Source organism: Python bivittatus, unplaced genomic scaffold, assembly GCF_059951505.1.
Source record: "Python bivittatus isolate LINGU-HERP-01145 unplaced genomic scaffold, Pbiv_v1 ctg000840_np1212, whole genome shotgun sequence".
Taxonomy (NCBI): domain Eukaryota; kingdom Metazoa; phylum Chordata; class Lepidosauria; order Squamata; family Pythonidae; genus Python; species Python bivittatus.
Genome location: NW_028277113.1, coordinates 39,883,724 through 40,104,066, shown reverse-complemented (window position 1 = coordinate 40,104,066; position 220,343 = coordinate 39,883,724). Strand labels below are relative to the sequence as shown.

At 38.4% G+C, this 220,343-nt stretch overlaps 3 protein-coding genes across 4 annotated transcripts; 2 read left to right on the top strand and 1 right to left on the bottom strand.

Moving 5' to 3' along the window:
* The first annotated feature begins 23,381 nt into the window (after window positions 1–23,381).
* Window positions 23,382–76,751, top strand: LOC112542586 (ras-related protein Rab-10-like). Its single transcript, XM_088130810.1, has 6 exons — window positions 23,382–23,703; window positions 39,175–39,235; window positions 40,524–40,662; window positions 55,111–55,200; window positions 65,235–65,336; window positions 72,140–76,751. Exons 1-6 carry the CDS (start codon window positions 23,547–23,549, stop codon window positions 72,215–72,217), a joined length of 627 nt encoding a protein of 208 aa, XP_087986936.1. The 5' UTR covers window positions 23,382–23,546; the 3' UTR covers window positions 72,218–76,751.
* An 8,919-nt stretch (window positions 76,752–85,670) lies between these two features.
* On the top strand, window positions 85,671–176,622 carry GAREM1 (GRB2 associated regulator of MAPK1 subtype 1). 2 transcript variants are annotated; one of them, XM_007435451.4, is made up of 6 exons: window positions 85,671–86,141; window positions 114,622–114,762; window positions 159,291–159,421; window positions 169,313–170,485; window positions 173,152–173,318; window positions 175,560–176,622. In XM_007435451.4, the coding sequence occupies exons 1-6, from the start codon at window positions 86,021–86,023 to the stop codon at window positions 176,467–176,469; spliced, it is 2,643 nt and encodes an 880-aa protein (XP_007435513.1). In that variant the 5' UTR covers window positions 85,671–86,020; the 3' UTR covers window positions 176,470–176,622. The 2 variants fall into 2 exon arrangements, with proteins under 2 accessions (XP_007435513.1, XP_015744807.1); XM_015889321.3 differs by having other exon boundaries at window positions 175,557–176,622.
* Window positions 176,623–188,995: 12,373 nt separating this feature from the next.
* MEP1B (meprin A subunit beta) lies at window positions 188,996–216,068 on the bottom strand. The gene is given in 14 exon segments (XM_088130914.1): window positions 188,996–189,174; window positions 191,765–191,797; window positions 191,800–191,871; window positions 193,459–193,675; window positions 193,677–193,915; window positions 195,611–195,826; window positions 196,316–196,321; window positions 197,838–198,062; window positions 198,172–198,176; window positions 200,713–200,844; window positions 204,574–204,691; window positions 206,550–206,628; window positions 214,120–214,228; window positions 216,022–216,068. Coding segments are annotated over 14 exon segments (1,677 nt in total).
* Window positions 216,069–220,343: the final 4,275 nt, after the last annotated feature.

Genomic DNA, 220,343 nt, shown 5'->3' with positions numbered 1-220,343 from the left:
AAACAGAATATAGAGAAAAATGTGTGTGTGTGTGTGTGCGTGTGTTTTAATTTTGTATTAGGACTATTGGATTAAATGAGAATCTACAGGTGATGGAGAAGGATTCATTGTCTTATTCATTAGGTAATGATCACAAATGCTAAACCACTGAATTGTATTGGCAGAAATATCAGTGTGAATTGTAAAGTAGTTGCAGCAGGTATTCCCATTATTTGGAGTGCTACAGCTAGTGCTGCTGAAGGCTCAAAGTAAGAAAAATGAACATAAGTTGTGAAATATATCATGGAATTTGACAACGTTTATTGCTGATAATAATAGCTTGGTTTTTGTATCCTATTGAATTGTGTCATGTGTCAGTGGATGGAAGGGATTTCTAAGCAGCTTCATCAAAAAAACTATATTTCCAAAACAAACTAGACCCAAACTAGGTTCTTTTCATGTGGTCAACCCTGGAATTCTTGGTTTAAAGGGGGAAATGTGGGTGGTGGAATACAAAAATGGAAGCTGAATCGGGGTCTCTTCTGATATATGGAAACGTTTACTTCTTTGTTCTTCCTGGAATTGCTTTTCTCCTTTCATCAATTTGCAGTGCAATTTTTGACACTGACAACCTTTTGTTTGGTAAAGATTTTCTTGTATGAGAAACAGCACCCTCCCAGCAGATTCCTATAAATATGATCACTGGATTGAAGTCACGGAATATCTTCCAATTGAAAACAAGATTCAGTGCCAATATTTAGTGAAAGACTAATCATATATTTATTCTACAACTACAACCACAAACAAAATGAATATTCAAGACTTCCACTAGCATTAGTTCTGTTTAGTAGAATTTACTTTCCTACATACCCAAGTTGTACGAAATATTAAAATTATGGATTATGAAAATGGCTAAGTTCAAATCTTCCAATATTTTTCCAAACTCTACAATAATGTGTAATACTTCTGAACTACTGTGCAATATATACAACACTATTTAGCCTTAGAATTCATACTTTAATATCACTTAATACTAAAATGAAATTATATATTCCATCGGACAGTATGTAAATTGTAATTTATGTAAGGCAGTGTGTAAATTGATTATCTATTAAAATATGTTTATCACATTTTTCTACTTAAAAAGCACTCAGAAAAACTGGATGCTTGTTTTACCTGATTATTTATGTTTGCTTTATAAAGGTACCATTTTTTTGAATATTACATTACTGGAACTTGTATAATATAGTAGGAGAAAAAAGCGTTTTTATAAAACACTTTACAGCTGTTTACATGTTTATATAAGCTATCAATATTTAGATTGATTACATTAAAAATGGATAATACTTCTATACCTGTTGGATGGGCTCCTCCTGTGCTGTTTTTGTTGCAATGCAGGACAAACCTCCCGCTGAATCCCAATTTATAAAGCAGGGATGGGTAATCCTTTTGAACCAATGAGGTTTTTTTTAAATGTTGAGAGCTCAACATTGTTGGGGCTCTCAACAAATTGTTGCCATGTTGAAAGCTGGCTTTTCATAAAAGAGCTATGGTGATAGACACAAGCCACAGAGTTGCCAGAAAGCAAACTGGTGAGGATATTCCCTAATATTCCATGTACCTACCCACCATACCTTCCCTTGGATACTGTCAATCATTCCATCTTAGCTTTGCCTTTTTTTTTTCTGGAAAGCCATGGTGCGGGGGCACGGAGGGGCATTTCCAAAAAAGCACAGTCTGCAACCACCACAAGGCCCAAGAGGGTTCCAGTAGCATTCTTATAGATAAATACGGTAGTTAACGCTAATGCTTTGCTTTGTAGCATGCTGGCTTTCCTTTTTTAAAAAAAGTCAGATGAATAGAGGGCCTGGCAAACCTCAGGAGAAGAACTACAGGCACCATGAAGTCAAAAAGAAAAATAATTGCATAATATCAAAAAAGAAAGAGGTGGTCAGGCATAAATACATAGAAACAGAATGCTTGCCTGACATCTTTACCTTTCCTTATTGACTGAAAAAGATGGCAGTACTGGGGCTATTTATACCATATGGTTGCATTAGTGTAATTCCAGGAAAAGTAGGCTCTACAGAGGAGAGTAATATTTCTCTTAGTTTTAATTTATAGACATAATGTGAGAGCTACCTGAAGTTTTTTCTCACCCAAGAATTCTATACACCATCTCAGACACTGGCAAACTGGAAAGGTAAGAGATAAGGTTAAACAGAACTTAACCATCTCCTTCCTGAAGGTGGTGTCTGGGTTATGTGCAAGGAAGTGAAGAGATTTTGCATGTCCAGCTTCAGAGGGACATCACTTTGGAAGCCCTGGAAAGGTACAGTAACAGGAATGTTTTCCTGGAAAATTCTAACTCAGCCCCAAATCCTTGTATCCCATCAATAACTCTGGCCTGGGGAGAGGGGAGAAGGGAAGAACAAGGGAATTAAAAAACTGTTCTGTGCAGGGAGAGAGTGTTATTTTAGTTGTATTCTCTCCTTTGTCTCTCCTAATATCTATAAAGTTCTCTTTTCCTCACTAAGTTCTCTTTTCTCTTCTGTTGAATATCCTTACGTAGATGAAACATGGAATTATATTGTAACATATTACTTAATAAATCCATCCAATCCTGTTTAGTTTATTGGACAGTGGTTCTCTCATGCCACTTTTGTTCTCCTTACTGATGACTGTCTGAATTGCTTCATCGTTGTTTGATAGAGTCATCCTTACTGCCAAGAAACTTTCTGCCAACATACAAAGCAAACAGGGAAAAATGAGAAAGGAAAGAATGTGAGGACTTCAAGGAGACAGTGAGTGACTTAGTGCAAAAAGAGTAAATTTTGTCTGCATATTCCAACAGTAAGGGCATTCCACACATCTCCAGAATGCACTAAGTGGTGCAGTAAACCAATAAATTAGAAGAATGTAAATGTTTTGTGGGAATTGCACACAAGGGAAAATGCTTCCTCATCCTCATATTTGTTTTCATACAAATCATTACAGAACTGGTACTACTGGTACAAAGCTGAGTAAGACATCAAAACCAGTTATAGAGATTACCATAAATTGCAAAATTACACTAGTATCCTTCTGCCTATAAAAATAATTCTGATAAAAATGTCAAAATGATAACTTGACAAAACCTAGCCTTAGGTAATTTCTTCTTTCAGTTCTAATACTCTAATTTTTCTAATTTAATATAAATTCAGTCTAATAAGAGTTAAATAAGATGATTTAACTTTTATCAGACTGAATTTATATTAAATGACTAGTAAACTTTGATAATACTTTTTGTAATTCTCACAAACCTTCTGCAGGATAAACATTTGTATTCACTCATTATCTAACAGTATAGTCCTATTCTGCTTCTGTCTGATGGGCAGAACAACTCATGCCTTTATCAATTGAACACAAGTTTTATGCCATGGGGGGGGGGGGGGAAGTAATTAGCCCAGGAGTTGTTTTGTTTTGGGTTTATTCTGGAGTTGTTCATTGCCAGAATGAGCCATCTTTTTGCTCCTGTGTTGTTTTGTCTAACTATAAGGAAGTCTGCTTAGTATCTGACAGTTTGGGGACACACTTTCTGCCTTTGTACAGTTGGTAAACTTTGGACTACTTCATAGTACATCCTGAAGGCCACTATCAAGAGGAAAAGGCCAAATTTATAACCAGCAAGCGGGGGTGAGAGGATTGTTTCTTTCTAGTTCAAAGTGTAATTAAACTACACCCATTGAAGGATGCCATTATTGTCCTAAGTAGGCTGGGCAAATCTATTAATTTTAGAAGACATATTATTTAAGCTGAGGAGTTAATCTACACTGGCTTAGCAAAGCCACTGTCCTGTAATAAATGGGTCTAAGTTAGCAGCTCCATCACATAAGTGGAACAGTGTCAATGTAGGACGAGTGTTTTTAGTATCCTCAGAGGCCACTTGCACCTCCCCTACTACTACAAAGTTATATTTGCAGATGTTTTAATGCGACACAGCCCTCCAGCTACCTTGGCAGATGTGATTCAGACCAACCAAATAGCCAAGCATTAGGCAGCAATAAGAGTATAGACACCAGAGTAGTCACATTTCAGCCCAAACAATGACCCAGTGAAATCAAGATCAATTGAGGATAGAACTGCAGTTCCTTATATTGAATGAATGAATACTATCCTCACATTTAATTAGATGATTCCAACTAATTAAACTCTGAACTGAAAATGGTAGGAAAAAGTACACTTGATTCAAGAGAATAGAGGACCAGTGGAAAAGTAGTGTCATTTGTCCTACAATCCTAGAAAATAACCTTTCCCAACATAAACACTTTCCAGATATGTAGACTTCAGTATTCACAATTCCCAGCCAAAATGGTGATTACTGAGAATTTTAGAAGGTAAGGTATGGCATCCAGATTGGGGAAGGTTATCCTAGGGCTTTTGTGCATTTCCAGAACATATTCCAGAATTTGGCAAACAACTATAATAGGGCAATGGATAAATTTAGATACACCTCAATCAGCTTTCAGTAGAGAGATTTTGTTCATGATTGCTTTGAAATTCACCCAACAACTATACTATTCACTAAACAAAACTATTTCTAGTGTTGCTGTTTTGTTCACATACCTATGATCCCCACTCTTTGTACCCCTAATGAATTATTCTTCATACTGGGAATCAAAACAAGGGCCATGGATTTTTTATTAGAATTTTATAATCACCATTTTGCCATTTCACCTTCCACAAGGACAGTGGAATAAACCCTAATGGCTGAGCCACCTCCCCTATGTCCAGTCATTGAGAGAGTAATAAACCAAGTGATCAAACTGAAGTACAAGGAGTTTTATAGTAGTTTGCTAAGAAAATAACCAGAACAATTGGCAAGCATCCAAATTAGCAATGTAGGAGGCATTGCTGAATGGGATGGGGGAGTTGGAAGAACACTTAGACTAAGGACATTGGCTATGCTAGACACTCTAACTAGCAATCACATCACTTGCACTAGGAATGTAAGGCTTTTATGTGACTACTTCAGTAGTCTTTGGTTAGCATTTGAAGCTCAAACCTCCTGTAGGCTGAGCTTGCACTCTTGCATTCAATTAAGTATTGAGGACAATGTTAACTTGCTTGAAATACTTAGAAAATTTTAATTAAAATGATAAAAAGCAGCTCCAAAAGGACTCCCTTTTATCATAAGTATATATGGCTTGGATCCTTTGATCCAATCGATGAAGCATCGTATGGAATATTATGTACTGAGGTTTTGGAGTGAGGGGATACAATGGCCTCCTTGTAAGCTCTGCTTAGATCTTCTTCAGACATAAGCAATATACATAGTCCTTACACATGAGCAGACAAAACAGGAATGAATAAGCACACTTGTTGTTGTTTAGTCGTTAAGTCGTGTCCGACTCTTCGTGACCCCATGAACCATATTGCGCCAGGCCTTCCTGTCCTTCACTGCCTCCCTGAGTTTGCTCAGTTTCATGCTCATTGCTTCAGTGATGCTATCTAACCATCTCATCCTCTGCCGTCCTCTTCTCCTTTTGCCTTCAATCTTTCCCAGCATCAGGGTCTTCTCCAAAGAGATCTCTCTTCGCATTAGGTGACCAAAATATCTGAGCTTGAGCTTCATTATCGATCCTTCCAATGAGCAATCAGGGTTGATTTCCTTTAAGATTGACTGGTTTGACCTCCTAGCAGTCCAGGGGACTCTCAAGAGTCTTCTCCAGCACCACAGTTCAAAGGCATCAATTCTTCGGCGCTCGGCCTTTTTTATGGTCCAGCTCTCACAGCCATACATTACTACTGGAAAAACCATAGCTTTGACTATGCGGATCTTTGTCGGCAAGGTGACGTCTCTGCTTTTTAATATGCTATCTAGGCTTGCCATAGCTTTCCTCCCAAGGAGCAAGCGTCTTTTAATTTCATGGCTGCAGTCTCCGTCTGCGGTGATCTTGGAGCCCAAATAAATGAAGTCTGTTACTGCTTCCATTTCTACCCCTTCTATTTGCCAGGAATTGATGGGTCCAGATGCCATGATCTTAGTTTTTTTAATGTTGAGTTTCAAGCCAGCTTTTGCACTCTCCTCTTTCACCCTCATCAAGAGGCTCTTTAGTTCTTCTTCACTTTCTGCCATTAGGGTGGTATCGTCCGCATATCTGAGGTTGTTGATGATTCTCCCTGCAATCTTAATTCCGGCTTGTGATTCTTCCAGCCTGGCATTTCTCATGATGTACTCTGCATATAGGTTAAATAAGCAGGGTGACAGTATACAGCCTTGTTGTACACCTTTCCCTATTTTGAACCAATCGGTTGTTCCATGACCGGTTCTAACTGTTGCTTCTTGGCCCGCATACAGATTTCTCAGGAGACAGGTAAGGTGGTCTGGTATTCCCATCTCTTTAAGAATTTGCCACAGTTTGTTGTGATCCACACAATCAAAGGCTTTTGCATAGTCAATGAAGCAGAAGTAGATATTTTTCTGGAACTCTCGTGCTTTCTCCATGATCCAGCGAATGTTGGCGATTTGATCTCTAGTTCCTCTGCCTCTTCGAAACCCAGCTTGTACATCCGGTAGTTCTCGGTTCATGTATTGCTGAAGCCTAGCTTGTAGGATTTTGAGCATAACCTTGCTAGCATGTGAAATGAGTGCAATTGTGCGATAGTTTGAGCATTCTTTGGCGTTGCCCTTCTTTGGAATTGGAACGTAAACTGACCTTTTCCAATCCCGTGGCCACTGTTGCGTTTTCCAAACTTGCTGGCATATTGAGTGCAGCACTTTAACAGCATCATCTTTTAGTATTTTAAATAACTCAGCTGGAATACTGTCATCTCCACTAGCTTTGTTGTTAGCAATGCTTCCTAAGGCCCACTTGACTTCACTCTCTAGGATGTCTGGCTCAAGGTCAGTGATCACACCAGCGTGGACATCAGGGACATTAAGATCTTTCTTGTATAGTTCTTCTGTGTATTCTTGCCACCTCTTCTTAATCTCTTCTGCTTCTGTTAGGTCCCTGCCTTTTTTGTCCTTTATCATGCCCATCTTTGCACTAAAGGTTCCTTTCATATCTCCAATTTTCTTGTAGAGATCTCTAGTCTTCCCCATTCTATTGTTTTCCTCAATTTCTTTGCATTGTTCATTTAAGAAGGCCTTCTTATCTCTCCTGGCTATTCTCTGGAAATCTGCATTCAGTTGCTTATATCTTTCCCTTTCACCCTTGCTTTTCGCATTCCTTCTTTCCACAGCTATTTGTAAAGCCTCATCAGACAGCCATTTTGCTTTCTTGCATTTCTTTTTCTTTGGGATGGTTTTAGTTGCTGCCTCCTGTACAATGTTACGGACCTCCGTCCATAGTTCTTCAGGCACTCTGTCTACCAAATCTAATCCTCTAAATCTATTCATCACCTTCACTGTGTACTCACAAGGAATATGATCTAAGTCATACCTGAGTGGTCTAGTGGTTTTCCCTACATTCTTCAATTTAAGCCTAAATTTTGCAGTAAGAAGCTCATGATCTGAGCCACAGTCAGCTCCTGGTCTTGTTTTTGCTGTCTGTATAGAGCTTCTCCATCTTTGGCTGCAAAGTATATAATCAATCTGGTTTCGGTATTGACCATCTGGTGATGTCCATGTGTAGAGTCGTCTCTTGTGTTGTTGGAAAAGAGTGTTTGCTATGACTAGCTTGTTCTCTTGACAGAACTCTATTAGCCTTTGCCCTGCTTCATTTTGTACTCCAAGGCCAAATTTGCCTGTTATTCCGATTACTCCTTGACTTCCTACTTTAGCATTCCAATCCCCTATGATGAAAAGGACATCTTTTTGGTGCTAGTTCTAGAAGGTGTTGTAGGTCTTCATAGAAGCGGTCAACGTCAGCTTCTTCAGCATCAGTGGTTGGGGCATAGACTTGGATGACTGTGATATTGAATGGTTTGCCTTGGATACGCACTGAGATCATTCTGTCGTTTTTGAGGTTGTACCCCATTACTGCCTTTCCCACTCTCTTATTCACTATGAGTGCAACTCCATTTCTTCTAAGGGTTTCTTGCCCACAGTAGTAGATATAATGGTCACCCAAATTAAATTCACCCATTCCCGTCCATTTCAGTTCGCTGATTCCCAAGATGTCGACGTTCAATCTTGTCATCTCATGTTTGACCACATCCAGCTTGCCTTGGTTCATAGATCTTACATTCCAGGTACCTATACAATATTGTTCTTTACAGCATCGGACCTTCTTTTCGCTTCCAGATACATCCACAGCTGAACGTCCTTTCGGCTTTGGCCCAGCCGCTTCACTCTTTCTGGAGCTACTTGGAAATGCCCTCCGCTCTTCCCCAGTAGCATATTGGACACCTTCCGACCTGAGAGGCTCATCTTCCGGCATCATATCTTTTAGCCTTTTAACATTGTCCATGGGGTTTTCTTGGCAAGGATACTGGAGTGGGTTGCCATTTCCTTCTCCAGTGGACCACATTTTGTCAGAACTCTCTGTCATGACCTGTCCGTCTTGGGTGGCCCTGCACGGTATAGCTCATGGCTTCACTGAGTTACGCAAGCCCCTTCGCCACGACAAGGCAGTGATCCATGAAGGGGATAAGCACACTACCACCACTCCATTGTTTTCATCACCCACAAATGTAGCTGTAGAAAGGACAGAGCCTCCTCTATCTATCAAGGTCCTCCATGAGATTCAGAACCCAGATTTTCTAGAGTTCAGAACTGCATGGAGAGCCTCCACAGATGTTTGTTTGTTTGTTTATTTGAGTTCTGTATGGCTGCTCATCTTAAGAATACAATTCTGAGTGGCTCACAACAGCAATAAAAAACAAACAAGAAACAAAAAACGGGTGCCTTAGTCATCCTCCTTCGATGCATCCAAAAGAACCATCCACAGGCTCCTACCTCACCTTATCACAGCACTTGGGGGAACAGCCAGCTCTTTTCAGCCTTCTGGAAGGCTAAGAAGGAGGAGGTCTGCCAAATCTCAGGGGGAAGGGTGTTCCACAGCATGGGGGCTACTATGGAAAAGGCACACTTCCTAGGTCCCAGTAGATGGCAACATTTAGGAGAAAGGACCTGGAGCATGCCCATTCTATCCAACCTGGTGGGGTGGGCAGGTACCATATAGGCCATGTACCATAGAAGGTCTTAAAGGTCTTAAAGGTGATAATGAGCACTTCGAATCATCACCTGTACAGGAAGTGGTGCTTGTCCTGCACCTCCTTTTCCTATGTAAAGGCTAAACATGTTGCTAAGGCTTAACAAAGGCTCTTCTGGCGGCATTTTCTACTGTGTGATTAAGGTGCTGCCTTCTACAGTGAGAAGCTTCATTCTGAGTTCTGCTGCTTGAGCTATCTTACTGTTTTTCAATGAAAACTATTGTTGTCAGCTTCAAAAAAAAAGGTTTTTTTAAGCCTTGCCCTTTAGGCTTATAACACACAAAATAAAAAGGGGATTGGGAGAAAGGAGGGAAAAAAGCAAACTTGGGCCATAAATTCTTAGTTACAATATATAGGAGGTAGTAATGCTGTACGGTATAGAGCTGTACAATACAGATTGCTGATTTTTCTCTCTCTGGAGGAGTCAAAATGTTGAGTTGGAAAGCAGGAAAGCCTTAGAAGGCAAGTTATCTAAGCATGATTAGTGGGTGTGAGCCTCTTGTGAACTCAGTAATGGCGGATAGTGATTGGAAGGGGATAGGACCCTCCCTTGAAGTTACAATGGACCTGGTAGAGCTAACACCAACATATCTTGTTAAGAGGGGGACTCAAACTTGTATGTTTGGTGTTCAACTACACCTTCCTTTCCAACTGAAGGCATGTTACCAGATATGTTACACTGTTGGTCTTACGAATTTGTTTCCTCTCCTTATTCCTGTCCCATGAAAAACTATTTCAATCAAAGAACAGTCTGTTAGTAGTTTTAGCTGTTTTATTTTTATCACAGATTTTGATACTGTTGTACGGTGGCCACCACTAAACTATGCCCATATAAAAGCTAGGTTGAGCCATTTTAGCTGAACCAAAGAATTTGCACATTCTGAATCCTTATCCTCCTGTCAAGTGATTAACATTAGGAATATCACTCTGTTGTGCTAAGTCGTTACATCCATTTTGATTTGACAGAAATATAACTGTATATCTTTGAATTTTGAACCTTACTCTTATAAAATATGAAAAATGAACCCCTCTCACCCCAAAGAATTAATTTCACTGACTACATTAACAAGCAGGTCTGCACACTTTCTATCTTTCAAGGCTCCTATGCCTGACTGCATTTATGCTCTCATTTAGCATCTCAAAATGGGCACTTTCTTTCAAGAAGGATTACTGCATGAATCACCTGCTTAGTTAATCAGACTTATTAGCATACTGTCACCCATTAACTGCAATATAGGAACTATAGTTTTCACTGTTTCCCTTTGCTGCCATCCAAATAGAGTTCTTCAGGTTAGCAAAAACATTTGTTGCTTTCTATTTTTTGCAAATCACAATATTTATCAGTTCAGCATGATATCTGTGATAGTGTTGATTAGAAAGATTTAATTGTTAATTTGCTACAGTCCATCTTTAGCCCATCATCTTTCATAATAATTTATTAGAAAGCATTGTAAATGAAGTCCTTAACACTGCAAGAAGCCTGTCTGGAATCCAAGCCATTTCTCAGGCATTTCTTCATACTCCAACATAAAGATACGGAGGATGGAAATAATACATTTCCTTTTCTCATGTAAGATAATTCATAACAGGTAGATTGAAGCCAACATCCAAAGTAGGAAAATTAACTATTCAAAATATGACTTTATTGCTCACAAATATTTTAGGTTGATTTTACTATTCACAAGAGCATATGCTTTAGAATCTATTTAAGATGTGTGGGTTCTTGGAAATATGCTTTCATCTGGTAACAATGCATTACAGACTAGGAATATTCTTCTTCACTGAGGGGATTCTGGAAGTGGTGGGTGAATAAAAGATTAAAAGAAAATGATCAAGCCAATTCCTTCAGACTTGACTTAAAGTGATTGTGGAGAATATCAACTTCTCAGATGTTCCCATCTAACTGCATAAAATCAGCAACTAGTATATTGGTTTTAGCTCTTTAGTGAAGTAATCTGATTCTTCTGAGAGTTCAAGAGCCACTTTTAATGCCAGGTCTTGATACTTAGGTTTTTCAAAAGAATGTAGGAAAACCTGCTAGAAAGTAGTGGTTAAAGCAGTGCTGTATAACTATTGCAAAGTCTGATTGTGCACATACCTGAACCATCCTGGAAAACTTTTGACAGAATAAAGAGGGTTTTCTTCCAGGCATTTCCCACTTGATCATGTATAATAAAAAATGTCTAGACTCCTTCTATATCTCCCCTCAAGTAGGTCCAGGTCAATGACTGTATCATGCTCGGCCTGATTATGCAGTGAAGGTAAAGAATAGATTTAATGGATTACATCTGAGGAATTAAAGAATGCTAGACTGAAATTCATGAAATCATTAAAGAAGTAAACATTCTTGACATCATTATAGATATAGCTGAAGTAGTTAGAACGCTAACAAATCCTTTAATAATTCATTAGTTATCCATAGATTATTTAAGAATTATTTTACAATAATTTACAAAATAGATGAAGTGGGTTAGGTTTGATAAAAATATAGCTTGAAGAACTCTGGACTGAAATTCATGATATCTTATTAAAGACAAAGTAAACAAAAAACATCCCAAAGTGTATGCTGAAAAGAGGAAAGGTTTGACTCTACCTGCAAAGGAGGATTGGTTGAGGAAGATGACGGAACTTGCAGAGATGGCTAAATTAACCTCTTTGATCAGAGAAAAAAATACTATCTACATTTATGGTTGACTGGAAACCTCTTACAGACTTTTTGGATGAAACAGGGGGAAAAATCCACTTACGATTTGTGGTTTTGATTATTAGGGAAAAAAAATGGATAATAGAAAAAGTGAGCTTTTTTTGTAATCATAGAGTAAGAGATAATTTTGCAATTGTACTTATATTTGCTGCAAAGGAAATCGGAAGCTTCTTCTTTCAATTTTTTTTTCTTTCTGCACTTTTGCTTTTTTTCTCTCTTCTTTCCTTTCTTCTTTACTGTTTCTACTCTTTATCAGTTTGTGTTAGTTTTTACGTGCTTTGTAAACTTTTAATAAAAAAATATTTTTAAAAAAATCCCAAAGTGTAAAAAGCAAAAGAAGGCCAAGTGGGTGTCTGCTGCTACATTAAAAGTCGACGAAGAAAAGTTGAAAGCAAAAGGAAACAGAGACAGAAGAACATTTCTTGAGCTAGATGCTGAGTTCCAGAGAAGAGCAAAAAGAGGCAAGGAGTTATCTCTAAATAAGAAATTCAAGGAAACTAAGGATAGCAAGCAAATGGGAAGGACAAGAGGTTTATTTAAGAAAATTACTAAAATCAAAGGAATTTTTAATGAAAAGATAGGCACAATAAAAGACAAAGAAGGCAAAGATCAGTTGGAGAAAGAAGATATAGCTATAGCTATAGGAGCTATGTAAGATATCTATATAGAGATATAGATATAGGAGCAATATTATGCCTATATGGAAGAACTGTACAAAAAAGATCCCAAAATCTGTGATACACACCAAGACTTGATCATTGAACTAGAACCAGACTTTCTGGAAAGTGAAGTTAAATGGCCCTAGAAAATATTGCTAACAATAAAGCTGCAGGAGCTGATGAAATACCAGCAGAATGGTTTAAAAACTTAGGCAGTTAGCATGCTAGTTGTCTGGAAGGAAGTAGGGAAAACACAGCAGTGGCCAAGAGACTGGAAATTATTCATTTATATTCCAATACAAAAAAGGGCAGTGCTAAAGGAAGTTCACACTACCAAACAATTGTATTTATCTCACATGTTAGTAAGAAAATGGTCAAGAATGCAAAATGCCAGATGTACAAGCTGGATTCAGAAGAGGCAATTGTGCCCAAAATCACATTTAATGGAGAATGGAATATCTGATGGATAATGGAAAAGGCAACAGAGTTCCAAAAAGATGTGTATTTTTGCTTTTCCACTTATATAAAATCTCTATACAACAGAGGCCACATACGGATTTCTGATTCCAACCTGCAGCAATCAGGATGATCTTTTAGATGGCAGGATCAATAAAAATGTTTTATATGACTACCGCATATTGCAATTTTGTTATATCTTTGTATTTCATTGCCGTATTTCCCACTGTGCAAGGAGTATCGATCTAATGTAGGTCAATAGGTTGATATTCCTGTGGCAAACAATCAAAAAATCAACTTTGAGTGGACAGAATGCTATGAGTGTGTGGCTGGTGAGGTGGGTGAGACTGGAATTTCAGCTGGGAGAAGCCATCAATTGCTGTCCTTACAGTGTTGCACAGTGAAGCTGTATGGACAAAAGAATAGCATGGCCCTATTCCAGATGGATGTTAAGGGCATCCTGCGGAGATAGCACAGTGTATGCCAACATGATTTCCTCCCTGCTGCAGGATGGGAGGAGGGCATGGCAAAATGACTGTGTAGATGAATCCTAATGCTATTGTTGTTCAGTCGTTTCTGATTCTTCATAACCTGCTAGACATCATTTTGTCAGGTTGTCTATTAATACAGTGGTATCTCGGGTTACGAACGCCTCTGTTAACGAACTTTTCAGGTTATGACCAGCTCCGGCCGCAAAATTTACCTCGGTTTGCGAACTCCGCCTCGGGGTACAAACAGGATACGTGGCCATTTTCCCTCCCGTGACACGGTCCGCGGCCATTTTTCCACCCCTGACACGTGGTCCGCAGCCATTTTTCCGCCCCTGACACGTGGTCCGCAGCCATTTTTCCGCCCCTGACACGTGGTCCGCAGCCATTTTCCGCCCCTGACACGTGGTCCGCAGCCATTTTCTGCTCCTGACACATGGTCGTAGGGAGGGGGACTCTCCCTCCAAGCAATAACCGCCTCCCTGTCCTCCACGCCAGAACGGATTAATGGTAATTACATTGAACCTTATGGGGGAATTTCCTTCGGGTTGCGACCAATTCGGGGTGCGACCAGAGTCACGGAACAAATTAAATTCGTAACCCTAGGTTCCACTGTAATTGCTTGAGTTCTTATATGATTATGCTGGAGTGATCAGAAGACTAATTTGAAATACTTTTTAGCTTTATTTTAGTTTACCTGCAGCCCTTTAATCCTGAGCCAGGGAATGGAAATCATGCAATCATTTCTAAAAAGTCTGAATGGTAGGGGTATTAATCTCTCAATCTCCAGGAAAAGATTTATATTCCAATCACAAGTCCAAGGTGCTGCCCTCTCTCTGAGAAATGGCACAGTGAAACTAAACACTTGCACATCATTGGGAAAGAAGGCCACCACGTGACTCTTCCAGAGCCTTTCAAGAAGCAAACACTTTTGGATTCTTCTTACTTGCCAGTGGGAATAATGATCTCCTGGAAGACTCACATTTCATATTCCAGATCAATATTCCCGTGTCCAACACTCAGAAAAGAAGAAATACTATAGATTGCACAAGCAAGTTACTCTGTTTCTCTCACAGCCACAGCCAAAATGGCAATAGAAGGACAATGCTCAATTACTAGATGGGAGGGGATGGTGGTCTAACTGGTACTATGCCGATCACTAACCCTAACTGCACCATTTCAAGCCTCCTCTGCCATGTACCCTGAATTATCTGCTTAGGAACTTTCATGACAGGATAAGAGGGAAAATATCATATTCATACAGGAGCAGTTACAGCCACATTCAGACTATCTCAGAGGTAAGCTAGTGATAAGATAGAGGTGATATCTCAAGGACATGCCTTCTATAAGTTAGTGGGGCATCTCTATGCCATGCCATGCAGGATGTGTGAATGATCCCCAAGTCTCCAAGGTTGCATTTATTTCCAGGTTAAATGTCCAGAGCAGTTAAAGAAGTATAAGTAGCATTATGGGCATAAAAACAGGGCTGCTGTGAGGACTCTTCTAGGCATTGGTCAGATAAAGTCACTGGAATTCAGTTGAAATTAGAATCCAGCTATACAGATTCTATGGAGTTTCCTATTTATCTGGAAAGAGTTTGAACCTGTTGGCCCTGATGGGCAGGTCCTTGGAACTATAAGTTTGGCTCCCTGTGTTTTAGATCCATTACCCTCCTGGTTAAGGCCTTTTGGGAAGTGACATGTGGTTGGGCCCATGCAGTGGTGAATGTTTCTTTGCAGAAGGGGGTGATTCCCCCCCTTCTTGCTTTGATAGAGGCAGCTGTCTGTCCTCTCCTCAAGAAGCCATCACTGGACCCAATGGACCTAGACAATTTTCATTCAGTCCCCAACCTCCCTTTTTTAGGGAAGGCAATTGAGAAGGTGATTGGATTATAGCTCCAGAGGGCGCTATATCATGGCATTGAGATGGCACTGACTGTGCTTGCTGATTACCTTTGATGGGTTCAGGATGGGGGTAGTGCATCCATCCTAATCCTCACTGATTTCTAGAGGCTTCTGATACCGACAATCACGGTACTGATAGGGGGAAGAGATCAAGCCTGAGGCTTTGTGGAAGACCCAGAGCTCTACTCCCTCCCCAATTCTATTTAACATTTACATGAAACCATTGGGGGAGGTCATCCACTGACATAAGGTAAGGTGTCACTGGTATGCTGATGACACCCAGATGTGCATCTCTGCCCTGGGCTGATTAAGTAATGGTGTCAAGATTCTTTCCCGGAGAATCTTCTTTCTGGAGTCTTTGGATGAGAGGGAGAATAGGCTTCAACTCAATCCTGGCAAGACCAAGTGACTGTAGATTTGGACTTTTTCCATCTTTAACTCTGAATGGGGTTACCTCCCCAAGACACAATTGGTGCACAACTTGAGGGTTCTCCTGGGCTCACAACTCCTGCTCAAAGAGCAGGTGGCAATTGTGGCCAGGAGCCTTTTGCAGAGGTTTAGCTTGTGTGCCAATTGTGCCCATTTCTGAATTGGGAGGCCTTATGGTAACTAATGCCTTAGTCACCTCCCATCTGGATTACTGTAATGGGGCTGCCCTTGAAGAGCATCTGAAAACTGCAGCTGGAATGCAGAATGCAGCAGCATGGGAAGTGTCATGGTACACTCCTGTAACACGGCAGTTCTGTGAGCTGCATTGCCTCCAAGGGGGCTTCTGGGTGCAATTCAAATTGCTAATTATTACCTATAAAATCATAAACAGCACAAGGCCAGACTATTTGTGGGATTGCCTATCTCTTGTTTTTGTTCACCCCACCAGAACCAACAGGGTGCGTGTGTTTCCAGTCCGAGCTATCGAGCAACATCATTTTGGCAGATCCAGGAGTCATGCTTTTTGTCACAGTGCCTGCTCCGTGGAACCACATCATCTGGGAGATCCAGATGGCCCCAACCATGTTAGCCTTTTGCAAGGCACTAACGACCTGGCTGGTCCCTCAGGCATTTGGGCCAGGAGGTTAAGTGAGCTCTGCTGGGTGATTGGTTTTATTACTGCTTTTGCTGCTTGTAAATTGGGAAAGATGGTTTTCTCAACTCCATATGTTATGTGGATTGTTGGTTCTTTTAATTCCATTGTTTTTTGTTTTTGTTTTTCTTTATTCTTTGTACGCCACCCAGAATCACTGGTGTGAGATGGGGAGTCATATAAAGTGTTTAAACAAACAAATAAAAAAATAAAATAAAATGGCAATTTCATTAAAGTTAATTAAAGGCCTGGTGAAAGAGATGTATGTTGGCTCCTGTTCTACAGGCAGCTCATTCTATAGCCTTGGAACAAAGCATATGTCCCTTTCCCATGTACTGGGTTAATAAGCCTCTGATAGTGGAGGCATCTTCAGAAGGCTCTTTCTTACAAATCTTAACACTCAGACATGTTTGTGATATATGAGATGGCCCTTCAAACAGCCAGGTCTTAAGACATCTAAGCTTTAAAGATTAACATCAATAACTTAAATTAGGCCTACTAAATAAACTGGCAATTAATGCAGATATTTCAGGAGACATACTATATTATTTCTGTATCTTGAACTGACTAGCACCTTGCTATTGCATTTCATGCTACTTTTAGGTAGCCTTTTTTTATCTATTTGTCTGCATGCTTCTCTTAATATATCTATCATCTATCTGTCTGTCTGTCTGTCTGTCTGTCTGTCAGTACTTTTTCCTAATATGTTGCATTTTTGTATATATTGTCACATATATAAGCACTTCTATGCGTCAATATGTAGATGATTGTAAACACATTTTTATTAGAAACCCTTGTTGCAAATCAGGAGAAATTGCATTTTAATTCAGGTATTGGTCTGAAAGTCTGAAATTTGCTAAGTTCACATTAAAATGTGAGTCAAACTAATGACACCCATGTACTGAATCAGAACTATAGCTATCAGCACAATTAAAAACATTGGACTTAGGAGGAAGGGTATAGAAAGGCTAATAATATTCTGAAATCTTTTGTTTTAATATTTGTTGGAAGAAAAATGGAAAGAGTGTCCTCTTGTGGGTAGGAATATGAATAAAATGAAACAGAAAGGGTAATAATTTTAAGTGAGGGACTATTGTAAACATACATGACAGTTGCATTTCTAAAATTAAGCCAGTTTGCGTCTGACATCTGAATAGATGATATTGCAAACAGAACTCAAAGCTGGAACTGTACAACATTATTATATTAAACGTAGTAGAGAATCCATTTAGTTCCTGCCTAAAATTTGGTTCCTGTTCTCTGCTTCTTTATATGTTTTTCCCATTCTTCGACTACCAATATGCTACCAGAGATATCTCAGCTAGTGGCAATTCACAGAATTTGATGAAAGCCCTGATGAAGTTCCCACTTATTCCCTTCCTGTGTTTCCTGAATAATTTCTTTCCTCTTTTTCTTTACTCCCCTGCCCCCCCCCCAAATAATAGGCACATTTACTGAGGAGGAAAAGAATAGCTGTTGCCATTTGATTGGTTGTACTAGGAATTAATTCCCTGTACACAAACCTAAATTTACTAACTCTGGATCTTATAATTCAAAAGATTCTTTCCGATGGATTCTAACAAGAATTAACATGGAAAAAAAGTGAATATACTTTCAACAACTATTAACTTACTGATAGATTTCTACATCTTAACCAATTCAGTTTAAGTTATAGCTCTCTTCTTAGGGTTGTTTGCCTTGAGAGCCCTTCAGATAGGAGTCTCTCTGCCCAGTGAGATAGCAGCACATAGCTGACCTTGGGTGACCTCAAAAAGCTAAGCAGAATCACACCTAGTTAGTACTTGGGTGGGGGACCAGCAGGAAATAGCAGGGCTGTAGGCTACAGAGGAAAGTCAGAAAAACATCCCAGAAGAAAGCAACCGCAAACCAGTTCTATACTCTTTGCCAAGAAAATGGATGACACGGACATGTTACCAGGAGTCAAACTTGACTCCAAGGACACTCAGACAAACTTCGGTTGCTGAACAGATGATGATAATGGTTATTAATAAGAGGAATAAGAAAGGGCTAAAGCTTGCCCCTTCTCCAGAACTATTTTCCTAATCAGATATGTCTGTATCCCTCAACCTTTGTAATTAACCTTCTAGCAAATTATTTTTGGAAGAATTTGACTTGGGAGTTACCGTGTTCACCACATACAAAATACAGTGGTACCTCTAGTTATGAACTTAATCAGTTCCGCGACTCTGATCGCAAGTCAAGTTGGTCACAAGTCGAGGTAAATTTTCCCATAAGGTTCAGTGTAAATACGGTTAATCCGTTCTGCCCTCCGAATTTGGTCGCACCACGAGGCAAATATCCCCATAAGGTTCAATGTAAATATGGCTAATCCGCCCTCCGAATTTGGTCGCAAGTCGAGGTAAATTTCCCCCATAAGGTTCAATGTAAATACATACGGTTAAACAGTTCTGAAACATGCATTTTATTTTTAAACCACAAAAACATGAAAAAAAGTACAGTACAGCACAGTATGAAGAGGGAGAATGGGGTGGGGAGGCAGTTATTGTTTGGAGGGAGAGTCTCCCTCCAAAAGGACATCGGGGAGATCTCCTTCAGGGGTTTCCTCTCTTCTTTGCCTCTTAGCTGCAGGCTCAGTTCTGGGGAAAAACCTGTCTAAAGTCAGTTGTTTTTTCCTGCGCTGCATAACCCTCTGGAAATGAGAGAACACGTTATCGTTCATAAGATTCAGCACTCTGCTTGTCACAGTTCTGTTGGGGTGGGGCTTCTCAATGAAATCCTGGCACTCATTCCATTTCTCCATGATGGACTTTATCGCATCACAGCTCACCTCCTCCCCCTCCTCCTCTTCCTCAGTGGAATGCTCCTCGCCCAGTGCCTTCTGTTGCTCACTCTGGAGCTCAGCAAGTTCTTCCGTGGTCAGCTCCTCCTTATGGTCCTCAACAAGCTCCTCTATGTCCGCATCATCCACAACCAGACCCATGCTCTTGCCCATGGGCACAATCTCCTCCACTACCTCTGCATCAGACCCTTCAAACTCACATTCAGCGACACATTCTGGCCACAGTTTCCTCCAGGCTGAGTTTAAGGTCCGGCAGGTGACATCTTGCCAGGCTTTGTCAATGAGGCTGATGCAGTGGAGGACATTGAAATGTTTTTTCCAAAACTCTTTGAGAGTCAGGGATGTTTCTTCAGTGACATTGAAACACCTGGTGAAGAGTGCCTTTGTGTACTTCTTAAAGTTGCAGATCACTTGCTGGTCCATGGGCTGCAGAAGAGGTGTCATGTTGGGGGGGAGGAACTTGACCTTTATGAAGTCATACTCGGCGTCCATGTCATCCACCAAGGCTGGAGGGTGTGCCGGGGCATTGTCCATCAGGAGAAGGCACCTTTCAGGCAGCTGGTTGTCAGACAGGTATTTTTTAACGCTGGGTGCGAACACCTCGTGCAGCCATTCCATGAACAACTGCCTTGTGACCCACGCTCTCGCATTGGCCCTCCACATGACAGGCAGTCTGGCCTTGTTCACATTGTGTTCCCTGAATGCACGAGGGGTCTGGGAATGGTACACGAGCAGCGGCTTAATCTTCAGGTCGCCGCTTGCGTTCGCACACAGCAAAAGGGTCAATCTGTTCTTCATGGGCTTGTGCCCTGGCAGTGCCTTTTCCTCCTGCGTGATGTAGGTTCTGTTTGGCATCTTCTTCCAGAAGAGCCCTGTCTCGTCACAGTTGAACACTTGCTGAGCGACGTATCCTTCCGCCTTCATGAAGTCCTCAAAGTCTTTCTGGTAGGCTTCTGCAGCAGCCTTGTCAGAACTGGAAGCCTCACCATGTCTTGCCACACTGTGGATGCCACTTCTCTTTCGGAATTTCTCAAACCAGCCTCTGCTGGCTTTAAATTCCTCACTTGGTGTGCTGGTAGAGGGGTTTTCCCGCAGTAAATCACTTCCTGCAGCTTCCTGGCTTTTTCACAGATGATAGCTTCACTCACGCTATCACCTGCTAGCTGTTTCTCATTCAGCCACACCAACAACAGCTTTTCCACCTCTTCCACCACTTGTGTCCTCTTCCTCATTAAGATCGTTACTCCTTTTGCCACATCAGCTCCTCTGATGGCATCTTTATTCTTCAAAATAGTCGAGATGGTCGACTTCACCATCTTGTACTCCGAGGCCAGATCAGTCACACGAATACCACAATCGCGCTTTTCTATAATGTCCTTCTTCAGTTCGATCGTCACTTTTTTCTTCAAAGCCTTATTGTTGCCAAGCCTGCTTTGCATTTTCTTTGGAGCCATGCTGACAAGCACACCAAACACCTTCCAAAACCTTCCAAAACGCCACAAAACACACCACAAGCCTCACTGAACATCTCCTTGCTACCGCGATCTCACCCACAGGAAGCTGCGACCGTGTGGCAGCAGGGCAAATGGCCACAGATCCGGTTCGTATCTCGAGGCAGAGTTCGCATGTTGAGGTAAATTTTGGGGGCTGGAGCTGGTCGTATCTCAAAAAATTCGTAAGGAGGGGCGTTCGTAACTAGAGGTACCACTGTAATTTTCCCTTTTCAACAGACAAACAAACTACTGCCTGATTTTGTAGCCAAGCCATGATATGTATCCAGGAGGTACATCCCCTATTCTTCCCATGTTTGCACAGACATAAAGAAAAATTCAGCTGTATTGTATAGCTACTTTTTCTTTGAGCAACAGATTGTCATTTCCAGCTGATGACACAACAATAGCTACTAGATTAAATGGAGCTTTCATGCACAGAGGCTGTACTTCTAAAACTCATGTTTAAGTGACAAATGAGGAAGGCCAAGCCTTGATGTCCTGCTTCAGAGCTTCTCCAGGCATATAGCTGGCCTCTTCTCTCCAATTCATTTCTGCCCCTCCAATTCATTTATTCCATATAATTAATTGCCTCCTCTATTTTCCATCCCCCATAATTGTGAGCAGACAATTTCAAGTTTCCCACCAGCAGCTCTACTTCCCTATCTCCCTCAGTCATCTTTTTCAGATTTTTCTCACTTAGTGCAGAGTCAGTTCCTTGGTAGGAAAAAAAAGATTTACACAACTTTAAATTGGCAACTAACCCAGCCATGCCCTTGCATGCCAGTCCCAAGCCTGAGGAAAGTTGAGGAAAGACCTGGCGACCTGCCTTGTAAAAACCTTGCCAATAAAATTTTATGGAAAGGCTTTCAAATGATTCAGATATGGTGCCCAATGGTAGGACCCCCAGGCCAGAAGGTACCCAAGAAGCTACTGGGAAAGACCAAGGACCTGCAGTGAGTAGTCAAGGCATTAATGATGCCAGCAAATCCAGCAGGCATCCCAGCTGCTGCTGCAGCCATCAGTGAAAGCAAGGGTCTGCACTGCATGAAGACACATCAGACAGCGATGTGGAATGTCCAAGGAATGAGCCAGAGTAAATTAGATATAACCAAAGGCGAGATGGCCAGGTTGAAAATTGGCCTCCTTGGTGTCAGTGAGCTACACTGGGTAGACAACAGCTATTTCCGGTCTGAGGAATTCACTATCTATTACTCAGGATGATGGTGGCAACTGCTGATTGATTAGTAGCACCTTTTTCCTGCCCTGCTTGGTCTTGTAGTCCTTCTAGCCGTCCTGTCTCCAGTTCTTCTATCATGGTATATCAGAGGCCCTACACCAGTGTTGTCCAAACTTGGCCACTTTAAGATGAGTGGACTTCAACTCCCAGAATTCCCCAGCCAGCCATGGGGAACACTGCCCTACACAATGTTCAGTGCTAATCAATAGAAGAAATAGGATCTGAACTCTGTAATTTGAATGGGGGAATTTGTCTCACCAATTCCCCCTATTCTGCTCTCAAGCCCACTATCCAGGTGTGTGTCAAGGTTGATTCGCACACACAAGGAGCACATATTTTTTGTTTCACAAGATGTGTGTTCCAAAATTCTTTATTGTAACTGCCTTTTACTACTGGTTCTGGTATGGAATTTTAAATTTTAAAATTGGGCTTGTTCTGTATTTTATTGTGATGGAATGGAATTATGAAGGCCAAGCTCAGGGAGATAAACATTTTCTTAGCTCGCCAGAACCGCGAGGGAGGAACAAGAGGATGAGACTGGCACCTCCCTGAGGAATTCACACTGTTGAGGCTGGAGGACTTTGGGAACTGGGGTTTTAGTCTGGGAAGATTCTTGCTAGAGGTTGTAGCTAATAAACATAGCTGGACTGAATTGGCATTGTCTCTTGGAGTTCCTTGGGCTAGGCCTGACATTTATTAATGTCACAGTTTAAATGTATATTTGTATTAGATTAATTATATTGTGTCAGTCACTCTGTAGTGGTTATTCCTTGGCAAAACACAATATAAATATTTGATTTTTTAAAAAAAGAATCGTGCTGGTTATTCTCATATAAATTCATTTTTAAGAACTTCCCCAACAAGATCGCTATTGGCACATTGAGTAAAAATGAAAAAGGCCTATAGCTTTTTCATACTGTGACAGACAAAGGAAGTGAAAATGATCAGACTCCAGGTCAGATTAATTAAAGGCGATATACCTTAATGTTCATGTTTCACTAACTGTAGAAATATTTCAAGGAACTTAGTAGAGTTTAGTCTCCCAGTCAAGCTAGGAGTGATTGGAGTTGGAGCCCCAGTGCATCTGAGGACAATCAGATTGGGAAAGCCAGCACAGATTTGGTGATGCCGAGCAACCAGTAACAATCAAGAAGGATAATCATGTTCTGCTCCTTTTTCTGGCAGGTGCCATGTGCTTATAGCAAGAGCTCTATAGCAAGCAGCCAGTTCCTGCGGCTTCCCAGTGGAAGGGGTGAAGGAACTTCTCCGGTGGAATAAGCGAGACGCAGCTGCTCTAAGTGTTCTGCTGGGGAAAAACAAGTGACCGCACACCCGTCGCGCAGAAAAGGGAAGGAACTTCGTCAGCTCGCCCTCCCCGCAAATAGAGAAAAAAGGCGCCTCGGGAACCGGAACAGCCCTTAACCCAAACTCTGCGAAGAGAGCGCGAGCACAGCGGCGGAAGAGCAGCAGCAGCAGCAGCTGTCAACTCGGGGTCGACGCTCCGGTCGCCAATCGCACCACCGTCGCGATAGGAAACCCCAACGAGCCAGCTTCGATCCACGCCTACCTATCGCTGGCGGGCCATGGCCGAGGGGACAGGCTGCGAGGCGTCGAAAGCGTGCTTGGCCAAGATAGTGATGGTGGGTGACTCCTTCGTGGGGAAAACCTCTATCCTCGGGCGATACACCGACCTTTGCCCCACCGCCCTGGCGCCGCTGCCTTCCTATATCACCACCGTCGGTGAGTAGCCAACGCGCCTGGACAACGCCCGTTGTCTGTGCCTGGGGCGCCCAGTACGCTCGGCGAAAACGCACTGGGTTCGTGGTGCTGGACCAGCCCAGCCCCTGTATTTCCTTATGCGAACCCAGAAAACTGGGTCAATGTAGCCAACGATAGATGAGAGCGAAGCTGCCCTGTCCCGCCCACTTTCTTGATTTCCTTGTATCATAAACTAAACAGACACACACCCAAAAAAACCCGGTAGTTGCTGAGATTTCATTCAATGCATAACGGTTGCACATCTGCAAAGGTAATAGCTGAAAGCCTGGGGTCAGCTGCATTCTTTGTGTACAATATAACACATGGACCATGTTTTCAGGATATGTGAAGCTATGAATTTCTGTTAACAGGCATACACTACCATATTACCCGTGCACCTAGCTTTTTAAGTGAAGTCTCCAGTTTATCATGTCATCCTTAGTGAAATGGATGTCACCTTCAAGTTCCAAACACAAGACTTTGTACCCAAGGTTTATCCTAGGTTATAATCTCCATTTCAGGTCTGCGGAAAAGTAAGGTGCAAGCCTTAGTTGAAGAGCCACATACAAGTGGGGATAGGTCATATGGGAGTAGAGAGGGCTGAAATGCCTTAGTGGTATGATTTTCCATTAACTGAATTTTACAGCTTAACATTTAATGTGAATAAAGTCATAGTTAGGACTGAAGTAAGTGTAAGACTGTTGTGAAGCACTCACACTTTCTTCCTTCTGTTTCCTATATTGAAATTGAAACTCAACAAGTTTCAAACAAGTTGTTTGGCAGGGTAAGGGTATGATCAGTCTGCTTTCCATGTGTGTTACGTAACCTCTTGCTGATGAGGAGTTATTCTAAACTGGGGAATTACATGATATTTTTAAAGAGTTTCATCTGCAAAAAAACCCCCCATGGTCCTGTCTTCAAAGACCATGCAGTCAACATTTTGATAGTGATAGCTGAAGAAGGGAAGGATAGTGGATAAACACTGGTAAATGCAATTACAGTATACATGCTCACAGCTAGGATTATAATTGACATGGTAAATTTATTGTCTATCTTAATATTACGAGAGTGGTAATTGTATCAATTGACCACAATCCAACCCTGAATTGGATATGCTTGTTAAATTGATTAAGGAAGTCTAATTCTGTGCTTCATTGTGACTATGGTTTTTAAAAATTCTTTATATGTGTTTATGTGTACGTATATGGAATCCTTTTGATTTCTTTAGTGGCATGGACATATAATGTAAATAAAACAATTCCTGGATATTTGGATTAGAATTACACTAAACAATTCACTTGCATACAAATTATGCTATTCTTCTAAGCATTCTTCAGTCTCATTGATTTCCATTTGGTTTGTCAAACTGAATAAAAGCTTCAGAATCTTTATGAGAGGTAGATGAATTAAGGCTAGGTTCTGTCAATCTAATGTAAATATGCTAATGAAGATCTGTTCTTTATAGTCAACCCCATCTGGAAGCTTACTGTTTAAAGCTGCTATCACCAGATCATTGATTCTAGAAAGGAAAGTGTCCTCTCCCTGGGGGGGGGGGGGCAGGGAAGAGGGAATAGACCCACCCTCTGCGAAAAGGCAACAGGACTGGCATTTGTTTTGTGAAAGAGGAGGAGATTTATTGAAAACAAGCCTGTACATTTGTAGAATTATCAGTGTAGTTACCCTGGCAGAAAACAGATTAATTGTGGAAAATAAACTGACTTGGCTTAACTGGCTTCTCAGCTATATATCTTGAACTTCAGAAAATGTATATTATACACCACTAGGTAAAAGATAATACAGGGGGTGGTTAGGCATTGGCCACAGTTTTAGATGCCACTCAACCCACATTGGAAAGTTTGCAGCACAACTGTTATATTAGCAGAAAAGAAACGTTTGGAGTACTCTCCTTTCCCAAATAGCACAATAGAATACTTTAAAAAAACCAATAAGCGTCTAATGTAGAAAATGGATGTACATTCATATTTATTTGTCCCTGTTTTTGAATTTTTCCCCAGCCCAAATTGAATCTCAAGAAAATGTGCCTGTGTGTGTATGTATGTGTTAGACACAAAAACACACACACACAGCAATTTAGCAATTCATATTTTTGAAAATCATTTTATTGGATATTTTTAGGAGACTAACAAATATGTCAATATTGTACTTGGAAGCAAAGAATTTTTTGTATTCTCAGACTGCAAGATTCCTCTGCCACAGGAGAGTGCGGTGTTGATTTTGTTTTCAGACAGAAGACTGTAGTTAGCAGTTAGGTAATGTGCTGGAGCCATGCTCCAAGCCAGGACAAAAAGTCTTTTTAGTTTATTTTAGATGTAATTAAAATAACATTAAATACTGCAAATATGATTACTTTGTAGATAAATAATTTCTCACTTAAAATCTCCTGTACCTATCCTCTACCAAATCAGTGTTGTTATTGTTGCCCAGATACAATCATTTTTCATAAGAGGTGGGGTAAAACACGACATTTTGGGGTCAGAACGTTTTGAATGCAAAATGCTTTGCATGCCTCTGGTTTGAATAAGATAAGGGATGCATCATAATAGGGGGAAACACATCAAAGAGGAAGAAAGCTTTTGTGCACGGATGAAAATTCAACAGAAGATTCACAGTGGAAGAAATGTTCAAGAAAATTTTGCCAAATCAAATTCATTTTTTCTAATTTCCTTTTCCTATGTTATCTAGTCTTCAATTATCAGATCTGAAAGTTCTTCAACCCAATTTTCAATTAGAATTTAGAAATTAATCTTTGGAGTTGTAAGACAAAATTCTCAAAACAAAATAGTACTTTGGATGTCCCAAAATAAAGTTACAAATTGATGTTCTACCTTTAGGGAAAAACTGAACTGTGCCTATGACATCCTTCCAAGAGAACCTGATCATATGACACTTCACAAACATTTGCACTGGCATGATAATTTGCAATCTGTATGCATGATAACATCTTCTAACTATAATACTTCAGCAAGTTCACATTCAGTCTGGGTTGAACAAATTCCTGTGATTAATTAAAAAGCCAGTTTGCTTGATTGCAGAAAAAACTCATGCATAGTATGTAGACTGTAGGGCTGCATATACAGGGCAGGGAAAATCTTTGATGATTACTAGATAGAAATTTTAGGGCTGTGGAATTTAGTAGAGTTAAGGACAGAAACAAAGGGACTGAATTAATATAACAGAATAGGATGTGCTGGAACAATCATGAAGTTGAAACAAAACACTCCTCTCTATTCTTTTTTTAAATAGTAATTTTTGTTGTACTACAATTACAACAATAACAACTAATACAAATTTTTAAAAATACAAAGAAAAAAATAGAAGGTGCAGAAAAGGAAAAAAAAGAGAAAAGAATAGAAAAATAGAAAATAAATAAAAAATAAGAATATTGTAAAGAAAAAGAAAAGAAATATATAAAGAAATGACTTCCCCCTGCATCCCCACAAGTATAAACAATTTTAGTAACTTATCACTTTCTCTTAAAATACAACAAATAATCTCTTCTTCCCACATCCCATCACTTATCTACAAACAAATCCATAAAGCCTCGTTATTTCAGTCCTAATGTCAGCAAAAGTCCATTAAGGGTTACCAGAGATAACAGCATATCTATATTAACCTTGATCAAATAGACCAACTTTATATTCCTCCCTTTTACTTCTAAGAATCTTGATCTTTAATCCCTTCAAATAATGTCCTAGAACTTGACTTCTTTTCATTTTTTTCTTTCTCCCTTCTCACAATTTTTCTTCAAAGCTTTAACAAGACTCTTTTGTAAATCCAATATGGGAAAATTACCAGGTCACTCTCTTGGCTTGCTATTTGTATATCCCTTTTAGTTATTAAGACATCAGCCGGTTTCTTTTGTATGTCCAGTATAACATCTTTTTCCATATCATTCTTGTAACCTGTTCTTTTTAAATCCACTTTCAAATCAGTCTCAATCTTGTTAGGTAAAACTTGTTCCTCTTCCATAACATCTTTTAAATGCAGTCTATCTATAGAGGCAGACACTCCTAAAATTAACTTATGGGTCCATTGTTCAAAAATATCCCTCAGTATGTCCAATGCTGAAATATTTTGCTTCATTCTGTATTTGTAAGTTGAGTTTGAGTGTTCTTCTCCTTTAATTGTAATCTTTAGTTCCTTCTAGTTCCCCCTAGTGTCCAATTTTTAAAGTTTTATTTTATTTTATTTTATTTTATTTTATTTTATTTTATTTTATTTTATTTTATTTTAAAGAATTCAAAACAAAAGCATTTTCCCACAGGAAGGATTCTTTTTAATTAATTCCAAAATCTTATTTCAAACTTATCTGGATCCTTAGTCCATGTGTAACTTTCTGAAATCAAAGTTTTAATCACCTTTTTGCTGTTTATTCAAAAAAATTTTTTTTAAGTCCTTAAATATGTATTTAAAACTTCTTTTGCTAAGGATTGAAGGAAACTCACCCAGTGCTGTAAAACTTGTCAGTCCAAAGGTTTCTAATACAGGTAGTCCTCGCTTAATGATGATTCGCTCAGGGACCATTCGAAATTACAATAGTGCTGAAAAAATGGACTTACGACCCATGCCCAAAGATACAGCGGTTGCATCGCCCCCACTGTCATGTGATCAAAATTTGGGTGCTTGGCAGCCCACCCATACTTATGACTGCAAGGGTGCTGCAACTCCCCCCACTTGCCTTTTCCCCCCCCATCTATGCCCTTTTGGCTGCCCTGCACAGTGGCACTCATTGGCAGCAGGGCTGGGCTGAAGCAGAGGCCTGAGGCCTTCAACAGTCTCAGCCAGCTGCCACCACCCACAGACCTTGACTTCAGCCCCAGTGCCACTGCTGCCACTGAGAAATGCCTACTCAAGCCCCACACTGTTGGCCTTCGCCACCTTGTACTGTTCCCCAAGCTGTGCCTCTTGTTCTGTCCCTAAAGCCAGTGTCCCGTTGTCCCATTCCTTCCCGGAGCTGTGAATCCCATACCTGCTGCAAGCCAGGTCCCATTCCTTCCCCAAGCCGTGCCTCTTGTTCCTCCCCTAAAGCCGTCATCCCATTCCTTCCCAAAGCCATGTGTCCCATACCTGCTGCAAGCCGGTGTCCCATTCTTTTGATCCTTCAGAAACCTCCTGGTCTCCCCCGGGTCTCGTGAGAATGGGACACTGGCTTTAAGGAAGGAACAAGAGACACGGCTTACAGAAGGAATGGGATGCCAGCTTGCAGCAGGTATGGGATGTGTGGCTTCGGGGAGGAATGGGATGATGACTTTGGGGAAGGAACAAGAGGCGTGGCTTGGGGAATGGTGTGAGGTGGCAAAGGCCAGTGGTGTGGGGCTTGAGATGGCATTTCTAGTGGCAGTGGTGGTGCTGGGGCTGAAGTCGAGGCATGGGGGTGGTGGCAGCTGGCTGAGACTACTGAAGGCCTTGGCCCTCTACTTCAAACCCAGCCTCGACACTGCCACCAATGAGTGCCACTGTGCAGGCAGCCAAAAGGCATGAATGGGGGGGAGATAGGTGGGTGAGAGGAGTTGCAGTGTACCTGCTATTGTAAGTGTTGCTGGAGCAGGCTGGGGCAGCTGAGGGTTCCAGGGGTGGCTGTGGCTTTGCACTGCACTGCAGCACTCCCCCCAACTCGTGCGTGGCCTGCACCAGGCCTCCCAGGGCCTCCCCCATCCCCCTGAGGCATCCCCATGCTACTTACCTGGGACTCCATTCACTTAATGACCCTCAATTCTCGCTTAACAACACCAGCTGGGATAATTCGCTTAATGACCGCATTGCTTAGCAACCTAAATTCCGGTTCCAATTATAGCCATTAAGCAAGGACTATCTGGAACTGAAAAGCAGTTAACAAGCAATTTCCAAAAGTGATTAGAAAAGGAAGTATGTGAATCCAGTGTCCTTTCAAAGGCACTGATCATAGTTTGAGCAAAATGGCTATTCCATCATCCCCCAGAGCTCTAAACCTGCCAGAGACTGCTATCTTGTGGTCTCCTTGTGAGGAGTAATTGTCTGGGGCACTTGTGGGCGATCTCAAGTCCTCTCCTTGCCCAGGGGAACAATCAAAGAGGCAGTCTACTCGCTGGCTCTTCATTCTGCCACGGTCATTGGCTCTGCAAAAAATCTGCCATTTCTTCCCCAGAGTCCAACACTCCTCTCTATTCAGTGAGTTAGATCCATGCTTGGAATATTGTACCCAGTTCTTGACACTATAATTTAGGAAAGAAGTTGACAAACTGGAGCATGTCCAGAGGAGATCAACCAAGATTTAAGAGACCTAGAAGAAAAAACGTATGAGGAACAGGCAGCGGGCTTACCAACAGTGGATTTAAATGACAATGAAGTAGATTTTTGTTGGCTGTCCAGAAAAAAATCCTAACGATAAGAGGTTTTCAACAATGGAACAATTTCCTGAGGAAATTGTGAACTCTTCCTCACTGGAAGTTTTTAAGTAGAGGGTGGATGGCCATCTGTCAGGGATGTTATAATCCTTACATTCCATTATTCCATGAAAATACTATAATGCTATAGTAGAATACAGTGGGGCCAAAAAGTATTTAGTCAGCCACCAATTGTGCCAGTTCTCCCACTTAAAAAGATGAGAGAGGCCTGTAATTTTCATCATAGGTATACCTCAACTATGAGAGACAAAATGGGGAAAAAATCCAGAAAATCACATTCTCTGATTTTTAAAGAATTTATTTGCAAATCATGGTGGAAAATAAGTATTTGGTCAGTATCAAAAGTTCATCTCAATACTTTGTTATATATCCTTTGTTGGCAATGACAGAGGTCAAACGTTTCCTGTAAGTCTTCACAAGGTTTTCACACACTCTTGCTGGTATTTTGGCCCATTCCTCCATGCAGATCTCCTCTAGAGCAGTGATGTTTTGGGGCTGTCGCTGGGCAACACGGACTTTCAACTCCCTCCAAAGGTTTTCCATGGGATTGAGATCTGGAGACTGGCTAGGCCACTCCAGGACCTTGAAATGCTTCTTACGAAGCCACTCCTTCATTGCCCGGGTGGTGTGTTTGGGATCATTGTCATGCTGAAAGACCCAGCCACGTTTCATCTTCAATGCCCTTGCTGATGGAAGGAGGTGTTCACTCAAAATCTCACGATACATGGCCCCATTCATTCTTTCCTTTACACGGATCAGTCATCCTGGTCCCTTTGCAGAAAAACAGCCCCAAAGCATGATGTTTCCACCCCCATGCTTCACAGTAGGTGTGGGGTTCTGTGGATGCAACTCAGCATTCTCTCTCCTCCAAACACGACGAGTTGAGTTTAGACCAAAACATTCTACTTTGGTTTCATCTGACCATATGACATTCTCCCAATCCTCTTCTGGATCATCCAAATGCTCTCTAGCAAACTTCAAATGGGGTCAGACATGTACTGGCTTAAGCAGGGGGACACATCTGGCACTGCAGGATTTGAGTCCCTGGCGGCATAGTGTGATACTGATGATAGCCTTTGTTACTTTGGTCCCAGCTCTCTGCACATCATTCACTAGGTCCCCCTGTGTGGTTCTGGGATTTTTGCTCACCGTTCTTGTGATCATTTTGACCCCACGGGGTGAGATCATGGAGCCCCAGATTGAGGGAGCCCCAGATTGAGGGAGATTAGCAGTGGTCTTGTATGTCTTCCATTTTCTAATTATTGCTCCCACAGTTGATTTCTTCACACCAAGCTGCTTGCCTATTGCAGATTCAGTCTTCCCAGCCTGGTGCAGGTCTACAATTTTGTTTCTAGGGTCCTTCAACAGCTCTTTGGTCTTGGCCATAGTGGAGTTTGGAGTGTGACTGTTTGAGGTTGTGGACAGGTGTCTTTTATACTGATAACAAGGTCAAACAGGTGCCATTACTACAGGTAACGAGTGGAGGACAGAGGAGCCTCTTAAAGAAGTAGTTACAGGTCTGTGAGAGCCAGACATCTTGCTTGTTTGTAGGTGACCAAATACTTATTTTCCACCATGATTTGCAAATAAATTCTTTAAAAATCAGACAATGTGATTTTCTGGATTTTTTTTCTCATTTTGTCTCTCATAGTTGAGGTATACCTATGATGAAAATTACAGGCCTCTCTCATCTTTTTAAGTGGGAGAACTTGCACAATTGGTGGCTGACTAAATACTTTTTTGCCCCACTGTATATAAATTACATATGGCTTCCTATATATTTATATAGGCAGTGTACTAAATTAATAGGAATAATATCTGCTACAGCTTCAAGATTTCACAAGGAAAACTTACTGCATCAAAGACTATGGAAGTTTTATTTATTTATTCATACAAATAACCCATGTGAGGAAAAGGTATTAAATAGAAGAATATTAATCCACTCTTCGTTTGCATGCCGTTTTAAGAATAAAAAAGAATGGTTTGTTTTGATTATCTCTAACTGAGGCTCGTAATTCTGAAATATTGCCTTTGGGCTTCTAACAAGCAAAAAGCATTTATTGTGGTTTAAAAATAATTGTGTTATGTTGTCACTAAGGATTCTAACAGTAATGTAGGTTGCTTCCACACAGCCACTGGTGTCACCCCTCTTACTCTCTTCAGTGGTTCTGCACTGCCACATAACTGTCCCTAACACTGGGGAAGATAAGGAAGGAACGTGATGAAAAGGCCACCAAGTAAGATGAAGAAGAAAAAAATTGCTCCAGCCATCACTTGCTCTTCCCCAGCCCTTATTTTTTCTTTGCCTTGTTTCCGTTTGAGGAAAACTTGACCGAGGGTGGGGGCAGAGAAAAATACTGCAGTGCCTTCAAGGCAAGAGTGCCCACCTATATGAAATAGCCCACGTTATATGCAGAAGAAACACAGCCTTTTTGCAGCATCTCCTCTGGAGTAGCAACTGAGCTAAAAGTTAATCAGCTCATCTTCCAAAGATCTCTGGAAGTATCTTAGCATTGTGGAGACATGGGCACTTCATTAATCCCAGATTAGTGCAGGGCATGTGTGGAAGGGAACATAGTTTAATTAGATGTAATGGGCATCATTCTGATGGAAAAGTGAATCAAAGGACCTCAGCAAAATAGGGAAGCAGTGGTGTCCAGACTGAGCATTCTCATAGCACATGAGAATCTGCCTTCAAGTTTTAATTGCCCTTCAGTTGGCATATAGTAGCAGCAGACTGCTCCATGTAAATAGAAGGTCATTACTGCAATTGAAATGGAAAAGACAGCATCAACATCACTTCTTTCCAACCATGTTTTTGCCTTGGGCAAATATCTCTGTCAAAACTAAACTAGTTGAGATCTCTCTGATGGAGTTTGCCAAGGGCAATAAATGAACTCTTGTATTTGATCTGCTATAATGGATGTTGGTCTCTCAGCTCACCTTATGTGTGAAAGAAAACTATTGATCTTTTCAAAATCCAGCCAAGGTATAGAGGATCAATCACTCCTGGGCCATTCTGAATCGAAGAGGACATTCCCTTCTTACAGCACCTGCAGTACTGTTGGATAAACTGGTGTGGGGAGAAGTGGTCCTAGGACAGAGCAAGAAGAGTCTGTGATCTTGAAATGTTGAGTTATTCTGTTGAGCTTGGCCCTGATTCCCCCCCTCCCCAAATCTTGCCTTGACAACCCACTGATTCATCTTATCTGCTTGTCTTCATTGCTCCATTCCTCTTGTTTGCATAGCTTTTTCTAGGTTCTTTTGATGCATGACCAGAAGATTACCTGCAAGATAGATATAGATACATAAAATATAATAAATTGAGTTCCTTTTAGGTTTGAAATGAAAAGGCATAAACAAGCAGCGTTTTCATTTAATATGACTGAAATGTTTATAACTGAGCAATCATTTCAGTGTTAAAATAGATAAAAATCAGAACATTTTATACTATAAATCAATCATGTGGCAATATCATCCAAAGCTAATTCTTGAAGGTTTTAGATACAGCAGCTTTGTGCATGCTTTGGACTGATCTAGGCTTTTCAGCTAGACTTGATGTTTAAAAGGCCTATTATGTGACTAGCTTTAAAATCCTCTTTTACAAATTGTTTTCTAGCTAAGGCATAACTAAAACTGGGTGTGCGTGGGTGAAAATCTGCAGACTGGTTGCTTATATTGGCTACACAGCAATGCACAATCTGCATCACGTACATCTGCTGTATGTCGGCTACAGAGCAATGCACAACCAAGTTGTAGAATGTATTGTACGTAGTGGAACAGTTGCTGGTGTGGTTGCTGTGCTCACATCAGCATGGTGTCAGGATCCATGTCAGAGCTGGATTGTGATTTTAAAAGTATAATTCGCTTTTGTGACTTTCGTCTCATTTCTGTCCTTGGGAAGATGAAAGAATGTACTGAGACCGCTAGCAGCTCAAGCTGTGATTCTTTTCCTGGGAAAGATGGTTTATGCCTGTTATCTCTCCTTCTCTGTTTTATCCTCTTTGCAAAGAATAATATAGGTAATAAGGTATAGTCATACAGTATCTTGCTGTTATGCTCCCTGTCTGAAAAATGGACAGTGGTTGCCAGTCTCAGGACTCTCCTGCACAGCAGCCTTAAGATACTGCCCCCCATGGTGAAGCCGGCTGGAAATGAACCTGGCTTAAAAAATAGTTGCCAAGATTTCAACCCGTTCTTCAGCTTTGACAATGATTTGGACTAGTGGTGGTTACCATATCCACCCACTGGTGTATTTCCCTGCTTCTTTACCCACCTTTCTTTCCTATCCATGCTAGGAAAGCAAGTGCCAGTTTGAAGACATGTGGTTTCTATTGTCAGAACTTTTGTATGAGCCCTCTTCCATTAACTCTCCCTGGTACTTGACACCTTCTGGTTTGGTGCATCCATCAGTGGAACGTCGTTTTACTGTTCTTACTGTGAGTTCAGCTAGAAAGGGAAAGTGGTAAAACTCTTGTCAATTTCTCTTTAATTTCTTTTTAAAAAGGGAGTGAGGGTAGGAAGGCCCTCCATTTCAGTGGCCCACCAGTGAACCTGTTTTTTAGGGGGAAAAAATACTGATCTACCAGTGAACATGTTATTATTATTTTTTTTTAAAGATGTAACATTTCAGTAGTCCATCACTGGGGTAGAGAGCAGGAGGGAGTCCCAAGGGCCAATGGTTCTTTCTGGCCTGCTACTGCTGCCTCCAACTGTTGCAACAGTGGTTGAATGTGTGGTGTTTCAGAACACCACTTATTAGAGGTATAGAAGGAAGCCACATAATGCCCGAGGATGAAGCATAGTGGGGTTCAGGCTTTAAGTGGGAATGTTCTGTTTCTTAGATGGACATCCTGCAAATGGCTGTTAATGGCAGCAACCACTAACCAGAGAAAAGGGGGCATGCTGGCAGATCCATCCAGTGATCGGTCGGAGCTCAGACATTGCCAAGTCCAAATTAAAGTGCAGCTGGGAGGCTGCAGAAAGAGGTTCAGGCCCGGGCAAGACAGAGGATGTTTGAAGTGGGAAAGCATGATTGCAGGTTGCCTCCACACTGAGGGTGGCATCATCGTTGAAGCTCTCTCAATGTGACTGCTGAAGTATTGCCTGCCCGTGGTCAGTAGATCATGTGGAGGATCTCTTAGGAATGGGAAGGTACTGGCAGTAGGCGGGGCAGCTGTAAAATTGCAATACTTGAACTGGATATTACCCCAGAGGGTGGAGTGCTATTCGGATGCCATCTATCATACACAAACAACTAACTATCCAGTTGTGTAGCTGGGCTGATGCAGAGTTTTTGCTTTTCTATAGATTTGAACTGTTGAAAGATAAAAGGAGTTATTTGTGCCTAGTTAGTGTTCTGTTTTCCCCTGACTAATTACAATTTGAAAATATATTACAGTTGTGCAGTCTTATGAATACCACACAACTTTGTAGCAAGTGCTCAGTGTTGATTTTAAAAAAGTAACCCTATATCTATGAGAAAAGTCACAACAGATCTCAATAGGAGGCATCAATTCTTTTTATTCCAAAGTCCTCTCTCATCTCCCCCTAGAATTTCCTCTCTGAAAGGGAGTCCCCCACACTGCTTAGAGACAAAGGAATACAGAGTGAGTCGGATAATATGATAAAATGTCATTTCTTGGTGCTTAAATGCTTGTTTCTCATAGTTTGGGGCACTTCAGCTCCTGCTCACAATTCCAGAATTATAATTGCATGTTGCTAATTTGCTAGCAATATTGGAGGGTTGCAGCTGTGGATAGTAGCGTTTAGTTGTTCAAGATTTGCTTTCCTTAAAAAAACAAAAAAAGCATTCACAGTAAATTTTCACTGAAAGCACTTTATTCAGCACTTAAACTCTCAGGGATGGTTGCCCTTCTTCCTCTTCAATTATGCAGTTTTTGTGAATTATAAGCAGCTATAGTTTTCTAATTAAACTTATACGGATCATAAGGCAGACTCATCACATTGAGAATAGCAGACTATAAAGAATAACTGTTTTTTGTTTAAACAATGGCACCTCATTGAACACCAGGGAAAAAGTTTATGGGAAGAAAGATTTGCATGTCCAAGTGAACATGGAGCTGCTTCGCCAAATAAATTTTTGAACTATTCTATGACATATTTTCTTGCAATGAATATTGTAATAGCACAATGAGAAGTATATACAAGGAAGTACTAAGTTTTTAGAACTCTTTAGAAGCAAGACTTATCTTCTGCAGAGAAATTACAGGCCAGCAGGATCCTTTCTTTCATCTTTGCTCTCAAAGTAGAAGCAATTTTTTTGCTCATTGATAGAGTCTTTGCTAATATATAAAAAGGCAAGAGTTCCATTCTGCCTTCCTTCCTTCCTTCCACCCCCCATATACATATACACACATATATCACATAGATAGCCTCCCATCTAGATTTGTAAATCATGTATAGTTTGAATGTAGACAATTATAATTTATAAAACCATGACTGTAGTAGAGGTTTCTGCAGTAGGTGAGGTATACATGGAATCAAGATAATCTGCTGGCATTAAGGAAGATAATAATGCACTTCCCTCAATTTTTTGACCTAATTTGCTTTCAACAGTCCATACAGTGAATAATTGTACATGATCTGTTACTAGTTATTTATAGTGAACAATTGCAAAACTGAAAAATGTCCATAAATCTGAGATGAAGGATCTCAAGTCTACTGATCAAATTGTGGTGTATCTGTTTTCTTGGGTCCTTTCACAGGTACTATGTGATACCTCTTGATCTGGCCAGTTCCTGCTTTAAATCCAATTGTGATTTGATAGTATGGAGCAAATACAGACATGTCCTCACAGCTCTGAGAGGATCATATGCTGATAGGCTCCCAAATCAGTAAGATCTGTTGTGAGGATCAGTTTGTGCAATCTGCATAAATACTGTTCTGGATTTGAAAGTGACTAACTCGATGGGTAGCTTTTTGTGACTGTCAAAGTATAAAAGGAGAAGCATCTAGTTAGGTAGTCTCTGTGACTTACAGCATGGCCTTGTTGCCCCTCTTGGTCTGCCTGGAAAAGAACATAGCAAGGGGGAAAAACAATCTCTGCTGTCTTTCAGCATTGTGTGTTGAATATAATTATATTAGATACTGTTGTGCAAGTTCACACATCACCCATTCATTCTCTTCATTCATATATGCAACACTGGTATGCAAGGAAATATAAAATCATTTTGCACACATAGGTATAAGTAAAGAAATCCAGTTTTGTACATACAGTACTGATTTGTATTAGGAATATATTGGTCAGGCACACAATGCTAGAATAAAAAAAGCCTCTGTGAACTCAATTCCTTTCCATTGTTCCATCCTCACTTAGAGTTATCTTATCCCATTCTTAAACCTCGTAAGAGTTGCCTCTTTATTTGCAAATAGCCAAGTGGAGCAGGAAGCAGAAGAACTGATGTTGTCTGAACCTGCAGAAAATATACCCTAGCATAGAGTACAGTAATTTTTTCAGCTGTTATAGCAATGGTACGGTATTTCCTTCTCTCCAGAAGCTGGAACACTTCCACCCAAAAGTTGATAAGCAAGAAAAGGGAGAAGAACAGATAAAAAGACAGGAGGTTAAATATAACTTCTGTTTAACAGCAAACTCAGTGGGTTCAAACAGGATTTGGAGCCAAAGTAGGGCCATGGAGGAATAAGAGATGCATCAATATCCTTGGGAGAACCTGAAGTGTATAGAAAACTGTGTATATTTACCAACATATATAAGAAAATCCCATCTTTTTTTTAAAGGCCTGTTTTAGCATGAAAGTTATCTGTGGAATCTTGACTGACTTAGCTTAAAAAAGACAAGCAAAATATGTGGAGATGGACTGGAATAGCCCTCTTGAATTTTCTGAAGTGAACTTGAAGTTTCATCTCCAGTTTAGTAGCTACTCAGTATTCTGGAAAGGAACATTTTGCTTAGAAGCGGGGATACACTGTGCCAGTTATTTTTCTTTTTAAAGCTCTCAGTCGTACTTGATAATTCATCCAGACTGGAAGGGATAAGATAGTTGACATCTAAGTGTGCCTCTTAGAATTAGATTTGGATCATTGTGTACTGTTTTTATAATAATATTAAGAAGGCAGGATGAAAATTAAGGCAGAGACAGTATGATGAGTTTACCTTTTTTATAGATAAGCCATAGGATTGCTTAATACTATTGGTGGTACAATTGGTGATCTATTTCTTTCTCTCTTCCCCCACATCAACCTTGTCCATTTGTGAAATTTGTTTGAAATTTTATATAAAGCTATGAATAACTCATGCATGCAATGCTTATTGACTTCTATTTTTCACTAACATTCATTGACCTTTTAGGTCAATACATGTAAAGTTGATTTAAGAAGTCAATATGCCTTATTTTAATTTAGATTAAATTTTTGTCTGATTCAGCACTCTTTAGTTGTCTTTTTATAAATAAAAATGCTTCTGTCAATTTATTATTAAAATTTATGTCAAATATAAAATGTTTTCTGTAGGACTGGAAATCCCCCGTTGAGTTATTATTTTTAGGCATTTCCAGCTCAGTGTTTTGAAAGTGACCTTCCTGTTTTCACCACATATTGTGCCCCTTTCAGATGCTGCCTCAGCTATTGCACAGAAAGAATTCAAACATTAAATTGTACAGCTGGCGCCATACAATGAGGGAATACTTTATTCTTATTTTTTTATAGATAATATTGTGCAGAAATATCAATGTATTGGGCTTAAGTAATAATTTTTAGTTTTTTATTTGTCTTTCTGGAACTGAAGTGTTAATAAAATGATCACTTGTTGAACTTAAACTAAACCATACATCTAAATATGCATTAAATGCAAAAAGATCATTTAATTCAGTTATAGTGTGCTGCAGAATGTTTCTGAAGAGATGATTTCTCAATGGGAAAATACAGTTGTGGAGTTTCTGATTATATGAAAATTGTTCTTTTACTGTCTACTCTGCTTGATAAGATTAATTTTTTTCATTCAGCTACTGTCTTTTGATTTGTTTTCTTATTAATAGTTACATTAATAGGTCTGTGTTTTCCTTCTTAGGCATTGATTTCAAAGTGAAAACAATTTCATGTGATAATACAACTATGAAACTTCAAATATGGTAAGTTTTGTAAGGAATGTAGTTAGTATCTGGTTTTAGTCTTCTAAGACTTGATCGTCAATAATCTTTAGTAGAGACAAAAATTAGTGAACATGTTGTTGTTTCCAAATGCATGCTGTCCAATGGATTAATGTTGCTAATGTTATAGTAGGCACCAAATGTTCTTGTGAACACCTCTATTGGTGTCTGCCAGATCCTCCACCACATCTGAATTCCTTAATTTTTAAACATTAAAAAAACAATTTCATGTAGAACTCTGGCATCTCACACACACACACAACCAGTCTCTGGCATCATCTTATATCTAAGAATGTTTGGGGGCTTCACATGGCAGCCACATTCTGTACAGAATATAAAAGATGCCCTTGATGAACAGAGGGAAGATCTACAGATAAATGTGGCTTGAGGCCAGACCAAGAAAGAGGTTTATGGAAACATTTCAGACAGCCCCAACCCCCATTCACATAAACATAAAAGAGGGAGGAGGGGAGCACATTCAGACTTGCAAGATTCTGTTACTATAGCTAGTAACTAGAGTTCTAATAAAAGTAGATTCAGGGCTACATAATGTCTGTTTCTTAGTCTGGTCTACCTTATAGGGCCAACATCTTTTCCTTAACAACCATTTACATTTAAACCATGTCCTCTTTGAATATAGAGATATTCTTGATGTACTGTACTGTATACATCAAGATGTATATATTTACATGCCTAGCAGTATATGCAGATTGATTGATTGATTGTGCCTTTCAGTCAATGTTGACTCCTGGCAACTGCCTAGATAAGTCCCTGCAATTTTCTTGGTAAGATTTTGGGAGTGGTTTGCTATTGCCTCCTTCCTAGGGCTAAGAAAGAGTGACTGGCCCAAGGTTACCCAGCTGGCTTTATGCCTCAGGTGGGACTAGAATTCACTGTCTCCCAGTTTCTAGCCTGGTGCCTTAACCACTACACTAGACTGGCTCTAGAATATGCAAAGTAGGCCATAAACTGGGTGAAGAGAAAAATCTGCCCTGTTCCTTCATAGGGCAAGGCTTCAGATTAAGAGTAAGAATATTATCTATACCCACAGTTTCCGTTTTGCAAAGCATCTGCTCTGGAACAAATCTCTAGTGTAGAAGTGCTGAGATAAATGTCAAAGGAAAAGCAACTGGATCAATTAGAATTTCCACTAGTCAGCAGTGCTTCTACTTTTATGTTCATAGAGAATTACACTGAGTGTGTGGTGGCTCTTTGTCCACAGTTTTGCAGTGAAAAGTAGCACTAAATTATTTATTATAATGCATTTTAGGGACACTGCTGGCCAGGAAAGATTTCATACATTTACTACTGGTTTTTTCCGAGGAGCACATGGATTTGTTCTTGTTTATGATATCACAAATGCAAAAAGCTTTCAAGGAATTGCACACTGGATGAAAGATATATATGAGGTAAGCTTCTGCTCTTCTGGACACAAAATATATTATATAATAATAATCAGTAGATTCAGGGAAGCTAATGAGACCACAAGGTTCCTTTATCTATTACTCAAACAGTTTTGGAGCAGAGCAACACCTCCTTGAAATCATGTTTCTTTTCATAAGCATTTCCATCTGTGCACCAATTTATCTGGCTACTCAGTTATTGAACTCAATTATTTCTTTGTTCTCTCCACTCCCCACCCACCTTGATTAGTGCAGGCAGAGAGGCCACATGTATGCATACATATGCTCCTCACGGAAAATGTTGTGTGGTATCTCCCATAAAATGATATGGGTGCCTGGGTATATAGAGATAATTTCAGTATTCATGAAGTACCTGTATAGCTATATACTAACTTCAGTTCCAAGAGGAGAAAACCATAGACATAGAAATGTGCAAAAATTAATTATAGGAAAATGAAAGTTAAATATGTAAAAGACTGCTGGTATAAACCATGGCAGTTTCTCAGATAGATACTTGTCTAAGGTGTAGATTTATATCTCTTAATTTGTCTCAGAAAAAAATCTCTTCCTTTTTTTTTTGACACTCATTACTTGCTGCTATCATCTATCCTTCTCAGAACTAGACCAAAATCTATCTTTTCTAACCCAAGGTAGCATGTCAATGAACTTAAATGGCACACAGGGAGTATTTCAAAAAGTTTGGGGGGAAATCTTTTTTTGTAACAAAGTACAAATAGAACATCAAATAATTCTTGTTTGCCTTTACAAAGAAATATTTGTGGATTGAAGGAAAAATAAATAATTGCGCTCACTGAAATTATGTTAATTGCAACTTAAAAATTAGGGCAGTTGGGACTTTGAAGTGATAGGAATGAAAGCATGTCAAGCTCAGGGGCCATGAGTAGAGTAGTACAGTTGTTAGAATCTGAGACACTCAGCTGGGAGGATGCGGAAAGGCAGAGTAAGAACAAATGTAATGTGCATTATCCAACTGGAGTGCTCCTTGGCAAAGCATTACGAGCAACAAGCAACACAGATGCCTTAGTCACAAGGGTGGCTATAGGGAAATGGTTGCCATATAGTTACACAAATGTCCAAAATGTCACATATTTAAGGTACATGCCACCTGGCATTGATGTTTCAGCAGTGTAGTGGCACAACAGATTGGGAGTGCTCTTTAAGTCATAAATAGTTGGTCTCCATTTCTGATGAAATAGTGCTATGTTTTTTAATGCCTCTCATGGTTACAGTATTCAGTTTTTATACATTAGTTATATTTTCCTTCTTAGATATTGACCCATGTTACTTACTTCATAGCAGTGGTGATCTTGAAAAATGCTGAGCAATGTTGACCAATGGAAGAATCCCAGGGAATCCCAGGTGTATCGGCTAGCCCAGAATTCATCTTGGAAAAATAATAATGGCAGAACATTTCTGTATTATTGCCAAGAAAACATGAACGTGCCCATGTAGTTATCAGGAGCTGAACTCAACTCAAGAAGTCTTTACCTTTTACCAAGGGTGACAAAACTTCCACTGACCCAGTGGTGCTTTTTTTGCACTAGCACAACATTGAAACAAGCTTCAAAGAAGCAAAAGGAAAAACTCTTAGTTTGGGAGCCTCACTTCTTCCAGATTAAGGTTTAATAAAGGAGCATCACTTCTCTGCCCCTGAAGTCTTTAAGACATGCTATTTAAGGTTTGTGATATGTTATGCAATACTTACTCTGCTAATTCTTGCTCTTATCCCATGATTTACACAGGGTGAGATTTAATACCATGTTAGTTTAGAATAAGGAGATTTATTTTGCTTAAAGTCAATTCAACAAGAAAATCCATTGTTTCCTTCTCTTTCTTTTATATATGTGAAAATGTCAAGGAAGAGGGAGATGATGAACAGAATCTGCTATGTCCATTTTGTCCAGCATCTTGTTGCTAGCGGTGCCCAGCCATGTTTCCTATAGGAAATCTATTACCTAGGAATAAATGCAGCTATGTATTTTCTATATCCCTGCATCTGTAAATGGAGTTTAATATAATTCATGAGTTCTGAAACTTTGTGATACTGTGATGTCCCTTCCCCAAGAATAAACTTAATGATTTCATTGGATTAGCTGTCAGCCCTACTAGGTAGACCAGACCAGGAAATCAATTCCACAGGAAGGCTAAAACTACTTTTATTGAGATTGGTTATAATAACAGAATCTTGCAAGTCTGATTGTGCTGTACCTGCCCCCTCCCCACTTTTACGCCAGTGAATCAGGGCGGATGTGTCTGAGTTGCTTCTGAATGTTTTCTCCTTTCTCTGGGCTTAAAAAATGCTTCAGCCCCTTTTGCCTAAGTAATAGTTCCTGCATATTATCATCAAGATCATCTTCCTTACTCTCTACATAAGCCCAAGGGAAGAAAGGAATATGCAGGTAGTCCTTGCTTACTGACCACTCATTCGTAATTACGACCATTTGTAATTGCAATGGCACTGAACAAGAGATACTTACAACCGGTCCTCGAAATTCCAGCCATCGCAGTGGCCCCACTGTCATGTGATTGCAGTTCGGGCGGTGGGCAACCAATTCGCACATATGACAGTTGCAGCATCCCACAGTCACATGATCACCATTTGCGATCTTCCCTGCCGGCTTCCCACAAGCAAAGTCAATGGGAAAGCCAGCATGGAAGGTCGCAAGTCGCTCTGGTAAGTCCCCCCCTGCCTTCCTATGCACTGCACCACACCCTCCTTCCCTCGGCCTCCTTGCGCTTGCACCTACCTGCGCCCTCCTTCCCTCAGCCTCCCTGCACTTGCACTGACCCACGCCCTTCTTCCCTTGACCTCCCTATGCTCACACTGAACTGCAGCCCCCCTCCCCCAACTTGCATGTGGCCTACGCTGGGCCTCCCAGGGCCTCCCCCACCCCCTGCAGCACCCCCTTGCTCCTTACCTGGGATTCCCACAGCTTCACGCTTAATGATCCCTACGTCTCAAGGTTACAATGGCAACCGGGACTGTCTGGATTGCTGTCACGAAGCAATGCAGTCACGTGACATTGTGCTTTACAACCACATCACTTAGTGATGACAATCCTGGACCCAGTTGCCGTCATCACCTGAGGACTACCTGTACCACTTTTAATAATTAAACCTATCAAATATAACAATGATAGAACAGTACAACTTTATAAAATAAAACCATTTTATAGCTAATAAGCAGTAAAAGAAAATATCAAATCTTTATTTTAATAGGAAGGATGAGCTTGTTTATTTTTGGATAATTCCTGAAATTGGGGTTTCATTCTTATTTACCAGTCACCAAAAAATAAAAAAGTGTGTTTCTTTGCCTTAAATTAGCTTCTCCTAAACTGCTACAGCTTGCAAAATATTGGTAAGTATAAAGTTGTTTTTGACGTTGTGTCCCCCAGCATAGCTCTACCGAAATAACAGTCACTTTGTTCCTTCCCTCTTCCCCTCCTCCGTAATTCACTTTGCAGAGTTAGGTCAGATCAGAGCTATGCATATGCCTTGTGTCCTCTAGGCATGGTTATTCTGTCTTTGAAAGGCAAGCATGTTGGTGGCTTTTTTTAAAAAATGCTCAGTCTTCATACAGAGCTCTGAAATCATCACACTGTTTTGCATTTAGCACACATATTTTGTGTCAAACTGGTAAGACTACTTGGAAAGGAATCTTTCCCCACTCCCTTGCTGTACTGCTGTAGCTAATAGGATGTTTATAATGCAGCACTGTATACATATGTCTAATACTTTTTTAAAAAATGTATCTAAACCAGAAGCCCTATTATTTGCAGCAGTAAATTCCTATGTTAATGAAATACTGTGATGGCTTCTCTTACTCAACTTGAACTAACTTGAAATCATTGTAATCGGCAGATACCAAGTTCTAGATTTATGAGAGAGGAAGCCAAAGTTCATTTATAGTCATTCTATTCCTACATACTCTTCATAAATGCACAAATACTTCTGCTACAACATCTATGCAGTTGCAGGAAAAATACTTTAATTCCCTGATCATTTTGGTTCCACTTCTCTGCATCTTTCTTCCAGTTTGGTTATATCCTTTTTGAATTAGTGTCACTGGGATTATATACAAAAGTAAAATGCAGCTGCATCACAGATGAATTATATAACAACAGATTATTTTTAGTTCTTTTTCTGTTAAATCCAAGTATTGGGTACATCATTCTCAGTCCCACTGCAAACCTTATTAATGTTTCAGTAAGCCGTCTACTTTAACCACCAAGTTCCATTATCTGTAGTCATTGACAATCCAGGTGTCATCAGAGAATGCATGAAGTTATCTATTCTTTTTTAATAATATATTCATTTGCTCTATTATGCATCATTTTAGATCAAGAATAGGCAAGTATTAAGATTGAGAAAGGCTTCACTGAATTCCATGAAGCCCTTGGCCAGCCTCTTAGATGGGTCATGCCTCATGGTGTGCAGTATTTGGGTACAAAACAAAGGTGATTTGGATCTGATGTTGGTACCATCTCTTTACTTGTTGGCTGGTCCTTAAAGAATATGTGTCTTGCCTTCACATCTGTTTTCTCTCATTCACATGCACCTCATTATAGAAAAGATGCAAGGAGAACAAAATTATATGAGGAAGATAAGAAGAGAATGCCTGAGATGAAAGTCATAATTCAAGATTCTGAGAACAGACTAGGTAGTTCATTCGTACTTCAAGTGAACAGGGTAATGCTTAAGATTGCCATGATTAATTGCAACAAAGGGAACTGACACAGTAAAAGTGCAGTTCTGCTTTCACCATCACAACTCATGCAAGCGTTAATCCATTCCTTTGATTTAGAAGATATTATGTAGGTGTCAAGTAGATGTGGTTATAAGAAGATATTGATAACTTTTCAAGAGGCATTTATTTATCAAATGATATTTAGAATGGAAAAGCTTTTATTACAATTTCAGATTACTGTAGTCAGATATTTTAAGGATCTCAATATTCCCTCTCATTTGGTCTGAGAGAATCTTTTATTTCTCCACAAGAAGCAGTGATGAAAAAAAAAGATGTTCCAAGTTCAGAGAGCTATTTGCTAGCTTGCATGACCAATCAGATAAGCTTTAAGACTATTCCTTCTGTAATTTCAAGATCACCAGATACTGCTCAGAAAGCAGTGGAGCTGAGGACTGCCTATCCCTACATGTTAGAAGGAGGGCAGAGCTTTTTGAACTCTTACTAAAGATCTCGCGAACAGAAAGATATATATTTTAAGACTGGAGAAGTTGATTTTTCATATGGCATAAGCTTTCAAAAATGTATTTGTGACATGAATTATAATACCCAACTTTCCCAGAATGAGCCTGGCAGGCAGGCAGGCAGGCAGGCAGGCAGGCAGGCAGGCTGAAAGGAAGAAAGAAAGAAAGAAAGAAAGAAAGAAAGAAAGAAAGAAAGAAAGAAAGAAAGAAAGAAAGAAAGAAAGAAAGAACGAACTTTATTGGCCAAGTATGAGACATACAAGGAATTTGACTTCGGTGCAAAAAAAAAAAACTCTTGGTGTTTGCATAGCATCAGGAAATAAGGAATAATAAAAAGTAATAACATTATATACTAAAACTATGCTTGATGACTATAATTACCAAACAGTAATTATAACTCCTCTAAATTTCATAAGAACTATTTGTTCATCCAAATTTTTGCACCTAGCAGCCAGGCGTAGTAAGCAATGTATACCTCAGTGCTCCAAATCCATTGAGAAGTAACTGTTCTAACTCAAAATGGTGCAGGAATTTTATAGCCTCTTCTGGAGTAAAGTATCCTTCCACACTGCTTATTGACCTTGCAGACCAAGCACATATAAACAATCAACTAAGGAGTTTTGGTGGATTCCCCTAGCAAGCCAAATGAAACAATTGTGAATACTGAGGATTTGGGGGCATAGGAACAAGACCACATGCAAAAAGACAATTAAATAGTTCAAATTAGGAAGGAATCATTATGGAAATGACAGAAATTGCAGCTAAATTAAACTATTCTTGTTTACTCTGTATGTCTGAAATAACCTATCAGAAAATTTCTCAGGATTCATTCATCAACTGAAGGAGACTAGCAAATATAGTAAGCATAATGTCTCAAAGAATTTGATCCCTATGATTTCATCAGTGGTCATTAAAGATACTTATGACCCTGAATAGAACAGTGTCAGCTGGACTCAGAATTAGCTGTTGAATTAACTCTTAATGCTTCCCACCATACATAGGGGAGCTCCCAAAACTTTTCTTAGTAGATAAGACCCTAGATCAGGGAGTATGATTTGTTAGAGGTGAGGAGCTAGGGGCAGTTGCCATAAATCAAACTAAATGATTCTCTTTGAAAACCCAACATAATCTATCCTTCAGGTCCTGGAATATAGCCAGATAAGCATTGGGGTCACAAAAATACAGCATTTCTGAGATAATTGACTAAATATGATGATGATGTTTATTTACAGGAGACTTGGGCTCACAGCAGGTGGAATTGGATGGATACTATTTGCATTTAACTGGGGCCACACCAAGTGATAAAGACGAAGGCTCAAAGGAGGTCTAGAATTACTTATTTCAATGAGGTTGCAGGAGAAAACTTTCATTCTCCCGTACCATGCCAACTTGGTGATAGGTGCTTTACCCAGATTTAGACTGTTTGGTTTCTCTTGATTAATATATACCTGCCACCCCAGAATCTGCGTACCCACACTAAACTTTTGTGGGCAGAATTGGAGAAATACATCAGAGAACTTAATAATAAATCTCCACTCACCCATGTAACTTCTCAGAGATGATCTAAATGCCAGGATGAGCTCAAGTAATGTAAGTCTATATAATTTACATTCCCTAGATATGGAAGGTGTTTCTCTTTCTCCATGAGTACTTAAGGACTCCACCTGTAAGCCAACTGGTTGGAGTTTAGCCCAAGTACCAACTTGATTAGATCTGAAAATACTAAACAGGGCAGTGGTAGATGACTATCCCAGGGCATTTGCTTATTGAGTGGGATTGCAAATATCCACCTGGATTACTTCTTTATCTCTGATACTCTCATGGGTTGAGAAACTAGAGGTGAAACTAGATCTAGATAATGTTCATTTTCTATTAAAGTGAACATTAAATATTAACTCTACTTTTGGTCAGTTATAGATGTGGAAGAGAGGCACACATGTAACAAGTACAATTGGAGATGTCATAAAGCTTTTATGGTTCTGCTAAACACTTCTCAGTTCTGAACCAGTTGTTCTTGCCTAGTGCAACCAGACTTAGGCAAACATACATTAGAGGGCTATAATTCCTTCATTCAAAAAATGCGAACATTTCTAACATCCTTAGTTGCAATCAGTGCCTCTTACCCAGTGATTTAGATCCAAGGACTGGCTTGATCAGGAATGCCAAGAAACATCTTTTAGACTAAAATGGCAATATAAATCCTTGCTAAAATTCAAAAAAGAGGAAAGCATTACAATCAATCTTTAGTCTGTAGAACTACATTAATCATCAACTAATCAGTATGGTTAAAAAAAAGGACTCAGCTAGCTTTTGGTGATCGGTAGCTGACCCCCCAAATTATCTCCCCACCAGGTATTTAGTCATGTTCTGGAGGACACTGGTGAACCTCATTATAGAGTCCTTTACAGTAGCCAGCCAAGTGATAATTAAGTCAGTTTGCTATTCCTTACAGAAGTATTTCCTGATTGGCCACCTGTCACTATCTCTATGACACAAATATTAATTGAACAATTAGAAAAAGTGCCCATAACATCATACCATAGTTAATAATTACAAATGTGTACTGGTAGGCATCAATCTTGGCACCTCTTTTTACATACATCAGCAACAGCACTGTTCCCAAAGAACTGGCCATCATGATTCTTACCTTTAAAATGGAAGTTAGCCATGAGCCTGGTAAGTAGAGACCAATTAACTCATTGAACGTTATAAGTAAACTCTGTGCCAGTCACTTATGTGGAAATTACAAGATTGGACATATCCATCTATCCATTCTAGATTAAAAGAAAAACAAGTAGGGGATACAGCAGACTGCTTTAACCATAATAAATCATATCATTATTTTAATTCAATTTTGGTACAGAGGTGTTAGATAAGGTTGCATTTTGGCACCCTCCTTATTCAATTTTTACATCAATTCTTTAACCAGGACTTTCAATATGCTGCACCATTTTGCTTCTACACTGGCAGAACTAAGAATTCCAAATGTTGTATGCTGATGATGCAGTGCTACTCTCACAAGTCTAGTTGGCCTTAAGAGAGCACTTTGAATTCTTCATTTCAATAACGTAGTGAGGGATATCTTCAAGTTATCTACCAAAAGACCAAATAATGGTCTTTCCTAAAACATCCAAGTGGTACAATTGGATTGAGAGACCAAAGATTATGTGTCATCAAATCAGTGTCAGCTGTTAGTGACCATATAGATAGGTCCAGATTCTCCAGGACAATCTGACCCTTCAGGTCTTCAAAAAGTACACCATTTGCTCCTGTAATCAAGTCCATCCACCTTGCTGTCAGTTATCATCTTCTTCTCTATCCCTCAATCTTTCCCAGCATTACAGACTTCTCAAGAGTGCTTGGTCTTCACCTAATGTGTCCAAAATGACAAAAGATAAAATGGTTAAATGTTTCAAATATCTTGGGTGTTATTTCACTTTTCAGGAAGTGTGAATCCACAAATGGCACATGCAGAATTGGAAATCAAAAGGAGTGCAGCCAGCTATTTTGAAATGTTTCCCTATATGGGGGATGGTGGGGGGATTGGTACCTGCCAGCATTAAATTGTTGCAGACAAAATCAACGTCCCAACTTTTATATGGTGTTCATTTATCTCCTTATTTCAATTATGGAACCCTTGAATCATTACATATCAAATTCCTTAGTGGAATTTTACAACAATCCAGATGTATAATTGGAGGTTGGGATGCAGAGTGTTGAAACCAGAGCTTGGATAGCAATTGTCAATTATTGGCTAAAAATAAAATTCTTCCCAGTTGGCTTGACTGTCTATCTTAACAAATTCCAATCTAGATAGAAACAGTGTATAATTTTAAAACTCTGTTCTCTTGGATCTTGCCCTGAATTTTTACTCTTCCTGGGCTATAAACAAGCAGTAATGGCTCCAAGACAACATATCAAAGATGTAAACCTTCAACAAGAAATTGGATCCCAAACTGGTAGAATCGGAGAGTGGCTCGTCCATCCTGCCAGCTAGCTCTTTTTGCTTACTCCCTAAATATAACAGTGTTTGCTAAAGCAAAATTTCACTTGCTACTTTTGGTAGTTTTATAGGGTAAATTTAGTAACATTCTAGTCAAGGAACATACAATAGCAATAGCAAGTAATGTTTTTCCTGTGGAATATGCTAATTCTTATACAGACAGTGATTTTACTGATATTCCCAGGTATCACAGATTTGTTTTACATTTCCTTACTTTTATCAGTTAAAGGTGAGGGCATTATATACCATGTGACAAAATTATGCGAGACTGGGTTACAGTGTTAGATATCAGTTAACATCTAAACAAAGCACTCTCTTGTGAATAACAGTAAAGAGCAGTTTGATTCTTATCTGGAAAGTACTGATTTGTATGCAGAGAAGCCAGAAACCTATTGTCCTTATATTATCTTTATTTTATTATTTCTAAATGCTTTTTTGTGCTGGCCTTTGACTGTAATAAAGACTTACTTATCTACTGCACAACAACTTGATCATCTTTACTGGTTTGTTAGGCTTGTTTGCAAAAATGTAAGAATTCTATTGGATTAAAGCAAGAGTCATTTAATCCATTGTGTTTCTCATAAGAGTTAATTGGACGTCTCCAAAAAGCCCGCAATTGAGTATGATGGCAATAAACTTCATATGCTGTTGCCCCTTTGCTATTGCATTCAGTGAAACATTCCTTTAACAGTTAAAGTTCTCCTTAGCCATCTTTGCTAATAGGCATGATAGGTTAATTTTCCATGACATTAACTAGTACTTTATAAAGCTACTTAAACCAGCAGTTCATATTTTGTGGTGTTGAAATCCATGAATTAATTATTCATTATGAAACAGAAGCACTTCCTCCAATTTGTTTCAAATTTACAATTTCATTGGGTGCACGTGTATTCTAGATTTTTTAAAAATAAAATATTCTTGCCTTAATATTCTGCTCTAGCAGTTAACCTGAGCTAAATATTAGGCTTCTTATAGGAGTGACTATAACCTGTCTAATTACATGCTAACCTAACTGAAACAAATGATGTATTTACAAAACTGCAATCTACATGTTAGCAACTTATGGCTTACAAAGTACTTTATGCATCCTAGGGAGCCCTCTTAAGGACATTTCAAATGTTACTTTTTAATAGCAAGAATTAGTATCTATTTCAAGCAATTAAATGTATTTTGTTAGTACAAAGCATTTACATGCGTTCCTGTTCTATGCATGAGGCATACAGAATTGCATGGGAATGTGTTATTAGTTTTTGCACGTTCTACATATTTATCCTAAAAGTTGCTGTTGTGTCATTTTCTTGCATTAAGTGTATTGTATCGATGTTTTACTGAGATTTAATTTAAGAGACACATACTTGAACAATTACTTTTACCATGAAGGATATTTGTTGTAGTTATTTACTGGGCAAAATATGTTTTTCCAGTACTCTTTGTTCTTAAGCAAAATTAATTCCTCACTTTCTAATTAAGGGGCTGTGTGTGAACTTTAAACTCTTTAAACAGAAACCTCAGAGTGATTAACAATCAAGGAATAAAACATTTATTTAAAAAATAAGAAGATAAAATAAGGATAAAAAGCAGATAAGCAACTAAAAGCATGGTGCTATTGAAAGAATTTACCATTGGTGATACTAGAGGGATTTTATCTCAGTACAAAAAGAATACCTTCAGAGGAGGGAGTTCCTTCAGGCTCCACTAATAATAATATTTTAAACAGCTGCTAGTTTTTGTGTGAAATCACTTCTCTCTGCATGTTTATTGCAAAGATACATTAAATAGCAGATCTGCTTGGGCTCCAAAATTTTTCAGATAATCAAGGCTTCCCTTGCACTGAGCCTCTATATGTAATCAATTACTTTTGTATACTAATGTTCATGTTGTTGAACTACTCCTCCTAGTGGCTGATAAAAAACATGGTGATACTCATAAGCAACCCAGAATATCAGTTGATTGTTCTTAATTTTTAGAGCTGAAAAATCAGTCTCAATTTTTCCTGTAATGAAGAAACTACCTGCCCTTGGTTTAAGGAATAACTGGAAAAAACCAAATTAAGTAATTTGTCTTAGATTTCTCAAACTAATGTTGATTATCTGAACTGTGCAAATAGCACCACACAATGAAAGAATCTGTTTCAAGATTTTAATTGAAGTAATATGTATTTTTCTGGAAAAAATAATTTTTATGTATTTTCTGATATGAGCACTTTAAAATTTGTAACTGAAGTTAAATAAAGATACACAGATCCAAAAAGTAGGGAGAAATCTTATGTTCAACATTTGATTTTCAAATGTAAAAAAATTTAGCCGAATTTTTTTTAGGAAGCAAATAAAATTGAAATCTCTTTTCTAATTATCACAGATGATTATATGATATACTTATCTATTTACAATGCTGTGTTTTAGGAATGTACTCATATAATTTTATGTAGGGGAGCCATTGAATTTAATGAGTAAAGCTCCAGTGCCTGCTGAAACAACCAACATTTTGGTCTATTAATACAGGTTAGATTGATTCATTATTTTAAGTCTGTACTCTGATAATGAGCTTACTTCATTTTAGAAACTGCATTATCCTGAACATCAGCTGCAGTTATGAAATGAGATTAGTTGAGTAAATTAGAAAAGATGGAATGGCAGACCTTAATAAATCTTGTCTAGGGCTCTGCTGCTAAAACTGAACAATGCAGTTATGAGTAGATATGCAGGCTACTAATAACTGTTGACTGTCATGAATAACAGTGTTGTTCCTTTGCACCTTTTCTGCATGTTGGGACAAACTTTTCTGTTTTAGGCTAAAATATATGAGATTACTGTGCTAATGCAGAGGTACCCGTGTAATTTAAAAGATGCAATACAAGTAGTCATTTTATTTTGTTCTATTTACATTTCCTCCTTTTTGCTAAGAGTTATACATGTTGATGTTAATTATGTCAGCTTTCCCGGTTTTAGGCTTGAGCAAGATCATAATTCCATTTAAAACTTCTAGGCTGAGAGTGTGATTTCTACAGACTTTTTAATCTAGGGGCAATGTGACACTATTTTTTAGGGTCAGTTCAACCTTTGGAATCCTTGGGTGGGAAATGGGAACTATAAAAGTTGAAGAAGGTGGAAAAGCTGCATACTTTGGGCGGGTCATTACAGTACACATAAACTTTCAAATTCCAGATTTTGTTTTTGTAATACACAGTAAATCTTTAACAGACCTTGATTTAACAGATTTCAGATACAAACAGAAAAAAAGGACCTGTACACTGTATGCTCCTGCATATGCATAGCATTGAGTTGGCCATTTTATGCATGGATGAAATATGTAAAATTTGTAGGCATAAAATCCCATTTCCATTTTACATACAGGTAGTCCTCGACTTACAACCACAATGGGGACTGGAAAATTCATCATTAAGCAGTGCAGTCATTAAGGAGGCATCATATGACTGCACCCAATTTTACATTTTTTTGAGGCAGTTGTTAAGCAAATCACCGTGGTCATTAAGTGAATCATACGGTTCCCCATTGATTTTGTTTGTTGGAAGCCAGCTGGGGAGGTCGCAAATGGTGATCACCTCACCCCGGGACGCTGCAACTGTTGTTAATACATGCCAATTGCCAAGCACTCAAATTCCGATCACATGACCGTGGGGATGCTGTGATGGTCGTAAGTGCAAGGACTGGTCATAAGCCACTTTTTTCAGTGCCATGGTAACTTTGAATAGTCGCTAAACAAATGGTCGTAAGTCAAGGACTCCCTTTTTGCATAAAATGCATAAAATAAGCATGTGTGAAATCACATTCCTGTTTTATACATCCATAATATTCATACAGTACATTTACATTTGTCTTTCTGCTTTGAAGGCTTGTTGTATTTTTTTAAATGTCTGTGAGTGTGTGTGTGTATACTATCAACTTCTTCAAAGGAGAAAGTTTCCATTATATACCCCATTGTATATTAAAGTCCTAGAGAAGCCTCATGCCTTTTTGTTACCTTTACTTCAAAGGATTTCTCAGTTGTCAGGAAGCAACAGGAAGAATGAATCTAACTCAGTCAGTTGAAAGTAAACTCCCACAATAACCTTGTAAAGAAATGATTAGAATTAGGGCAGTTTCCCTTGCTGGAACAATAGATTCCTGTTTCACAAATACTTTTTAAAGCACCTGCTTACTACTTATTTGTCTATATACCTAGAGGGAAGCCCAGCCAGGTTTAATGGGGCTTCATTCCATAATATGTATGTCTGTATTTGTAGGTTGCCTTACTGTGGCTAGAACGATGGATTCTTTCCCATCCCTAGTGAAGTGTTTTGATTAAGACAGTCAGGCTCTGTCATGACATAACTTACAGTTTCAAGGTAAATCTGCTAAGTGAGGAAACTGAAGGCAAAGGCTTTCATAATGGGTTCAGTGGTTTGTGGGTGCTGTAGATTTCCATTATTGCTTTCTGAAGTATTAACCCAACATGTGCAAAATTTCTAGTGTGGGATGGTTAGATATTAGGCAATACAGCACTTTGGATTCAGGCCCCAAAATGTGCTTCAGAGCATGGGGGATTCAAAGCACTGATATATAATACTTTAAAGCAGCTGCACCCTTCCCTTCGATCACATGGCTGAATATAGTTGAGATTTATATTTAACTGTTGGTTGTCTTGATCTAAGAATTAAAAATTAAAGTATTGTAAAGTCACAGGACTGATCATCTTCATTGCCCCATGAAATTGTGTATTGTGAAAAGATACCTGTGGTATTTCTGTTCTTTTTGTTTGCTATAGGTGATGGCTAACTCATCTGGTCAATACTGTATTGAGTAGTAGGTGACTTGTTTTAAAAATATTTCATGCACCATTATTTCTAATTTGTGACTATTTTTTAATAGTTGAGTTTCTGGGTTGGCTTGAGTTTTCCTAAAAATTTGTAGCAATGTTGCAAAGTTCATAATATTAGTGCAGTGCCAGAATGGGTTAAAGACTGGTCATTTCCTTATGATAATTATACTGTAAGCAAAAAAGGAGTGAGGCCATAATATTCCCGAGATTCAACCTTTTGTTCTTTTGATCAGTTGAGGTTTTCCTCAGCTTTACATTTTCTGTATTTATTTGGGTTTCGTAGGATTTTATTTTTCAGATAGAGAAGATCTATATATTATAAGATGATGCAAAAGAATAAAAATAGAATACAGCTATGTGTTATATTTTAATGTCTTGATAATTCATATTCTGTTTATTTATAGAAAGCAGGTGAAAATACGGACATAATACTGCTGGGTAACAAGTGCGATAAGGAAGCAGAACGTGTAATTTCAAAAAACAGAGGCGAAAAGGTGGGTATGTATTAAAAGGGATTGCCATACTTTGGGTTATATTACAAAAATATAAACTGTAATATGATCATAAAGTGCAGTTGTTTACTACTGCAGAATAGCAGTGTGTTTCAATACTGAAGGGGAATATAGTAAAGTATTATTTCAAATATTGCTTCTGTACTTAATAAACTGCAAAAATAAACCAACAACAAAAACGCTTAGGCTTAGATTTAACTGAAACTTTTATTTTTCTTAATTACATCAGATTTTTAAAAATATTATAAAACTCTGCATTTAAAACATTATTCTGGATATAGGTGTAGAGTGGAATTCGAAGTTGTAATAGTGGGCTTCTACTCACATGATTATATTTTTTCTTCTTGTTGCTTCTACCTGTCCCTGATGTGGACTCAAAATTTGTTTCCGGGGTGTCTTCTAATTTTTCAGAGTAGATTTTTCAGGCTGTTCCTACTGACCTATAGCAGAAGCAGTGGGTTGGATTTCATTATAATTTTTAAAAATAATTTTTCTTAAAGAATTTTTAACAAGATAAAAACAATACAAATTTTAGAGAAGTAAGGAAAATAAAGAAAAATAGTGAATAGATAAGAAAGAAAATAAGAAAAAGAAAGAAGAGAAGAGAGAAGAGAAGAGAAGAGAAGAGAAGAGAAGAGAAGAGAAGAGAAGAGAAGAGAAGAGAAGAGAAGTTATAAAAAAGTGGCTTCCGGTCTTTTTAACGGTGATTATAAATGCATTTATATTTTGCCCTCTCTGTCTAAGATTACATTATGATTGGATTTCATCATAAAGTATGAGACAAGTCAATTCATTTAAAATTTGGGGGAGCTTTTGAAAAAAATGTGACTTACCTGCCAAGATTTGTTTTATGTCCCTCAATCTAACAAAGAAAATAGAGAAGGAGAACAGGACAGTGTCAGAAGCTATTTTATTTATGCCTTCTTCCATTCACTCTACATGTTTAACTTTCTTTACAATGTCTATCTTGAAAAATTCCCTTCAGTGCAAAAGGGAACCAACTTTATTTGTGGCTCCTAGAATTCCTTCCATCTCAGCTCTCAAAAATCTGTGTTCCTGCATTTTGTAACCCCTCAAATGAATATAAAAAGTGAAATAAACTGGCCCAAATAATCTTCCACCAGACATACCCAGAGAAAAAATACTTAATGGCTTAGATTGAATTTGGTACCATGACAGGTATTTCAAGTGGCATCTCAGGAAAAGACAGTAGTTCTCTTTTAAGAACTATTCATAACTGCGATACACAAAACAAGTGATTTTGACTAGATATGAAGGAAATATAAATCAATTTATATCCCTATATGGAAGATATAAAACAGGTGTATTTTCTTGAAAAGTAATTTCTGACCACACAACTAAAACTAAAATCATGATAAATAATCACAAGGTGGCAGTGTTGAGATATCTCATTGGCTCACTTTAAATGTTTCAGCTCATTTTCCAATTTTCTGTGACTACTCTGCAATTAAGTTAACTTACTAATGGAACAAAATCCATTGTATCCTTTCCTTGATCTGCCTCCTGCCTTGGTTTTCTTTCTGTTCTGAATTTACATTCCTTTGTCAGAACATGAAAGATTCTGGTTTACTTTATTAATGAAGCTTCCTAGGAAGCACTGGTTAAGATGTTGGACTGGGGGGTCCCAGGTTCAAGTCCACCCTTGGAAACTTACTGGGTGACTTTGGGTCAGTCACATTCTCTCAGCCCAACCTACCTCACAGGGTTGCTATTGCAATAAAATGAAAGGTGGTCCCCATGTTAGCTACCTTAAGACCTTGAAGGAAAAATTGGCTACAAATCTGAATGAATGAATGAATGAATGAATGAATGAATGAATGAATGAATGAATGAATGAATGTTGTATCTTGCAATGCTAATAAACCAATAAAATTGTATTAGTCATATTACATTAGTAAGTGCAGAAAACAGTGACTGAAAGCACTGTATCCTTAGAGGAGTCTGAAGAAAAAAAAACAGGCTTCCAAATAATTTTTGCTTTCTCACTTCACTGTCGTAAACACAGTTCATCGACTCCTTTCTGGACTAAGGTGGCCATTTTAAATCACTGCTGAGATCAGTTTTTAAACAATTAACTCAAACCAAATTTCCAGTACGGAAGTTCATATAAGGAAAAATACTTACCTCCTCCTCCACCACCATATCCAAATCCCTCATCCTTTTTTTTTTTGTCATTCTCCTAGAATTAACGTTCACATCACAATGTGCCTCTGTTGTTCAACTTCAGATTTATAACTTGAACATATAAACATGCAGTTTATTTTTGCAAATTATCATATAAGTACTTTGTTTTGTTTTTAACTATGTGATTGCATGATACATGCAATCATATACATATAGTTTTCGCACTAAACCAAAATTATCTGGATTCACACCATGCACTGAACCATAAACTAACCACATGGACTGGCTTCACATAACATACTAGGTTGAAACCTAGTTGCTAGTGTGCAAACCCCAAATAAGAGTCTTCTGTATTCTTTTAATTAAAAATATAAAATGTGTCAACATACAATGTTAGGTGACTAAAACAGAAGAGGAAGGCACCTTTTTTCCTCATCTGCACAACATTTTCTAAGATTTTTTTTAAATGCAATTATGCTTTCTAATTTTGTATTTGTGTAACAAATGAAATAATAAATTGGTAAACCGTGTTTTAGTTTACATTGTTGGGCAAACTGTGAGGTTTGTTAAGGTTCAATGTGCTGTGCAAATCCTCTCATTTTGCAGAGATTGTGTTCCTTTTTTATAAGGGGGGGAATCGATATGTTTTGCTGTGTAGGTTCCTATCCTCATGCATTGATGAAGAGGGTCAGGGACATTGCAGAATAGCTGTTTTTGAACCGTAACATTACTACAGCTGGTTCTGAAAGTAGGAATGGGTTTATTCTTTTTTTTCCCCCTACCGAGTGGAATGTCGGAAAGAAATGAAGGGGCTGTGGCTGTCAACAACAGATTGTCACAGGAACAAAAAGAAAGACTGAGATTGAAAATGGGTCAGATCCAGCCAGGAACTGTGGAGAAAACAAAAATCCCCTAATGCATTTCTATGGGAGAGGCAGATTGCTCGGGGGGGGGGGGCGCCAGAAAGACAGGGAAGGCAAAATTGTTTTAAAACATTTAAAACTTATGCCCCATGAGGTTGGACCTCACAGTATTGGCTTCCAAGAACTATTGAAACTGGAGTTGTTCCAGAATGCCTATGGCGATGGATGACTGTAGTTAGGATTTCATGATTATATAATTCTTTTTAAAAACTTTACCATGCATGTTTCATTTTTTTCTGTGCTTTTATTGCTGTAAGCTATCAAGTGTCTCACAATTGCAGCAGGTAGAAATGTAATTAATAAATAAATTTCTAGATTGTTCTTGCTTCCTCAGTCTGTCCCACTCCCCAAAAGCCATTTGAAGTTGTACCTACAGTTTCACAGCATGAAAAGGAAGTTCACAAAATGGAAGATACAATCCAGGCTTTCACTTGTGTGGGATTCTAGAAATCTTCTTGTTATCCATTAAAACATTTGCTTCCCTTAGGCTTGCCTTTGTTGGCATGAATGATTCAGTCTTTTTTATTATTATTATTCCAAGCAATCAATTATAAAAACTAGAGGAAGCCAGTAATTACAGGTGCTCAAAATAGCTATAAATTTTCTGCCTTTCCACCCATGTTAACTTGAAAGATCTTTGCCATGGAGCTATACTGAATTCAGGTGACACAATGACATTTGCTACTCAAAAAGGCAGTCAGGTCTTTTCCACCTCAAATTATTTGTCTTTTCTTTCCTATTTTTCCAAAGTCTCTCCTATAGAAGCTGCATGTGAAATGAGGTGGTTCCTGATCTTGGCCTGCAGAATATTAAACATCTGAAATCATGTTATTTAATTACTTCTGCAGACTCACTGAGGGCATCTGATTGGCTGGGGATTTTATGTGCACAGTGGCATCAACTGGGAGTGTGAGAACTATCCATAGGATTACTATAAACTAAAAACACACTTTTAAAGTTTTACATATGTTGTAAGGTAGTAAAATTTATCTTTTAAATATTTATTAAGTCCCTAATACACAGATAATAGATAATAACTAAACATTGGATAATGTTTAATAGATAAAAACATTAGTTTTAGATAAAAACTAAAACTCTTAACCTCAATTATAATTGCTTTGCATTTTTAATCCAAAAAGAGATATGGTATGCTTGGAGGAAGATATTACATTTTCTGAAAGTTATTGTAGATAATTTTAAAACATTTGTATTTTAAAATTGTGAATGATGTTTTAACAGAACTATTTCAGTATGGAATTGAGAATGAATATCAAGCCAAGTACAGTTTTCAATCTTTTTTTGAGGGAAGTGCAGAAGTGTGTCTGAGACTGAGTTCTTGCAAAACTTCCATTCTTTTCAACTGGGTTTGTGCAAAAGAATTTCAGAAAGTGTTCAGCAAAAGTCAGTTAAATGTATGGTTTAATCAAAGTATATTATAATGCCATTAGTAAGGTTGTAAGGGATAGGGTACTCATCGCTCTGGAACAATCATACCCGTTTTATCTTATTATGAGACATAAGGTCAGATTAAAATATTGGACAGGTACTTTTTTAGTTTGAAACTTGTTCAATCAAAGAATTTTTCAAATTGAGAGTACAGGTAGTCCTCGAGTTACGATCATTTGTTCAGCGACTGTTTGACGTTACAGTGGTGCTGAAAAAATGAACTTATGACTGGTCCCCGAAGTTATGGCAGTTGCAGCACCCCCGTAGTCATGTGATTGTGACCTGGGTGTTTGGTAACCCATTCGCACTTACGACCAGTTGCCAAGCATTCTATGATCGCCGTTTGCAAGCTTCCCTGCCGGCTTCCCACAAGCAAAGTCAATGGGGAAGCTGGCAGGGAAGGGTGTAAGTCACTCAGGTGAATCTCCCCCAACCACCCCGGCCTTTCTTCACTCACATGTACTGCACCCTATTTCCCCCCTTCACTTGCATGCACGCACTGGGCCCTCCTTCTCCCTTTGTTTGCTGGCATGCCTCCTTCCCTTGCTTGCATACACCGCGCCCCCTTCACTGCAGCTCTGGGGCTTTGCAGGAGGAAGGAGAAAGTCTCATGAATGGCCAGCAGCTTCCAATGTGAGCTGCAGAGCATGCACCGGAAACACCCCTAGAGAGTCCTTCAGTGCCCAGAAGGGCCCCTGGAGACCTCAAGAGAGGGAATGAGGGTGCAGTGTATGTGTGTGAGAGAGCAAAGGGGGAAGGAGGGTGTTGGTGCATGCGAGCAAGTGAAGGGGGAAGGAGGGTGCTGGTGTGTACGAGCAAGCAAAGGGGGAAGGAGGGCACTTGTCCATGCAAGTGAGTGAAGGAAGAGGGTGCGGTGCGTGTGAGTGAGTGAAGGGGGAAGGAATCCAAGAACCCTAACCCTAACCCAAGAAGCCCCTAAGCCACAGCATGGCAAGCAGCCCCACAAGACAGAGTGCAGGATGGCCAAAAGGGCAGAGATGGGGGAGAGACAAGTGGGTGGGGGGAGTTGGAGGCAGTCCCTTACCTTACAAAAGCTCAAGACTGGGAGGGATCAAGCCCAGAATGGCTAGGATTAGGGTGGGTAACGACTGATAGAATTTGCACAATGATGGCAATGGGGAATGCCAGGATTGCCATCGCTAAGTGATGCGGCCATGTGATGCCTCGCTTTATGACTGCATCACTTAGTGATGGAAATTCTGGTCCGAATTGTGGTTGTAAGACGAGGACTACCTGTATTGGTTTTATCTAATCAATCAATCCATCCATCCATCAATTTTTATTCAGTCATAGACCAGCAAATAAAACAAACAAATCACAATTAATTAGGATAAAAAAGAGAAGCACATAAAATTGGTTTTATCTAATAGAACAGCATCCCCTTCATGGATCACTGCCTTGTCGTGGCGAAGGGGCTTGCGTAACTCAGTGAAGCCATGAGCTATACCGTGCAGGGCCACCCAAGACGGACAGGTCATGACAGAGAGTTCTGACAAAACGTGGTCCACTGGAGAAGGAAATGGCAACCCACTCCAGTATCCTTGCCAAGAAAACCCCATGGACAATGTTAAAAGGCTAAAAGATATGACGCCGGAAGATGAGCCCCTCAGGTCGGAAGGTGTCCAATATGCTACTGGGGAAGAGCGGAGGGCAATTCCAAGTAGCTTCAGAAAGAGTGAAGCGGCTGGGCCAAAGCCGAAAGGACGTTCAGCTGTGGATGTATCTGGAAGCGAAAAGAAGGTCCGATGCTGTAAAGAACAATATTGTATAGGTACCTGGAATGTAAGATCTATGAACCAAGGCAAGCTGGATGTGGTCAAACATGAGATGACAAGACTGAACGTCGACATCTTGGGAATCAGCAAACTGAAATGGACGGGAATGGGTGAATTTAATTCGGGTGACCATTATATCTACTACTGTGGGCAAGAAACCCTTAGAAGAAATGGAGTTGCACTCATAGCCAATAAGAGAGTCAGAAAGGCAGTAATGGGGTACAACCTCAAAAACGACAGAATGATCTCAGTGCGTATCCAAGGCAAACCATTCAATATCACAGTCATCCAAGTCTATGCCCCAACCACTGATGCTGAAGAAGCTGACGTTGACCGCTTCTATGAAGACCTACAACACCTTCTAGAACTAGCACCAAAAAAAGATGTCCTTTTCATCATAGGGGATTGGAATGCTAAAGTAGGAAGTCAAGGAGTAATCGGAATAACAGGCAAATTTGGCCTTGGAGTACAAAATGAAGCAGGGCAAAGGCTAATAGAGTTCTGTCAAGAGAACAAGCTAGTCATAGCAAACACTCTTTTCCAACAACACAAGAGACGACTCTACACATGGACATCACCAGATGGTCAATACCGAAACCAGATTGATTATATACTTTGCAGCCAAAGATGGAGAAGCTCTATACAGACAGCAAAAACAAGACCAGGAGCTGACTGTGGCTCAGATCATGAGCTTCTTACTGCAAAATTTAGGCTTAAATTGAAGAATGTAGGGAAAACCACTAGACCACTCAGGTATGACTTAGATCATATTCCTTGTGAGTACACAGTGAAGGTGATGAATAGATTTAGAGGATTAGATTTGGTAGACAGAGTGCCTGAAGAACTATGGACGGAGGTCCGTAACATTGTACAGGAGGCAGCAACTAAAACCATCCCAAAGAAAAAGAAATGCAAGAAAGCAAAATGGCTGTCTGATGAGGCTTTACAAATAGCTGTGGAAAGAAGGAATGCGAAAAGCAAGGGTGAAAGGGAAAGATATAAGCAACTGAATGCAGATTTCCAGAGAATAGCCAGGAGAGATAAGAAGGCCTTCTTAAATGAACAATGCAAAGAAATTGAGGAAAACAATAGAATGGGGAAGACTAGAGATCTCTACAAGAAAATTGGAGATATGAAAGGAACCTTTAGTGCAAAGATGGGCATGATAAAGGACAAAAAGGCAGGGACCTAACAGAAGCAGAAGAGATTAAGAAGAGGTGGCAAGAATACACAGAAGAACTATACAAGAAAGATCTTAATGTCCCTGATGTCCACGCTGGTGTGATCACTGACCTTGAGCCAGACATCCTAGAGAGTGAAGTCAAGTGGGCCTTAGGAAGCATTGCTAACAACAAAGCTAGTGGAGATGACAGTATTCCAGCTGAGTTATTTAAAATACTAAAAGATGATGCTGTTAAAGTGCTGCACTCAATATGCCAGCAAGTTTGGAAAACGCAACAGTGGCCACGGGATTGGAAAAGGTCAGTTTACGTTCCAATTCCAAAGAAGGGCAACGCCAAAGAATGCTCAAACTATCGCACAATTGCACTCATTTCACATGCTAGCAAGGTTATGCTCAAAATCCTACAAGCTAGGCTTCAGCAATACATGAACCGAGAACTACCGGATGTACAAGCTGGGTTTCGAAGAGGCAGAGGAACTAGAGATCAAATCGCCAACATTCGCTGGATCATGGAGAAAGCACGAGAGTTCCAGAAAAATATCTACTTCTGCTTCATTGACTATGCAAAAGCCTTTGATTGTGTGGATCACAACAAACTGTGGCAAATTCTTAAAGAGATGGGAATACCAGACCACCTTACCTGTCTCCTGAGAAATCTGTATGCGGGCCAAGAAGCAACAGTTAGAACCGGTCATGGAACAACCGATTGGTTCAAAATAGGGAAAGGTGTACGACAAGGCTGTATACTGTCACCCTGCTTATTTAACCTATATGCAGAGTACATCATGAGAAATGCCAGGCTGGAAGAATCACAAGCCGGAATTAAGATTGCAGGGAGAATCATCAACAACCTCAGATATGCGGACGATACCACCCTAATGGCAGAAAGTGAAGAAGAACTAAAGAGCCTCTTGATGAGGGTGAAAGAGGAGAGTGCAAAAGCTGGCTTGAAACTCAACATTAAAAAAACTAAGATCATGGCATCTGGACCCATCAATTCCTGGCAAATAGAAGGGGTAGAAATGGAAGCAGTAACAGACTTCATTTATTTGGGCTCCAAGATCACCGCAGACGGAGACTGCAGCCATGAAATTAAAAGACGCTTGCTCCTTGGGAGGAAAGCTATGGCAAGCCTAGATAGCATTTTAAAAAGCAGAGACGTCACCTTGCCGACAAAGATCCGCATAGTCAAAGCTATGGTTTTTCCAGTAGTAATGTATGGCTGTGAGAGCTGGACCATAAAAAAGGCCGAGCGCCGAAGAATTGATGCCTTTGAACTGTGGTGCTGGAGAAGACTCTTGAGAGTCCCCTGGACTGCTAGGAGGTCAAACCAGTCAATCTTAAAGGAAATCAACCCTGATTGCTCATTGGAAGGATCGATAATGAAGCTCAAGCTCAGATATTTTGGTCACCTAATGCGAAGAGAGATCTCTTTGGAGAAGACCCTGATGCTGGGAAAGATTGAAGGCAAAAGGAGAAGAGGACGGCAGAGGATGAGATGGTTAGATAGCATCACTGAAGCAATGAGCATGAAACTGAGCAAACTCAGGGAGGCAGTGAAGGACAGGAAGGCCTGGCGCAATATGGTTCATGGGGTCACGAAGAGTCGGACACGACTTAATGACTAAACAACAACAACAATAGAACAGCATAGACTGTATGTCTGTCTAGCTCAGTTCAGTGTAATCCGTCTGGCAGATCCTTCACATTATTTACTATCTGATCCTTTTACTCGATATCTTAACAATTAAACAGGATTTTGCTTTCATACAAAACATATGCTCCACCACGGGATTATAGGCCCTCCAAATATATATTTTTGTTTACATCACTTTTAATGCAAAGTATCTGCTTGTTATAACCCATAAATGTACCATCTTTGAGAATATCAACCTTTGGGTAGTATAGATTTGAACCTAGTTAATAAAGGAAGTATCTGATATAGGTTCAAGAAAGCTAGATAAGCTGGAAGTGAAGAAGATCCTTTCAATCCTTACTTAAGTGTCCCATTATAAGTTTTAGTTAAAAGTGATTATTCAATAACTAGAGGAACAACTGTGTGTAGTCAGATTGTCCTTGATTTCACCATGGGAATTAGTTTATAATCACATTATTATTTTTATTATTATTCTTTATTTCTTGATGCTATGCACACACACGAGGGCTCTTTGCACCAAAGTCAAAATCCTTGTATGTCTAATCATACTTGGCCAATAAAGTCTTGTCTTGTCTTGTCTTGTCTTGTCTTGTCTTGTCTTGTCTTGTCTTGTCCTGTCCTCTCCTCTCCTCTCCTCTCCTCTCCTCTCCTCTCCTCTCCTCTCCTCTCCTCTCCTCTCCTCTCCTCTCCTCTTCTTCTCCCTTCCCTTCCCTTCCCTTCCCTTCCCTTCCCTTCCCTTCCCTTCCCTTCCCTTCCCTTCCCTTCCCTTCCCTTCCCTTCAATGCATGAGCCACCTTTTGAATTGATTTTGCTAAGAACTATATTTTAAACAAAAGTATTCCCTTATTTCCTTTTTTGCATTCCAGCTTGCCTGGGAATATGGAATACCTTTCTTTGAGACCAGTGCAAAGGACAATATAAATATTGAAAATGCATTTTCAGTTCTAGCCAAAGAAATATTGAACAAGGTAAGCTAATTGGAAGAAACTATTTTTTTCCTTAAACCAGTTCCTATGAATTAAGAGAGACAATCCAAAGTAAGATATCTGCTTGCTGCCTGTATATATTTCATTCTACATAATAATAACCAAAGAACTGAAGAAAGAGAATATGGACCAAAAAGGCCCTTATTCTCAAAACGTTTATGCTTATTGGCTGTATAACTCCACCCATCTACCAACTTGTAAGCAAAAGTGGGTACAATGCTGACCATGCTACTATCAATTATTATTATACTGAGGTATCTTCCAGTTCAGTAGACTGAACACTCAAGCTGTGAGATGTTAATATTTATCTATTTATTTACCCTATTTATATGTTCCAATCTGAGATTCTGGGTGACTCACAAATAATAAAAAGTTGTATTTCATAATGGCCATAAAAACAGTAATCATTAAAATAATAAACACATTAATTAAAATAGTAAAAAATTCCTATCAATTTCAAATCAAATAAAAATTAGCATTAACCCAATATCTATGTCCTATAAACTCAGGTAAAAGGGATAGTCTTAATCTCTTTCCTGAATTTCAATACAGGTAGTCCTCAGGTTATGACCACTCATTCAGTGACTGTTCAAAGTTATGATAGTACTGAATGAGGTCACATGATCGCGATTTCTGATGATCCCTGCCGGCTTCCCACAAGCTAAGTCAATGGGGAACTGGGCAGGAAGTCTGAAGTTGCTCCCGCTCCCACTCTTTCACCTGCCTATGCTCTGTAGCACCTGCCCAGGCAACCCCACACTCTGTAGTGCCTGCCCAGGCACCCTACCCCCCATAGCACCCCCCCCCCACAGCACCTATGCACTGCCAATGCTCCCTAGCACCTGCCCGCAGAACCCTGTCCCCCTGCAGCACTCACCCATGCTCCCTAGTGCCTGCCTCTGGCATCTTCCCATCCCACCACACATGCACCCACCCATGCTCTAGATTGCCTGCCTGCAACACCCCGCCTGCCCATAGCTCTCACCCTCAGCTCTCACATGCCAGCCTGCTTGCCTGGGACTCCCACCTCTTCCTGCTTAACCACCCATGTGGTCCTGGGGTTACAACTGCAAATGGGACTGCGGGATTATTATCACTAAGCGATGCAGTCATGTGATGTCACTTTACAACTGCATTGCTTAGCGATGGAAATTCTGTTCCCAATTCCCATCGTAACCTAGGTCTACCTGTAGAGAGAGGGCCATTCTAACTCTACAGGCAAGCTATTCCATAGGGGTGGGGCAGCCATTTAAAAGGCTTAATTTTGAATCCTTGACCTTCTCAGAAAGGAGGGAATGTATGGCATACCTTCTTAGAGCCTACCTACAGGACAGATAGACTCTACAAGGAGAGGACAGTCCCACAAATAACAAGGACCATTGAGGGTTTTATAGATGATTATTAGAACTTTGAATTGCTGATTATCAGTGCAGTGGCCACAATGTAGGTGTTACAGTGGTACCTCGGGATACGAACTTAATCCGTTCCGTGACTCTGGTTGCAACTTGAGTTGGTCTCAAGTCGAGGTAAAGTTTCCCATAGGGTTCAATGTAAATCTGGTTAATCCGTTCCGCCCTCCGAATTTGGTCGCAACCCGAGGCGAATTTCCCCATAGGGTTCAATGTAAATCCGGTTAATCCGTTCCACCCTCCGCCCGAATTTGGTCGCAACCCGAGGCAATTTCCTCTTCAGAGCCTGACTCCCGCCAAGCCTGCTCTGCATTTTCTTTGGAGCCATGCTAACACGCACACCAAAAACTTTCACAAAACACCGCAAAACACCACGAGCCTCACCGAACATCTCCTTGCTACCGCGAACTCGCCCACAGGAAGCCGCGACTGCGTGACAGTAGGGAAAATGGCCGCGGATCCGGTTCGTAAGTAGAGGCAAGTTCATAACCCGAGGTAAAATTTTCCTGCCGAAGCTGGTCGTAACCCGAAATGTTCGTTAGTAGAGGCGTTCGTATCCCGAGGTACCACTGTACTCTGCTGAATGATTCTCACCCACCAGCAGACAGATTAATATATTAACATTCTGATCCAGCTGAAATTTCCAATTAGTCTTCAAAGGCAACACCAAATAGACTATGTTACAATTCAAACATGAGGTGTTATGAGCATTAGTAATAATTGCCAGTATATCTTCCTCCCCCGCCAAAAAAGGTTATGACTGCTACACCAGCCAAAGCTGGGCAAAGAATCTCCTGGACATGGCATTTATCTGCTGCTCAAGCAGGAGTATTGAGTCTAGGAGAACTCCTGGATCATGAACCTGTTCCTTCAGGAGGAGTGGATTTCAACCAGAATTATTATATAAGCTAACATGGAGTAACTGTCTTGCTTGAGTCAACTTTGAGCCTGTTTTATCCCATCTAGTCTCTCACAGTCTCCACACACAGGGTAAGGAACTCCGTTGCATTTTTGCCTTGACCGTCAAGGAAATAAGCAGCTGGGTATTGTCTGCATATTGAAGATACTCACATCAAACTGATTTTTCCCAGTAGTTTCATATAGAAGCTAATAGAAGGACAGAAAGTCAGGTCTCCAGGCACACCACAAAGAAGTGGTCAGGCATCTGAACTCTCTTTCCCCATTACTACTGACTGGAACTGCCCACTCAGGAAGAAGCAAAATCACTGTAACACAGTGCCATCCATTCCAATCCTTGCAGCTGGTCTGGAAGGTATCCATGGTTGATGATATCAGACATTGTTGAGAGATTCTGCAGGACCCAGAGAATTCCACTGCTTTGGCCCTTCCACAAGAGGAACTAATGCACTTTTTGTCCTATGTCCAGAATCCTAACTTAAATGAGTCTGGATAATCTGCTTTATCCAGGATTCTGTACAGCTAATATCTTATCACTTTCTCCACAAACAGAAGGTTGGATACCAAGTGAAAGTTGGATCAAGGGTGGTCTCTTGTACTATTGCCTCCTTCAAGGCAGGAAGTACAACCACCTCCCTCAAAGTCCAATATCCTCTCCCTGGCTGTCTAAATGAGCCAAAGATTCAGTCTGCACATGGCTAAATTTATAATGCTGAGACCGCTGTCCACTTCTCTAGAGTCTACAACCTCAAAAGAGTCCCAGATAATTTTGCAAGACATTATCCAGTCATCTCATTGGATTCTGCCCATCTGGTATCTAACTGTGAATCAGTGTGGGCACTTTTGTCAGCTGCTTCACAAATGCATCACAGTAGCCTGATAGAAGACCTTCCCACACATAATTCCACAGCAGAGTGTGGGATACTCTAAACAGCATCACAATTATTGAATCCCTAGTAGAATTATTTATCAAGATTAAGTGACTATCCCTACACTGCTCTTTCTTCAAAATTCACGTGAGTGGCTCTAATGCTAACTCTAGATCTTTTTATTCATTGTCCACTATGATTCCAGGGTCTCTTTGATACTCCATTATTTAGGATATCCATCTGCTTTCTGATATTTGGCCCATCCTGCATGGTTCTTCCCATAGGATCTGTGCAAGATATTAATCCTAGGTAAAACTTACCTTTTTATAGAACTGGATTTTTTTTTTTAGTAGTTGTATCCTTTCTTGGGATGTAGGGGTGTTCATAGAGATTCTAAAGTATCATACTAACTTAACAAAGATCATGGATACTCTGGAGCAAACAGATACACTTACGAACTATTCATCTTAAGTCTGGGCAGGTATCACGAGAATAGCAAGATGCTTTTGAACCATCTTGATTGGATTAAAAGGCCTTTTTCTTTCTTCTTCCTATCCCATGTTGTTTAGCAACTAATGGAAAATGCTCTGCTTTGTTCAAGCATGTTGCTTCTCTTGTGTCATATCTTAATTTTTTCACCTAGCCCTAAATGATAATTCAGTAAATACCCTGTAGTTTTGATTATACTTAGTTATGATTAAATTCTTGTCCTCATAACCTAAGCATGGTGATGAAAACCACACAAAGATCCATATATTACTCTATACAGAAGGCATTTAATGCTACATGTACTACCAGTATGTAGTTACACTTCCTAGACACTACATACCGTATTTTTCCGACAATAAGACGCCCCCATGTACAAGACGACCCCCACTTTTCCAGCCCAAAATTAAAAAATCAATATTTTAAAGATAGTGCAGAACACATTTTTATTTAGTAATTAGTTAACATTTACCTGATACACTTGGTGGGAGGAGGTCCAAACCGCCTCTCTGCAGCTCTATTTCCAGGCTCTTTTGCATAACTGATTACATTCAAGCACGAGTGAAACTGCCCATACTTTGTCTCTGCAAACAGCCTTCCTCTAACTGGTTTGTTCAGCATCAGCTGACGTCAGTTACATCAGGCTCGTGATCGGAGGAAGTCTGTTTGGGAGACAAGCTATTTCACTTGTGATTGGAGGCTAGCAATAGAAGGAAGCCTCTCTGCAGAAACAAAGTATGGGCAGTTTTGCAACCGCGCGATTCTCGGCTGACTTCCTTGAATAAGACGCCCTTCAGTTTTTAGGGTAAGGATTTTAGAAAAAAGTATCGTCTTATAGTCGGAAAAATACGGTAACTGTTGCTTTCAGTGAAAAAGACAGTTTGCTTAAAACAAAGTGAGTTAACTTAATTTGGACTGGAACAGGAATATTAAAGACAGTATTATAAATTGTAATGGAATGCTTCCATGAGTGATACCAACTATATTTGACCATTTATGCCTCAGTTACAACATATCAGTAATCCAGTGTGCTTGCAATTCATGTACCAATTTAGTTTTGGAGGCAATATTAAACTGGTTTTACAGTTAAAATAAAATAAATAGTAATATGTAAGGGTTCAGGTGGGAAACAGTGGTTCTTAGGCCAGAGAGGGTAGTTATATATACATACAATAATTGTTTGGCTTCAGGGCCACCAACCATCACACCAACTATTAATATGTGGGAAAGGCAGGTGGAAGAAACAGTGAATTTAAATGACCAAGGTTATATTGCACATCCTCACTAGCAGTGGGCAATAAACTATTCTGTATACAGTAGTTTAAACACCTTTAACTTCACCCACAAATAGCTTTTATTCTGGAGACAATTATTGTAAGAAACATATAATTACACATATATGGATATGATACATCGAGACTCTAGAAATAGAATAAAGTCACAACAAAAGTTATTTGGTGAAAGCTGAAATTTATCTTGGCTGATGTATTTACAGATTACTGGAAGAATTAAAAAAGAAAGAAGGAAGGTTTTGAAGACAAATTTTGAAACACTTAAACAGAACCAAGACCAACTATTAGGATGTATATATAAACTGCTACTAAAATATAAATTATTTAAAATATAAATATAAAATACATAAATTGTTATTAAAATATGAAAATGGACACAGAAAAGACTATAGAGTACATGCAAAAATTTAAAGAAACAATTACATTACAACAATGGAAGGACTTATGGAAAAATTCAATAAAATTTACTCCAAGCTGTAATTTAAGAGAAAATTGGTACAAAATGTTTTACAGTTGGCATATGACTTCATCCATAATTGTAATATAATAATAAATGTTGGAAATATTATGACACACAAGGAACATTTTGTCATATGTGGTGGTCATGTAAAAAAATTCAGAAGTACTGGAAAGAAATACCCAGCATTATTCAAAAACAAAGCTTGAACTGAAAGCTCAGGTTTTTTTTGTTTTTTTAAACTAGGAATATTTCCAGAACTAATTAAAAAAAATAGCACAATCTATTAAGATATATGCTGAGGCCAAGAGTACAAATTTGGCTCAACATTAGAAAAGAGATACTTTCTGACAGTATCAGATTGGGAAACCCAACTTGGGGAACACACAGCAATGGCAAAATTAACAGTATAAATCCAAAATAGACATGTGACTAAATTTAAGCAAGAATGGCTTCCATGTATATTACATCTCACACAACAAGGCAAACTCAGATATTCAGAGTAAGGTTTTTAAGGGGGCAATATTTGATGTAAAAATAGTAACCAGAAGCAATCTTAAGGTTTATAAATAATTTGACGTAATCACCGATCGGGTATAATGGGAGGTGATTTAGAACTTAATATTGGTTTTTACTGCTTTAGTATTTATTTTCTTTTTTTATAAGATCATGTGCATTTATTTCAGACAATGACAAATAGTGGTGATATCAGTATAAATATTAACATTTAGAGTTATGCAATTGTTTTTCAAGATAATATGAGTTTCGTTTTATATTTTCAATTAATTATTTAATCATTGATATAATGAAAAAATAATTTTAAATGTTATAACAATTGTAAATTGTGCTTATTTACTGATATTTTATTTTCTACTATGTCTTTTCTCATTTGCTTTTACTTTTGTGTAGTCATTTATTTTATTCTTTAAGCGTTTTAAAATAAAATTATTTTTAAAAACCCTATTCTGTATAATTTCATTTCAAGAGCCTTCTGAGGTTATCTGAATATGCCTCTGAGTGCAGAATCCACCAGCACAGGCAATGAAATGAAGCAATAGCTGCTTCCCTGGCAACTCCAGCAAGTGTCCCCTGTGCCTGCACATGCCTCAGAAGGCCCTTCAAGCACATCCTGAGCTTTCAGGAAGACTTGACTGAAAAATAATGCCTTCTTCCATTCCTTTGCATCCCCAAGCTGTTACTACAACGGAATGCTACTAGGAATTTCTTTTCTCCACTAACAATAATTTTATTTTGAACGACTTTATTTCAAGTACTGAACAGAATAGGCAAAGCATTTCTTTATTATTATTGGTTTGTTCACTGTACATAATTCTATGGTTTTCTTCCCCATCAGAATTCCTGTGCACTACTCGACTTAGACGTGGTGGATCTAAATGAAAAACCACGAACAAGATCTTGCTGCAAATTGTGACTGTCACAAGAAAGAGAAAGCTACTAGTATTGGTGACTTGGTATATGCCAAAGCCTTGAATTCCTTAATATATAAATTGTTCAGTTTAAGTACTGATATTAACAAATGAACATGTTCTTTATTCATTGGCCTTTTATTTAATTGCTGTTATAAACCAAACATTAGATTTACATTATAGGTCATGATTGTAAGTTATTCAAAATGGAAGAGTAAAAACAAAAACAATAACAAAAAACCCAAAACAAACTATCTTTGCAAGTTGGCCAACATAGCTTGCGTATACAGTAAACCTAAAAGGTAAACATGACATCTTTCTGAAGATTTGAATTCATACTTACTATTTATGTACAGTTGTTTACAGATTCAAAGTAAGAAATCCATGAATATGACAGGTGCAAAAGCTTGAATATCCTTTCAGTCAGTATTTTGTAGTACACCCTTTGGTAGAAATAGCTTTCAAACATTTCCTGTAGCTGACAAAGAGTTTGGTTTTTTTCTCTACTTTTCCTTGCAGAATTCTTGTAACTTGGAAATACTTAGGTCTGCTTGCACACACTGCACATTTGAGATCTCCCCATAGATTTTCAATAATATTCTAGTCTGGGGAGTCTCAAATCCATTCCAAAACCTTTACCTTTCTTTCTTGTAATACTTTATGGCTGATTTGAAGGTATGTTTTGAATCTGTCTTGCTGAAATATCCAACTTTTTTTCAGCTTCTTCACTAACTATAGGACATTAAAATGTTTGCTAGAACTATCCAAAACTGGTTAGATATGTTGAAAATGTTAGCTAACAATGGAGTAGTTGCCCACAATACAGTAGCAATAAGAATCTATATAAGAAAGTTGCCAGAAGGAATTTTTTTTCTGGTGTCGTCATCTAAAGCTTGCATATGAAAACTTTGATTAAGCCTGACATGTTTTAGAACAAGGTGCTTTGGACTGATGACACAGTAATCAGTCCAAGTCACATTTAGAGAAAATGGGTAAAACTTTGGAAGAAAAGAACACCATGCCAATGTATTATAATTCGTAGACACAGGAGATATTTTTCAGGTAGAAAGAAGAATTAATGCAACTAAATATCAACATATCCTAGAAGTTCGCTTTCTTGGCAACAATATAGAATTGTTTTGCCATTGCTTTTTAAAACAAAAACAAAACAAACCTTCCCAGTCTACCCTACAACTCTGAAATTCCCTGGAAACTTCACATCCAAGTACTAACCAGGGCCATCCCTTCTGCACTTCAAAGTCCAATAAAAGTCAGACACGTGCTATCACCTGGTGAGATAATGGCATTCAATTTTTGGTTTCTTTTGTCATGAGTGATCTGACTATTTAATATATGTGCTCCTTATAATTTAAGTATAGTAATTGCTGGGCAAATGAAAAGCCTACTGTCTTTGATAGATAACATCTCAGAAGCTAAGGTCTAATTTTGGATTTTATTTCATCATATTTCCTTTCTTACAGTTTTCACTCTAGATTCTACCCCTTCCCCTGTTACACAAGTTTTCACTTACAAAGCCCAATAAAGAAAGCCATTCAAAATGTGATTTTGAACATATCTATTCAGAAATAAATGTATTAGGGCTGAACTGAAATTACATGCAGATATGTGTGCCTAGGATTGCACTATATTAGTGCAAGTGATAAATTTAACTTTCATATTAAGTAATCAGTGACATTTATAGAATTAATGTATACATGTAACTCAGACCTGATGTCTAATTGGTGCTACAATTATATACTTTGGAATTTCCATGCATTTGTCATAATTGCTGCTTCATTTGCAGAAACTAGAGTTGAGTGAATCTAGGGTGAAACTATACTGCATCAGACCATAGCATTCTGTACCTAGATATTTTGGAGGACTTATTAACATGCATGAACTGGTCTGTCAGCCCATCAAGATAGGCCAGGTCAAGAAACAAGCACGGCAGGGATTCCAGGAATGCTCTTTATTGTAGAAAGGTGGAGTAACAGAAACTTGACAGTATGTCCTCTCTGCTCCAAGTTCCTCTCTGCTCCATCTTATACTAAACAAAATCAGGGGAGGGTTATTTTGAGTTTCTTTCTTACACTTTCTCAAGACTGTGTACTCTTTTCTGCAAGTCCTCCACTTAATGCCTCGTTCATTCCTTTCCTATGCCCAAGGTCAACTCTACATTCCTCTACATGGCCCAAAGAAAGTACTGTGTTCAAACTTTAATTTTAGCTACATATATAAATCATCTCTCATGTCTTGTGAATTAAATCAGCATGGTTCACCTTAGCAGGAAATGAATATACTTAAGCATGCTATATTGGCAAAATTTAGCAAAAGAAAACTCTATGTATAAATTTAATCTCGCATTGTTAAACAGAATTTGAAGAGGCATGTATTGTTCACCCTTAAATTAAGGTCTTCAAGAATATAGTATTCTATAATCTTATAGTAATATTTCAGATTATAAGTTTATGGTCAAAATAAAGTATGAAATTCTAATTTGGAGGAGTCAAGATGGCAAAGAATGCACACATGTTGCCTAAGTGCTCCTAATTTTTTTTAAAAGATTTATGCTACTTTATCTTGCTTTTATTCTTCTAGTTTCTAATTCCTTTTGATTAAAGACAGTAGGACAGGCTGCACAAGTTGATTTTTAGTAGTGAACACTTTTAAATACTTTAGAAGCGAGTAAGAGAATAGGAAAAGAAAGACACGGCCTAGAATAAACTCTGGAAGGGTGGTCACTTCAAAGCCTCCAAAGCAACCCAAAATCTCAGACTATCTAGCACCCAAGAATGACCTACCAGTAAGTAAATCTAATAATAATAATAAAAGAAATTTGACTTGCATGAGTAAATTGGAATGGGATCTGCAAACAGAGATTGAGCAACAACTGATCTCTCTTCCTCTCTCCAAAAAGATTGGCAAAATGCTTTTGCAACACACTCCTCTCCTGAGGCTGCTACCAGCCCACCAGTACCTCAAGCTTCCATAGGGAGGGACAGGTCAAAAATCTCACAAACGAGAGTGCCTTGGACTTTATATCTAGGCAATGCCTTTTAACAGTGGGGACAGTAATTTCTATTTTTGACTACTTAACAATGAGCAACAACTTGGGTTCTTTAAAAAAGCCTTTTACCCAGAACCAACTAGACAAACTAACTGCACTTATGGAAGCACAAACTAACATTAAGAGAGAGAAGCGTGCACTCAGCAGCAAGAGACATTTAAACTGTAATAGCAGAGGGACTCCCTACTACTGTGTGATGAAAAGAGGAAGAGGGGAATTAAGAATAATAGGATCCTTCAGAATAACCAGGTTGTATATTTATGTATATTTACCTTAACAGGACTTACAAGAGTTGTTGGGACACCAAAAGGGCTATCCTTTTATATTTAAGCAAATTTCTCCAATGTTAACTTCATCTGATAGGCTTTACAAGCAGCCAAATAGCTACCCAGTGAAATAGGATGTAAAAGAGTTTTGTTGCATTCAAATGCCATACAATCCCTGGTATGCTGCTCAAAATGTAACCTTTTCTGGATATGTTTCAAATATTCCAATTACGTCTATTTTGGGATTATAAAACATGCTCACTTTTTCACTCACCTATGCAGGTTGAAAATCTCTCACCAGGCACTAGGGGTAAAAAGGTGTCCACTGCAAATAGCCTTGAGAATTTAGCCTTGAGAAACTCAGATAAGTACCTAGAGACAACTAGTGACAGAAAGATTACAGATGAAGCTCTAGAAGTACAGCTGATTCATTCATTTGGAGCACTGCCAAATAGTGTGCAAGATGAAATATTAAGAAAATTAACAAATTTACAACAAACACTGTTAACATGTCTAGTAGTGGAACTTCTGGTTGACTTAGTGGCAATATCTCCTAAAAGGGGTTGCATCAACAATAACAACCAACAAATGTCTCTGATACATTTTGACCTAACTGCTGATTCTCAGCAGAAAAGTAACCAGAAGGAAGACAGTCTATCAACTTATTAGATAAAGAGGGGTTGAATATAACCACTAATCTGCAGCACCCATTTAGTGACTCCATCTCCCCTGCTGTGGGTTCTGGTCCATGGTGTTCTAATGCCTTGCTACAGTTGGACCAAATGGACTACAGGATATAGGGACCCCACATGAATGAATGAACGAACCAACCACTGGGAACATGTCAGCAACATCTTTGTCTTGGCAAACTCAACCAAATAATGGGGGTGTCTAGATCCCCAGGAACATAGAGTCCAAGATGGATGACCCAAGCATCAGTGCATTGAAATATCAGATGAAGATTCACATGGACACTAGAAAAAATATAACCACAAAAGACTGAGAAAAAGGGCCTTCTCAGTGATGGCTCCCTCCCTATGGATCATCATACCTCTGGAGATAAGACTGGCCCCCATCTTGATACTCTTCCGAAGGGCCCTGAAGACATGGTTTTGCCAGCAGGCCTGGGGATCCCAGGTTGATATGGAGCCCATTGAATGGCTAGTGTAAATGTGTTGTGGTCACTGGGGGGTAGGGGATATAGTGGGTTTTGTATTTGGGGTTTGATTTTTGTTGGCCACCTGAAGTTGGGCAGCTATATAAATTTGTTTAATAAATAAATAAATAAATAAATAAATAAAAATAAACAAAAGACAGTCAACTTGGTGATGAGTCTTATGGTCCTGGCAAGCTGTCTCACCCTGTAGCGACATCAAGAAAAATTCAAACCACTAATCCAGTGTGTATATCTGAATACCTCAGGTTCTGTTAACCTCATATCTGTAGATGAATGACTGAATGGGGTATGTTATAACCCAGCTCTGTGTAGCTTCCCTTCCTGCTCTCCTATAGGTATGATTAACAATACAGCTATTTGTATATGTTAATTTGGAATCTAGCAGGTGGGAAAAATAAAGTATGTGACTTACCTTGACTTCTGTCCAACTTTGGTATGATTGCAGTACAAGAGACCTGGCTAACAGCTGGAGATGAATATATTTGGCTTTAAATCCTGGGCCACCTTGACATGGAAGATAAAAGAGAAAGGCCAGGCAATGGGGGATTGGCCATATTGATCCCGGAAGAGCTAGGCTGAAAGGGCATGGAATTGATCATAGTGTACCTTTTCTCTTAGCTGTTCAACTCCGGTATGAGGCCTCTGTGATTGTGATGCTGAATGTTTATTTGCCCCTGCAAATGTCTACTTATTATTCCTGATATATGGGTGAACGTAAAACAAACTCTGATACAGTTAATTGCAAAGATTCAAACCAATGATAATTGTTTTAGATGATTTCAATGTGAGGCTGGGACCATCTCTACAAGACCATATTGACAATGGCAACATTCCTGAAGAATTCTGCTCTGTATTACCTTCATGGTCCTTTATGGATCAGGAAAGAAATGCTGCTGGTATACACTTGTTAAACCTGGTATGCAAGTGTAACCTGCATATTCTGGAAGATAAGGACCAAAGCTTTGCTTACTCTTTTACTTACCACCAGGAGAAACCAAATAATACCCTAAATATATATGTGTCTCAAATAGTGAAGCCTCCCTTTTCTCAGACATTCAGGTTTATGTAAGAGAGGTGGCAACCACCAACCAGTTGCTGTGAATTTCTATGGGCACTCACACCTTGGGCCCAATACCTCAGATGATCTCACTTCATTTAGAGGTTCATTAGGACAGAAGGATAAAATGGGCCAGACTGGATACTATGGCCCTGACTGAATATATGAATTCTGATCAAGCCCTGACTAGTAGTCACCTCACCTGTCATAGATGTCTCTGTACTTATAGCATATGAAAACCTGGGTGCAGCACTAAGAAAAATTTTAACTGAAAAGGTTGTAGGTAGAGGGGTCCTCATTGATTTACTCAGAATGTCATTTGTTGAGAAACAGATTAAGGCTAGCTATGTGTATGTGCTAGCTATGGTATGTGGGAATGACCTTGAGAAGTAAGGGGAAGAGATGCTGACTAGTGAACAATCAGATAAAAAAGGCAGGAACCTGCAGCTGCATAATGGGGACAGAAAGAAATTTAGAAAGGATCCACCATAACTTATCAGGCTGTAAGAAGAGATAGCGGGAGATTTGTACTTTCAGACTTGCAAGATTCTGTTAATGTAGCCTTACAATAAAGTAGAATTAGCTCATCTTGTTGTGTTTCCTGTCTGGTCTACCTGGGAGGCTGACATTATGTGTCCACCCCATTATGATACAGCTTAGACAAGTACCAGAAAATGATCACAAAAGTCTTGCCATTTGTCTTCTCTTTGATTAGACTTAGAGGTAGCAGCCAAAAAAAAAAAAAAAAAGACTTTTTTGGGCATTCAGTTACAGGAGTCTAAGACCAATGTGGTTGCCTTCAGGAAAAGACAGACTAGATATAACTGGAGCCTAGACAGGGAACATATAGACCAGGTTAAGTCCTATCTATAATTAGTTGTTGTTTTCACAGTAATGGGTTCCTGGCTGCCACATTTCAAGAGGAGTTCAAGTGCCAATGCCATAAGGCAACTCACCAACCATAGCTACCCTGGTTCCATAATTCCAATCATCAAGGTATACAACACCAAAATAGTTCCAATGATTATGTACAGTGCAGAATTATAGGGATACACAAATGCTCTTTTATTAGAACAGATACAATCCACTTTCCTGAAATGTGTCTTCGGGTTGGGCAAATCTATGCCAACACCAGCAGTAAGGGCAGAGCTGGGTATATCTGCTATACAAAGTCACCTAGCAATTAAAGTATTCAGCTATTGGCTAAAGATTGTATTTATTGCTTATTTATAGTTTACCCAAACTGTGTTTCGAAGAGCAGATACTTAATATGTATTTCCACACTTGGGCTGTCCTACTTACAAATACCATCTCATAATATGGTTCTTTGTCTAATTCCCAGTCCAATCAGATCTGAAGGCCAAGAAAAGTTTCAAATAAAGGGTCTTGGACATTGCTGCCCAAGATGATATTGTATTCTTTAAATGTGCTAAGCCCTTAAAGTGTCTGGCTCAACACAAATCAGCCTTCCAGATAGAAAAGTATTTAATACTTTATATGCCCCAACATCTTAGAAGAGCTTTCTCCAGAGCAGGTTTTGAACAACTTAATTCCATGGTAAGATATGAGAGGTTCCATGGAGTTCCATTTGCAGAAAGACTGTGTATATGTGGTACACAGGGTACTGAAGATATCATATATATTTTGTTTGATTGCGAACTATATTCTGCAGAAACAACTGTTTATGTAAACAGCTCCTTGCTTAAAAACCAAGAAACACTGCGACACCCAGGATAAACTGTCATAGTTCTCTCATGGAATGAACTTGTATATTACTAGGAAGATTCCAATCTTCCTATCAAGGACCATTCTGAAGAGGATAACCTAGAACATATTGGGGTTGACTGTGGGGTGATGATTTATTTTGCATATGTCCTATTGTTTTCTCTATATTTTTACTGCTTTTTGATATGGTCAGATGACTAAACAATTTTAAAAATTAATCATATTGTATAGTTATACAATTTTACATAATTATTTACCATTGAAGAAAAAAATCTAGTGATGCTCCTTAAAGTATCTCTCAAAGTTACCAGCCTATCCAGTCTAGTATAAAATACAGCCTTATCTCCAAATCTTCCTTATGTATTCTTTGTCAAAAAGCCTCTGAATATTAACTATTTACCTCCCATTTTGAGAATTAACATCTAGGATAACTTTGATATTCTCACACTTTCCACTTTTTTGGGCTCAAAAATTATTAGATCTTTTTTGAAAACCAAATAAAGCAAGAGAAAAGAATAGATGAAAAGCCATCACCTATTTCTTATCCCATTATCAAGGCAGCAAGAAGCCTCAGGCTCCCACATGAATCATTGTTAAGTTCAAATGCTCAGGTAGCATTTATAACATAAGTCACTTTCAATTCCACTTTGCTCAGGAATAATTATATTACTACCCTGGATGAGGAAGGAGGTTATCATGGCTGGCACAAAAATGCTATTGGGCAGTTAGAAAGGTATATTTATTTCTATGTAAATAATGACATTTGTAAAACTTTTTATACCAGCCACCAAAAACTGAGGTCATTTGAGAGTTTGTGTTGAATGCAGAAACATTGGGAAACAATCCTATCTTGAGATCAGACTAATGTTTAGTAGCAGAAGCCAGTTCCACTGTACCATGCTTTAGAGAAGAGTTAAATACATTAGGCATAATGTTGCAAAAATTCTGATCTTCATGGAAGAAGAATCTCAGAAGGTTGTGCTAGATAATTTCTACTCCACTTCATGACTATCAGCTGAGAAGTGTTACAGAGTTCCATCCTGTGCCCCAAGTTTTAATGCATCTATATGTCCTGAGGTAAGCTTTACCTTTCACTTCTATCTCACAGAGACGGTAGACCTCTTGAAGAAGCATCTGAACGCTCCTTGTCATGGACAACAGTGAACTTAAGGAGGCTTATATCAGGTCTTTGATGGGGTTATACTATTCTGAAGGATTGTATATTTTGAGAAACCTTTGCTATCTGGGGTTCCATGGGCTTCAATGGCCAGTTGAAGGCCACAGTCATTAGTCCTATCCAGGCTAAACTATTAGTATGCATTCTGTACAGAGCTGCCTTTAAAGACTGTCTGAAAACTTTGATTGGTGTAGAATTTGAATACCCAAGAGTTAGTAAGAACAAGGAGTCAGAACACACGATACCTGTATGGCATTAACTATGCATTTCCAAGACTAATAAAAATTGCTAGTATTCTGGGACCAAGCAGGATAGTTTTCACCTATATCAACCTGTCAGCACTTTAAGACAGGAAGGGGAACTCATCACATTTACAAGTTGTTCTCCTGGTTTCCATAAGCCATGGTACCCAAATGGATTGCTGTCTCAGCCAATTCTGACATCTTTTATGAAAGCCCTACAGTCCTATCTGTTCCCTCAACGTTCCCCATGACTGGCTCTCTTCTGAGATTTAGCTATAATACTGTCTGATTTTAATACCCCAGTGCAGTGTTTCTCAACCTCAGCAACTTTAAGATGTGTGGACTTCAACTCCCAGAATTCCCCAGCCAGCATGCTAGCTGGGGTTCTAGAGCTGAAGTCCACACATCTTAAAGTTGCTGAGGTTGAGAAACACTGCTCTAGTGGGATATTGTAACCATTTGTCTTTGTGAGTTTATTATTTTTTTTAGGCTTTTAGCATAGGCAACTGTTAAGTCTTGGAAGGGCTTTTTTGTTCTTAAGGGCCTGAAATTACTTTTGGCAGTACTGATTCATAGTTGTATGATCACAGTTATCAAAAGCCGATTATTTTAAGATCCACCCAATATGCCTGATTTCTTTAGTTCAAAGTCCTATTTCTGCCTTTCCTTTGGGAGACAGCGTCAACAGAGCAGGCTTGAGATGTTTGTCACACTGAACAAGATATATTTTCTGTCAGACATAAGTTACTTTACTGAACAAAACAACATCTGTGACCATTCCCACTGGTAACCAGTCAGTTACTCTAACGCATGAGAGAGCACTAGAAGTGAATATCAGTTTATCCCCATGTCATTTTTCCAAAGCAGCTCATAATATAGAAAGAGAGAAGATATATTTATGGGTTTTTCTGTCTCATATGCCAAAATAACATTATATTTCATATTAATTATTCTATAAGATATATAAATTATGTCATTACAGGGGCTCTTGGCTGTGTATCAAATTGAAACAATACAGGGAACAATGGGTTAAAAAAACAATAAAACCATAAACAAATACCATACAATGATGGCCTACTTCAGTGTTGTCCAAACTTGGCCACTTTAAGATGAGTGGACTTCAACTCCCAGAATTCCCCAGCCAGCATGGGAGTTGAAGTCCACTCATCTTAAAGTGGCCAAGTTTGGACAACACTGGCCTACTTAGTTGTAATCAAAGTTGTAACTATTTTGGAAGACCATGGCGGGGCGGGGCGGGGCGGGGTGGGGCAGGGTGGGGGGGTCGTTTTGCCTCAGGGTAAGAATAAGGAAAGCAGCCACCAACAACACCCCCTCGCATGTCCCCACCAGTCATACCTTTTGATAAGAAGGGCCTTCAGGCAGGGACTCCCTATTTGCCTGGGCCAGTTGGGGAGAATTTACTTAGGACAGCAAGTCTCTAAGAGACCTGGGTCCTGTAGCTATATAGGGCTTATAGACAATAACTAGCACATTGTATTGTACTTGGAAACAGAACAGTAACTAGCACAGTTCCCATTACTGTGATGTTATGTGACCACACCATATTGTACAGTAAGCATACAGGCTGCTGCATTTTGTATTACCTGAAGTTTCTGACTGGTCTTCAAGGGCAGCCCCCCAGAGTAAATTGCAGTAATCCAGGCATGAGATAACAAAGGTATGTGTAACCATCTTCAGAACATCCTGCTCTAGGTAAGGCCACAGCTAAAATACTAGCTGGGCAAAGGGTCTTCTGGGCATGATCTGTATTTGGTCTCTGATTTGGCTAGCTTTTGGGGTATAACACATCTTGATCTAAGTAAGGAACAGCAGTGTTTGCTGTTCTGCCTTGGACTGAATGAAAAAAACAAAGTGCAAAACACCAAACTGTCAAACAAATAAAATAAGTACATCTATTTTAAGGTATGACCATCTGCCACAATGACTACACATGCTAAAATTCTAGGGAACTATATATCTCATTGTTTACATAAACCATTACACACACTCCTCTAAAGCAAAAGTTTTGACCAAGGGTGTCCCTGAGTTATATATATGAATTTTCCCATCTGTAGAGAATTGGTTCCATCTTCAATTAACAAGAAAATATTCTATAATATATCTCTTTAATGGATTATAATATGGATTCCACTTTGTTTTAGAACTGAGAGCAAAAGTACAGAGGCATGAATGTAACACCTGTCTGCAACTTCTGAAAGCAGCTGTGTCTTTTTCTGAGATCACATGGCTGCCCTCCACCACTGCTATGTGATTCTGAGTTAAAAACCTATTTGTTGTTCAGTTGTTAAGTCATGTCCGACTCTTCGTGACCCCATGAACCATATCGCGCCAGGCCTTCCTGTCCTTCACTGCCTCCCTGAGTTTGTTCAGTTTCACGCTCATTGCTTCAATTCTTCGGCACTCAGCCTTCTTTATGGTCCAGCTCTCACAGCCATACATTACTACTGGGAAACCTATAGTGTTCACCTAATTCAAAGATATACTGTTCTAACACAATTGTACCATGTTGAACAGTCTTTCTGTTTTGTTTCATTCCCCTGATAACATTTACTGCCTTTATTTTATCACATTTGCAAAAATGGAATAGTTTTCATTTAAAACATTGGGTTACACAGTATCTAGATGAAAAGTCTAGAAAGCTTCCTTATCTAGCAATACAGGGTTTAACTTGATCCACCTGGCTTAATCATTGATTTCTATATAATTAAGCACTTTCTTTCCTTAGACTTGAAGCACTGTTCTTCAAGAGGTGGCAAATGCTATTTTGGACCACTTTCTCTCAGACCCAATTCATCTTACAGGGTTGTTGCTGTGGGGAAAATAGGAGGAGGAAGGAGTATTAGGTATGTTCACCACCTTGAGTTATTTGTAAAAATAATAAAGGCGGGATAAACTGAAGACCTGGTTTTGTTATCACACATGAGGTAGGGATGGGAATAGTCAGTTTTGGGGTTGGCTGGTTCCCTAGTCTTACCTTTGACCGATATTATCTGGTCACAGGCTGAAATAATATCACCATCTCTTGGATTTTATTGTATTTAATAATTGTATTTTATATTTTTATTTTTTAAGCTTTTACTGATTTTAAATTGTTTTGTTGTGAACCGCCCAGAGTCCCTCCTTGTGAGGGAGTTGACCGGTGATATAAATTTGATATATAAATAAATAAACCAAAAAAAGGGGGGGGCTTGCTGCTGTCATGGCAGTTGAACTTGCAAGTAGACCAGCTCAAATAGTCAAGGACAAGAGAAAGATGGATTTGAAGGAGGAAGTACGCTAGCACACTGCTTCTTAAACTCTGCAAGATTATGGAATACCAAGCACTTTATTTTATGAGGAACACCTAGCACACTCTCTTTTTTAGCTATGTTTTTAACATTCATGTGTAGCTTAGCTCATCTACCCAATTCGCCAGATGAAAGCTACTTTTCTCCCACTTTTTTTGATATACAAAATATGCTTTTATTGGGACTTCCCTCGTGGGAAGGGAGAGTGATTTAATCCTCTCTGCTTATACCAGTGCTGTTCTACATTGTTTCACCTTGTCCCACCACTGATGCAGTATGTCATGCCTGCCCTTCAGAGACTGGAGTGGAGCAGGTATGGATGGTAAGGTTGGGTGGCAGCAGGGCTGGGCTCTGGCTGGAACGCTTGCTGTGAGCTCTGTCTTACTGCCCTCTTCCTTGCTGTTGCCCTAACTCTCTGGCAGAGGACCACAGCCAGTGGGCTGAGCCCAACAACAAAATGTACAGGTATATGTGACTTAATCAAATCTTTATTACGGCCATAGACCAGCAGATGTGACTTATATCCTGTCTTTCCTCCAGCAGCTCAAGGTGATGATGTAGGTGTTCTTGCCTCCAATTTCCCCACCACAGCCTCAGTGATCCTATCACATAGGATGAGCTGAGAATGACTGGTCCAAAGTCACACAGCTAATTTCTATGGCTGAAGGTAGATTTGAACCTGGGTTTCCCTGATGCCGATCCTAACCCCTACACCCTCTCAGCAAGTAGCTAGGCTACATAAGGACTGTATGTCATGTCAGGCTGTATGTGTTTTAGATCAGCTGTGTTCACATCTGCCAGTAGTTCACATAATATTTTTTTAAAAGCACTGTGCCAGCAACTTCCCTAGTTACTGTAATCATGTCCTACTCCACATCTTTACATATTTTTAATTCTTTTGGAAGAATAGCATAGTCAAAGACTGTCCTTATAACAGCAAACTGAGGTCAAAATTACAAGCAGTTTGTGCAGGTACCTGCAAGTACATTTTATGCAACTCAGCCACAGCTGGTTTAGTTTAGTAAACTAAGTTAACCATGGTTTAATGCAGTGTGTGAGCATAGCTTCAAGCAATTCAAAGGGACTTAACTCCCAAATGAGCCTGCAGCATAACAAAAATACAGCAGCCAGAAAAATATTGGTCAGGCTTCCCAGTTATGAACGGCATGAGCCTCCTATTTATTCTGAAGGTAAGTCCCAGTGTTTTTTGCTCCCTTCCTCCAAACAAAAGCCCCGAAGCTTGCAACTGAGCACACTTTTAGGCAAGAGGCATTGTGCAGATTCCAGCCTGAACTCGGGCAGCGGAATTGCATGCCTTTTGAGCGGCCGGGAGAGGGAGCGAGAGGGCTAGAATTGGCGGCGGGCTGTCAATGTGCCACGAGCTCGTCCTCCCCCCCCCCCCCCGGTCGATCAGAGAAGGAGGGAGCGCCGGGGCTCCACTTTCCCTGGGAGTGGAGAAGAGGAGGAGCGCGAACTGCGCAGGCGTCTCTCGCACCTTGTTGATTAGTCAGTCCTCTGTGCTGGGATGGCGTTTACTGGGTCAACTGGAGCTTCCAGCGAAAGAGTCAGCGGGAGCGACAGCAGCCGCCTTTGCAACCCACGCCGCCGCTGGCGGAGCAACAGCGGTCGGAGGCAAGTCACCTTGCCTTTGAGCCCAGCCCAGCATGGCCCGGGGAGGCGGCAGCGGCGACACTAGAGGCTGAGGGAAGCGCGCTCCGTTCGGGAGCCTGCAGCTCTCCGCAGGACTCCGCCGCCGCTCGACTCTTCCGACCGAAAGAAGGGCGGGAAGATGGATGCGGCCCCCTCGCCGGGCTTCAGTCTGAAGGATGTGAAATGGAGCTCCGTGTCCATCCCCTTGGACCTTCTGGTTAGCACTTATCGCTTGCCCCAGGTCGTCAAGCTGGATGGCGGTGAGTAGAACCGCGGGGGCCGGCCGGGGCAGAAGCAGCCTCTGGTGCCGCTGGGCGTGAGCTTTGGCTGCACTTGGCAGGGGCAAGAAGCCGAGCCGTCAGAGGAGCCTCTGCGCGGCGGCGGCAAGGAAAGACCAACTCCTCTTCCCCAGCGAGGCGCCTCCAGCGCTGCCTCCCTGTGCTTGAGCGCTGGCCAAACTCCAGCTCCGAGCCGCTAGTCCTTCTGGGGAGAAGAGCCCATTGGGGAAAGGGGGCACGTGACCAAAATATGAATGGGGTCCTAATGAGGGGGAACGCCAGGGCTTTCAGCCTGTGGAGCGGTGCAGGCTCGCGCGCGGGAGGGGAGGCGGAGGTCAACTGCGTTGCCGAGAGGTTGGTGCCGTCGGCGCGCAGCGCCCGGGAGAAGATCCGCGAGCTGCGCTTGAATGGTCTGTGGGCTCCTTTGGAGTCCAGAACGAGCTACAGTGCTCTGTTGGCAAATGCGGCAGCTTAAACTCCTGATACTTACTAGGAATGATAAAGTCCAACTCAATTTCTGTTAAGTTTTCTTAGCAAGGTAACAGTACGGAAGTGCTTTACCATTACTTTCTTCCTAATCCAGACAAGATCAGCCAGGTGTATGCATATGTACGCCCAATGCGGGGGTGTAAAAAGTTATGACTGAGCTCCCGAGCAATGCAGTTGGAAGTTAAACCCCATAAAGGTCTGCTGGGCTGGGATAGTAGCGCCAGTGGATGGAATCCAACTCAAGAGTTAAGTGTACTGTGCTTAATTCTTTTGAAATAAATGGAAAACTATAGAGACTTTGATTGTAGCCCAGTGCACAGAGTACTGCACTTGAAGGTTGGCTTCACATGTACAAAGCTGTGGTTTGTTGAACTAGCCATAGGCAGGGCTACTAGATTTGAGCTGCAAAAATCCAAATGAAAATAGATACTGTACAGAAAATTCTAACACTTTGCTACCGTTTAGTGGTCACTTGGATTTTTGCAGCCTAGATATTGTAGCTCTCCTCACACTAAGTCTAAACTAAAGCAAGAATTATGATTTACTTCTGCATATGATCCTAGTCCAAGTCTCCTTCTTTGTTTTAATTCATCCCAATTGTGTGTGGAGAGAGTAAAATTAGAAAGAGACCTGAAGTGAAACTCAACATTCACCCATCCATCCTGTGTTTAGAAACTGTGGCCCTGATTTGGGCTAGCAAACTTTTTTTTTTAATGAACAAACTTTGATGCTCTAGCTGGCCCAAGTAGAAGAAACCTTGACTAGTGGTAGTTTGTTTTGTATCTGGTGTGCATTTGCCCATGGTTAATGTTACACTATGTCTCATGCTGTGCCAGAGTGCTTTGTGACTTAGCAAGAGGCATGAATCCAGCTGAAACTTTAATATAACAATCTTAACTCTTAAAGTAATCTACTGAAATGATTCTGTCTCTCAACTTCTCAGAAATATAACTCTATATTTAAAGAGCCATTGATATATCAGCTTATTCTGACAGGTTATATTTAACTTTGAAAGGATGCATTTAGGGAAACTGGTGTTCATGGAATACATTATAGTAATAGTGATAGCTATTGCACACTATAGTCTAGTTTCACTGTGCTTCCAAAGTGAGCCAGAAACACTCAGTTACTGTGGTTTGTGATATACAGTAGGTCTTTTGATTGCTTGTTTTAAGAAAAACTTTCTTATATTGATTCTGTGTGTTACACTTCTGTGCCAAGTGTAAGTAGAATTTCACTCTTTGAAAACATTTATGTTGTGTACTTTTGAGACATGAACACATTTTAAAGTAAAATAGGAAGTGATTAGATTGTTCATCTATTAATTTGAAGAACAACTAAAAACTTTTTATCTACATAGTGCAAAAGACCAAGAACTATAATGCAGTATTTATGCCCTCTTTAAATATTAAATCAAAAATGTTTTCATTCTTACATCACCTGTTCACCCAGATCTGTCAAGGATTTTCTGAACTGATTAAATCAGGTATTCAGTAAATCAAACAGCACTGAGTATTGTGTTCATGAGTATTTTGGTTTAATTTTTCTGTAATATTAATTGTACTTATGAGTAGGTCTAGTATTAGAACTAAAACAAATAACCAAATTATATATATCATGTTTTGCTAGAGGCCGCAAAGGGTGATTGGCATTTGAATTTCCATTACTTGGGAAATATAATATGATGCTTCTTCCTCCACTTTTCATCTTCTCTCACATGCAGCAGTACAAACATAGAGAATGATGTGCGCCTTTCTTTCCTTTTTGAAGAAGATGAATTTCTAAATCTGGACCAGCCTCAGTTGTGATTTATATTTCTGAAGTAGAAGAATTTTTCATTATGCTTAGATTTACATACGTGCTAAGCCTTTATATAGTATATTTATCAAAATTTACAGCTTGACATTAGATGTAAAACCAGTCACTCTGGCTTTTTCAACAAACCATGGTTTAAAAAGACAAAGGCTTAGTGTGATATATGGAGCCAACTACTGTCTTTTTCCTGTGTGTTTTGCTCCCCATAGTTTTTGGCAGTATCTCTTGAAGTCATAATTTTATCTTGGCATTCAACCCATGATCTTATTTACTACCTCCTATTTTATTTATTTCTCCTGCCTATGCTGCAATTCTTTGAAATCATGTGGGCCTCTTACCAAATCTGCTGGCATTCTATCTTTTACAATCATTCAGTTTGCACCTCATAGCACAGTTCTGTGGATATCAATTCAACAATAAGTGCTGTTGAATTCAGTGAGGCTTATTCATAAGGAAGGGAGGGCAGAATTTCAGTTAAGTGCCTAATTGTTTCATTACCCCAAAATGTTTCTCAAAAAAGTTTTCTGTGCCTTAGCGCAGTGGCTACTTGCCCAAATACCCTTATGTAATACGTATTTTGCTTAACATTTTGCTTATCTATTCTGTTTGCATACCGTCAAATCAATAAAGACTCGCAACAGTTTACAGCAGTCCAGAAAAACAGTCAGTTAAAATGTCCACCGTTGACATTATTAAAATCAGTATTGTAAACAATATAATAATAATAGAAAAATAACATAGCCAAAATACAAGATAAAAATTGTGACACTTAACTAGTCACCTGTGGAGAAGTACACAGATGACCTTGGAGAAGAAATTCAGCAACAGTTAGAAAAACACGAATTAAGCCTGGGAAGGGAAAAAGACATTAGAAAGAAACTTAAACTGAACCTGCCTTAACTATCTTTAGTATAAGAGGGAGGGAAGAAAAAATGCTGTCAGAAAGATTGATATCAGTCTTGAGACAGGTCAAGAAATTTACTCCACAAGAAATACTGGAATTCTATTTTACTGAAATAAGCTATAGTTACAGAATCTTGAAAGCCTGACACCATTTTCCCTTCACTCCTTCTTAGTTCATGTTTGCTAACTGCTACCACCTTCCTTCTCCAGGATCACCTCTGTGGTGTACATCACCAAATGCTTTATGGAAGAGTTCCGTCTTAAGTTGCTCCCAGACAGTTAAGAGAATTGGTGCAAGTCTTAATTCCAAGGGGGGCTATTCCATAAAGCTGGAGCAGTGACTGGAAGACAGAGCCTTTTGGCCTCCATTTTCTTTGCCTCATGAAAGGAGTCCCCCCACTACCCCCCTATGACCAGAACCTTCTCCCAGGAAAAACTGGACAGGTCAGTGAAGGTGATCCTGCAGGTATCTGGGCACTGACATAAAAACCTAAAACCAATACTTTGAACTGCATCTGGAAATCTATTGACAACTAATGCAGGGTCTGAAGTACAGGTCTGATGTGCTGGGAGATAATATTTAACCTGAGGTGGGCAACCTGGTGCCCTCCAGATGGTTTGAACTCTCATACTACCATTCCAGGCAGTTCAGACAGTGTGGCTGATGGTATTATAGTGAAAAATATCTGTGTGCCCAAATAAGATTTTTGGAGAATTTGAAGCTTGCTTATTATGTTGTAGCAATTTAGTTGGTCCAGTATTATCAGGTTTCCCCCCTCAAAGCTAATATGGCTAATGTACAGTATTCTTTGCTACTGTATTACTGAGTAAAGTAAGAATATCATTAACAGTAATTCTAATTAGCATTTGAAAGGCTTTTCCTTAGTTCTTAAGGTCATTCACGTGTTATTTCATAAATTAGAAAGTGAACAATAGTCTTGTTCACTATTTAGGGAGGCTTAGGTTTGTGTCATTCGCAGCTTATATTTCATTTTCTTAGCCACTGAACTATGTGCTCTATACTCCCTTAACTGCAAATTTTTGGTTGTATTTGCTACTGATTTTGTGAACTGGTGTACAAATAGTTTAAACTTAGAGCTGTACTATAGATTTTGCTTCCCTTTCAGGTTTCCCCTTTGTAGCTTTGTAAGACAGTTCTGTAAAATCATTAGAAGTCAGTGTTTCCAGTCCCTGAAAAAAAATCTTCGTAATGAAGCTGAAGGATATAGGCTTGTATCAGTATATCTTTCTTTTGTCTGTTGCTATCTATCAGAATACATGCCTGAATGTGAAAATGTCTCTGAATAGATGGGTTTGTTTTTACCCTTCCCAAATTAATGATTAATCTTGATAATTTGTAGAGACAGGGTGGGATGACCATTCTACCTCAATGCATCTGGACTTGGACTGTTAGAAGAAGCCAATCTACAGTATCTAGAACATAAATAGCATTTTGTATTCCTAGAGAAATCTTGTTTTACTTATGCTACTGACTTAACTGCATCTAATCTGCTGATTAATCTGCATCTACTACTGCTGACTGTGATATTTCAAAAAGTACATGATTAAAATTTATGACAAAATTTTAATAACTTTTGAGAGTGATTCCTGACAGGGAATGTGAAAACATAGTTAAAATGAACACTAAACAATTATGGCGAGTTTGCTTGAAAGAGTAGCAAGCTTTAAAAAAGAGGCTCAGGAGAGTGAGAATGGAATGTCTCTGTAGGAATCTCGCACTTCCCTGCAGGAGGATCACAATGAACATACATCAGTTTCAGTGTGTAGGCTTAATAAAAACTCATAAAGCATAAACTGTTAACAGCTGGCCAGTGCATATATGCGCTGCAGAGTAGAAAATGAATAATAGCTGCATCTATCTGTTCCAGTGCAGCTTGCATGCGTTTTCTCCCTCTGTAGAAAGAAAGTTTAGTTATGTTCAGAGAAATGAATTTTGCCTTAATAAACTAGAATGTGCTGTTGTTACTAGGAATGGAATATTTTGGTTCATTATGTTTCTAGCTTTTTAAAGCTAATCTAATTCTTTCTCTTCTCCATTTTGTGGTTTTAAGAAAAGGATTCATGAAAATGCATGTTTCTCTTAATATATGTTTGCATGCTTTGTTCCCCTTCGGAAACAGCATTGTAATATTTGGGGGTGGGGGTGCGGCGGGAGTAAAGGATAATTCTTGTTTGGTCTGTTTATTAGTTTAGGAAATGAAGTTGGGTAAACGTGCCTTTAAAAAAAACAAATTAATTTCTCACTCATCTCCATTTGTCATTTGACTTCAGCTATTTTTGAACATAAGAACTTCTTGTTTGTGTTCTGTGCTCTCAACAGCCAGCAAGAAAGATAAAAAGTTAATTTGGCAGATCATGTGACACATCTTACCAGCTCTTTCTGTGTCATCTTTAAATGCATAATTGAACCCATATTAGCTTTGTGCCTTTGAGTGTGTTGCCGAAAGCTTCTCTATTTTAAACAGTTATTTTGTTGATTAATATAAAATACTGCTAACAACTGTTCTAAGTTCTACAGTTTTGCTACTATTTAGGATAGTTCATATATTTTTAAACTTTGTGTTGTATCTAACCTTAGTATCCTTAGATGTAATAAACATTAGGCAGTCTTGTCTTGATGTCACTGCAATCCCCTTGTAGCTATTGTCCTTAATAGCTACTGGTTCTGCTGCCATGTTTTAAATCTATAGATTTGGGCTATGTTCCATATTGTAGTCCTTTTCAGAACAGAATTAGATACCCATAAATACAAAAAGAACAGTTAGGAGAAGAGAGCTAGTGGCTGAAAAGTTCCAAAGATGTAAAACTTTTTGAGGTCACAAAGATTTGATGGTGAGTGAACTCAGTAACAAGGCTATAAAACTGTCTTCTGCTGATATGGAAGAAGACACACTTTGAAATCTGCAAATGACAGCTTGACTCTAATGCTTTCCACTATCTTATCAACACTGTTAGACTGATGCTGGGATTTTTTTTAATTGAGAGGGACATTACAGATCACCTGTCACTGTCAAGAAGAAAGGATCCAAAGATCCATAACACACACCTGAACATATAGAATATAGAATATTGCCATTGCCCCCGCCCTTTGGAATATTCTCCACCCCAGAGGTGTGGCAGACCCCTACCCTCCCGGCTTTCCAGAAAGGATTAAAGACCTGGCTCTGCCAGCTTGTGTGAGGTGACAAGAATCTTACCCAATTCTGGGAGTTGCTGGCATCTTGATGACACTCCCTGAGTTACTGCCAATTTTAACATCTATCCTTGGATTATATTTATTTTCTATTTATTTAGGATTTTTAAAATTTTTTTATTAAATTTATATGCCACCCATCTCTCCCAGAGGGTGACTGTAATTTATACTTTATACTGTAATTTTAATTGATTTTACTGCTTTGTAAACTGCCCAGAACTGTTTTATATGAGATGGGCTGTGACAAATTTGATAGATAGATAGATAGATAGATAGATAGATAGATAGATAGATAGATAAATGGATAGAACAGAACAGAATAGAATAGAATGTTCAGTGCCTATTATGTTCCCAATCCACTACAAATACTTTATTTTCAATGGGGTGCTCTGAAGTGCAGACTTCAGACAATTTGGAATGCTACTGCCACTTCTTCCCTAGTTTTTCCCTTCTACCGACATATCCAAGTCTATCCATTGTGGCTTTAAATTAAGTCTTCCACCTCTACCTTGGGATGGTTTGCATATCATGCTAAGCCCCAAATCAAAGCACATTATGACTTGATGTTATAAGTGAATCATAAGCCTGGTTCACATATCACACTACTGTAATCTAGAAGTTCTTAATCATAGTTTATTGCATTAATCACAGGCAGGTTTGCAAGTCAAATCCAAACAATACACATGATGGTTTAGTGCAGTTGTATGAGCTAAGCCTTTTTTCTGGAGGAAACATTCATAAAGAAATGGTAGAAAACCATGTTTCTCTAATCAGAAGCTGAATTTTTATCTGACCTCCATCTGTTTCTACATATCCTGCCAGAAAGTAAGTTTAAACCAGTTCTTTTTTTAAAAAAAGGTAAAACTTTTTTTAAAAAAAAAGGTAAAAAAAAAGGTAAAACAAGCTACCCTGGAACAACAAAATACACTAGTAATGTACAGTAAAAAAAAAAACTTACATTATAGTGATTAAAATAAACTAAAGGTAAAATAAGAAAATGTAACTAATAAAAAAAGAGGAAATAAGATACATGTAGCATTAATATTCAGTTAATTAAATCCTTAAATTTATTAAATCTAAGCCATCTGAAACATTGCTTAAATTAGTTATTAACATGTATGGGTAAGGTATTCTGAATGTTCAATTTCAGTGTAATCTATCATCAGTGTCAATAACAACATACTGATTTAATGCAGTTTATTTAGTTTCTTCTGGGTTCCTGAAAAGTTAACTTTCATGGATGAACATAGCAAGGCTCTTTTGGGGAAAGGAAGACAAAGAGAGAATGATGTCTTTAAAAAGTAAAATGTCTATGACAGTCTATGGTCTTATTTCCTCTATCCTTCTTTTCTTGCATTATCACATTGTAAACTTATTGGGAATACTTGTCTTTTTTTTTTTTTTAACAGCAGCTACTTTATTTATAAAATTGATCATAATAAGTATCCTTATTATTATGGCTTGTGGGTCTGCTGCTAACAGTTTGAAGAAATATGATTTATTTATTCATACATAAATGCAGTCATTTGGATGATGAAGTTAAATGGGAAGGGCAGAAACTGCCATTTACCCACTTCCTTGTTCCCTATGGGCATGTTCTGAAGGCTTAGGCTAAGAATGAATCTCATTCTGATGGGTGTTAATAGAGATTATCAGAAATAGGGAGCAAACTTCACAGTTGTTTATTAGATTGTAATTTGTGCTATGTATGAAATGTGTAAAGATTTCAGAAAACTGTAGCTTGAGATGTGGCAGTGTAACACAGCGATTGATCCTGTACAAATATTCTTTACATATTTCAGTAATGCATGGGTTCATGGGAGGCAATGCAGTAGAAGAGCTTGCCTTATGAAGTATGTGGTGATATGGCTGTGAACATGAAGCTCTTCCAAATAAAAGGTTTTCTGTACCAACACATGTTAAGTAGTGTCCAATGGATATTAAACAACTTCCCACTCTGAGCCATTTATACTGGTCTCTGAATCTCTTTATAGTGTAAGAGAATCGGAACTGCATTTGTTTCCTTGCGTTCTACTGATTCTGTCATGTAAACCAAAACAATAACAACGGTTTGACTCTTCTATTAAGAGCCTGGCTTGTACTCCATAAATAACTTGGTGGGAAACTGTTTAATTACTCTAATTACTCTAAACTCATGCTTCTCCATTGTGTTTGGAAATGAGTGTAGTAGACTTGCTACGTTGTTTTGAGAGTTATTGTTTTGGAGTTGGATTCTAAATAATTAAGGAGTAGTTACACTTCAGATTCTGTGTTCATGTTCTGAAGATACATTGTGTTCTGCCTCTCAGTGTAAGGTACAGTTGGATGCTAAGTGTATTTGGGAGGAAATCCCAGTAAACGTAGTGGGTTTTATTTATCACTGACACATTTAGAACAGAACTGTTGCCTTTTTAACTGAGAAAACTTCCTAAGTTCAGAAGTAAACAGGAGAGCTGTGCCCACTTCCACCCTATTTCATTGCCTTTACTTTTTCCAAATCCCATGGTGTGGTTAATATGTGGAAGTAACTTTCAGTGACAGAGCAGAGAGTCTTGTTCCTAAGCACTTCAGTGTTGTCAGAGGAAGCCCAGAATAGTCTTCTTTATACTTCTATTTCTGCTACCAGTTTTCTAAACTCTTTAAAATGAAATTCCTTCATCTAGATTTCATACATAGTGCAGCTGTCTTGGGAAGAGGCTTTTAAAATAATTATAGCCTTCTTTCTTTCTGTTATGGAATTCAGGATTGGGGTACTTGGTATCAGTCTCCCCCCTCCCCCCAGTGCCTGTAACAGGAATTTGATGTTTAGAAATTGGCTGTAAATTTCTATAGCATAATAAAAGTTAGGAGTAGCTACAGTGGCAAGTCAAAGTTAAGACACTCTTGTTCTTTACAATAGTGAATTGTTCCTAAGTTTTGTTAGCATCTAACAAAAGTTCCTAAGTTTTGTTAGCAACTACCTGGTCCTTAGTTGCAGATGTTGCTATTACTTCCATAGCTTCTCTTCCTGCTTTTTTAGGCACTTTTTTTGGTGCCTTTGAGTGGTTGTTGACTCATGGCGATTGCCTGGGCTAGCCCCTGCAGTTTTCTTGGCAAGATTTTGGAAGTGGCTTGTCATTGGCTTCTTCCTAGGGCTGAGAGAGAATGACTGGCCCAAGGCCACCCAGCTGGCTTTGTGCCTAAGGTGAGACTAGAACGCATGGTCTTCCAGTTTCTAGTCTGGTGCCTTAACCACTTACACCAAACTGGCTCTCACTTTTAGGCACTAGGTAGCCAAAATTCTTTTGACATGTGAGCTGACCAGTAGCCTAAAATGTCTTCCAGCATGGAAACTACCCATTGCGTGTGAGCCTAGCCATTCAGGGTTCTATGGAAGAGGACCCCCATACAAACACACATAGGAATTTCTGATTTGAGGCAGAGAAGAATGGAAGGCCTTGCTGTTGTCCTGCCAAAGGGCTCTGGTGTCTTACCCTTAGGCCTCCTGTCTTGTGGCTGGGAATTGCCAGGATGGACCTTGCTGCCTGCTGCTCCCAAATGAAAAGAAAGATGCGGGCTCATTATATGCTCCAGATGGAGTGCTAAAAAGCAGAAGCTTGCATGCATTCAATGCTGCTATGTTGGAATTCTTTATTTTCCAGTATTTTTTTTTCTGATGACTAAAGCAGGCATGTGTAAGGTTTAAGTACATATTTAAATTAAGCCAAATCCCTTTATATCATTTTATGAGTTACTGTATATCCCACCCATTTCTCTGCCACTGCTTGGAATTTCTACAAAAGACCATGTGCTGACATACTACATTCAAATAATGCAATATGTGGTTTTATAACATTAATCCAGTGACCTTGCCCCTTATAGCAGCCTTTCTGTAATATGCCTAGACAACCTGTCAGGTTAAAAACATTCCCTAATGGAAATAATTGTCAGTGAGCTCTAAATATTTCCCAGAATCTGTTCAAGGAAAAACTGCATGAATGAATGAATGAATAAATAAATAAATGATACAGCTGGAGTAGGGAAATGGAAGATCTTTATACAGTAGACACTCATAAAGGTTTAATTAAAACTCCCCAAAGGATACATCAGCAGATGTTGGATTTGCATCTTTCATTATCCCATGAGGAGAGAGGTAGGGGGAAGGATTAATGTTACTTGTGTCTTAGCATTCTGTAAAGATACCTTTACAGCTGCTAGATTTCTCCAACTTTTAACCTTTTTTTTTTTTAAAGAATCATGAGGAAAATATTTAGTTGATATAATTACTGGTTCTGGAATTGTATATACTGGAAACCTAAGCCTGACACAGCACAATGTCTGACATAGTGGTCTTACTTGGTATACTGCAGTAAACATTAATTCTTGCTATCAGAGGAGGAAAAGATTGTTCCTATGTGTACATGAGGATCTATCATGTGCCTTTGCCTGAAAACATTTCATTTATACTACACCACTCCATTCCTTTTGCATGTAAATTTCTACATGTGAGGAGCTCTTCTTGTTATGCTTGTGACTTAAGTGAAGACATAGTTTTCAGGAGCATAGCATGATTGTTTGCAATAGGGAGTCTTTAAGTACGCACACCTCTATCAGGGTTGCCAATCACATAGAAATGATTGCATGCAGAGCAAGGCTCTGTATTGCAGATAATCACACTGTAAGCATGGAGACTTTGCTTGTATCACTGGTGTGACTAGAAGAAGGGGATATTCATGGCTTTTTGTGTGTTGCTTTGCATGTTGGATTGAACACAGAGATAGTCCTGGAATTATCTATCAGTTTTACTTGGGAGTAAATATGGGGAGGGTTAAAAAAAAACTTCCCCCCATGTTTTGGGTTTCTGTCTTTTTTTCTTCTTCCAAATTTTTACATACTTAACCAGAAATTGTTTCTCACCACGTAATTGATCTCTCAGTTCTTCTACACACAACTCTATTATTTTTTCAACAAAGAAAACAGAGTGGGGAGATACAGTGGTACCTCGGTTCACGAACTTAATTCGTTCCGCGTGTGAGATTTGCCCCGTTCAACAGAGAAACTCTCGTGACACGTGTGGTTCACAAAGAAGGTTTACTCATGCGTAACGTAGTAGTCACAAGCAAAGCCAGGACTGGCTTGGTACAATTGCATCACTTGTTATATTCCCCCCTTCCCGCGCTTTTTCCCGCCTCGTGATCGCGTTGCGGCTGTGGGCTTTTAGGCCCCCCCAATAATCCCCCTTGATTGTCCATGATGGCAGGTTCGGTCAGGGTCCATTGTCCTTGATGGGCAGTCCCCCCCGGCTTGGGTTGGTCCCTCCCCGTTACGTGCAAGCCCGCGGGTTCTGTGCTGCGCGCGATCTTGTTTCGCTGCCTGCGGCCCCGTTCATTGTTGGCTCGCGCCGTTATCAGTTTATAGTTAAAAGCTTCCGCTGCGGTTTTCCTGTTTGGCTGGGCGCAGGTGGCCCGTTAATTAGCGGCGCTTTCAGTTCCTCTTTTCCTCGCTAGCTGCCGCCGGTGGAGTTCGCTGGCTACGAGCGTCCCCGAAGCCCCGTGCTGACCGAACCTGACACCGCGACTCTGGTCGCAAACCAAATTGGTCGTGAACCGAATCAAATTTTCCCATAAGGTTCAATGTAAATACGGTTAATCCGTTCTGACCCCTCCGAATTTGGTCGCCAACCGATTTTTGATCGTGTCCCAAATCAAATTTCCCCATAAGATTCAATGTAATTACGGTTAATCCGTTCTGAACCATATGTTTTTTTTTTTAAACTGCAAAAATATGACACAAGGTACAGCACGAAGAGAGAGAACGCTAACCTTGCTCGACACGACTTCTGGCATGGAGGACAGGAAGGCGGGTGGGGAGGCTGGTATTGCTTGGAGGGAGAGTCCCCCTCCCTACAGGAAGCTGCAACCACGTGTCACAGGAGGGAAAATGGCTGCGGATCCTGTTCGTAACCCGATCCAGCATTCGCAAATGGAGGCAAAATTTTGCGAACGGAGCTGTTCGTGAACCAAATTGTTCATGAACAGAAGCGTTCATGAACCGAGGTACCACTGTATTTTTTTTTTTGTTGCTATTGCTGAACAACTGAGAGTGAAAATATCTTACAGATGTACAACATACCATTCAGATATCTACCAGTTCATCTACCCTCTGCATTTATTTCATTAATACTAAAAAAAATCATAATTCTGTCTCAAATCATCACATGTTTAGGGAAGTGATAGCAATTAACATAAAAGTCCTGAGTCTGGGTGATAATGAAGACCAAAACAACATTTTCCCAAATAATGAGATCAAATTATCTCTCATCTACCATAAGTAGGGTAATAGCTTTTTCATATGCTTCATTAAAAATTACTAATCTGTAGAACAGTCTTCCCCAACATGACACCCACCAGTATATGTTGGCATTACAATTCCTGGAATTCCTAACCAGTGTGCCACCAATTAGCTAGGTATTCTTATGCATCTAGAGGGTGACATTTGGGGAAGTGTAGTATAAATATATTGACTTGAATGGTACCTAAAAACTGGCTTTCATTTGTCTTTGAACTTTCTGTGACCTCTTGAAGTCTTTTCACCCTACAGTGCAAAGTAAGAACAAAAAATAATGTTCAGATTCAAGTTCCCTTGTCTCCTTTTTTGTCTTAGCTCTTATCAAATCAAATGACACATTTGTCAGGCTCTCCAAATTAGTTCAACTTAATATATGACAAAAAAAATCTTTCTGTTGCATAATTAATTCTATGTTTTCCAGTTGCTCAGGCAAATTGCAGAGTTTTGTGAAGAAGCATGCGCTCCAATTGAGCAGACTAGCATGTCTCAGTTCAGAGTAATTTTTTTGACTGCTGAATTCCCAATTCCTGTTAGGGATGGCATGAAATCACAGCTGAACCTGTTTATCACATTTTGAGCCCGACACATATTTGCCTCCACATTGGCCCCTTTACTCCTGGCCTTCCGGAGAGATCTGAAGACCTGGCTCTGCCACTTGGCCTGGGGTGGGGAGGGAAGACACCAAGTGTGGGGATGGCTAGCCCCTTAGAGGCCTGTTGTCTGCAGCTCTGGTAACCATCAGCCTCTTGGACTTTTTCTTTTTGGTAATGTTTTGTATAGTTTTTATATTTTATATATTTATTGTTTTAAGGGATCTTGTGAGCTGCCCAGAGTCCCCCATTAGGGGGAGATGGGCAGAGATAAAGCAAATAAATAAATAAATAAATAAATAAAATTATTCTCCGGTATTATTCCATTTATTTTATATAAATATAAGGCAAAAATCATGAATCATGTCTCCAGTTTTCCAGTAACTAGGAAAGCAGGCGAGCAGGCAGGCTTTGAAGTAAGAGATGACTACAGGAAACATTCATCACAGATGAAATAAGATATGGAGGATAGTGTCTGTTTTGGTTGTAAGCTGCGTGAAAATTGATAAATAGTTCTTCAGTAGTGGAATTCTGATACGCTGTTTTCATCTGCATGTGTACTTTAGTTTTTAGCAAAAGATCTCAGCTTGTGTTTGTGTCAGAAGCACAGAAGGTGTAGGAATATAAACTAAAATGGATTAGATTAAAAAGGCTACCCAGTTGAATTGAAATAGTGATGTACTTTCTTTACTGCTGTAATGTAGAAAATACTCCAGTACATTTGTCCCCCATTTTGCAATTTCTACCTATCAGTCTGCTGTTTCGAAAAAACTCAGAGGAAAATAGACTGCCTGGATCATTTTGCCTTTTTCAAGTTGTTAGAGTCCTTTATAATAGATAAAACAGGTTTTGTAAAAATCGTAATAGCTGTAGAATTCAGTTACACTTATCAGTAGCATTTAAATATGGAATAATGCATATGCTGTGGCTGTAAATACCTGTATTGTATTTTTATCAGGCAGATAATTTCATTTACTGGAAGTACAAATATTTATAAAGTGCTGGCATTATTACTATTATTACTATTATTTCTATATTTTTTAAAAAGACTTCAATAATCTTTGTCAAGGGAATTTGACAGGTCATGTTAGCCAGTGTGGGGAAATTGCACCATCTGAGAAAGCACAGCTGAAAAATGGCTGAAAGTAGTGTGCCTGCAGCCACTTCATTATAGGGTATCCAGCCATTTTGCTGTACTTCTGTCAATTTCTTCCCTCCAAGTAGCCACAGCATGTGATTACTGATTGAATGGATGCTGCCAAGTTGCCTCAGTGCAGATTTGCACAGCTCTGTTGTGCAGCATCATAGCTCCATCAGTTTGAGCAGCAAACATGGACAGGCAGAGACCACCAAAGGATGCCAACTGAGCCAGCATTCTCAGTACATGCAGTCAATTACAAGTAGGTGGGTCATAGCCAGCACCCCCGTTTGCTGCATAAAGCTTCCTGGTACACAGTGCAGTTACTAGGTGCACCCATCCCAAGTTTACAGCCCAAAGTAGCATCTATCAGCCTGGCACTTAGCTATCTTTGTGAAGTCCCCACATCCCCTGAACCAGCCATGCCACTGGGCAGAACTAGACCCAACACTTACACCCAAGGCACTGCACTTTGGACAGCATTCTACCTTGGCTGGCTTCTCAGAGAAGACCCACCAGTGCTGATCTGCTGGCCACTACTGCCACTGGCATTTCCTTCTGCTAGTGGCTGCAAGAAGAGATAAATTGATGGCAAGACGCCAGGGCCATCAGTTGTCCATGCCACACTTGCCTGTGCCTCATGTCCATTGCACATCAGGCTACTTTGCTGATTGGAAAAAGTTGATGTGCAAGAAAAGGAATATATTGTAGCCAGGATTGGCCCTCTAAGCAAGCTGGTTTTACCAACTCAGTTTTGGCAGTTTAGCAACTCAGTTTTGGCACTCATGCTGACTATCCTGTAATAAATGGACAATTCAAACAATCTGCCTAATTAAGGGCTGGTCTGACAATACAAACCCATAAGAAAGTCATTTGAGCCAACATACGTTCAAGTGAGCAAGACCGAGAGGCAGTTGTAAGATGCCTGGTATTTGGTGCTGCTGATATGGATATAACATGAAGTTGACTTCAGTAAAAATCAATTACAGCATAAAGAAACTAATCATCCTAAAAAAACATAGCAATAAAAAATAGCACATGGAAATTAGTAATCAGAAAAGCCATGTAAAACCAAGCACATCCTCAAAGCAGAAAATCTCAAAAAGTCATGGTAAAATATGTTTTCATTAGATGGGGTTGGCTTCAGAAATTGTGCTAAGTAACTATGGTGTGTTAAATAAGATATAAAGGCTGCATTCACACTTACTGATAAGTTAAACCAACTATATTATAGTTTAAAACAATGTATGATTCCAGCTGGGAAGGCTTAAAATCTTATCCAGGGAGCAGGCTTGAGATTTATGAACATACTGCCATATTTTCTAATATCATAATTCTAATTTCTATAGCATGAATGAGCATATTTCCAAAAATGTTAGTAATGGCTTCAGTAATGTGATGAATCTTTTTAATTTTCTTGAAAAACTAATCAAAAGCCAATATGATTTCTACCAATATGAGTGAACCATACTTTTACACTGCAAAAAATATATTGCATAAATAAAATAATATGCATCAATTACTATGGCTAGTTCCATGGGATGCTTTAAAACTCTTATAAATCTATATTGCAAACTGCAGCCTATTTTTCTGAATGGGTGAATTATATCTATGACTTTGTAATTCTGCTTTACATTATTTTTCCCAGAATTTAATGCCACTCTGCATTTTGTATATTTATAAATTAAAATAAAATTCTGCCCAACTAAGAGTTGTCAGAAAAGAATTTTAAGTGATACACGTCCGTCCAATGATATGGCTCTTCCCAATAGCAATTCTTATGGGGAATGTCAGAGGCTATACTGGAAATTCCTTCCAGATTTTGGGAGTGGCTGGTCGGGTGGGCTGTCTTTAGAAATACAGTACAGCTCTGTGGGGAAAACATGCTACGTTGCTCTATAAGTATGCATCATACATTGTGTTTACCCAACCTGGTGACAAACCTAATAGTAATAGGGATTCAAGATGATGTCTTTTTTTTTTTTTAGTACAGATGAGGTCCAGTGTAAAATATAGCATACAGAACAAAAATTGTGGTGTGCTTTCACAAAACAAGGCTTCTTCCTCAGTGTGATCCAGATACAATTTTGATCAATTCCTCCTTTACTATTCCATGTACAACATAGCAGCCTAAGTGTAGAGTGCAGTTTTATCCTTAATCAGTCAGAAGAATGGATTCAATTCTTGCCTATAATATTGAAATCATATGTTGGATTCTTCAGACTTATAATATACAACATTCCCTGTTCCAAAAGGAGAAATAAGAAGTTCCAATATTATAACTTTATTTAGAAAAACAAAAACTTTACATGTAATGTTTCATATGCATGTGTGCCTGTGGTTGGGTTTATATATTGTTTTAAACCACATTTTAACCTGTTTTGTTTAATACACTATAATTGGCTGTGGTCACACATTGTATTAAGCTATAAAGCATGGTATACAAATAGCAGTGGCTGGAGTCGCATAAGCAATAAATAACATTATGATATGTGAACCCAGCCAGTATATGAATGAGAAGTAAGAGTTAGTAAAAATGCCATTCATGGAATGATATCTGAACCTTTAAAACATATAAATAACCCAGTGTTTAACTCTTTCAAAAGGGAGCTGTGATTTTGCTAGTGGTTTTTAATAATTTATCTCATGTGCTAGTAAGATAATGCTCAAGATTTTGCAATCTAGACTTCAACAATAGATGAAACAAGTGCCAAATGTACAGGCTACATTCAGAAAAGTCAGGGGCATCTAAAACCACTTTGCTAAAATCTAGTGATGATGGAAAAAGCAAACGAGTTCTATAAACATATATTTTTGCTTTGTTGACTGTGGATAGCCCTTAAAACCGTGCACGTACTAAACTGTCACATTTGATATTGAAGAATTTCTGTGATGACCACCATGTAACCATTACAACAGAATATGGAAGAACTAAATGGTTCACAACTGGGAAAGGTGAACTGCCACCTTCTTTATTGTACTTTAATGCAAAATATATAATGAGAAATGCTGGACTAAAAAAAAAAAAATAGAAATTAGAATTAAAATTAAAATTAAAATTACTGGGAGAAACATCAATAACCTCCTATAGGCTGATGACATCGCTTTAGTGGGTGGAAGCAAGGCAGATTTAAGGAACTTAAATATAAATTGGATAAATAAACATAAATCATATAAATTTGATAAATAAATAAATAACTTTTTGTTGGAGAGAAGAGTGCAAGAGACTGGTCTGTTGCTCAATATTTTTTAAAATATTTTAAAAAAATATTGTGTCAGCAGGCAATGCCAACTAATGCAAATAGAGAAGAAGCTGAATTTGTGACAGAGTTGATCTTTTTACACTCAAACATTCACAGAAATGGTGACTGTAGCCATGAATTAGACACCTTTTATAAAGCTTACTGTAGATAGATCTACAGTTTTGTTGGAAAACAGACTTGGAACTTTTTGGGAAGTGCCTTAGACACAAGAAATTTGGTCAGATCAGGCAAACTGCAATGTTTCAGCTTTGTGTTCTATATAGTGTTTTATGGTCTCATGATTTAAAAGAATATATGGAGGTTCTTACACAGTCTCAAGCACGTGAGGTTCACTGTACTGCGTCTGGTAAAACAAGGGTTCATTGTATCTATATGATGGTATAGACTCTACAGTTTGTTCACTTTTGCATTAAATATGGAATGTTTCCATGATGCCAGACAAGACCTGTTCATTTTCTTTTTACCATAATAAAAATATTCTTAGTCCTTAAGTCCTTAAGACTAGCATGTTTGTGGCTATCTAGGTTATGATTCTTGTTTTGTTTTTTTTAAAATTAAACACCTGTCTCAACTACTTCCACTAATTTTTCAATTTGAGTTTGAAGATAAATGGTATGGAATATTGTAAATGATGTGAGCATATATGCATACACACATAAATCTAATTAATCTAAAGCTGCTTCCTCTGAGCAAGCAGATTGCTTTTTTGCTTCCTCTAACTTGTCTGAAAGATCACATGCTAAATACTTTGGGCGTACAATGAAATGAGTGAGAGTGGGCTGATTTATTTCATATCTGCTCATTTTTCTCCCACGTAGGCACAGAAAATGTCATCTCAATGAATGGGGAAATGGGTTTCTTATCATTTGCTCCTATACTAGGGCAAAGAGGCAGTGGCCTTGTACTCTGTTTACAGAGCTGTAAAAGCAGTATCTTTCCCCTGCCATTTGTTGGACTGGGAATGATGATAATGACATCTCCAGCCAATTGATTTTTAAAAAAAAATTCCCTGTGTCCTCTCTCTAATGAGTGTTAAAGGCAGAGTTGGCATTTTAATCCCTTCCCCCATGTTCTTGCATCTTCTCACCGCTAATATACATAATTTGTGAAGTTATACTTCCACTCAGACCCTGCCTCCCTGAGATGCTTTTTACCATTTCAGCTTACCTTCGCCTTTCTCTGGGTTAAAGCCAACCACTCTTTTTATTTTCTAAGACTGCATCTCATTAAGTCTTAGAAAATAAAGAAAATAAATGAGACACGGAAGCATTCTTGGAAGTAAATGTGGTGCTTAGGGCTGGTACAACATGCTAGCTTCCTATAGTGTTTGTTTGTTTGTTTGGAATACATATTCGTTCCAGATAGAATCGGACAGAGCCTGGTGGATACTAAGGCAAGTAGGCGCATCTACTGCAGGAATAGGCAATTTTTCAAACCTGTGTCTACATTCGTTCCTAGGCAGCATAGTGAACTGCTTGTGCAATCAAACCTCTATGGTGCCAGCCACACAGAAAGCTTCTCTAGCATGATAGCACACTTCCTAGCAGTGGGCCATGCAGATGAATGGGGAGCATCAGTACTCACACAGCCAACCCATACCTGCTCCGTAATACAATACAATGCCAAGTTACTCTCCCTAAATAAATACAGTGTGCATTTTGTAAGTAGAGAAGCTGGAATGGCATCCGAATATATGAATTTCTGTTTTGTGTTCCTAACATTAATCTATCAGAAACCCCTCTAACTCTTGTCCTCTTTTCATTATATATAGCAATCCAGCTCTAATATATTAGTAAACAGAAATTACTGGGAATATTTTTCAGAACTTAAAAAGTGTGAGGTCTCTGTTTTTTAAATATGTGAACTGCTTTGGGGCTGAATTATGTTTAATTTTTAAAAAGTAGTGAACTTGTAGGAGAGCGCAAGCAAATATCAACATTTTTTTAATCCTTACATTTCAGGGATAGCAAAATGCTAGCTGAAAACTTAAGCTGAAGTATAGATCAGAAGCTACTTCTTATTGACTATAAAATTGTTATTGATCTACATGGGCCGCATGTTTGAAGGAAAAAAATTAATTAAATATATTATTGTATGTCTTTGTATAAAATATTGAGGTTGTCTGATGTACTGGAGAGCAGTAAATGGCTGAACTTACAGACAGGAATTGAAATTTTCCTTTTGAAAAAGATTGTTCCTTTATATGTAGCTGCTCATCAGACAGCTATGTGTGCTTTGATTAATATACTGAAATTCAAATACAGTTTATTAAAGGCTTTTAATAAACTTTAATTTTAATTAAGTTAAAGGGCTTTAATAAAGTGTATGTTCATTCAATATTACTGGTTCAAAACAGAAATGGTAGCATTGTTTACTCACACACACATATGTAAAAACAAGCATCTCCTGAGTTGTAGGACATAAGCAATATAACAGTTGGCTTGTTACAGTCTAACTTACTTCTGTTTTAGCTTCTAAAGCAGGTGACAGCACCTAGCCAACTTTGTCTAGGTTTAAAAATTAATTAGGGTTGGGCATAATTACTACTTGCTTGGGAGACCACCAGGGAATGGAGTTGGGCTAGACTAGGAAGTTGAAAAACAACTTGGAAATGGCTGTGGTGAACCACTTCCATACTGTTGCCAAGAAAACCACAAGGTTATATTCATGTGGTCACCAGGTCCACATGACTTGGAAGCATCTTTACCTTTCTGTATAGCAGTAGCAACACCAGAATTAAAAGCATGATTGACAATTTGCAGAATTGACAAATTAAGTGACATTTTTGCCAGTTTAAATTACTCTGTTTAACTAGTTATTTGGGTATATGATCTGTCTGTATGTTTTTGAAATTTGCAGCTGAAAATGCATCAGTCCTAACTTCATGCCTCTCATACATTTGAGGTTAGCTATTACTATTGTTTCTAGTATTAACTGTTGACTAGAAATTTTGCCTAAATGACAAATTGCCCTTAAGACTCTACTAGGAATTATTTATTAAACTGATATTTTTGTATGTCACTCTTCCTCATGGACCTCAGACTTGCACATATGGGTTTTGCTTCATATCCAAAAGTGTTTTAGCTTTATATAATAATATATGGAACATATTCAGTTCTATGGATTGATGTTGAATTTTGGAAATAAAAACAATACATCAAGGTAGTGCCTGGCCTAGAACATGGCTTGACAATCTGTGGCCTTCTGCTTGTTTTCTCTACTCAGCAGTTGACCAATGAAAAACAAATTGCTGACTCTTCACTGCAGTGGCTTGATCTGCAGATTACTGGTTTCCATTTTGTGAAAGCACTATCTCATACAGATGCATGGGTATAATTTAATGAGTCCTTTTGAGTGACTAGAGTAGCTGTACTCCTGTAATTCTGTCTGTAGATACCTTCCTCAGCCAAAGTTTGGTTGAGCTGAAAGACCAATACATACTGGCTGTGAAGTCTTAACTTTAAATTTGTGATTGGCTAACACAGCCATTTTAGCTTATATACAAATACAAATACAATACAAAATACTTCAATGACCAAGTATAAAATATATACAAGGAATTTGTCTTCGGTGACGAACAGCAAGATCAACAGTGTGTTTGGATAGCAACAGAAAAATAATAAACAATAACATTACACAGTAAAATAACTTTTTCAAAGGGAGAAGCCACTGTCCAGCACATATCGAGTCATGTAGTGTTTAACAGAGCAGTGGCACAAGGGAAAAAACTATTCCAATATCTAGATGTTTTAACATATGGTGCTCTGTAGCGCCATATTTATATAACATATAAAGTACATTTTCTAATTTCCTGCTTTTTAAAATCTTAGTGGAAATTGGAAAGAATTGATTCTCTCATCTTAAACTGAAGGACCTCCTGCAAATTAGAGACCCTGTTAAACTTTTACCTGTCTGCTGTAGAGTTGCCTAAAGTATAATGAAGTATTGTCAGATAAATGCTACAAGAATTGCAGGTTACACTGCTCCTATGATTCTCACAACCAACATGTTTTGAACCCAGCTCATTTCAGATATGTGGAAGTACAACTCATATTGTTCCTAATCTGCTATGGCCAAAAGTGGAGACTTCTACATATATAGGAATACAACTCCCATCAACTTCCCTATCATGTTTTAAAGCAATCTGGGAGGGATGATGATACTTGTAGTCCAACATGTCTGGAGGGTGATTGGTTGGAGCACTATTGTAATAGAAGGCTTATCATCCCCTCCCAAATATTGTGCTGTGATAGCTGGCTATGTGATCATGGCAGTTGTAATCCTATAAAACTGATAAGTAGTAAGTCAGATATGGCTTTTCTAAGCCATTGCATTTAAAACAGGGAATCCTGGGATCAGTCTGACTTGCTTCAGAACTGAAGTACTACTGAATTACAGGTAGTCCTTGGTTAACAACAGTAATTAGGACCAGAATTTCTGTCACTTAGCGATGCGGTCATAAAGTGTGATGTCACATGATTGCATCACTTAGCAACAGCATTCCCCATTGTCATTAAGTGTGGATCATGGGTCATTAAGCAGGTCTCAAGCAGCTCACAAGCTGGCAGGTAAGGCACAGTGCAAGCATGGAAGGGCCGGGGGCAGCTGCTGCTGGGCGGGAGAGGGTGTGCAGGTGGCCTGCAAGGCATGGCAGGGCTGGGGAGTATGTGTCGGAGGCCCGTGAGGTGTGGCTTGAGCATGGTGGGGCCAGGGGTGGCTGTTGCCAGGTGGGGGAGGGACTTACCAGAGTGAGTGACTTACCAGAGCGACTCTGCTGGCTTCCGCATTGACTTTGCTTGTGGGTAGCCAGCAGGGAAGGTTGCAAATGGCAGTCATGTGACCCCAGGATTCTGTAACCTTTGTAACTGTGAGCCGGTTGCCAAGCACCCAGATCTTGATCACGTGACTGTGGGGTTGCTGGGATTGCCGGAACTTCGAGGACTCGTAAGTATCACTCGTTCACCATCATAACTTTGAACGGTCACTGAATGAGTGGTCATTAAACGAGGACTATCTGTACACACCATAAATGTGGAACTTATCACTATAGAACTATGGATTTATCACCCTTAGATAGTAGCAAAGAAGAACACTGGTAGAATGATAGAGTTATCCCAGATCTACAATGCTTGACAATAGATTTATGTTCACTTTCCATTTATGAGTTGCTGTTCATTGACATACAATTATTTTGTGTAGTTGAGATTTAATGACTTGTTTAAAAATTAATTTGGGATAATCTCCATGATTTCTGTCAGAAAATAAGTGCTGTAGAAGTTGGTGCTGGCTGTGGAACAACAAGCAGAGAATCAGGCAAGGGAGAATATGTGGAGAGAGGAATCTGAAGAAATGCTGACAGAAAAATTATGCTGTAAGGATGAATAAATCAAGTAGGAGTATTTGCTTTGTGTTTCACTAGGAGAGGTGTGGGAAGGAAGAAGGAAAGAAGATTTGGCTGCATTTTTTTTGGCATTTGTGAGTGCTGTAAGAACTGTAAGTCAGTTCTCTTCCTCTCACCAAGTCCTCTTCAAACTCCTCCTAAGAAATGCAACAGATGTCTTCTTAATCAATGAAGCGCAATTAGAGAAATTAACTGTTGCCATTTCTTGGTAGAGAAAGTTATGATGCAACAGGCAACCACCAGCATTTTTTAAAATTCTGTTAAAGGTAGTAGCTTTCTCTTACAAATTTGTACTCTGTCAAGCATACATGAAAAGTCAAATCTTTTCCAAACCTGTCATTGTATAAAATGCCATACAGGCCCTCAAATAGCACTTTCATTCTGTGCAAGATATTTTTAGTTTTATTTTTAAGAGCGTAATTGAGCTTACTCTTGAAATTTTACATAAATAACCCAAAGAACAACATTTGCCTTTCATTGTCTGTCTGTCTGTCTGTCTGTCTCATCACCTACCAATAAAAAATAGGATATTTTCAAACTGCTGTATTTTGGCCAAATCAATCTTCACCAAATTTCAAATGCTTGTAGACATATTTTCTTACCACTGCTAAGTATGTGCCAGCTTTTATAAAACTTGGATTAAGGTTTTATAATTCACAAAATATTGAGAAAAACAATAAAACCTTCACAATGCTCCCTCAACTTGCTAATTCTGAAAAGTCATTATGTTGAATTGGTGGCATGGGAAACTGCAGGTGATAGGAGATCAGCTATACAGTGGGGCAAAAAAGTATTTAGTCAGCCACCAATTGTGCAAGTTCTCCCACTTAAAAAGATGAGAGAGGCCTGTAATTTTCATCATAGGTATACCTCAACTATGAGAGACAAAATGAGAAAAAAAATCCAGAAAATCACATTCTCTGATTTTTAAAGAATTTATTTGCAAATCATGGTGGAAAATAAGTATTTGGTCACCTACAAACAAGCAAGATGTCTGGCTCTCACAGACCTGTAACTACTTCTTTAAGAGGCTCCTCTGTCCTCCACTCATTACCTGTAGTAATGGCACCTGTTTGACCTTGTTATCAGTATAAAAGACACCTGTCCACAACCTCAAACAGTCATACTCCAAACTCCACTATGGCCAAGACCAAAGAGCTGTCAAAGGACACCAGAAACAAAATTGTAGACCTGCACCAGGCTGGGAAGACTGAATCTGCAATAGGCAAGCAGCTTGGTGTGAAGAAATCAACTGTGGGAGCAATAATTAGAAAATGGAAGACATACAAGACCACTGATAATCTCCCTCGATCTGGGGCTCCACGCAAGATCTCACTCCGTGGGGTCAAAATGATCACAAGAACGGTGAGCAAAAATCCCAGAATCACACAGGGGGGACCTAGTGAATGACCTGCAGAGAGCTGGGACCAAAGTAACAAAGGCTACCATCAGTAACACACTATGCCGCCAGGGACTCAAATCCTGCAGTGCCAGATGTGTCCCCCTGCTTAAGCCAGTACATGTCTGGGCCTGTCTGAAGTTTGCTAGAGAGCATTTGGATGATCCAGAAGAGGATTGGGAGAATGTCATATGGTCAGATGAAACCAAAGTAGAATGTTTTGGTCTAAACTCAACTCGTGTTTGGAGGAGAGAGAATGCTGAGTTCCATCCAAAGAACACCATACCTACTGTGAAGCATGGGGGTGGAAACATCATGCTTTGGGGCTGTTTTTCTGCAAAGGGACCAGGACGACTGATCCATGTAAAGGAAAGAATGAATGGGGCCATGTATCGTGAGATTTTGAGTGAACACCTCCTTCCATCAGCAAGGGCATTGAAGATGAAACGTGGCTGGGTCTTTCAGCATGACAATGATCCCAAACACACTGCCCGGGCAACGAAGGAGTGGCTTCGTAAGAAGCATTTCAAGGTCCTGGAGTGGCCTAGCCAGTCTCCAGATCTCAACCCCATGGAAAACCTTTGGAGGGAGTTGAAAGTCCATGTTGCCCAGCGACAGCCCCAAAACATCACTGCTCTAGAGGAGATCTCCATGGAGGAATGGGCCAAAATACCAGCAACAGTGTGTGAAAACCTTGTGAAGACTTACAGAAAACGTTTGACCTCTGTCATTGCCAACAAAGGATATATAACAAAGTATTGAGATGAACTTTTGATATTGACCAAATACTTATTTTCCACCATGATTTGCAAATAAATTCTTTAAAAATCAGACAATGTGATTTTCTGGATTTTTTTCCCCATTTTGTCTCTCATAGTTGAGGTATACCTATGATGAAAATTACAGGCCTCTCTCATCTTTTTAAGTGGGAGAACTTGCACAATTGGTGGCTGACTAAATACTTTTTTGCCCCACTGTACATGTGAATCCTAATTGGGAACACGCAGAATATTGCTGCAGCCACAAAACTGGATGCTTTGTTTGCAATTTGTGGGTGAATCATAATGAAGAGGTCCCTCCCTTCCCAACACAGGAACTGTTCTGTTTGTTTGTCTGACAGTCAAATCCAGCCTGTTTGGAGGGCTCTGGAACAAACTCTTCAGCAAAGACCTAGATTCTTCAGGGAAGTTGAGATCAAGATTTTTCGTGATATAAGCATGGTCAAAACATCAAGGTTATGAGAGTAAAAGATGAAGATTAATTAGTTTCGGGTATTATTTTAGCAGCCTGCAAACCTGATCTGAAGAGTTTTATAGCCTGATCTCTTACAGTCCCAGCAAGGTTCATCTGAATAGATGCATTCCAACCAATGACAGAGGAAGTCAGCTCTTTCTTTCAAGAAGACTTCTGCTTCTGACTTCTAAATGGGTACCCTGCAGAATTGGCTGCCTAATTTTCACCCTCTGATGCCAATGCTCCTTAGTAGTGGGGTGACTCAGATCCTCCCTCTGCATCAAATAGAATTCTCTTTATCTCAAGAGAGATCTTCTGGTTGGGTAGAAACTCCTGGATCAAATATCCACTTGTATCTTGTGGTTCAGAGTGTTGTGATTCTTCTTTCAAAAATGAATTGGCCAATGAGAGAATGACGGAATTATTGTGTAACGAAGTATGGACTTACATTAATTCCCTGAAGTTCTCATTACCAGGAGGAGTGAAAATATTATAAGTAGGCAGGTAATCACTTGAAACCGCACATTACAAATTTGCCACACAACAAGAGCAAATAGGAAGGAGGTATAATAAATCAAATAGGTTTGCCATGAGCATAGTGTTCAGTGACCTGATTCCCACACCAGAGGGATTACAAAACATATAGGCAAGCAACTGAATTATGAGTACAGCAATAATACTATGGTTGTAGGTGTTGCATAACCAGAAAATATCTGCTTGAATCACAAACAGGAATTTGTGATGGATAATTATTAGGTTGGGAAAGGATAGGAAAGTATAATTTTCTCTTAATTGTAAAAAATTACATTTCATTGAAACCATGCTAGTTTTGAAGAATCCTTAAGAAAGTTAGAATAGCAAAAATTTTCATGAATGAAGATGGAAAATGTTAGTATATTTCTATTCTGTCTAAATTAGATGTGTATGTTTGGGAGGTTGGGCATTGTGACAGGTATGGTTGCTTCTGGTGATATGGGGATGACTCCATACTATTAGTTGCATAAGCCCAACTGATGCCAGTAAAATGTAACTTAAGTTATATTAAATTACCTGATTGGCTTGTATAGGACGAAGTTGGATAAAAAGTAATGCTATTTTCCAAATGAAACTGAGGTTCTGCTTAGCAGCATCAAAATTTATCTTAAAGCCTCTATTTTGTATATTTATAATATTGAGCTTTAACATTTGCATTTTAATATTTCTGAAAAACATGACCTAAGAATTAAGGGTTTCACTAAACTGCAGTACTTTAAAGGAGAATCCTTGCATAGTTCTTGTAAATTAGTTTCTTGAGTTTGTGAAACACACTGTATTTTTCACACAGAAATGGGTGGAATATTTCTGGGGAAAAAACCCTCTCCTTTGTTTAAAAAATGTACTGTCACAATCACCACTTGCATAAAAATAGTTGCATAGTACAACATACTACAGTGACACATACAAGGATTGTTAGAATTTTCCTTGATTCTGCATCCTTTCCTTGCCGCTATTTTGCATCCTTTGCTTTGTGGGGGGGTGGGGGGAATAGGAAAAAGTTGAGGGAATTCAGTGGAAACTGAATATGTACTATATATAGCATGCTAAGTTAGCTGCCATTATTACATTAATATCCCATCATTCTTTTGGAAGCTCAGTGTGGGTTTCTCCTAATTTTATTTTCAAAACAACAATTGAATAGTGAGGTGGTTGGACTGATCTGAGAGATACTAATCCATCCAAAGTCATACAGGGATAACATCTTTTTGTGGTCTCGGAGCAAACTTAATATTTTTGGAGAGAGAAGAGGGGCGTGGACTGTTGTTGCTTTTGTTGTTCATTTCCCTCCCTAGCTTTGGGGGAATTTGGGGATTTGCTTTGTTTTTGTTTTTTAATCAATTTTAAGCCTATTTTAGAGATTCTGTTACATTTGTACAGTCTCAGCAGGAAGGAAATCATGTTGCTGATTTTCAGCAACTGTGGTTGAAGAGAGCCTTGAGAGTTGCAAAAGACAAAAGGGAAGGCGTCTCAAAGGCCCCAATATTGTATGTTCGTGGTCTCAGAAGAACTTGAACTTAGGTCTTCCCAGTCCAACAGCTTAGCCACTATGCCAAGGGTTTGAAGTGACTTTAAGAGGCAAAATGGCTGTGGCAACTAAGCGTCTCTTAAAAAGACCCAAATTGGACAGTATTTCCCATTTTGGGACAGTTTAAGCAGCAAAAGTTTCAAGTTCACTCCTTAACCCCCCCCCATGTCTAAATGGGAAACAGTTCTGCAATGTTGACCATGCCACTTGGGTGATGCACATAATCCTTTGGCCTTAAAGCCATCCCCAAATGAAAAAGTACTGTCTACCTTCTAAGTGATACATGAACCAGATAATTGAAATGATGATGAGACATATCTGACTTGCAAAGTAGCAACATAGTTGTAATAATGCATAGCAATGAATTTCTATACAAAGCATTTCCTGTAAATTCAGTCATCCTTGTAACAGCTCTAAGGAGTATTCAACTTTGCCTAATGTTCTGGATTGCAGGGCAGAGTTGACAGGAAATGGCCTTGTAATAAACCTATTGCAGAGATTAGATTAGGTTTAAACTGTGGGCTCAAATTTTAGCTTCCACAGTGTACTACCTAAAGGATTACAGTTGAATATTAACTTACTTTAATTATTAATTGATCATGAATTAAATTTTAATCTCTTTTTGTAGGAGAACCTATAGAAGGTCTTCGAGAGAGTGATTACCTTTTGATTCATTCATGCCGACAGTGGACAACTATTACAGCTCATAGTCTAGAGGAGGGCCATTACGTCATAGGGCCGAAGATAGAAATTCCTGTGCATTATGCCGGTAAGTGTAGCTTCAACTTTAGAAAACGGTGAATAAACAGCTTTACAATTTATCAGCTACAAAAATACTACCCCCTGAAAGATACTGTGACAATAATTTTAGCAAAATAAGGTCCATAGAAATATTGTAGTTTACCCTTACAGCAGAAATACTTGATATGCTTCGGTTAAATGGTGTGATTTATCTAATAAAGCTCCCTTGACTGCTGAAGGAAAATGGTACGTGTCTCATGCAAAGCTATTATCAGAAGTCATTGTAAAAAATGGTCAAGTGCCAGCTATAATGTGTTTAAAATGTTTATCTAAGGATATGACACCCTTCTTGTGTTAGTTCTACATGTGAACTGTGGACAAGGTGTCAGCTGAGGACATTTTTATTGATTGGTTCTGTTGTAAACAAGTATTGCATAGCCTCTTCCAGTGCACTTTCACTGCACTTAATCTTTTGGGGGTGATGGTGCAAATTGGGTCGAGGCAGTCTGTAAGATTTGATTGGCTTTAAGGGGTGAGCTTGGGTTTTGTTTTGTTTTTTTAAAACTAAGCCTCTTTTAGGATTTATATTACAGTTTTAAGTTTTTCTCATTTCAAAGTTATTCCATTTCAAAATGGAAGGATATTTTGTTATAATTTTCAGCAATTGCAGAAAAACATGTATCTGGGGATTGCAAAAAATTGTTCAGTGATTGTAGATTGCCTGCCACTGTGTACTTATTACATTACTTAACGTTCATCCTGATCTTTTCTTTCTAGCAAATTGTAGGAATTCAGTGCTCAACAGGCTCCTTTTCAAGGTAGACTTATTGCACTGCCAGCCCACAAATTTAATTTTCTTTAATTTCTGCTATGGTACCTTTTGTTTGTTTAGTTTAATTTCTTTTTATTGGCACAATCAAAATGTATTTACTAATATAAACTTTGTCAGGTAGGTAGGTACACACACACACACACACGTGCATTCAGTCTTAAAGACAGACACAATCAAACGGCAAAACCAATTTTTTTTAAACTATCTTTCACTAAAATATTACAAGTTTTCCCACTAGTTAATTAAGGATAAAAGTATCAGTAGCTCCAAGAAAGATAATGTCTTAGAATTTCTGAGCACAGCATAGCACAGACAGTAATAAAAATTATTGCTGTGCTATAGCAGTAAAATCAATTACAGCTTGATTTAACATGGGATAGCCCAGAAACCAGTTTCCCAGTGTTTATGTTCAGTATTTGTACAGTTCAATAGGCAAGGTTTTTTTCCTCTGTCTCCCTGGAGATTGTTGTGAGAGAGTGGATGATGTCAGATTACAGGTGGAGAAATTGTGCAGGAAGGAAGATGGTGGATAAGATTTATAGCAGAAGGAAGTGACTAGAGGAAGAGAAAGAAAAAGACAATGGGTTGGATTTACCATCAGGTGACATATCAGCATATCAGGGGATATCAGACATATCAGCATATCAGCTGACACATCAACTTATCAGGTGACAATGAGAAGTGGTATTAGAAGGCAAAATTTGAAGACTGGCTGGTACAGCAGCAAGCTAGAGTCCTGGGACAGAGGCTGGTGAAACGGGGATAGACCTCTCACCCCACCCCACGGTGATGGCTCTGGAGAAGGATGTCCTCAAAGGGGTTGCATAAAAGCACATACAGCACGTGGTAGAAAAGGCGAAACCACCAAGACTGGACTACCAGCAGATGATGAGGGTCTGCCACAGCTCCTGCCTCAAACTTGAACAGCTGGATGCGGCTTATGCCATAGGTTAACATTAAGTACCCTGGATAAGATGTGCCTGAATGGGGCCACTTCAGGACTTGTTAGCCTGGGTGAGAGGCAAGGAATGACTGAGAGAACCCTTTCTAGAGTGAGAGATCAAGGAAGCTGACCCTTGACTGAGGTCTTTGTGATAGCAGGGCCCTATGTGAGAGGGTCATCATAGAATTGTTGGAAAGATTAAGGATTTAATTAATATTTCATGGAATATAAGGTTGGGGTGAGCGGAGATAGGAATTGGTGGGCTAATTGGAGTGGCTTTGCTTGATTTCCACCCCATCTGTGGAGTAATTGAGAAAGTGTGGGTGGTTGAAAAGAAGGAGGCAGAAGCTTCTGCGATGGGACCTGTCGCCACAGACTGGATGTTGGGGAGGATGTTTGGAGGGGTTGGGGAAGGAGAGTTGGAGGGTGGGTGAATTCAGGTAGTGGTAGGTCAGGGAAGTTATGGTGCAAAGCAATGGGCTGGCTGGTCCAAGTAAAAAGGGGCTGGAAATTTGGTGTTGGTTTCCTCTTCCACTCAACTGTCTCAGTCCTGAGTCTGGGTGTCCAGATTACTGGAAGCTGTGAATCTTGGGCTGTTGCTGGTAAATGATGTAATTTACAATTGCATCCACAGTTAAACTGCCCTCATTCATGCCTTGGTCATAGATGGCACCTGGCATTATTACTGAAATCTGTTGGATGGATGTGGCCTATCAGAAATGTGCTCTCCCAGGTTTTGGATCCTAAAGCAACAGCGATCCCAAGGTAGGAGAAGTGAGATGGCAATGAACCACAAGTTACCTTATGGTGACCAGCGGCCCTTCTCTAGAGGAGATGGGCTATGAATGCCTGTATATGAAGTTGGGTTGTAAGGCAGAATGCCAACCTGAGTTCTTAGACCTCAGTGCAGGGGTGGTTTTGGAGTATTGCTGTCTATTGATAATGGAGGATTTAGAGTCCATTATTGTGTCAGTAGAATGATTTCCTGTGGTCCTGTTTAAGAAACCCCACTCTCTTTTTGGGAGTGAGGTGCAAGGAAGTCTTCCCATTGGCTGCTCTGAGATGTGTATGCAATACTTTACCAATAAAAGTGCTAAAGTCTGTTCAGGTCTGGACTCCATGAGAAGTGTCAGAGGATGTCAGTGATCTAATGATTACATAAACAATATAACCTGGGACTCATTCTGACTTGTCAGTTCTGAAGACATGGATAGTGTGCATAGCCATATGATCTCCATTAATTGTGGCATAGAATCCTGTCCCTTCATAACTTGTGAGGACATAAATAAATAGCTGGATCCAGGAGGTTAGTGCCTCTCCAAGGAAGGGAGCGTTGCTGACCTTCTTCAAAGACAAAGTAGTACAGCATCTCTGAATCTGGCCATTTTAATTGGTCATGCCCTCTAAAGAACTTCCTCAGCTTCAGGGTTCTCCTAGACTCATAGCTGCTCACAGTAGAGACCATTGCTATGAAGTCTTTGCCCAGCTTTGGCTGATATACCTGCAGCTGCCCTTCCTGGATCTGGAGGTCCTGGTGACAGTACCTCATACCCTTATCACTTGTAGGACTGACTACTGCAATTCACTCTACTATGGGCTGCTTTTGAAGACTACCTGTAAGATACAATTGATGTAAAATGCAGCACCTTCCTATTGCTGTCACAATATCGTATTAGTTCTGCGTGTGCTGCGTTGGCTTCCAGTAAGTTTATGACCAGAATTTGAAATGCTGCTTTTAACCTATACAACCCTTCATGGCTTGACACCTAGGTATCTTCAGGACTACCTCCTTTAGATAGAACCAGCTTACCTGGTTCACTCATCTTGAATCAGGCTGTTGAGGATACCTCAGCATATGGGATTGCAGAGATGGCCAGGAAACAGTCTTTGCTTTATCCCTCTGCCATAACCTCCATCTGGAAAATCAAATGGCACCTAAAAACTAAAGGGTCATCTAGTGCAGTTCAGCATAATTAAAATATTTGATGTTATTTGTTCCCTTAAGATAATAGATAAACTAATTAAATCTGTGTAGTAATTAGATCCATAGCAGGCAAAGGTGTTTCAGGTCTGGTATGGGCACCCTCACTGTACCTGTTGGCAGTTCCTTAAAGGAGCCACACATTTTCCAGGGTTTGCACTGTAGTCACGTGGCTTAGAAAAATATTTTGAGTTCAGGAGATGTTATGGATGTATTGACAGGATGCAGTCAAATATTGCTATCTGTTGCCATCTCTTTAACTTTCTGTAACTCAAACATGTATTTTCCTGAGCCCATGCAGCTGCTGTCTAATCCCAGAAAAGGATGAGGTTCCTTTAAGGAGCTGCCAACAAGTACAAGGGTGCCCACAGTGGATCCAGAGCATCTTTTACCACTCCCACACCTCTAATAAGAATCACACTTTAAAATTAAATCTAAAATATTGTGTATGAGGTCTCATTTGTTTTTTGTATTATATGCAAAACTATAAACTATAAATACTATAAAAGTTTTTGTTTAGCAGTATATGATGTATTTTCCCGAAGTAAATAATGTCAAGTCCACATTTGTCAAGGAGTGAAATTCTGTGTTGGGAATTTCTTTGCTGTGAAATAATTCAGGGGATGCTTACCGTCAATATGCTTTCTGAACAAACTGCTGTTTATCTCCGTAATGTTCGAGGGCAGACTTGAGTGGGGGTGACTGATTTTGTCAGACTTCAGGCCAGGCACTGCTGTAAATCTCTATTCCTCAGAAACTGAGCCCAACATTCAGGAGCAGATAATAAGAGAAATTTCAATATATCTAGAAAATTTGCTTTATTAGAGACAAAATATGTGCCAAAAATCTGCCTACTGCAGAATACAGTAATCAAGCCCTATATGTGGGGTGTGCATGCACTGTAGGAGGAGAGCTGTGTGAGTTTATGGTGGCAAAAAATCAGGAAGAGTCTGGCAGCATCTTTTCCGACTAACCCCTTTTATTAAAAGGCATAAGCTTTTGCAAGCTGTAGCTCACTTGTCAGATGCATAGTCTGATGTGGGATTTGAACTGGGGTGAAGGGTTTAATTCTTAAATATTTTTCTTCTGCCCTTTTGAATCAATGGACTTTGACCCTTTCTTTCCCAATCTTGAGATTGTAATGCATATTTTCCATTCTCTGTGGTTCTATCTGGCCTGAGCAACACTGGTTCTCACCACACCAGCTTCAGCTCTTACAGATGACAGCAGGAACAAACCAGCTTTAAGATATTTTCATTAAATTGTCTGTTCATGTTGGGAATTTAAAAATCTCTCTGGATTGCACCTACATCCATGTGTGAGTGTGCGCGCGCACACGCATGCTCACAAGTGACTACTGCCTTTTTAAATCTAGATGAATTGTCATCCTGGTTAGGACTATTTACACATTCCAATGTTTAATGCACTTTCCTCCTGGAACTTTATGTCTGGAAAACCTTAGAATTTAAAAGAAATGGTGGCTGGAATTAGGGCAGCTTTCTTCTTAAGGCCAACAAAGGAGAAGTGTACATGTTGTTTATAGAATCTTCTTCCAATGTTGACTCTGATTCTTTGTTATGAAATTTCTAAATTACAGATGTATATGCAGTATGTTTCTAAAGCAGCTGTAGTCAGATTTTGCGTTAGATTCTAGGCACACAAAAACTGAAGCTACCTCACAGCATCTGGGCTTTCTGCCAGATGAGAGTAAGCTCTGTCACAAGGCATCTCTCTTTATTTCTTATTTATTTGTTTGTTTGCAATAAATAATGTCACCGTTATATAATCACAAGATGAGAAGTTCTGTGAGAAATATCCTCCCTACATTTCAGGGTGCTAACCTTTCATTGAAATTCAGAATGGATAGTGTTGTGATTGTACCAACAGCCTCAGCTGCAGCTTTTATAAAATCTTCCTTATTTCTTTCAGTTTCTGAAGTGAATGGTGGAAAAAGACTGTCCATGAGTGTCGTGTCCGTTCTTCTAGGGCAGAAGTTCCCAAACTTCCTCAGTTCACGGCACCCTTGGTGTCCCAGGAATTTTTTCATGGCATCCCTAGGTGAAAAGAAATACCGAACAGTTGTGTTTATTAAATAGTTGGGTCCAAACAACTTAATAAGTATTTATGTCCTAACAAAGAAGCCATTTGAAAAAATAATTCAGATAAATTAAAAGAAAAAATAATATTTTTATTTTATTCTTAAATAACCACAATTTCTTACTAATGGGATGAGTATGCTTGTTGGTCATTGCACAACTCCTCAAATCTGGGAATAAGATTGGACATTGCCACCTTCATTTCCTGTTCTACATTGATTTCACATAGTACTTGCTGTTTATCACAGCAATCACCGAAAACCTGGCTTTGCAAAGATGTACGTCAGAAATGGATGTTGCAAAACCCAGCTTTGCAAATGGATGTTGCAAAAATTTTAAATATCCCACAGTGCTGCTGTGAGTTCACCGTGGCGCCCTGAAGTGCCATGGCACACAGTTTGGGAACCATGGTTCTATAAAGAATATATCTTGTTTGCTTTGTTGCATGGTAATATATAGTGGTGTTGAAAGCATAATGCCTTGGGGTATATTGGAAGTACATAATCAGTGCATGTCCTAGCATGTTATTTATCTGAATATTTCTAAATTTTTCCTTTTGCAACTTCTAATTTGCTAGCTAAACTTGAAGTATGACAGGCACAGGTTTAAAGAATGAATCTGCTGAGATGATGTGACTTATAGAATACTTTTTGTTTGTTGGGTAACTGATACATAGCACTACAGTTGATGAAGTGTTTGTTTTAGCTTGACTTGTTTCAAAAACATTTTCTGATAGGATTGTGACACTTGCTTAGCCATACTGGGTTACCCTGTGGCTTATTAGAAGAGGTATTCATAAATTAAGTGATGATAGAGGCTTTTTCTTGATCATAGGAAGTTTCTCTTCAGGATCAGTTAAGAATCTGGCCGACCAGCCACTTCATTGAACTGTCATATGGCTAGAGGCAAGCTGAGTCCAAGTAGGTTTGTCAGTTCCCATTCCCTGAGCAGACTATGGAGATATCCACAGAACCCACTCAGAAATTAAATAATTGTAAGGCTCAAGAGTGGCATGTAATTCATATGATTTGAAAACTGAGGTCACATGGACACAGTTTTTGAATTTTATAGCCACTCCTTTGAACATTACCTCTTCAACACTGGGTATTCATGTACCTTATTTAAGGATGCCCCCTGAATTCTCCAAGTGTGATAATTTTATAGAACATTTTCATTTTATCTGAGGTTATAGCAGAGTTGTAGCCTGAGCTCTCAAGCACCAAATCATTATTTCTGATTTCAGGCAAGTTGCTGTCAGTAGAATACATTTTATTGGCCAATCAATTAATGCCCCATCTAGATAATTCTGAAATATGTTTTCAGTAAGGTCCAAAAGGCACAGGTATTCTGCAAAAAACCATCACTGTATATACAAGAAAGCCTTATCATCCACATATAATAATGGTAGCAACAATATTGAAATTGTGTTTGATAAACTGAGGCACTGATCCACCTAGCTTGGTACTGCTTGTGCTGACTGGATATGAATCAACTAGTTTTCAGGCAGGAGACCTTTGGAATCCAATTTCTGGTGATGGGGATTGAGCCTGTGCCCTTCTGCATATGAAGAATGCAAGTCTGCCCCATCCTATTCCAACTCATAAATAATTAACTTTTCCCTCTAATGAAAAAGAAACCCTCACTCAAATTTGTAACAATGTCCTATATAGAACAGTCAGATAAGAACAAAATGAGAACAGTTACTAGGGCAATATTTAGAATGCTTGAAGCAGAAGTACATATCAAATCAAAGTTTTGCTGTTATTGTTATTAACAACAAGTAACAATACCATTAAGATTTGTTCCAGAGTTACAGGTAGACATTGCTTACTGACTGCCTCATTCAGTGACTGTTTGAAGTTACGACAATGCTGAAAAATAACTTTAGGACCAGTGCCTGAATTTACGATGTTCACAGCGTCCCTCAGTCACGATTGCCATTACAGTCAGCACGTGTTGTCCTGTGCCTGACCTGTGTTCCCCCCACCATGCAGAACAGAGAAATTGGAGGGGAAGGGATTACAAGAGAGTAAGCAGGCACACAATGGGGAATATGCCAGGCTGTCTGTGTAGCGCGCTCAGGGCTGCTGGCTCCACTGCATTCCTTTTGATATGTGTTCCCCATTACGTGCCTGCTTACTCTCTTATAATCCCTTCCTCTCCAATGAATGTAAATACAAACATTAATTCCCTTCTTGCTAATTATTCCAGCAGCAGGTTGAGCATTCCAAAGGGTGAGGGAGTAGGAAAAAGGAAAGCACAGTTGCGGTCATGTGATTTCCCACTTAGTGACTGTTTCACTTAGTGACAGAGCCAATCCCAATTGTGGTTGCTAAATGAGGACTACCTGTACTGATGCCATGGCAGATTTTAAATCAACAAACCTGGTAAACAAGGAACATTTCCATATAAAAATGTATACAGAATGATTACTTGTGATGGCCTACACTGTTTCTTCTGTTGTGTTCCAGTGCAAAGAGGCTACACTTCATTTCTTGAGCATAAATGGTAAGTATTTCTGGCCACCATGTCTATAAATCTAACCAAAATGATCTTAAGCTAGATCTCCCTTTATAAATGGATGCTGTGAGACTTGAGTTTCATCCAGTTGAAAGGGCACCAGTTAAAATTTAAGTGAAGGAGTTCAATAATGATTGGTAAAACTCATTCTGAAAAACATTTTTTAGTCTCATGGATGCTTGACATTGCTACGTGGCAAGCTAATGATGACTTCTGTGACAAAACAACTTGTTCTTGATTAAACAATGGATTGTAAGGATAAATAGTACAGGTCCCCAATCAATTCCACTTCTTTAATTGTGAAACACCAATTTTGTACTCAAAGGACAGCCCTTTTTATATTTTTCCAATCAGTGCAGCCCCATCTTCCCTTCCAAGTGTATCTGTACATGTGAAAGATAGTTTCTGTAATTACTAGCCACATATCAGTGGCTCAGGAGCTAACTTGTAACAATTTTATATATTGCATCTGGTGCACCACTTTAAGTATTTTATATATCGTACATGTTTTAATGATATATGGTATGAGATTTTTGTTTGTTTTTTGTTTGTTTTCATTGCTGTATGCCACCCAGAGTCACATTGAGTTGGGCAGCCTTATCTAATAAATCTAATAAATAAATAAAATACAGATCAGGATTTTGTGTATGTATGAATATATGCTGTATGCATATATGCATCTATATATTAGGTAAATATTTGATTGAACTGTGCATATATTCAATTTTTAGGATGATGTTTTTCTTTTAGCAAAAACATGGAAGTTCTTTGACTCCTTGATCCACAGGACTAAGCCAGCAATACCACTGAAAGTATATACTTTTGTATATACATTATACATTAAAAGTGCACTTCTGAGATAGTAGCCAGGTTTACATTTTCTTCTAAGCCATAAAGGAGTGTATGTGTGTGTGTGTGCGTGTGTGTCAGAAGAACATAAACAGTACTCTGCTGGATTGGACCTCTGGCTCACCTAGTCCAGCAGTCTGTTCTCATAGTGGTCAGCCAACTGCATAAAAAAGTCTTCCAGCAGATGCTTTCAGAGGCAGTCACGCTGCCATCAAGGCTAATAGCCATTGATTCCCATGACTTCCATGAACTGATTCAACCCTTTTATGAAGCCAGATGAGCTGGTAGACAGCACCACATCTTGTATGGTGTAGTATATCATGTGAAGTGATCCATTGTGATTTATAAACAATGGTTTGTGGAAGGAGTGGTCATCTTGTGGGCATATGCAAGCAACTAACAACCCAAATTCCATCTCTGAAATTTCACATACTCACTACCAATCACTTAAAAAAACCCAAGTCTCTGCTCCATTCATTGGGGTCTCTTGCAGCTGGTTGGGGGAGTGAGTTATGGCTCCCAGGCTCACCCCTGGTTTATGGTTTCATCTTAATTGTAAATCCAGCTATTATGCCTCATTCAGCAAGCCACAGCTAACAGAATATACTGTGTATGAACTCTGACAATATTTGTTACTTTTAGTTAGGTTAGACTTTCCTTCCCTAACTTGATGTCCCCCACCGCATCCCAGATACAACTCTGAGAATTCCCAGTCAGCAGGAACGGTAGATCTAACACATCTGGACAGCAGGTTGGGGAAGGCTGGAGCAGATCATTGCAGCTTCTTAGAAATATAACCAAGTGGAATGTTATAGGGATCAAATTTCCACTGAAACAAATGGCTGGCTATTGAGACAGAAGTTTGGGGCTTTTTTCCCCCAACATCATTGGACTTTCATATATGAATTATGTTCCAGGGCAAATCCATATGCAAGCATCTTACTGCTGCTCCACTGCTTCCAAGTGAGGAGAGAAGGATAATTTCTGTGTCAAATAAATAATATTTGGGTCAGGGCAAAAACTTGGCAAGGAATTGAGTGTGTGAACCAAAGTCATCTCCTGCAAGGATCACTTTAACAGCCAAGCTTTGGGGGAAAAAAGGGGGTGGGGGAAAATCTGTGCATGAGTGGGAGGGAGAGTGAGGAAGAGTGAGACTCCACAGCTGTGCTCCAGCTGGCTAGGATTGCCATGGCCCTTGGATGTGGGAGAAATCAGTTAATCTTACTTCTGCATGTTTTGTTTCCTCTGCCATCTTGTTTCAGAGCCTTTAACACAGCTACTAAAAGTAGCCCTCTATTATTTCATACGTAGATCAGGTCATCCTTGTCATTACATCTTCCTCATTGTCATTCACATCCATAGATACAAAATTATAGAACTAAAATATATTCACACTCCTTCTTCCCGCATTCCATCTCACTTGTTCTTTTCAAAGAACTGTTCAGGAGGTTATCAGCCTGCACTAACCTGGTATTTTCTGGAAATAATTGGAGTTCTCATCCAATACAACTTGAAAGCCCCCAGTTGGGGAAGTTTAACATTTTCTGTGATTGGTCTTTGAGAAGAAGAGGAATGGATACAGTTCCTTGGTACAGGAGATGAACAAAGATGGCACCCTGGATCCCATTTCTCCGTGTCTCAAGGGCCTGGTGCATTCAGACTGTTAACTGGAAATAATCTGTAGCCAAATTGCTCTGCTCCAGACAGTGCCCCAGTTATATCTCTTTGCTAATATACCTTGTCAGTTTCCTTTCTTCGTTGTATCACTACCCTTGCTGCTCTTTCTATTTCTCTGTCTCATTCTACTTTGTCTCTAAGCACTCTTTTAATTCACTTGCTCTGCTTCTCCTTTATTTTTGTTTTCATAGTAGGCACTCATTTGCTACTTAACATTTTGGGTTGTGTGTGTGTGTGTGTGTGTGAGAGAGAGAGAGAGAGAGAGAGAATATATGAGAGTGGAGATTGAGCCTATTCCATATCCCAAGTAGATTAATTTAAAAACAACATTTTATCCACATCTAATTTCAACAGTGATGAACCCAAGTCACTGCCCTTTATCATGCTTTTCCCTTTTTCTCTTGGATGTAGGTTTTCTTTGGGGTGCCTTCTGAGTCTGGAAATTGTAGCAACCCAGATCTCCATCAATAGGCACTCCAAAATAATTTTGATAGGGAAAAGTATATGCAGTCTTTGGTTGCCAAATATATTCATTTGGTTAGGAAGGAATTGGTTTTTTTAATGACTATTAAATATGTACTATATTTGAGGCTCTTGATGCTTTAAGAGGAAGGTGCTGAAAAACATATCTACAGTGTTGGATTAAGTTGTCCTATTTAACGTTTGCTCAGATGTTCAGAAGTATGTTTGGCTAGATTTAGAAAATGCTGGTAAGTGTGGTTGGAATACCTCAGTCAGCATCCTCCCTATGGAAACCAAAAGCACTTCATGTCTGGAAACCAATGCCAGTCACGTCAGCCTTACTTATTAAAGCAACTGACATCATAGATTTCTCAGACTGTGACTGAATTGTGGTACCAGGCAATGACTGTTGCTGAACTGAAGCTTGCTGCTCGAGCAATTTGTGAACAAATGCTTATTGTGTACATTATACATAATATACAGTCACAGAAAACTAATTGGTATATGTGTGTGCAGGAGTACCATTTCATTGTGAAAAGCAAGTAATAAATTATTCTGAAAAAAGATATTCACATAAGTGCTGGGTGCTCTTAGTTAACCTGAATTAATTTAAGGTGTATGTCTAAACAAAGCTTATCTTCTTGCCACTATAATAGAAATTACATTATACTCTGCAGAGCGGAAGAGCCTGGGGAAAAACTATGATCTTATGTGACTAACAGATGAAATATTGAAGAAATCATGAATGTTTTGGTCTTTGTAAATTAGAATTTAAAGTTCTACCAAAGTCTTCTTGTACTGAGCTGGTGACCTGTTGGCCATAAAATGTACCTTGCAACTGTTGTCATAACTGGTTTCCTGCATTAAAATCTTTTTAAAAAGTCACCATGTTGATACTGAAGTCAAATTTTTTAATTTTTCAAAAAACTTTTCCAGCTTTACTGAACTTCTAATATAAAAGAACAAACTAGCATTACTTTGCCAGTTGGATGAGAAAAACATATGGCACTGGAGTATGTAATAAGATTCCCACTCAGTAGTGGGCTGCTCATTCAGTTGTATGATAAAAAGCCAGACGCATTATTTTTCCATTCTGATTTTAAAGGGGAAAAATAATGTTATCATCAGAGAGCTAGGAACACAGACTGTAGTACATTTACAGAAAAATATAATGAGTGTCTACTTGAAAGCAAGCCTCATTGAGATCATTGGATCATACTTCTATGTTTTCAGCTTAAATTTCAATAGATAAGGCCATTTGAGCTGCAAGCACATTGAAAATAATGGGGTAATCACCAGGATTCAGTATGGATTTGTTCAGACCAGTTTGCCACATGAACATTAGTTTTTGTTTTGAGCAGGTAATGGCACATGAATGAACTAGATACATAACTGAAAATCCTAAAGTATGATAATCTGTTGTTTCTATTAAGTGAAGAATTAAGAGATGCCACAAGGTTCACACTACCATAATTTTGCTGCACACACACACACACACACACACACAAAATTTTTGCCTGAATCAGCAGCTGAATAATTTTCAAATAATGGGAAGAAATTATTCCATTTTATTGGTCAGACCCCCACCTGAAATATTGAGTCACCTCACTCTAAGGAGGATTCAGTAAAACTGATTGGGGACTAGAAACTAAGTCCTATGAAAAGAGTGTAAGGAGTTGGACACATTTAACTTTGAGATTAAATGAATCTGTGGGTGGACATTGATATATCTCATCAAATACCTAAAAACGTGTGCCACTTACAAGAAATAGATTTCCCACTGGAAGTTAGAAAAAAGAATATTGTAAGAGCAATTTGCCAATGCAGTTAGTTACTTAAGAGAGGAGATGGTTTTTTTCCTTCACTGGATGTTTTGAACCAGAGACTACATAGCCATTGATTAGGAATGCTTTAATATAGATTCCTGCACTAAGGAGGAGTTGAACTTTATGACCTAAATGCCCTTTCCAATTATGTAATCTACTCCTTTTTTCAGAGCTATCTAAGGGATGAGTTTGAACCAATGCTTATCATGAATCTTGGGAGTAGGTGTGGATTGTTGATCAATAGTAGCAACTGAGTGTGCAAAATGCATTTCCTTTGCTCCCATAATATACAACGTGGCATTATATCTCTGGGGTTAGAAGGCAAGGTTCAGAGGAAATGGCTTCCTTGATTCTACCACCCATTCCTACTTCTTCTACAAGGTTGATTCCTACTTCTGTTATTGGCTTCCTGCCATTCTTCATTGTTTTTTATATTTGAGGTATCTGAGTCCATTTTTTCTTAGCAGTCTTGGTCAGTTTAATTCTTGAACTAATTCAATCTTATCTTGTTTTTTTTTAACTTCTTACATTTTACATTCATAGAGGCTTTTTTCCCTACCATATATTCTTATTTTGTTAACTCCTTTCATGAAGTAAATTTAAATCCAAAGTGACACACTAAAAAATTATTTGCAGAAATGGATACAGTCTACCCCTTTCAAGAAAATAGCATCTATTTACTTCATTCTTTTCTTACTTCTTTTCTCTTTTACTTTTTTTACTTCTGTTTCTTTTTTCCCCTTCTAAACTGTTCAGGTTTATAGTGTTTGGAAAGTACTACAGTGGTACCTCGGTTCACGAACTTAATTTGTTCCGCAACTCTGGTCGCGACTCGAATTGGTCGCGACCCGAATCAAATTTTCCCATAAGGTTCAATGTAAATACGGTTAATCCGTTCTGACCCCTCCAAATTTGGTCGTGACCCGATTTTGGTCACGTCCCGAATCAAATTTTCCCATAAGGTTCAATGTAATTACGGTTAATCCGTTCTGAACCATATGTATTTTTTTTTTTAAACCACAAAAAATATGAAACAAAATACCGTACGAAGAGAGAGAACGCTAACCTTGCTCGACGCAACTTCTGGCGTGGAGGACAGGAAGGCGGGTGGGGAGGCGGTTATTGCTTGGAGGGAGAGTCCCCCTCCCTACAGGAAGCCACGACCACGTGTCATGGGAGGGAAAATGGCTGCGGATCCTGTTCATCACCTGATCCGGCCTTCGCAAATGGAAGCAAAATTTTGCGAACAGAGCTGTTCATGACCCGAATTGGTCATGAACAGAAGCGTTCGTGACCCGAGGTACCACTGTACTTTTTTTTTTTTAATGACATTGTCATCTATGTTGTGCTAAGTGGTGATTGCTATGATGTTAAAAAAAAACCTTGAGGAACTGAGGGGGGATTATTTATTTGTTTATCTCTGTGATTTTTATTTCATTATATGATATTCTGACCTCCAATATCGAAGAAAGAACAACAGTATTCATGGGGTGAATCAGTGTTTTGCTTGCTTCCTCAGGGCTGTTCTCTAAGCTAGAGGAGGGATCCAGTGGTCCTCCAGGTAGCTGATGAACTACCTTCCCAGGATCTCTCACAGTCACCATCACTCATGTTGGCTTTAGTTGCTAGGAGTTACAATTCAGCAATCCCAACAGAAGATAAAATCCCACCCGACCCCCACCCCATGCAGAAGTCTGTTCAGAATACTCCCACTGGCAGAAAGCCAGAAGATACTTTTTGCCAAATTTCCTATTATCTGCACACATCACACACACCTTCAGTTCTGGCAGATCCTGAGCAGATTTTCTGGACATAAAGGGGACTAGGTGGGGAAAATGAAGAAAACACATTTTCCCAGTGGGATCTCTTCGCTGGATTAACAGGCTTTTTTCCCTAGTACATTTTTTTAAAGATACCAGTACTGGGTTATAAAACAAGAAGCAAACTTTACTGTGTTTTGAACTGGGTCAGTCTCTACTTCTGTAATGAATTTGCTTATTAGAAGGAGTCAGCGGCCTGCAATTCAGCTGAGTTTTTTGTGTCATTTTTTAATGTTTTTATTAAATTCTTCCATTTTAGGCTGCATTTTCATAGTTTGATTTAGTTCCAGCACATGTTGCTGTTATCCCTAGATGTAGTAATATGTTTCTCCCTTTCCATCACACCTTTGTTTAAGGAGTAACTACTTACTTCTGTTCTGCTGTGACCCTAATGAAATACTTTGTGCCTGTCATGGGGAGTTTCATACAAAGCTGGCATTTTAGAATGAAGAACACTTCTGAGAATTTATAAGGACAGTAGGGAATACTTTGTTATGCTTTAATCACATTTCCAATGCTTTTATCTTTATCAAGTCTTATTTGAGTACCAGTAAATCCTTACTGCAGACTTCTTCAGTCTGACAGATGTGGTGGACATGAACTTTGACTATTAGCCATATCATTTAAGGATTACAAAAAATGTAGTTCAGCCAGCAGCTTGAGAAAGGTTACTTTAATGGAAAATATAAGTAGATGTTTAATGTCAAGAAGTTACTGTCCTAATTTTTAAGAAGAGAAACTTAAAGTAACATTGAAGAATTCTTCATATAATATATAAATCTATTCAACTGATTTTTTAAAAACTTTCCTTTTCCTTCAAGGCAAATCTTGAATTAATTCTTCATTCTACAAGAAACGGATACTTCAGTTTATCATGGCAATTTACATAAAGTTAAAATTTAGCAATGGTACTATTGTTAATTTTATTCATTTTAATGTGTGTTAAACAAAACATTCCTATTTTCTTCTTTGCTCCCATTAAATTTCATGGAGTGATTGGTAAATGAAGAAAATTCAGAAACCTGTTAGTGTATTTTGTTTTTATTGGAACAATAAAAGTTTAGATGGTGCTTAATCATGATTTCTCCTAATTGGCTCTTCACTGTTTTCTCAGACACTGATTCTGTAAGGTAAATACATTTGTTCTTTAAAGGATTACAAAAAATCAGTGCATTTAATGACTTATTCTAATTTATGGTTCCATTCAAATATTTTAAAAAGAGATTGCATTTACTAAAAATGCCTATTTGGAGAAAATTACACTGTAAATTTGATTTTTAACATATTGCTTAAACCAGAAATGGTCATATTAGCTACCTTCTGAGATCAGGGTACAAAATGAAGTGAGAAGGTGGTAACTTAAAGCAAATGTAAAGCAAATGTGAAGAGGAAAGATATGAATCACATACACTGTAGTGTGTTTTTAGAATAAAATGGGAGACTTGAAGCTTTTTTAATTTCAGTGCAAACAATGTGCTTATATATAATGTAAGTGTGTATATGAGTGTGTTAGCCATTTGTGGCCACTCAACAATTGATTGACAGCCAGTGAGGCATAGTGATTATGGTGTTGGGCTAGGGATGGAGAGAGCTAAATTCTAGTTCACTCTCAGCCACAGAAGCTCACAAAGTGACATTATGCCAGCCTACCTCACAGTGTTTGTTGTGGAGAAAAATAGGAGAAGGAAACAGTGTGAATGCTGCCTTAAGCTTCTAAATAAAAGGCAGGATAAACCTCTAAAAGACAGATAAATAAATTTAAAAAACCTAATTTAAAATATTATATTAAGTAGTGAAATGCTCAAAATTATCCAGTTATTTTTTTTAAAATATTGCAATTTTTAAAAGAGAAATACAGAAAAAAAATACAAAAACAAATTAAAAGAAAAACAATAATATCCAACAAATTAGTTATGAAATTGTAATACCAAAACAATCAAAAAGACAAACAGAAAAAACCCCTAAAATACTAGATTAAGCTAAATGACCTAAATATATAACATGTATAATTTAATCACAATTTATCAAATTGTGCATAAAATTTGTTCTTGTAAAATATTATGAAATCTATGCCAAAGGGAAAAGTATTGTGTCATTTTTTTTGCTTAGTAGAAAAAAATTACCTTTTCAAAAATGGATAAATTGCACATTTTTTGAATCCAGTCTTTCATATCTGGGGTAATAGTACTTTTCTAATCTCTCAATATAATTATCTTGGCTGTTCCCCACACCATGTATTACCAATACACCTCAAAAACAATCAGATTCTACAATTCTGAGATATAATTCAAAATAACATTGACATCTTTAACATGAAAACATTTACCCAAGCATCTGTTTATATATGTTAACAGTATTCTTCCAGAATGAAACCAAACTACACATGGCCAAATCATATGAGTTAATATACCCTCAAATTTCTTACGTTACCAACTATAGTCCATTCTTTCTGGTACAGTCTTTGAGGAATCCATTGGACTTAGAATAAAATATTTTGATTGATTAATTTCAGATTCAAGTCCAAGGAAGCAGACTTAATATTTTTAAAAACTTGGATCCATTAATGTTCCAGCTCTTTATTCTCTAAGTCATAAATACCAATAATTTCAACTTCAAGGATATTTTTCAATTTCTGACATAATTTTGTAGTTGGTTTAATTTCAGAATCAGTCTCAATAAAAAATGGTAGTATCTTAGCTGCTTCAGTGAGGCAGCTAAGGAGTCTGGTCTGTATCATTTTATAACAATTAATATAAAATATGTGTAATTCGGTATACTTCATTTACTGCCCAGTGCTACCCATTTTATCTTTGAAATTTATGTTGTTGCATGCAATAAGACTTACCACCAAGTATCTGGACACATGACTGCATCCTTAATATCATAGCTTACAGATCAGTATTTTGGTTGCTGTTTGGATCGTGATTTTTGTGTTTTCTCTAGTATTTATTAGTGGTGTTTATGACTTTAATTACATATTATATTTGTATTGAAACCCATATATGTTTCCTTGAAACTGTTCGTGGGTCATCTTGAAATGTTATCTTTCATTATGTAAATATGTACAGTGGGGCAAAAAAGTATTTAGTCAGCCACCAATTGTGCAAGTTCTCCCACTTAAAAAGATGAGAGAGGCCTGTAATTTTCATCATAGGTATACCTCAACTATGAGAGACAAAATGGGGGAAAAAAATCCAGAAAATCACATTGTCTGATTTTTAAAGAATTTATTTGCAAATCATGGTGGAAAATAAGTATTTGGTCAATATCAAAAGTTCATCTCAATACTTTGTTATATATCCTTTGTTGGCAATGACAGAGGTCAAACATTTTCTGTAAGTCTTCACAAAGTTTTCACACACTGTTGCTGGTATTTTGGCCCATTCCTCCATGGAGATCTCCTCTAGAGCAGTGATGTTTTGGGGCTGTCGCTGGGCAACATGGACTTTCAACTCCCTCCAAAGGTTTTCCATGGGGTTGAGATCTGGAGACTGGCTAGGCCACTCCAGGACCTTGAAATGCTTCTTACGAAGCCACTCCTTCGTTGCCCAGGTGGTGTGTTTGGGATCATTGTCATGCTGAAAAACCCAGCTACATTTCATCTTCAATGCTATACCTACAGTATGATGAAAATTACATCATTTTTTCTCTCTCATCTTTTTAAGTGGGAGAACTTGCACAATTGGTGGCTGACTAAATACTTTTTTGCCGCACTGTATCATGATGTAAACCATTTCGGTCATGGTTTATTATTGAAAATAGAATAAAAATATGTAGAGATAGAGATAGTAAAAATTAGGCTTTACTGATTTAGAAAAGAGGTAAATTATCAAACTTCGGAGTCAGCTGTCAGCTTTTTTCATGGTCTGTTAAATTTATAAGAAAACTGGATAGTAACATTTTAACAAAATGTTTCTTTATGTGAGAGGAAAGCTATTTTTAAGAAAATGTATGCTATGATGCATGGCTACAATCTAGAAACAAACATGATAACTTTTGTTTTTGAAGTATTGTTTTTACTAATATGCATATGAAATATGATCAGTTAAGTAAGCTTTCTTTAACCAGGTGACAGGCTTCTTTAAAACAATTTCTGTAGATGGCAATCACTGCAAAATATTAGAATTTGGATAGCGCAAACCATGAATCAAGGTCCTTGCTTGAGTATTCAAGGCCTTTAAATCAAGACAGTTTTTACAAAAGTTTTTAAAAGCTAACAGGGCAATCCCTAAGACTGATCAAGCAGAAACCAGGAGAACATTCTAGAAGATGACTTTGGTGGGAGTGGGGGTGACAAAGTAAATTTAATCTTACCCTCAGACACTGAATTTTAAGCAGTGCTGGCTTTTTCTGCCTACAAACCCCTGCCAATTGTTTGGCTACAGTATTCTGACCCAGGTGAAGCTTCTGCAGAATTCCTAAGAGGAGGAATTGATTTCTGTGGAACTTTAAACATATCTCCTAGAGGCAAAGCAAACTTAACAGCTTTCTGGAATTGCTGAAAAAATGAGGTGCAAAACTGATGTCATTCCAACCACTACATCCCAGATAATCCATAAGATGTCATATTTCACAGTATCAAATGCAACAAACAAGACAAAAACCATTGGTAAAATATTGCCGCTACCTTTCTGCTGTTGAGAATGACTGTCTAGAATAGTCACAGAAGGCAAACTGAAAAGAATCAGGCCAGGAGAATAGTGGGGAATTCTGTCATCATAACTTCTAGCTGGATTATTTTGGGAAACCAAAAATTTCCCTGGCAGAGGTGTAAAAATGGCTTCTTATAAGGAAGTGAGCAGTTTTATATTTTAAAAATTAACTACTGCTGATATGGACTAGGAGATAGCAAATCTCGATCCAACATATAGAAACTGTGGAAAAGGCAGACTTTATGTTGGGAAAGTACAATAACATTTCAAATATCCTAATGCTTTACAAATGATTGAAGTAACCACACAACCATACCTTGTACGTTTCTTACCACCACACTTTAAAATGGAAAAAGTGAAAAAAAGAATGAAGTCGCTAAAATATTGGAGATTCTGCTTCATGGGGAATTTTTACAATAGTTGGAACTTATTGTGTGTGTGTGCGTGCCTTTGAGTTAGTGTTGACTTCTGGTGACTGCCTGGACAAGTCCCTGCAGGTTTTTTGGCAAGATTTCAGAAGTGGTTTGCCATTGCCTGCTTCTTAGGGCTGAGAGAGAGTGAGTGGCCCAAGATCATCCAGCTGGCTTTGTACCTAAAGTGGGACTAGAACTCCTGATTTCTAGCCTAGTACCTTAACCACTACACCAAAGTGGCTCTCTGGAACTTTTCAGGTTGGGAAAAGAAGGGGAAAGTACAACATGACATAAATATATACAATTGCATCTAATGTGGAAGAAAATGGAAGGGAAACCTTTTTTATCTAGCTCTTGTAATACTAGAACCTGGAGTAATTCAGTGAAACTAAATGTTGGTGGCTCAGGATACAAAACAGAAGTACTTCTTTAGACTGCGGAATCTATTTCCACCAGATGCAGTGAAGCCTACCAATTTAGATTATTTAAGAAAAAACTATATGAAAAATTTTGGTAGATAAAAGATGTAATACTAGGAACTTACAGTTCCTAGTATTAATTGCTCACCACTATTAGCCTCATATCTTGCTTGTGAGCTTTTTATGGCCACTGTGTAAAAAGAATGCCAGACTAGATAGACCTTTGATTTGATTAATCAGGGCAGTTCTTAACTTCTAATTCAATAAATCTGATGTGCTGGGATCTTAAATATCACTGGGGCCTTCAACAAATCACCTGCCAATTTGTAAAAATCTTTTTAGTTAATTATTTATTTAAATGCAACAAGTAAGCATTTTGGCTACTGCAGGGTTTATTGGCTCTGAGCTATGTCCAAATTGAAGTGAATCTGAATTTATTTATTTTTTTATTTACCAGCATATTTATCAATTTTCTTGCCATAGAGCTGGAACTATGCTAGTAGTATTGGATGAGATTCAATATAAATAGTAACAGTGCCAAAGAAAACTGATTAGGGTAAAAACCATCCAGTCTTGGGCTTCCATGGAGCTCTCCTTCATCTCATGGTCTCTTGGGTTTTTGATTATTTTCCATTCAAGCTCTAGATGTTTCTGTTCTCAGTCTGTATTATACACTATGCCAAGTGCTACTATGGAAAAAAGGGCCTCCAGATCTTGATTAGAGCTGTGTACCAATGGTCAAAACCTCCCATAATTAGTATTAAACAAGAGGGAAGAGGATCACAGTCTTGCTCCCCTTTGTGAATTTAAACATGAAGATCTATAGAAAAAAGGCAGGGTAAGATAATAAAGCCCATGCTGTACCTTCATGAGAATCTTGCTATACTGCTATGAGAGTTGTACAAGACTTGGCTGAGTAGGGGTTAAAATCATACTGGGTGCCTACATATGTATAATAAACCCCTACTACAGCTGTTTTCCTCCACTGGGTAATGATCAACAAGGATTTATTATTTTATGTATTAAGTTCTCCAAGCAGCTAACAAAATTAAAACAAAAACAGAATATGAAAACTTTAAATATAAATTAACACTAAAACGTAATACTATTATCTATTTTAATAGATAACATGTCAAAGGCTGGTCTTTTTGATACACCTTCTCCATTGCTCCAAGGCTATGAAAATACACCAGACTGAGATATGTATTTGGCCCTGGGGTCATCTCCCAGTGGAGTGTATTTCATAGTCTTGCCTTTTAGACTAGTGGCAGATTTAGAAGAAAACTTAATATTGCTAAGCAATCTATATACTATTTTTACGTTCTGCTGCATGGGTTAAATATTTTATTTTAGTTTGTAACCTCCCAGGTCCCAACATTGCTCATGTTCAGTTTGCCTTGATATATTCCTAGTTTACTTCCTAAGATGCATTAGAGAGACAAGAGTTTGGAGTTCAGTGATGGTAAACCATATGAGGAAAAAGACACAGTTCATTAGGAAGGAGGGAATCAAATGCATATGCTGTTTCAGCTTGGTGGCTTTGTAATGGTAGGGGGGAGAAAATGAGAAAGGGAACATATGGAGCTTGAGCTAGAGTGTGCTTTCCTAGGATGAAAGCAGAGAGTATTATTCAAGGGGTAATAACATTTAATTTAGAACATCTGAAGACATGGACCCTGGCATAACTGCTGCTGCTTCTTTTTTTTTTTTTTGGTCTTATGTAGCCTGCATATTCATAATGCCTGGCTTTTTTCTCCATTGCTCCATTCCCATATACCTCTCCAGCTGCTGTTGCCAAGTCTTTCAATCAAGGGGCAGCTTGGTGAAAAGTGGGTTTAGAATGATTACCTCCTAAACCATAATCTTCTCTTCTCAAATCTGAAATTAAAGATCTGGATAGCCACTGTCATAAACAGTGTAGTCTACCTTGACCTTTAATCCAGCTGCCTAATAGCTGGATTAAATTGCAGCTATTTAATCCAGCTATTTAATGGGGTAAAGGGAAGGGGCTCAAGAAAGGTTCACAGAGTCACTGATTGATTATGTGCCATCAAGTCAGTGTTGACTCTTAGTGATCACATAGATTTTCTCCATGAGAATCTGTTCCTAACCTGGCCCTTTAGGTCTTAGAATAGCGTAGTCCATCCACCTTGATGTTGGTCATTCTCTTTTCTTTCCTTCTACCTTTCCCAGCATTATAGTGTTCTTCAGAGTGCTAAATCTTAGCATAATGTGTCTGAAATAGGATAATTTGAGCCTGGTCATTGGTGTCTCAAGTGAGAACTCTGGGTTGATTTGTTTGATGATCCATTTGTTTGTCTTCTTGGCTGTCCATAGTATTCTCAGGAGTTTTTTCCAACACCAGATTTCAAAAGTATCAAGACTCTTTCTATCCTGCTTCTCCAAAGTCCAACTTTTGCTTCCATAGAATGTCACAGGAAATACCATTACTGTACTATTCTGATCTTTGTAGGTATAGATCATCATGGCATCTGAATATCTTTTCCAGGACCTTCCTCACTAGTCTATCAAATGCTAGTCTGTAGTATATTTCTTGACTGCTTATTTGTTTACTGTTGATGGTTGATCCTAAAAGGCAGAAGCTATCCACCACTTCAATATCTTCACTGTCGATTCTAAGGCTGGTTGAGGTACCTGTTGTCATTAGTTTGGTCTTTATATTTAATTTTAGTCCCATTTTTTCACTGTGCCCATTGACTTTTATTACTAGAGCTTGCAGATCCTTTGCATTTTCAGCTATCAAAGTACATGCAGTCATAATCACACTATTTTTAACCAAGTTAAAATAGGCTGGGAAGGTCACTGAACAAACTCTGTGCTATTTGTACAGACAAGAGCACAGAAGGAAATTAAATAGAGGTGGGTATCAGTCTCAGATTGGTAAACAAACAGGGGACAACCATTTAGTTTTCCTGAAGTAAGTAGAATGTATCATTTGCTTTACATTTTGCTGGGGAAAGGAAGCACAGAACATCACTTTTGTGCTTTTTCCAGTTACCTGCCATCTTCTGACAAAAGACAGGTTGTAGGTGTAATCCAGCTATTATACATATAAAAAAAGGGTTTGATCACAGTTGTGACTAGCATCTTGAGTTTTTTGACACCTACCACCCTATATGTGTTCTTGTTTGTATGTAAAGACACCAGTGGGAAGTGAGGGAACGGTTAGGGTGATCTGCATCTGCAACAGTTATGTCTGCTTATTACAGAGAGCAAAATGAAAAAGTAAAGTTAGGATGGATTAAATAATAACGAGCTGTCAGTCCTTCAAGGTAGACAAGACTGGAAAACTAATGCCATGTAGGTCAGTACTACTTTTATTATAAAGCTATAATAACATTATCTTGCAAGTCTGACAGTTGCCTTGGTAATGGCTCTTCCTCCTCTCCTTCAAGGCCATTCCCTCTTCCCTCTACAGCAGTAGACCCCTGCACTGATAATAGAAATAAGGCCTTTTCAGTTTCTCTTTTTATCCCTATAGAGGATTTCCTGTGGAGGGAGGGAGGGAGGGAGAGAGAGGGAGGGAGGGAGGGATACTTTTTGAGCTTGTTGCTCATAGACTTTTTAAAAACAGAAGAATTGGGTTAATATTTCTTAATGGAATGCTGCTGATGCATCTTTCCTGTAAAAACCATGTGAGATGGCTAAAGCAGCAAGCCTAAGAAAAGCTAAAGATCAGCTGAATCATGCAGTTTATTTCTGAGTAAACATGTTTAGGACTGAATTCCAGCTGTAATACTGTGTTCCCTATGTATATCGTTGTCTGGAAATCATTCTGAAAATATTTTCTGTGAAGTTAGATATCATGGGAGTTATTGTATAGCTTGGCCTAGTGTATTTCAGAACTCTTTTGCTCTGTTAGATATTGTGAACGTCTTTAACATGTTTTTCCTTCCAATTTTATTGTTTTTTATAGCAATTTTTTTAAAAAAAGAGTACAAAGATACAAAAAATAAACAGTGAAGGAAACAACAAAATACTAAAAACAATTAGGAAATGACAACAAAAAAACTAAACAGAACCAAGAAATAGACAAGAAAGAACCTTTCCCCAATTAAAAAAAAAAATTGTAGACTTCTTGCCCCAGAATATTAAATCTCTCTCATATACACACAAAACTGTCCTAGAATTACCAATAGAAGAGAATATCTGTAGCTCACGGTTGAACTATGGAGTCCTTGATGTTCTATGAGCTTGGTTGTTTTCTTGCAAACGTTTCATTATCCGACTAGGTAACATCTTCAGTGCTAGAAGGGAGTGGGATTTGCTCTCTGTTTATATACAGTAGCGGCAAGAAAACAACCAAGCTCACAGAACACCAAGGACTCCACACCTAGAATTTCTTGTTGAAGTATTATCAAACATAATTGAAAAAAAAAACTGTTGGAATATAATCTCTGCAGACAGTCAGCTTAGTCGAAGTTCATAACACAGTCTTGCTTAACTGTGTGTGTTCAAGAAGGAACACCTCAGGAATTGGGAGTGTACACCGGCATGTTAAAAACCTGAAGCTTAAAGCATACAGGTGACAAATCTCTTAGAAACGAAATTCTGCTTCTCTTGATAACTTCACAGCACATGATTTCTATCATGCATGAACAGTTCTTGATTAGGCCATAGCTGCTTTGTGGCCCACCTGAATACAGTATGTCACTCTAAACCTTCTGTCAAGTAATTTCTATTAAATCTGGCAGTAGCTGAACAAATATGCCATCATCATTCTATTTCATTTGAAATGTGTATATAATCTACTTTCTGCCTTACTTTGCATAAAGGAAGTGAAAGAGTTGGTATATTAAGGAGCAAGTCCAGATAAAACAGAGTACTTCTAAGGACTGCAGCTATGTTTATTTAGAACCAGCAGGGCTTCCTGTTATTTATTGATGGTAAAATTAGGCTGGTGTTTATAACTTGAAAGCTTCCTAATTTGTTAGCAGTTCTTATCTGCATAATTTTGATTTTTTTTAAAAAAAGTTGAATTTTTGTTCTGTAGATACTTACATGATCAGTAAAACTCTTTGATGCTTAATACCTTTTGAGCAGAAAGTAAACTCTTATCCCCAAGGCTATTATAGTATTTCATGAAGACTGCTATTAAGTTTTGTAGGAGACAATAAAAAGGCATGAAAGTAGCATGCATAGAAAGTAGACCTAAGGACTCAACTTGAGAAAATAATGTGGTTTTCATTCTGGGGGAGGAAAGGCTTGTTTTCTTTATTAGCAAAAAATCAAGAAACTCACTTTAAAGTGCTCCAGAGAAGATTCCTCTATTCTACTTTCTCATATAAAGAAAAAGGCACATTTAACAAATAAATTTTACAGGAACTCTTACATATATTTAACATAGAGAATAAAAATTTAAGAAATCAAACAGTAATTTTTTTCATATTTACACTGGCAAGGCAGGTTACAGTTCAACATTGGAAATTATGAAAGGAATTTTATTGAAGCTTTGGTATGAACGTTTGAACTTTGGCCTTTATGGAAAAGATAATTTATAAATTAAAATGATTAAAGAAACAGAAGGGAAAGGATTTATTTTCTGTACTTCATCTACTTCTTGAAAAAATCAAATATAAGATACATACACTCAAACAATTTCAGAGACTTTGAAAAAAAAAGAAAAATGAAATGTATTAGGAAAAATTGTATACTTTCTGAAGTTATTATATAAGAAAAAATATTTTTATATAAGTGGGACTGAAAAATAAAAATAATTAGATCAGTTTGCCTTTATTAATTGTATTTTTTTAATTTTTTTTAATTAAAGCACCTAAAAAGCCAAGATGCTCTAGAGAAATATTGAAAAAAACAGTACCCCTTTTAATTACAGATCCTGCTCACTCATTGATAATGGATTAAAAATATAAGAATAAAAACATATTGAGGAAGGGAAAATAAAAGGGAAGGTGTCTTTTTTTTTTTTTTTTTTGACTCTTGGAAAGACTTAAGGCTTCCTATAATTCCAAAAAGAAACAAACAATGTCTAGCCATACCACTCAGATGAACTTACATCACCAATCTCACATTTTGAGGCAGATCACAAAGCACATCCTCCACACTGAAACAAGTCACCTGCTTTTTTCTAGGTATAGAATAAGTTTTATTAATCTTCCTTCATTGATGAATGAAGCTCATAGGATTGTTCATTACTCATCCCTTTTCTGGATTTCATAACTGTCAGCCCTGGTTTCCATAAAGGGCCTTGGAATCAAACCTTTTAGTTGAGTGAAAACCCACTTCCGTTGTAATGTTGCTGAGATAATATGAGATTCTGCAATGAAAGCTGAAGCAATAGCCTTCCATTTCTGAAGCAAGGGTAATGAACTCAGAATACGGAGGATATCCTGTACAGTGGAATTTACTAGAAAAAATCTGTATAATCAGAATCTCAGTGAGTATCAGGGCATTGGATAAACTGAAGTTTTGTCTGCTATATAGATTTGTGGATACTAATTTTATGTATAGCTAGAAGCCAAAAGCAATGAATCAAGTGAAGTAATCCTTGCTATTTTAAGCATTAATGGATTTTCACTTCATTAAATACAGAGAGAGAAAATATGGCTGTAAAGTTGAAAACAAGTGCGTTTGGTACTGACTGCCATTAAGGAGAGAAAAGATATTTGAACCAGCCTTCTCCCAAAAGGTGTCTTTCAGATTTATTGGATGACATCTTCTACCACTCCAGCTGGTATAACCATACTTGCTGGGCAAATTGAGAGTTGTAGCCTAACAAATTTGGAATTTGAGGTTGGAACTTTAACATTTTTGTCCTCCTTGAGGGAAGGAATTATTTCCACAAAGGAACCATTGACTATAATATAATAGGTTCCAAAAGATTATTTGGAAGCTGCGGTGCATTAAATAAATACATACGTTGGCTTTGGTCTAGCGCACTAGATGGCTTCCTTAAAGAGCTGGTTAGCATATACAGTAAGTATCTATTGTAAGCTGCTAACTTCAGGCACAGGTGTGAACACCATAAAAAGAGTTGTGGTAAGAAATTACTAGACACTGATTATTGTATTATGTAGAATAATAGCTTATGTTTCCTGGGTTAACAACATGTAAGATCATTCCTGGCCTTGCCGCTCCTACCATCAAGTCAATATTTTAAACTCTCTTCATGGATTGTTTATTTATTGGCTGAGATATTGTTTAAGGCAAATAATTAAATGGTGACTTGATTAAATTATGGAGCAGATCTGAGTGGACATTGCCAAATTAATTAGGAGTGATCCTACTTCATTTAAGGGTTATTTTTTATTTAGTACTTTGTCAAACTTTCAAAATTTCATTTTGGTGAAAATATGTTTTTTTAAAATATGTAAAAGAAAACACTTGTAAAAGAAAATTCTTTTCTTGTGCTCTTTATCCTGTTCACAACCAGTGCAAGCTAATTCTAGCTGTGGATAACAGTTGCCTTCATACCCTCTCCCTGAATGATCCCAAACTCACAAAATGGCAGTGTTCTTGCCCAAAATGGCAGTGATTTTGCATAAAAATGCTGAAATTTCTTCTTAAATCTCCCATAATTTAAAGTAAAGATGTCAAAGCATTGTGTGATTGGGCAACTATGCAAGATTTGGACCACTTTATTTCTTTCTTCAATGTTGGAATCCACAAAAGCCATCTGGGGTCCCATGGGTGTCTTGAGATCTACAAGTGCTATCTTGCTTAACTACTAATTGAGGATGAGGTGGAATTCATTTTTTAAAAAATTGGTTAAATTTAGATGAGAAATTAATTAGCTAAAGGTTGCCATCTGTGAATGTTAAAAAAGTGTAATATATCAAGTATTATACAGATTTATTTGGTATGTGCCAATATCCTTGGCTGTTAAGTCTCTTACGGCATTTAATTGGGCTGTTGGGAAAGAAAAATTCATGTGATATTCACTAAGGAGCATTTTAGTCAGGTATCACTGGGCATATATTTTAAAACTGAACTGAAACTCTTTTGAAGGGAAAACTCTTATGTCACCTAATTTCTTGCTTCATGATTTTGAAACTATTTCAGTAAAATATCCAGGCTTGTTTTCTATGAGGATAAAACAATTTTATTTTTAATAAATGAGTAATTTTTTTTTTAAGTCTGATGTTTGTATATGCTGGAATTCTGAAATCCTATGTACACATATTTGGGAGTAAATCCCAGGAAATACAATGTAACTTTCTTTTAAATAATGCACAGGATTTGACCATAAATGAATTTAAAAAGTAGGAACATCTTTGTGGAAGAACAAATAGTAGAGGTTTGATTATTTATCACTATATACTTAAAAGTGAACTAAAATAACCTAAAACATTAGCTATAGAAGAAAGTATAATAGCAGGGAAATAGAATATCATTAGATAGTTTTTAAATTATTTTTCCTTTCTAATTCCCATGAGAATTTACCACTGCTTTATGTCTAATATAGCATTTGGATATATTTTATGGGAAATCTTAACTATTTCTGCAGACAGGCAATATGTAGTGTGAGCAGAATTTACGAAGGCAGCCCCTACCTCATGAGAGATGCAGATGACATGTTCTGATTTATAGCAGATGAAGCAAAAGAGCCGTCACTCCTAGAGTAGCTTGATGCACAGATTTTAGCTCCACATTTTTTGAGCAAATTTTTTGGTCACGACATACAGCATGTCTTTGTAAGAGTCAGCATTTCAAGACAGAGCATGAGGGGTTGCCTAAGGGTTGTTTTGCCTATTAATTAGAATGTAAGGATTTTGTTCTTCCTTCAGATTGTTGAAACAGCCACAGGAGAGTTCCAGCAGCAGCAAAAAAGTATACCTTTGGTCTAAACGACACAAACAGAATATACTGATAATTTCACAACGTTATTCTTTACAGATCCTCTTTGTCTTTTTCTTCCGATTCCATTTGCTAGGAATAAAAATAAAAGGTGCTAAAATTAATTCTAACATACTTATTTGCATTGTCTTACAAATCTTAATAGCCATTGCATTTTTTTTTTTTTTTACTGAAAGCATGTAGGTGCCTAATATAAAAGGAAATGGCACCAGTTTATGTATAGTGTAAAATTTCTGATTCGACCCCATCCCTGAAATAATATACTTACATCAGATTAGGATCCTTCTAAAGAAAGTTGTTGTTGAGCAATCCTTTTGCCTTCCACTTGCAACATTGGCTTCCACTTGCAACTTCTCATGCTTTCCCACATAACAGGAAATCTTCATTAAGTGGAGGTAAACAGAACAGCTTCACAATGCATTTCAGCTGATAATACTAGTTATTGTCTCTCTCAAAATATTCATAACCAATTCCAGTTGTAGGTTTCATAAGTGAGTCCTTGAAGAATACTGGTATTACTTGGAGATTAGATTAAGTACGCTATGAAATGCTTGATCATGTCTGCATATCTTTAATGGCTGGGTTCACTTGACACTGTGAACCACACCACTAATTTAGCTTAGAATGTTGTTCAGTGTATGGGTCAGTGTATTACATAAATCCTGAAGATTGGATTAATGCAAGAAACTATGGTTACATTTGCGTGGGTATGCATATCATGCAGAGAAAGACATTGTTACTGTTGGTTGCATAGTCAGCCAGTTGTTTAGATTGGATCTGGCATTTTTATCTACCTACTGAGTCCTTTCCAAGGACCTGGGATAGGCAGATGTTGTTTGATGGTGTTAAAGGTATTGTCACAGGATGTAAGCTGTTCCAAGTAAGGCTGCCTTTTGCAATTGACTGATGGTGATTTCGTGAGTGCCAATGGTCTTCAAGTGGTCCTCCAGATGTTTTGGGATCGCACCTAAGGTGCCTATAACTTGGTACTATCTTTGCTTTCTTTTGCCATGGTCTTTATATTTTGTGATCTTCTCCAATTCCTTCTCTTCTATTCTGTTGTCTCCAGGTATTGCAATGTCCACTATCCAATTTTTTTTTGTCTGTCTTATCAATAATTGTTAAGTCTGGGGTGTTGTATGGCAGGTGTTTGTCTGTTTGAATTCTAAAGTACCAGAGCACTTTTGCTTCTTCATTTTCTATTACTTTGTCTGTTTTGTGATCCTAGCAGTTCTTGCTTGCAGGCAAATGGTATTTCTTGCAAATTTTCCAGTGTACTATTGTTGCTACTTTGTCATGCCATTGTTTGTAGTCAGTCTGTGCGATCTTTTTGCAGCAGCTAACTAGGTGGTCCACTGTTTCTTCAGCTTCTTTGTAGAGGCGTCATTTGCTGTCTGTTGCTGTCTTCTCAATTCTGGCTTTGTATGCATTTGTTCTTAAGGCTTGGCCTACTACAGCCAGAATTAGCCCCTCTGTCTTTTTTCTTCAACTTTCCTATTCTGAGCCATTGTCAGGTATTGTTGTTATCTGCTTTGCCCACTAGTTTTTTTGTGTACTGACCATGTAATACTTTGCCTTGCTATGTCTCTTTTCTATTCTTCATTTGGTCTTTCTTATAGGCCAGTTTGGTTTATTTGGTATTCAGTAAGCCTTCATGGTATATTAGCTTCAGTGTATGTTCTTCACTGTCCTTCAGATATTCTTCCAATGCCCTTTTTTCTTCTTCAACTGTCTGGTGTACTTGCAACATTCCACACCCACCTATGCTCCTTGGTAAGTAGTCTGTCAATGTCTCTGCATGGATGGTTTTATTATTTTTTATTTTTATTGTTGTTGTTATTATTGACAAAAATCCTCCCTAAATTATTTGTCCTAGGCTTTTTCTAGAACAAGTAAGAATTTTCATGAACAAATTTTGTAGAAAAAAATAGTATGGATTAATTTTTTAAAAAATACAGATTGCATCCTATGACACATGTAATTATTTTAAACAAAATTTAATGACATTCAAATGTATACATTACGATATGTCTGCATCTTTAAGTAGCTCTGTGCTCTGTATGCACCCAGTGTGATCTGAAAACAGGCTGATAAATTTCATCATATATGAAAACTTTCTGTTAGAATTGCCTAATGTGACCTTCAAATACTATGTGAAGGTGGTTTGCTAAAGTCAGGAAAGTTTGAAATTGATATATTTTTCCATAATGATTTTTACAAATATCTACTGATCTGCAGAAGATCTGTGTCTTATAGCCCAAAAAGCCCAGGAAAATGCAGAACCAGAGCTTGCTCTAATGTCCCCAAATAATGGATAATTGGGAATTATGGATATAATTTTCCATAATGACTTTTACAAACATCTACTGATCTGCAGAAGATCTGTGTCTTATAGCCCAAAAAGCCCAGGAAAATGCAGAACCAGAGCTTGCTCTAATGGCCCCAAATAATGGATTATTTGGAATTATGGATATAATTTTCCATAATGACTTTTACAAACATCTACTGATCTGCAGAAGATCTGTGTCTTATAGCCCAAAAAGCCCAGGAAAATGCAGAACCAGAGCTTGCTCTAATGGCCCCAAATAATGGATTATTTGGAATTATGGATATAATTTTCCATAATGACTTTTACAAACATCTACTGATCTGCAGAAGATCTGTGTCTTATAGCCCAAAAAGCCCAGGAAAATGCAGAACCAGAGCGAGCTTCTAATGTCCCCAAATTCCACTGTGCCAGACTGTTTTCAACACCTGTTGTATGGCTTTGTAACAAGTTTAAATTCAAATGCAGACACACATACTTTGGTACTGAAATAATGTTTAAATTCATATTGGACAGGTTACCTAGCATGTTTTTTTAGAATGATTGCTCAGATGTTCAGAGTACTGAACAAAATATTGATATCATGTCAATCTATTTCTGACTGTTTTCTTTTGGTTGTATGAAAAATTACAACAGGCCTTCTAACACAGCACTTAGAAAAAAGCATTGATATGCAGAAAAGGAACTATCCTGATTTCTAAATCTCTTATGTTGAATCAAGACTAAGCTAATTGCATTTGATATGCATTGACAATGCATTGACAGTGGAATGGGAATCTCGATGCAATCCATATGTTATTTTGAAACTCGGCTTCTTTTATATGAAATGCCCATAAATATTAGATGGCTTCAGGGATACTGCAAACTAATAATTTATCTCTGAAAATCCTATTAGGTCAAGTAACCACCCTACAGCCTATAGGCAGAGATGATTCTTCCTTTGTTCAGTCTTGGAGTTATTTCTAATGCAAGTGAAACTTTACACATAGTCCTTTGCTATTGATATAACAATTAACAACTAAGACTTTCTGGTTCAGGTCATTTATCAAACTTTCCTTGTTCTGGTGCCCTTCAGATATATTGGACAGGAATTCCTATGCTGGCTAGGAATTCTGAGAATTGTAAACTAATATATTTAGAGTACTAGGTTTAAAAAGCTGCATTTATCTAATTAAGAGTAACTCTAGTGATAAATCCTGCCATGCTATGAATTCTTCCCAACCCCAACCACCTTTGAGACAATGACTGGGCAAAAATGTTGAAAATTGTTTAAACAAAGTTGTTCATATTTCAATCTACTCTTGATACCAAAATCTTTAGTTTAATAACATAACCAAAGTGTCCAGCAAGTTCTCTGTTATTGGAAGATGACGCTTTATAAAGCAGTAACTATAAACTCTGATCTTCAAACTAAGGTAGTTTTTCCAAATTTTAGCTATTTTGGACAATCTAAAATTAGATTTCTTTTTCATATAGAAACAATGGATTTAAAGTGATGATATCTGCATATCCATTTGTGATAATGGGAATAGCAGAAAATGCCTAATCAAAGAGACTGAAAGGAGGCAGGGGAAAACCAAAACTTTTCTCTGATCCTTAATTTTTAAAACCTGACAACAGTACAGCTGTATTTCTCTGAATTTTCTTCTTCCAAGATGTGTTTTAGCCAGCATCTGGGATGAGGTCTGCTGATGTCAGACTTGCCAGATGTTGGTAAATCTCAGATATTTGGCAGGAAGCTTCAGCCTGTTTCCCTCCATTCAAGTGTAGTCATATGTAGCCTGTCCTTGGTAAGCATTCTGAAATGTATTATCAGGGGCCAGTTTTCTAGATGGTGGGCTCACAATCTGATATCATCCTTAACTCTCTGAATTGAGAGTTCCTTCAGTATTATTACTTTATCCTCTTCCCTGAGTCTAAGCTCAAAAGGGTTGTTTGGAGGATCACACATGACATGGTCATGATTAAAGTGAGGTCAAATAGTGTGATATTCAATTTATTGTGAATTATAAATTGATACCAGGTCACGGTTAATGTGAGCCAAAATTGAGTGAGTGAGTGAGTGAGTGAGTGAGTGAGTGAGTTTGTTTGTTTGTTTGTTTGTTTGTTTATTTATTTATTTATTTATTTATTTATTTATCATATTTATATAGCCACCCATCTCATACAAAGTGACTCTGGGCGGCATACAACAATTAAAAAGAAGAAATACATAAAAACAATTACAAATAAAAAATTATAAAAGCACACAAAACAGGAGGGGATAAAATTAATAAGGGAGCCATCGCAAAATCTCCCTGGTCCCCTGGGAGCCCCAGGCCTGATCATATCATATTTATTTAACATATTTATATAGATATAGAGAGAGTTAATGCAAGGCTAGCGCACACATAGTTGAGGCTAGTTCATGCACAGTTGCTACTGGGGTTTTGGATGCTAATTGTCATGTGTGCAAAACTGAGAAAGGGAAGATTTCATTTAAAGAAAGAAAAAAAAAAAACCAGAGGCTTATTTTGAAGAACTACAGGAGATAGCAAGGTACGCTTTGGATATGGGTTTATCTTCCAGCTTGTCCTTTGTTCACTTGATTTATTTACTTTAAATATTTATGAAATCTATCTAGACGATCTCATGGCAGGTTATAATCCATTAGAAAGCAATAAAAAACACTAAAACCATATAAAAAATAACTGAAGGGTGGTCTAAGTAACAATCTTGCTATCACTTCCTGCATTACATGACAAAGATGTTTTTGTCAGTGTAAGCTTACCTTTAGAAATGATATTTAGATTTTTTTTGTTTTTATTTTGCTTTCTAGAACTACTCTGACTTTGTTAAAAATAAATGTAAGTTGTATACTATTTTATTTTTTTACTCTTATATTTAATTAATAAACATACAAAAATTTATGTTTAAAAATTTTCGTTGCCTATTTCCATCGAACTGGAACCAATTACCCTATTTTCCATAGAAATATCACTTCGAATAGTGCACATTTGGATAATGGGTCCATTTTGTGGGATTTATTATCAGCACTAATAGAGATTACCTATAGTATCTTTCAATATTAAGTGCCCCTGGGCTATTATGTCCCCCATCCCCACCAGTAGATCCCTGTCCTTTATAGGCTACGCTGAATTTATCAGGGGATGCTGAACAAAACAGCTTCTTGTATAGTTGAGCCCTTCCTAGAATTTGGAGTTCCTAATGAGGAAGGCCCAAATGAAGGAGAGAAAGAATCTTCCCAAGAAGTATTATACTTCAGAATTCTATGCCAAATTCTTGCTATTCTTGCTCACACTTTTTCTCCTTTTCTTTCAACAGTTAGAGTGAAAATTAAGTAACTATCTATCAAATCAAATCAAATACTTTATTACGGTCAGTGATCAGATGTAGTCTGCCTCTCAGGACTATTTGGCGAGTAGGCTGCTACTAAAATCCATTGTACATCATGCACTCATATAGACACTGTTCTGTCAGCTTGAACCCAAAAAAGGTGGGGATGCTAGATGTTCTGAGGACAGATTAGAAACTACAATCAGTTCCTTAATGCACTGGCTAAATTACTAGATGGGAGTGGTGTCATGACCTTATTATGTTGCTGCTGTGCCAGTTAAACCAGTTCCTAATCTGTTCAGAGTTCTCGTCTGGGCTTGTAGAAGTCTTTCATAGCTTAGGACCAAGTGATTTAATCAAGTACTTGTTTCCAATTTCTTGTTTCCAATTCCTGAATAAATTCAGTAGAGGGCCTTCTGTAAGAAAGAGGCCATGTAATGCTAACTGGTTATGCCACCATTTTTTATTTTCTCAGCTCTTTTAGATATAATAATTTTGCTATTTATTTTTGTCTAATTTTGATTTCTGTTCCTTTTCGTTCTTATTTTCTAATTGTTTAGATCTTCCTACTTTATATGTATGAACGGATTGTATGTATGTGTGATTTCATATGTGTGTGTGTTCGTTCTTATGGAATCCACCCCCACCCCAGACTGTCACCCTACCCTAGCCAGGAACTTTGAATGAAGGAAGATATGATTAAGGCTACCTATAATTTTCCTAATTTCATAATTTTTAATGTTGAAAAAGTAGAATGGAAATCTTAAATATAAATGTGTAATCATCACTGAAACAGTTGATCATGGTATTTATCAACAAGTGTAGGTATACACTGAATAGCATTCAGTTTAAGAAGAAAATAAAGCTAACAGAAAAAATAGTGTGCGCTCTCTCTCTCTCTCTCTCTCTCTCTCTCAGTCAGGATGCCACTTTGTAAATTTCACTCTCAGGAGTTTATAATGTATCATATTATAAAAAGTTAATTCTCATCTCCCCTTCTCAGTCAGCTTGCAATCATGCCAAACCTGTCCTTCAAGAAAATATAACTTTATGTCTAACATTCTCCACTCCTTTTAGAGGAAGACTAATGCCAGCAGCTAAAAAGAACTGGTTGGATTGCTCAGATGTGTAGTGAAATACTAGACAACCTGTGACCTGCTGGTTCATCGTTTCAGAGATCTTTCCTTACCTAAACAGAGAAACAGAATGACCGAGGGCAAAAAAGCAGTGGCAGTGTGAGCGACTTTTGACTTGCTGCTGGTTTCCCCATTGACTTTGTTTGTGGGAAGCTGGTAGGGAACATCAGAAATCTTCCTTCCTTCCTCCCTTTTCACATATAATATAGGCTTGTGCCATTTGCCCTCCCCTCTCCTCAGGAGGGCCCTGGTGAAGCCTCTTCCTCCTTCTTGGTTGACCATGGAACTGCCTGCCACTTTGCTGGGCAGAGGTGGAACAAAGGGAGCCATGGACCATGAGGAAAACTGCACCCCTGCACCTCATTCTGGCATGTCCCCAAGGGCCCCATCCCTTGAAGGAGGAAGAGGGCTCACCCGTTGACCACCAGCGCCCCCCAGCCAGCCCTACTTCGTTAGCAGTCATCAAGTCACTCCCCTCATCCTTCCCTCAATGCCCACTGCCATTAAAAGATTTAAAATTTTGGCCTCGGTTCCAAAACAGCCAATCACTGCTTGCCTGTCAGACCTTGCCACCAGCTGATTGGGTGCAAGGGCAGAGGAAGGTATGAAAGAGGTTGGGGATTCCTTCCTTCCTTCCTTCCTTCCTTCCTTCCTTCCTTCCTTCCTTCCTTCCTTCCTTCCTTCCATCCATCCATCCATCCATCCATCCATCCCACATATAATACAGGCTTGTGCCATTTGCCCTCCCCTCACAACCCTCAGGAGGGCCCTGGTGAAGCCTTTTCCTCCTCCTTCTCAGCTGACCTGAGGAACTGCCTGCCACTTTGCTGGAGGGAGGTGGAACAAAGGGAGCCCCAAACTGCAAGGAAAACTGGACTCCTTTTCCCTATTTTGGCATGTCCCCAAGCAACCCCTCCCTTGAGGGAGGAAGAGGGCTCACCCATCAACTGTCAGAGCCCCCCAACCAGCTCTAACTCACCAGCAGTCATCCAAGTCACTCCCTCATCCTTCCCTCAATGCCCACCACCATTAAGAGATTTCAAATTTTGGTCTTGTTTCCAAAGCAGCCAATTGCTGCTCGCTCGTGGAGTCTTGCTGCTAGCTGATTGGGTGCAGGGTACAGAGGGAGGCAGTAAAGAGGTAAGAGATGTGCCCATGAAGATCATGTGACCTAGGCTGACCATGGTGCCTCAGCAGCATAGCAGTGCCGAAGCAGGTACAAATTTCCCAAATTTCAATCCCATGGGAGTCATGGGTCCCAGATTTTGGATGCATTCTGTAAGTTAGCCCATTTGAGGTACCTTGGTTCAAAAATTGTTGCTCTATGACACACCATTTCACCCAGTTGAAGGTTACAGACACAAGAGTTTTAGTAGTATATAGATTGCTTGGCTCTCCTTTTTTGAAGTGTTTCTGTACCTTAGGGCTTCCTACCAGTAGCATCCTTCTATTCTTGAATCTCTTCCTGGCCTTGGCCTCCCTCTCATTACAATAGTGAGGTGAACTGTTTTCTCATTCTTCAGCAGTGTTAGACTGCTTTTGAATCTTTATTCCTTCAGTAGCTAGAATGTTAATGAATGTTCTGTGACATACCACTCAGCAGGAATGGAAGTTGGCAATCCTATATGATCAGTAAACAAACTTCCATTTATATTGTTTCAGTCATAATAATCCTCTTCAGATAACGTGAAGAACAGCAATATATTAGAATTCTCATTACAGTACCCAAAATTCTGAAGGATTCTGTGACCAATTGGTAGTACCCTAATGGTATTGTTGTGAAACAGAAAGGATGATCTGGACGTATCAGAGAATTCTGTTTCTGCCACATTAAATGCACATCTACACTTTCATTTAATCCTGGATTAGCAGTACAGTTCAAGATTCTGCATTAAATTTGAATTATTTAGTCTTGACCGATGGTTTCCAATCTCTGATCCATGACAGTTGTGCAAGTTGTTCACCAGCACTGTACGTATTGAACAGAATCATAATTCTGTACTCTGGGATGATAAAATTTTTACCTTCTGCTGTATAACATCCTTTCATGTATTTGAAGAGTACTATCACATCTTCCCTCAATCTTCCTTTCTCAAATCTAAATTTTCCCTGATTCTTCAATCTCCTTTCATAGGGCTAATTTTCTAGTCTTCTATCATCCTAGTCATCATTCTATGTATTTATTCCAGTTTGTCTGTATTAATAATGTGATGCCTAAGGTTGGACACATTATTTGAGCTGGGGTCTGACCAAAACAGAATTACATTGAACTATTATTCTGTTGATACAACCTAACCTTATATTTGCCTTTTTTGCATCCACATCACTCTAATTCATATTCAATTTGTAAACAAATACAGTATCAGAATCTTTCACAAGTACTATTGCCTATCCAAGTATCACCTATCTTATGCCCGTAATTTGATTTTTGATTCCCAAGTGAAAAAAGTATTAAAGTTTGTGCTGTTACTTTCAACCCATTCCCTCAATTGCCAAGATAATTTTGTATTAATTTTTGTCATCTGGATGTTACCTATCTTAATAAAAATGTTGAAGAGTACAGCATAGTAGAATCCCATGATCAAATATTGATATATCTCCCATAAAATCACATGTGATCATCACATTCATAATATTTTGGCATTATTCTTTGAACGTTTATGAGATCATGAAGTGCTTGCCCAAAATCTTGCAATCTTCCAGACAAGAGCATCAAATTCCAGATTTAGTGATCTCACAAGATTTTGGCCATTAAAAAATAATTCAGTTTTGGGATGTTGCAAAAAAATTGCTTGTTTGTCATGATGTCCAAAGGTGCTGGGTTGTCTATGTAAGCCAATGAAAATCATCAGTAAAGATAGCAACATTGTAGTATTGCATGCTGCCCAGACTTTTACTATTTCTAAGATGTGATAATTAAGGTCTACTAAAGAACCTTTAAATATTTCAGTCAAAAATTGATAAAAAGAAGCTAAAAGCTTAGGGAAATTATGAAAATTGGATTGCTGTTATCTATACATTAACTACTATGTTTTCTAGTAACATTGTTAGTACTAGTATTTTAATAACTTTTTAAAATAATCTTTTTATAAACTCAAGGATTATGAATGTGCTGATTTTATATGATTGGCTTTAGTATAGTCCTGTTGAATAATTTAATATACTTAAACTATTTTTTGTAAACTGTTTTTGACACAATTTATGGGTGACTCAAAATAATTCTCAACCAAATGATTTCAGAAGTATTGACAATTGAATTCATATTGACAATTTTGGTTTTATTTTTATGTTGTTATGTTATAGTTTTATTATTTAGTAATAAAACATTTAATAAAACACTTGCAATTACAGTCCCAATAATCATAAAGTGTTTTACATACAATTTTTTTTAATTAATTGTTGTATGCTGCCCAGAGTCACTTTGTGTAAGATGGATGGCTACATAAATCTGATAAATCAATAAATCAATAAATTTAGACATAGATTATAAATATATATTTTAATGTATGGGTAGGTATAATTAAAAAATGTAGTATACAGAGATGTAGTATACAAAGATGAGTTCCATGCTTTGTTAACAAGGCATTAAAGAATGTTGTTACTTGCAACATTATTCTTGATTTAGGAGTAACATGCAGTAGACATCTCTTTCTAATGGGCAGATGAGTCAAAATTCTTTGTAGTATGAAACTTGTACAAATACAAGTGACATGTATGCTACAGACTATATAAACCATACATTGAAGAACACTATTGTTTTCAAAAATCCAAAGGAAAGCTTTTTCATCTTCAAAAGTCTGTGTAGTGTTTGTAGGTCACATCTACTGACTTTTGACTTTTGAAATGCTAGACTCTGGGTAAACTAGAGTATTAGCCCACATTGTAATGTGGGATGAATATATATTGCCAAAGTCTATATAATCTCTTTCTTGGCTTTAAACTTCTCCCTTTCAGTAAACTTAAAAGCGTCCTGCCCATGAAACAAGAGTAGTCTTTTACATGGAATTGATCTATGTACGTGTTCAAAAACATTGCTTTCTAAAAGCAGTGTTTCTTTCAAGGCTTGTTTGTTCTGTCCAAAGTTCCAAGCAGAAGCAGAAATGTTTACATAATTGTCCTGTCAGATGGAATTTTTTACTATGCACCATCCTACACTTCCACCACAGTCTGTTTAACATGGACCAGAATCAAAACTGGAGAGACAAGGAATAATGCTCAATAAGCAGCTTTATGGTGAATGAAACAAGTCATTCGATTAAAGAAGGAGACCCTGAAGTAGGAGTAGCCCCTCAGCAAGCCTTTTCAACCAAAGAATAAAAAACACCAAGAGTGGGAGTATTCTGCCAATTCCCCTCTGATATCATATTTCTATAGCTTGATATTAGTATACAGAACAGTTGTAATTATTTCCAGCCTCTTTCAAATATTATGCTCTTAAGAAAGGATGAACACAACTGATTATTTAATCTCTGTTTTTGAATGCCAAATGTAACCATTCTGCCATGAGCCAAAGATTTTCAGGCCTCCATAATTCAGAAAAGCAGGATGCAGCTGCAAACTGAGATGCTAAACTCTGTATAGCTACCATAATGATGCAGAGCCACCAGAGCAGTAAGCACATGATAAATGTGTAGCCTGTTACAACCCAAGGTTAAATAGGACAATTCATGACTGTTGTTTTCCATAAGGTTTCCCAAAATATTAATAGCACTGTTTTTCAATTACTTCTCATTCACTCTAGAAAATTTGAACTGTAGTGGTCATATACCCCAACTAGCATGGCCAAAGAACAGGAATTATAAAGTTGTGGTTCAAAACATATGAAAGGCACTAGATGGCTTATCTGTGATCTGTAATCTAGAGATACTGAAAAGTGTTGAATATGGATTGTACACTTATTTAAAGGTGTTCATTCTTCCACTTTTCTCATTATATAACTATAATTGACCAAATAGCAAGTAAGAAGAACATGGTATGGAAACTCTACTTAGCACCAAATGAAATAAGAGCCTCCAGTATATTTGGAAGCCTATGAAAATAGTGTGTATTGGCTTCTGTCCCTCTTCAGAAAGTAGCATCAAACATACTTGTGTAAATCTATATACTACTAAACCTCTCGTGTCTGTAACCGTCAACTGGGTGAAAAGGTGCGTCATAGGTTCAATTTTTTGAACGAAGGTACCTAAAATGGGCTAACTTACAAAATGCATCCAAAATCTGGGACCCATTACTCCCGTGGGATTGAAATTTGGAAAAGATAGGGCTGGCTGGGGGGCACTGGTGGTCATCGGGTGAGTCCTCTTCCTTCCTCGTGGGAGGGGGCCCTTTGTTCTAATTCCTCCCAGCAGAGTGGCAGGCAGGAGGAGGAGGAGGAGGTGGCGGCAGTGGCTTCACTGGGGCTCTCCTGAGGGAGGGGGGAGGGAGGGAAGGAAGGAAGGAAGGTTTCTGACGCTCCCTGCCAGCTTCCCACAAGCAAAGTCAATGGAGAAGCCAGCAGCAAGTTGTAAGTCACTCACGCTCCCACTACTTTTTTGCCCTTGATCATTCTCTTTCTCTGTTTTGGTAAGGAAGTATCTCTGAAACGATGACCCAGCAGGTCACGGGTTGTCTAGTATGAAATTAAATGTGTAAATTAAGTTTAACAGATTCAACAGTTTTTAGTGCCTTAAAGCTTTAAAATACAAATTTGGTTATCTCTTTTTAAGTGAAATTCAAGTTGTATAAACATAACATACAAGAATGATTGTGTGGTATAGAAGAATGGGATTGAAACAGATGCTGTTAACGTATAAGAAAAAAAACTGATGAAAAAATTGTAATTGCTATGAGAATATTGAAAATTGGTAGGACTGCAGGTGTAGAGGATATAACTAGGAAAATGTCAAAATATGTATGGGCTTGCTTATGGAGTACCTGTACAACCCACTTAATGTGTTTGCATGTGTGAACACTGCATCTTTATGATCAGAAGAATGTTTTTATTTCCCTGGAAAAAGGGAAAGACAGCAAGAGTGAATGCAAACATACTGTAGCAGTGGGACTAGTTAAAAATGCCTGGGAAAGTGATTGTCTGAATTTTTATGAAAAGAGTAAGGAAGCAGTGAGCAACATTTGAGCTGTGCATTGCAATGTAGTTTTATGCTGGGAACAGGAACAGAATTTTGCTCTTCAGCTGGTCAATGAGCAACGTATAAATATGAGAAAGGGAGCTTATTGTATGGTTGTTGATTTGGAGATAGTGAATAGGCTTGAATACAGAATATTTTGCAGGAGTATAGGATTGAAGTTTGGTTGCTTAATATGATAAGAGCAGTATACAGGGGTAGTCTTGAGTTAACAACCACTCATTCAGCAATCGTTTGAAGTTATAACGGCGCTGAACAAGCGGTACTTAAAACCGGTCCTCGAAGTTCCGGAGGTCCCAGCACTCTGCAGCAGCCACTCCAAGCCCCGTCACACTTGCGCTGTGCCTTGCCGGCCCCTCCCACATCCTCCCTCACCCTGCAGCAGCCACCCCTGAGGACTACCTGTATGATGCAAATAAAGCATCTGTGGGAATATAAATTAATGGTTAAAGGTTCAACATTGAGCAGGAAGAAAGAGAAGGTTCTGTGATGTCCCTTTGGTTGTATGGTGTATTTCTGGGCAGATGTATAAGGAATGTTTGCGGTGACATTAGAAGTATGTTTGTTCAGCACATGAATGTACATATAATTTTGTATGCATGGGAAAAAGCCAGAGCAATAAGATTAATCTGTGTATCTTTACTCATCTTTAGTAAAGAGTGGAGAAATTTTAAGATGTGTTGGTAGAAAGGATGTGGATAGTATGTGATCTGTTGCAAGAAATGAATGTTTGATAAAAGAAGTGAAAATGACTATATAAGAGCATGATACTGTCTACTTTGTTATATGGAACTGCTTCTGTCAAGCTTAAGAAGAATGGTTGGTTGGGAGGGAGGGTCAAGAATATACTGGTACTTATGACCACTCACACAGACTGAGTGACCAAAATGAAAGAAGTGTATCAGGGTAGTTTATTCACATAGAGAGAATGAATGAGGATCTAAATTGTTATGAAAGAAGAATGAATGGGGAAGACTCAGAATGTTGTGGTTGGATGGAGTTGGTGATATCCTGAAAAAAAGAGAGGTGAGAAGCTTAAAGAACAAAAGGCCGTGCATGGTGTGGAATATGGATATGGTGGAAGCAAGTATGGTTGCAAACACAGAAAGGTCTGGAGAGAGATAATGAATGATCTTGCTGAAAGCTAGTTTTAGGTAAGTTTCCTTTTCTTATCTCATTCTTTTAATTATTTTGGCTTACTATTTCATACTCCTTTTCTGTGCCCTTACACTGTTGCTTATCTCAAAATGGAATAGCATGTTATGTGTATGGATATACATATATATATGTAACATTTTAAATAATATGCATTTCAGACAAGTTGCCTTTAAGAAATACTATTACACTAACTGAATAAGCACATTTAAGCTTTTCTTCTGGTGTGATGAGACCTTTGCCCAAATGAAGCTAATAACTGTGAAAGATTAGCACATGGAAATAAGTTTTAAATAACTAATAGATACAGAATTCAGTGCATTCCACTGAAATAATTACATATAATAAATAAATCCTTATCTATCAGTTATTTATCCTTATCCAATAAATGTTTACTTTCCCTAAAAATCATGTTACTAAGATTCTTAGACATGCCACACATATCAGTTTCCAAGGGAAGGTAGACAAGATTTGCCACTGAATCTATTTTGTGAGCTTTCTATTAAAATTGGAATCTTTTTTCAATGTAGAATTGTAAGGGTGTTTTTTTTCTATTTGTGGAACATTCCTGTTTTCTTCTGGAATGTTCCTTTCTCTGGTCAAGCCTGAATCAACATAAGGAATTCCACCAGAAGAGAAAAATATGGGAACTTTTGTTTATGACTCTAAAAGGATTCTTGGAAACTTGCTTTATTAACTGGTCAACAGATGCTGTTTAGTTATTAAACATCTATAATTGCCCTCCTCTTTTTTTTTAAGTGAAACTTTTTCTATAAACTGAGTTCCTGTTTTTAAATTTGAAGTATACTACTACTATGATGAAAAACTTTAAGCATACAGAAGCTTGTGTGTAGTTCCATCCTGAGAATGTATTAGTACTTTCAGTTGACTTCCAGAAAGTCTGCCTGTAAATCCTATTAAATCTCACATCAGCCCCCACACATTCTTCTAATTCCGGTTTAGCCAAGCTTGGTAGCTCTTTCCTTTTCAGGTTTGTAAAAATGTGTGCAATCTTTTCTTCCACTGCCTAACTGTTAATAATTGGAGAAAACTGACCAACTTAAATAGAGTAGGGAGTGTGTTAGCACTTGGCACAGAAACTGCAATCCAATATAAATATCTTACTGCTCTTCTATTTATCATCTGTTTTCAGGGCAGTTTAAGCTGCTGGAACAAGACCGTGATATTAAGGAGCCAGTGCAGTATTTTAACAGTGTGGAGGAGGTGGCTAAAGCATTTCCTGAACGAGTTTACGTCATGGAGGAAATAACATTCAACGTTAAGGTAGCCCCTAAACAAATGTTTATCTCTAATTGAATGGTTTACGGTTAAGCCATTTTTTTAAACATTGCAATTGAGCAATTCTATATTGTGGAAAAAGTAATTTGGGATTGTTGTCCTGTCTTAATCTGTTCACTTTTGACAGCAATTTAGTTGTGTACATTTTGCTTAGCCTGGAGTTAAGGGTTATTAATCTTGCAAGATATGAAGGCCTTTTCAAGGAGGGAATCACCTCCAGTCAGCAGTATTCTTTTCCAGTATTCAACTGGAATACTGCCTCCAAATTTTAGACAGAGATTCTTTTGTTGTGCACCCCCTCCCTCACCTCTGACCCCTTAGATTTTATTTGGTAAAGGAGCAGCTGTTTCATTCACTCTCTTTGATATGTCTTAGGCCACATAAAGACAATATAAACTGTAATGGTGTTACTAATATCTACTTTTCAACTCAGATGGCTGAGAATAATCAACATTTCTAGAAAAGTAAAATACTAGTAATGCTTTGATTTTAAATCTATATGGAATCAAAGAAAAATAAAATGTGTATGGAAACAAAAACAGCTCTTGTAGGTTTAAGTGCAAAAAGCAAGCAGTATGAAACAGGGAAACGACTCACAGATTCATGGGTACAGTCTGCAGAATGTGCCCTTTTCTGCTACCAGTCTTGTAGGATGGAATGATCTTGATACATTTAACAAACTTCAGTAATTTCCATGGAGAGAGAGAGAGAGAAGTCTAATTCCAACTTCAGTGGAAGTTTTAGAGACATAAAACATTATTTTATTCATTTATTTTAACAATTTATATAACTGCCCATCTCACAAAAGACTTAGCAGCTTTCTTGTGCTACAAAAGTTGTATGTTGATGTATTCAATGTGCCACTGAAGCCGGGCTTCAAAAGTAACAGATTCTAAATTTTAAAAAATCGAATAATGTATAGAATTGGATTAATCCGTGTTCTTTAGAGATTCAGTTCTTCAGTTTTCTACACATGGTTTTGAGTACAAAATAAGAAAGTTCAGCTTTCATATCTTGCTTCAGTTATCTGTTTTTTCTGAATTGTATCAGCTAAGAGTCGTTACATCTCCTGTTAGCACTTGATGTAATCCAAGGTCCCTTTGGATTATGTCTGTACTAACACAAATTAATGTATTTTAATTCTACACCTGATGCAAAACATTGTAGTCTATAGTTTATGAAGTTATAATTGCTTGTGAAATTTCTGCCTTGTTGCTCACATGTCAGGAGATGGTTAGTACTGCAGAGGTGTGATCCTCTGACACATTAATCTCTGATTCTAAGAAATATAGTATCTATTTTTGCCCTCCATTTTCTATATCAGAAGCTCCTAGAAATGGAAATACTACCATAAAGTCATATGTATATTTATTTAAGCTTTATTGTGGCTCTCCTACTCTTGTTGGATTTCAGCTCACATTATTTGTGACCACTATAGAGATTACAATCCAGGAACATCTGATAATCTTTAGGTTTACTACCTGAATAAGTATACCATATCTCAGCAATAAAATTCCAGGCAATCAATAGATTGCAGCAAAGAGATGCAAAAAGAGATGCAAAAAGAGATAAAGGTGGTTCTTGTTCAGCAACCACTCGTTCAGCAACTGTTTGAAGTTGTGATGGTGTTGAATGAGGGGCCTTACTACTGTTCCTCAGAGTTGTGGCCATCGCAGCATCCCCATGATCACATGATCTCAATTCAGGCATTTGGCAACCGACTCAAAAATTACAATGGTCACAGTGTCCCATGGTCATGTGATCACCATTTGCAACCTTCACTGCTGGCTTCCGACAAGCAAAGTCAGTGGAGAAGCTGGCTGGGGCAGGATTTGTCTAACAATGGCAACTGGAACTGCTGCAGCTGCAATCATAAGTTGACACAATCATGTGATGTCACTTTTTATGACCTCGTCGCTCAGCGACAGAATTGCCGGTCCCAGTTACCAAAGTTAAGTGAGGACTATCTGTACTTTGCTTCCATCTAGTAGTGGTCATTGGGATTGTTACAGCCCAGAAATGGTATGCCTATTTTGGAATTAAATATGAACCATGGATATCCAGGTCCAGATTCTGACCAGTCAAAACACTCACTAAATAATATCCTGAAAATAAACAAGGATTATCTTGCTGGAACAGATCATGATCCATCTGGTTGGATAGTCTAATTTTAACAAGGGCCAGCAAAATATTCCAGATATTGTATTTATTGAAGCATCATCATCATCATCATCATCATTGACCAACAAAATTTACATTCAATACTAAAAGCCATCCCATTGTGCTGATACTGTAGTCTAATCTGCATACCATAAGAATAACTAAAATTTAAAATACTAGCACAAGTGTAAAAACATAATACCAATACCATTTAAGATTATAAATATAATTAGAATTACAAAATCAACTATGAATGCAATGCCACATAGATCTATGTAATTAGTATACTGTTATACAATATAAAAACTATATATAATTTTATTTATTTATTTATTTATATTTCAAATTTAGATAATGCTAAAAATGACTAACCAGTCATAAGTATGGATGGCTATAACAGGATATAAGATCAGTAAATCACTAAACTCTACAGGTATTTCCAAACTGAATATTAATAGTATAACAATAATGGTGCAAAAATTTAGGTAGAACATAGAAAGAGATGGCAGGGAATCCAGAGACTAAAACCTAAAATAACCAGAAAAAAAGCCCTCAAACAAATTTATGGGTGTTGCCTTAATTGTTCTAATGATTCCAATGTCTAAGAGTGTGACTTATGGCAAATAGGTGTAACAGACTGTATAAAATAAAATAAAATTAGCATCTAACTACATGGCTAGCAAAGTGTTTCTTGGAAATCACAAGATCTTTTTGTTTCACACCAATATTTTGCTACTTGGAGAAATTTTGCCTCTAAATTCAAAGATCTGCTTAACTGTCATAATTTATAGTTCTTGAAAGGCAGATTCTCCAGGAATTAGCTCAAACTATTTCTAAAGCAGTTTTTTTAAAAAACAGGGAGTAATAAACTGGCTTATTACTTATTAAATCAGCTGACCACTGATTTCTAGGGCACTATTATGTTTTAGTAAAACGGATTTATATTACTGTATCAATAGTTGGATCCAATGGAGAATTTTGAGCCTGTTGATTTGAAGATACTTAAAAAGTCTTGATCGAGATCAGAGAGCAAAACATAAGACATTAGCGTTTATGTTGATCAGAAATCATTGTGTTAAAAATGAATAAGTGCTAAACTAAATTAAGTAGATCTTACTATACTGAACTTGGTAAGCAATGATTATGGGTTTTGCATCTCATCCTGATTTTTTAGCCAAAGTGGTTTACAATACTACAGTGACAATAAAAAACCAGTTAAACCCCAATTAAAACACCTTAAGTTAGTATGAGATAAAAGTTTTGCATGAAAAATTACTTCTTGTTGATCTTTTCATCTATTATTAGTTGATTTCACTGAATTATCCTGAACTGCAGAACTGCATGAAATATTTCTCTATTCTTTCTCCAATATTTGACCCTGACAAGTAAGCTTCATATCAATATAGTCATATGCTTTCCTGCCTTCCTTGATTTTAGTCTCCTGTGAATTGCAGAAAACCTGTCTCAGTTCAATGGATGAAGATAGCAAATGTACACATGCAATGCTAAACGAAGCCTCCATGCTTTCCAACTCCTTCAATAAAAGAGGGCTTTGTTTGAAAGCTCCAGTTCAGCTTCCACTGCCTAAAAACAATAGAGTTTCTAATTAAGGGATAATGGGTTTTTTATATCTGGACAGGCTTTCCAGGAAGTTATGTAGACCAGGATGGGTATATTTCTGCAGTAGTAGGATGACTTCAAGCTTGTGAGATCTATTTATCTCCTTACTAGATTCTCAAGTTCCACCAGCTAGGATCAGTATAAGAATTACACTTAGAATGAAAGACCTATGAGCCTAACAATTTGTTTTGAATACTCCATTGAATGGAGCTCATTATTCATGCATATAAAAATCCATTCCTGGTTCCCCAGGCTTCCTTTTGTTCAGCTGCATAATTTGAGATGGCAAGGGAGCTATTTTATCATTTCTATTATTATGCAGTTGGGAGTCTGAAATCCTTCACCGTTGTACTAAAAATAACCTGATGTTCTCACACTAGATCCCAATCTACTTTCTGTGTACTTTCTGGAACACTAGCATATCTCCTAACACTAATATTTAATCATTTATCCCAAAATTATTTAAGAATCTTTACAAAATAGATTAAATAGATTCATTTGATAATAGGATGCCTGAAGATCTGTGGCCTGAAATTCATGATATCATTAAAGCAAACAAAAATATCCCAAAAAGCAAAAGAAGAAATGGCTGTCTTCTGATTCACTGAAAATAGCTGAAGAAAGACAAATAGCAAAATACAACACCAAAAGAGTTTGCTCAACTAAATGCTGAGTTCCTGAGAAAAACAAGAAGAAACAAGAAGCTGTATCTAAATAAGCAATATGAAGAAACTAAGGATAAGCAAATTGGAAGGAAAAGGTATTTATTTTTTAAAAAATAGAGAAATCAAGGGAAATTTTTATACAAAGGTTGGCATGATAAAAGACAAAGATCTACTTGCAGAAGGAAGATATAAAGGCAAGATAGTGCAAATATATAGATGAACTGTACAAAAAGGATCACAAATACATGATACATAAAAGTGTTGAAGTAGAGCTAGACAATATGGGAAGTAATGTGACCCTAGAAATTATTCCTACAAACAAAGCTGCAGGATTTGATGTAGTATCAGAACTGTTTACAACCTTGCAAAATGATGCAGTTAAAGTGCTGCTTGTGATCTGAAAGCAAGTGTTGGAAAATGCCATGGTGGCCAAATCAATTTATATTCCAGTACCAAAAAACAAAAATAAAACAACCAAGCAGTTGCCCCTATCTCTCATGCTATTAAGATCTTGCTCAAGATTTTGTTATCCTGATTTTCACAATACATAGAATGAGAAATGTCAGATGAAAAAGATAGATTCTGAAAATGTAGAGCCATCTAAAATCACATCCCTAACATCTGATGAATAGCATAAAGTAAGTAGTGAAGTAATGGCACCTTTTCTTTTTTATTGTATTAAGGCTTTTGACTATCTATATCACACCAAATTGTGAATAGCTCTTAAAACCATGGGTGTATCAGACCACCTCACCTACTAATTAAATAATTTATGTAATGGCCAGGAAGCAGCAGAACAGAAAACAGAGCAACTATAAATGGTTTAGAATAGGGAAAGGAATATGATACAGTTCCATACTGTCACCTTATTTAATTTATTTCCAGAATATATCATGAAAAACCCTAGAACAAATTTAAATTGCTGGCAGGAAGATTAGTAAACTCAGATATGCTGATGATACCACTTTGATGACTGGAACAGAGGAAAATGTAAAGAAACCCTTGTTGAAAGTGAAAGAGTACAAGAGCTGTATGTTGCTGAAGATGATGATGATGATGATGATGATGATGATGATGATGATGATGATGATGATATCATCGTCAGTGTACATGCCAACTTGGTGTAAATAGGCAGACAAAGGTGACATAGTAACATATTTATCTTCCTATGATCAAAAATGTAGAGGTAGTGACTGTAGCCAGGAAATAAAGGAGTATCTGCTACTAGGGAGAAAGACTATGATAAATGTAGACAAAATATTAAAGGCTAGATGTTGTATTCATATTGTAATTTGGAAAATAAGGCCCCAAAATATGTACATCATCTCCATGATTACTAACAATAGTTTGACCCTGGTTGTTTCTAGTGATTACTCCTTTCAACATGACAATTGCTTAATATTGCAGATCTCCTCTTGAGAAAAGGTTAATACCTGGACCAGTGCTGAACCATTTCCTTTTTTGGACACAGAATCTCATGAATTTGAGCAAGCAGTTATGATCAATTGCAATAATAACTTTAGGCCTTTTGCTTCTTTATTTTTCTCAGTGTGTATATACAGTCCATTTCTCAAGGCTACAGTATTACATAAAGTAGGACAATGCCTATAAAATACTTGTCACACTAAATCTTCCTGAGAATCGCTGATTGTGGATAATCGGGAGCTACAGAAACAGAGAGTGAACTTTCCTTATTTAACACATTACTCCATCTTGAACAAATGCAGTGATTCTAAGAATGCTTGCTTAGATATTATTGACCAGGAATCAAAAGAGCAAAGGATGTAAATGAAAGTAATATTAGATCTGGCAAGATAGCAAGCCCTTTGCAGGAGAATGTTATTTAGAATTACCTATAAAGAATGTCAGGAGATCAGCTACATGTAAAGAAGCCAAATGGTGAGTGAATTAAGGATTTTCTTCAAGTGTCACAAACTTCATGGATGACTCTTGGATGCCATATAGAAGCATACTGAGATCTTTCTTACCTGGTGGGAAGTTGGGGGCATTTCAAAAAGATAAAGAAGCAGATGAAGCAGTATCAGTGAAAAATATTACTCATAGAAATAGGATAGCACATCTGAAGCAGTGAATTAATTAGTGAATTATTCTAAGTGGCAGAAGTTGGGGATAAGATTAAAACTAGTGATTAGCTGTTAAAAGGAAAAGGTGCTTGGGCTCAAACCTATCTATATTTTGATCTGCAAGTCTTGCTCCATAAGCTGGATGTGTGAGATCTTGTAAAAGAAACTCATTGTAGTCATCCTAAGAATATGGTCAGAAATCATGTTTTGCCTCCCTTGGCACTTCTGGAATTACAATATTACCATACATGGGAGAGGTCTTTCCACAAAGAATTTGGCACTGCTTTAAGTATAGATATTGAAAGAGATCTCAAAATTACTTTGTACATTTCAAAAAGAAAGTACAATTTCCCCATTTCTCTGCACAGTATTTGTTTCCTTGAAAGGAAAGATTAATGTTAGTTTGAATTCATGTATGGCTCATATTTACCCTGTCATGGATTCTTCCTGGAGTTAACTCAAATCTACTCACAGACAAATTATTTTATGTTCCTAGGTGTAGTCCAGCAATGCCTGGAGAGTCACAGTCTTTTCATACTTGCTCTAGTATAAGTGTCCAAATCCAAAGCTAGACAGTAGGAATTATGGACTTGATAAGTCCATGATACAGTATCATTTGAGTTAATGAGAAAATCCATTACGCTTCCTTTTACTAAAAAGATAACATATGGATTACAAGTTATACAATGGCACTTTTTGTCCACAAGGGCCTAAGAAGATGGCTCCAATTTTCTAATTCAGAAGTTAATTCTTCAACAAGTTTCTCCTATAAATAAAAACAAAGTTGCAGTTTAACTAAATACAAGCTCATATAGTGCTTAACGTAAACTTTCAAGTCCCTAAAGGCAAATACCTTCAATTAACCAAACCATTATTTTATTGCCACAAACTTCCAAAACAGCAAGGGGCCCCAATCTTAGTTCATCATTAAGTTCTTTTACTAAACATTTTAGAAAACAAGAGACTAGAAGCTGTCCAATATGGCAACAAAAGGATTATTTTTTTGGCTAAGACTTTTGTGTGGATCCAAATTCATACATGAGAATTGCTATTTCTCATGTTTGCTTTTGGTTATTAAGGTGATTTGCCTCTGTTTCAGGAAAGTGCTTATTATCTCCATTAAAATTAAAACTAGATAATTTCACTGACTTTTTAAAATACAGTATAGTTTTTTTGTAGTGAAGCAGTATACAAAAATGTGTTTTGTAAAATAAAATACATGTACTTGTTCTTTCATAGCTATGTGAACATACATAGGTTGCCCCATACGATATGCAGATTGTCCTTGGAGAAGAAACATCACAGAGTAGAGATCTCCTGTGTGAAGCTGCTTTCAGAGCTTTGATGGGAGCAGGAGAAATATAGAGCAGAGGATTCAGATCTTCATTGATAAGAAATCTGATGTCTATTAATATTAATGATGCATTATAATCATGCCATTTGGTCTGAATTTTGAATAACCATCATGTACCATTAGATTTTGATAGTTTCCTGGATTAGCTGTATTGAGATAACGCACTATTTGAATAACTTCCTCTCAGGAAATTCTGCAACTGAGGTATTAGCTTGATAAGCTGTGCATAACAAAGTGTTTAGCTTGAAACACAGATATTATTTCCTTTCCAATGCTCAAGTTACAATGGATCCTTTGCCAAACACATTAACTATTTTTTATGTTTGTATATTTTTATACAAAAAAAGTAAATTAAGGCGGCAATGCTAAACCATTTAGTTGAGGCAAAATCCCAATGGGTCTTCCTTCTGACTAAGCTTATGCATAGGATTCCACTACATGTTTGCTTCTTTTGTGTATTGAGTCATTTTTTAGAACAGTGAATATTAAGATCCAGAAATTATTTTTCAAGGGATGAGGGATATAAGATGCTGCCTTCTGTGTCCTAAAATCATAATCAGAAGGCTGTAGACTTTCCTAGATTCGTTGCATGGAATTACCATTATTATATGGAATTATGTGGATATTGAGGATGCCCAGGCATACCTGTTAGGTTTGTTCCACTTTTGCATTCCCTTTGTGCAATTTCCAGTATGACTGGAAGGGGTGGTTCTTTCTCAGGCTAATCCTTAGATTGGAACCTTAGGTTATACATAACTCAGCCACAGAAATATGTATGTGGTAAAAGATCTGTCTGTTTTAAAAAGCTGATACATTTTTGTGCAGAAATATGGCATCTCCTTACTTAGCAGATTCATTATGTTTTAGCAATTGCTAACTCTGGTCTACTTTTTTTTTTTTAATAACACTGCAGATCAGAAATAAAAATACCAACTTTTATTTCAAGTTGCAAATATGAACTATGGAGGTACAGGTTAGGCAATCTAATCTGAGTACTAGGCATAATTCACTTTTGATCATATAAGACTCATGCTTCAATCACAGAGTTTGCCAGCTGGCTGTTTTCATGGAATAAGAAGTGATTATCTCTGGGTGATCAGCCACATAGCAAGCTGTTTGGCCAACCTTTTTATCAGTATAGTTGTGCCCTGTTTTCTAGGCTGGGAAACAAAAGTAGTTCCTGAACTTCATAGTGTCTTCGTCGATGGGACTTCTATAATCTATTAGTATTTAATTTCGTTGGTCAAAGGAAAAAAAGAAAGAAATAGTCTTTGGTCATTGTACTGCTGGACTATATTTCCTGAAGCAGGAATCTACCAGGGAACGTTATTGGTTCTATATTTTTGTATGCCAGGATTTAGAAATCTGTTGTTCTCCAAATGTTGTAGTCCACAACTTCTACAGTCTAAATCCATTAACCTTGCTGGCTGGGGCTTTGAGGAGCTGAAAGTTAAAATTTCTGGATATCCACATTCATGCTCTTTCTTTTATTGTTAAATACAGAAGAGAGAGCGAAAGGGGGGAAAACCAGGAATAACTACACTGCAAATATTACAGTTAGTCAAATATAGCATTGAACTATAGTAGAATAGCAAAGTATCTCCTAATCATACCTCAGTGCTCGTGAGCAAGCCTAGTTGTATAAGGTTGTAGGTTCCTACATGATTCAGACATTTGCTGTTCTTAGGCTGTATAGCCTAGAGAGATTATTGATTTTTGTCTGACAAGTTCTCAATATTTTGTTACTCTTAATATACAGTTTCACAAAAGAAGGTAAGGTGGTTGTAGAATGGTAATCAGTCATGTGGACATTCTAGAGCAATCTTTCTCACTTTGGTACTATTCATGGGCTGGATGGGAGTTGTAGTCTAACATATATGAAGAATACCAGGTTGAAGAAGTTATACAAATTCTACTGTTCAGAGTTGTTGGGTTTATCCCCTCAGTTCAGAATTTGATATGCTATTTTAATTTTGAATGCTATGTTTTCTAGGTGGCTTCAGGAGAATGCAATGAAGACACAGAGGTTTATAATATTACGCTTTGCACAGGAGATGAGCTCACATTAATGGGGCAAGCGGAAATCCTATATGCAAAATCTTCAAAGGAAAAGTCACGGCTCAATACCATCTTCAAGAAAATTGGAAAACTCAATTCCATTAGCAAATTTGGCAAAGGCAAAATGCCTTGCCTGATATGTATGAATCATAGGACCAATGAGAGCATTAGCCTGCCTTTCCAGTGTAAAGGGAGATTCAGCACACGTAGTCCCTTAGAGCTGCAAATGCAAGAAGGTGAGCATACCATCCGTAACATTGTTGAGAAGACACGGCTCCCAGTGAATGTGAATGTGCCAAGCCCTCCCCCACGGAATCCTTATGACTTGCATTTTGTCCGTGAAGGGCACCGTTACAAATTTGTTAATATTCAAACCAAGACAGTTGTGGTTTGCTGCGCACTACATAGTAATAAAATTATTCCAATGCACTTTCCTTTGCATTTGGCTCTTCCAAAGTTTACTCTTCCAGAAAGTCTTGTGAAAGGAGAGGCATGGCATGAAGCCTTTGTGAAGCACTGGTTCGGCCTCTGTCAAGAGCAGTTTGATATTGATGAATATTCTCGTGCTGTGAGAGATGTAAAAGCTGACTGGAATGAAGACTGCAAAAGCCCACAAAAAAATCGACCCACCAGCCACAATCATGTGCCAAACTCTCTCAGTTATGCTCGGGACGAGTTGACCCAGTCTTTCCACCGTCTCTCAGTGTGTGTTTATGGAAACAACCTCCATGGAAATAGTGAGGTGAACCTTCATGATTGCAGGGACTTGTGTAATGAGTGGGCTTTATCCTCTCATGATGCTTTGCAAGATTCTGGTGATGGAAGCAGTAACTACCTTTTCCCTGAAATTAGTGAAGAAACACTCTGTTTACCTCCTAAACTGGAACTTCCATATGAAGAACTATGGTTGGACAAAGGGGGTGGGAAAGTGAATGATCAGCCTCTTACTCGCTCACAGAGTGAAAAGAACAAATGTGACAACTACAGGAGTTCTTTCCGGTCCAAGGGTGGTACATCTTCTCTGCCAGCACCTGGACCTATAATTACAACAGCAAAATCCTCAGAAGTTTCCCTACCTCCACCACCTGTGCCTCCTAAATCGGAAGCGGTAAGTTCCTGGCACTTTGCTTTATTCCCAAGGTGGGTGGAGAAGTTCCTGCTATATATGTGGAACACTTATTTTTCATAAGGGGGGGGGATTAATTTGTGTTACACAATGGCAAGTTGTAGTAATATAATTGAGTTTTAAACTGAGAGGTATTGCAAATAGTTTAGAGTTTTTTTCCCTTTGTCTTTGAGAAATAATGATTAAGCACTTCTTTGAATTCTTAGTGCTTCATAAAAATTTATACTTGTCTAAATTGTTCTGGAGGTCAGGGATTTATTCTAAAGAGTAGGAGTATTTTTTTTCCTCCTGTGGAGCATTTTGTCCATTTATGTGAAACCTCACACTATAAAATGCTATAAAAATGGAAAAGCATTTATGGAAAAATGTGCTCTTCTTGTCCGTACAGAGTTATTTTTGTCATCTTTGTAAAACAAGAATGTTAAATGAAGATGGTCTTCCAAGAATAAAAGGCTACCAGCTTAGAAGCATTCTAATGCTCCTGAGGCAGGACTAGGATAAAGTAGGAGAACTTAAGTGATGGCAAGTTACCTTGGCAGATGGATCAGATGGGGGGGGGGAGGTTAATTTTTTTTTTTAAAGGCTGCAAACTTCAAATATTTAGAATAATACTTTGTTTCAAGGACCGGTATGATTAGAATTGCATCTGAGGAGGCTTTGTATGTAATTTTTGTGGGGGGGGGGGAGAAGGGGGAGTTAAAAAAGCAGAAGTGTTAATTATTCAAGTAGTAGAATTAAACTGAACGTAGGATGAAAATAGTAATGTGAGAGTTTAAAGTATTTAAGAGATAGCACCTGTTTTTCAGTGAGTGACAATAATTAAGCAGATTTTTTTTTATTGATTACTAACTCTTACAGATTCTGAAAGCATAATTTGGAGGGAGAATTCCAGTCAATGCCTTTAATTACTTCAGGACATTTCTTATAGACACAGCTTCTTTTTCATCATCCTATAAATTGTGACAGATAATAAATAACTTTTATTATTCACTTATTTGCAACATTTATATGCTGTCTCGGTACAAAACTTCCACAGGCCATTTACACTATAAAACAGTTTACGTAATTTTAAAAAATGGAACATAACATCATAATATCAAAGGCAATGTAAAATCTACTAGGGAGTAGATAATACATCAGATTTTCAAACGCCCTGCCAACATATGTTTAGAAATCATGGGTGAATAGAAAATATTTTCATCTAATGCCAAAAAAGCTGTACAAAGATGACTGTTCCATAATAGGTTTCCACTATCCAAAAGGCTCTTTCTGCGGAAGGTATACTTTTTACTCCTTTTAGCAGGGCTGCTCAGAATATGATTTCTGAAAAAGAATATAAGTTTTGGGGAGATCCACAAGGGAGAAGGCATTTTTAAATTACCAGGTTTTAGTATATTTAGGACTTAAACATTAAAACTGGGATTTTAAATTGGCTCCTAGAAAGAGGATTGGAGGCAATGCAGCTGACAAAACCTCAGTGTAATATGGTCAAACTGCCCTGTTTTAATTACTAATCTAACAATTATTCTGTGGGTCAATTACAGCTTCTGAACTGTTTTTAAAGACAGCCCTACATACAGCACGTAGCAGTTGTCTAAACTGGATTTCATCTGAGCAAGAATATTTCATCATCCAGGAAGTTTCTGTTCTAGAGTCAGGCCTGAAACCAAACTGAAATGTATCTAGATATTGCTTTTTCCATTTGACGGACCTACATCAGTTACTGTATGCTTTTAAATGCTTTGTGAATGATTTCCTGTTCTTCTGAGAGAAAACCTTGAAATGTCTTTGGAGATAAAATTTCACAATTTATTTTAAAGTGGGGAGAGCAGGTTGTCTTTTGTTGAAATCTCCCCCTCAAGAGTTGTAAATAGCCCATTCATTTGAGCAGCTTGCTGGTGGTAATAGCATCTGTACTAGCTTTTTTAGCCGGTCATCCTTCAGCAGCTACCATCTGCCCTCTGCTGGTGATACATAAGTAACATATAAAATCCTTGTTTTTAAAAAAACAAATGTGGATCTACTTAAAAAAAAGAATGGAAGGACAGAACCTTACATTGTCAGTGCAAAGATCATCTCTTAGGTAACATGAATTTGTCAAAGATGCAAATTACAGTCCATCCAAATCTGGGAGGACAATTAATTTGTTAACATGTGGCATCCTAACTTCAAAGAGTGTGCTAGTTAAAGGAGTGCAGGACAGGAACACTCAATTGTGTTCTCCAAAAGAAGAAATGGCCTGTGATGGTCAGGAAGAACAACTGAAGGCTACTGCTGATACTGTCACTTCCTGTCTGCCTGATGGGAAGGTTGGCCTTGAAGGGCTTCTGTTTTTTGTTTTTTGTTTTTGGTCCCTTAACCTGGGATTCAGATCAGTCGCCTCTAACTGTAGCAGTAATATTCACCTGGTTTCTCAGATTATTTCTTCAAAGGTTACAGATCTGTTATGATGTGATATCTAAGAATATGAGCTGCAAGTTCTCATATTCCACTTCTGTTTTAGAAACTCTTTCCCTGACGGGCCTTAGATAAATCATTCTTTTTTTACCCTTGTTTCACTCCTATTAATAATATTGATTATTAGCTTTCAGGATAGTTAATTACCTGCATGAGATGCTACATCACAATTATGCTTGATTTCCATCTAGGTCAGAGAAGAATGTAGACTCCTGAATGCTCCTCCTGTCCCACCGCGCAATTCAAAGCCAACATCCACCAGCCCTTCTATTCCTCCGCGGATGAGCAAACCGGTGCGGCAGCAAACTCGTTCTCCTAGTCCAACTCTTTCGTACTATTCATCAGGATTGCACAATGTGTAAGTATTGAGTGCTTCCTTTTCAAAGTCAGCCTTATTTTATGCTAATGATGTACAGTTCAAGTGCTGGACTGGGAAAGCACAAGTGCAGATCCCACTTGATTGTGGAGTTCATTATCTCTCAGCCTAGGCTAGTTCACAGGATTGTTGCTGTGAGGAGAAGTAAACAGAGATCTCCCCCTCCGCATGGACAACTAGCAGAAAATTGGAGTAATAAATAATGAATTAATAGAGAATGGATGGTTGCAATAACCGAACAATACAGAATCAGCGAGTTGGAAGGGGCCATTTAGACCACTGAATCCAGCTTTCTGTTCAAATCCTCCCAAACTTATTCATGTAAACAGATCCATGCAAAATTTATATGTGTCAAGTATAGATAAAACAATTGTAGTAATTATGTATTCTGGCATCTTATATTATCAATAGACTGTATTTTTCATTTTATCCTAAAGATAAAAATAATGATGGGCTACTATGATCAGTGTTTACTTGTAGTAGCCAATAGATTGGAATCTATTTGTAGATCTTTGGATGATTTGTAGTAAGCCAGCAACAGCAACAACAACCAAAAGACTGTCCCACACCAGAGATCATTTTTTTGTAATGATGAAACCTGAGCAGTGAGGAACCAGAAGTCAATGTTTGTGTAACCGAATAAAGCAGATTTCTAGGCTGAAGTCTGTTCAACTTTGTTTTGATTCATTAGGGAAGATCTCATGAAACTACAAATTTGGGATTTGTACTGTGCTATGAAAATTAGTTCACACAGTGGGTATGTTTTGGTTGTAACTCTAAGAAAAATGCAAGACCATACTGTTGGAAAACATATATTTTGTCAACTCCATTCTTGGCACTGACACTGATAAGGATCATAGGCAGCAGGATTGAGAAAAGACTTCTAAGACCTTGGAGAGCTTCCAGCCACTCAGAACAAACAAGACTGAGTTGCATAGCTTGACAATGTAAGCCAAAATCCTTATATCCTCCATTGCTATGTAGTACATAAGATGCACACTTACATATGGCAAAAACATCTGAGTAAATTTGAGAACAACACCTACCCTCATCAGTCATCACCAAACTGGACCCTTCCAGAAGTGTTGGACTACAAGTCATATACAGGTAGTGCTTCGTTAGCAATGGTAGTTGGAACCAGGAACTCTGTCACTAAGTGACACAGTTTTAAGCACATCATCATGTGACTGTGCTTACTTACGATGGCAGTTCCAGTTGCAGTCATTAAGTGAATCCCACAGGTCATTAACTGTAATGTCACATGATTGTCATTTGTAACCTCTTGCTGGCGTCCTTGTTGATTTTGCATTTTGGAAGCCAGCAGTGAGGGTTGCAAATGGCGATCATGTGACTGTGGGACGCTACAACTGTCATAATTGCAAACTGGATGCCAAGTGCCCAAATCATGATCACATGACTGCAGGGACACTGCGACGGCCACAACTTCGAGGACCGGTCGTAAGTCTCCTTCCTCAGCACTGTCATAACTTTGAATGGTCACTGAACAAATGGTTGTTAATCAAGGACTACCTGTATTGTTTAGCCTATATTGCCTTTGTAGATGCTGACTGAGAATGAAGGGGGATGTAGGCTAGCACATCTGTGATTGGCAAAGGCTGATTTAGATTAACATCTACTATGTTAAAGTTTGGGGGATTTGAAATCTATTTCTTATGAAATAATCAGATACTGGTTTTCAATCCTGAAGTTCAAAATATATAGTTGATTGCCCTGACATATTTTCCCCTGGAAAGAGAGACTAATATGTAATGCCATGGACCTGAATAGCTTTATTGGCATGCAGAAAGTCTATTAGAGTATAGACTTTTGCTTATGCAGAAATAGATGTCATTCCAACCTCAGAAGGCAGAGTAACTAGATTGCAGAAAATGATGCAATCTAGTAGGCTTGAGTATGGATGAGGGTTACATTTTCTATAAGATGAATTGCATATTTGACATATATATTTACCCATCATATACAACCTAATACAAATAAGAGGAAAATAATTGCCAAGAAAGTTGACTACTTCACTAGGAAAAGTTGTTTAATTCCTTTACTTAAATTTGTCCTGTCTGAAAAAAGTCTATATAATGGGAGTATAGATATTGCTTTTCAATAGTCAGGTACTGTATAAAACAACAGAATTCTAAAATGACTACTAACTACGAAACCTGTATACTAATTCTCTCTCTCTCCTCTTTTTTAATAATCTCAAAGCAGTGCTACAGAAGGAGACGCTGAAAACTCTTCCGAAATTATTCCTGTTGCTTGCTATCCATGTGGCATGGTGAAAACTGACCTGCAAGAGCTTGGCAACAAATTGCCTTTGGGAAGCCCTTCTGCTGATGCTTTGTCCTCTAGACTATCATGGCCAAATCATTTTTCTGGAGCTGCTGAAGGCCTTAAGAGGAGTGAGTTTCTGTTAGATCCGAGCAGAAGTTATAGCTATCCAAGGCAGAAGGCTCCCAGTACACCAAAGAGAAGCTGCCCAGCACCTTTTACATTTGATTTGGACAGGAGTGAAGTCTCTGCAGGGGATGTACTGCCAGCTACAACTGAGCTAGGATGCACAGTGCCCAGTTGCCCAAAGTCAGCAAGTTACTCTCTTGAGTATACTGATGAAAAAAGTTTGGCAGTAAGTGGCACATTGCAGTCACTTTCATGCCCTGCCTTACCCCCTCGTGCACCAAAGATGGTGGAGGAGAAGCCAGGCCTTGACTTGTGTCCTGTGTCTCTCAGAATAGATGGTGCCGAGGAAGATCCTCATAGGAGCTCTCCAGATCTTTCTGAAGACCAGTATCTGGGTAAAAAAAGCATGCAAGACATTTTCTCAGTTTCTTACCCTTTCTCATCACCCCTTCATCTTCAGCTAGCACCAAGATCTTGTGGTGATGGTTCACCTTGGCAGCCACCTGTAGATCTGTCTGGGCTTTCCATTGAGGAAGTATCGAAATCTCTGCGATTTATAGGCTTATCCGAGGATGTCATAACATTTTTTGTTACTGAAAAAATTGATGGCAGCTTGCTTGTCCAGCTCAATGAAGAGATCCTTTCTGAGGACTTCAAACTCAGCAAACTACAAGTTAAAAAAATACTGCAATTTATTAACGGTTGGAGACCTAAAATGTAGTGCTGACTGGTTCAACAAAATGTAGAAGTATGCTAGAAGCCTGAAACTAACTCACAATCCACCATTTTTAATTTTTTATTGCACTAAGTCCTTCCTTCCTTCCTTCCTTCCTTCCTTCCTTCCTTCCTTCCTTCCTTCCTTCCTTCCTTCCTTCCTTCCTTCCTTCCTTCCTTCCTTCCTTCCTTCCTTCCTTCCTTCCTTCCTTCCTTCCTTCCTTCCTTCCTTCTGTAAATAGTAGGAGAAAAACAGTTATTACTATGCAGATAATTTTGGGTGTTGAGCAGACCCTTTTGTACATAATGGAAGGATAAAGGTGTGCCTTTTGCATCCCTGAACATTCAACAGCTGCTAAATAGTGGACATTAAAGGGAATTAATTTGTTCTCATGTAGTCTAGTGAGACATATTTATTACTATGGGTTAGCAAAACTGGTGCACAAATCAGTTTATTATTATTATAATTATAATTATTATTTTGCATTTCCCTGTAATCTTTTTTTTTTCCTCTTGGGTTTTTATTTTTATTCTAATAGTTAGACACTTTGCCTTCTGTTTTCATTTGTGTAATGGAAAGTGTCAAATACTTCACCTTTGCACATTGCTCTGGCTATAGATTCATTTTATAAGATTCCTGGGTTGTAATGAATAATGGATCCATATTCCAATGCAAAAAAATCAAGAACTGCCACAGTCTTAGGCAGATAGATTCTTGCACCCAGCAGTTTTTTTACGTATTAATAAAAAGAAAGAAAGAGATAAAGATTCTTGATGTTTAGTAGGGGCATGAGATTAAATATATGCTATTTTTAATAATTTGAAAGGAAACAACTCAGTGTAAACAGAGAACAGCAAATAATTGCACTTAAAAGTTTTTGCAACTACTTTGCAAACTATCAAAATGCTTACATGTATTCTGAGCAAATGTTGATGCCCTGTTTTAATTTGGAATAATTGGTAAAGATCAATACCTCCATTTCTTATGTGTAAAGTGCATCCAAATAAGAGTGATCTGCCTTCAGTTGTAACTTTAAACAGATGAGAAACTGATACAGCGATTCAGTGATTTCTTCCTGAAGATTCACATGCTTCGTATTTCCTTAATGTCCTTAAAAATGCATGCAGTTAAGGAAGAAGAAAACCTGACCTATTAATCTAAATTAAAAGAATCCACATTCCAAAAACTAAACCTGTCTAATCAAAACGAAACTGAATAAATAATTTGCTTAAAGCAACATTTTTCGTTTAGAAGGGGAATAATAAACTTCTTATTAAATGATATATGTATATTATAAATTTCTCATGTATCTGACACATTTGATTATTGAAGTGGGAGTGGGGTGTTAATGTGTTTACCCCTTAGCCTGTTTTGACTGTAACAGACTTAAGAATGGGCAAACTTCAGGCTTATGGAATTTATTTTAGAGAAATCCTGAGATACTCCTTAGTAGGCTTATACTAAATATATCGTAATATTGTGCTTCTGAGCACATGTTTAGCCCCTATGTTTTTTTCCTCTCCAAGTATTCTTTCTCAGGAACCAATTATGGTAGAGGGCAGAAGACATTATTAAGCAGTTGGAAACCAGAAACCCTTACCAGTGCATGGCAACTTAACCAAAGATCTGCCAGTCCATCTCAATCTACTTTCTGTTCACACATACAGTGTTCGGCAAAAACACTAATACCTCTACAAAAGAAAATGTGTCTAATGTACCACTACTCATTCCTTTGCATATTCACAAATGGATTAAACAGCTAGAATAATGGATTTTATGTATGTGCTTTAAGCAAAAGGAACTTTGCCCCCTCCCATTTCTTAATGGCCTTGTTGCAATATTCCTGAATGTGATATTTGCATTTGTTTTTCATCTGTTACCCATGTATCTAGAGAATATAAGGCTTGTTTAGAAAGCTGATGGAAGACTACACGCCATATCTGAGGAGAAAAAGCTAAGTTCTGGCTATTAGAGGAAGATTGTAACTTTTATAATCTGAGATAAACACACACGGACACATACACATACATATATACACGCACGCGCGCACACACACACCCTAAACTTGGCAAACTCGGACAGTCCTAATTCAACAACTATGTGAAGAAAGTGACTTGGAAGTTAACTTCTTTAAAACTAATGGAAGTTGAAGCCCATTTGCACAGAACTTTCTCATATGAGCAGTCTAGCACTGCCATTTGATAGATTTTCAGAAATGTGTGAGTAATTTGACTATAGGCAGACAATCCTAGAAACTTCTGTGATACAATGTCTATCGGAAGTTGCGCTTTAGCCCAAAAAGTGCTATTTATGTGCAAGAAGGGAATGGTTTGAAGCCATTGTCTTATGGATTGTGTTACGTAATAGGATTATGCTGAGACAAGAGCTTCTAGGACAGGTGGTGGGAGATGACTAACTGCAGGGTCTTAACCACTAGCCCCATAAGCTCAAATTTAGCTCTGGCGCTAGTATGGAGCCAGTGTAAGGCCCTGTGATGGGAAGAAACATGGGGAAAATGAAGGAAATCCAAAATAATGAGTACTGCAGAGTTCTGGATCAAGGTTAGAGGGGGGAGAAAGGAAGACCCATAGACTGTTGCAGTAGTTCACATGAGAGATCACCAGTGGCTAAATTAATAACTCTGCAATATCCAGGGACAGGAACTGCTGAATGTGATGGGTGTTCAATAAGTGAAGATGACATGCTCTCACAGTTGCTGCTATAAATGGCTGAAGAGAAAGCATATCATCTAGCATAATCCGGAGGATCCTGGCCACCAACACTGGAATTAGCTCACAGCCCTGAATGAGGAAAGGAGGAAAACTTTAAGGGAGATAAGGGATAACCCAGTTTGAAATACAAGTATCTTGGTTTTATCCATTCCTACGCTGGAATATTGATCTTCCTTGCTCCATTATCTTCCTGTCCACATGCTGAATTTGAGGTTTTAGCTGTTCTGTCCACTGCCCCAATATATTTAATAATACTGGTCAATTGGAAGATTAATTGTGGTATTCATATGCATGGAGACTCCATGCAAGGAATGGTGCTATTTCTTGAAACCCTGTCCATTTATACAAAGACTTTAGTAACTTATAACTGGATAGTATGTCCAGAAATTTGATGTTACGAACAATACGAGACCATGCACTTGCATAGATTACCATAACTTTCTTGTGATGCTATGCAAATACTTTGGAGAAGGAAAAATATTCTAGTTGATTTCCTCATAGAGTTTAATGGTGCATCCTTCTGGACATATTTAGATGCCATCTAAAATCTGCTTTCCTGCACATGTTGGAAAAATAAATGTGATGAAAGTGATAGCTGAAAGCACAATGTGAAGAGTTTGCTTTAGGCAGAGCTATGAATGCGTGTCTTGCTGTTGAATCCTACTGTATTCAGCAGAGTGAATACTTTATATAGAATAGTCCCTTAGAACTGGGTATGCACTGTTATACAACAGGATTTCAAGTGGATTTCCTTGGAGGAGACTGGAACTAGGGGAACTAATGCCATCTATATGTCTGCATCATTACTGATAATCAAATGCCTGTACTACAATGCATTGTGTTGAGTTTCTTTAACAAAATCCCTCGGGATAGTATCCAGTGTTGTCCATCCAGCAGTGGCCCACTAATGAAAAGAATTCCCTTTCTACCTTCAATCTATTCTAGAAATGCATCCAATCTTCCAGAACAGATTTTGAGGATACATCAAAGAGAAAAGGAAGATGTAGATCTCAGGAATCTGCATGACCACTATATGACAGCAAAGAGATTCAGAAATCTCTAACATGTTGCTGTTGTCTTTTGAGGGGTGGGGTTTTGAGTCACTATTGACTGCTGGCAACTGCCTGAACAACTCCCTGCAGCTTTCTTGGCAAGATTTTCAGAAATGGTTTGCCACTGCCTTCTTTCTAGGGCTGGGAGAGAGTGACTGGCCCAAAGTCACCTGACTAGAATTCATGGTTTCCCATAGCCTGGTGCCTTAACCTCTACCCCAAACTGGCTCTCCTACTGCCATTTAGTGGTTATCTAAATTTTTGCAGCCCAGATAACAAGTTCAGCCCCTAAGAATGATAAATTTGTTGCATGAGTTGAAGTCTGTCTTGTGCAAAGCTGGATGTACAATCCTAATAATGTTTTCTAGGAAATAAACTTCACTGAGTTAAAAAGAATATTATGGACGCTGACTTAGGAGGAAATAACTACAGTGAACCCAGGGGGCTATTCTTCTGAGTAAGTATGCATATAATACAGAGACAGTGTCAGACTGCTAGTGATAAAAAGAAAGAAACCCCCAATCTAATAGCCTTCTCCAACCTAAAGAATGTATCATTAGGTGTCTTCCATATGTTTTGAGATTAGGACTTCATAATTTCCTGTGAAATTTCCATCACCCGCATTGGCTAGAAATTTTGAAATTTGAGGCTCTGTAATATCTGGAGGACACCAAGTGAAGAAGAATGCCTTAGAGAATGCCTGTTTTATAATATACTCTTACATATTTCATAATGCAAGAGATTCACTAGAGTTAGAAAGGGTGAATCAATTCAACGGCTAATCTTATCCTAAAATAAAGTAACAATGTATGATCCTATCAATCCCTTTGTAGCAGGTCTCACTCCCAAAAATTGCAGTATCACAAAAACCTCACTGTCACTTTCTCCCCGCTCCTCCATATCATATTTCAAAAAAGTTGTTTTAGGCACAGTAGAGAATAGAGATGTATTGAGTCATTCCTCAAGGGGCATGAAATCCTCTCATGTGATGCAGGCTATTAGTATGAAGACTGAATAGGTCTTTGATCAGTTTGACTAAAAATATAGCTTAGCGTTATCCATTCCAGGCCATAAAATCTTGTGCCTTACCTGAATCATCCCAAAAAGTTTGTCAGAAGTTGGAAATGAGCAAATTCGTAATTCTACAGTTGCTCCATTAAGTCTGCAGCCTCTGGAAATTTAGAGGAGGAGATATAAAAATGAGGAACAAACTGCACCTAAAGTAAAAGAAGGAACCCAACTCCACACTGGAACAAAGCACTGGCAACAGCATTCAGAAATTGTGTGACTGCATTGTAGTTACTTTTTAAAATATGCATGAATGAATGGGGCGTAGGATGCCTCATGCATATATTCCTACTACTAGTAATGTTACATTTGGAGCAGTTGCAATTTGAACATTAATTTCCAAAGCTTATTATTTTTGAAACAGAAATTTAGAAATCAGTAGTATAGATTGTAATTTACCTTTCAGTAGAAAGATGACATTGGACCACAAGCAACGGTGGCATCTCTCTTTATATAATGAAGCTGAAAACTAAGTGGGATATAAAAGCCTTGCTAATATCTAGGATAGAAGTTTTTTGTTTTAATAATGGGATTAATTTGTGCATAGAGAAATTTGTTAGGCTGGGTATAAAATGATTTCAGTTTATTTGCACTGTATCAAATAAAAGAGCTTCTAGATTCCATGTTACTGTTCAGTTTCATGCTTGTAAAAAAATGTTTCAGAACAAAATCCAAAATATTGGCTCAGTAAGAATATTCATTGTTACATTTGTGAAGTTTGTGCTGGTCTGGATATCTCCATTAAAATGTTAGGGTGAGAAACATTTATTTAAACCAGGAGCAAAGAATTAATGCTATAATGTATACAAAGAAATGTCAGTGTTGTATTGTAAGTATATTTGTATATTAAAGATACTATTTTCATGATATTTGTGTAGAGTTTATTCATCTGATAATGAGAGTAATAAATTAGAATATACAATATTGGTAAGTCAAGACCCTGATTCTTGGGCTGAAACAGTCGTAGTGAGCGACTGGTTTAATTTCATCATCAAGGTGAGTACTGTCATTATGCAATTACTCAGTTTGCAGTGTCCCAAAAGACACTTCTACTGGTTGGAGCTGCTGATATATTTAACAACATGTGTGAAGTTGCAGGTTCCCCACCCTGCTTTGACTTTTTTTCCTTATGATCTGCTAGTTTTATGATATACCAGTGGTACCTCGGTTCACGAACTTAATTCGTTCCACGATTCTGGTCGCGAACCAAAATGGTCACAAACCGAATCAAATTTCCCCATAAGGTTCAATGTAAATAAGGTTAATCCGTTCTGACCCCTACGAATGTGGTCGCCAACTGAATTGGTCGCTAACCGAATCAAATTTTCCCATAAGGTTCAATGTAAATAAGGTTACAGTAATCCGTTCTGAACCATATGTATTTTTTTTTAACCACAAAAATATGAAACAAAGTACAGTACAGTACAGTATGAAGAGAGAGAACACTAACCTTGCTTGAGGCAACACCAAAAAGCTTCACAGCAAGTGTCTGTCTGCGACCGCAATCTCACCTAGAGGAAGCCACGATGTGTCAGAGCAGGGAAGATGGCTGTTGGTCGTGTTTGTTACCCGATGCGAGTTCGCGAACAGAAGCAAAATTTTGTGAATGCTGCTGTCCACAAACCGAATTGTTTGTGAACAGACGTGTTCGTGAACCAAGGTATTACTGTATCTGCTCCTTGAAATACTTTTCAAATATGGAGATAGTACCTTTGTTGCATCTTTATCTTACTACCTCTAGAAATGTATACAGAGCCTTTATAGGTGGGGACAGGGCAGGCTACTCTCAGGGAAGATGACCCTGGTATTTAGTACCAGTGCCATGTTCCAGCCCCTTATGTTCAACCCCAAAAACTGATCATTGGAGCCTCGGTGGCCTGGCTTTCATTGCTTCTACTGAATGCCAAGTTGGCCTGACATGAGGTCTCACTCCATGATGAATGAGAGGGCCAACTTGGCATGGATCACTGAGACCTGGTTGTGGGAGGGACTTTCCCTCTTGGAAATGTGCCCAACTAGGGTTTTGGGTGTGGCATTAGCCAAGGCTCTGAGACAAGGGTGGTAGGTATAGCTATTGTCATCCAAGAGGGCCTGATGACTTCCAGGGGCATTATGTGAGACCCTATCTGTGAAGTTGGACCATAGAGATCAGATGGGACTGTTGTTTGTGTACCAGTCTCACTGCTATGTAGCCATTTCCCTACCTGAGCTGCTCAGTGCTATGGCCAAGTTGGTAATGAAGGTCCCCAGGCTTAAAGTTCTGGGGGATTTCAATTACCTTCATTTGGCCCAGAATTGGAGGTATCTTGAAAGCCACACCTTAGAGCTTTTTTTTCAATCTCATAACAGTGGCAACATGATCTGGAGCTGGGGAATGTTGTCATCAGTCCCATTATGAATAGATCGCTCCCTGTTAGCCTTGGAGTTTTCTGTGGCTGTCCCATGCTGCAGGCAGGAGAGAACAATTTGGTTGGTCTGTCCCAGGTCCTTGATGGACCTGGTGGGTTTCCAGAGGGAACTTGGGGCAGTCCCTGAAACTCTGGTGCATGGTTTGACCCCGGCCTTAGTTGCTGCTTGGAATAAGCAAGGAATGGTAGCCTTGGGCTGGATTGTGCCTGTGTGGACTCTGTGGCACATGGATCCTGGAGAACCCCCTGATTTTTGGAGGACCTGTGGGAGATTAAGCAGTGTAAGAGATGCCTAGAGCTTTGCTGAAGGAAGATGAGGTGCACGTTCAACCAAACACAGATTAAGAGCCTTTATTAAGGATTACCTTGCAGCGATAAGGATGGCAAAATGTACTTATTTCTCAGCCCTTACTGCCTTTGCACATAGTCACTTGGCAATCCTGCTACTCAGTCCTTCCTGGGTAAGCAAAGGGTCAGGAGAACATTTACAGGACTGTCTAAGCCTCTTTTGGATAAAGTTGCTCTTATTTGCTTGGAGCTGGATTCTGCCTAAGCTGGTCCTATGGAAGTGACTGAGGTTCAGTCTTGTCTGTTTATCTGGAATGAGTTTAAACCTTTAGTCCTGAGGAAGTGGACAGAGTCCTTAGGGCATTAAGTTCTACCACCTGTGTTTTAGATCCATGTCCTTCCTGGTTCGTCAAGGCCTCCCATGAGGTAATACGTAGCTGGGTCCAAGCAGTGGTAAATGCTTATTTGCAGGAGGGGATGGTCGTATCTGTTTTAAAGGAGGCAGTGGTCCATCCTTTCCTCAAGAAGTCATCACTAGACCCCTCAGTACCGAATAGTTTTCTTTTGTCTCCAACCATTTAAGGCTTCAGATAACATAATTAAAGATTTTCTGAGCAATAGTTTTTGGAAGATTTCCTGCATCCAAGAAACTATTAACAGTCTGGGCAGTTGACAACTATTGTTTTCTCTCTCCTGGAGCCAAATCAGCCTTGGTTTCCTAGGAAGCTGAGAGTAATGAAGAGAATGGGACATCAGCTGGAGTGCAAGTGGAAGAACTCTTGGGATGCATGATGGTGTACAAAGTAAAGTCCACCTGAAAGCCTATTTGAACTCTTTCTTCAAAGCAGTAAAGACAGCCCAGAGGATTGACTTCTCTGCCTCTTTTATTTGCATTGAACAAGTTCCTCTTCCATTCTGTGCTTTATATTTTGCCAAGGTGTGGAAAGAGAAAGACAAAATAGTGGGTGGAACACTGTGAACAATTTGCATTGTTCTCTGTGGGCAAAGTTGAATTGGATCCCAGAGTCAGGTCAGGTCATACTGTTACTTTGGATTCTTTCTGCTTATACTGAGGATCTGGACAGGCTGCGTAGAGAGATGGGGACCACAATCTGCTAATTCAATCCTTGCCCATTTGATTAAATTGATCAAGATTTAAGCGTAGTTAAGGAAGGTAATTCCTCCTTGTAGGAGGGATATGTCCTTCTCTGTCTAAGGGAGGAACAAATAGAACCCTTGTTGAAGAAACTCTCCTTTAACCCAGGGAACCTGTACAATTACACACCAGTTTCATATTTCTATTTCTGGGAAAAGAGATCAAGGTGGTAGCTTTACAGTTCTAGCTGTGTGTGAATTACAGTGATTGTTCTGGGTCTATTTCAGTAATGTTTCCACTAAGCATACAGTTTCAAAACTGCTTTTGTTACCTTGGTGAACAACCTATGCCAGGTACTGGATGGGGAGAATATGGACTTGTTAGCTGTTCCACACTTCCTAGCAACTTTCCAACCATTGACTGTGGTATCTTTCTGGATCACCAGTTTTATGTGATTTCAGTCTTTCCTATTATGGCATGTGTAGAAGATAGTGCTGGAGGACCAATGTGAATCTATGATCTATGTTGTTGAATAGTGGTCCTCCAGAATTCCATCTTGTCCCTCATGCTGTTCAATATGTACATGAAACCACTGGGGAATGTCATTTGGAGTTTTATGGTGCAATGTCATCAATATGTTGGTGATCTTCAGCTCTGCTGTTTATCATGCAGCCTGGAACCACTGCATTTCAGTCTGTATCTAAAGCAGCCTTGTTTAGGTCCATCAAAACATGCATTTCAGTTTGGACATGGATCACCCTAACTCATCTGTTCTTTGCATGGAATGATCTGCGCATGTTTTGCACATTCTTACCTACAATACATAACCAGTAGCACATCCTTGCCAGTGAAGACTGTGTTGGGTACAATAGCTTATAGTCTCCAATTTAGAGTGCATCACTCTCATGGCATCTCTTGTAAAGCAATAACAGCCTTTCTACATTTGTCTCCATGTATCACCCAGAATGCATAATGCCAAATCTCTATGTAACTGTGGAAGATTGTGTGCCAGGAAAAACAGCTGTTTTGAACCATGAGGCAAAGTTTTGCCCAAACGGCTGATTAGCCTTTTCAAAATGTTTCAAAAGGGTTGTACTGAATTTTTCTGTTGCATGTTTTCTCATCATCCTTATTCAGTTGGGGGAAAACTAAATTGCTTTTTATTTTCCCCCCCAAAGGAATAAGAAACGTTCAGTGAAATTCTTATGGATGGGTTATGGGTGATTTATTTTTTATTAATTACAGGATCATGGAAGGATACATGAGAAGGACTGTCCTGTCTTTTGTCTTTTGACTTTTTGTAATTTGCAGGCTGCAGTCTTTCTGGCTTCTCACCTTCCCTTAAATGTCAAAGGAAGGTAACTCCTTCATGGGGAAGAAGGAGGATTTTTCCAAATTTAGATGGGTAGGCAGGAAAGATATGTAATGTAATGAAATAAAAACATCCACAGCTTTTTCCACCAAAAGAAATTTGAAAGCACTCTATGAATGTGGCAAAAGCCTGTTATACAAGGAAGAAAGGTTCTGGGCATTTGGAAGACAGATTTTTAGCACAGTATTATTGGAAAATATGCTTCTTGCAATGGAAGGAAGATTGATGACATTCCTCTATAATGAGTACATTGTGTTTGACAAAGTTTGGAAGGGGATCAATTGCTTTCAGATTTACTTTAAACATGCTGAAAGCTCACTCTACTTGCAGTGCAGATGTTCAGTAAAAGAGAGATTAATGTCCTTTTAAAACAAAACCAAACAATTGACACAGAGCTGCAGGACATTTCAAGTATATCCTTATATGAAATTATTCACGTTGTAGCTACAGCAGTTGTTCGTCCTAAGTATCTGAATTAATAATAAATTAAATTTTGGGATCCAAGAGAAGCACAGCCTTCAGGTGGTTCTGTGGCACACATTACTGATACCTGACTTGTTCACAAAGGTTTTTGATGACTGTGTAGTGGTTTGCATAAAAGGAGAGAATGAAAACTTTAGCTACTTCCCTAGAAAGGACATTAATAATTATCTTATACCTCTAGAGCTGACAAAACATCTGAGCAGCTAATGAGCTTTTCAACAGGCAATGGCGCCAGCAAACATCAACCTTCCAACTCACCTTATTTCCTCTGAAAAGCTTTTAAATCAAATTGGTACACTTTTCTGAGTTCAAAAAACGTTTTAACCCTCTGAGGAGACTGGAGAGAGTTCTTAAAAAATCAACCCTGGATAACTTAGGAAGTATGCTCACACATGTTTGGATAAGTATCTTGGCAACTTGGAGATGTGTGGACTTCACCTCCCAGCACATAGCCCAGCAATATCTCTGGCATTACCAGTTTTTTGTTCTCAAACTTTCAGAGGCTTCAAAAAGGTGTTTCTTATCAAATGAAAAAGGCAACTTATAAACCCCACCACCCATATACAAGTTTAAGATATTAAATTACTGTTCCAACTGATCATATAACACAGGTAAGTGGAACACATAGCATGAATACAAGCTGGATAACAGCTCATTTAAATTACATTTGCAGAAACCCATGCAATTCAGAATCTCATCATAAGGACAAACTCATGTTTTGCAGAGCATTTAGTCTTGTTTTTATTATTGGCAGTATTTCCCAAACGTTTAACTTTTAGAAGAGAAATGGAGGGTTAGGACTTCTGTGCAAAATGCAGTGTTTCAGGAAAATACTAGATCTCCTTTCAGTTTTCAAGGTGAGCATAATTATGTTTCAAGACAAACCTAAGCAATGGGAGAGAAAGAATGTAAAAGCACCCTTTTACTATGTCCTACTGGACCCATGTCAGCTGGCTATTTTCAGCTAGTGTTTCAGAAACTTAAAATACTGTCTTGGACAGAAACAAAACCCTGGGGAAATGGGAGGGCATTGGCTAAAGCAGATCTCACAGCCTTTCTTGACAAGCCTTCTGTTTGCCCTTATCCATAGAAGGAGCATTAGCTGTAGAAAGTTCTGCACACCTGCAGAGAAGCTTACAAAGTTAGATTTTCTACCTACAAAGAGTGACTACTGAGACCCAAGAACTGCGTCTTGCAATTGCTTATACAGGTATGGGATTTCTTTAAACAGCCTCTGTTATGTTTCTGTAGGAAAATATGTCTTCTAATTTTGTTTGAGAGGAGTTGTGAGTCCCACTCCTAGAAAATGAGAGATACAGAGATGATACTTTTCATTAGGCTACTATGAATGTGGAAAAAACCCGTTTCCATATTTTAAAAAAATCCAGTGAGTAGAGCCAGTTTTTCATCTTTTGATATCTAAATATTCTCTTAGAAAACTACATATGTAAAAAAGATATACAGACAACAGCTGAGGATCTGATATTTGCAACTAAAGATTAATAAGTAATGACCCCAAATAAATGCCATGTGTGGGTCAATGTGGAGAATCTGGAGGCAACTTTCAAGATGAGAGAATTTTCCTGCATGAATTCTTTACAACAGCACTCTCTAATCCAGTATTTCTTAACCTTGGCAACTTGGAGATGTGTGGACTTTAACTCCCAGAATTCCCCAGCCAGCCATGCTGGCTGGGGAATTCTGGGAGTTGAAGTCCACACATCTCCAAGTTGTCAGGGTTGAGAAACACTGCTCTAATCTATGCCTTGCAGATATATTGGACTCCAGAAGATGGGGAAAGTTCTGCCATTGGTGCTTCTTTAATAGAAAGTGCATAATCATCAGCTAGCATGGCCAGTTACAGTATAAATACGTACATCTGGAAGAAGTTGTCCTTCAAGCTTGGGGGCAGGCTGCTGGTGGAAAATATGGAAGATGGGTTCATCCTACAACCACATTTGGCAAAGATGAGACTGCTACTTCAAAACTTTTGGAAGCTTTATTTTTTTTCAGAAGCAAAATGCTTACCTTATTTAATTCTGATGTATATTAGCTTGTAGCTGTTTACAATATTTCTTCCTAATACAACTGCTAGTTATAATGGTGATGATCAACATGATGACAAATACAGAAAGATATTGAATAATTGCTCTAGCAACAAGGTCCTGAGTAGATCCTTTCTTTTCACATTTTTCACCCATGTACCACCAATCTGCAAAGCATAGCAGCAATTTAAGCAAACTAATTTGAACTGAAGGCAACTTTATTTTTTAACTTTGTTTTATATTCTACCCCAGCCTTTTTCTCTACTGCAATTTGGCCTGGAAGCACATAAAAATTTGAAAGAGCTACCTTTAAGAATGCAGTGACTGTGTTTGCAGATTGCATTGATCCATAATGCAGTCTGGTTCATTTTGCTTAGCATGATAAATTACACCCTCACTGTATGTTGGTTAGATTTATTAGACTTATAACCTACCTTTCCACCATGAGTTCAAGGAGATATATGTAACATTTCCTCTCCCCAATAGTTTCTCCAACAAAAATTCTGTGAAGTATGTTGGGGTGAGAATTAGTGACTTGCCACAAAACTATAAACCATTGCTTATGGTCTAGTTTAGTACATGCGTGAATCCAGCCATTGTTACTTGTTCAACATCTTATGGTTTATACTAACTATAGGTTAGCATATGTATGAACCCAGCTACTGTCTTGCAAGCATTTAGTGCAGCTTTTCCAATCTGTACCCTTCCTGATCGGGAATTCCAGAAGTTGTCTGTGACATGGAAGTGCCTGGCTGGGGAGGCTACTCTAAACCCAAGTCCATCTCTCCAACCTGAAGCAGCAAATCCCATAAAATAAAGACACATCAGGGAGATTAGACAAAGAAGTTTCCCCAATAGGCATCCCTTTGTGTATGTTCCCATTACATACACAAGTGCAATATAGAATCAGATTACCTATGTTGAGTCATGGACAACAGCATAAAGTAATGGCACATTAACATGATTAAATGACCTTTAGAACTTCTCCCAGTTATGTAGGATTTGCTTATCTATAACTGCCTGCAAATAAACAAATCCTGAATGGCTGGAAAAATATCCTGCACACCTATTTCCCCTTATTATTGCATATCACTTGCCAATTTAAGCAATTGATTGCTTTTCCAATATAACAACTTCAGTAGCAAATCATGAACTGATGACTAATGCAGGTTAGATGATAGGCAGGTTCATATGAACAAGTCTTCAAGTTAATATCACTGAGCCCAGACGTTGTGCGGTTTACATCGTTTGTATCACCTTTGCTCTAAGGAAAACGTTGAGGACAAATCGAAAAGCAATATTTTATAGTTTTTTTCTGTCTAAAGTAGCTCCATTAGATTCAACCAAATAGTTAAAAAGAAACTGCAGTTCTTTGATCTTGACTAACAAAAATATTTGCACAATTGGGTATGCAAAGAGTTAGGCAATGTTTAATAAAAAAAAAAAAAGACATTCTGCTTGATGGTGGGAGGTTGGATTGCTTTATTTGTAGTTAATAGCTTACCATTATATATGAATCCAGCCTGTTTTTTTTTTTTTTTTTCAAATGATACCGAAAACAGAAAGGAAAACTGATAAGGAAGTATTAGCACTTGGGTTTAGGGTGTGTCCACTTAAGCAAATTTTACATGTGTAATATTTGAATAGAAAGAACTATGTGTGGTCAAAAAAAAAAATGAAGGGAATATAGCAGTTTATTAGTGACAATATAGAATAGTGTGCTACAGAACTAACACTTGACATAGTTGATGGCAATTTTAAATTATCATTGCAGGAGAGAATGTAAGACCAAGACCACAAGTCTTTTTTTTTTTCCTTTCATCATTGGTTAAAACAGTTTTACAAAATGTCAGAAAACACATTGTCCTAGAATTAATTCTAAAATAATTTAACTTGAAAAACTGCATAAATCACAGTTACCTGCAAACTGACTTATCATTAATCACAATGCATTTTCTTTTATTTCCACAGTCATAATTTGTACACAGAGCAGCTACTGTTGTGGTCAGTTTTTTTAACTGAAGCATTATGGGTGGTTGTAATTTTTGACTTAGTTGATATGAAATGTGATATATCTAAGATGAATAAATGAGGGGTAAATATAAATGCTTGAATTATTACATTATTATATATGCTTTGGACTTGAACACTCAGGATATAATCCTTTAGATCCTGGGTAACAGGATTGGTTATATTTCCCCCTGCTAAATATCAAGCTTGGGTAGTAGAAATTTAACATCAAAGACCCTGCCCCCAATTTCCTCCTCCTCCTCCTCCCCCAAATCTTTCTACTTCAGGGATATCACAGAGATTACTCAGCCAACTAATCAAAATCAATACCCTCCCATTAATCACAATGGGAGAGAAGCAGTTTTGTAATAATAGCCCAGAAAGAGTTTGAAAGATTGTGAAATCATAGCCTTGGAAGGCAATGAAGAGACAGGGGAAATCACAAAAAGTCAAAAGAACCAACATTTGGCAGTTTCATGAATATTGTGTATTGGTAAAATGAATGCCTCTCTAGAAAATAGCCAGGGCATCCATTTCAACATGTACAACATACATATTTAAGCAAGATTATACTGGTATTTCTCAAATGTTTTGCCTAGTGGGTCCCATCACTTACTAGTAAAATAAGAGAGCTGCAGCAGTTGATTTAAAAGAAACACCTACTGACTATCATGACTATTTTACAACCTTGGTATTCAAAAACGTGGTTCAAAATATCAGCCTTGAAATTAGGGGCATAATTCATACCTTCCACTGTTGCAGGAATGAAAACGCGATCATCTTTATAAACTCATGACTTCGAAGCCTTTTGTGTGTTATAAAAGAATACGTTCTCCATTTAGGACCTCTCTTTACTAAGTGCCTTTAGGAAACCATACTGAAACTCCTACTTTATCTGGTCTGCCCCAAGTATAAACATTTGAAGATTCTATATAGGTAGGAAAAATATAGCAAACATAAATGTTTGGCAGAAAGAGGGTTCGGAGTGATATATACTGTCTTCTTGGTTCTCAAAAAGGGAAGAAAGTTAGAACAAGTCTACAAAACAAGGGGCAACCTGGGCTGCTATTCGCAGTAGGGCAGAGGGCTCAGAGCTACCCTTGATCCTTCAGTGGCATACCAAAATTCAGACCAGGTCAGGACAAAGAAGTGGACAGAACCTGAACAATTTAAACTGTATCCAATTTACATTGAATTAAAAATAATTTAAAGTAAATACAGGTTGTACAATCACTCTCCATATACCTAACAATGTTCCCTTCTGCTCTCTGAAAACTTACACTAAGTTTGGATGAGGCACTTAGGTCTTTCAGATATTTGTAGCAGCCGTGGGGTTTCAGGGCAGGCACCCAGTAAGGGAAGCAGAAACAGCGTGGAAGTGGAGCAGCCTGAATACTTTAAAGAGCCTAAAGCAGCTGAGCACATGGATTGTCTGAAAAGTTTCCAGCTGGCTCCACTGTACATCTGGAGAGAATAGCTTGAGGAAAGCTGTCTAGACCTTTGCTACAAATTGCTTTGGACTTCACTTCAGCAGGTCGACTGAGCAAAGCTCACGAAACCTGGTCTAGTCCTGTATACTTGGAAAAGGGAGTAGAGGAGAGTTATTTTGGGCAGTTTATTAATTGCATGATGCCTTCTGTGTCCTAGAGGCTTTTCCCCACCAGTCCCATTTGATAAAACAGTGGGTTTACAGGATGGATCATTGCAAACCAGATGTTATGCCTTTTTATTATCCCTTTAAAAAAAAACATGCAATAGCCGTTATAAGTACAATCCATGGGCCATATTATTATAGCCATATACAAACTTTAGCAAGCTCTCGCCACAGTGAAGACAAAACCTGGATATTATATCTCTAGTTCAGAGATGGTTTTAAGATGAAAGTCTTTTGCTTTCATCTAATCTACCTTTATAGATAGAATGTATGCAATTTATGTTTGTATAATTCTACCATATCTTGGCCTTAACATGAAAGGCTAGGTATAAATCATTGAGTTTAGTGCCACCTGCATGTGGCAAATGGACTATAATTGCTTATGAAACCTTTCCACAAAATATGTGGCTAAAGGACCTGTGGTCAGTGTGGAATGCATTTTAATCAAGAGTTGGGATACATTGTGCCTTTGAGGTCTCCAAAGAAATAAAGAAACCTCACTTCTTGGCAAAGCTGAAAACAAAATTTGCATGACCATGAGGGTAGAAAATTAGACTGTATACATCAAAAAATTAACTTGAGCATTACAAGGCATTTAAAAAAGGAACTGCTATATAGATCATAGAATCTACTTAAGATATAGAATCTACATAGAATCTACTTAAGACATAGAATCTACTTAAGATATACTGTATTTTTTCATTTATTTTGTTTATATTGCATTCAGGACAACTGAATGCAATAGACATTATCACATTAGCTAAATAAAGGAGATCTATTAACCTACCTAACATTTGTGAGTCAGTTGTTAGGCTCTTTTGATTTGACGTATGTTGATGAATGTCCCTATGTTGATCAAGGAGGACCATTGTAACTTGTTGCCAGGGACAAGGCCACTGAAGATGATAATGGTTTGTGCTCCTTATCAGGCAGAAATATATTGCCATACTAGATAGATCAGTGGTACCTTTCGCATACAAGGCAATCTGAAATGCATACCCTTTTAGGAGAGTAAAATGGAGGACTATATAAAAACTTGTTTGCAGGAGCTGAAATAAGGACGTCAGTAAAATGTCTGATATGCCATACATGGTGAGGGTACTAGGTTTCAGACAGATTGATATCATCAATAGAAAGGCCACCTTTGGATATGGTGGATCCTTTTATGCCTTCAAATACCACTCAGAATTTATTTTTAATTTCCAAAGGAACGTAGTATAGCTCCCAGTAGTTCACAGGTGAATCTGGGGAAAAATTGTTATATTTGCAACTTACATTTACAATCCATTTCAATAACACAGTGCTTTCCATTAGCCATTAGATTTTAAATGTGTACTTGTCATGCTTTTCAGGGAAAATTAGCTCCCCAAATGGCATGAGGGAGAGTTACACTAAGTAATACTAAGATAATTTTGTCCCCAAGTGTATAGTTTTAAAGGTTAGCTACACAAAGAAAAAAATGAAGAGGGAAGGGAAGAAGGCATTTGTTCTCAATTTAAAAATTCTTATTAAAGGGTGTGGTAGTTTGTTTGCCTGTTTTTTCTGGCTGAGAAGTGCAGAACATGTTTCCTACAGCAAACCTCCCTCTGGCCAACATTATGTCTCCCTTGGCAAGGCACAAATCAGTTATATTTGCTGGGAGACTCATGAATCTAGAGTGTATTGTCCTTAGTGCTTGAATATGCAACTTATTTTGTCTTATTTTTACTGATTTTCCCTGATTTTAAAACATCTGTGGGTTGAATGAAACCAGTCAAGATTCAGAAGAAAAATAATGATGTCCAATCTTATTTTTCAGGGAGCTGGCTGGACCAGGAAACAAAAACAGGCTAAAGCAGACAAATGAAGATCAGCTTTAGCTCAAGTGCAAGCAATCCTCATCTTGAAAAACTGCAACATTTATTGTTCATCTTGCTATAGACTAGGTGAAAGGTTATAGGATGAGTGTAAAGCTTTGTCTCAATGTACAGTATGGAATCATGTTACAAGCCAACCTTAGGTGTTATTGATGCTGAACAGTGCTGAAGAGACTGATAGAAGATTCCAAGTAATTTTTTTAAAAAATGCTTACTAAAATGGTGCATAGTTAACCTGTGGAATTTGCTATTACAAGATAAAGGGATAACCACAGAGTTAAAGAGGGTTAATTAGGGATATGGCCACTAGATACACTGACAATGCACTGATCTCAGAATTAACATGCCTCTTTGTATCAGGCACTGGAGAATATTAGCAGGATTGTGCTTCTGTGTTTATGTTCTGCTTGTGGATTTCCCTTGGACATTTGGTTGGCCAGTGTGAGAAGAGAGTTCTGGATTAGTTCTGATGTAACTCCGTTCTTCTTTGTTATGCTGATTTGATTTTTTCAAATCTAGCCCTCTGTACAACACTTTGCACAGACCCTGTCTTTTGAGATAGCCTTGAACCTAATCTGATGTAGCAATCTGTTTCTTTGTCACTATGTAACTTCTATTTGAAGTAGGTCCTGGTTATACTGGGGCAGGTATTGCTTTTGACGTGTAAAGCTGTAGCAAGTTAGCCCAAAATACTTAAAGCCCACCCTTGTATCCCATTATAATTTCAGAACCAAATGGCCATTGATCAATACTCTGTTCATTTGACATGGGGAAGGAGGGAAAGAGGAGCCAGGGAAGCATTTTTAAGAAACTAGTCTTCCCACCAAAAAAAGAAAGATGAAATATATAATATCGAACAGGAAGTAGCAAATTCAGGCCTGCTTCTCACTAACACAGTAAACTGGTTCCCGGAACTGAGTTCTCCTCTGTACACGTAATCTTCAATTAACGACTGCAATTGGGACTGGCAACTTGGTCGTTAAGATTCAGCTTTCCTTTGCTTTATAAACCTGTGAAGGTCGTAAATGTGAGGGTTGGTCACCAAGTTACTTTTTCATCAGTGTGAAAATCATTTTTTGATACTTTGACTGGTCTTCACAAGTCTTAAAATGCCTTTAGGGTTTGCATCAATGTATTCCTTGACTAAGATGTTCAGTTGATCACTTTCACTTCCACTGTTGTAATAATAGAACTGCAGACACTGGAACCCTCTCTTGAGATAGAAAAATTGGCTTTCTAAAATAGCTTTGTCCCTCACTCTTCCAGCACTGGTGTCAAAATGCATAAAATAGCCAGTTTCTGTCAAATACAAAAGGAGAAAGAAAAATAACACATATGGGCTGCTAAAAGAAATTAAAAATACCATAGACTCAAAGGCGCCAGCTGTCTCACCATCACAAACAATAGTTTCAGGGATGAAAAGGAACCACTTGGTTTTTAGGGATGAATTATTGAGGTGACGGATTTGGCTTTGTTGTCTGTACAGGCTTTAGAATACCCTTCTGTTTGAAAGGGCCAGTCCATTTTTCTGATTATCCTATGATCAGTACCTAATAGCCTACGTTGGCACTGATGGCTGAAAAATATCCTTAACAGGGTAGGTCTAGTCTCTGGGGATTGCTGGGAAGCACCATGCTCCATGTTCAGTCATCTAAGGCAGGGTTCCTCAACCTCAGCAACTTTAAGATGGGTGGACTTCAACTCCCAGAATTCCCCAGCCAGCCATGCTGATTAGGGAGTTCTGGGAGTTGAAATCCACCCATCTTAAAGTTGCTGAGGTTGAGGAACCCTGATCTAAGGAGAGCAAGACAGAGGAAGGAAGAACAGCAATACCTGCATTTGGGCAGTGATCATTCAGAGATGGGGGGATCAGTTTCCAGAGTAGAATCAGATCAATGTAATTTTTTGATAGTGTTTAGAAAAAGACTTCATGTTCATTTCATTAAGCAAAACTCTTAGTTACCATGTTAAAATGGCATTTGTTGCTAGTGTATACTGCTAATTGCTTATCTAGTGTCATATTCCACACATTCCTTTATAAGAGTGTTGTTCAAACTTGGCCACTTTAAGATGAGTGGAGTTCAACTCCCAGAATTCTGGGAGTTGAAGTCCACTCATCTTAAAGTGGCCAAGTTTGGAGAACACTGCTTTATACAATCCATAAACACGCAAATGATTTTGTCAGAAGAGACAATCTAGTACCCACTTTCATTCATTTTTCAGGCAACGTAGAGCTTCCCGATGTAGGTTTGTGCTTGAACTCCAGAGCCCATTAAGGAAAAGGGTTATAGTCATTTGCCATTCAGGAGGAGCCTTTCCCCTCCAGAAGTTTTGCTTTGACATCAGTAAAAAGAAGGTTGCCTATTTGGCAGCTACTGGCACTGCAGAGGTCTATGCTTGTACAGTACATGCCAATGCTTCCCAAACCCTGCGTGATCAGAACTGGCAGTGCGCAGCTGGGCTCTCCTACTTAATAAGCCTTGTTGCAGCCTAAGAAAGCCACAGTGCTAGCACTGCCTGCTAAATCATGGTTTATAAAACCATGGTTCCTGATTAAACCCAGTTGCCTGGATTTGCACGACATATTGACTGGGTTCAGCATCATATTAGAGTTGGATAAAAAAAGAGAATGAGAATTTGGGGTTCTGTGCATTGTGGGAACCCAGACATTGTCTTAGTATATTATGTGAATCAGACCATCTCCTAAAGCTATCATATGATTTATTGGGCAAACCATATTATGCGAACACAGGAATTGTGTTTTATTAATCCAGGTTTAGAATGTAGCAGACTGTATGACCCTGGCCACTAAGCTAAAAATTGGTCAACTGCATTTCAGCTTTGTATATCTCCTTTTTATCTTCTTCCTTTTTAGTGATCCTGATGCTAAGGATCTTACACTCTTCCCTGGGTTTCAGCACAACATAAGGAGAGAAACCAATATATTTTCCTCACTCTTCAGTTCTGTTCTCTTTAGTTCTAGTTCTATATCTCATAACATTCTTATTGAATTAACCCATTTTCCAGTATGTACAACCCCTTTGACAATAAACTCACCCAAATGGGCATAACCCTTACCCTGTGGACACCCCTGGAATCCCTCCTAACATTTGGAGTTAACTGACACTCACACCAAGGAGGAGGCAATTTGCAATCCTTACTCATTACTTTTGAATTTTGTGGTGCTCTTCCAATTAGAGAATGATCAGACTTCAAAGATAGTCTAAGGCAAGAAAATCAAACGGAAATTACAACCAAGCAATTCTTATTAGAAGAAAAGCAAATATATGATAGTGCCTAAAATACTTACAGCAGCTGTACAATGGATTCAATTTTTTAATGTTGGATTCACTGAAATCCATTTCCTGCCCATCCACATTCATGGAGGTTGTTATGTTGGTTATTACGGTTGGCTCTATACACTTCCTGAAGGCAGTTTTACGATAGTGCATTATAGAGATATAATCATAAGGGACATTCAGAGAATCTGTTACCTTATCATCATATTTCTTGAAACACTGTTCTTTACCCGATAATAAATACATTAAAAATTAGAGGTATTTTTTCCAGAGAGTTTCTATTAAACCATTTTCAAACAAACTAACATAAAATAAAGTAAAATTTAAAAAAAATGAACACTTTACCATACCTAAAAAGAAAAGGAAACAAAAATATTATACAAGAAAACGTATTAAAAATCAATCCAACAAATAAGAAAAAATATATATACTTACAACTATAAGTTCACCTGATCTTGTAATTCTTAAAAACACACAAACAAACCCCAAGCTTTCAATGTTGACCAAGCCTGTACAAGAATTTTTTTCAAAGGGAAAAATAATGTGACATTTTCTGATTAACTGAATATATAATTTTTTCAAAAATTGCTAAGTCCCTGAAATCTAGTCCTTTATATTTGGAATTATAGTATTTTCCCATCTCCTAAGGATCATTCTTTTTGCTATTATTAGAACACAAAAAACCCATATTTGTTCTGAACATGTTATTCCAAATAGTTGGCATACAATTCAGTAAAACATATATGTCTTTAAAAACCAGAATTTTCTCAATAATTCGACCAACATATTATATAACCTTACTCCAAAAGGAGTGTAAGGAAGAGCATGACCATAACATATGAGTTAAAGTGTCCTCAAATTTCTTGCAATGCCAACATAAAATAATCATTAGTCTATCCTTTATGAAGCATCCTAGATGGTGTCCAGTAGATATGAAAAACAATCTTTTGATGGATTAATTTCAACTTTAAGTCACAGGACATATACTTAGTGTTCTTCACAACTTGAGTTCAGTGGTTGAAAAGAACTGGAGTTATACATATTTTAAACTGTTTCTTTAGCATGTGACATAAAAAAAGTAAGTTTGGATTCTGAGATTGAATTCTTCAGTATTAATAACATATCAAGTATTTTGGAAGCTGTTAAAGCATCAGATCCATAGTGAGTTGTCAAAGCATGTTTTAACTGGATATAGCTCCATGTTTGCATTGCTGGTAAAGAAAATTCTGTTTGCAGTTGCTAAAATAAATTAAAAATTAGAGCTATGCAAAACAACTCAAATTTTAAAAGGTTTGAGCTTGACACGCAGTTTAAATCTTGAAAGAAAGACACTGAATTTGAAATGGGCAACTCCAATCTAAGCAGGATGTTTCAAGCTGGGAATTCTTCCAGGAAAGATAGAAGCACTTGTTTTGAATTCAAAACAGATCATTTGGATCTCAAAATATATTGAATTTGAAGCCTTTTGCACACCTCTATTAAAAACTATAGCAGAATATGGCCTCTAGGACAACAGTTTGTGATTAGAAACTCTTCCTTCCTACCTCCAATTTCAGAAAGCTCCAAACAGAGATATAACAGGGAACAGGCTAAAGGGAATTATATCCACCATCCCTGAACTAAACATGTAAAAACACTTGATTTGTTTAACCTGATCATCTGCCTCTTTATTCCATTCTCAAGCAGCTCCTTAGTAGCTAGTAGCTTTTCTATAGTTAAGTGTAACATCCAAACTCAGAATGCAGTTAGTACTAATCAAAATTTGAAACTATGGTTAATTGTAAGTTAAAATAACTGTTAATTGGAATAGTAGGCTTTAATCATAGAAAAAGATATCAACTATGATTCAGGAGTCACATTAACACTTGGGGAAGGATGCAATGTGAACATTCATGTTAATCAGCTGGAATGGCTTAACGGGTTGTACCAACTCTAACTTTAGACCATATACTTTATTTCTAAGCTCTTGGCACACTGTGACAAATTCCTATGGTTTAGTGAGATTTTTCAGAAGATTATAACATATTTTCTTTGGAATTTTAATTCCTAAATGAGAGGACCATTGCTCTTGAAAATACTAAAATACTAAACGACACACAACCTTGGGGTGAATGCAAACCAGGGTGTTCACACAGTGAGCACACATTTGGAGAAAATGAATACAGCCTTTGGGGCACCATTCAGCAATAATAACTCAAGGTCATCATCTATTTATAACTGTATTAATTCCAATCCTTTAAAAGGGATTTGAATTTTGACATTAGGCAGGTGCATGATTGAGGGTGGGTCAACTGATGTCTACTCAGTGACTGCTAATTCTTTGGTTTCCTGATTCATGGAGGATCTGTTGAATGAGATACCCAGTAGGCTTTAGAGATACATTCTGTCTACTGAGGAGAGGGACAGGTATAAAGTTGGCAGTCTTCCTCAATTTGGAGGCCTCTGGATATGCTGGAATGCATTTCTAATAATCTCAGATTGCACATCCCTGAACATAGGTTTACTGCCTAGGAATGATGGGATATTCAGCACATCCAGAGGATGACAGACTGCATAAGGATAGTGTGAAGAAACACTTATGAAAAGAGACCTGAAGATTTATAGATGACATTTGGTGAAATTTGGAATGCAGTCAGGAAGATGTTCTGGTTGCTGCACATTTATAAATAATAAAACTCAGGCCATAAACACGCTAGTCTCCAGTGCTCCTTCCCCACAGTTAAAAAAAACTCAACATGATAATATTGCCCCTTGCTATTCAGAAATTAAGGGATCAGTGGCATGACCCAGCATTTAGTCACAAGAGAAACTATGAATACAAATTCAGTGTTATTCAAAGAAAAGAGATGAGAACCATCTTTAACTCTAATTGTGACCTAGTCATGCCAATCATATCGCGCATGCCGAAATCCCAGCACATGAAGAAATTCATATTCAATTGTCCCAAGCTGGTCACAGTTTCTTCCAATGGAGAGTTTTTGCCCCTCCGTTTGCTGGTTTCCTGCATAGGACTAGCAGCTAATAAAGAACTCAGAAAACAAACAACACTGCACTCCATCCAGAATAAACCACCCTAATCCTGCAAGGCAGCACCATGCCTTAAGCTTGCTTCTTTGCAGATTCTCTTGCTGGAGTATGAGACACGTAGACAAAATAAGGCTTACCATATTTTCTAGCAAAGAAAAGACCTGGACAAAGATCACGCTCAGTGGGCTTATTCTGGCAAAGGGAGGGAGCATGTGTGTTAGTGCCCTTTCAAAGCGCACTTCACCTTCCTCACTTTGCGCAGACAAAAGGGGAGTGAGTTAAGAGAGAAAGCGAAGCCCCTGTTCTCCCAGGCACCAGACCCAGGCAAAGGGAGAAGGAGTGGCTCTGACAGGGGGTGTTCCCCCACTGTAGGTCTGTACAACCGAGTCTCTGAGAATCACTTGTAAACTGGCCGGGATGCCTGGACTGGAGCTCAAAACCAAGATAATCCTAGTCATAAGATAAACCTAACTGGGATGCCTTCCTAGGGCTGTCCAAGATATTTTGCTGCCTGTGGCTGAGCAGCAAATGACCTTTCCTCTAATACTGATCATTGTAGAAAAATGAACTGGCTCGTGTCCAAAGAGTAAGTACTGTAACATTTCAGGGTTTGAAGGGACCTGCATATTTTACCAAAGAAACAGGGACTGATTTGTTGCTTTCTGCCAATAAATTGTCTTCTTGGCAGCTGTCTCCGTAGGTTACTTCTACTTTATTAAATGCACGATAGTTCCCCACTGAGCCTCAGCAGATGCCTGGTGATGCTCATTCCTTTGATGCAAAGCTTGATTCAGAGACTTCTAAAGTCAGAGCCACTGGAAGGTTTGGAAGTGACATAACTCAACTACATTTGCTATCTGTTTCCGCACCCTCATCCTGCCACCATCTTGCTCTTTAGAACAGTGACTGTAAGGCAGCAGCAAGTGTAATTTCACATAGCGATAAGACATCTAGCAACAGTTCCTAAAACAATCAGCTTGTGCAGTCTGCCCCATCTTCACAAAAGACCAAGCTTCCTCCTCTTTGCATCAAAGAAGCACAAGAAAATGAGTCAGTATTGCCATCTTGGATTTCCTATACATAAGTTTCTCATTTGGAAGTAGAGCACTGGTGGAAATTCTTGTGCTGTAACCTTGACCTTCTTTCTATGAAATGTTGCTAATCAGAGCTCTGAGGGATGTGGTCTTTGAATTCACTGTTTCAATTCTAGATTTCTTGTAAGGAAATCTGACAGTACTTGCTTAGAAATATGAGTAGATGCATGGCAATCTATATGTATGTAATTACACCCTGTGCAGGTTTCTAGTTATAGTGTAGCATATACACAAACAGGCCTTTGCACTGACCATAGGACAAGTGAGGATTAAAAATGCTGTGGAGCTACATTTCTCCAGTTTTGGTTCTTATTCTCTGAAATCCAATGTAGGAGCTTTTTTGTAAAGAAAATGCAATATTACTACTTCCTCCTCTACGCAGCACATATACAAAAAATATTCTCAGATACAGAGGAACAAAGGTAATCCAGGTTGCTGTTAATTACAAAATTATTATACAGATTTCTCATTGTAAGAACAATTTTAAGTAGCTTTCATGCATCTACTAATTTTGTCTCCTTTGAGACAAAGGAATGTGGCCAGGGATGGAGATGATGAACTCCCACATGGATTCTCTTTCTGATTTTTATATTGATGGTAGGATGAAAAGTTTAAAAAAACATCCTGGAAGAAGTGACAAAGAAATTCAGTAAAGTTGCCAAGAAAACTATGGATTGTTGAAGGCTTTCACGGCCGGCATACAATGACTGGTGTGGGTCTCCCGGGCTGTGTGGCCGTGTTCTGGAAGTTTTGTTTCCTAACATTTCACCAGCACCTGTGACCGGCATCTTCAGAGTGCAGGAGCACAGACAGGAGCAGTTCTCTCTGTGCCCAGGGTGATGTGACCCTTTTGTGGGTATTTATAGAGCTCTAAGGGGGGAAGGGGGATTGGGGGTGTGTGGGGAGGGTTGGGTTACTGAGTGGCTGCTTGTTTTGGTGTCAGAATCTGTGTGTATCTTCCTGTGGATTAGGCAGGGTTTTTTCTTCTATTGAATTGTTAACGAGGGGCTGCTGGGGGTGATTAGCAAGTTCATTGTGTGAACTGTTCACATGTCCTGGTGGTTGAGCTGAGTTCGTTGACCCCAACCCTCCCCACACACCCCCAATCCCCCCCTTCCCCCCCCAGATCTCTATAAATACCCACAAAAGGGTCACATCACCCTGGGCACAGAGAGAACTGCTCCTGTCTGTGCTCCTGCACTCTGAAGATGCCGGTCACAGGTGCTGGCGAAACGTCAGGAAACAAAACTTCCAGAACACGGCCACACAGCCCGGAAGACCCACACCAGTCAAAACTATGGATACTGTTTCCAATTGAGTTCAATCTGAGGGTCTCTTTCCATAGGATGGGGATTGGGTTCACAAGCTCTCTGTGGCTGTTGTACTGTTATGAAGTCCCTTGAGCACTTATTAGCTGGAAAAGCAGCTTGCAACTTTTGTCAGGTAATTAATTGGTTTCTAATTAGAATTCAAAAATCTCATATTTCAGATTTTGTAGCAACTGATTCTGTAGAAACAATGATTTACTAGCCTTACTGTTGTATTTTTCAGAAATACTTCACACAATCTGAAGCTAGCCGTATATGATGGACTACAAGTCCCATCTCCCTCAGCCAGCATGTGAGTATAAATGTGCTCACTGGAAATTCTTTGGTTGGTGTTCCAGCATATCTCAAAAACGCCAGGTTAGGGAAGTATGCCTGATAGAAAGTTCATCCCCCTTCATATTTACGGATTCCATTCTTTGAACTGGGGACATTATGATCTTTCAGTCAAGATCTGAGAGTTTGGGCAGCTCTACCCTTTGAAAAACAATTTGATTAATGTCTAAAATATAGCCAAAAAACTAGCATGTTTCTTACCTTTCTGTTTCAATTAATCAATAATGAAATAGTATTGATACAACCTAAATGCAAGAGAGTATTCTGATCTGGTGCTGCTATCTTCCCAGCTGAAAACAGCTTTTGTAGCACCAGAATAGGTCTGTTCCCTCAAATGCAGCCCTAGCTCTTTAAGTGATGCTTAATGTTGGGATAGGAGAGCCCACATGAGAGTTTGCCTTCAGGCTCAGGCAGTATTGCTTATACTGGGGGCACATTTGGAATTTTGAGAGCCTCTGGTGGGTCCAGACCTGAAATGGCTGCCATAGGGGACTTGGCTACTTGCAAAATGATTGGCATGGTGGTGTGTCACAATATACCTGTTTGTCATATATGGGCCACAGAAATCTGGCCAACCTTAAGAGAACAATAACAAGACTTTCACGGATCTCTGCGCTGCCAGGTATGTCTTGTCTGTCATTTATCAGAAGACAAAGTTGTCCCCCAGGATCCTCTCTAATATTCCAAGGCAGTCATTGCTTCAAGTAAATATGATTTCAGAGACTGGTACCTCACTTTGCAGCATACCAGGTTACTATTTAGTATGTATTAAATTAAACCAATTTAGCAACAATCCAGCTGGCACTCAGAACCTGGTAGGTAATAAGTCTGGGGGTATTTTGCTGCTCACGTGTTCCAACTGCCTACCCATCCTCTAGAATGTCCTAATGATTTGACCTGAGGGTCTGCTGAAAGATCATGAAGAGGAGGTTCATGAATGTTGCTGAAATTATGATTCATCTTACCCAGTTCCACTGAATACTGAAATGTAGTTTGCTTCACTTTCCCAAGGTTTGAAATCAATACAGCTTTTCAGACAAAATTGTTCAAATGCTTTGAGGATAAGAACTTTTGCATTAATATCTGAAATACAAACAAATAAGTTTTGCTTTTTTAAAGTAATACATTTCTATTCATCTTTCCCCATAGCAACTATTACGGCATTGTTCAAGAAGTGGCAAAAAGTCCTCTGAAACCATATTTTCTACCTTGGTCATGATCTTTGCCATCCCTTTGAACCCTTAATAAATTTTGGTGGAGATACCTCAGTAGCACTTATGAACAGAGATGTGCTGTATTACATTTATTTTGAAGTATATCACCTTTTCCCTCTACAGATAACAGCAGCTAGCCAACTGACTGGCTAGCTAGCAATCTAAGAAGGGTCAGCCCTGGTTAGTACTGGGATGGACAAGCATCTGAACATGTCAGGAATGACAGTCTAGGAAGCCGACTTAGAAGAAGGTAGTGGGGAACCACTGCCAAGAAAATGGCATAGATGCAGTCACCTGACTCGGGGGCATCTTTATCTATATTGCTTTTTGAACTATACTTGTGGCATAAACACATAGGATAAAAATACCTAGTCAGTTTGGTGGGTTCTAATTGAATTCAAGAATCACGCTCTAATTTCAAGGACAGAATGTTCTCCTTGTCCTTTTTTTAAAAAAAATTTCAAACTTTCAAAGCTAAGCAACTAGCTCAATAGCATTTGACAGAATATACACCTCTGACTAAGGAAATAATAATCTAACTTCTGAAGGTGAATGGAGAACAAAAATAGCAAGATATGAATGAAAGCCATTCAATACACACTGATTCTAAGTAGTATCCAAATTAGTCTCAGGAAGGGATCATTGCTGTTAATGCTAGCTTGGCACTGCTCAGTTTCTTTTTAGAAAACTGCATGATCTCTTGTTTATAAATGGCATAATTATTTGATTAATAAATGCTGTGTGAACAGAGTCAGCTGTGAGGAGGAGGAGGAGGAGGAGGAGGAGGAGGAGGAGGAGGAGGAGGAGGAGGAGGAGGAGGAGGAGGAGGATACTATTGTTACACTCACCCCATTCCTCTGTGGTGAGAATTCCCAAGAGTGGAGCACTTTTCCAGGTATGGCTTGGAAGGAGGTCACTGGAGTCTTTTTGGTATTTTGTAATATGGGCATTTATTTACAGATATATAAAAGAAGCAGAGAATGGAGGCCCCACTTCAACTCTTCAGTAAACAACATCTGCTGCTATTGTATAAAATCTCTAAGGAGACAACCAGACCTCTCAGATCCTTATCAAGCATTTTGTCACCTAGTCTCTGTCTCACACTGTGATCTATTCTTTTCACATGTAGGCTGCATTTACACAACATACTAAGCCATAAAGTAGTTTTGATATAGCTTGTTGTGCAAACCCATTCCATTGTGGTTTATTCAATAAACCATGGTTAAGCAAACTTGATCAGAAGGTGGGAATTCATATGAGTAAGCTATACTGTCCACTTCCTTACCTTCATAACTCCCATGAAGGCACTGTCAGCTTGCTTTTTCCCCAAGTCTAGATATTGCTTCAAAGCCTCCAGACTGATATCCCTAATCTTAGTAATCTGGTGCAAACCCCATAATAGCATTGCTGTTATCGAACAATTTTAGAGTAAAGGAAGTATGCAAATCAAAATATATCTGGGCATGATTTGATTAAGCAAGAAACATTGTATTATAAATAGCATCATACCTTTTGGAAGAGCAATTTTGAACAACACAGATACTAGGTAGTTTTATAAATGTGCTGAGTCCGTCTCTCTTCTTTATTATACAGCTAACTTCTTTCTTTTCTTTATCTTGTCATATAAACAATTGTAGCTTTCAATTTTACTCAGTTTATCTGGCAGATAAACTACAGAGGCAAGTGTTAAATATGAAAAAGAATCTATATTGAAATCTCTATCTTACCAAAATTATCTTCAAGGATGTATGGAATGGGGAGAGGCCATTGATACTGCTCACCAATGTTTGCATTTTGGTAATGGCTCTAAAATGAACAGCAAATGGTCAGAAAAGAGCTAAAACTATTCAAGTAACCCACTAAATATAGTCTTATGCACCTCAGGGGTATGAATTATATAATACTGTACTAGACAATTTCCATCCAGTCTCCCACCTCCCCTTTTTGGGTTGAGAAAGTGGTGGCATCACAGCTCCAAAGGGTTCTGGAGGAAACGGATTATCTGGATCCCTTCCAGTCAGGTTTCAGGCCCAGATATGGAATGGAAACAGCATTGGTCTCACTTATGGATGACCTCTGGTGGGAGCAGGATGGTGGAAGTGCGACCAACCTTGCTATCCTTGATCTCTCAGAGACTTTCGATACCGTCGACCACGGTATCCTGTTGGAACGGATCAGGGAATTGGGGGTGGGCGGCACGGTCTTGTGCTGGTTCGCCTTCTTTCTCCGGGGCCGATCCCAATCGGTGGTGATAGGGAGTGAGAGGTCCCATCCTCGGCCCCTCCTTTGTGGGGTGCCGCAGGGTTTGGTTCTCTCTCCACTCCTTTTCAACATCTACATGAAACCGCTGGGTGAGATCATCCGTCATCATGGGGTGAGGTATCATCAGTATGCTGATGATATGCAGCTATACATCTCCATCCCTGGTGAAGTAAATGATGCTGTGGCCACCCTTCCACGGTGCCTGGAGGCTGTAAGGGTCTGGATGGGGAACAACAGGCTTCGGCTGAATCCTGGCAAGACGGAGTGGCTGTGGGTTAATGGCTTCTCTATATCCGGGATTTTTTCATCTTTGGTGTTGGATGGGGTGGCACTGCCCCAGACAGACCCAGTGCATAATCTGGGGGTCCTCCTAGACTCACAGCTCCTGCTTGAAGAGCAGGTGGCAGCCGTGGCAAGGAGGGCCTTTGCACAACTTCGGGTTGTGCATCAGTTACGCCCCTTCCTGGATCGGGATGCCCTTCAAACAGTCACTCACGCCCTTGTTATCTCCCAGATAGACTACTGCAATGTGCTCTACATGGGGCTACCCTTGAAGAGTATCCGGAAGCTACAGCTGGTCCAGAATGCAGCCATGTGGGCTATTGTTGGAGCCCCAAGGAGGGCCCATGTAACGCCTCTGCTCCGTGAGCTGCATTGGGTGCCAGTTTGCTTCCGGGTCCAATTCAAGGTGTTGGTTATCACCTTTAAAGCCCTACATGGCATGGGACCAAGTTATCTAAGGGACTGCCTCTCCCCTATGACTTCAACCCGTCCCACCCGATCACACAGAGAGGGCATGCTTCGGACCCCCTCAGTGAAAGAACTTTGACTGGCAGGGTCCAGAAGGCGGGCCTTCTCTGCGGTAGCCCCCGCTCTTTGGAAAATTCTGCCCCCGGAGGTGCAATTAGCCCCCACACTCCTGGCCTTCCGTAAGGCTTTGAAGACCTGGTTCTGCCACCTGGCCTGGGGTGGGGTGGGAATACCTCAAGCATGGGGATGGCTAGCCCCATAGAGGCCTTCTGCCTTCAGCCTCAGATTTTTCATCCTCTTGGTCTCTCCTTCTTCTTTTTAGTAATGTTTTTAATTAAGGTTTTATGTATTTATATATTTTATGTTTTTAATGTTTGTTGTGAATCGCCCAGAGTTCCCCCATTGGGGGGAGATGGGCGGTTGAAAAAATTTAATAAATAAATAAAATAAATAAATAAATAATATAGTAGTCTTTTTCATTACAAAATGCTATAAGCAGTTGATCTGTTGAGAAATAGTAGTTTGGCTGGAGCTAAGTGCAACAGGGTGTATTCTGTGCACTCCTGGTTTTTCTGAACACTTGTAGAATCTAGCATAGAGTTTAATAATTCATAAATATTTTGCATGATGCTTCTTAATTAAAAAAAACGTTCTGATCTTTAGAATTGTGAAGATAAGAATGCAAATGAGTAACTTCTGATGTCAGTTTGGATGCATCAGTAGACTGATTCAATAGATGCATTCCTTTTAAGTGCACCTCTTGCTCTTACAGATGTGCCTACATATACTGCACATGTGCATGCACATGGGTGTACATACAGATGCATTATGTGGCAAAACATTGGGGGGTTGTTTTCTAGGCAGCAGTTTCTGTCACAATAAATTCCCAGTATTATTCAAGTAGCCAGGCAAATGTTTACACTATTTTTCCCATGGGGATCTTTGAATAAGCACATTTCATAACCTTGTTAAGCCCTGCTAGATAAATGCTTAACATCAAGTGCTACTTCTATATTTTCTGTAGTGGGTTCTCGAGACAGCTGATATTGTTGGAGCCAAAGTGAGTTCCTTCCTTACTGTAACTTAAAAGGGTTCTTAAAACATTTCTTTCTACCCAGGCCTTTTAGAATTTTTAAGAATTTGTTTTAAGAGTTTTCTTAGCTCTATTCTTTAATATTTTTCCGGCATTGGCTGCCAAGAGCCACTAATGGGAGTGATGGTATATAAAATTTTAAAATAAATAAAATCAACATGAAATCCTTTTCTGTACTTTTCCTGCAATTCACTCGATGTCTTTTACCTTTCTCCTTAACCTCACACTCCAAGGGCCACCAATAGGTTGGATTAATTAAAAAGCTGTTTAACTGCTTCATCTTTTCCAGTGGAAGTAGACCACAGAGTTAATAGCTAGGTCCAACAGGATGATTAAGTGTGATGGAGAATATGTGACATGGCACCTGGAGTCACTATTCTGCTATCTTCCCATCTCAGCTTATCAAATTAATCTAGAACAATGGAAGGCAATGTTTTGGTGGCCAGAGGTTGTAGTTATCATTTCTGGGGAGCCGAGGGTCACAGTAGGCGAGATAGCGATGCGTAACATGATGCATAACATGTGGAGCTAATTGTTCCTTGGTCTGGGGGACAGTTCTGGGATGGGTCTTAGTTATTTAAACTCTTGTAGGATTTTTGCTACAGTTATGTGTTTTTTGCTTCAAAATGATTAGCTGTCTTACCACCAGCTTTCAGCAGGAGTGCTCAGAGAAGGCTCTGGGCTCTAAAAGAAGAAGCTTGGGGATGGAGTGTGGCTCTGGGGCCACAGGTTGTTCATCCTTAGTATAAAACTCAGTTGCTATAGGTTAGCTGAGATAGCCAAAGCATAACATAGGGTAAGGTAAAAAAGGTTATTCTGAATTCCTTTGGATTATAGTTTACTGTTAGATCATTTTCCCCGTTTACAGAATACAAAGAACATGTTATTGCAGTCAGTGAGACAGATGTGTTCTGCTAACTCATCATAGTTGGCCAACTAGTGTAATAGGCAGGTAGGTTATTTTTATATGCTGGAGACTACATTGTAAGAAGCAATATTACCTCCTTTCAATGTATGTATGTATGTATGTATGTATGTATGTATGTATGTACAGTACTAACTGAAGGAAATGTTAGTTATGGATTTATATTATCTAACTTTCCTAACTTACTCAGGAAAGGGGGTTTGGTATTTCTTTGGAAAATTCTGATCAAAGAATGCTCAAATGGACTGTTTGATGGCATTTTATGAAACCATTAGTTGAGAAGGTACAGTCTGTAAACGGTAGAGCTAGAAAAGAAATACCATAAAGTAAAAAAGCCTCTTCCATTCAGTGTTTTCTGCATATAATTATTAAGTGGTTCAAGCATTGTGCTGACATCTAACTCAAAATGAGAAACTAATATGCTAATACAGGTAGTCCTCACTTAATGACCACTTGTTCAGCAACTATTTGAAGTTGCAGTACAACAGTGCTGAACAAGTAGCACTTACAACTGGTCCTCATAGTTGCAGCTATTGCAGTGTCCCTGTGGTCATGTGATTGTGATCCAGCCACTTGGTGTCTGGCTTGGTGTCTGGCTTGCAATTACGTCACATCATCCCATGGTCATGTGATTGCCATTTGAGACCTTCCCTGCTGGCTTCCCACAAGCAAAGTCAATGGGGAAACCAGCAGGAAGTCAGAAGTCAAGGTCATGTGAGGTCCTCACTTAATGACCCACAGTGATTCACTTAACAACAGCAACCAGGACTGCTGGAACTGCTGTCGCTAAGCAGTGAGGTCACTTGACATTGCACTTAACTACTGCGCCACTGAGTGACTGAGTTTCCAGTCCCAATTACCGTTGTTAAACAAGGACTACCTGTAATATAATTTAATAGCTAAATTGATTATATTCATTGTCTTGCAACTACATTTACCACATTTTATCTCTATTTCATGAATTCCTCTCCAGATAATTTCAGTTATAGATTCATAAAAAAAAATTATAGTTAATGATCAAGGATAATTATTGGCTATAAATGATTAGCTCTGTGCTCTGATGGAGTGTTGTATACCTTGAGGAATTCCAATAGATATGAGAGAACTTAACTCAGGGTTTCCCAAAATGGTCAATATTGACCCCCAAGGATTGATGGGACTATTCGAGGGGTCAATAAATGTCTGAGGATTAAAAGGGGGTCAGTAAATGCCTGGGGGTCAATAGGCTGTTGATAAATGATGGAAGGTCAATTGGGGTCAATTAATCTTTTGGGGTCTCTGTAGAGCTCTCCAGTTTGTAACTTCATGAAGGGGTTGATGTGCTGAAGAGTTTGGGGACCCCTCCCTTAATCCATCCTCCAGACCTAAACTTTCAGTCATAGTGCTGACACGGGGCTGATCCACACAACCATCTGCCATGCTTTGTTCCTGTCTTGAAGCTGGGAGGAGATAACATTGGCATAAATCATGCTATCCTCACATGCCTTTGATGCACTTCCAGAACAGGGAAATGTTGTGTTCCTGTCTATACAAATCTTCCTCATCATAATAAGTGTAGTGATTGTCAGTTTTCCTGGTTGAAATTTAAGCCTCAATCACTGTTGATCAAACACCAACTGCCATATAGAATGTGTGCCAGGGTGGGGCTTCTAAGATCTGCGAGCATCATCCAATCACTTTTGTTTTCTAACTTTTTCCCAAGGGACTGTTGACCTAACAATCTCTAGATAGCAGCAAAGCATTTGTCCCTTTTAACTGCAACATAGCAGTTGCCTGGATTTGTGCAACCAAGATGCAGCCACTGCAAAAGTGTTCTTGGAGTCTGAGTTCAATAAAGAAATGTTGATGCGTGTAAAAGAGGTGTTCAGCTCTGATGCCCACTTTGGCACATCCACAGAAATTCCCCAAGACCTGCTAACCAATCAACCTATCAGCCCCTAGTGACAACAGAAAGTAGATGGCTGTTTTTTCTCTCATGGCTGTTTTTCTGGGTGTAGATGTTAGAAAGTTAATGAGGGCCATGAGATGGCAATTATATTGTTGTTATTTATAGCAATTGTTGTCCTTCACTGCTGCTGTATTATTTATTATTATCATTTGTTATTACTGCTATGTTATTTTTACTGTATTTGGTTTCTGTGTTGGCCATCCAGAGTCACTATTGCAAGATGGTTGGACATATACTGTACATTGAAATAAATAAAACCAACTCCTACAACTCAGTCAGCGGGAATGGATTATGAGAGTGCAGCAATTACACACATTGAATTTGCATACTGTTGTTATTCTTCATTTTTAAAAATCAAACTGCTTTATAGAACTAAAATAAAATAATAAATCATTAAAAGCATTACAATTAGAATCTATGTATGAATCAATGGCAAATACATTCAAAACAGATAAGTCTTTAGTAACTGATGAAACTGAATCACTGAAGGTTCTTGATATATCTCTAAAGGTTATGGTGCGAAACATTGGTAGGGCACCAGATTCCAGAGCTCATAAGTTTCCTGAGGCTGCTGGAACATGGAAAGATTGTAACATAAGTTGCAAACAATAGGTGTAAAGTGCGGTTTCAAACACTATAGATATGAAATGGCTATAGACACTCAATAGTGCAGCAGTTAATCTTATTAATTAATTAATTAATTACATTTTTACCTGTGGCAATCCCTCAGGTATCTCAGCAGTTTTACAGGGTATACAACATACTAAAACATTCACAGTCCCAGTCCAATTAAATATCATTTAAAAACTAAAAACATACAAAACCCAAGCATTCAAACAACTAGGTATCACTTCCCAAATCCCCTCAGGAAGAGCTCCATTTTCAGCTGCTTCTGGAAGACAGCTTTAGGGATCATTGGTTCTGGAATAAAACAATTGTGTGGGAGAATTTCCACCCTTGCATAGCATTTATGTGTAAGATACTGAGAGAAATCATTCATAATGCCTCAGATAAGATTGAAGTTTGATGCTGGTCATATTCATGAAGAAACCTTTGTTGGAAGCAGTAACCCAGGAACACCCTGATGGCAGCATTTGTTCCAGTCTTATTATACACTGTCAGAATTTCAGCACTTTTAAGTTTATTTTCTCTCTTTCCACTAAAAATAATGCTCAGTGCAGCTAACAATAAAAGTATAGATGACATACAAAATTATAATAATTATAAAAACATACAGAGCTGGTATGGTGCACAAAATGAATAAAATAAATCAATACAAAAAGAATCAAAAATAAATATCCCTAGGCAGAAAAGTTTATTCTACTAAGCAGACCAGCTTAAAAGCCAAAAGCTTTCCTGAATAAAAGTGGTATCAGTGATAAGGTAACTGTCCTCTTTCCAACAGCTGCTAGTATAAATCTGTTTTCTCCTCTTCCTGCTAATTTGCTTCTGTGCAGGTTTGGAATTTTTGCCAGATTTGAAATCCTGTACAGGGGAAGCAGACAATTTGGCAGAAAACTTTCAAGTCAATAACTTTCCCCATCAACTTCTTCCATATTAATAGAAGGAAATCAATAACTTTCCCCATCAACTTCTTCCATATTAATACAAAGAAGCAGCCAAGTCAAACAATATCATGAAAAAGATTTGTAAAACTCAGGATGAACATACACGCACCTGTAATCCATGCAATCAGTCTAATGTACGCAGCAGAAACCCTGCTTGTAAGATCATTCAACTGAGATTGAATTAAATGCAAAAACTGCAGCCATGCATTTTTTTAAAGGTTAGTCATTGCTGATATTGCCAATTACTTTCCTCTAAATACAAGCTGCTCCGTATTTGTATGTAAAGTTGAATGTTCACGTTTGGGCACGTTCCTTCCTGCCCAATAGATAATTAGCACAGTGACTGCCTCTAAAAACATGGGTGACTTGGGCTCTAAGAAAGTTATGGTGTAGCAGAACTACTTCTAGGAGAAAGAATAGCATAGGGTTCTTAATTGAGATAGAGTGCTGGAAGAAGAAGATTCACTGGAGGGATCCTTTTTTGCATTAAGTCAACACTTCCAGTTATTACTTCTATCTCAACATTTGCCTGAGTGACTCAGATAATTGGACATTTCATTGCACAGACTAACAAAAGGCTAGGTCAGTGTCAAAATGTTGGAGAATTTTGTAAGTGAAAGCATTAGAAGAGGGCAACCCCATTATGTATCCATTGCTGTATATTGTATGCTTACTAGATTTTTTGAAGTTTAAATATTGCCCATACCTTACATTGAAATCACATACATGTTATTTTATCAGTGACAGATACTTGCATGTTAAGTGTAATTCCAAAGATGCTTTCAAAAGTGCAGTCAACAGGTTCTACAAACGTTCTAGCGGTATCTTCTACTTTTATCTGTCTTGTGCTTTCCCAATTCCTGTAGCAGAAAATCCATTAAGAAAGGAAAAAGTAAAAGAAAACACTGAAGATGTTACCTAGCCGGGTAATGAAACTTTGAAAAAAAAAAACCAACCAAGCTCAGAGAACCCCAAGGACACCACAAAGCCTTATTTCCTTTTACTCTGCACTGGTAAGACCACACCTAGAGTACTATCTATGATTCTGGGTACCACATTTCCAAAAAGATATTGATAGGTTACAATAAGTTCAGACAAAAATGATACAAATATCTGAGGACATGCCCTGTGAAGACCGGATGAAAAAAGTTCAGATGTTCCCCTTGGAGAAAAAAAGACTGGTAAAAGACATGGTATCAGTATTTATGTATATAAAAGGATGCCATAAGAAGGATAGTCAGGAACTATTTTGAATTGCCACAGACCCCCATGCCCAGAAATAATGTAAATAAGTTGCAGCTAATTTATAAGGAAAAATATAAGGAAGGGTAAGGAAATAAATATAAGGAAAAACTCCCTGATCTGTACACCTACATACACCTACAGAACAGTATAGCTATGGAGGTTTAATTGGTTTTCCTGAGCACTGCAAAGAATTGGACTGGATGATCCTGGTGATCATCCTTCCAACTTCACAATTCTATGGTTCTACAATTCATACATAAAGGAATTGCTCTGTGGTGAATCATCACAGCTTCACCACATTTTAACTGAAACAACTACAAAAATAAAGGCAGAATAAAGGTAGATGACAGACAGACAGGCAGACAGACAGACAGATAATACATAGAGATATTCGTAGATAGACAGTCTGCCCCTAAGCTTTGAGCAAGTAGAGTATTGAGCAAGCAAGCAAGCAGCATCAGGTGGGATGGACAATCACTCCTGCAAACGTGCTGTGTTTGTTAATTCTATACCAAGAGTGTTTTCCCTGCCAGCAGTTGTAATATGGGGAAGGGGTGGATTCCCCTGAACAGTGAAACTGAAGGGCTCATTATAACCAGGACTGTTTGGGCATAAGACTGTTTCTGAATGTCAGAAGAAGACAAATTAGTGAGCAAGAGCTGAAGGGGCAGTGCTCCTTGGGCTGTGAGCTGCCCGCTTTGAGAACTAAACATAAGACTGGTGCATCAAAAAAGTGCCAGCTCCTAAAATGTCAATTCCAATTTACTTGTAATTTAAGCAAACAATGTAGTTTTATTGTTATTTCTTTTTGAGCTTCCCTTTGGGAAACACACCTTAATCATTATGTAGGTAGCATTTTATCAACATAGAACACCATAGCAATTTTACATCACTGGACTGGATGATTCATATCTTATATCTATCTCTTAAAATTCCTTTGCGCTCTTAGGTTGCATCTGGCAGGAGTAACTGTCCCCAATGTAATATTCCTGCAGTATCTAGCATGATGCTAAAATGTATTAGGAAGATCCAAAGAGTGTTAACAAAGAAGAAACAGGAACGTAAGCATGTATCATGAATACAGGTAGTCCTTGCTAACCGACTGCTCGTTCAGCAACCATTTGGAGTTAGATGATGCTGAAAAGGGGATTTATGATTGGTTCTTGAGCTTGTGGCTGCTGCAGCATCCCCACAGTCATGTGATTGCGATTTGGGTGCTTGGCCACTGGTGTGCATTTACAATGGTTGCAGCGTCCTGCAGTCACATGATCACCATCTGCCACCTTCACAGCCAGCTTCTGACAAGCAAAGTCAATGAGAAAGCTGGCAGGAAGGTGCAAGTTGTAGTCACGTGATGTTGCACTTAACGACTGTGGCGATCCATTTAACAACTGCTGCCAGAACTGACGTTGTAAGTCGGGCACAGTCACATGATGTTTCACTATACAATCTCATCGCTTAGCAAAAGAGTTGTTAGTCCCAATTGTGGTTAGTATGTGAGGACTACCTGTAAGTGAATGCACCTACTTTAAAAAGCATTTACCATAAAGGCTACAGAGAAAGCAAATTAGCTATGTTTGTTGCATCAGCAATATACATTCCCTTGCAATGCTGGCCATATATTTATTTAGACAAGCCATAAACATGTCACGCTTTATGCAGCCCACCTGTCAATAACTCTGAGCAGCCTTTAAAATCCCTTTTCATTTATAACCACTTGAACATATTTATGAGTACTACAAGATACACTTTGGACTGCAATATGTTTCCTTCAAATAAATAAGCAACTCACAGATGGGGCGCAGTTAAAGCATTGATGTAGAACTTTTTCAGATCAAGGGTGGTGTGCCAGAGGCTGCATTGCAAAAAGTGAGCCACGAGGCCAACACCCCACCCTACATTTCATTTTCAGTCTAAATGGAATATAGTGAACATCACTTTCTAGTGATATATTAAAGGACATTCCTGTCTTTAATTTGCTAACAGCTTTTGGAATTGAACTCAAGGGATCACATATGACCCCAGGCCCTCAGGTGATGCACCTCTGTGTTAAAATGACATGTGTGCAACCAGTCTCATCCAATCTTTAAAAAACTCTTTTCATATATTTTAAAGGGTTTGCCTTTGAAAGAGCTTGGTACCCTCTAGTGGTAAAACAATATTATAACCACGAGATGATTTTCACATCAATTTGAAAACAAAAAGTCACTACCATCCACTTGGAATATGCATTGGCTTTCAGAAGAAAATCTTATCAGTTCACTACTATGGTTTAGAAGTGACTCATCCCTAAAGACGGTTATTCAAGAGGATGTCATAGAACAGGCATGGGGAATCTGCTGCCCTTTAGATAATCTGGATGACAATTCCCATCTCACTGCTAAGGCTGATGTCCTAGTTCTGCCACAGAGAGAAAAAAAGTGTATCACTCTTCTGAACTGCAGAATTTGAGGAATGATATGATGCTTTTCAAATATGTAGCAGGTAGAATTCTGGGGTTCCATGAATGCATGGAATCAAAGGAACAGCACCCTGATATTACTGACATTTGATAAGAGGACAATGTCCTCTCCCCCCCCCCCATCTTTTTTTAATCTTTGCCTTTTTCTATCCCTGGTCTCATGGAAAATAGGAATTCTGACACAGCCCCACCACTTCCATGGCTTCGAATGCCCACCGCTGCTTGGCAATGTCTAGTCCCCAAGTGCCAGGTAATGCCTAAGTGAAATCTTGATAGGAGATGACTCCATTTCAGGCAATGAATTAGCAGAGGAAAGATCTGCTGCTGTTTCCCTCCAGCTCAATTAAATTGAAACAGTCTTCTTAGGACATAATTGGGACAAAGAGGTAGCATTTAACAAGGGTGAAACAGATGTAAATAGGAACTGTGTAGGTTTCCAAATCAAAATTCATCTGTTCCCTCAACAGTTACCTGGTAGCCGCAGCAATTATAGCAAATTAACTGTCAATCAAATAACTTGGTTACTCCTGGATATAGCTCAATGCTGTGTTTCCGGCCATTTGTTCAGTTCAAGCATATCTAGATAAAGACAGGCTGGACTGGGGTGGGGGTACCCTATCTTAATCCGTAGATTGTTATTACTGAACAATATTGTTATTACCAAACAATACTGAACCATTCTGAACAAGATAAAACAAGTCAGGCTGTGTATAAAGTAGCTTCTTAATAAAGCCTGTTATCAAGCGACACAGATTTAGTCCTGGTTAATACATGGACAAAAGACCACCAGGAAATTCTAGGGCTATAGGATTGACTGGGAAGTTGAAAAAATATCCTAAAAAAAGGTGCTGATAAACCACTTCCATACTACTACCAAGAAAACATGAGACCATCTTTACCTCTATCCTTTCTATAGCATAGAAAATATCCTAGATTTTTGGCATGCAGCTTATATCTCTTGAAGAATTATATACCGACCTCTGTGCACACAAGTAAGGATACTAAGTGACACTATTGAGGGCAGAACAAGATGCATGTAGCTCTATCCTTTTTCTATAAAGACTGCTTACTAAGTATGCTTAGCAGAATTCCATGGGTCTTACTTCTGCAGAAGTGTACCTGCAGGATCCATGTGCCTAGCCCTACATGTTGAAGGACTGATTTGCAGTAGCAGCTTGCCAGTTAAGTCCTTTCAGGCCCAGGACTGACTTTGTTCATTCAGAGATCATTGAACCCTTTGGAACAGCTTCCTGATACAGCATAACTTACTGAACAAAATTATTTTTCACAATTTGAAAAGTGTGAATGTATATCCTGGTTTATTCTTGATCCATCTCTAGGCTACTGCCTTCTTCTTTAGCCCAAATACTGGCTTGCTCAAAATGTCCGATTCTCACTTTCCCTGAATGCTTTCCAGAGTCCATCTGAGACATACTTAGAATTGATAGAGATCCACTTGGTATCATATGATATATATTAGGTTACCTAAATATCTTCATCAATATTGGTGTTAGACTCCATTATATATTCTTTCAACACATTTTCTTTTCTCTTAGATACAGACATGCTTTGAGTTAATATTTTCCCTAGATATCTGAATGTTTCAGTTGTTTCCTGTAGAAAATTAATTTAGATTTTCTTTTAAAATATACATGTGCACATTTCCTTGAATAAAATTGGTTGGTCCATGAATTTGTATTCTGCTTCCTTTAAAAAAACCAAAATTGTTAACCAGAAATACTTTCCTCACCATCACGTTACTTGGGTTTATCCCAATCAAGATACTTCAATCAGTTTAAAATATTAAGCAGACAATTAGGAACAGTCTCTCTCACTCACACTCATATTTCACATGTTATTTCCTTCATAAATTGTACTTCTTCCTGAAGGTACTTTCTTAAAGCTATTCCTACAGCTTTCATAGGCTTTGCTAGCCAATCATCTGAGACATTGTTTCAGGATTCTGGTGTGATGCAGTTGTTGGATTAGGATCAGGGAAATCAACATTCAAATCTACCCTCAGCCCTGGAAATTAACGGCATGACTTCAGACCAGTCACTCTCTCAGCCCACGGTTCTGAGTTCTTGGTGGGAAAATAGGATGTAAATCTAACAAACAAGAGAAACAAGATCCCACAGCCCTGAAGCCTGCCCAGTGCCCATCTCTGCTCAAGGTTCTTATTTACTGCTAGAAATGCCTGTCAGAACATAATTTCTTTCAGGTACACTATAAATTGCTTTATGTTGGCTCATTCATCAGCTCAGTTTCTCTACGAAAGTACAAAAACAAGTTGTTCATGAAAAAATTAATAAAGCATATATTGGAATTTAAATTTAGTTGTAATATCTCCTGCCCTCTTGAAAATCCAAATGACTGCACTGCTGGTTTTCTTTTTAAGGACAACTGAAGCAGTACGTGGTTGGCAACACGAAGAATCTGCCAACCTAGTAAGCTTGACATCAAGCTACATATCTGAGTTTGCATTTCTAGTTACCAATGCCTTTTGTCCATTTCTTTCACCTTTCATGCCTTCTGAGGATAGGATTTGACATTATGTGGGTTATTTTTTTAAAAAGGCTTTTGTTTAAAGCAAGGCATCCTTCCAGTTAATTTATTATTTATTATTATACAAATATATACACTGCTGTTCAGATAAATTCGGAGGTTGCTAGGAACTTAAGGAAATAGCCATATATTGAATTTGTCTTTTGTTATTTTTTAAAATCAATTTTTCTCTACAAGGCCTAAGATAATAAATTTGCGATTAGCCATCTCTTTCTTGAAAGAAAACCAGTTGTTCCAACTGTTTGTTTTACAAGATAACAGCACTGGTGGAGAAATTAGCATGCATTCAAGAAAACATTTGATTCTGAAATTGATTACTTACCCTCAATGCCAGTGATGTCTGCAATTAAAGGAAAATCAGTAAAAAAACCCTCAGACATAATATTTAACTGATATCCCACACCCTAGTGTATAAAGGAAGAGGTCACTCACATGTAGATCTGTCTAACTAAGCTGCCTTGCTTGTTTTTATAGCTGAGGCATTCTACTAAAGTAGGAATGTTCTAGTGAAAGTGTACCCCAATTCCTACAGTTCACCAAATAGTTGTTGTTGTTTTTTAAGTATTGCCTTGCAACAGGCAGCATCTTGTAGGTAACCCTGCCAATTTCCTGAACAGCCAAAAAGTGGAAACCTCTATGGCATAATCCAGGAAGGATATAAACAGCTAGTTTAATTTCTCATGTTGCCAATAACATTGCCTTAT

Excerpts from the sequence above, each read along its gene's own strand:
- LOC112542586 (XM_088130810.1), top strand. The coding sequence starts at position 23,547 with ATGGCCGAGGGGACAGGCTGCGAGGCGTCGAAAGCGTGCTTGGCCAAG. Across the intron at positions 23,704-39,174 it reads TTCCTATATCACCACCGTCG|GCATTGATTTCAAAGTGAAA; the intron begins GTGAGTAGCCAA and ends TTTCCTTCTTAG. Across the intron at positions 39,236-40,523 it reads ACTATGAAACTTCAAATATG|GGACACTGCTGGCCAGGAAA; the intron begins GTAAGTTTTGTA and ends AATGCATTTTAG.
- GAREM1 (XM_015889321.3), top strand. The coding sequence starts at position 86,021 with ATGGATGCGGCCCCCTCGCCGGGCTTCAGTCTGAAGGATGTGAAATGG. Across the intron at positions 114,763-159,290 it reads AATTCCTGTGCATTATGCCG|GGCAGTTTAAGCTGCTGGAA; the intron begins GTAAGTGTAGCT and ends ATCTGTTTTCAG. Across the intron at positions 159,422-169,312 it reads AAATAACATTCAACGTTAAG|GTGGCTTCAGGAGAATGCAA; the intron begins GTAGCCCCTAAA and ends TATGTTTTCTAG.